The following is a 227132-nucleotide window of genomic DNA, read 5'->3' on the forward strand; positions in this document are numbered from 1 at the left end:
GGTGTCCCCGGGGTGGGGTTGGTAGGAATGGTCTGCCAGGTACATTGTTTGTATAGAATTTAAAACATAATAAAACTGACTGAAAGTCGGTCTGCTTTTTATTATCACCATGTGCCTGCAATTCTATACAATGTCAGTGATAAATAACCGGCCCTGAAAAAAAAACCTCCTCCTGGTCTGACACGTAAACAATAGCTGCAGTTACTGTTGAGTTTTAATGATTTTTAAAGTTTTTGGGGTTTTTTTTGTTTGTTTTCTTGCGGTACGCGGGCCTCTCACTGCTGTGGCCTCTCCCGTTGCGGAGCACAGGCTCCGGACGCGCAGGCCCAGCGGCCGTGGCTCACGAGCCCAGCCGCTCCGCGGCATGTGGGATCTTCCCGGACGGGGGCACGAACCCGCGTCCCCTGCATCGGCAGGCAGACTCTCAACCACTGCGCCACCTGGGAAGCCCTAAAATATTTCTATGACTTACTTTTAATAAACATTGAGAGCTACATGGAAATAAATTCCATCGGCCCTTGAAACATGCAGCTACCCCCAGGCTGCCCAAATGGTCTTCTCCTGGTCCCATCCCCATGGACAGGATACACCCCCAGGCCTCCTACCTGCAGCCCCAGCCGTCCACCTGGCACTTGCCCTGGGCACCCCTCTGTATGGCACAGTACACCCAAGCAGACCTTGACATGACCTCATGCTGAGGGGCCTCATCGCCAGCTGCCCTTCCCCTCAACTCAGGCCACTCTGTTCCCCGCAATTCCTGCCCACACTACTGTCATCTCCCTGCACTGCCCCATTCCCAGTGCTGCCGGGAAAACCGACCCATCCTGCAGAGCTGACCTTAGAGGCTGTCCTCTCCAGACAGCAGCCAGTGGCTCTTTCCTCTGGATCCCACACCCTACTCCACAGGCAGGAGTTTGTTGCCTGGCCCCCGGGTCACCCTCACCCCTGGCACCTGGACACCCCCGGCAGGTGCTCAGTGAGCATTTGATGATGGTGAGTGATGTTGGGATCAGTCCTTCTGGGCCAGAATTCTCTATCCCAGGGAGGTCCCCACAGACCCTCTGGAGGGGGCCCTGGTGGCCCTGCATGACCCAAGCCACACACTAGGCACTGGGACCCCAGGGCCAGAGCTAGCCTCGGTGGGCCAGAGAGCCCGTTCGTGAGTGTGCACATTCTCTGGGCCATATCACAACGCTAAGGATTAATATTTTTGCTCCATTTTAATCCCCCCAATAGATCCATAAATTCAACACAATTCCAATCAAAACCTGATCAAGATTTTAATGGGATTTGACAAGCTGATTCTAATATTCAGATGGAAGAGTAAATGTTCAAGACTAGCCAAGATAGCTTGAAAAAAGGAAAAACAAAGAGGGGAATTTTGCCTGACAAGATGTCAAAGTATATTATAAAGTAATTTTAATAAATATAATATGATATTAGCACATGAATAGATAAATAGATCCTTGGAACAAAACTAGAAGATCAGAAAAACAGACCCATGTGTATACTGGAATTTAGGATATGAAGAAAAGTGGCATTTCAAATCAGTGGGGAAAAGGTGGATTAGTCAATAAATATTGGAACAATTTAAAATTAAATTTCCTCCTCATGCCATTAACCAAAATTAATGGAATAAAGATATAATTTTTTAAACCCTGCAAGAATAACAGAAGAAAAAAATACATAAAATGTATTTATGACCTTGAGGAACCTTAAACAAGATTTAAAGAAAAGTGAGATTCATAAATTTCACTACGGAATTTAAAAGTCTGTATGAAGAAAGATAATGTAAAGTTAAAAGAGGAGTGGCAGATAAGGAGAAAATATTTACAGCATATATAACAAACTAAGGATTAGTATTCAAAATATACAAAGAATTCCTTTAATAAGAAAATAGGAAAAGGATATGAGTGGATAAGATGCAGAACCGAAATTGTAAAGGGTTAAGACAGATGCTCAACTTATTAGTAAAAAGAGGGAATGCAAATTAATTTGACTTTTTTTCCCATTAGTTTGGCAAACATTTAAATGTGTCAACATCAAGTGTAGGGAGGTAGGTCCTCTCATACACTGCTGGTGAGATTACAAATGGATAACATCACTTTGGAGACTAATATGGCAATATCTATTAAAATTTCCTATGCAGCCTGCCTGCCTTCTTTTCTTCTTCAATATTCAGACCAAAAGCCATTAGACAAAGCTGGGCAGGGTGGGTGTCCACACCAGAGGGAGGAAGGGTGTAGCAGCCCAGCATGGGTGTCGAGACTGAATGGGTCCAAGGGGGCCAGATTTGCCATGTTGAGGGCCAGTGATGTGGGGAATGATGTGGGTGTGTTTAGCTCTGTCCACTGAGAGAGCCTGGCAGCCGACACCCCCAATAGTAATGAGCACACATCCTGTCCAGATCTGGGCTGCTAACACCACACTCCACTAAACAGGAACGGGGCATGAGCCATCGATCCGGGGCCGGGGCAGGGAAAGAACAAGATACGTCTGGAATATCTTGTGACAGAAGGTAAGGAGGTGCTCAAAGGATGTTGAGGACCAGGGCCAGCTTGAAAGGCTAACCCACTGGCCAAATCAGGACCAAGTTCAATATCAAAATAAATAATGGTAAAAAATATAAATGATAATAATGACAGTAATAGAAGAGGAAAGGGCTATTTACATATCATACACATACAAATGTAATACCCCTGCATACACACACACACACACACACACACAACACACACAGGAGATAATTAATTACTGAGAAAGTAACTCCACAGTTGGTAAATATGGCAGAAACGACCACAGTCAAATGAATAAAGTCACCCTAGTTGGCTCTGGGACAAATGGAAATCCTGTCCCACATCCTAGGATGCAGGGAGCGGAACGCGGCATCGCTTCCGTAGGGTTCCTGAGAAGGTGCGGAGCCTGAATCCACGCGTGACAAACCCCAGCTGAGGGGCATTCTAGGAAAGAGCAGGCCTGGGTCCTCGGAAGAGTCAGGGCTGGGAAAGTGAAGGAACTCTCAGATGAAGACAATTAAAGGGGTGCGACAACTAAACGTGAGGCGTGATCTGGGATCCTTTCACTATAAAAGACGTTCTGGGACCTCTGGTGAAGCTTAGACGGGGTCTGAGCATCGGGTGGTCGTAATGCATCAGCGTCAATTTCCTGCCTTGGTGGTTGTAACGCGATTAGGTGGAGAATGTCCTTGTTTGTAGGAAATACATGCCAAGGATTTTTGCTTTGATTTGTTGCGTTTTTGCAGGAAGTGGGGCTGGTGTTTGATAGCGCATTGCGTGGGCACCTTCAAATAGTGTTCAGGAAAAGAAAGTTCTCTACGCTACCCTTGCTCTACCCGAGCCTTTGTGGGTGTAGCTGAGGGAAGAGCCTTCACTGCACTTTGACCTCCAGAAGGGGTGGCTGGGTCTGTCTCAATCACCAGTGAGGTGCTGGCGTGTAGTAGGCACTTTATAGGGGGTCTTTAAAGGGGGAGTTTGGGAATCACAAAACTAACCTGCTTACCGGAGAAGGGTTGCTCCTAGGACCGTGTTCATCTCTTGATTCCTTAAAGAATAGGTTGGCTGGGCTTCCCTGGTGGCGCAGGGGTTGAGAATCTGCCTGCTAATGCAGAGGACATGGGTTCGAGCCCTGGTCTGGGAGGATCCCACATGCCGCGGAGCAACTGGGCCCGTGAGCCACAACTACTGAGCCTGTGCGTCTGGAGCCTGTGCTCCGCAACAAGAGAGGCCGTGACAGTGAGAGGCCCGCGTACCGCGATGAAGAGTGGTCCCCGCTCGCCACAACGAGAGAAAGCCCTTGCACAGAAATGAAGACCCAGCACAGCCTAAAATAAATAAATAAAAAAGCCAAGCCTTTGAAGCCCTTTAAAAAAAAAAAAAAAAAAAGAATAGGTTGGCTTTGTGATTTGGGCCAAAATCCTGTAACTCAGCTTCAATTTTCTTGTTGGCAAAATGGAAATAGTAATAAAGGAATTGGACTGGACAGTCTGTTGCAGGTATGTGGAGAGAATCTGAGGTCCCAGTGACTGTCAGGCAGTCCGGCACCCCAAACTGGGCCCCTGGACCACACCCTTCCTACCCTTCAGAGCCCTGGTCCATGCTGGCTCTTGTTTCCCAGGGCCCTGTGATCAGCCAGCCCCTGAGCTGGATGCCTGTGGACCAGGATAAATTGGCCATGGGCCTGCCTTCAGTCTGGTGGGTGTGGCAGGCACATAAACAACCATAACACAATGGGGCGCATGCCTTGGGGACCCCTGGGGAAGAACGAGAGACCGACAGCCACCCTGGATTTGAAGAGCAAAACCACCAGACTCGGCCCATCCATCCAGGTCATCCTGGCGCCTAGCACAGCGCCAGGTGCGTGGGGATGGGCATAAGTGACAAATCACTCCAGCCTCAGTCACAGAGTCTGTGCTCTGTGCTAAGCAGCCCACATAAAGTATTTGATGTAAATCCATGAAACAGCCGTAGGAAATAGGTGCCACTACTGCCCCATTTTATAGATGGAGAAGTTGAGGCAGGGGGTTAGCTCACTTGCCCAGGCAGCTATGAAGTGAACAGACAATCCTGTTCTCCCATATCATTTCCCAGTGAACAGACGCATAGAGCAGCACACGTGCCAGGGAAGTCCTCGCCGGGGTGATGCTGTCCTCCTCGAGGGAGACGGTCCTCGCCGGGCCGCTGGCAGTGCCAGCATCCGTGCGACCAAGAAGGCTCTGATGAACACCTCGGTTATCCCAGGAGGACTTACATTTTCTTTTATTAAAAATGTCACAGGAAGTCCACTCAAACGTTTGAAGCCACTGCTAAGCGTGCACACGTTTCACATTAATTAAAGCGAAAGATGACAGCCTCCAGGAAAAGGAGTAATTTTCTTCTCTCGGAGAAACGACCTTTCAGGAGAGCTTGTTCTTCAGTTCCGGCTGGTCATTACCAGAAATTACTGAGTATTTTCAATAAAGCTGAGATGACCAGCTCTGTTTGCAGCGTTCCGCCTCCCGATAAGAGAAGGGGCTTCCTTCCCAGGGGGTCCCTCACCCTCGGCCAAGCCACGAATGATGTCCTTGGTGAACAAAGAATGAACCCTGCTTGGAATGCAGATCTCTGCCCCCATCCCCTCCCCGGGGGCCGCTGCAGCCACCAGGGGACAAGTTCTCAACTGCCCAGCGATGTGCCCTCCTGCTTCCTGTGGTCTTGCCGTCCACCTCATCTCAGTCCCCCAGCCGTGGCCACAACCTGACCATCGTCACCCCTCCAAACAGCAGCCCCAGCTTGCCCCCTCTGGCCACCCCCTCCTGCCCTCCAGCGCCCCCCCTCTGCACCCTCACTCCGCAGCTCTGGGGCTCAGGAGACCCCATCCCTTCATCAGCCTCACCTCTCAGGTGCCCACCTGTCTCCTCACCCAACCGTGCGCCTCACCACCTTGTCCCTTTGCCTCCGAACCCCAAACCGCAGCAGGGGTTTTGCCAAATGGATTCGACTTCATGCTTCATGCCTGCGCCAAAGCGGCCAGCGATGGCTGGCGAAAAGCACGCCTCTGTGCCGGAGGGTCCTCCTGGAGGCCGTGCCTGGTGGGCCGGCTCCGACCCCCGCAGAACTACCTTTCCTCACCTTCTCATCGCTCCCCAGATGCTCACTCCTGCTGCCCGCACCCCTAAAGACAGTCCGTCTGTCTGGGTAATCACTGCCTTTGTCTCCCCTCCCCCACCTCCCCTAGGTGTGCCCACACTCTGCCTGCCCCATCCACCACGGAGCTTCCCCATGGGCAAATCCAGTGGTCACTCACCTGGCAGAGGGGCTGCCGGTGTTCCCCATAGCTGACGGCTTTTCCTGGGACGCCCCTCTTCTCTGCCTGCGGGCACTGCAGGGTAGACTGGGCCCAAGGCGCCAGCTTCTGGGCCCCAGGATCCCGCACCAGGACTGTACACAGGTGCAGATGATACTTTCTGAGAGAGTGAAGGTCCCAGCGGACGTTCAGGAAACTCAAGAGCCCTGTCCCCGCAAAGCCAACCTGGCTGGAGCCCCGTGGATGCAGGAGCCTAGGCCGGCCCCCTGGGGCCTGCCCGCTTCCCCACCCACATGAGACAGCAGAGCAGGGGCAGGATACTCAGCCGTGAGCGCGCGCCATCCATCACCCCACCTCTCCAGGCGGATGCAGCCTGGACCAAGTACCGTTTTGTTCCTAAGTCTGCAAAACCAGGACAAGGGCAGGCACGGTCTCAGGCCTTTCCCACGCCTCCACACGTCTGTCAGCAGCTCCACCTCTGGGTGCTGTCATCCATCTCCCTCCAGCTGGCTGGGCCGCCAGCAGGCACCTTGAATGCAATTTGGCAAAACTCAGACTCCTGGCCCCCTGCCCCTCCACTCTGTGTCCTTCTCACCCCAGTAAATGGCTTCCACCCACCCACCCAGTGGCTTGGCTGGAACCAGGTACCAACCCCCCCTCCCTGCTTTCTCATCCAGCCAGTTCCTCATCTTGTCACCCCACTTGACTCGCCCCCCTTGCGCCGGCCATGATGGCCTTTCTGTGCCTTAAACCACACACACACACACCCCAGGCTCCTTCCCACCCCAGGGAACTTGCTGCAGCCCCTTGTGAGTCACGCCGCCCGAGAGGCCTTCCCTGACCGCCCAGTAAAGAGCCTTCCCTCCTCAGCCACCTGCCCACCTACCAACCTGCTTTCCTTTCTTGTAGGTACTTGTCAGCCTCTGGAATCATCTTAGCTACGCCCTGGAGTGTTGTAGGATTCTCCCTCCGGAATGGGAGCCCCCCGAGGGCCCAGGCCCTCTCCTCCCTCCCCTGATGCAGGACCCACATGGTCCGCGAGCCCCGAAAGCTGGGAGCTTAACTTGGCTGGAGACTTAAGTCCTGTATTCCTGTCCCAGCTCACCTCTCTGACCTGGTTTCCTCATCCACAAGATGGACAAACCCCTGTACCCGCCTATCTCGGGGCCATGGTGAAGGTCAGATGGGATTGCAAGTCGCCCCTGGATGAGAGGGTGTGAAGGTTCCCCACGTGGACAGGCCTCACACCCGGCTCGCCTCCCGCTGAGAGGTTCACTGAAAGCCGAGAAGTGCCCAGTTGACGCCCACATCGTGCTCCGTAGGCCTGTTTATTTCTTGAAACCTTCGTGCGTCTGTCCCATTGTTGGAGGGCCTTCACCGGTCCCCAAGCTACCTGGGCACACCATTCACTTCAGTCCTGTGGACTCAGACTAATAAGTGCTGAGCCTCTTCACTGCGATGGGGAGGAAGCTGCTTTTGAATTGCGGATTTCTTTTTGCAAGATAAATAGCTGGTGGAAAAGTAATACCACATAACAGAATATAGTCAAGGAAGGGAGTGTTTTAATATAGCTAGATACAGCGTGTGGGTGGTAAAAAAAAGTAGCTTAGTTTTTAAAAAGTATTTATTTATTTATCTATCTTTGGCTGTGTCGGGCCTTAGTTGCAGCACGCAGGCTTCTCTGTAGTTGTGGCACGCTCGGGCTCAGTTGCCCCACGGAATGTGGGATCCTAATTCCCCAACCAGAGATCGAACCCGCATCCGCTGCATTGCAAGGTGGATTCTTAACCACTGGACCACCAGGGAAGTCCTGCTTGGTTTGTTTTTAAATAAGAGAAAAGAGAGGTAAGAAGTTTCATCCTTGCGGTAGAACCTCCGGGGCCCACACAGGAAATGCACAGCCCTGGAAGGAATTCTGCAGGCTGGTGACAGCATGGTCGGAAGAGGCTGGGACCAGAGTCCAAAGGCCGAGTTCAAGTCTCATCTTCCCCTCCCATCAGGTGGGAGGGAATGAGTTTGGCCTCTGAGGCCTCAGTTTTCCTCCTCCAGAAAATGGGGGTAAAAAAAAAAATCCACCTTCTTCCGGGACGTGGAAATTTAGTAACATCCTTCAAGGGCTCAGGGGTGGAGGGATCCTGGCAATTTGGTGGAGAAATAAGACGTGCTTTCAAGTCTCAAGGATTCAGGGAGGCAGTGGGAGCACCATTATGTCTTTACACCTCACTGGAAGAAATGAGCGTCCTCAGGGCTGGCACTGGAGTATGTGTGACCCGGGGTTTAGAAATAGGGATGTCTCGGGCTTCCCTGGTGGTGCAGTGGTTGAGAGTCCGCCTGCCGATGCAGGGGGCACGGGTTCGTGCCCCGGTCTGGGAAGATCCCACATGCCGCGGAGCGGCTGGGCCCGTGAGCCATGGCTGCTGAGCCTGCGCGTCCGGAACCTGTGCCCCGCAACGGGAGAGGCCACACAGTGAGAGGCCCGCGTACCGCAAAAAAAAAAAAAAAAAAAAAAAAAAAAAAAAATTAAAATAGAAATAGGGACGTCTCAAAGCTGAATTTGAAGAGCCTTTGACCTTGAGGCGCTCACAGTTTAGTGGTGGAGGTGGACAGAGAAAAAAATCATTAAAGTCCCGCTGAGAAGGCCAAGGGGAGAGGCAGCAGGAAGGACCTCCCGCTTTTGCGAGTTGCCGTCCAAGCTATGTCCTGCAGGAAAAGGGTCTCCCTTGCTTCTGGAATATTTCCATTTGAGGTCGGAAGGGCCTCTCCTAAGCTGCCCGAGGCTTTGAGCCGAGGGCAGGCTGCTCAGTGGGCAGCCCCACTTGGCCTCTCCCTGGCTGTGCCCTGGGTGGGCCACGGTCCTCTCTGCGCCCAGTTCCTTGTCTGAAAAAAGGCGGTAATCACAGCCTGTAGTGTCGATGTGGGTGCGAGGGCACAGGCTCTGCAGCCAGCCTGCCCGGGTCCCAGTCACACGTGCATGCACACACACTCACACACTCTCCTATGCAGGCACACGTGTGCACTAACCTCGCCGGGCCTCAGCTTCCTAGGCTGTCAAGAGAGGTGGCCCCGGAGCCTCAGAGGGGGCGGCGTTTGGCACATGGGAAGCACACAATCAATGGGCAGCACATGGTGATCCGTCCCATTACTTCTTCCTCCTGTCGCTGCCAGTCACCCCTGGGGCGGGGGGGTGGTCGGTGGGGGGACTCAGGCGGCCTCAGAGGGAGACCATAATCCAGCCCCCGTGCAACACCAGGTCCTGGTGATAGTGGGGGGCAGGCTTGGCGCCCCAGGCGAGTGTTCAGGTCCACGAGGTGGGGGAGGGCACAGGTGGGCAGCGGGCGTGCAGAGCCAGGAAAGGAGGAGTTTGTCAGGCAGATGGTGTCGGGAAGGGCATTCTAGGTTGCTCCAGGCCAGGGGGAGGCAGGGCCGGGGCCTTGGAGGAAGCCATCGGTGACGTGGCAAGGTGACCCTCCCTCCCTGGCTGGCTGGGAACCGTGGGCTAGCACCTGGAGAGCCCCGCGGACAGATCAGTGCTCTGTGCATGTGGTCCCCTTCCCCTGGAGATGAGCACCCGTGTGTGCTGCTACTGGCTGAGCTTAATTGCCTGAAAAACCCTGTCCATTTTCCTCTGTTTGGGCTACCAGTCTCTCAGCATTTCATTTCAAAAAACAAAAAAGCACCACTTGGACCCTCACGTGCTGCTGCAGATTTGTCTGCAGTTCTTGCTGTACTTTTAAAAAAGAAATTTAAAAAAATGTTTTACGCTCTCTGTGCAGGCTCGCGGCTGATTTTTCCTGCAGCCCCGAGAATGCAGCGGCCGGCCCTGGGCACAGTCCTTAGAGCTTCCCTTGGGCTCTCTCACTGTGATCCTGTTCATGTGGGCGGGACCGGGACCCTGATGCACAGTGAGGAGTGGCAGGGCAGGGTTCAGGCCCAGGCAGTCATCACCAGGACACAGGGCTTCGTTCTGTATTTTTGAACTAATTTTAGACTTATAGAAAAGCTATAAAAACAGTGCAGAGTTTCCATATATCCCTCACACAGCTTCCCCTCAAGTTCACGTCTTGCATGACCAGAGAGCAGTGAGCCAATCCAGGCAATGAACACCATACACAGCTCCTAACTAAACCTCAGACCTAACTCAGATGTCACCAGTTTTCCCACGAGTGTCCTTTCCCGTTCCAGTGTCCCGTCTAAGATCCCACATCACTTAGTTGTCCTGGCTCCCTCATCCCCTCCAATCTGTAACAGTTCCTCAATCTTTCCTTGTCTTTCATGATCCTGGCACTTCTGAAGCGTACCGATCAGTTATTTCATAGAATGACCCTCAATTTGGGCTTGTGTGATGTTTTGTCAGGATTGGACCGAGGTGGTGCATTTTTGGCAAGAATCCCACAGAGGTCATTCTGTGTCCTGCTCGGTGCCTCCTATCAGGGGTTCATGGTGTCCGTGTCTCTTCATTGGTGATGTTGACCTTGATCACTTGTTTAAGGTGGTGTCTGCCAGGCTTCTCCACAGTCAAGTTCCTATCTTTCCTTTCTAATTAATACATGTCTTGAGGGAGGTACTCTGAGACCATGCAAATTCTGTTTCTTCTCAAACGTTCACCCATTAATTTTAACGTCCATCGGTGGATCTCGTCCACAACTATTATTAGTGTGATGTTTGCCAAAAGGTCACGTTCTATTTTCTTCTTTTCTTTATATTAATAAATAGGAATTTGACTGTAAGGAAGAATTGTCCCTTCTCTCCATTTATTTATTGAATTGGTTGTTTATATCAGTATGGACTCGTGGGCATTTGTTGTAATCTATGTGTTATAATCCAATACTACCGTTATTTATTTTATTGCACAAATTGTTCCAATTTAGCCATTGGGAGCCTCTTCGTTTTGACTCCTGTGTTCTCTCAACAAGACCCCATCCTTTTTTACCACCTCCTAACTTCTTGACACCACAAGATGCCCGATACGAGCTCATTTTGTATTTTCCCTGCTCTGGTCCTGAGACCATTTCTCCCAGGAGCCTTTATTGGAGGATCGTGCTTGGAAACCAAGATGAGGCACTAAGGGTGCTGTTACTGGGGCATCACTGTTTCCAGGCCCACTCAGTGGACACAGCTGGGAAACACATGTGCTATACATGCGCTAAACCACACCCACACACATCCATGATTCTGGGTCTCCCTATCTTATACACAGTAAAGACCGTGAGTTCATACTGATCACAGGGATTATTTTAGCTTTCCTCTTTTCCTTCTTTGTAACTTTTCTCCAACAGGGAGAAACCCAGCTCTTATTATCTACAATATAATGATTCTTTGTTCAATTCTCATGGCTGTAGAGGGTAGTTTCAGAATTGCTGACCCGTTCCCCTTCAAGAAATGCATTTACTGACTAGGTTTGTGTACAGCTCTTTCCCCTGTGCCCTTATGGTAACCAGTCAAGACACTGAATTCCAAAGTTGCTTATATTAGTTCCTTCCCCACACCCTTCAGCGTGGTTGCGCTATTCATTTGCAATATGGCTTGGTTCATTTTTTGGGGAGGGTATTTCATTTGGGGTTACCCTCATATCCAGGTTTGTTTGGTTTATTCTGGGGGGAATGTGAAGGACAAATGAAGGTCTGTGAAAACATTGCAAAGGTCCTGAGTCATAGCTGGATCAAAGGAAAGACTCAGAGCCTGGCCACCCGAGCCCCCTCCCTGCCATCTAGTCCCATTCCCCACTCCTTTTCACCCACTCCATGTAACTCATCTCTTTAGTGTCTGTTTTTCTTCCTGTATCTATTTTACACAAACGAGTGTATTTCCCTAGACCTCCTTCTTTTCCACATGAAGGATACCATGCCTCAGAAACTCTCTCGCACTTTGCTTTCTTCACTTCACCGCATGTCCTGGAAATCACTCCATGTCAGTTCACGGAGATCTCTTCCTCCTCCACTGTGTGGAGGTTCCAGAGTTGATTCAACCCCTCTCCTGTTTATGAACTTTGGAGCAGTCTCCAGTATTTTGCGATAACAACCAACATTGTAGTGCTCAACCTTGTGTGTGTCTATTTTTGTATGTTGCAGGTGTGTCTTCAAGACAGATTCCTAGAAGTGGGATTGCTGCGCTGACAGGTAAGTGCGTGTGTAGCTCTGCTTGGTTTTGTCAAGTTCCCTTCAAAGGTGTTGTAGTAATTTGCAGGAGTGCAAATGCAAAAGTGCATGAGAGGACCTGTTTTCCCAGAGGCTCACCAACAGAATATGTGGCCGTATTTTAATTTTTGTTAGTCCAGTACGGGGAAAATGGTATGTCAGTGTTGCTTTAAATTGCATTTCTCCATAACGAATGAATTTGGACACTTTTTGTGTGTTTGAGGACTTTGTGTGTGAATTGTCTGTTCATGTCTTTTTTCCCATTTTTCTCTCAATTTTTAAAAGTTCTTTATATAATAGAAATATTAGTCCTTTGGTAAATGTTGTAAATATCTTCTTCCAGTTTACTGGGAGAGAACATCTTTTGACTTTGTTTATGGTGGGCTTTTTTTTTCTTTTTTTTTTTGCGCTACGCGGGCCTCTCACTGTTGTGGCCTCTCCTGTTGCGGAGCACAGGCTCCGGACGCGCAGGCTCAGCGGCCATGGCTCACGGGCCCAGCCGCTCCGCGGCATGTGGGATCTTCCCAGACCGGGGCACGAACCTGTGTCCCCTGCATCGGCAGGCGGACTCTCAACCACTGCACCACCAGGGAAGCCCTATGGTGGGCTTTTTAATGCAGTTTTTAAAAATTGTGGGAAATTTCCTACACTGTTGGTGGGAATGTAAATTGATACAGCCACTATGGAGAACGGTGTGGAGGTTCCTTATAAAACTAGAAATAGAACTACCACAGGATCCAGCAATCCCACTCCTGGGCATAATTCGAAAAGATACATGCGCCCCCATGTTCACTGCAGCACTATTTACAGTAGCCAGGACATGGAAACAACCTAAATGTCCATCAGCAGAGGAACGGATAAAGTAGATGTGGTACCTATATACAATAGAATACTACTCAGCCATAAAAAAGAACAAAATAATGCCATTTGCAGCAACATGGATGGACCTAGAGATGATCCTACTAAGTGAAGTAAGTCATACAGAGAAAGACAAACATCATATGACATCACTCGTATGTGGAATCTGATTTTTTAAAAAATGATACAAATGAACTTATTTACAAAACAGAAACAGACTTACAGTTATCGAAAACAAATTTATGGGGACCAAAGGAGACACGTTGTGGGGAGAGACAAGTCAGGAGCTTCGGATTCACATACACACACTACCATAGGTAAGATAAATATCCAACAAGGACCTACTGTACAGCACAGGGAACTCTACTCAGTATTCTGTGATAACTTATATGAGAAAAGAATCTGAAAAAGAATGAATATATGTATCTGTATGTAACTGAATCACTTTGCTGTATACCTGAAACTAACACAACTTTGTAACTCAACTATAATCCAATAAAATTTTTTAAAACAATTATGTAGTCAAATCTATCCATCTTGTGTTGCCACCGGGTTTTGAGGGAAAGTTAGAGAGTCTTTACCTGTCCCTGAGTGCAGTCCTTTAAAGTGGGGAGGGGGGTGTTGATGGTGGGGGGCAAGGGCAGGAGCAGGCAGGGGAAGGTGGAAGGGTCTGCTGGAAATAGAAGACAGGCCAGTTTACTGTGGAGCTTGAGAGGATTACAAAGGGACTCACTTACACAGGTGGTTCCCCACACACTTCAGATTCCGGTAGGTCTGCCAAAATGGAGCTGGCCACCCACGCTTCATGAAGACGTAGCGAGGTACAAGGCCAGGGGCCCGTGCCCCTCCGAGCACATGTGGAGGGAGGGTGGGGAAGGGGACCGTCTGAACTTGCGGATTCCGTGCTGCCATTTTACCACGCTCTTTCACTGCTGACCCATTGTCCGGGCGGAGAAACTGGAGTTCGGTTAAATGACCCCGTCAAGCGGTGGAAGGGCTGGGCTGAGTCCACAGGTGGAAGTCCACAGGCGGAAGTGTGAGTCCACAGGGCTCACACTTGTCACTGCAGCCTGCTGGCTTTGCAGAGGTGGGAAGGGGGCTTTTGGCTCCCCCAGGAGACCTGCTTCCCATCCCCAGAGCAGTTTTTGCTTAACGGCATCTCCAGCCCCCAGGCCCCAGCAGTCCTGGGCTCTCCTCTCCCCAACAGGCACCTCCCTCAGATCTGCTTTCCTCCTGGACCTCCTGGCTGGACCCCTTCACCTTCCCTGGGGTCACTGCTGCAGACACTTGAGCGGCTCCCTACTCCAGCCTGGTCCCCCCAGTGCACTGTGTAGGACCCCACAGGGATCTCCCCCAAAATTCAGAGGGCCCCTCCCTAAAGGAGAAAAGCCCCATTTCTTTTGCCTGGCGTGGGGGAGCGGGATGCTCTGTCTTCAGCCTTCCAAGGGCCCTCCTCCACTTCAGCCCCACCCCTGGCTCCAGCCCCCCAGCGTCAGAAGAGCCAGGCATCAGCTGCCTCCCTGTCCACTGGGAAAGGTGCTGCTGTCTGCTGGGGCCAGGCTCCCACACCACCTCCCCGGCAGCCACCCCTGTGTCGCTCTGATGTACCCAGACCAGCCCTGATTCCTTCCAGTCTGGGGGTCTTCCCCCCGCTGTAGGTATTGGGCAAATCGTAAATACAATAAAATCTCTGGAAAAGTCTACTGTGGAAAAGGGAGAGGAGACATGGGGCAGAAAGAGCGCTGTGGAGTGGGCAGGACGTGGGGCGGAGAGGTGGGCAAGAGGATGAGGCCCGAGAGGGGCATCCTACAGCCTGTGGGGCAGGTGACTCTTGAGTGGAGGAGGTCAACAGGGAAAAAAATGCAGGCCAGAGTCCCCTTCCCTACAGCTTCCTGGCAAAGCCACGACGGCCTATTCTAACCAAGCCCCACGAGGGGCCCAGAGCATCAGGTGCGCTCAGATTTAACACAGGTTTGCAGCCTGCAGGGATATTTCGGGATTGGCAGACGCTGCTCCGTTCGCCTGCCTTTCCTTTCCGTTGGTGTCCCCGGGCAGGTGGCACTCCCTGCGCGCCACGCATCCCCGAGGACAGGCTGCTACCAGCTCTGTAAAGCGAGTCGCGTCTTTGCCTCCCAACCACGATTCTTTGGGAAAGTGATCTGTCCTTCTTAAGAGTATGCGATCACCCTGTGAGTTCCTATCCATCCATCTGTCCACTCTGCCCGCAGGCATAACGTTGTGGAATTGTTGGGAATAAAGCATTATAGTGAAAGTCACCATTCTAACAATTTTCCAAATTATATTTTCTCGAAGACTATTTTTTGCTGTTTACAGTTTCCAGCCCTCTTGCTGAGCCAACTGCCTTGGACTTCCTTTCTCTTGGGCCTCTTCTGGGCTCCTACACTGTGCAAGGAGCCGCGGGCACAGCCTCGCGTATCAATTGCAAAGTGAAATCTCGTGGCGAGGGCGCTACAATGTGCCGTGGACGTGCAGGGCCTCAGCCACAGTTTAAGGATGGAGAAGCTGGATGGCGGGGAGATGTCCAGGGCCAGAGGGCACCCGCAGACAGAGCAGGGTCCTGGCTCCGTGCACATCGTTGGTATTTGCTGGATAAACAGGTGTAATTGTGGGTCTTACATATTCCTTAACGTTGAGCACATCTGTACTGAGAAGCGTTTATTTATACAACACAACAGGAGCACCAACAAACCCCAAACACACATAATGCGAAAAAAAGAAATCCACCTCTCGGATCAAGTTCTTGGCTCTGTCTGGGAAGGTACCTCCTAGAACTTGGCTTCGTTTCCCCCGGCGGCTTCCTGGAGGGCGGTTCGTCCTAGCTGGCACTGCCACCAGGGGGAGCAAACGGAGCAGGGGAAAGGAGATTGCCCAGGTAGGGGCTCCTATAAAGCCTGTGGGGAGGTGGGACCCAGGGCCAGAGGGAGGGGCGTGGGGTCGGGTTGGATGAGGGTGAAAAGGGAGGTTTGGCTTGTCTTGTTTTGGTGGCAGAGGAGGTCTTGGTGGACTTTCTCTGCTGTTTCCCATGCCATGAAGAGGTGATAGAATTCCCTTCCTCGTGGACACCGATCTGGGAAGGCTGCCCGCGGTGGTGGTGCAGGGAATGGGCTTCACCCATTCCCTGCAGCTTCACCCTTGGCCTCTGGTCGCTGGCGGCCGAGCTGCCTTGATTGCTCTGTTTGCCTGTCTGCCTGTGGGTCATTTCGGGGATGCAACCTGGAGGGTGACGCTTTTGTTCTTAACTCATGTTGCCCTTCGTTGCGAGTTTGCAGAAAGCACTTATTTTTTTTTTTTCTATTTTTTTATTTTATTTATTTATTTTTGGCTGTGTTGGGTCTTCGTTTCTGTGCGAGGGCTTTCTCTAGTTGTGGCAAGCGGGGGCCACTCTTCATCGCGGTGCGCGGGCCTCTTACTATCGCGGCCTCTCTTGTTGTGGAGCACAAGCTCCAGACGCGCAGGCTCAGTAGTTGTGGCTCACGGGCCTAGTTGCTCCGCGGCATGTGGGATCTTCCCAGACCAGGGCTCGAACCCGTGTCCCCTGCATTGGCAGGCAGATTCTCAACCACTGCGCCACCAGGGAAGCCCGAAAGCACTTATTTTTAAATGTGCAGATTCAATAGTTGAAGCCTGAAGTCTCCATAATTGAATGACTAGAATCCTGAGATGATTTAACAAGCGCATATACTCATATTATCCTACTAACTGCACACATTATTGGGGCTTAATTTTTCTATTTCCTCGGCTTGTAATCTACTTTCCTCCCCATCACATACACAGCAATTCTATTCTTCCAGTAACAGCTGTTTTATAATCATCACCCTGACAGCAGAACTACATCCTCGTATTCATTTAATAACTGTTTATCCTCTATCTTCCCATTTTCAAAAAGGAGTAAGTTGAGTGCTCCAGAAATTGGAAAAGAAAAAATTGAAATTTGACCTTTATTAACTGGGTTAATTGTCAAAATCTCTGCTTGTAAAAAAAAAATTAATGACCAAAAAGTGTAACTTCTAGAGTTTCAAAGATTAGGTTAATGTCCAAGGAAATATAAACTCTGACCTTTTTGACACATGTCACAAGTAACATCTATCCTAATAAATTGCTACCTGTGAGCAATTATAACATTTTTCCTGTATCCAGTCATGCAGTTTAATTGCTGCTGGAAATTCCGGCTTCCTTAGAGATAGCCTGCAGAATTATTTGATGCCTACGGGCGTCATTTTATATTTGTTTCAGCAGAGAGTATTTGTTCGTTTGGATTTCTAGACACTGAAATGTCGTGGACAGACAGCTTAGCCGCTTTGGCCAAAGGCAACTTGGGCGGTAAACAACAAAATTTATCACAGGAATGACAGGGAAACAGGTGACAAGCTTCTATGCCCAGATGTGGTGTGTCACTGAGGCTGGATCCTCTCATTTCCTTGTTAATTGTCCGTTTGAGATAGACTGAAGTAGGTGTGGCCTAGTCAAACCCCACGGGATTAACAGGTGGTTTTATTTAAATGTCATCATTCTGGGATGGGTGCTCGTGGACTAGTTTGGGGAAATGGGGCTAATCTCCACCATTCACGCTCTCACGTACCAGTCTCATAACGGGTTTCTGTTTCAGCAAAGGAAACAGGGATTTCACGGTCATTTATCTGGAGTCACCCCAAAGCTATGATGCTGGGGTTCCCCTCTTATCATTCCACCCTCATTCGGAAGATCCCAGAATGTTAGGAAATCTGGAAATGTAGTATCTGTAAACATGAAGAAGATTCTAGTTCCCTGAGGCATGTGTTCAAAGCACTTAAGTTGTGAAAAGAAATCAGAGACTTAAATTCTGTATTATTTGGTAATAGAAATGAACCTTTTGGGGAGGGGGGGATAAGGAATAAAAATTAGTCTAAGAGAGAATTACAGGTAATCTACCATTCTGTAGACTGGGGAATTAAAAGCCCTGGACAGTCTCTTTTCTGTTAGGGATGGAAACAAAGGAATGTGCCTCAAGACCTAGTTCGGGTGTAACTTCCCCAGGAGGCGCCCTGCAGCCTCCAGACATGGGGTGGATGCCAGGACCGCTGCTCCTGGAGCTCCTTGTGGGCGAGCGGCTGGGGGTACACTGTTTGCACCCCCAGCACTGATCAGATACTCCAACAACTGTTGGGTAAATCTACAGGTGTCACTGAATCAAAGCTTATTGAGGAAGAGGAACTGGGATGGGAGCCTGTGGCCACCCGTGGCTCACTTTCCCGGCAGCTCAACACGGCACCTGGACCTGTGCTTTGTCATCTGGAAAACAGGGCTTCGGCCAGCTGCCCCTGCCACCGGGGTGCAGTGCGAGATAACAGCAGACCAAGGCTGTTTGGGTCCCTGTGGGGAAGAATCCACACCTTGAAGGTCTGAAGTCTTTGCCGTCTGAGCCTACAAGAAGTCTGACCTGGAAAACTGCTGGGTCCCATGGGGGCCCTTGCTCACCCTTGCACGACCGCTGGTCCACTCATGTCGCAGGGCTGAGGGCCTGGGGGAGGAGACAGCTGCTCCTGTCACCCCAAAGGACGGGGCTCCTGGCACTCTGAGAGCTCCACCCAGTTAACTTACGCGGAATGGCCCGGCCCGTTCCCTGAAACACTCGGTAGCTTTTGGTAATGTCGTCGGCGCATGAGTCACCAATTCCCAGAGAATCTCAGCAGGCAGCAAACACGCACACCACGAGCCTGCTCTCCACCTCAACACCCTCAGCACCCAAGTCTGGCAAAAATAACCCTATAGAGGCTTTTCTGTAAAACACCACCTTTGTACAGCTGCTGGTAGAGCTGGTGGTGTCAGTGTGTCTGTTGTAACACCTGCTTCCTAAGGGGGGAGGATGGATGTGAGGGGGGAGGGGGTTATTCCTGTGCCCTTGATTTGATCCAGCCGGGGCAGAAGAGCTGCATTTTAACGTGAGCCTGGAGCTTCTCCGCAGGAGCGTGTAAATCACAGCCACCGAGGTGGAGGTCTCCCGCTGCTGGGGGTGCTCCACCAGTGAGGAAGCCTTTTCAGAGCACGCACTAGGCGCCAGGTCCTGCACGAGGCACCAGGAAATGAAAGATGAGCCACAAAGGCACCGGCACTCACATCGCACCAGCTGGGTGAAGTCTGCCCTCAGCCATGCCGAGCACCTTCTCTGTTGCCTGAAACTGAAGAATACGAGTTTTGAGAAAATCTTATGTGCACATGTATACATATACACACACACATTTGTGTAAATGTATACATGTAAAATATATGTATGGACACACACACAGGTATGCCTGAGTCGTAAGAGGGCATTAGGAGAATGAATAAACCTAGGAGTTGGCGCCGAAATGAGTGTGACAGTCTGGGCTAAGTTTCCTAACCCCGCAGTCAGGCTAAGGCGTCCATGAAAACAGGTTTCTCTGCCGTTTTATCTCGTTTCTACAGGAAATACCAATGGTCTTTTCAAGCAGCTGGCCATTGCTACATTTTTCCATCTAAAGAAGTTCATTCACTACAAGGTAGGTGAAACTCTGCAGGAGCTCTCCTTGGGGTCCCTGGGCACCAGCCAGTTCAGGAGCCTCCTGTGGGATTCCTCAGGGGGACCTCAACTTCCTACCCCCCACCTCCAGCCTGGCACTGCCCTGTCCCCACTCCACTGCTCACAGACGAACCCCTGAAAGCCCAGGTGCCACTTCCTCCAGCGCTTCTTTTCCCGAGTTCCAGAGTGCGCAGAGCACCCCGTCTCCAGAAGCGTGGCGTGCTCTGCCCGGGGTTAGGGTTATTTGTTCAAATGCTTGCCTCACCACCTGCGGGGGCAGCAAGGGCTTCTTAGGAATCTGAATTACACAGAACCTGGCATTACACCAGGAACACAACTGTTGCTCAGTCCAGGTCTGTCTCAGTGGACAGATGCCAGCAGCCTGCCTGCAGAGCAGGGATGATTTTGCTGCCCCCCAGTCCCCCCACCCAGTCCCACTAACATTTCCTGCCTCCCAGGAGTGGCTCAGACTTGGAAAAGAGTAATGACTCACATTTACTGAACGCTTAGCACGCGGCAGACACTGTGCCAGAAGCTTTCATACCCGTTACCTCATCTGGTCCTCCCGGACCCTCTAGAGGTAGGAAGCGCAGACTCACTAAAGGTGGGTACAAACACATCCAAGGACTGTCCCCAGGTCCCAGGAGAGAAGCGGGGCTGGGTCGGGAACCCAGAGCCATGTGGCCTGCAACTTGCACTCTCAGCCACCGTGGAGAGCCTCCCCACCCTCTGCATAAAGATAAATAAAATCAAAGTGCCCCAGACACTTAGAACACCCTCTTCCCACGGCCGGCGATCTGTTCACGTCCATGCCCACGTCCAGAGCAGCCTGCATTGTTAGGAAGCGCCCCTCCCTCTGCGGGGATCTGCCTCCCGGCCCACTGGCCCTGGCTGTGCCTTCTGCAGAGACAGAGTGAGTCCCATCCCTCCTTCCCGTGACAGTTCTTCAAATACCCAGGGCCAGCACTGCAGCTTCATTTAAATAACGAATTCGCCAGTGCATCTAAATACAATTTGAGTTACTCCAATTCGATTTACACAGAATTTTAGGAATACACTATATAACGCGCTGCTGATTACAACAGTAGGGTGACCCCTAATGAGGTTACTGGATTCTACTGTATACTTCCCTGAAATTGACATTTAAAGAAAAGTGAGCCAGATTCTTGGGTCAGGTTACCGCTACATCCTATTAATAATAAACATGTTCATTTTGCCAGATCGGTAATAATGTGAACATGGCACGGTGTATCACATAAAAAGCTTCTCACCGTAGCCATGGTTACAGCCAACACTTCAAGATCTGGGCTTCCTGAAACTCACGCCCAAAACCAACCACCACTAATCATGATCCCCCATTTTCTTTACAGCCAGTGCTATTTTAGTTCTGAACTCAAGTTGTAGGTACTTTCTTTGGGTTTTGTTTTGAATTCTTTCACTCCAACATGTACGCTTTAACCATCAAACACATAGTAAGTGATGACTTACAGAAAACGAATTCCTTTTTTTTTTTTTTTTTGCGGTACGTGGGCCCCTCACTGTTGTGGCCCCTCCCGTTGCGGAGCACAGGCTCCGGACGCGCAGGCTCAGCGGCCATGGCTCACGGGCCCAGCCGCTCCGCGGCATGTGGGATCTTCCCGGACCCGGGCACGAACCCGCGTCCCCTGCCTCGGCAGGCGGACCCCCAACCACTGCGCCACCAGGGAAGCCCAAATTCCCTCATTTTTAAGTGAAAGTTTAATTTAGCATAAGCCTGCATATTGGGAACCTGGGTATATTATACTTTTAATGTCTTACCTCACCTCTCCAAAAAATTAAATACATCTTCTAGTGAGCCTATTCTAGAAACTATTGGGGGAAATCACCCATCAATTGGCAGCCTGAGTGGAAAAACGGGGTGATTTTTCTAGGCTGGTGATATCTAATTCCTGTTTACACAAATAACACACAGAGCGAACGAAACAGAAGCAGAAGCTGGCATTTTTCCAATGACTAGCCTGAGCAGCCTCTTATCCAAAAGCATTAAGAAGAAAGTAAACTTTAAAATGATTTGAGAGAAAGGTCTATTTTCATGACAGATGGCAGTGAGGGTTCTTCAATGCCAATTTAATCACTTTTCCTCAGTTTTCAAATGCTTCAGTTGTGAACCCAAGTGTCTGTGCCGCAGCGCTGCATCCCTCATGGGCGCAGAGGGCTGAGGACATGCACTGTGGTCTCACTGACCCCCCCCCCCCAGAGTCCTGCAAGGGTGATTCCATCTGACCTAGGAAATCATGTTATTCAACACACTCTCTTCCGACATCAAAAGCGTTCTATGAGCACCCTTTTTGTCACACAGAGTCTCCTTGATTGGAGCGTAACCTATATAATCGTTTTTTGGTCCAATAACCTTAACAAAGAGACACTGTGGATGGGCAATTCATGGACAGAAAAGTGTCTGAATTTTTAAGCAGGGACCACTGATAATTTAGTACCGTTCCCTCACCTCCCAAGTAAATGAGGGAACTGAGGCCCGAGCGTCGGGTCCCTGCACCCTCCAGTGGTGCCGTGAGGACCAGGGCTTGTCCTGACCCGCATCCAGCTCCACCTGAACTCGAGTCTTCTCCAGGGAGTATTTTGAAAACTATTCTATCTCATGAAGCTACTTTACATCTGAACTGTGTGTGTGTGTGTGTGTGTGTGTGTGTGTGTGTGTGTGTGTATATGTGTATATATATATATATATATTTTTTTTTTTTTTCCCCAAAGGACATATATTTAACATTAGACTTGAAAGCTGTCATCCAATGAGAAACTCATCTACAGGCAAATCAGTCATGAGCATTCTTCATGTCTTCCGGGGCTCCTGTTCCAGAGAGAAAACTCCTTGAGTACCACCGTGCTTCTGCCTTTTGGAAATTAGTACGTACGTTTCCCAGACTACCTCATATCTTTGGTAAAGTATCTCAGGTACAGGGCTGATAGGAGAGCTGATGTCACTGGCATCCTCTTCTGAGGCAGTTCAAATTGTGTTCATATTAACAACATAGGAAGTTACAGGCGCCGACCTCACGTAAAGATGAAACCTGTCTCTAGCGTCCAAGGAAGCAGGTACACGTGACGTGCGGAGCCCTGGGAGGTGGGGTGTCCTTGGTAGAGAATAAAGCAAGTTATTAGCAGAGCTGTGTCTTCTCCAAGGAGAAACACCGAGAGCACCCTGAAGACTACCTGTGTGCAGCGATGTTTACCGGGACGGTCGGGGGAATAATTCACATAGCCTTTCCCAAAATAAGCGACGTACTTAATAGTCAGGACATCAGAGATGACGTGAACATTTGTAGTTAAGGAAGACTGGCAATCCATAACCTGAAGACTGGTGGCTTTCTGGGGATGGATCCCACCTCACCCCCAGGACACCACCCCAAGCCTCTACTTCCCCTGAAGGTAAGAACTCCTCTTCCTGTGTTCCTGGTGCCACCGGCCCTCCCTGAGCATGCCCTGCAGGCTAGGGAGGGGGCTGAGCACACGCGCCTCTCGTCCATCTCTGAGTCCCCAGTGGGGAGCAACACACAGCACGGGTCAGGTTCGAAACCCCGCGGATAAGCAGGATGGTTTGCATAAAAGCTCGATTCAAGGGGCCTGTCGCACTCCAAAGAAAAGGAATAGACAAAAATATTAATTACGTTTTCCTTTTAATAAGGCTTTTTACTCAAAAGTGTAGCTTTGAAAATCTCTAGTTTGTTGTGACAACCAGAGAAGCCAGGAGCGGCCTTGCCTTGAACATGGTGCCCTCGCAGCTCCCCGGCACCAGGGCTGGAGGGCAAATGCACCACTTTACAATCAGAGCCAACATTTAAAATTAGGAGGAGGATGCATGTCCTACTTGGATTCAAGGAGAAAGGACAAGTTCTCAATACAGTAAAACAAAACACAAAAAGTAAACAAATCTTTAGAAATCACTAGATGTGTGTGTGTGTGTGTGTGTGTGTGTTTATATAATTAGGATTATCATCAACATTTAAAACTATTAAAAATAAGGCTGCCACCTTACCTCTTCTTTTGGTACTGGGGTGTTATTTTTTTAGGAACATTTTTTCTTTTTTTTTTTTTGCCCAGCCTCTCAAGTTTCCTAACCTGAAGCCTGTTTTCCACTGTGCAGCCAAATGCCCCACCTTCGCGCTGCACCCCCAGAGCGCCACCGTCAAGCCCCGCTGGCAGGAGGCAGGGCAGGCTTTGATTCTGGTTGTCAAGATGACAGGCCCACAAAAGCACAGCTGACAGAGGAACTGAATTCTTCCCCGGGAAGAAGATACATTTGCCCGCAATGGGTCTGCAAAGTCTTCCGAGGCACCTCTTCCCCCTCTGTGCTCTGCTCGATAACTTGTTTGTTTGGCCAAGAAGCAAGATGGCAATCTTAATCAGAAAGGGAAGCTAGATTTTTTAAATAACTTAAAAAAATCATTTTTATATAAAGCAGCAAAAACATATTTTCCTCTCTGCAGAAAGAAAACCGTGAACAAGAAAACACAGCGATGTAAACGGGGCCGTTCATACACTTCTGCTAAACTGGGTCCCCCGACAGACTCAGAGCTACTTTCCAACTTCCTCGGCGCTGTCGGAAGAAGATTCTTTGGCGTCTCCGGTCGCTCTTTTACTTTCCTCTTGATTTAAACTTTCCTTTTCCGAACTGGTCCCGTTGGGTATAGAGTTTTCGCCGTTGACCAGCCCGTGCTCTGCAGCCTTTGCCCTGCGGACAGCCTCAGTGAGGGTCAAGGCCTCCTGTGCGCCGGCCTCCCCGTCCGGGTCCCTGAGGACCAGGGGCAGCCGCGAGTCCGCCACGCCCTCCAGCAGCCCCGGGTTACTCTCCTCGTACTTGGGGAGCGGGGCGTGCCCCTCCACCTGCCTGCGGCAGTGCTCTCGGTTCGCGGCTGCGCTCTTGACCGCTTTTTCCAAGATCTCTTTCTCACCTAAGCGCAACTTGATGGCCATCATGGCACGAACGGAAAGGGCATGGTTTTTCAAGAAGGACTTATCTTCCTGGAAAAGGAAACAGAGCAAAATTAACTACAGCAAGTCTAAACCAGCAAAACGATAGTGCCAGAAGGCAGATCAGTTGCTGCCGGGGACGAAAGCATGAGAGAAATTGGGAGTGATTGGGGGTGGGGGGGCGGTGACAGAAGGTTCTGGAACTTGACTGTGGAGGTGGCTGCCATGACTGCACGCTTAAACCCAAGCGTACACTTCAGAAGTGTGAATTTTACTCTATGTAAATTATACCTAAGTAAATGATTATAAAACAAAAAAGAAGAGCCTAAACCAAATGGTGCGTGGACACTGACAGAACTCCACTTATTTCTAAAACCCTTCTGTCTTGTGCCCTGATGGAGCCCAGGGCTCGGCACCTGGCTGAACGATGGCTGAATGACAGGCACTTGAAGTCAGTGACCCAAGAGTAAACTTGTGTTTGTATCATATGAATTAGAAATTATGGAAAAATGTTAAATAATGTAAAAAATTTATATTCTAATCAACAATGCCTCAGTGTGACTCTTTTGGTAGGGGTAAACATGTAAAATAGAAAAATATTAATAAGTTTAATGAAAAATGTCAAATACACAATGATTTTGCTAAAGCACGACAGTAATTTACATTTAAGAAAGAATCTCTTATTAAACATCTTTTAAAACATGACAAAGCACAAATCCTCCCTTAATGAACAGAATTACCTCAATGGTTGTTTTATATGTTTTTAAAAGAAGTGAGGCTCGATCTTCAAGAAATGTCCACAGTTTGACCTCATTGTCCCAGCTAACAGGATACTCAGAGTTCCCCAAGGTGAAGATTCTGTCAATGGCATTATCTCCCAGCAAATGTTCTTTCAATTCTTCTACAAGAACACAAACAGCCATCTGTTAGGGGAAACAGCACTACTTCTCATTTTCACCAGCAGCCCACCTCACAAAACATCCTTCCCAACAAAGTCATCTTCCTGGGGTGACGAGTTCTCCCTGATCCATCAGCCAGGCCGTGGCTAGACTCTCCAGAGCAGAGCCAGAGCTGCTTCAGGGGAGAAAGAGGGGAGTCTTCCTGATTTGGAACCCAGACCAAGCCTTGCTGGGCCAGCCCTCCACACTGTTCACTGTATTTAAGAGGGATCCCGAGAGCCTTTAGATGGTTTCGGAAGATACTTCTTAAAGACCATCTGTAGCGACACACGCCTTATTTTGACAACACCCCTCTTGCAAACTCTGAGCCCAGTCACAGCAACTGGGTCAAAAAGACATGTAGGTGAGCAACGTAAACTGTGAAAGCAAACAACAGCACAACAACCCAGTGATCCTTCTAGACTGAAATCTGACGGATGCTAATTCCAGCAGTTGACCTGACAAAGCTATTTGTCTCGTCTTACAACAAGTAAACCACAAACTGAAACCCAAAAATGGACTAGAAAAATCTTAGTTAATGAAATACGTGTCTATATCCCTCACTTGTCAGGAATTTAAAAAGGAATTACAAATAAACACAAGTGCACATCTCAACTGCCTTCAAATATATGTAAGAAGAGGGAAGAATTCAGCAACTGCTCTGAGCATTTTATCTCCTGGCACATTATCTTCAAAAGACCAAAACATGCCGATCCTATTCATGCTCAAGAAATACAACCGTGCTTCTTATGTAATTATGAGACAGTATCTCTTTCAGAGCAAAATGCCCTACAGCTGTCACTATTTACAATTCAAATGGAAGAACTTCTGCTGCCAGCAAACCAAACTTTTATTAGTATTAGTGAGAGTGATTCAAAGAATGCATCAATTGTCTTGACAAGACAAACTGTCTATGACTAAAGAGAAACTAAAGAGAATCAATGGAGCTAAGATGATTCAAAAGCAGGTTTGCTGGTTTTTTTTTAAGAAAATAGAAGTTAATCTAATATTCAGAAAAGAAATTTCTTAAGTTGCATTTGTTAGCAAAAGGTCATGATGAAATTCAGGATTTTTAGATTTTTGATCCTTCAGTTTATATTCTCTGCATAAAGCAATGAAGATTTTTAAAATGCTTTTTAAGTGGAAGAAGCTTCTTTTTAGACGCCCCCAATACTAAGGTTACAGTTTCTGTTTTCCTCCTCAACCTACCGAGTTGCACCCTTTAATTAACATTGGGAAGCTGAGGGGCTGAAGCAGAGTTTTCTCTCTGCCGCTCTTAACAGTGATACTGGACTGGCTTCACATGCCTGGAGAAATAGAACCCACGAAAGGCCATCACCCTGCCTGGAACACTCAGGAAGTGAACCACAGGCTCCGGGGGCAGGTTTCTTCCCCCTCTTCCCTCTCGCTGACAAGCCCTTCCTGGATTTCCTGCATTCCCTGCCCACCGCAAGAGTGTGGTTTGGTGGCCCCCAGCCTGGCCCCTGGACACCCTGCAGCGCTAGAATCTCTTCCGTGGGCTATCGGTCTTGCAAACCTGCAGGAGCCACGTGGGGGCCTGGGGTACAGGCCCTGAGGCGGCAGAGCCGGGTCCCAAGTCAGGGTCATCGCCGGCCAGCTGAGTGGCCAAGTTACTCTCCTCTTTGCATGGGAGCTTCTACGTCAGTCAAGTGGGAGCCCCACCTCCCTCCAGCAAGGCTGATGAGGACGAACAGAGCCTGCACCACGTTCAGCATCGTGCCCGGCACAGAGAGAGGGCTCCCAAATTATAGGGATTATCATCGTCGTCATCTCTCATCAGGATATGAACTGTGACATTCAACTCTGTAACCCTATATTACATGCAAGAAAAGCCCACGGTTAACCCTTAACTCGTGTTCACTAAATTGAAGTGAGGAACCAGTGCCAAAGCACAAAACCACCAGAAGCTCCCACGTGAGTGACAGGGAGCCTAGAGCAGTGTGGCTGCGAGCGAGGGACAAGGACCACCTAACACCTCTCTGGGCTCTGCAGTTGGCTGTCTGTGTTTCAGGACTCAGTTTCTTCTACTTCCAATGTCAAGCCAGGACCTGGGCGGCACTTCTCTGGCCGCAGACATGAAGGGAGGGAGCCAGACGGCAGAGACCAGCAGACTCCCTCCACGGGCCGTCATTTCTGCTCCGGCCCCAGGCTGCCCTTGCTCTAGCGCTCGGACAGCTTCCTTCAGAAGAACACTTGTCTGTCTCTTCAGTTAGGTGGCACGCACTCACTGTCACTCATTCCCACCCAATCCGCTGTGCACAGGATCCAGGGTAGTTTACAACAACAGCAAACTCACACACAATTAAAAATGGAACCTCACAACCAGGGGATTTGGAGGAGTATATTTTCAGATGAAAAGTGAAAACACAACCGCAATAGATCACATCTCAGTGCCAGAGATCCCAAACGGCTTGTCTTAAGGAAACATAAAAGTAATGCTCAATGCATACATTTAACTTTTTGTGCCTGAAATTAGAGGCTGTAGACAGGAATATTTGCAGTTTAAACAGGTTCTGTTTGCAGTGTTATTTACTCCAACTGGATGCCTGGCACTGAAAGACCTGCTGGCAATCTCGGATTCACACTACAGAGCTGGTTAACAAATGAAGGCCTCTGGCCCGCGCGGGTCAGGGCCGACCACCCGACTTCAGTGTCGAATGACCGTTCACCGCGAGGACATTTAGGCTCTGTCGTCCCGGGTAACAGGCACATCAGAAGCTCCCATCTACAAATGTCGAATTTTGATACAGGCAGACAATCCAAGATGTATTAAGTTTTCTTCCAATGCAGTAGAGAATTATTTGTTTATTACAAGCGTATACTGACAACACACTGAGGATTTAATAAAATACTTCCAGGATAAAACAGATCAATTTCTTCTTTCTCCAATATTACCTCTTCCCCCCAAAGTGCTTTAATTTTAAGTAATTTTATCTTTAATCTGAATCCCTCTGTCTCACACTTCATGAATTAAAAAAAGAAAAAAACTCAACATTTTTTTTTTTTTTTTCTGAAATGATTTACCTTCGGTCATGCAGAAGACTCGGAGAAAAGCCAGAAGTTGGGCAGAGATGGGTGGCTCCGTAAAATGCAATGCAAAGACACTGGAGCTGATGAGAGGAAGAAGAGAGATCAGCCCCTGCTGCAGTGGCCTCCTCGCCCCACAGTGAAATCTCTGAATCTGCACTCCGTGTGTGGTCCTCAGGGAGCCTGGGCCAGCATGAGGGACCCCACCTCCTCACCAGAACTCTAAAAACAGAATTTTCAGCCCTGGCGAAATGCGGAAGGCCTGGGCTGGCCGAGGAGGGTGGCGGTAACCATCACTGCCTGCAGTTCTTAGTCTAATAGCCTTCATCTCGGGTGCACACAACACATCAGGAGAATTAAGCATACCCATGGCTCCTAAGAAAAGTTAACAATAATTTATGTTGAGTTCACATTTTAATCATTAATCAAATATTGACAAGTTCAATAAAAAAAGGTCTAGATAATCCATTTTCATTAAGAATGGTTCTTTCCACTCCCTGGAGAACCAATAAATCATAATTCTTGTCCTTATCATTTTGCACCTCAAATGCAAGAAAATCTTAAGATTTGATTTAACCAGAAATTCTTGAAATCACTGAGTATCATGACTTCATTACAGAAACTAATGGTGGCAAAGAATTAAATGAAACAAATTGATCCAGGTCATTAACCTTTTCAAGGTGAAAGGCATTAATGACATGGAGACACTTGTTTAACTGAATGAGGATTTCAGGCCACATCCCCTGGAACTGGCTGTGGACGCTTCCAGCGACACAATTACGTTGATCTGAAAACGCCGGTAGATCACCATGCATCTCAACGGTTTAACTTTGCAGTATAAGAGGGATAAAGGGATTAAGACAAACTACAGTAGAGAAGTTTTATTAACACGCCAGTTAAACACTACGCGACTGGAAATATTTCAAGTACCACAGTAAAGAGCTGACAGATTTTTTCTACGTACGTTGGGATGCCAGCGCGAGCCAGGACCTCGGCCTTCATGGCGTACAGCCTGTCACTTTTACTCACTCCAAGCTTTATTTTCACTCTGTCGTGTGAATTATTGTCAAAGAAAAAACCACTGTGGATCACAAACTCTGCATTTGACCGAGTGCCATAAAAAATGTAAATCTGAGATGCAGTAAAGAAAAAATAAAGGGATATAAAAGAAACTTAACATCCATTCTCAGTACAGAGCAGGGCAAAGGATCAGTTCTCATATATTTAACGCAACTTCACACTAAGGAGACAAACAGCTCTGAGGTGACCATGTCCCTGTCCTGAACATCGTGTGCTGCCGGGCGGGGCCGGGCGGGCTGAGGAGAGCACACGCCGACCTCCTAGCACCCAGAGGAGCCGGACCCCGTTGTCCCAGCCTTTCTCATACCCCCTCACACTCCCAGTCACAGCGAGACTGCTGCTTTACAACTGCACTTTAAAATTCACCATGTTCTTTTCTCCCTCTCCTTTAACTACAAGAGCGTCTCCTGGAACCAGGGTTTAAGGCAGTGTCTGTCAGAAATCCACTTCTAGATGCTGCGGCCATTCTGCACTGTCTCCAGGCACTTTGTTAGGCTAGTATTTTCACTCTGTCCCAGCTCGAACATCAGTGGTCTGTGTCGGTTCTGTCTTTTGTGTTCCCTGTTTGGTCACAGGACTCCCAGGCAGAGTGCAGGTGTCCATTCGCACACATGTTCAACCCCACCCCAAATATTACTTAAAACTTCACAGATTAAAGTGAAAGTACAAGAAGGCAGCTCTTGCGGTTCCTGATTCCCTTATGGTTTTACCGCTTAAATAAACTGCCTCCTTTTAAAGAAGGTTCTAATCAACAGAAAATGATACGAAAACAATGCAGTCTATACAATCGAAAAATCTGTTCTACTGTCGTAACACAGAACTTATTTTCAGTTGACGGTGTTACACACAGTAGATGGGCTGTGCAAATAACTGCGTTCACATCTTTCTCCCTGGTGGACCCGAACGTCCCATTCAGAGCACGGCATATTTATTACGGCTTTGGGTCTCAACATGTATTCCAGAAAACAAGCCTTAAATACAAATCTCAAAATTTTCTGCCCAAGTTAAATACTTTTTAAAAATGATCAACACAGTTTGAGGTGAGGGACTCCGTGTGGAACCCACCTGCTCTCCGGCCCGGAAGTCCTGCAGGGCTACACACTCACAGCGGTCGTCCTCCAGGTTGTAGCCGGTGGTGATCTGTACACGGGAGGAAGGATGACAGGACAGCGTCTAAGTGCTCTCGCTCAGGAGGGCCTTTTTCCGGCGATTAGAGGATAAAAGACACGCAAAGCTACTTAAAGGGGTGCACTCTGCTTGCTTCACCAAACTGAGCAAAGAACTGCTTGGTTATTTTCATTGATTCTACTCACACCAGAAATCCTTATGGAAGACCCCGTACCTGCAGTGAGGGACATACTCTTCGGAAAATGTATCGTATAGGTTATCCCTTGCTGGTCTCAACCAAACATAATCATTCATTACAAAGTTACAGGCTTTGAGCTCATCCCCCCCCTCCCCCGCCATCTCCAGCCACCCACCCATCCACAGGACCTGCGCTCCCGCAAGGAGGGAAGCGGGATCTCTGGAGAACTCGAACTGACTTGCAAACAGCATCTTTAGTATTTGGTCATTAAGAACACAAGGCGGGTTTCCCACTGGATAAAGAATCAGGGAGAAAGAAAAGCTCTGTTTCCGAATTATGTACTTATTTTACTCTGGAACTAGAGAAATTAAAACTTTCAGATAAGCAAAGGAAAAATAAAACAACTTAGTTGTATCCTATTCAGTCTCTTTATGCTGAAAGCTATCCTGTGAGAGTTTCTGAACCCCCAAATCCACTAACCACACCGACAATCCGCATCTCTTCCTAATCTCTCCTGTCAAGGGGTGTGGGAGGGGGGCAGGCGATGTCGTGGTCTCGGCACTGAAGTCACCACAAAATTCTCTGGGCCTCAACTGGTCAGCATTTTACCTTCCGAGTCACCCTTTGCATTTTGTTTGTCCTGCCGTCCCCTGGCTCTTCTCACCCAGCTCAACACGTGCAAAACCCTTCCAACTGGTCTCAAATTCCAGAACTGTCCCTCCCGTGTCCCGTGTGGCATACGTGTTTGACCTCCTGTTTAAAACTTTTCAGTGGTGCTCCACTTTGCCTTGCGGAAAACATCCAAATTTTTGAGCAAGGCCAGTTTTCAAGGAGGCCCACACCTCCCTACGGTCTCTGGACACGCCACTCGCCTGCCACTCCGGGCGCCGTCCCCGCTCCCTCGTGCCTGCGACCACCTTCAGCTCCTGCTTTGCCTGAGCCCCGGCTTCTCTGGAGATGCCCCCCTTCATCCCACCCTCCCTCTCTGTTCCCCAAAGCCTCTCCCACCCAGTAATAGGGTATTTATATCTGTGCACCCCCCACCAGCCAGACCTGCAGCCTAGCCCTTTTCACCTCGGCGCCTGGAGCTTGGCTCACCGGGCCCAACACCTGACACTGCCCTCACCCTTGAGAATATCTGCTTGATGCAGGGAAAAGAATAGGCTCTCCAATTTATATTAAAAGCTCCTTCTCAGAAGTCTGTCCCTCAGAGCAGCCCCCAATCTCTTAGATTGTCTGTAAATGCTCATTAATTACTTCGATCTCCTCATTTTATCCTGGAGAATCAAAATTCAAGACGGCTACAAGTGCTACTTTGCTATTCAAGGTATCAACAGCTCAAAAGATTACTTTTGAGTCCAGGGAATGGCATTTGGGGATGGAAGGGCAGATAACACTCCTCTTTAAACCCAGTATCCCCAGAACCAAGACCAATGAGAAATATGAAAGCAACGAGGACTAAATGAAGGCAGGTGTTCTGGCTCATTTTCACTCACAGAACAGCTTAAACACTTGATAAAAAAATCAGCTCCATGAAGTTCCTGCCCAATATCAAAATCACTTTTATGACCCCCAAACATGACCCTGATGATAAGGTACAGAGTGGGGATTGCCCATGACCTCCCAGCCCTAGAAGGCTGGCATTCCATGGTGCAGGCAGTACCCAGGGGCCTGACAGGAGCACGAACAGGCAGAAGGAAGTCAGGGGAAGCAGGAGGGAAGGGGGAGGGCCAACAATCTATAAGAGGAGCACGCGGAAGCACAGGAGACAGACGGTGGAGGACAGGAAGGGAGGCCCGTGGGTGGGGAGGTGTGGCCATCCTATGCGTGGTGCTCAGGATGGCCCAGCCTGGGGAAGCAGCGGGAACAGTCAGCGCAGAGGCCCTCGGTGGGCGTGTAGGGCCCAGACAGACTGGGGTGTAGCGAGGACAGGCTGAGCAGGGGGCCCTGTCTGCTACTGTAAACACCTGGGCTTTCACCTTGAGACTGGAAGCCTCATGCACATCTAAATGTTTCAGATCTTCAACACTCAAACAGAAGGGCCTCGAAAAAGAAACCCCTGCAATTCTGCTTGAATCTTCCAAAGCCCTTTCATCCTGGTTGGGAGGGCCACGTATCCAAATACAAGGGCTGATCATTCCAACACGCTTTACCTGTTGGAACTAATACAGAGGCCGAAGCCCACTTAGAAGTATCCTTCTCTGTATAAACTGAACAACCTCAAAAAAGGGAAAGCAGACCTGTTCCCGTTAGTTCTGAACAAGCCACGCAGAATTTAGATACATTATGCCTCACAGCCCAACACGCCGCCTTACAAACCTGTCTACGTTTGTTTCTCGGAGTGGCTAGGAAATAGATCACGTTCGCTAGAGTCTCCAGCCCGGCCTAGATATTCATCAGCCTCTTAATTTCTCGTGCTTTTCCTTGCTGCTGCTGGTTTGGAATCACTGTCACAGGCTTGATTCCTCCATTTCTACCCCCATAACCAGGTTTGGGGACACTGTTAGAAGCACGCAGCGTTGCTGGGTTACAAATTTCTATCAGCTCCCCCAGTGGTAGTCAGATCAGACAGACAACGACTGTCAGGACAGACACACACAAAAAAGAAATCTACTGTCTGAAAGCTAAGCCTTTCTTTCAAGTACCTTATTTTAAAAGAGATTAACTGTTAATATGTATGACATACAACTCCATAGTGCTAAAAGAGATTCTGAAATCCTACCAGACAAAATTTCCCATCAAGTGTTATTTTTACGGTGGGAAACTGTCCAACAAAGGTGTAGTAGAGTTAAGTGTGCAGAGAAGATAACCGCTGTAAGAAAAAGCACTAACATCTTGGATAAACCTTCTCAAGGTTAGCAGTGTTTCTGCCAGGACTGCGGTGGCTGAGACCTGATGAACAGTATTAGGAAAAAGACAGTATTAGTAGTTGTCATCAATTCGTTATTTTTATTTTGAGATAAACTAATTTTTTTTTTCTTTTTTACTTTTAGGGGGGAAAAGAGTGAGTAGTTTACATGAAAGCCACACAAAACCAGTGTGTATGTGAGTATGTGAAGGTGCAAATGCACAGCAAGAGAGTGGGAGAGATGTGCAGAAAGCCAGTAGCCAGCTACCCAGGAGGCGTCGAGTGGACCAGCCACGGGGCCGCCGGCGCCCAGGACTGGTAGGGGACCTCCGAGTTTCACTGCAGAGGCTTCTGTTTTCTTTAACTGGTTTTCTTTGTTTACAGTAAAGTATGTACTTGTTAAATTTTAGAAAGAAAAAAATAAACCCCGATGATCAATCAAGTTTGGGAACCAATGACCTAATCCAAGAAAAAGAAAAATGTTACTGTCAAATATTAAAAGCTATTTGAAAAATTTTTAAACTTCAATGTTATAATCATTTAAAATAGCTCTGAAAGAAAACAAAAAGAACAAAATATAAAATTGTATTTATTAATGAAAATAAATGATAAAATACGCTAATACTCCTCAAAACGGCTAAATTAAGCACATCTAAATTAAGGCAAAAATATAATTATAAAAGTATAGATATTTTTTCTCTCCAATTTAAGAGTGTGCTGTGGCTAGACCTTCCCAGGTTCACACTAGGGTTTCTCTCAAGTGTTTGGCACACGTGGCATGTGTTCTGGCCATTTTGTGGAATTAGATGTGAAATACTCATTTATAGCACCAGTCTATTTATAATACTGCTAATAATAACAAAGAAAGCTGACACTGAGAAAAGATGAACAAAAAACTAACCAAACCAGTATACGATTATAATATTTAAAAATTCAAAACGTTCTGAAGTTGATCATATTTCCAACTAGTAATATCAGGAAATCTTTCTCAGCACAGAGAGCACAGCAACCTGCTCCGAGGTTCAGAATCTGAAGAATGCTGAGAAACAGAGGCAGCCTCCTCTATGCGTCATGATTAACAATCCTCACAGCATCTCCCTATCTTTCCAACGTCTGATGATGCCAACTGACTCCTGCATCCAAGGCCAAGAGCCAACGCCGAAGTGCACCTCCTCCCGCCCCACTGCCAGGGACACCAGGACTGGCTCCTGAACAAAAGCAGGTTAATCAATGGGGCCAAGGATGTGTCTGCATAGCAGGTGAAGGGAGAGGGGGCAGGAAAGAATCAGAGAAACTTAAGTAACTGATAATACAGTCAGCAAAGAGAGAAAACAAGCAACACAAAAGGAAAACCCAGAAGGAGAAGGATTTTTTTTTTCAATAAATTGGTATTTTAAAAAGAATAAGAAAAAAGAAACTTTGGTTTAAGTCTGTCGTCCAATAAGATAAGAAAATGTATGTCTAGGCTGGAATCGTGGCTTAGCAAAGAAATGCAGTTCACTGTGGCTTCTGAAAGTGATATAAGACTCACGTTTTCAGGATTAAGTAAACACAGAGAGAAAAAAACGCCAGCCTCTACTCAGGGGGGGCAAGGTTTGGCGTTGTCTGCTCCTCTTGGAGGGGGCAGTAGGGGACAGTGACTTGCAGGCAGAACTTCGCCGGTTAATGAACACGACCCGAGGAGGTCCTTACCAGGCCGTTGGTGTGATTGCACATGTCCCACAGAGGAATCAGCGCCAGGGTCACCCGGGAACCATCCTCCGTGGGAATCTGGTTTTGTCGAGTCATAACGGAAGAGACCGCCCACCTGTAACAATCAGAAAAGAGGCGAATTATGGCCGGCACATCTGAAAGCCCACGGCAGTCACAACTCAACCAAAACCGAGGTGTGCCTGACCTCTCACGAATTTTCAAAACCCTTTCCTAAGTCGCAAAGGTGATGTTCATCATCATTTAAAATTAAGTCTAGGGTAAAGAGAAGAGGAGGGGGGATATGGAAGGAAAAGGGAGCCAGGGGAAATCTAGGAGTGAGAGATTAAGGGAGGACGTTCCCGGGAGAAAGCGGCCTGGAAGAAGGGCCTAGAACAGAGTCAGCCAGGCCTCAGCTGGTCCCGGTCCGCGTTGCTGCGGAGAGACCCCACCCCTCTTTTACCCAAACGCTGACTCTGTACCTATTTTGAGCCTCACTGAAAAGCAAACACTAACTCCTTTCTGATCGGAATCCTCTAAGAACTCTACAAAATGTGGAATGGTATTTTTTTTTTTACTATGTTGTGCACTGCATTAAATCTTTTTGTTAAAAAAAAGCCCCTACTTTAAAGAGCTAAAACAGTCTGTTTGAAAAAAAAATCCTCACCCCACACTAACGTTAATCTTGAGCATCACTTGGCTCTATCAACTAATCCCCACCAACACAGGTTAACAGCAATTTCCACATGGCTATTAAAACGCTGCTCCCTGCCCCGGGGTCCAGTGTAACTTCCAGAAAGAACAATCTCTTTTTTAAGGCTTTAAATGGTCATGCAAGTCACTTCTTACCCAAGCCCTTCGCACTTCTGAGATCCCAATTTCACTCAGAAACCACCCTCCAACACACGCCTCGCACATACGTACACCACACCCCACACACACCCCAACACAAACACACACACACACACACACACACACACACACACACCCCTCACACCAACCTGTAGTCCTCATAAGTGAAAGAATCCTTCAAGGGCAGTTTGTGGGCATGAGGATGGGTCTGGGAATTAGAAGTTTTACAAAGCAGAGGTGAAAAGAGAAAAAGGGAAAACAGAAATCAGTCAGCAAAATTTCATTATTTAGCTGCCTAACAGATCCTAACAAGAGCCAAATGAAGCAGGAGGCATCCAGCCGCGCTACTGAGGGATCATCGTGCTATTATGCTCTCATACATCACTGTCAACTTAATTTGTTGTGCCCAGCAGCCGCCATAAATCTGCTGCTTCATATTTCGATACCAGGACCCACAGACACGGCACAGAAATAAAATTTAAGGTGGACTGAGTTTACAAAAGGTAGGCACACCCACACCATAAGTCTCTCGTCTACACGGAAACCCGGAGTCTCCAAGTCAGGTGTCTGTCCCGGCCTCCCTTTGCATCTCTTGCCTTAATGTGCTGTACAGCCTTCACGAATAGTCCAAATCTCTTCTTGCATCAATAAAAGGAACAATTAAAGGCACTCTAATAAATTGAAACTTCTTTCATTTATCTCTGACTTAAAATCATTTGGACGGAAATCAACTTGTTACGTGCAAATGAATCATACAACATGGCAGATGCAGCTCAAATACAGAAAATCAAGAAAGACACAGTTTTGTGAAATTATGAATTAAATTTTACAAACAAATGTAATAAAGATAAAATCGAGATCGGCATATGTGAATTTTACTCCTTTTCTTTTTGTCTCTGGACAAAAGAACATTTGATAAAAATATCCAAAACTCCACACTTTAGAGAAAATTGTACACATCTCACGTCCTCTCTCTCCACAATACTCCCCCCACCTTGGGCCTTTCGAGCACTTAAAAAACTGTGTCTCAACTAAGAAATTCAAAGCTGTAACAGTATAATTTTAATCTTCGGTTTCCATTACAGGCTGACAGACAGATTGCAGTAAGTGATCAAATGGTGATTTCTGAGATACCAGTGCGATCCGGCTGCACTGTCTCTGCAGCACTGTAAATGCACGGAGCCCCGTGCAGTGTGCAGTTTTGACTTTTGACGCATTACCATCACAAGTGCATATGGTAATTTATCATCGCTCACTGCACTGTACTCGCTGGCACCCTATGCAGGACAGTAGGGGATGAGGTAAAAGTGGCTCGAACCGTAAATCAATTAGAAAACAAAAGCTTGTGCTCGGCGCGCAATTTTAGGCAAATTATATATTACAAAAGGCTGCCAATTGGGTGCTAGCTCCCAGGTGCCTGCTTCTCCCCTCTGATCCTAAACCCAGTTTTAACCCTTTGGAAGAAAAGTCAACATATGGAAATACAGTTACATAATATGTAAATGTTCTGACAATAAAAATGAAATTAAAGAAGATATAATTTAGGTCAAAATATAAAATAACCTATCGCTCAGGGGCATTCTCCAGCTGCATTATTCTAGCTAGGAAGATTAGAAAAAACTATCTCTGGTTTAAAAAAAAAACCCAATACCATGGTCAAGCACAGCAAAGATTCGAGGAGAAGCTTCTTATTGCCTCTTCTTTGTAATGAGTGAAATGCAAGCCTGTGTCCTAAGAGTCCTAAAGAAGCTTTCCATTTAATTATGGAACTTGACCATAAGGGTGCTCAGGTTTTTCCTCGTAAGAGTACAAATTCCGCAGATAAGAACTGCCCCTCCACCCAAAACTAATTTGATGATAAGTACCATAGAAATTTTTCAGAACTTTAAAGAAAAGAAATTCCATTGCTAAAATTTCCTTTCACTTATAATAAAATGAAGCTTCACACAGTCTGACCTGCTGGGAATGTTGCACATCCTATCTCTTCTCAAACTCTAGGAGGGGGGAAAGCATTGTTGCTTTTGTTATTTTAAAATGTTTTAAATTCATTTAAACTGGGGAATGCCCTGTGGTATTTTGAAAGCTGGTAAATTCCAATGCTAAAACCCCTGAGTATTAAAAATTCGACCCCTCCCCCTCGAAAAGTTTGACTTACTGAATAGGAGAAGAGATGACAATTTTCAAAATTAGAATGCTGAATGTCAAAGCGACTTGTGGAAGAATGTTCCAAACACTCAAAGATCTTTAAATAGCTTTGGACTCTACGAAGAAAACTCTTCAAACAAGGGCAGCCTCCCCAAGGACCAAAAAGATGGAAAATTAACTCTCCAAAATGTCTCCCTTCCTACTATTTATATACATTTCTTAGCAAAAATACAAGTTTATGTTCACAGGCCTGACGAAGTCGTAAAGAATACGCAAGGGAAAAAATACGCAAATGCTTTCTTCAGGTTAATTTTGAAGATTATTTTGGCTATAGAGTTACGTAATATTTGCAGAATCTGTTAGAAATAGTTGTTCTTATCTGCTTCAAAAATAAGGTGTGCCCACTGTACGTAATTCTGGTTTTAAAAAAAAGCTATTCTACCACAGACACATGCACTTAACAGTTATACTGAAGTGGAATTTGAGGCTATAGAGAAAGGCAAGTATCTTCCATTTCAACGGGGCCCTCACTGCTGTGACACCAGCGCCACCTACTGGCCTCATGGCGGAATCGGTTACAGCTGCAGAGTTCTTGAATTATTTCCTAGGGCAAGGCCCCCAGAGCAACTTATCCTAAAGCAAACCGGGGTTTATCCAGAATGGCTACTGGCTCAGCTTTACTCAAGAGAAATTTGGTTTCTTAAAAAAAGAAAAAAAAAGAAAAAAAAAGAAACCAACCTACCTCTTTAAATTATTATATAATAGTTTTACAAGGATCTTGAAACATTCAAATATTGAAGTGATTTTCACGTGAAAAGCATTTAACTTTAAAAATAAGTATTTTCACATACCCTGAAAAAATAAACAAGAATAAGAAATATGTCTATTCCAAACACTAAGCTCTGGACAGAATTTTTTTTTTTTTAACACATCAAGCCTTAACGTTTAAAAATACATTTTCCAAAAATTATAATATTAACCTGAAGTTACTTGAAAGCTCCTAAAAATGTCCTTAGATGAAAGTCATTAAGTTCACACTTTATGGGGAGGATAACTGAACACTCCTCACTTTATAGAGCAAAATCTTATAAGGGTTTTGTTTATCTCCAACAGAAGACATTCCTAACCTGTACTTTAAAAACTGTAAATGAAAGCAGAAAACTTACTCATTGTGGCTAATTAGTTTTAGTTGAGATAGCTGTTTCCAAGATCTAGCTACACATGGGATGAGTGAGGGTCTGTCTGGCAGTAGAGAAAGACGACAGTGATGGGGTCCCTCAGGTACCAGGGCCCAAAAGGAGCAGGCCATAGGGTCCACCAAGCATTAACTTCCTCCCCACTCCCCATCCACCCCATAAATACAGGTTTAGAAACAAGCCCATATTTTTTAAGTGATCGACATTTTCACTTTCTTGTGCATTATAAACATCTGAAGTTGGAGATATGAACAGTTCCTGTAGCTCATAATCAGACTTGAAGCCCTATAGAGCTTACTTTTAAAAGAGGGTTCTTGTTTCCTTAAGTCAAGCCTGACAACCCAGGGACGCTCTCTCCCATTCCCTCTTCTATCATAGGAGGTGTTCCAGATGAGACACAGTAATATTGTACCTAGTACAAAATAATCACTATGTTTGGGGAAGATTAATATCTAAAATCGTTTGTTTGGCTTCAATAAAAAGAAGTAATATTGCTAAATATGTAAGTATGACATTTTGAAGAATTTACCATATTGCATGGGTCTGGTAGCTATGCTTAAGGAAATTAAAAACCACTACAGTCAGCATATTTGATCCTTATTAAAGTTCTGTCTTGAACTATCACTCACATAAAACAAAAATAAACCAAGAAGAAATTTAAATAAAACCTATGGATTACAAGAGTTGAAGATGAAAAAATGAACAATATTCTGGCTTTTAAAAATTGATTTAGCATGCAGCTTCTCTTTATAGTCCCTTGATAAAAATGAAATCTCCCTAACAAACACTTAATAAAACCTGTCAATATCTCGGGAAAGAAAAATGACACAAATGCATTAAGTATTAAATACCCTTGGAAAAAGTCACATATTCCATGAATTTTTGATGTACTATCTTGACATTAATGTAAAACCTTGATATTTATAATTGACAGATATTTAATAAAGTATAAAGAAGATGACTGCTGTGTAGCATGCAAATTTTTCAGGTTGATCAGAAATGAAAGATACAGACATGTACTTAAACTAAATAAACAGTTAATATGTGCTACACGAATCAGCTGCAGCCTTATTTTAAGCTCACACAACAAATCTTGGTGGAGAAGCAAAATAAGCAGAATTCATTATTATGTGAATTCCTAATTCAGAAACATCTAGTATGTGAAACAGCTTTGCAACAGCTCTGCACAGGAACAAAATACATTTGAGTTAAAGCTGCTTCTTGTTTTTAATATTTAACAGTAAACATTTCAAAAAATAAAATAAAGACAAGCACTTTCATAAATATATGGACAGGTATTTCCTAAAACAATTCTTTAAAAAAAAACACATTTAACCTAAAGAAAGATTCAAAACACTCTAAGGAAATTAAACAAAAAAAGATTAAAACACACAAATGGCCTCTAGGACACAAACACTTCTCAAAATCAGATCTTTACTTTTCTAAAGAATACTCATCTCTAACCTTGACCAGTTTTTATATGGAAACTGAGTTGAATACATTTAATAATCACCTTCAATGAGGCATTTCAATATATTAAAAGGAAAGTAGCTCAGTTCATAAAAATGACTCCTAAATACTGTATTTTAAAGAATTTATAACCTGCTGTAATATATAACCAATTGTTAACTTGAAAAATATGTATGGTAGTTCAGTGACCTATTAATGGCTCTATAGTATCAGGAATGACAAAACATAATTTAGAAGTTGTACCTATTTTGTTCCGATAAAAAACCATAGTAGCATGCAATTTGAACTTCCTAACTAAAACATGTCAAAGACTGTATCTGGCATATGTATTAAAAGGCAGGGGGCAGGGGAGGGGCAGAAGGAAAATTTACACTTAGAACACTGAGGTTCCCCCTCCTGCTCCAAAAACAGGCTAACTAGAAGCAGCATGTCAGGCAGCAATCTCTAGTAGGTCCTCAACCCTCCTGCTCGTATTTCATTTTCTAAGTGGATATAACACAGTTTAACTGAATGACAAATTGCAAAATATCTTTTGAATCTAGAACTTAGTTTTGATGACCATAAATCAGAATCAAAGCACGGTTCACGCGTTTGGCTCTTGAGGGAAAAAAATCAATTTTAAAGACTTTCATTTTTAAACACAGATTACACCCAACTCTTCAGGGAATTTTTCATCATAAAGTTCTTTGAATTCACTCAATACGATCAAATAAATACATCAATACACATTAAATTTAAACTGTCTGCTTTTCCCTTATACTTATACTTAATTTTTATAGCAAATGGGTATTACCTTATCATACAAAAATTTTAATTAAGTAAATGAGTTTAGTAGAGAAATATCAACGCTGTTCAATAAATTCATAAAATTACTTTAGGATGGAAGAATTGGTTTTTTCATTGGAACACTGAAATCTATAACCTACATCCAGTTTAGATTAAATTGAAATCTACTGAAACACTGAAAAAGATATGCCTGTTTAAAAACTTTATTGGTTACCATTTGTATTCCCTGAAGAGGGGCAATCAGCCACGAATCAAATTTAGTCATAATCAATCTACATTTTTGACTGTCAATCATTTGTTCACTCAACAAATATTCATTGACTCAGAAAAAAGCTGAATAGGTTAGGACTAGAAATTCAGCAAATACTGCATTTACTGACTATCTTGAATGCTCTGCGAGGTGCTGTGTGACAGGAGGACACAGTCACCATCCTCAGAGGGGTCCTGCCAGGCAGCAGTCAGATAAGTGACTTTAAAAAGAAAGGTGATGCCAGAGGTCACAGCCCAGACCCTCCTTCTCCGACCACCAGGTTTCTCTGCTCTGTGTCCTCCCAGTCCCGGGCCCTTCTTTCCCACCGTGTGCACGCGCGCGCGCACGCGTGTGCAAGTGCGTGCGTGCGTATGCATGTGTGTGCATGTACACGCACACAGGCACATTCGGTTCACATTTCTTTGCCCGAGGAGGTGAGCGGGGCAGGGACGACGTCCTTTTTACCACTAGGGAACCCCCGGTGCCTCGCACGATGCCTCATTCAGAGAAACGCTCTCCTCCACAGTGAGAGGGAAACGCTCCCCCTGCCCTCTGCCCTGGGCAGCAGCGAAGGGCGAGCCGCGACCTGGGGGCTAGGAGATTTCCTCTCGGTGGACCCGTCATGGCCAAAGTGACAGGTGGGACAGAGGAGTGGCGACTCCAAAGGTGGCGAGAGGCAGCGCCAGGGTAAGCAGGCGATCTGGCAGTGACCAGACCCCACGCCAGGGTCACGTGCTTGCCACGCTCCTCCCCTGCAGCACCGCACACAGGCACTGCCCACGGGCTTCCGGAGAAACAGATCTGGGCTTCCTTTCCTTCTGTCTGCCATCTCTCATGAATAGGGTATTTTCCCACCATCTAGGGTCAAAGAATCTTCTCTCTTTTTTCCCCCAAAATCTATCTTCAAGCATATCTGAGAAAGCTTTACTCTACTCTAAGAATCCAATAAGGGGCAAAATGGACCAAGCCCAGCAGTTCCCTGTCCCAAATGGCCCTCCACCGTGCCACTCCAACTCACCCCAGCAGCGGTGCACCTTAACAGACAGCCTCATCCTCCCTGGTCACCTCAGATCACCTGACGCCGAGCCTCCGTCTCCTCATCTGAAAAGGGGGTCAGAGAGCAGCCTCTATCTTTTTTCTAAGCTCTTAAATCTTTTGTTTCTTTGCCTTTGACACTCCCCCACCCCCAAATATCTCAATCTGCTGATTAACTTGAGGACTCCAAACCATGATCGAATCTCTCTTCTGGTCTGCAAAAAGATAATAACTCCAGCAAGCGAGCAATACTTGCAACTCCTCAACTTATCACCAAAGAAACTAGAAATAAACAGAATGGTAAAAAGCAGTTTTCATTTTTAGAAGGATGCATTTGCATCAGAAAAGCAGGCTAGAATTATTTATCATCAGCTTCATAGAATTTTATTTTTCATTTCGGCTACTTTAGATTTCAACAATTCAGGATAGAGACTTTGGACTCTGGTTAAATTAATCAAGCTAGCATGATTCGGGGCACCAGTCATTCATAAGAGGAGAGCATTCTGACCACCATTATGAAGCCCATCTCCTTGATAGGGAGACTGACATTCAGAGATGCATACAAACCTTGTCCCAGAAAAGGAATTACCGCGGCTTGGTACACAGGAAAGCTCTCTGTATCTCTAGAAGACAGAGACACAGAGACAGACAGAGAGACAGAGAGAGACTGAGAAAACTGAGAGGGAAGGAGGAAGGGAGGGATTAACAGTCACCATTTACTAAGCAGTCTGTGCAAGGAACTCTTGCGAACTTTACTGAACTTTACGTGTATTACATAATTTAATCATCCTGCTTCCTGTGAAATAGGCACTATTAGTAGATCCATTCTGTTGCTGCAAAAACTGAGGGACAGAGAAATTAACAGCATGTCCAAGGTTATTACCCAGTTAATAAATGATGGGGCTGGGATAATAACCAGGCAAAAGTTTTCTGGAGCTTACTGAAAGGCAAAGGATAATTAGTTGTCCCGCTTTTATAAATTAAGGTTAAGTTCTGATACGGTAAACACGTTTTTTTCCTGTTGAAATTCTAGGAAAATGCTTGGTAAATATTGCTCTCATTTAAAATTCAGCACAGAGATATTTTAAAGGACATTACAAAGCTTAGAGGCAGGCAATATTACCAAAACTAAGAATGTTTATGTCTGTTATTTCCAAACCACCAGAAAGCACACCATATTTAGTTAAAGTCACTATCTATAGTCATAAAATCTCAGACCCAGGTGGTAACTTAGAGATCATCTAGCCCAATTCCCCTGTTATTCTGGACATGAAGAACCCTGGTCCCAGAAAACACATATGTACCAAATACATGTAGATAGGTACACTCTTTTCCTTTAATACACTTTAAAACATAGAGGTCATATCTGGAATTCACTTTCTGGTATTTTCTTCATTAGAATTATGCCACATTGGTGTCCCAACAACTTCCAATATTACATTACCTGGAACGCCTATCATTTTCATGATAACTCTGAACAGCCTCTAAGACACCCCACAGCTTTATCAATCATTAAACCAGTATTACCTCCAAGTGCTTACACGGTACCATCTCTTTGGCTACTTGCAACTCTCCTCGTTGTCAAGTTGTTAGAGAAATGAACTTTGGCGCCTTAAATGTCCTGCCTTTAAGCCTAAAGGAAGCTGAAGTCACGAGTAGCTAGTAAGCGATGAACCCAGGGGTGCACCACGGAGCCTGAGAACCCGCATATTTCAGACTTGGGATTCTGATAAAGACCGGCCACATTCTGACGTAATACATCGGTCCTAAGGACTCAGGAGGGCTCCCACCACTGAGCAAGCCTCTGAAACCCTCACATGCTCAGGCACATCACATGGATCCACACATCACACATGCTACTTGGCCACCAGCTGCTATGAGCTAACCCTGGTAAATCCCAAGGATAACAAAACCCAGGGTAAAGGTCCCTGCTGCACATAGCCAGCTGCTGGTCACGAGGGAGGTGGGTAAGAGTGGGTGGCTGAGATCACAGCACCAAGGTTCAGTGCGTCTTCGCGACCCCTGCAGGTGCTGGGGTCCACAGGGAGCGTGTACGCGACCAGTGGTGAGGGCGCTGGTGCCCCCACCATCGCAGACTACTCCTCTCCCTTCCTTTTCTGTATTCCGGATGCTTAAACTGTGCTACAAGGTACCAAAGAGAAAATCCCCAACACTACTTCTCTGGGTCCCCTCCCCATCAGGAGAGCAAAACCACAAATGTTCCAACCAAGGAGGAGAGGTACAGACACCACTCCTCTTGCTCCATGGCTGGGTACACAGGAAAGCTCTCTGTATCTCCAGGAGAGAGACAGACAGAAAGACGGAGAGAGACAGAGGGAGGGAGGGAGGGAGGGAGGTATGAACAATATAAAGTCACTGATAAAGAGCTATTGCTCAAAATAGAACACCTTTTTCGTATCCCCTGAAAAGGGAACTTTCAAACCTATCACCCTGAGATTTGATAAATAAAAAAATTTTTTAACATTTTTGGTAAAAATGCCCCCATTAAAACTACAGTGAACTGAATTACAGGGCTACAATTTATTAGAGGCACAACAGAATGTTATTACAGTAAGTCAAGACAACTCACTTGACTAACCAAATGTAATTTGAAATGTCCGTGCCTTCGGGTAAAGTAGCTGAGAGCTTTCTTTTTGATTAAGCAAAATTATTTTATATTCAGCTTCAGTTGATAAAAAAATTTCCCTCTCTCCTTTTGAGTCCAGAAAAGGTACCATAACTCTCTCGAGCGTTGTTCTACCAAAAGATAAAAATTTAAAAACCAGGCTATTTCCCTACTGGCATCAAAATTTCTTAGGGAAAAGAAGTCATAAAAAAAATTCTTCTATAAAGTTAGAGTCTACCTTGAAACAGAACCAGGTATAAAATCAAGAGGAAAAGGGCCGATCAAATCGTGCAGGACTGTACCAGGCTCTGCCCAGCTTCCATCTCTGAAGATAAGCCCAAGTGAGAGCCCAGCAGGACAAGTGAGACAATTCAAGTCTACTTCTTTTTCCACAAAAAATATGCTTTGCCTTATATTTCCTTAATTAGATGCTTTACTGATCAATAGTTATGAGATGGATTTCACTCTCGTTTTTATCAGAGAAAATACTGTCTCACTTTCTAAGAATAATACCATTTTGTTGGAGCAGTCAATATCTGGATACAAATTTTCAGTGAAAGAACAGTTTAATCAGTGCAAAGCTTTTAAGCACTACCTATAAAACAGGCAATTATCAAATTGTTCACTTGGAACCGAAAGCAAGAAATCCAATATATTAACTTAAGTCACCTTTCGATATAAGATAACTTTTGATTACAGTCATATATGAGAGAAGATTTTAGAACTGGGTTTTGAAAACCAGGTCTAACTCCTAACCCAGAGTCCCGAAAGTTGGGGAGCACTTCTGTTCGGGGGGGGGCAGGAATGGCAGTGAGAGAAGCCCCGGGAAGAGCGAGCTTGAAGGGTCAGCAGGAACGTCACGGAGGTCGAGGAGACAGGGCAGTGGGACAGCCACAGGATCGGACAACTGGTGGCCCAGGGACCCATCAGGGGGTATGTCACTGGTGGGGCAGTGGGAGGGCCTAGACCACAGGGGCTCGAAGAACTCTCAAGCATGGAATATTCTTGGTACATGCTGTGGTTAAAGACAGAAGGGGACAGGACATTATCTCAAAGGCACAGGGACGTTCTGTAAACCCAAGGGCTAAAGCTGGGCAGGAAGGAAAGGATGAGAAAGATGGGGATGGAGAGATGGCACCCAGAGCAATGTCACAGAGCTCTGGGCACGGGCCACCAGGCTCACCTTAGCTGCTGGCCAGGACTCCTTCTCAGAGGGACCGAGGGAGGCAAAGACACAAAGAAACTGAGATGGAGACAACAAGAAATAGAAGAAATTCCTGTCATCTGGTCTGAGTTTTCTCTTAGTAAACTGGGAACGGGTGAGCCTGGAGGCAGCTCAGGGCTGCAGAGACTCTGAAACAACACCTGGGGGATGAGACAGTCAGCGAGGTGTGATAAGGCATCTCTCTGGCCAGGCTACGGTCTGACCTGGCTCAGAGTTAACTGTCACCTGGACACTCCTGCTGATGCTCTGGGGCCCGGGAGCAGAGGCTGAGACAGGATGGTGCGGAGGCTGCAGGTCTGCTATAAAGGGCAGCACAGCCACCTGCTTCATAACAGACACGGGAGAAGAGAGTTTAGATTTAGTCTCAAGCTTCTCAGGCTGGGGAAGGCGGTACAGAGAGAACCTCTTTCTAAACACTTAATGAATCTGCTGCAAAAAGAAAAAAACCTGTTTTCCCATCTGCACTTCCAGACACATATAATAAAGTGACATTTTCCAACATAGGTTTTTCTAGATCATTAGCTTTGTCAATTAAGACTCTCCTCGGCAAAATGGCCATTGTTTTTTCTAGTCATCTTCTAATTTCTAAAAAAAAAAAAAAAAAAAAAAAAAGTTGCAAAACCTGGAAGTAATCTTATATATCCCTGAAAAAAACGTGGGTGGAGAAGTTTCCCCCAATTTTCATAACTACAATTTGATATTACTTTCCAGATCAGAAAGATTTACCTCCCTTCCACTGATTCACTCTGCCAACCCTAAGATGGTTTGATATCCCTCTTCCTTCAAACCTTCAGATGCCCTCCAGTGACCTCTGCGTTTCCAACACAGAAGTCTGCAAAATACCAGCTGGTGCCTGACCTTACACCATATTAAACTGCTCTTGAGTTGATCCATTCATTCATTCACTCGTTTACCCACTCCCTTATTCAACAAATATTACAGAGTGTCCGCTCTCGAGTGAAATGCTGTGCCAGGGAATGGGGAACAAGTAAGCAAGATGGCTCAGGCCCCTGCCTTCCTCCCAGAGCTTCCTGTCTGCTGGGTGGCGGGTACTAGACACAGTTATGGTCGGGATGAGAGCGGCTGAGGGGAAGAGTGCAGAGCAGGGGGAAGTGATCCAGTCCGGCAGGGGGCGGGTGGCAGGTGGATCCAGGGAGGGAGAAGGGACGGGCACAGGGAGCCCTGGGCTCTCCCGCTGAACCTGTCAAATGCAAGGAGCTGATAAACACAGCCGGACTCCAGTTCACTGTTCCTGCTACGGGTCAGGCCCCGTGGGGGACAATGAGTAATACGGGTTCCCTATGCACAAGAGTAATGACACCATCGCAGGGCATCCAGGTGGGCAAAACATGACTGTGTTTTGGCACCAGAACACATGCCGTGTGCTGGAATCACAGAGAAGGGGCTGCAGACGTTGTTGGCAACAGAGCGATCAGGCAGTGACTCAGGGAGGAGGGGGCACGTGAGTCAGGTCTCCAGGTGGGAAGGGACAAAGTGCCCCAGACCGTACCAGGAACATCGGTGCAGGAGGAGGAGGGGCTGAGGTGTGCTGGGTGGAAAAGCTCGTGTAGGGAAGCAGCAGGGAAAGGCTGGTGGGCACGCGAGGGCCCTGCAGAGGGCGCGGTGCACAGGGCAGCAGCTCTGGAGGGGCCCTACTGGTCAGCTGCCTCACGTGTAAAGGGAAGACAGGGCCCACCCCCGAGGTCTGCTGGCACCTGAGAGGCATCAGTAAGTTAGCAGCCCTCCAGAGGAAGGGACTTAAATTCAGTAGACATTGGTAAATTAATGGAAATGATGAAGAAGGTCTTCTTTAGGGAAAGTAATGTACCAAAGGATGGATCAAAACAGAGAGCAGAGGAAGTGGAGAGTGTGGGGAGGGGGCTGGTGAACCTGATAAAAACATTGGGTCTAAGGTGGCAAGGCCTCGGCCAACCGCCAGTGAGAACTGAGTCCCCAAGGAGCAGAATCCTGCCACCAGTCAGGAGATGGAGTGCAGACGCTGGTCCTCCTCCAGTCGAGCCCTCAGATGAGAGCACACACTGACTGCAGCCTGAGAAACACCCTGGAACACAGGACCCGGTGAGGCTATGCCTGGATTCCTGGATTCCCAATACCACCCATGCGAGAATAAGGGTGCATTGTTTTAAGCCTCTAAAAAACAGACAACTATGGGCCTGGGAGTACTTCTCAAGAAAGTTCACACGAGCACATACATACCTTATCGGTCAGGATGGGCTAGGAGCTGCTGTAGTAACAAGTGTCTTCAGTAAATGTTAGCACCTTTCTGCCTTTTAGGAAAGGGGAAATGAACATATTTACTGGGAAAAAAAGGAAGAAGATGCACAGGATGGGGAGTAAATGACAGGACAAAGACACGTGGGCATTATGTTACCAAGAGCACAGGTAAAGGGTTGGCCTGGACGAGGAGAGGAAGGTGAAGACAAAAGAGGATGGTCACGGTAAGGTGAAATTCTGAGAAGGACAGAGAAAAGGCACGGAAACTAAAGGTGGACAAAACACCTCAATTCTCTTGCTATTGGAGGCAGGAGATTGTGCTTAGAATGAGGGGCATTTGGTCTGCTTTACGATCATTAGTGTGGTGATACCGTCTCTTGTCCCCTTGGCCCCACTTGTGCTCAGCATCCACTCAGTCACCTGAAAACTAATACTTTATTTCAATCCTAAATTTACAGCTTTTGGAGACATCCAAGTTCTTTGAAACATATGCTTTGTACTCTGAACAAAGACACTGGCTAGTTAAGATGTGATAAACAGTTGCTTCTACACTGGCAGTCTCAAAGAGGATCAAATCCAATATAGAAACCCATCTGAGTCTCTTTAATTTCCAAAGTTACTTATGAAAATCAGGCAATGTGAAGGCCTCCATAAGGCTCACCTCATACGCTTATGGATTTATTTTGGTCTCTTCAATTCCATATACCTGCTTTTGATCTGTAAAACAGATGAAAACTGTGATACATAAAGGGAATTGTAAGACATTCTGGACAGGCTCCAACAGCAAGCTCTTTGCTCTTCCAAAGTCCTACAGTCCAGGACGCTGCTGTCTGGGTGCACTGCATCCGGGCCTCAGTCCAGACCTACGGACACCAAGAGTGGAGCTCAGGAAGCGCCATTTTTAACAAGTTTGCAGGTGACTTATCCTCACCTGAGTTGAATCTAGGAACTGGGTATATTGCCAGCTGCCACCAAGGAGGAGGTAGTGAAGATCTTTGCTATCTGATTAAACCCCTCCCCATGCCTTGCAGGTACATATGCACATGCAGGTACATATGCACACACAGATGAATGGAGGCAAAATGCAGTCTGGGAGAAGCTAAATTTCACACTAGGGTTTCTGGCCCCATCTTTGTCCAGATCTGCCCACTTGAGGTTCCGGGTCATTGAAACTCTGCCAAACAGAATATATAAAACTTTAATTCTCCTCCTTAAGCTATTGTATTTTCTAATATTTTCTACTGTACATATGTATGCTTTCTAATTTTAAAATAATTTCACTTAAAATAAAAGAAAAAAGTCAAAAAGGCCGCTGAGAGCAAGGCCAAGGACTCAGCCATATTACTTTTTCCTCTAAAGTAATCTAAAGGTCTCCAACTCCATCCATATTACTTAGATTCTCAGGATCTCTAACACAGTTTTGGACCTGACCTGCAAATAACTGATAATTAAAATTTATTCAACATATATTTATCATGTGCCAAACGTCAGGCTAGGAGCTGGGGAGACAAAACTGAAGAAAGTCTGTTCTCAGCCCTTTAGGGGCTCAAAATGGCCCCATTAAACAGAAATTAGTGAAATTATGCAGGTGACTCATTAATGAACAATTAAACTTCTCAATCTGCTGAGTAGTGAAGATGCAGGTAAATGCGGCGCCGCTGGCTCACGTATCACTTTCCTCCCCACGACAGAACCTCCGTGCCCGTCACCCCTGCCTAACTGCCACAGTCTCTATGTCAGGAACTCATCAGCCCGCTTCCAGAGGACTGGTCACTGTGTGCAGAAAAGGGTCTGACTGAGGCAGGTGCTGAATGGCATTATCATCCAAATCAACTCTACAGTAACAATAAAATAACATTTATGGAGTACCTACTATATGCCACGCACATAAAATATCCTAGGCATTTTACAGTATTAACCAAGTTAAACCTCGCAGGAACCCTGTGAGATAGGTACCACCATCACCCCCATTTTACAGATAAAGAAACTATGCCCCAGAAGAAACGTGCCCCAGGTCACCCAGCTAGGAAGTGGAGGAGTTTCCAAATCCATTCATCTAACTTCAAGTGCTGCCTCTATATAAATATAACACATATAATGGTAAGATATTTTTTAAAAAGATTATTGGGTGGGCCCACAAAGTGGGCACCCCACGTTTCTGTGAAGATCTGTACTTCACAAAATGCTCTTACACTTCTCATTCAATCCTCCAGGACCAACATGAGGCAGTGACTGGCGCCTCCAATGTCAGATGTGGAAACTGAGGCTAGGTGACCTGCCATCTCTAGGTTATTTGGAGGCAGGGCTGTGACTCAAACCCAGCTGTTGATTCCAAATTAGCACCTTTCTGGCACACACCATTCACACAAATGCAGAAAAAGGGGAACTAGTGTGGCCTTAAAATAGCAACATGTGTTTTTACGGATTTTAAAGCAAGATCTAAGCATCTAAGCCTATAACAACTGATCGCCTTGTCAGGGTCAGTTTCAACAGCAGAACAATTACCATCCCATGCTGAATGCTGAACAAGGTGGTATTTTCCCCATCTGACCACTCAACAGCCATAAATTCTTATATAAAATTAGATTTTAATATAAGAATGCTATGAATGTACCGGACATGACCATTAAACACAGGGACAATTTCTCATAACAACGCTTCTGTCCTTGCCACCCTCTTGAAGAACAGCTGTCCACGTGGTTTAAGGGCCCCACTTCTGAAGGTATTCTCTCCTCCTACCGATCCTAAAACATCACAACCTATTTTACTAGGATTTGAATATTTAAGTGGTCAGTTTTGTGGAAGACCTGACAAGTAGGCATACAACTGAACTACAATGGAAAAACTACCAAATTCCCTTCTCTCTGGCAAATGTCTAATCATGACGCTTATATGCAAAGAACCAGATTACAGTCTAATTAAAACAGCACACTTCAGAGTCAATTTATTTTATGAATTGCATCTTTCGTGTGGGCATTTTCATTATGGTTGTAACCTGAAAGTTAAAAAACCACGAGAACAGAAACTCTAAATCAAGTCCTGAATAAGCAAGTTGGAAGGGGAAAAAGATCTTCAGTTTCTGCACATGCCAGGCCATTTACTTCATGCTTCAAACGTTGCCTTTAGACCACCAAACGCTGAAACTTTCGCTCTAGGTGTTAAAGTGCTCCACAGAAAGCCCCTGATAGTTAGCGTACTGAGTTTTGTTTCAAATGAAAGGCTGGGGGCACAGATGTGGGACAATCAAGAGCCTCGCAAGTTCCTCTCACCCCACACGCGTGCGCTTAGAGAGACGGCCCACAGACTCAAATGTGAGAGGTGGGGCAGCAGACCTTCCAGAAGCCAACGGACAAGAACATCCTCACAACCCTGTGCCAGACCAAGCCCTCCCCACCTCAGCACGCCCGACATTTCGGGGCGGATGACTCTTTGTTGTGGGGAATGTCCTGGGCGTGGCAGGCTTGGCGGCATCCCTGGCCCAGCTGTGAGAGCCAAACACGTCTCTATCCTCCAGGGCGCAGACCGCCCTTGGTCGAGAGCCCCTGGGTTAGGCAAAGAATTCGTTAAAAGGACACAAAAACACACCATCTTTAAAAAATAAGACTGATAGATCAGGCTTGATTAAAATTAAGAACTTCTGTTCATCAAATGATACATTAAGAAAGCACTAGGCAAGTCACAGTCTGGGAGGAGAGAGTCAAAACATGTCTTATAAAGGGCACGTAATCAGAAGAAAATGCCAAATCACAAACAGGCAACGGGGCGGGGCGGATGGGGGGAAGCTACGGCTTAACATTTACGGAGTTTCTGTTTAAGGTGATGAAAAAGTTTTGATAGAGGTGATGGTTGCACAACACGATGAATGTAATTAACGTCACTGAACTGTACGCTTAAAAATGGTCAAAATGGCAAATTTTATGTTACATATATCTTGCCTCAATTTAAAAACTTAATAACATAATATACTACTCTCCCCAAAAATACACACTGGACTTCAAAGATTTACTGCAAAAAAAGTGAAATATATCATAAAATCACTTTATACTGACTATATTTTTCAAGGATAATCTTTCAGCTCTATTGGGTTAAATAAAGTATATTATTATAATTTTGTTTTAAATGAGTAAAAGATTCCAACAGGCACTTCCCTGAAGGAGATATCCAAGTAATTAATAAGCAGGTGAAAACACACTCAGCACCATTAGTCGCTGGGGAATGGAAGTCGGGACTACACGCATGCCCACAGGACGGCCCTGCAGCCCAGGCTGGGAGGAAGCTGAGCAACCAGAATGTTCGAGCACTTCTCCCGCCACCAAATGGGTTTAGTCGCTCAGAAAATGGTTCATCGATATCTACTGAGGTTGGGTGGTCACATATATGACCACCCAATACCCCAGCAAGTCTTCTTCCAAGAACACCCAGGAGAAAGGAATGCACAGGTCCACAAGAAGACACATACAGGATTACTTACAGCAGCTTCGTTTACAACAGCCAAGAAGTGGGAACCACCAAAATGTCCATCCATAAGAGAATGGATAAATGTGGTTATTCAAACACTGGAAAACTATGCAGCAACAATAAGGGAGTCAACTACTGCTACACCCAGCAACCTCGATGGATCTCACAGACATTACACTGAGCAAAGGAAGGCAGATGCAAGCGAGTACACGCTGTACAACCCTAATGACAGGAGGCTCGTGAGCAGGCAAGACTGACCCATGGTGACAGAAGCGGAATAGTGGTCACCTCTGGAAAAGGGTGGGTGGACACAGCCTGGGAAAGGAGACTGGGGAGCTTCCTGGGATGGTAAAAATGTTCCATATCTTGACTTTGATTTAGCTACTTAGTATAAAGACTAATCTATACTTAATGCATGTGTGCTCTAGTGTATAAACTAAATCTCCATTTAAAAAGTCAACAGAACATTTCCCAAACCGTTCATCTTTGCCACAGAAGGTACTACTACGGAGAGCTACTAGATGGCCCTGCCTTTTTTTCCTATCATATATTTATTCCATTAATATTGACCATTCTAAATAACTGGCGTTGCAAAGGCTTATTTGTTATATATGATATAATCCATCAATAGATACACACTATGTTTACCTTTTCCCATTACTTGCCATGTGGAGAGACTGAAGATAAATCTTATTAAAAAACCGTTTATAATGTTTGATGTTTGGAAGCGATTATTGACCTTTACTGCCTTTAAAGTGTAGCTCTGTTTTATTGTGATAAACTCAAATCGCTCGTGTCTTTCCTGCCTCTAAAGCTCTCTTAGCAGCTTCCCCTAGAATTTTGGTAACTGGCCCTGTACCAACCAGCAAGAGCCTTCTATTGCCATAAACTGTTGTTTGCATGCTTTACTGCCATTTAGCTTTCCCCCACTAGACTGAGGGGAGAGCAGGCCTGAGTTTTGCACCCACAGGGCCGTGACAGGGCCGTGACTGTAGCAGCCACACCGTGGTTCTCTGAACTGGGAGGAACCCTGGCTGGCCAGCCAGCTCCCATCACACCTCATCCACGATTTGCCTCTTCAGGACCCCCGAAGGGCAGTGACAGGTGGCTTCTTTTTTAAAAACATGCATTTGTAAAATTCTCTATTACCTAAAAAAACATGCATTTGTAAAATTCTCTATTACCTAAAAACAGCTTCCCTTCATTTCTCACCTGCCCCACCCTCCTGTAGGGGACACAGGGCAGGTTTCCCTTTTTTAATAAGTGAGGCTGAGAGAGTGTGAGTGACTGGTCCACGGTCACAAAATGAGCTACCGTCAGAGAACAGGGCTCCAGGGCTCTGAGGTCCAGTCACCGGTCCTCCTGCTATGCCCACTGCCTTCCCGGTGATTCCTGCTCAGTCGCACCCTTCTAGTGCGGCCAAGAGCTTTGTGAATCAAGACCGGCTTAGCCTATGTAGGGAGTCTCCTGGGTTTTTCACCACCCAGAAATTTGACCAGCATGCCTCCTAGGTCTTTTCACCATCCCGACAAAAGTGCTTGGCAGGACAGGCCCAGGAAGAGAGCCTGACACCACCTGCCATCTCTCCGAGCACACTGAGAGTCCCTCCCTGTTCCTCTACTAAGGCACCAGCATGAGTGTCTTGCTGAAATTAAGCACCTCCTTTAAATTGAAAAAGAAAAACAGTAGGTGAAGCTGGCTTGGAAAGATTTTTTCTTAATGCAGGTTCGATCTGGTCCACAGCTATGTTCTTATGTGCTTTTCATTCCTAGAGCAGCCTGTCCAGGAAGCTACTGCTACCCACACACTGGAGAGAAAATCCAGAATTGCGTCCAAAAGTGTTGACACCGTGGGTCGGTCACCACCTACTCTCGGCCTCACCCAAGAGTTGTATTTCTTGGTAACTGGTTACCAAGCTCTCGCTGCGCGCCAGCGCTCACTGGGCTGGGTGCCCGATCCACGCAGGCCAACCCCTGCCTCTGCGGTGCTTCCGCTTTAGCAGGACTCGTGAGTACACGTCCACCACTTAAAGCATTGTAACTGCTTACGCTGAAATACAAACCAGATTAGTTACTGAGCCGTGGGCACCCCGTAAATGCTTACAGAATGAGCGACCAGCTCCCTTGGTTACAGGGTGAAGTCAGCATGATACTGGAGATCCGGAAGGTACATTAGACTCAGGTAGGAATCTAAGTTCTTGTGTACCAGTAACTGGGTATGAGTTCAAGTCCTGGAACAGACAGACCAGCAAACAGTCCTCCGTTTTGTCAAACAGGAATCACAGCCAGACCCCGGAGGGTGGTTGTGAGGACTCAGTGTGCTTAATGAGTATCTGGGCACCAAATGAAGTGCTACTGCAGCGCTGGTCCTGCTTTCCCGCCCCCGTGCAGCCTGTCTCTCCACCCTCACTTCCTCTGACCCGTGCACACCACGCTCCAGCTGCACTGAGTGGCCAGCCTGTGCCCTTTGCCCACTCCCCCCAGCAAAGCCCGGACCTTCCTCGGGGTCAGTTACCTCACCTGCCTGAGAAGCCTCTCCTGACTCCCCAGTCTCTCGGCTCTCCCCTCGCCTCTGGGCTGGCGCCCCCTACCCCTCGCTCTTCTCTTACGGGACGAGATTTGGTTTTCCGCTAGACAGAGAGCTCCTTGAGGCCAAACCACGTCTGCAGCCCCAGCACCTACCAGTGCTCTGCACACATCAGTGGTGCTGCGTGACAGGGGCTGACTGCCAGAGAGCAAAGGCCTAGGCGCAGCGGGACTTCTGCGTGATTCTGCGACGTGCAGGGGTGTGTGTGTGTGACACGGACAGAACTGATCCCTGCCAACAGACCTTTCTCAGCTTGGGAATAATACTCCTAAGTCCTCCATACACCCTGGTCCAACGCTTCACACCCTCGAGGAAGCTTCATTTCACATCTACATTAGCAGTAACTGAAACACTGCCCTTGTCACTACACCACCCACGTTCAGGTGACGAAGTTCCAGCATTGATACCCAGCAGCTGTATCTAGGAGGTCCCTCTGGTTAGCGTAATGACCTGTTAACAGGAAGCTGCTGTCCTTCTGCCTCTAGAAACCACAGCCACTAGACTGATGAGAAGACCACACAAGAGCAAGGACCTCCACGCTGATGGTAGCAGTTCTGATGTAAACGCCACCAAATAAAATCTGGCTTATTAATTTTAAATGATTTCACAGCATTTAAGGAAAAAACATGAGGCTGACACAAAGATTTCAGAACTCATTAGAGACAGTCTTGAAATCACTAATATATTTAAATTGAACGCTGCTCGTCTGACAGCTTTTCGTTCAGACGTGCTATTGTGCGTGTGTCACTACAGTTAAGGTTGGGTGAGCGCTTCCATTAAAACCTTCACCTTCACGAGCTTATAATTTCACAATAAAGATTTGCTCCAGGCTTGACTTTTGCATACAAAAGATTTCTGCTTGAAATATCTATTCCAAAGTACAAAATAAACCTGTCTGGACTGAAAACTCAGATACAAAGATTACTTTCGGTGCCTTGCATTCAAACAAGTTAGAATAAGCTAGAAATTTAGGATCAAAAGTTTCCTTTCTAAACCATAAAGGTTAGAAATAGAGAAAGGCTGGTAAAGTCAGCTTAGGAATAAGGGGGGAATAGTAAACTTAAAACCAGTTTATTCCAGAAACCTCAAGGTCATCCTAAACTAACTCTCTCCCAAACTCCTCTCATCCAGTTTGTCAGCAGATGTGGTCAATCCAACCTTCAGATACTTCTCAAATTCCTCAGGCTACCTGGTCTTCTGGCCTCCCTGCCACGAGGTTATCTTTAAGCGAGCAAACAAACCCAGGCCAACCTGATCACTCTGCTGCCCAGGGCTCCCTACGACATGCAGGGCAGAAACCCCAAAGCCTGCTGAAGGCCCTCGTGCCCTCCCACCCTCCGTCCTTCCTGCACCCTCCATCCCAGCTCCTGGGAATGGGCTTTTCTGTTTCATCCTCCTGCCTTTCACATCCAGTACCGGAACTTTCCTTTCTGACATCACAGAAGTGTGCTCAAATCCAGCTTCTGGTTAATTACATTCACAGAATGCTACGTTTTAAAACCACATTTTATTCCCTGACAGCTCGGCTGTGAGACAGGGTGGGAGGTAATTGTGGCAACTGAGGCTCAGAGAGTTTGAGCCACTTGGGCAGGTGGCATAAAACACAACTACTGAGGCCACAGCCATTTCACCCCATAATGACCTGAGCTACAGGAATCCCAGGGAGATGCAGGGACCCAACTTCTGGGAGTTGGTCCCTGCTGCAAACCCCGAAATGACCTCCCTCAAATCCAGCAGCTGCGGCCTTTGCTTGGCCTCGGCTGTCTCCCCTCCTCGGAATGTGTCCTGCCGCCCCCCAACTCCACACCTTTGCTGACAGTAGTTCCCTCCCTCTACCAGACAATTTTGCCTTTCGAGCCCCAACTCAGGTACCACCTGACTGCCCCCCAGGAGCTCAGACGGCAGTCACTGTCTCAGTTTCCCATTTTTGCTCTTCAACGTCTCCTGCCAATTGTTTTCCTCCCATCTCTACTATAAATTTCTACAAGGCAAGGACTCAGATTACTCCTCTATCTCCTTATAGCACCTACCACTGGCCTGGAGGAGAAGCCAGCATTCAGCAAAACACCATTATTATTAGAAGGTATTTTAAATAGGTAGTTATTTAACTTAAAATTTTTAATGAATACTATTATAATTTTTTCCTGATGAGGCTGAATGTAAATAAAAATAAACACAGTATCCATGATATGTTTTCAATCACTAATATTTAGAACTCACTTTTCCTTGTACGCCAAAAGAATAAAATTGATTTGTGAAATGAAAAAATTACCCAAATTGTAACACGTGACAAAGCTCAAGGACTAAAGAACACAGGTGGGCCTAAAAGTAACAGCTCCCCAAAAATATAATTCAAGCTTAAACTGTCAATAACTGTAGGGCATTTTGCTACAGTCATATGTGAGCTGGAGATACCCAGTGATTTCCAGGAGGAAACAGCTGGGGAGAGGGTCAGAAGGAATGCATACGGCCTCGGATGGCCACACGACAACATGCCGAGGAGGAGCCGTTCCCTGGAGCAACGTAAGGAGCAGCCATCAGGCCCAGCACAGCCAGAAGCCCTGGCTAGAGCGGAGTCAGCGGAGGGAGCATGGCAGTGGAGGGCATCAGGAAGCCCTGGCTAGAGCGGAGTCAGCGGAGGGAGCATGGCAGTGGAGGGCATCTGGTGGGAAGTGAAGAAAAGTGGCCCAGAGCACATCTGTAGAAGGCTCTGAACCTGAGCATAAGAGCCTGGTCGTGAACACCGGGTAAGAATGAAAGCACAACAGAAGCCGACAGTGTTGTGAAGTACATTTCACGTCACTTAATCTTTTGGAAAATATAGACGGTATTTTATTTTTTACAGAGAAAAACACAGTAGCCCAAAAGAGTATAAACCAGTTTTATGGACAGCTACTAGATTAAGTCTGCTAAAAGCAGAGGATGTGATAAATCCTCCCCTCACTGTAAGTTTCACATCTGGGAAGACAGAGGAAGAAAGGCCAGGGCCATCGAGCTTTGGGCAGAGTGATGGCATGCTCTGTTAGACTTGCGGCAGTCCTCATTTACATGGCTCCTCTGATGTCCCAACAGGTTTAGGGACATCAGAAGACCTTTGTACAAATTGGAAGAAGTTGCCTGCCTGTTAGGCTGCAGCTTTGAGGGGACACAGCTTAGGGAGCCGAGGACAGGTTGGACTTTGGCCATCCACCTCCCACGAGGCCCTGGCCGTGAGAGACTCACTTGGAGAGCCGGCAGGCAACCGGCTCCCCACTGAACAAGCTCTGCCCAGGCTCTGTGTGCCAGGCACTGTGCCGGCAACAGTGCCACAGTGGCGCCTGGAGAGCAGGGTCACTCCAGAGGAGAACACGGATAATAAGTCAATACACAAATTTTAAAAAAGCATGCTAACTGTGATGGTGAATTTTATCTGTCAACTTGGCTGGGCCACATGCCCAAATATTTGGTGAAACTTTATTCCGGATGTGTCTGTGAAGCTGTTCTTGGATGAGCTTAACATTTAAATTGGTGGACTCTGGATAAAGCAGATTGCCCTCCCTAATCGCTCTCCTTCTCATCTAGTCAGCTGAAGGCCTGAACAGAACAAAAGCCTGACCTCCCCCAAGCTAGCGGGAAGTCTGCAGCAGAAGGCCTTCGGACTTGAACTAAAACATCAGCTCTTCCCTGGGTCTCCAGCCTGCCAGCCTGGCCTGTAAATTTTGGATTTGCCAGCCTCCATAATCATGTGAGCCAATTCCTTAAAATAAATCTCCTTCTATACACATAAACACATCCTGTTGGTTCTGTTTCTCAGAAGAGTCCTGACTAACACACTAACATAGTGGATAAGGCAGATCTACTTCAGGGTAAGGGAAAGCCTCACTCAAACTGCAACATTTTAGCTGAAACCAGAAGACTGAGAAGGAGACAGCCATGCACAGAACTGGGGGAAGGCGTTGCAGAAAGGGAGCAGATGGGGCCAGAGAGGCTGGGCGAGACCAGCGAACTGGTCACAGCCAGGGGGAGCGGGCTGCAGTGATGGGGAGGAAGGGGTACCCAAGGAGTCACCTGAAGTGGGAGGAGAGGCCATCTCAGCAGCCCTGCCCTTTGAGTTTTTCCAAGTGTGATGGTAAACCAGCAGCAAGATATAATTTATGTTACGAAAAGATCTCTCTAGTTCTGCACACAGACCCAGACAGGAGGGTTAAGAGTGGAGAGACCCTCTGGAAGGCAGGACAGTGGCCTGGACTGGGTGTCCATCATCACTGGAAGGAAAATGAATTCCAAAGTAAGAGAAACGACAGTAAGAAAGCCACTGGCCATTTTAAACAAGTCAGAATTGCTCCAGACCAAAAATAAAGCAAACAAACAAAAATAACTGACTTGAATATTGAAAAAACTTGTACATGTGACCATAGTCATTGCTGGTGACCACGAAAAATTAGAAAGCTACCTGAACACAGAAAACAGGCAAACATCCCCATAGAACAGAAGAGAATTAAGCTAGGGAACACAGAAGACAAGTCTGCTCCTGACCCCTGCAGGTTCCAGAAGAGCCACAAAACAGATGATTGAGTGACAGGTGGCCTGAGTTCTGGGACTCTCAGGGGGGCAGGGAGGATTGCAGCCTGCAGAGAGCACAGGCTCTAGGGTCTGAGCCAAACCTGAGACCACCCGTGAGGCCCGGCAGGTCTGCTCTTCAGGAGGAAGGAGGAATCGCACCTCTCACTGGATGCTGACAGGAGGAAACGAACTAAGGCACAGTGTCTGACCAGCTTTATTAAATGCTACTTGCTGCTGTTTCAGCTACTGGCTGGTGGCTTGATTCACCCAACAAACTGCGACTGAGCCCTTGCTAGGTGTTAGGCACCTTCCAGCTGAGGATAAAACACAGTCCCTGCCCACAGTGTGCTGACATTCTGGTTGGGAAGACAGACAAATGAATGAAGAAATACACATATGCTGTCAAGTACTAATGTGCTTTGAGGAAAAAATAGGCCAAAGGCGAGGTCAGAGAGCAGCGGGGGCCCGTCTCTGAGATCACCTTGTCCAACCACCACTGCTCCCATTTAAAAATGACAAAAACCAAAAGAAGTCCTCCTCAACTTCTCAGCTGGAAGGACTCTTCCTTCTCTTTCAATCTATGCCCTCAAATATCACTTTTTACCAAATTAATTTTACAGGCCCAGCAAGCAAGCTTCTGACTAACTTGGTAAACTGCCAATTCCAAGCAGGTGCACCTTGCAGAGAGGTGTCTGCTGTGAACGAATGCCTCAGCCGGGGATTTGGGGGGGGGGGGGTAGACGGGGAGGGAAGGAGTCGTGGCAGAAGGCGAAATCTACTCTTTTGCTCTCGAGTCAGGAAATGACTCAGATGAACGTTCCAGGGAGGCATGCTTTGCCTCTGTACAAGGGCTGGTCCTCTAAGCAGTCCTCACGCTGGGAAGGGCTGCCTTGTCAGATCGGGCCCTGAGCAGGGACCATGTTCTAGCAGAGGCCAGAGGATGGCCCAGGAGAGGGTATGGCTGACCCACTGAGTCTGCAGGGCTGGCGTCTGTATGCTGAGCCCCGCAGAGATGCCTCTTCTCCACTCCCACACAGTCTGGCTGGCGGGCACCCATGTCTCCTTTCTACAGATAAGGGAACTCAGACTCCAACTTAACCTGACCAGATTTACCTAGTGGGTGACAAGCTCAGACTTGGACGGACTGTTCTTTCTTCTACAGGACACCGACTCCTCCGAAAACTGGCAAGCTGGGTGCAGAATGGATGGCTAGGCAGAGTCGGAAGAAGCTGCTGTTAACAAGACTATTTAAAAATTATTATATTGCATGGGCAATTTTTTGGATAATCTGCCCAGTAGAAACACGCTGCTAAAATGAGTTTCCATAACGGCAAAAGATGTGATCTACCTGATCTAACCCCCCAGGGCTAGAATGAAGCACTAAATACTCAAATAAGAGCGCCTCTGCAAATGCAGGAAGCAGAGCCCGATGAATACCGACAGCAAAGCCCCACGTACGCTCGGGCTCTCAATTCCAAGGAAGTCAGGCGGAGGGGACTGCGGTTGTGTCTACTCCACAGCACCTTATGGAATAAGGGCAACAGAACACAGGCGCCTATGTTCCCTGCCTGTGAACACTCACTAACCTACCGATTCTGTTAAAGCGATCGTCCTCACCATCTCACTCCATGCAGGTCTACACCCTCCCTCAAGCTCACCGGAGGGTGAGCTCGATCCACTCTTCCGCTTGGTACTCAAATGCAGAGGGGGTGGACAGTCCCAGCTGTGCCTCCACATCCAGCTGCCAAGAGGTCCCGGCCCAACCCGAGTAAAAAGGATGTATTAATAATATAATCCCTGATGTTACGGAGGTTCCTCTACTGCCTCTAATTCCTTTTCATGCTTCTACTGTAAATGCTTTTCTCCCTGAGAGAAGGCGAGAAGGATACGCAGAGTGGCCATGGGAAGGTTGCAGCCTAAGCCAGAATTTCTTAGGTCATATGCAATTATGAAAGCAGTACAGCTGTGCAGGGAAGGGACGGAATCTGCATGTCAACGTCAACCAGCATGAGTGGCTGCCAATGTGTCTGCTCACTCAGGAGAGTGTTCTGGTAAGGGCGCTTGTCAGAGGTCTCAAAAAACAGAAGCAGGCTCTCGTCTTATCACACACACTCAAAACAAAACAAAACAAAAATAAAACCAGAATTCCTATCCCAGAGAACAGGGAATGTAATCACCAGATACAGACCTTAGGGGGCTGGGAAAAAAAAGCAGGTTTCAAGAAAAAACAATTTTGAAGCTTTTGTTTTTAAACTTGTATTTTCAAAAAAGTTCTACTGATCAGACTTGTGGGAAAGACCCAGGACTGGTAAAGCGGGGGCTAGAAGGGGAGAGAAGGAATTGTAGAGAAGATGGGTCTGTGGAGACGAGGGAAGTGGGAAAAACAGCCTCTAGGGTCGGGAGGATCTGGCCTTCAATCCTGACTCGCCACTCAGCCCATTTCCTCACCTGTAAAACGGGGTGATGCCCCAAAGACTCGGGCCCTAGGACTGGAGGTTTCCGCTGAATCTAATTTGGTTAATTCTGTCTCAGATTCTCATGGGAAGGCAGTAGTTCCTGGAATAAAAGGCAAGAAAGCTCTCACAGTGCTGGACACATAGGCGGCATTGCCATGAATGATTACCCTTGTAATGGCTTTGTTGGACTTCCGTTCCCAACTCTGATCAGCAAAGTTGGAAGCTTTTCTCAAGGGGCCCAGGTGACAAGCCGAGCAAGGGCAGGAAGGCTGTCATTCACAGGAGGACTGCCAGACAGAAGAGCCAGCGGGCCAGCCAAGGGCAGGAGACAGGAGTGCCCTAGCAACCACGGCAGCCTGGAGATCTGGGAATCTTACCTGGAAAACTTCTACAGGAGGACACAGAGCGTGGGGCTGCCCAGCCTCCCCGCTTGTACAGACACCACAAAACGGTGACCTTCCTCAATAACTGCCAAGAAGGAATATGCGCCACCAACTGGACGCAGGTATGGCTTCCCCCATTTAGAACCAGGAATACAGAGAAAGAGCATTTCGTTTCTTGAGTCCCTCAAAGGCTGCTGAAACAAAAACTGGAAAAAACAAAGAACACTAGATTCCCAGCAGGTGAAGTCTATATCTATTTGAATTGCTATAACATTATACAAAACAAGCAAACTGTTAAAACCACAAATTAGATGTTTTTAAATGTCATATCTGCAGCCTGTATTTATAAAAATGGTGAAAATTAGATACACGTTCAGAATGAATAATCTACAAAGTCAGAAACCTTAAATAAGGACATGATAAGGACAACACTCATACACATTTAACACAAATTAGTAATGCACAAGGTCAGCTATCAGGAAAAAGCAAGGACACAGGTCAGTGCATCTCAGCAAGACAGCCAGAGGCTCTACAAAGATCACCAAGTCGCTGGAAACTCTCCAGAGAACATGCAAGCCTGGAGTGATTTTCCTAAGTTCCAGTGTTTCCACTTTTTTATAACATTAAAAGTCAAGTTGGTAAGGACAAAACAAAGAAAGAAAGAGAGAGAGAGAGAGAGAGAGACAGAGAGCGCTTCATCAGCTTCATCCCAGCGTGGGGGAAAGCCAGCAGCCTACAGCGTCCTCCACGTGTGCCCTCTCCCACCTCTGCACAGAGTGAGACTGAGGCTGGACGAGGGCCCCTCCAGGAGCTGGAAGGAACCCCAGCAGGTGCCCTGTGCAGGCCCAGGGGATGGCACAGCTTTCTGCAAGATAAGAGCCCAAGAGAGACTTTGAACAAGACTGCCCTGCCCTTAAAACCAGACCACTTCTGGGCTTCCCTAGTGGCGCAGTGGTTAGGAATCTGCCTATAAATTCAGGGGACACAGGTTCGATCCCTGGTCCAGGAAGATCCCAAGTGCTGCGGAGCAACTAAGCCCATGTGCCACAACTACTGAGCCTGCGCTCTAGAGCCCACGAGCCACAACTACTGAGCCCGTGAGTCACAACTACTGGAGCCTGCGCGCCGAGAGCCCATGCTCCACACAAGAGGAGCCGCCGCAGTGAGAAGGCCGCACACTGCAACGAAGGGTAGCCCCCACTCGCCGCAACTAGAGAAAGCCCGCACACAGCAATGAAGACCCGACGCAGCCAAAATTAAAATAAATAAAAACAAATAAATTTATTAAAAAAAAAAAAACACTAGACCACTTCTTTGCCCCAAAAGTAAGACCAGAAAGAGCTGTAGAGAAAGACTGTGACCTGCCGACCCCAGTCTGGGAGGGCTCGGGTCCGGCCGGCCTGCTCTGACCTGGGCCTGGGAACCCCACATCTCCCACTGCTCCTCTGCAAAGGGAGGATGGACACTGCCTCCCTCACAGGGTGACTGGCAGGACTAAAGCCCTGAGGAGAGAGCCCAGGGAGGGTCACACCGATGGGGCCGCTCTGTCCCCACAAAGCATCTTCTGTTAGTGACCTCAGGTCCATACAACAAGCTCAGGAGCCACTCCCACCTCCCGGTCCGGCCAGTGCTCCAGGGCACCCGGCACAGAACACGACTCACAGGATGGGAAGAGGCCCCTCGGACTTCGGGCACAGCTTGGAATCAGAGGGCTTCATTCTCTCCCCATCACATCCTGCACCTCCAACCAGTGCCCTCACCACAGAACCCACGTTTACCTCGATACCCCCAGCCACTGAAGCGCCTTCTCTCATCCCCACCCTCGCCTCTGACTCACCTCCTCGGTGTCCCATACCCCCCACCCTGCGTCAGGAGTCGTGACATTGTCAGGAATTTGGCTGAGAACAAGAGCGTTACGTACGGAACACACGTGCCCCCGGAAGGGAACTTACGTGGGAACGAGGGCAGGAGCAGGGTATCCAGGAGGTGGTGCCCACGGCCAGGCTTTCAACTTTGTACTATGTTTACAACTTTTTCCTAAGTCGAAAAAATTATTTCAAGATAAAAAGTTCAAAAACACCTCTTTGTACCCCCAGGGACATTAGTCCCGGTCCCCAGGTGTGGTGCCTCACGCTTGAGATCCTCAATAAACAGTGGTTGAATGAACAATCAGGAGGATACAGTGGGCTAAAAACAAAAAGAAAGGGGAGTGAATCCAAGGTCAGGAGGAGAAGGTGGGTTGGTTTATCTGGAAGGAAGACCCTTACACAGGTTTCTAGGCGGAGGGGAAGGGCCAACGGAGGGAGAAGCCAGCTACGGAGAGCCCTCCAAGCTCCCCATGGCCTCAGGGATGACGTGGAGTAAACCTGCACATAAACCGGGGGTGCCCGCCACCACCTCAGCCACCAGCGGAAGTAAAGTTCCATGAACGCAAGTGCACATCCTCCGTTGCGGGGCTCTCGGGTACGCGCACCCACACGTGCCTAGGACAGCATTTGACGCCCACGTACATCGCCTGCATGTGTCAAGGCGCTGGATCTTTAAAGTATGCTGAGTCCCAGGGGCTTTACTCAAATCTGATGTTATTCCTGTAGGCCTCATGCATGATCAGATCTTCTCTATGAACTTCAGGAAAACAGAGGTAAATCTATCTCCAGCAAAAATTCACGTCTGTGCTCTTCTCCTGTGGCTCCAGCAGGGACAAGGAGAACAGCGAGAAACGGGACAGCAACTGACGCTCAGCCACAACTGCCACGGGATGCCGAGAGCCAGAAGTGGCACCTTCCTTGGCCTCTGGGCAGGCCCTGTTCACAGCAAGCTGTGAGTCTGGCTGCGCGGGTCTCCTGCCACCACGGGCCTGGCCAGGTGGGAGAAGCTGCCTGTCCGGCCAACTTAACACAGCCTCCCCCCATCCTGCAGCATTAGGCAGGAAAGGCGGAAGGCTTGAAATAAAATTCACAGCACTTAACACACACAGGCGTTTCTCCATCAGCCCTTCCCCTGTACCTCTCAGATTCGATCAGCGCAAAAAGAGGAGATCCAAGTAAGGTGGGATAAATCACTTAAACGATGAGATCAATGGGGAAATAGTAATTTTATAGATATGCCTCTATGCTGTTCAACCCCGTACACTTGAATTTACTTAAAAGAGCATCACATTCAAGCTCAACAGCACAGGAAAATGTGCTCATCCCAAGAGAGCTCTTAACCTTGGGACAGCTGGCGCTCCACATCGCAGTGCCCAGCCCACTACATGGGATTGTCAACTAGACAAACAGCTCATTCACAGGATCTGCTCATTTCTTTTCCATTGACACGGGTGAGAAATATTTGGACTATCATTCATCTACGTTAAGATATGATTTTCTTCATTTTCTCACAATCACACCACTTCAAAGTTGGGTTTAAGCCAAATCCTACTTTTTTTCCCACTGATTTCTATCACAAAACTAGTCATATATTTCCATGCAACAGTCCCAACTTGGAGCTGAACTTTGGAATGTCCTGGTCTGTCAGGCGTACTTTTATAGGTTAAAGCTCTGCAGCACTTTTAAGGGCCAAGTTCTGCCTCTACTATTAATCCTCTCTTCTTCCCTCGCGTCCCCTTCACAAACTGACAGGAAGAAATTCTACCACCACTCAGGTTCTCAATCCCCACGAGCCTTTTCCAGCGTTTGGCTGAGCCACAATTTCTAAATTCAGCTTCCTGAGTTTGGGTGCTGACATTTCTCAACCATGAAACTGCAGCAGAATGTTTCACCAGCAGGTGTGAGATCTTAACTGCAGGTATGCACAAAAAATTCCCTGAGTTTGAGGCTTCCAGTTACATACTATCATCTGTTAGATACCTAAAGGACACACTGTATACTGCACATCTCAAGAAGAATACAATGCAGGTACAATGTAAAAACCTTAAAGAACCGTGAAGCCCAAGCGCTACTGCACAGAAGAGGACGAGCAGAGTCCTGGAAAGACTTTTAAACCAACTCTGTGAAGCAAACTAAAGACAGAAAGTAACCTGAACTACCAAGCGGCCGCACTCAAAAGCCTTTGACCAAGAAAATATGCTGGGAGGAAATTATTTTCCTAGTTCTTAGGCAACAACAAGCAGACAGAGAGAGAGAGAGAGAGAGAGAGAGAGAGATAGGAGAGAGAGAGAGAGGTTTCTCTAAACATTAAGAATGCAATGCAGAGAAATTTACCTAGAAGCATTTATAATTCCTAGAAGTTAGTATTAGTGCCAGTTTTCTTTTAGAATAAACATCCTAAAGGCTGACGCAAGATGACTATGAACACGTCTCTGTGCTCCTCTCCCAGGGACTTGGGATGGCCACCACACAGGGACCAGCCGTGCTTGCGTCACACTGCTGGTGCCCCCAGGAGACAGTGGCCGGGCCGGGGCTGGCAGACCTTCAGGCCAGCGGCCAGCTCAGGAGAAAAAGAATGAGTTTCGGCTCAGAGCAGAGTTTGGTCTGCATCCCCAGAAAAATGACTTTAAATTGGAAGTCATAACAAAAACCTGCGAATCAGGTTCTGGAATTTGAGCCCCCAAATGGTACGCCAGGGTTTGTGATTATAGCACACATACACGTCTCTGGGAAGAGGGTTCCCAAGACCCTGAAAAAGGTTAAGAGCTACAATGCAAAAGAAAAAAAAGAAAAAATCAAACTGAGGGCAGGTCGCTGTACTGAAAATGTTAAACATGAACTGCTGTAATCCTACTCACTCTCCCCTGAGTGATAACGCATTGCTGAAGTGATCTGTCTACTAAAAGGGAGAAAAAGCCCAACATCCAAGCCTGGAAAAGCATAAGATGTATGGTTTGGTACTGAAGTGAGAAAACATGACACACAAAATAACAGCAGTACCGTGTTAACATTCATGTTTACTCTCAATTGTTACTGAAGACTTCTATAAGCAGTGGGAACATCCTGAAACTAGAAAAACAGCTAGACTCAAAATATGATTTTTAAAAAGATAACTCTTGCTTAAATCCATTTTTCTTTGTCATGAATTCTTATGCAAAAACCTTCTCCTCCATAGCCTAGACCCCCTGGTTGTCTCAGCAGTACGTCTCATTCTGGGCTGCCTTGAGGTCCTATTCCATCAGGCACAGAAATCAAATCATCAATTAAGAAATTTTCTGCCAAAGCTCATTCTGATGTATTTTCAATGTGCAATCATATCTTCTGCTGCCTATTTTTACTAACGTTAAGTGACTGTCACATTTTCTTTTACTGAAAAAGAACCACCCTTAGACTGGCCACATTGTGGGGCTCACGGCATTTACTCCACATAAAGCCACGCTTCTCCCGCTGGAATGTGGGTTCCAGGGATGCACAGCGGCAGGTAGGGTCATGGGAGAAATTGGGCTGTTTTCCTACAGTGCCAGTCTGACCTGACAGTAAGTCATTTCATATGATTGTTAAACCACAGCAAACAAACAACTGCACACATTTTTAATATTTAAAAACATGAGATAAAAAACCAATGACAGTAACAACAAAAGCATGAGATATCGAAGAAATCTGAGTTTGTGAAGAGTCACTTGGGTCTAGGCCCTAGTCCTGCAGGAATACTCTTCACTATCCGTGGCCAATAGGAGTTTTTAGTAGGAATGTTAAGAAATACTACCATAAGGTACTGCAGGGACAGGGGAGATGCAACTTAAAACAATTAACACAAAACAACCAAATGACACGGCCTGAAGGATCAAAACACAAAACAGTAACAGAAATGGAGCATTTCTATGACAAGTACTGCTGTACTGAGGGCCTCACGCAGATCAACTCATTTCATCCACTCAGCAACCCTGGGAGACAGGTGCTGTATTATCTCATTTTGCAGAAAAGGAAACAGAAGCACAGAGACCTGGCAAAAACGATGCTGTGGGGATTTGAACCCTGGCAGGCCAGCCCCAGAGCCCACCCTCTCCACTACCATGCCGCCCTGGCTCGGGGGGCTTCAACCGTGACCTCCTTGGTGTTTCCTCATGCCACAGGCATTGCAGCCCGGCACTGTGCTGGGGGCTATGATGAACAGCCCAACTTGGGCTGACAGCAGTTACACTGAAAAATGGGTCTTCTACCTAACAGATCAGGAGACAAACACAGAGGGGTAGGGTAAAGCAACAAATGCCAAATTATATTTAATTTAATAGTAAATACATTTATTAGGATTTCAACTCAGGTTTGTCTGACTACAAAGCGCAGGCTCTTTCTGTGCGGCCTCTCTCTCTTGGGCAGATTATCCCACTGCTGCTTCGACCCTTCCTGAAACCACCCTCAGTCAGAGCTGCCCCATTCGGGGCACATGGTCCTTCCCCTCCCATCAGTTAAATGCCCCCTTCCTGACTGAACTCTCACCAGCTTATGTGGAGAAATGATGATAGCCCACCACATAAAGTTCATTTTCAAAATGCAATTTCAAGGATCTCGACTCGACTCCTTGGTCCAAGTCTGTGTTTTTAAAGAGTAATCTGAATTTTACACTTAGAGTTTTTCAATCTTTGTTCCCCTGTACTTACATCCTTAACAAGTCAAACATCTCCAAACCTAGTCTTATATCTGTAAGTTTTTAAAAAGAAGTGATGTTTGTTAAATGACAGCAAGCAGAAAAGCACTTTAAAATATATTCTCCTAGCTACAGCAGGCAGCTAAAGCCGGGGGGATCTGGAACTGGCCCACGAAGACTTTCTGACATATGGAGACAGTGACCAGCAACCAATGCCAGTCAGGCCCTAGGCATCCAATCACTAGAAGGGATTGATGGTGATTTCTGGAATCACATAGGTATTTGAGGTGCTCTGTCCTCTCTATATAAATACAAAGCAGGGGGTCTCGGCCTTAGCACTATTGACATTTTGGGCTGGACAATTCCTTGTTTGGGGGCTGCCCTGCACATCAAGAGAAGTTCAGCAGCAACTGCAGCCTGGAGGCCAGTGGCATTCCCCCCACCCCCAAACCTAACAATCAAAACTGTCTCCAACTGTTACCAAATACTCTCTCAAGGGCAAATACCCTCTCAACCGCCCAGCTGAGATGCACTGATGTAACACAGAAGAAGCTATTATGTGGTCACAGACATACCTTGCTTTCTCTTCGGTTTGATGCTTTTGACAGTCAAGAAAAGTACAGTTTGATTGCATCTTTAAATCATTTTTAAAATTTATGATTCTGCATATATATTTTTTTCTTTTTACCTTTTGAACCCTTTCACCCATTTTTAAAATCACAACCATTATTTTCAAATACTCAAGACTGGCTTAATTATGCAAAAAAGCCAACATTTGATTGTCTGATAATTCCACATTTGGATATACCTTGTTTCACATTTATTAATCAAAGTTTCCAATAAAAAGGAAGAATAAATAAATAAAGGAATACTAAAAAGGAATAACGGATAGATTCATTAACGCTTTAAGACTGTGGTTGTTTTTTTAAAAAGGATATTCGGATTCATTATAAGTTATCCAAATTGTTCTTGTTAGTCATGTGAGAATTTTATTACTCTTAGAAAAACTTCTGAATTAAAGTTTATTTTTAGAATGTTCTCTAGTTCCTGAGATGTTCATAATAATACTATTTACTACACAGACTGTGGTATAATTCAGTCACCTAAACATCATCTAAAGGGGTTTATTTCAGAGGGTTATTAAGAGACCTGGCATGAGACGGTTCCATCAAAATGAACAGAGTATTTTAGTGACTCACGGTCATTTAAAATCTCATTGAACCTTGAAGCAAAACTGCACTACTTTGTTAATACTGAAATAAACAGACCGGTGAGTGTAATGAAAATCCAAAGATCACGCCAAGCCAGCTGTCGGGAGACTCGACATCGTTCCAGAACCCTCGACCTGACCACAGAGGCAGTTCCTCTCAGGGTAGGCCGCCAGCCTTCGCCATCTCACAGCCCCGATTTGAGAAACACATTCCTGAAAAGAGCTGGTTTCCAGTTTGTTGCCTAACAATAGGAAATAACAAAGGTTTAGACCTGCTAGGGTCAGCTTCGCTTTTATTAGTCATTGAAGAAACACAATTAAGAACTAGGAATAGGGCTTCCCTGGTGGCGCAGTGGTTGAGAGTCCGCCAGCTGATGCAGGGGACACGGGTTCATGCCCCGGTCCGGGAAGATACCACATGCCGCGGAGCGGCTGGGCCCGTGAGCCATGGCCGCTGAGCCTGCGCGTCCAGAGCCTGTGCTCCGCAATGGGAGAGGCCACGACAGTGAGAGGCCCGCGTACCGCAAAAAAAAAAAAAAAAAAAAACTAGGAATAAAAGCACAACCCTTTCAGGTCACGAAGAGCCACGTCACACTTTAGATTGCAGGATTGTAGGTGCAAACTAACCGAATAATCAGAGTTTTGGCCTGGCTCCATCAATATTTTTCAAACCAAGCACACTCAAAATAAATGCTATATACATGTTATATGATAATTCTTAAAGGCTTCCTGAAGTTTAAAGTTTAGAAAAGCAGCGACTTCTACTTGAAGACAAGAGTCATAGTTTTTTATGTATCTGAAGTATTTGATACAGGGGAGGATATAATTTTGAGTGTGACATTCTTGCACAGTAGGCATGCTGTAAGGTTAAATGATGAACACCCAAACATTATTTCCTGTAGCAATGAAAACAGAGCAGAGACAGACCAGCTAAGGAACAACCAAATCAAGCCTAATCCAGGTTATCCAATTACCCAAAGAAAAGGGAAAGGGAGCAGCTCACCTTCCCACTTGCCACCTATTAGGTACAGCAGCCCAGGAGCTGATTCGTGGGCATATGAGAAAGGGGCGAGTCAAGAGGCAGAGACACTCGCCCTTTCTTAGCTCCCAAGGGAACCCTGACACTGGCCCTCAGCTGTCTGAGTGCTGTTCAGCTGGAAAGGAAAGAGAACACTGGCTGAACTGCCAAAACACAGCAAGGAGCAATCAGGTGTAATTCAAATGTTCATGACCTTATAGAGATTTCCATATGACACGTCTACTTAGAACTAATCAAAATTAATATAATACACAGTACACTTTGCAAAACATAAAGAAATCAATTGTCAATATTTTACTACTAATATACGTATGAAGAACCCACAAATGGACTTTCATTTCCTTGGAAAATTTAGACATGGGGCATATCTTTTTGTACTAGATAGATTGTAGAGCTTCTGAAAGTCCATGGTTGTCTTTCGTTTTCAGAAAATGCAGTGACTTTCATAACTTAGGAGCAACCGCTGCTTGTTTTAACACTGGGCACTGAGGAAGTCAGATGTATTCCAACCACATTTCAGTGACATTTCTGTAAAAACAGAAACAATGCACTCGATGCCTTTTACCTTAAAAAGCAAAATGTTTAGGTGGAACATTTAAGCAATCAATTTCCCTCCTTCCCCACCCTGTAACACATCCTTTAAACAGCTCCCAGTCGCTCACCTGGATGACCTTATAGAAGTAGGCGTACTGCCGCGCTGTGTTCTTATACTGGCTGAAGACGTCATGTATGGCCTGTGTGGACTGAAGGTAGCGAACCTCATCCTCTTCGAAGTAGAGAGGGGTGTCGTATTCGCTGGGGAGGGTCTGAATGTAGGGCTGCCAGAAAGAGTTAGGGTCGGCTCGCTCACACAGCAGATGAAAGGCCAGTGTGATGTTTCCCATGGCTTGAAGAATTCGGTCTTGAGAATACAAGGGCCCTGAATTAACCCAGAAGGTAACAGCATCAGTTCCACACACTGCTTTAAAAAGTGTTTATTCAAAATATATATTAAAGTTATAGGAATATCTTGATAGTCATGTAACATTTAAGGTAAGGTGCCCTCTTCTTTTGACATTCTTCTACTATGTCAGATTACAAGTGTGGAAAACACTTCGTGTGGATTTGGGGAAATATTTCACTAGTTGAGAAAACGACCAAATATAGTCCCTAGCGCCACAAAATGAAATTTTATATATTTTTATCATTTTTGCTCTGCCTTGAACAAACAGAAATTATTCTCACCCAGCACTGAATTTTTAGCAGATTCAACAGTCATTAGTAATTTTCGTGGAACCCATAAAAATAATTCTTCTGCCTAGGAGGAAAAAAATAATAGTAGAATCACCAAGACATGTTACAATTGTCAGTCCAGCTACATCTATGGTCAGAAATCCAATCACAATGAAATACAACTTAAGGTTGCCTATAAGCATTTTATTTCTAATTATCAAATACGCTTTTAAATGTACACGTTTATGTCACAGTTAAATGAGTAGAAGCATCGTCTCGAATCCTGTTTCCAAAGAAAAACTATATACACTGGGGAAAAAAAAAATCAAAAAAGCAATTCGAAGCAAATATAACAATTTGGGAATAGAGCACAAGGGTGCTTATTTATTCTTTGCTGTACTTAAGTTCTAAAAACAAAACAAAACAAAATTCTACCTCCAACAAAAACCCTAACCTGCCAGTGTGAATTGCTATTGAGTTTCTGAAGCTAGAGTAACATTCCTTCCTCCACATGCTTGACCTTAAAGCACACGGATACCAGCGAAAGCACAAGCCCGTAAGACATACTCTGGTTACTAATTTTTTCCCAAGGCATTATCTCACTACTTTGGCAACATGAGATGCTTCTTTCAGGAAGTCCTGTCCATGTGTCTATACTGCCTAAAGCATGCACATCAACATAGTACCTTGAGTGGGGTGATGGTGTCACGGGTATATGCATATGTCCCAGCTCATCAAAACATATACGTTAAATATGTGTGATTTTGTATATCAATTATGCCTCAATAAAGCTTAAAAAAACATGCACATAGTGAAGACGGACCACCGCTAAGATATTCTGGGCAGCATCCATACTAATGATGCTTCTCATCAGAGATGAGAACAAAGTGTGACAGCTGGTTTACTCTTGCCATTTACCAATGTCTACTATTTATTTTTATGTGTGTCTCATCCCTTACTATATCAGCCTCATGAAGGAAGAGATCCTGGTGTTTTGGGAAGCATGGTATAATAACAAGCAAGGTACTATTCACACACTAGATATTTAACAGGTATCTAATAAACCAGTGTATGGTTTATCAAGGTATCACTGAAAAGTAAACTACGACTTGACCAGAGATGCTGCTGGAAGTTTGAAGGGACCCAAATAAATAACATCCATTTCCTCCACCCAAGTTCTGAACCAACTGAGAGAGACACAAGAATACAACAGATGGTGACACAAAATATCACCTACGGAATCCCAGAATTAGACAGACTCCCCACCTAGTTACAGGCAGGACTGGAGCCCCGACAGGCCTCCCCACGTGTGGCCTGCCCTGTAAAACTCCCAGGGTGGAGAGAGCAGGGGAGAGAACACATATGGCAACTAGCTCCCACGGAGAAAAAGGCCAAGCCCAGATCCTTCTTCCAGAACCATCAGATCGTTACACCTCCTCTCTAGGAGCGGCATGATGAGGGCCAGAGAGAGGCCTAGAGCCCCGCCGGGGGCTGCTGCTCCCTTCATCTGGAAGGAAGGACCGAGAGTGGAGAAGAGCTTTGTCCCTTAGCACATGGATATTTCTCTTCTTCTTTCCCCTCCCCTCTGCTGCTGCTGTCTCCGTAAGTGGTACCTCCAGCCACTCAGTTACCCACTCCAGAAAACCGGTCCGCATCTCGACACTGCCCACCCTCCACCCCACCCACATCCAATCCATCACAGGGCCCTGTGTGCTCTCCCTCCAAACCACCCAAGCTCACATCCTCCTCTTCACTCAAATCTCAAAAGCCCGCAAGACATGTTCTCTGGTCTCCTAACAGAGGTTCGGAGATGTGACCCGACTTGCCCCACTCACTGGCTGATAGCACAGTTCCAAGGAGGACAACCTGGGAGGGGCTGTCTAGAGCCCTGGGCTGAGGCCCCTCAGGACCACGGGGCCAGCCGGGAGACTGCAGGTCAGGGAGAGGGAGGTGGGCTGCACACTGCCGACACGCCCACAGTGTGCTCAGGACAGCCCGAGACGCCTGTCTCCAAGTCCTGGGCCCTCCACGCCACACCACCCAGATGCTCTTAGAGCCCGCCCCCCAGACCAGCAGCTCACCTACAAACTCACCTTGATATCTCTTGTCGCTCTCAAACCGAAGCCCTCTTCTTTGAAGTTCACCATTTCAAAACCCTCAACAGAGGCTCCATTTTCAGAGGCCCATTTCATTAGATCAGGAAAGTAATCTTCTCTTTTTCCATCAAAAGTAACAGACAGACCTATATCAATCCGTGTTTTAGAAAACAAGAGCTACTTTTAGAACATATCAGTCATGTTGCTCTCAGAAAATAAAAAACAGACCACTGGAACTACCTACCTAGAAATAGTAGTAAGACTCCGATCTTGAAAAAAAAAAATCAAAACTGACCACCAGATGTCACAGTACATACCTTAACTAGTGACAGGAAAGGTGAGTTAAAATCCTGAACGCCCTGCTGGTTACAGAGCAATAGCTGCTGGTCCCAGGTGATATGAATATTGGCGGTCAGGTTCTATTAGGTGCACTAACAGGGATGGGGAAAGCCTTCATGACCACTGCAGGTTCCTAGAGCAACCTGCCATCTCTCATGTGCACACTTGCTTTAACAAAACTCACACGAAAACAAAAATCAGTAGCTCACATACATACATGCACAAGGAGACGTCTGTAAGGAGGAGCCCTAGACCCTGATTCTAAGAGCACAAAACTGGAACGCTCTGAATTTCGTCCAGCAACTTAAATGAGCAGCATCTATATGTATCACTGTAAGCGAAACACAAAACTTAACACTGGTTTTCTGAAAGTCCAATAGTATGATACCATTTACGTAAATTGTTAAAATACCAATTACTACCATCTATTTGTATGGGGTTATATATGAAGCAGAAACACATTCACTGTAAAGACAACGCCCCCCGAGGGGGAGGGGAGGGGAGAGGAGGGAGTGGGATGGAAGTGTGGGGCTTCAGCTGTGCCTGAAACGCCTAATTTCTTAAAAACAAATATAAGAACCAATCAAAGCACGGAGGGAGGGGAAGAGATCGGACCAGTAGCTGAGAAGGAAGGAAAGAAGAACTTGAACCCACAAGACTCTGGCATGTATCCAATTGAGATAGTAGCTGCTTAGGTGTTATTTTCGGCACTTTTCAGCACGTTTGAAATATCAAAAAAGATGAAAAGCCATGCATAGGAAAAATCATTATTTTTCTGAGGAATAAAGAGAGAGGAACAGGAACTTCGACCACATGAGGTGCTGGGCACAGAACCCAGCCCAGGGCCTGTGGCCATGTCCCCAAGATACAATTCATGGTTAACTAGATCTGTGAAGCAGGACTGCCTGGCCTGACGCCGTGCCAGGCTAGGTCTGCAAAGGTACCTGCTAAATGGAGAAAACTGATTTTGTTAGGGATACTCTAAAACAGAATTTACTCTTCCCTTATTGAGAACTAGTGAATGCTCTAACTTCAGTGCCAGTTATAGTAAATGGTCTCTACTCAGCACAGAAACTCAGGATATAAAAAAACTTTTCAGCAACCAATTTGGTGAGCCAGGATTAGCACAGTCTACCATTTAATGCAAATTAACACATTATAAAAGAACCCGTCCCCATTGAGGGTTTGAGACTATCTAACCTAAAGACTGCATGTTTGCAGATGTGCATGGGAGAGCGGTAAAACTACTCCCTAAGAGGGCAAATACAGAACAAACCGTCTTCCCACTAACTTTCATGGCAATAAATAAAAGGGGAGTCAAAGAAGTTCTCTCATCCTTCTGAACGCAGGCTCCTTATTATGCTTTCTCCTTCTACCTTCCGTGTGGCCTGCATACAAATCTACTTTTTGTGCTTTACAGCACAAAAACAATAGGTATATTGAATACGCTTTTCCGAATTGACACTTGGCCCCATTGCCAGCCTGACTGGGAATCATTAAGATGCCTACTGAATACACCCTGGAAAAACACAGCTTGAGAAATATAACTACATCTCTTATTAAATCAAGACATATTTGAGCTCATTGTAAATCTTGACAAGACACTAACCAATCCGTATATATTTGTGTGTTGACCACACAACACCATGTACTGGCCTCAAACCCTAAAGGAAACACAGGATGCAAAAACAAATTTAAATATGTATTTCATAAAATAAAAATAAATGAAAGTTATACCATCTTAGTCCCCAGATAGAAAAACTGTCCCCGCTGAAGCTCAACATTTTTATCCCTTCCAAAGCAGCAAAGGCACCTCAAACATGGGGAAAATCCTGATGGATTCCCAATGCAGTTTCCCTCCCAATATCTAGGAGCCCTTCTACAACCACCACCCAGACAGGCACGGAGGCCTGAGGGTTGATGCCGAGACCTTCATTCTCAAAGCCTCTCTTGCTTATGCCAGGTTCCACAGGATATTATTAAAATGTGATGATCATTTGAGGAAATTTACCTTTTTGTTTTTTTCGTATTTTCTCAACTAGAGACCGGATCTGCACATACTCTTCCCATTCTTTTCCTGGGCCAGGGGCAGGACTACTGCATTCTGTAACACAAAAACCATGGCACCGAAACATTTCTTTCAGCTTAACCTGTTAGTCTTCAGAAGAAAGAGGATCTGGGTTTTGTTGTTGCTGTTGGTTTCTTTTTAAAGAACAAAGGTATATAGCCGTGATGACAGAGGTGAGAAGTATAAACCAGGTATACTTTTTTTTAATTAATTAATTAATTAATATTTGTTTTTTGGCTGCGTTGGGTCTTCGTTGCTGCACGCGGGCTTTCTCTAGTCGCGGCGAGCGGGGGCTCCTCTTCGTTGCGGTGCGCGGGCTTCTCACTGTGGTGGCTTCTCTTGTTGCGGAGCACGGGCTCTAGGCAAGCAGGCTTCCGTAGTTGAAGCATGCAGGCTCAGCAGTTGTGGCTCGCGGACTTAGCTGCTCCGCGGCATGTGGGATCTTCCCGGACCAGGGCTCGAACCCGTGTCCCCTGCATCGGCAGGTGGATTCTTCACCACTGTGCCACCAGGGAAGCCCATAAACCAGGTGTACTTTTTAAAGCACGTAAACCCTCTGAAACCACCCAGGCCACATATTACACTGTGACCACAGGACACAGGTGTGAGCACCTAACTTGCATCTACCCCATTCTTGCTGCTCTGATCAATTTTCCTCAGAATACTCATAACAGGAAAATCTAAAAAGCTAAGCTAAAATGCAAAACATTTTCCTGAAAACTCTTGTGGATGGTGAAAAGAAGGTATATTAAGAGTCAACATTTTTTTCTAGTTAAACTCCATAACAATGATTCCCTAAGGGAACCAGTTAAATTGGACATAAGGACAATTAGTCAACAAACATTTCACATCCTTGTGTAAGGCTCTATAATAAGCACTCTGGGGGAGTTACAAAAAGAGATGGCACAGTTGCCGCTAAAAAAGAAGCTAAGATTCTGTCAGGCCAAAACCGAAAGACCTACCCGCCAAGACCGGAGCCATGGCAGTGGAAGGCCGCACCCCAGGCACCCGGCCTGTCAGCGGCCCTGACCTTTTAAGACAGTATCAGTTTAAAGAGAGAGACCCCGACCACATTCCTGATAAACCTCCTGGCCCCCTTTGTTCCCCACAGAGAAGACTAGATGTGGTAAATAATCAACAGGGGTTGTGGGGGTAGGAACTGGGAGATGGGGACTGACACATACACACCATTGATACCATGTATAAAATAGACCACTAATGAGAACCTGCTGTATAGCTCAGGGAACTCTACTCAATGCTCTGTGGTGACCTAAATGGGAAGGAAATCCAAAAAGAGGGGATATATGTATATGTATAGCTGATTCATTTTGCTGTACAGTAGAAACTAACACAACATTGTAAAGCAGCTATACTCCAATAAAAATTAATTTAAAAATTAATAATAATTAACAATAACTAGTTATGCATTGACTCATAACTTAGGTTAACCCGTCTTACTTCACTCTTCCATCAACAAACACTGACTGAGGCCCCAGAATACAGGAGCCTGTCCTGAGGCTGCCTGCAGTCCAGCAGGAGAGACAGGTGGGGGCGGGCAGGTACAGCCGTGCTCTGTGGGAGCCCACACTGACCTTCTGGGGGGCTCCCCACCAGGGGGATGGGAGAACTCAGGGAGGGACCTGACCCTGACTCAGTTGCTGCCTGCCTGCCTGCCTGTGTCAGGGAAAGAAAGCACAATTTTTATTTGGGGGTTAGCGTCTCACATAATCTAAAATAAGGGGCCAAGAAAATGAGACAAACGTAGTTAGTTAATCGAGTGACCACAGCTAAATCTGAAACATACAGAGCACCAACTTAAATTCCAATTTAAAGAAAGAAGGTACCAGCTTACACTAACTTGCTAAAGCAAGTATCGGCACTTAACAGATACTTAATTTCCTAGAGCAAGAACGGATAACCTCCATACGTGAAACTGGAAAACTATTACGAATCACTGAAAGTAAAGGGAAGGGAGCCCAGTTCCTACGTTTGCTCTCTGAGCGGCACGCTGCGCTCACCTCTGGCTTCACGGCCCAATGACCTTCAACCTTCACGTGCCGTAGCTCACATGGGGCTCGAGACACTCTATTTACTGATGCAAACACTGCGACTCAGCAGGGTTAAGGAACTGGTCCAAGGCCACACTGTTAAAAAGCAGTGGAGTTTGGCCTGGCCCACCGGTGCAGGCGGGGGGGTAGTTATCTACATTCATTCGTTCTGTTGTCCAAGCCTCCTTTAACCATAGTTACAGTTGGTACCATACCTGTTAGGTAAAAGTTACCTGTTGGAACCTGTTGGTACCGTACCTCCATTTTTACAGGCAGGGAAGCTGCAGGCTGGGGAAGATCTGTAATGTGCCAGGCCCCATGGCTAAACAAGCTGCGATCTGAACACAAGCTTGTTTCACCTCCTGCTCCCCAGACCAGGGACCCCCACGCGGTGCATGGGTGTGAGGAGAGAGACACACGTGTCCCACACAGAGGCGGGAAGGCCGAGCCGAGACTTACTCTGCAACAGCTCACTGGTTAGGTTCAAGGTTTCCTTCGGGGACACGCTTGCCGTAGCACCAGTGCCTGATTTCTGCGTTTTTACTCGACTCTTCTTACCCATTTTCTGACTACGGAGAAGAAAAAGAAAAAACAAAGAGAAAAGCATTACATTTCCAAAGAACAAAACTGAGTAATAAAACGTGGCACAGCAGTGGCTCGGCCTTGAGACATTAAGATCTTACCTCAAAGGTGCCATATCCTGAAGTTTCCCTCCAGAAAAAGCAACGTGTAACTAATACTAGTATTTGGAGGCACTCAAATGTGAAAAAAAAGCTGCTTTGTAGTCTCTGGAAGAAAAGTTCGTTCCTTTTCACCTACAAAAACTACAGTAGAAGCAAGTTTTACTCTAGAATTTTTTTCAAATTACATAGACTTCATTGTATATCCTAGTATTCTGTGATACTACACAGATAGAAGTTACATCTACATTCATGTATCACAAACTATCACATGGCCACAAAAACCTATATATTCTCTCCTCCCTCTGCTTTAAACGAATAATTTCCCATAAAGAGTAACTATATCATAAGCAACAGATTAGACCCTCTAGACACATGCTGAAGACATTTTAGAGATCAAAGAAACTTCAGAGAGCTAATTCAATTCCTTAATCTTGCTTCAAGGAAAATCCAAAGTACCTTGCCCAGGGTCTCACAGGAAGTCGATGGCAGACCCTACCCTCGAAAGAGGTCTCCACTGCCTCCCAGCCTGGCACTTCAACCACCCTGGAGCCCTCAATGGTCTAACAAATAAGAAATGGCCAGGATATGCCACAAGCAGACGAGACAGTGGGACAGGGGATGCACCGATAGACACCGGGCAGAGATGTTTATAACATCTGTCTGAAAACATTTTATAGCAGTGAGTCAGGAGACGTGTCTTGAAGAAAGAAAGGGACTGGGATGTATGAAGAAAGGGTGGGCAACTCAAAGGCAGGGCAGGAATGAGGGAAGCACATGGCAGGGCAGGGGGCACAGCACCCCAGGTGGAGAGGTCTCTGTGGGGAGCGGTGGGAAAGAGGACCCCAGCTGCAGGAGGGCTGCAACTGTTGTCTGAGGACTTTGATCTGAGCATTCCTCCTAAGACAGAAGCGCTTGAGGATGACAACCCAAGAAGACGGAGAGAGATCCCCCCAGAGAAGCCACTGGAGCCACCCACACTAATGAATACCACACACCACGATGATGCTCCATGGACCCCTCGCCAACAAGCTACAATTAATCTCAAGGGAGAACCAAAAGGCGAACTCTGACCTACTTGTTTTTTACAAAGAGAAATGACTATTGTAGTGTGGAGAGCTGTGATGGGACAAAAGGTTGAAAATGCATATTCTCCTGCAGCCTAGCTGATCACTGATTCCACTGCAATGACTCCATGCAAATACAGGCCATGCTAAAACAACAGAAAATAGCGTTCTATTAAAGGGCTATCTTATGTAGCTTCTCTGATGCGTCTGATGCATGAAGTATACTTTGTAACTTACGTATCTAAAAAGCCTTCTAAAACACAAGAGTGGAACACATAGTGCCAGGCACCCTGGAACAAAAGTGAACAGATAACAATACCTAAAACTTCAGCAGCAAAGAGAATTAGTTATTTTGAGATCAAAAGCAGAAGGAAAAAAAAAGTGTGGGGTGGGGGGAGCAGGCGGGGGAATGGTTTAAGCACCTTTCCTTAAGCTCAAGGACTAAACGAGAAGGAAGCTCCCGGGTTTACTAGCTCACGGCTGAGAGCCCTGGACAGAGCACCTGCCGCTCTTCTTTGCACCAGGCCCTCTCCACATCTACCAACGGCATCTCTGCGGAGGACCACTGAACTTGACCTGAAAACAACTAAGACTACCAGTAAGCCTGGAAAGTAGGGCTTTAATCACACTTCCAAATATAGCTTGGCAGGAAGAACTGTGAAGCCCGCTGTCAGAGATGGGCTTGCCGGCCTCTCCCTGCCAGCGTGACCTTCTGTGTGTTAGGCGTCAACTCAAAAACATCACTCAGATAGTAACTCCAAGACCGTTCCCTCCTCTTAGCAGGCCTGGGGCACAGTGAACCCAAGGCAGCCGCGCCCCGCCTACACCAGTCTCCCCAGCACGAAGACCCGAGGGCTACAAAACAGGCTTCTTCACTCTGCCTGCAGCCCCTTTCCCCTCCCCACCCCAAGTCTTCCCTCAGGAATCCCTCCAACTCCCATCACTCTCTGGCATCTAGATACCTGTCCTGAAATAACAATCGTTAATTAAAGCAGCAGCAGTAGTGACCCTGTGTGCAGTCCTTAACCTCTGCCAGGCACTGGGCTAAGATCATCTCTTCATTTGATCTTCCCAGACACTCTAATCAGTAGGTATTAGCCTCATCTTTTAGATGACATTCTCAAAAAGGTGAAGTCCTCCATCTTTGTCCAAGGTTAGAGGTGCCTGTGCTCGGCCACTGCCCCAATACTTCTGTGACACGCAGAGCAAAAGCACAGGGCTCCGCAGGGAGCAGGAGGGCGGACACGTCTTCCAGACCCGACACCGACAACATCCGGCCAAGTGGTAACACCCCTGAGTATCTCAGGCCACCTGCTCGTCTTGAATTCATCTCTTGCTTAGACTATAAGTGTCCTGCGTTCTCCCTGCCCAAGCCCACCCCTGCCACTTAAATCTGCCCCCACTGAGCAACAGGTACCAATATACAACATAGGTGAAACTTCAAAACACATCAGGAAATTAGCACCTGGGAGAGCAGCTGTCCTTGAACTTCATACACATGAAATTATACAACATGTAGGCTTCTTTTGCTCAACGCAAGGTCTTTCCATGGCTCTAAGGTGACACCTAACCTCCCCAGCACAGCCCTCAGGGCCCTTTACTGCTTCACCCCATTTTCCTTGCCCGGCTTTATTCTTCCCATCACCGCTTACACAACACAGCTCTAGGATTTGCTCTTGTTCTCCCCTTTTCCTGAAATAAAGCTACCCTCTGCTAACCCTGTCTCCTCCTGGCAAAATTTTTCACATACTCAGTCAAAATGTCCCCCATGGCCTTGAGGAAATTCCGGGCTCCTCCATGCAGCCCTCACTTCCATGCAAATCTGTAAGAACGGGTCAAGTTCAAGGTGATTAACAGATGCTAAAGGCTTGGCTTACCTTGAGATCAGTCTTTTGGAATTCTCTTTGGACTGTTTCCCTCCCACAGGGATATAAGCCCTAAAGAGAGAAAGCAGCCTGCCCAGGTTAGACAGTAAGAATCTCCCAGTAGGCATTAACTCGCTTCTCAATTAAGGAGGGGTAGGGAGATGGCTGTCCTTCTCCCCAGGGGATGTACCTCCCTGGGGTACAAGACCCTAGGTCCAGACCAGCTCTTAATCTGTTCTACCTAGAAACCAGGTTGACAGTGACCTCACCCAGGAAAGCCTCCAGTCACTTGGACCCACTCTGTCCCGGAGCTCCTAATTACTCAGCCCCTGGCGCACTGAATCAGAGGCATGTCCTCAAGTGTGTACTTGCAGAACTAACATTTCTGGAGGGCGGGGGTTCTCTGTACCCAGTTCTATGGCCCAGCAGCCGTTTTTCTGAACTTTACAGACGTCAATGTCTATAAGATTCATTTGCCTCTGGATTCGATATGGTTTGGCACCAATTCTTCTCGCATTTGTGTGACCAATGTACCACCTAAAAGTACCTCAAAGGCGGTAGCCCCGCATTTACTTCTTTTCACCCCACAAAGCATTAGGCCCTCCTGCCACCCTCTGCCAGCTCCCTCAGCCCCTCGGCCCCATGCCATCCTCTGATCCACACGCTCCCTCTTCTCTGCGGCCTACGTGCCTTCAGCCCTTGGTGACGGTGTCTGAGTCTTGACTCAAACCCCAGCTCACCGACGGCCCCCTCCCCACTCCACACCCTGCAGAGCTCAGCCCTGGAGCCCCCACGGCCTCACGCGCTGTAGCTGACATCATTTATGTGCCTACCTCACCCACTGGTGTGGCTTTCTGTCTTGTGGCAGAAAAAACCCAAAGCTTCCATTTCTAAATTATCTGTAGGGTCTAGTATGGTGCCACGGACACAGTTGAGGGTCAAATATTTGTTGAATGAAGGAAAATCTTATCTGAATTTACTAGTGTTACTTATGGGTAAGATTTATTTCCCATCACAATAGTAAGATTATACAGCAAGGAACCATTTTGATATATTCTCCCACCAGTGACAGAACAGTAGCCAAAATGAGACATTTACTTAATACTTAACTACTACTTCTAAGAACTAGGATGACTCTTAAAAGTCAAAACATAAATTTATACATATAAAATTCACATTTAAAAAATAGTTTCCTTTGGGAAACCGTAGTTTGTTGTTAGAAAAGCTTTAAGGTATTAAAGTTCATAAAAGAATCTCTCCAATAAACACAAACTGAATTTTTAAAGTGTTTTTGGTCTCTTAGAAAACAACCAAGCAGGAATAAGTCCATTTCCAATAGAAATGGAAGAGCTGCTACTCAAGCACAACTTCAAGCTCCAGGGGCACTTGTGACTGGGGGCACGAGCATCTGTACGGCTCTCTGCACTGGCCAGACACGTTCCCGCCACAGCCTGCAGAGGCCAGTGGTGACCACTGGCCTGGCAGGGTGCTCAGGCATGGCTATGACTTGGCCAAGAGCCCACAGCCAACAAGCAGCGGACCTACAGCTTCAACCTGAAACCCTGTGTTACATCCAGCACATTTGCAACTAAACAAGGTCTCCTACATCCACATGCCAGGACCACACCAGCTGCTGCAGAAGATGACCACAGCCAGATGAGGGACAGCCAGCCCTGCGGGCCACAAGGGTGAGGAGATGAGGACCCTGGACTCAGCCTGGATAACTCCTAAAATGTGCGGGCAAAGTAACCAAACAGAGAGGGGTAAGGAATAAAGTACAGGTAAAGAAGAAGGACTAGATGTTCAGATTCAGTCTGAGAAAGTGTTAGAATCCAGGCTGAGTGGTTTCCTAAACTCAACCCCCTTCTGCCTTGTTTAGCTAACAAAGATTTCCCCAACTTCACGGATTTAAAATAACTACCTACCCTGTTCATTTATGATTCAAAAACTTGTTACATACAATGAATAATTTTCATTGTGAGTTCAGCTGAATCCGGGGCTAGATTCCAAGTTTCAACAAATGAAAGAGCCAAATAGGTATCCTGAATATTCTTAGTGCTCTCAGTGGAAAAACAGTACCTATTAGTTTAATTCATCAATTTCCTACAAAGACCAAATATTTCTCTTCAGTATTTATTTCAAATATGTATATTAGAAAAATACAAAGATGTGCTATATTAGATATGTGTATGCACACACAAAGTTAAATGCCAAATTTTAGCCAAAGGTACAATGCTAAATGAAAGATTTTTTCCCCCAAAGTTTAGATCGAAAGCAGGTATAATTTCCAAATTCTTAATGAATTATCTGGGGAAAACAAATATACAGTAAAAAAGGACTTAAACAATACTTAAGACAAAAGAAAATAATATGCAGAAAAGCAATAGGATTGACAGGCAAAAGGATTCTACAGTAAACAATTACAGTGACAGTCCTTCAAAGGAAGGGGCATCTATAAAAAGAAACAGCAAGCTAAGAGTTCCACACATATCTACATTGCTTCACCATCAAGATATTTTAAAAATCTACAAAATCCTCAAAATCTGGCTCTTTATAACACCATAAACTATTTAGCAAGTCCATCAACAATCTCTCCACCTAAGAGATACAACAAACTTTAGAAAACAGTAAAATAGATGGCATATTCAATTATTATTTAAATTGCTGACTAATATGCAAGTGCCATCTGTAATCAACAACCACTTCTGACCAGTGAAGTGATTCTTTCACACATAATCTGCCTAAGTGAGGAGAAATAAGAACACAGTGCATTTAAGGAACTTGGCTGATGGCGTGGTGGGCGTGGTGAGGGGGATACTTGACCCATTTTTACAAAGTATACTTCACACCTACTGAACAGACCGAGATGGAATTCAGCTGTGTGGGGTTTTTTTTCTTTCCCCCAAAATTCTAAACGGAATGAATGTATATTTGCGATATTCTTGAGTTGCTTTCAACTAAATACAACTAGAATAAACATTTTTGATTATACTTATTTGGTAATTTGGTAAACCAGAAAACCTTAGCTCAAACCCAGCATCTGTTTTTCAATGTATGCTGCATCTTCCCAACTTTACAGCTGGTTTGACTAAGGGAGAGAATGGTCCTAGGGCTTCCTCCCACCTCAGGCTCCCAGCTGTAAACGGACTTGAAGGGAGTGTGAAGCCTGCCTAATCTTTTGGAGGAAGAAAAGAATCTCACTAAAATACTTCACAGGCCATTAGGATCAGATTACTACATACTGAATTAAATACACAGACTACAGGATGATGGCCTAGGAAAATGAAAGCACTCCCAAATTGAAAAGCATTTAACTGTGCTAAGCTCTCTCTCCTCCAAAAACTGATGAAGCATACATGGTCCTTGCGTTGGTACCATGTTAACTGAAATACTGGAAACACCTCTCTTTGCACAGTAGCAGGATCTAGTAACAGGGTCAAGCCTTACTAACTTATACAGGTTCAAGTGGCTAACTAGCACTCATCATTCCAATCTCTATCAAAGGAGACACTGATGTGTCACAGCTCAAAAGTACCAAGAAGTCAGGGCAAGCAGACAGGCGAGATGATGGAATTAATTTCAACTCAGTAGCTACATACATACCAAGATGAATGTAGACCTATAAGCTGCATGTAATTAAAATTTCAATCTTTATACAGAACAATCTGGGCTGTCATATATACATATATAGATAGATACGTAGATAGATACAGATATACACAAACTTGAGATTTAAACTTGCTCTCTACAATGTTTTTGCTATATTTCCACTAATACACATGATAATTTTAGAGACACTTAAACCATCTTTGATTGACTTTTCAATATATAATAGTCTTAGTTTTAAACTGCTATTGAATTAAGTTGTAAATACACTTAAAATGAGGCTCCTATTTAAAGGAAGTTGCAAAACAAACTCTTCATAAAGCAAAGAATCATTCAGTTATCATGAATAACCATTTCCTATTATAGCTTTCTAGAAGAAAAATGTTAAGGGTGAAGGAACAGCTAGCTATAATCTGTCAAGAAATTACTTTCAAACCACCCACATTCCTCCCATAAGGATTCTAGATTCTAGAATTGTGGAACATCAGGTTTGGAAGAGACCTCTGGGGCTATCTGTGTTAACCCTCAAGCCTGAACATCTTTAAAATAAAGATATCTAATATTATGTAGCAAGTATGGTTATCAAAGTGCTTTGCTCTCCACTGCCAAATTCAACCCAAGGAGATGAGTCCCCAACTTACTGTGGTTCACGTTCAGATACTTCAACTTTAATACAGACGGTGCAAGCGCATACACATTCAGTAGAAACCTTGAATTTTTATCTTTTCCCAGGCTAGTGATATGCAGTGTGATACCCTCTGGTGATGCTGGGCAGTGGCGGCAAGCCTCAGCTCCCCGCCGGTTACACGGAGCATGAGCGTAAACAACGAACACACTTACAACCCTTCTGAACAGACAGCCATTCTGTTTTTCACTTTCGGTACAGTGTTCAAAAAATAACATGAGATATTCAGCACTTTATTACAAAACAGGCTTTGTGTTAGATGATTTTGCGCAACTGTAGGCAAATGAAGTGTTCTGAGCGCTTTTAAGGTCGGCTAGGCTAAGCTGTGATGTTTGGTACATTAGGTATGTTAAATGCATTTTCGACAATGGTATTTTCAACACGCTATCAGGATGTAACCCCATCATAACTCCAGGAAGATCGGTATAGCTAACACTGCCTTACTTTTCTACCAGCCAAGTGAATGAGTGAATTCATGCTTGCATTCAGTGCACATTTCTTGAGTATCTAATATGAAATGCAGGGATAAGTGAGACGTGGTCCCACAGTCTTGAGGATAAGGTGGTAACCAACTACACCCTTTGTTACGTAAACTGACCTTCAGCCAGATACATGTGCTACATTAAACAACTGAGTTTTGGAACCTAAATGCAAATTATTCATGCTGTCACGTTGTTTGTTTCTGGGCTGTTGAACCTGTGTGTGCCCTGGGGCAGGCCCCCAACATGACCGTCTTCATCATAACTGCATCATCAGGCATATTTCCTATATCAGGAACTGAGGTAAGCATTTTACACACTAGACAAAGAAAGATATTATGCCCACTTTACAGATGAGAAAGCTGAAGTTTAGTGAGGTTAATAAATTTATGCAGCATGACAGACAGCTAGTAGCACAGCCTCATCAGCACAGCTCGATGTCAAACGTCACTGATGCCCAATAGTATTTCATGGATTCAGTGCAAAACCAACCCCCTTAGAGAGGCTCTGAAGGTTCATTATCTCTGAAATTCTAAATAACAGTATTCCTTTGCAGTTGTAAAACATACCATGTAAAGCTTTTACCCCTTTGGCCTTTTAAAACTATAGAGTCATTATGCTGGCCTTGTCCAAATACAAAGGAGTGGCCTCAGCTTAAATTTGGGACATGAACAAAACTTCCAAATTTTATGATAAAGGCAACTTTCATGAGTATTTTTCAACACTAACCCTTACTTTCTCTTAACTGTGCTTAACAGAAAACTATTGATACTGAAGAGTCAGGCCTATTTTCTGAGATTGAAACCTTAAAGGTTTGGTCATAGAATTTTTAGGCCTTGTTATGTTCTAATGAACTGTATCGTAAACAAAGGGGAAAGTGAAATTCAGGATGGGAGATAGGTAATAAGGCTAAAATACTGCATACTTATTAAGAGTTCTATGTAGACACCTGCTTATCTAATTCTCTAGACAATTTTTTAGTCCTTCTAAAAAATAGTGAAAGCACTTTTTCCTGCCCTGTCCCTCTGCCCCCCGTCCCTCTGTACCCCCATTATTCAGCCTACACATGTAAGAAGTTAAAATTTTACTCTGGCTTGGTAATCAGTATCACTCAGCTCCCTTTCAAAATCTTAACTTCAGAGCTGGACTTGTCTTCCATTGCCAGTCAAGAGTGTTTGGACTTATCTTGATTATTAATTAACTTCTACTTGGAAAGGACTTGAATAAGAAAAAAATGTTCAAAGTCTTAACTTTGGTATTTGAATTTTATAATCATTTGGAATCATTTTTCTTCCATTCAAATATATTTCAGTTGAAAATTGTCAATAGCTGTGTTTGTACCTCTGGTTTTACGATCTGTTTACTTCTAAACCTAGAAGAAACTCCCAAATGGAAATGGAGTCTACACAGCTAATCTCTGGCTTGAGTTACTGAATGAATTTAACAACAAAAAGGATTCTATTCTGTTAATCAACTTTTTCCCCATAAGACTATTAAAATGACTTGAAAAAAAAAAACAAGTCTCAACTCCTTTGTAATAAAATATGTGTATTAATATTTTGTTAGAAATTTATTTTTACTTTGAGAATATTATGTAAATTATATATGCAGATCAAACTATTTAACAATCTCCAATTTTATGAGTAGGAAAATGAGATGACATAAGGAAATCCAACGTACAGAAGTCAATTTTGTCAAGTAAGGTACACTTGTATATGCAACAAAAGTGAAAACCAGAAAAATTTAAAAGCCAAGGAATCCTTAATCTGACCCCCTTAATATGACTCAGAATGAACTGATATCCAAGATAAACACTTCTTCAACTGTAGCAAGAAAAAAAGGATGCACAGCAAATCAAAATATTCTTTCTGATAAATTAATGGGCCCAAATATAATTCTTGTTCATTGAGAAAACAAATTAACTGGCCACAAGCAACTTCCAAAGTACCATAAGAATAAAGATATATTCACTCTTCACTATTCTGTTAAAAGTGTTTAATGCCATAGTAATAAATGACTCCATTTCCTTTGTGCAGGAACAAAATCTAGGTCCCACTCCCAGGACTGAGGTACATGAAGAGAAAACACACTTGAAACTCTTCCTCCCTACTCCTCACAGAAGCCAGAGAAGACAAACCAGTTTCTAAAGATAAAAAAAACCTCCCAGTGATAGATATTCATCAAACTACACCAAAAAAGATACAGTATTATTAGTTACATTTCTAAAAGCTACTGCAGATTAGTGATAAGAAAAAAGGAGACTATGTAATTCAAACATTTTGAGAGATTTGGAAAGCTTCAAACTAAACTGACATCTAGTAAAAAGAAAGAGAAACCCTGAGCCAGGAGGTAAGGTTTTCATTCATATTTTTACTAAAATTCCACGCGCCACAGAGTAGGTACCTGGTTCCCACTGAATTCAATGATTATCTGCTAAATATTTACTGCGAGCAGACTCCAGCGTACTGTAGATACTCTCCTCCAGCTGTCATCTCCTTTGCCATTCTCTTCTGGATCATGAGAGCGGCAAGTTTTAAGGAAACGGTTGTGACCAGTTATCAGAGCTCTCAGAACAAAACAGTTTTCCAGGGGTTGGACTTCAGAATGGAAAACTATTTCAGTACAACCTTCACAGCTCTGTTTCCAGTGGCTTCTAAAGCAAAGGTTTAATCGTCACTGAAAACGGGGCCTAAGTGTTCAGCAAGTGTTACTTTCTTCCTGACAATCTTACTGCACTCCTATCGACAGAACTGAGCAGAAACTTTCATTCCTACAGTACACGTAGACATAAATGTTTTAATCTGCGAGTCCAACACCATTCCTATCCCAGGGATCACTGGAGAAGAGATGAGAAGCAGCAACCATTTTACTCGTTCAGACTAGAGTTTCATTTCAGACATTAAGTTACAACTTTGAATATATATAAGAGAGGGCAGACAGGAAGGGGTAGCAGAAGGAAAACACAGGCCGTTGGGGCCCAATAACAAGCTGTTCTGCGGCTCTCTGAGAACTTGGCTTTTCAAATTACTATCCTAGGCCCGAGAAAAACTCCTTAAAATGCTGGAACTTTTCCAAACTATCAATCACAGCAGCCCCAGCAACTAATGTGCTAAGATGAGACTGCATACATAGTAGACTCTGTATGGACACAATATATCATGGTTCAAGTAAGTCTTGCCAAATTTTAAGGGTACAGAGGAAAGCTGCGTTTATTTTGCTATATTCTTAAGTTAAATTCATTCACTTAAAATGGTAAGAAAAACCTTTCCAAAATTATTTCTGGTTCCTTCAGTTTTGAAATAGCAGTAGGGTCATTTTGGAGAAAAAAATCGGGGAGGAAGAGGTTATCATCTACACACGGCAAAATTCAAACTTCTCAGTGTCCAGTTCTGCCAGTTCTGCCGAACGCATACAGCTGTTGTAACCACACCACTATCAAGCTCTGTGCAGATCCATCACTAAAGGGTTAACTCTTCGGAGGCTCGTAAAAGCAAAATTCACCTGTCAACATACTTTAAAAAGGATTTTTTCTTTCCAAACATCACCTCCTTCATTTGGAAATGCAAAACGTCACCTCCTTCATTTAGGATCCCAAGTGATCCTACACCAGTCAACACACGGCAGGGGTAAGCCCCCCTCCCCCGCCGCAAGTGGCGCCCAACGCTAATCGGCTCCTCCCCCGCCCACCCCCCCCACCCCCGAGTAGACACTGGGGATAGAGGATACACAGTTGCATCGCCAGGCTGGAGCCACGAGGAGGAAGAGTTTGATGCTGGAATGACAAACTCCAAAGCACTGAATTCTTCTCCCTAGTAGGGCACGGAGCGTGGGGAAGATGGCCAGGGCGCGTGGGAAGAAACATGACCTATTTTCAACGACTGTTTTTATAACTGGGAATTGAGGGAGAGAAGCAGGGGCTAGTCCCCGAGCACCCCCGAGGGCACCTGAGGTTTGGAGAGAGGAACATGAGAGCCACACCGTCCTCGCCTAAGCAGCCGAGTGACGACGGGAGGGAGGGAGGGAGAGAGGAAGGAAACGGGTGCGCGAGCCAGCCCCACGCAGAGCCGAGCCGACGAAAGCGAGAGGGACCGACCCCGGCCCCACCCGGTGGGTGCCGAGGGGCCGGGCGCTTCCTGCACCTGCTGCCACCTCTGGGCGGGCAGAGCGGGGAACGGAGCTACGGCCGCCGGGAACGGACGCTGGGCAGCGGTGAGCGCGCCCCCGCCCCAGGAAGGCCGGAGGGCAGAGACCGTGCGGCGCCCTCCGACCTCGCCGGGCCCCCGGCACCCAGCCTTGCCCGCCGGGCCCCAGGGCGCACCCCGACCCCTGCACCCTAGGCCCAGAGCGGCCGGCGGGGCGCGGGCCGGACCACGGCCGAGGGGCGCCGGCCGGGGTTGGGGGCAGCCTCGCAGCACTCTGGGCGGTGGGGGGGGTTGCGACGCGAGTCTGCCCCGCGGGCCACGCGCGCGGAGGGGCCGCCGCCGGCACTCACCTGCCCGCTTGCCCCTTCGCGCAGCGGCGGCGGCGCCACACTCCGCCGGGACCCACAGTCCACCTCAACCAAGCCCCAGGCGGTGGCGGCGGCGGCTGCGGCCGGACAGGCGGGGGCGGGACCGCTGCCTGAGACGGCCCCGCCGCCGCGGCCCAACCCGGTTCCGCCCGCCCCAGGCCCCGCCCCCGAGCCGCCGCCGCCGCCGCCCATTGGCCCGCGGTTCAGTCGCATGGGCGCGGCACCGCCCCACCGCCCCCCGACCGTTCCGCTCGGGTTCCTGCCCAGCCATTGGGCCGGCGGGCTCCGGGGCCAGAGCGGCCTGCTCGGCCCCCGCCAGGTTCCGGGCCATAATTGGCTGGGCTGAGCCCATGCCCGGGCGTTAATTGGAAGACCGGCACCCCCGAGCCCCGCCTCTCGCTCCCAAGTTCCGTTAGCAGGTTCGGTTGCTCCCGAATTCCCTCTCTCCGACGGGATGGGCCCTCTGGTGGGCTCCTCCTCCCTCACGCAGCGACCGCTGACCCGCGGGGAGGGGCCAGGAGAAGACTGGCGGCTCGTTCCACGTTTGAGAGCTCTACTTTCTTCTCATTGGTTGACAGGCGTCCCTCCGGTCGCTTATTTCTAGTCCCGGACGCAGCGCGATGACGTAGATTTCCCGACATTCCACGCCCAAGATGGCCGCAGTCAACAAGGAGAGACGTTGCTAAGGGGCTTGCCTGAGGCGAGGGGTGAGTGACGGACGGACCGCGGGCAGCGCCACTCAAGTCCCGCGTACCTGGAGGTCGGATTAGGGTATGGCCACCTGCCTCCATCCGCTGGCGGAGTCTCTCTTTCCGGCTTCCGCCTCCCTCCGCTACCCCCCGGGTGCAGATCGAAGTTAGCGGGCGACGGCGGGGCCGCGAGACGCGCTCCGGGAGAGGGTCTGAGGCGCAGGAGCGGGTCAGGGAGGCCGGCGCGGACCGTAGAGCAGGTAGCGACGCTCCAAGTGAAGGGCGGTTAGCGTTCGGGGACTTTCTGGAAGGTGGGGAGAAAGGGCAGGGGTCTTAGGCGCGCACACACTCAGCGGTCCAACCGAAGACTACCCACGTCTTTCCGGTTATTTCGCAGTGTGTTGGTCCCAACCTTGGTAACGCCTGAGACTTTGGGTATCGTTCCACATCTGGGGTACTCTGACTTCGGAATCTGAAGACCCGTGTAACAAGGGTGGGACTAGGAATGAGGAAAAGGCACTTCCGCGGTTAGTTTCGTTTTTGCCGACACATCACGCTTACCGACCCTCTCCTGGGTTGTTTGGTTTGTTACCAGAGGAATTGTTCTTTAGAAGGTTGAGGCGTAAGGCAAGAGGATATCTAAAAGCTCTCAGACTATTCCCCGCACAAAGCATGGTCGGTAGCGCTCCCGAAATTTGGCTTGCCAGTCAAACGGAGCTTTCGCTAAATCTTCTGACGTTAGGAACGGCTTCTCACAGCATTTAGTTGAAGATGGCCTGTTTTATGTTTTTAAGGTAAACTTGATAATGCTTGTGTATCTCTTGTGTATCGTTAAAGATACCTAGCACACTGCCTTGCAATTCTGGCGCTGGTTAAGGTTTGTATGAATGATGTTGCTAGAATGAAAGCTCCACGAAGGAGCTTTATATCCTCAGCGCCTAGAGCACTGCCTGACAGATAGTAAACTGTCTTCATTGCTGAATGAATGGGTGGATGATGGTAATAGTTGCGGTATTGATAGACATTTGGTTAAGATTCTTAGTGTTCTTAGATGCCTGCTTGTTAAATAATCTTGACTATGAATGTAATAGTTATCCAGGATTGCTTTGTTTTTTCAGAGTGACCACCGTTGCTGTCTAATTTTAGTTTTGTTTTTTTTTTACTTTTGTCTCCTTTTGATTATCTTTTGATGCTTTGTTGAGAAACATTAGTTGATTCTTGTATAAAGCATGTTAAATATTTGTTCCATTTTGAAAACGTAGTTTACACCAACAAGCAATAAAGAAACATTTTACTTGCTAATGAGATCGTTAAATCTTAAATGGCATCTCTAAAGTTGAACGTCATAAAGAAAAACAATGGTCATAGTTTTGGCTTACAAAATAAATTGTTCGTTTCAGGAGATTATATTTGAAAGCAATGAGAGTTTGCTAAGTATCTAGAAGGAAAAATGTTTTGTTGTCTCTAAAACTAGGTCAAGACAAAATCAAGAAGGATTAAGTTCAAGGTGATTGAGGAGATTATAAAGAATATCTAATTGGATTACATCTAATTCTATTTTTAGGGTCAAATAAATGATATACCAAAATACATGCAGATAAGATTGTGAAATTATTGTTCATAGGTTTTGAGGAATCTTAAAAGTGCAGTTAATGATAGACTGGAGTCTGATAAATGTGTCAGTTTTTGCAGAGAGCAATTGGGTGGCTTTGGATGCTAGAGCTTATTAGTAATCTGTTTTAGAGTCTTGTTGGGACAACAAGAAGAGAGCTTCTAAGTACTTGGGAAAAAGGGCTCATACCCTCAAACCAACAGAGCTTCAATTTAAGAAAACCAGGTGACACAAATCATGTTTTCTTTTGTTATAAGTTTACTAGACTGGTGGTGGATGGGGGATTGCTAGACATGAGTCTGTTTAGATTTCCTTAGGACACTGAACATAATCCCTCTTCCTATCCTAATAGACACAAGAGAGAAGTATACTGGGTAAGGTCTAGTTAGATGGATATATGTCCGTTCAAATTACCAAACCCCAAATGCTGATTAATGGGTTGATGTCAACCTGAAGAGAGGTCTTTAGAGATAAGTTGCAGGGCTCTGGCCTTGCCCTTACTCTGGTTAGCACTTTTTTTTTTTATTACCAACTTTAAATATATGAGGCATGCTTCTCAAATTAATAAATGCACTCAAAACCTGTAGTGATAGTTAGCCAGTATGTTAGATGGCACTCAGGATTCAAGAGTTCTTAAAGGCTGAAATTATAGACCAAAACTAACAAGATGTAAATTTGCCAGGAATTATTAAATTTATCAAAACTCAGTTGTGGGGCTTCCCTGGTGGCACAGTGGTTGAGAGTGTGCCTGCCGATGTAGGGGACATGGGTTCGTGCCCCGGTCCGGGAAGATCCCACATGCCGCGGAGCGGCTGGGCCCGTGAGCCATGGCCGCTGAGCTTGCGCGTCCGGAGCCTGTGCTCCGCAACGGGAGAGGCCACAACAGTGAGAGGCCCGCGTACCACAAAAAAAAAGAAAAAAAGAATAGATATTTCTACTTTGTATTTCCCCGCTTTTCTTACTTAGATACTAACATAGCTATGTATGCTTTCCTGCACCTTGCTGATCCTGGAAGTTTCTTTATACAAGTACTTAAAGATCTTTCTCAGTCTTTTTTAATAGCTACATGGTACGCATTTGTGTTAATGTACCATATTATTCAACCAGTGCCCTAATGGACTTTCACGTTGTTTACAGTTTTTGCTGTTATAAACAATACTTTGAATGATCTTGTGCACTTGTTGTTTCATAATTGTGATCTTATTGTCAGAGTAAATACTTAGAAGTGGAATTGCTAAATCAAGGAGCAAATGTGTATGTAATTTTGTTAGATATTGCCAAATTCCGAATCTCTGTGAGAGTGGTTCCGCTTTGTACTCCCACCAGCGACGTAAGAGATTACCTGCTTCTCCCTGGCCTTGCCAACAGAGTATATTGTCAAACTTTTGGACTTTTTGCCAATCTGATAGGTGAGAAAATATATCTAGTATGACATCTAACTCCCAGCTCTTCATACTCTTACTGAGCATCTGATTGGGAACTCTTCATACATAACTGAGGCTTTAGTTGACCGGTCTCCCCCAGCCCCCACCCGTTGCCCAGTTCAGTCACACAGAGTGTAAATTAGTTCAAGAAGATTACTTTTCTCCAGGTAGTACTTAATTCTTCCTGTTGGAGGGAACGTTTCTCTTTAGAGCTCCCAGGTGCAAGGAGGAGAGCGGTCAGCCCTCCATGTCACCTTTCCCACCAGAAATGAGGCAGCACACAGGAGAAGTTAGGCTTCCAGATTAACTGATGGCCCTGGCCCAGAGCCTGGCTGCTGAACTGCTATTTTCTTGCTGAACCAGACCAACCTGGTTCTAGCTACCTCTTTTAGAACCCTTTTGCTGCCCTGTATGAAAATGTCTATTCTCTGATCCAGTTTACAAACAATTTCCATATTATAATGGCCTCTAGGTGAGAGTCCTTATTTTTTGTTTTCTTTTCTCAGCATACAGCTTTTAGAGAATCTCTTCATTCTGAATGAAAGAGAAGAGGATGAGAAAGCAAGAAAAATTTAAAGGAACTCCTTCTTTCCCTTGTGGACTACCTCCCTCCATCCTTTCTCCCCAGATCACTACACCCACACCCGATCTACATTGCTCAGTTCAGTGGCTTGTGCAGATATGAATTCATCCAGTCTGGTGGCTTTTCTAAGTGAAAGTACCTAAATGAAATCAAGTAAACTAAAAAAGGGAAAATTTTGACTGGATGCTGGATGGAAGAAATGGATAATTTTGGAGGATAAATCTTTTGGGGGGGTTAGGACCAACCTGGGTTTTACTGAAGAACAGAATCTAGACCAGCATAAGGGAGGTGGGCCTAGTGAAAAAAGGCAGAAGGAAATGAGACAGAAAAGCTCCTCCTTTTAAGCGATGAAATTTGGGATTTATCGTACTGTGAGTCACTTAAGAGTTAAATTTGTGTTTGGAGGTACGCCTGGGCTTCTAACTACCAATCAGTAGTGCTTCTGCTATTGAAAAATTTTTATCAAGTACAAATCTGTGATCGTAGACTGTTTATAATGATTGGGATTATTTAACGTGAGGTATCCCTTTCCAACATTACTGCTTCTTCTCTTTCTTTTAGGATTCTAACATTTTCAGAAAGTCTGTTGGAAAGAACAAGTCTACTTCAATAAATGAAGGAGAATAAGGAAAATTCAAGCCCTTCAGTAACCTCAGCAAACCTGGACCACACAAAACCATGTTGGTACTGGGATAAAAAAGACTTGGCTCATACACCCTCTCAACTAGAAGGACTCGATCCGGCCACTGAGGCCCGCTACCGCCGAGAAGGGGCTCGGTTCATCTTTGATGTGGGCACACGTTTGGGACTGTATCCTGATTCTGGGACCTGTGATAGACAGACTCCCCACCACCACCACAAATTAAATTAAATGCTATAGACAAAAGACCAAGTAGCATCCTTGACTAAAGCAGCTCTTAATTAGCTTTCTTATTTAAATGTTGCTTCAGATTTGCTTGGCTCTTCAGGGATTTTCTATTTCCTTTTTATCATTTAAATGTGTAGAATTAGCCTTTGAGCAGGTGGCCACCAGGATGGAAAATAGCACCCAGTGACCTCAGTTGAAGTATTTCTAAAGGATAGTGAAGCCCTGCCTTACTAAAGCATAGACTTCAGCTTGTACCAGAATTCCGACACCCGGAGATTCCCATTCGCCTGCTTTGCCACTGATAGTGTTTGCTTTCCCACTGCTCTTGTTGTTATTGTTTGTCTTTATTGTTTTTTCCACATTTAACTAAGACGTAACCTGTAAAAATTCTTGGCCAAAACCCTTAACCAGAACAACAGACACTATGATACCCTGGCAACTGGAATAATTTATTTTCATCGCTTCTATATGTTTCATTCCTTCAAGCAATTCCCAAGATATGTAAGTGTTTGAATTTTATTATGATTTTCTATCACATGTTATTATTTCCACACAGTTTAGTGGACAGATTGTAGTCTCTCTTTTTATTTTATTTTCCAGAAAGTATTTATTTTTGTATGGTACATATTATATATAAACAAAAACAGCCTAAAATTTGTTTTTTTCCCAATTAACTGTATTAAAGTATTTTTAAGTTTTTTATTTACTCCAATATGAACCATAATCATATTGTACTTAGTGTGAAAATTTGCTTCCTTGTTACTTTTCCCAAGATAAAATTGGCCTTACAGTTGAGAGCCAACAAAGGCCAAGACTGCGTAAGTTCTTTATACCATTTCCATTATTCTTCAGTTACTCCTTAAGACATGGACGGTCTTATGCTCTGTGGGAGAGTCTGCCTCAAGTAGCTTTCAGTCCAGGGTAGATGGTATGACAGGTACAAAACACACTGTAGAGAGTGAGGCCATAGGAGAGGTACAGAAGGAAGGCTGTAGCATTCAAGGGAGAGATTAACTACATCATAGAGGGATTGAGGAAAATTCTGGGGAGGAGGTGCCAGCACTGGGTTAAGCCTTGACTGTAAGTAGGACTTACCCGTGCTGAGATGGGACAGAGCAGCAGTCCTACAGAAAGCAGCGTGAGCCAAGGCCTGGCGGAGGCCTGCGCGGCAGCCAGGAGGCCTGTCGGCGGGAAGGGCATGCTGGGACCCTGGGTGCTAAGGTAGACTGAACCAGACCATAGTGGGCCTTGAATGCCAGGCTAGGGAACTGTGGCTTCAGTAGGTAAACTGAAGTGATGGAAGGGTTTCATGAAGAAGAAGAATTAGATGTAACAGGAAGTTAGTCTGCTGGGGGTCTTCCTTTTGCTAAGATTTTACTTAGTTTTGTACACATCTTCCTCATTAATTTGTGACGTTCTAGGGGAAGGAGACCGTGTCAGGATCCGCTTTGTACCCCGGCACAGGATCTCACTGATGTCTAACGTGGTCAGGATTCTGTGAAGGGAGGGGCATGTAGGAGAGACTGGAGCGAGCGGGCAAAGAAAAGCTGAAGGTAGAGCAGTGAGAAGATCGCAGTGGAGTAGGAACTGGACCAGGAGCCAGGCAGCGTGAGGAAGGAAAAAGAAAGCGTGGGCAGTGGTGCAGAGGCGAATTCCAGAGGACATGCATTTGGGTGCCCCAGTCAGGGAGTCAGTGTCTTTGAGATTGCAATGTGAAAAGAAAATTGGTTTCTGTGACTTTTTTCCCTTTTTGGTGGCTACTTTGTTTACGTGACATTTTATTCAGAAAACTAAATTTAAAATAATTTATGAAGCCAAATGGCGGGGCGGGTGGCGTATTTGTATGTGACATTTCCTTCAAGATTTTAGAGTGTCCAGGTGTTTGCAAATGAGAAAGAAGCTGGCAGGAGAGTGAGGGAGCCCAGTTTGTTGTGAAGGCCCAAAATGCTTTTTCTGTTCTGTGTGAGCTTTGATAACAGGGTCTCAGGAGCTTTTGTCTCCCTTTTAGGTGACAGGAGCGTGTTGTCTCTTTCTGGCTGGGAAAGTAGAAGAAACACCAAAAAAATGTAAAGATATCATCAAAACAGCTCGGAGTTTATTAAATGATGTACAATTTGGCCAGTTTGGAGATGACCCAAAGGTAAGAGTCATAACTTCCTGCCTTCAGGCCTTGATTCCTCACAACAGCATTATGATAGAGTTCCCTGTGTTGACAACGGCCGTGGCCCTGTATCTGCCAGTCCCCTGTGTCCCTAAGAGGACTTATGCAGAAGGTATTCTTCCTTGCTTCTGTGAGAAAGGAGGGAAGATAACGTAGCCTACACTTAGGTAGCATCTGCTAATGTGCCATGCTGGGTTGTGAGCCCGTTAGGGGCAGTAGCATATAGAACATGTGTGAACAAAGTCCTCTCATGGCCCTTAGCACTCCTAGGCCCAGAAGCAGTTTGGTTTCTTGGGTTCATCTCCAGCTGGCTTCTGGGAAGACAGAATGTACAGATGCTGGATGTACAAGTGTGTCTACGTGTGCTGTGTGTCTTTTGCTTCCCAAGAGTGGTGGAAGGTATTAACATTTGCAGACACCCAGGTTGATATACTATCCATCCTGTCCCTTCCCCCCAACCCCTGCTAATGTCAGGAAATAATGGTAAAATAATTGTATACATGATTTTATTATGTTCTAAAGAGACCACTTTCGGGTCGGTGGCAGCTTTCCTCCTCCCCTGTTCTTGTCAAGGTCCCCCCATTGTAACCCTTATAGCACTTGCGAATTAGCCTTCATAATGTTTGTCACAGCTCATAATTGGATAGATTTTAACCAGATAATCACACAAAGAACATTCCTCTTCTCAACTGTAGATCTGTGAGAGCTAAGACCCTGTCTGTTTTGCCTGATACCTAGTGCAGTGGCTAGATAGAGTAGGCATTCAACAGGCACTTGTTGAATAAATGACAAACTAAGGATGTGGGGAGAAACTCAGAATCACAGTTAAAGCAAAACTAAGCCAGATGATGCCGTTCAGCACGTCCACAGCCCTGTTTTTCCTAGTCAGCTGGTACTGCCTCCCACGGTAGTCGGCCTCCCCCACCCAGCAGAATCTGTGTGTGTGTCTGCAACGTGTGTGCCTTCCAGGAGGTAACAGGCCCAGAATGCTTTTGCACATACTGTGGTTGTGATTTGTAAGTACTGTCAGTGTGGATAACTCTGTCCCTTGAACTTATTTTATAAATCCATTCTCCTGTTTATAAAAATGTGAGCCCATGAGGAATTCATACTAACAGTGGTCAAAAATGTACTTTTATAAAAGTAACGTAGCATCAGATAATGTTTCCAGTGCCTGTGGGTTTTTGATTTTCACACAGCAGGGAGACAGTTGTAGGAATGTGTTGTGCTTTAGTCAGGTCTTGGTCACAGGGGCAGAGGGACCTTGTGGCTGATGAGCTGTGGTTACCCAGAAGGAGTCGCAAAGATCTGGAAGCACCGCAGGGCAAGGGCACGTGGCAGCAGCTGGCGTGTTCTGTCCAGGGCGCCTTTGGAGGAGTCCCCTTCTGCTTTCAGCCTTTACCCACTGTACCAACACATCAGGAAACTGAGATCCCGGCCAGGCACAGTGAGGCAGAAGTTCTGCAGCTCCAGGGCCCAGAAGTCAGGAAGAGGGCAACAGCCATGCTAATGAGGCTTTTAAGCCAGGCCAGCCTGACTCAGGTGGGCAGAGGGGCTTTGCAGCCTGCCCTCCCCTCTCTCATGTGCAGTCTCCCCAGGCATGACTGGGTGTCGGGGCCAAAGGAAGGAACCCGGGATCTGGGAGCAGTAAGGACATTGTGGAAGACATTTTCCTCGCCGGAGAGGAGGGAAGTTTGGGGGGAGGCGGCAATATAAGCAATTAGAAAAAATACGGTCCTGAATCATGTGCAACTTTTTTGTCTTACTTAGCTTTGCCCTAACTCTGTGGTTTCTCCCTGTTACATTAATTTCTCGTGTGTTCAACAAATATTTGTTCCAGGCTCTGCATTAGGCACTAGACATGAACAGGTGGCAAAGCAGGCCTGGCTTTTGCTCTCATGGATTTTACAGTCGAGTGGTGGGACAGATTTTAATCAAATATTCAGATAGCCAGCTACCTGATTATGAGTTGTGATAAATGCTATAAAAGTTATTGAAAGGTGCGGTGAGGGCATTCGATCTGGGAACCTAGACAGGTGCTCCAGACAGGAAGTGTGGGGCTGAGGGAAAGTTCCCTGAGGAATCATGTTGGCACACAGACCTATAATTATTCCATTAATTGAGTATTTGAAACACAAAGGGAGGCCAGGCCTTGGGCTGTCTCGTAATACTATATGAGCTACAGTCTGGACACTTGGTAAAAGATTGTTTCTAAATTTAAGGGATATGTTGAAACTTCTGGAAAACAGGTGGTAACAAAAGTGGGGTGGGGGGACAGTGATAGTGGGATTTTTTTTTATACTGTGTGAAAACCTTAAGATTTTAAGACGCTTTCCTGAGAGAACACTTGGGAAACAAGGGTGGAAAGACATTCACCTTGCCCTGCCGTTTGGAGTAACACTCATGGTAGAATCATCTCTACATTCTGTGAAGTGTGGTGCCATACTTTAACCTGAAAGCCAGTTATCTACGTGGCTTCTCTTCCCAGAGTTAACGGGTTTATGCAGCTGTTAATGATGAGATTGTCAGTCTCTCCAAGGCCCTTTCTTCTTCGACTCAAACAAATGATTGTAATTGTTCTTGCCACACAGAGCATCTTAATTGTATTTTACAATCAAGTAAAATTATAAGTGCTCGGACAGTCAGGCTCTACAGAGGTTGAATTCAAGAAGTTGTTTATGGACATTAGAAAGCATAATAAAAGAAGAGATTCCATTTACAGTAGCAGCAGTAAAATAATATATCCAGGAATAAACCTTATAATAAATTTGTGGAAACCATGTTGGGGCGGGGAGGCTTTAAAACTACTGAAGGACTGAAAAGAAGATTTTCATAAATAAATTTTTGATAGAAGATTCAGTGTAGTTTAAAATGCCCATTTCCCTAAATTATTCTGTAAATTCAGTGAGTTCCCAATCAGAACATCAGTAGCTTTCATTTTTCCTAGAATGATACTAAATAAAATGATATTAAAATGCAGGTGGTGGGGGGAACATGGCTAAAACAAGAAAGGTTTTTAAAAGAGGAATAATCATTGAACTGTCCCTTCCAAATGTTAAATCTCTGATCCTGGTACAGAAGTAGACAAACAGAGCAGTGAACAGAAAAGATTGTGTGTGTATGCGCACGTGTGTGTGTGTGTGTGTATAGACAGTTCAGGATGTGGCTTAATAGAAGAGAAAATGATAATTTACTTAGTAAATGACATTGGGATACCTTGTTTCAGGTAGATGAATGATTAAAACACAAAAATGATGTTCCCCCATTCTCTCTCTCTCTCTCTCTCTCTCTGTCTCTCTCTCTCACACACAGACACACACACACACACACAAAATTCACTGTCCAGGTTTGCATGAAGCTGCCACTGTCATAATCTTTCTTGCTTGAAATTTTCAATGTAAATGCCTGGAAGATTGCATTTTTTAATGGAGGTCTGGAAGGAAACTAAAGTATCTGTAAAGGTCTATTTTGTAAAGGGGGCTCATCTGTATGGAAAATAATAACATTTCTAAGAATGTTTACTTTGTTTCAAGTAGGTTTTAAAAATTAACTCTGATTGTTTTGTCTTCCTACTTTTAGTTCTTTTCAGAATTTATCATTGTCTGTGAGCATGTTAAAGGCCTGAGTGGGAGAGAGGAGAAAAGGAATGAAAAATAGTTGCTAAAATATAACTTGAAGAGAGAATAAAAGGAAAGCTCACTTTTTTAATGCTGTTTCTGACGTGTGATTGAAATTACTGTCTCAACATTTGTTATTTCATTTTTAGGAAGAAGTAATGGTTCTGGAGAGAATCTTACTACAGACCATAAAGTTTGATTTACAGGTGGAACATCCGTACCAATTCCTACTCAAGTATGCGAAACAGCTCAAAGGTAAGAAAAAAAAGTTAAGAGAACTTTTTCATTCTGAAATCAGATCTTTATAATAATTTGATGATACTCAGATTACGCTTCTCAAAAGAGGATAGCAGAAAGTTCAGTGTGTGAAGTACCTAGGCCATAGCTTGCCAGACAATTCAATATTATAGCTGTTAACGCTGTTTCCTTTTATGTATAAACAGATTCTGTCATCCAGTTGCCAAGTGATATGAGGCAGGAAAATGAGTAAGGATTTTTTAAATAGCCTAATAAAATCAGGCTTGGAGCCAGGTTTCCCATAAATGGTGGTTCAGTGTAGGTCATGCAGAAAGAGAACAGAGGTGGGACTTGGGCCTGCTCATTTGTCCTTGTTTCCCAGGCAGAAGCTCTTTGCTGTGTATTGAGGGTGGTGCTAAGCACACAGTAGGCTTTAAATAAGTACTTGTTGCTTCTCATTCATTCTTCTTTTTTTTTTTTCCTTTCTATTACTAATTTGCCTTTTCTTCCCCGTTTCTAGGTGATAAAAACAAAATTCAAAAGTTGGTTCAAATGGCTTGGACATTCGTAAACGACAGGTACATGGGTTCAAATGTTGGTTTAATTATGGTGTTTTAAAATAGGTAGGGACTTTACGTGTCATCTAATCCAAACCCCTTATTTTGTAGTCAGGAAACTGACTTGCCCCAGCTTAAGGAGCCAGTTAACGGCAGACTTGGAGTTAAAGTCCAGGTCACCTGCTTCCCGGCAGAGGGGATACCCTGCCACATCACGGTGGTATAGGATGCTGAAATCTTATCACCAGTTTGAAACATAAGTCCTAAACAATACACCAGAGAATTTTGACAAGTATATACTTAAATCCATTTCGTTTTGCAAAATTGCAAACTATATATTTGCAACTTTATACTTCCTTGTAGTGGTTTTAGAGCCTTGATGTTCTTGGAGCTGAGAGATCTAAGGAGGTGCTTGATAGGGAACAGAATGCCCGCGAGTTGCCATCATGTAAGGAGATGGTTCAGTGCTAGGGTTCCAGCCGTTTGAAGAACTTAAGCATTTTCATTTGTATTTCATGACATAGCAATTTTTTTTTTTTTTTTTTTTGCGGTACGCGGGCCTCTCCCATTGCGGAGCACAGGCTCCGGACGCACAGGCCCAGCGGCCATGGCTCATGGGCCCAGCCGCTCCGCGGCATGTGGGATCTTCCTGGACCGGGGCACAAACCCGCGTCCCCTGCATTGGCAGGCGGACTCTCAACCACTGCGCCACCAGGGAAGCCCGACATAGCAATTTTTGAATGTGCTGGAATTCTGATTTTTTAAGGAACAAATTAGTAGCTATAGTTAAAGTAACTTATCTCGGTACATTTAGAAGACTAAAAACTTGCTTCTTTATAATACTTTATTTGATCATGTATAGGGAAAAATAAGCAAACTGACATTTAGATATGGCATCTAATCTCCATGCATTGGGTTAATCATAAACGTTTGCTCATCCGAGTCGAGTCACCTCTTTTTCTTGTTGAACTAGTCTCTGCACGACCTTGTCACTACAGTGGGAACCAGAGATCATAGCAGTGGCAGTGATGTATCTTGCGGGACGTTTGTGCAAATTTGAAATACAGGAATGGACCTCCAAACCCATGTACCGGAGATGGTGGGAGCAGTTTGTGCAAGACGTCCCTGTGGATGTTTTGGAAGGTACGGGGCGTGCTGAGCTTTCTGCAGGGTGTTCCACATTAGATCATTCTTCCCTGTGAGGAAGAATGAGTCCCGAGAATGGATTCTCCCAAACAAGTCCATGCAAACTATTCTTTAATTAAATTCTCTAATGTAATGTTCATTCTATCCAAACACATAGTTTTGGTGAACTAAAAATGCACACCAGTGCTGTGCACACCAGGGATTGGTGAATTACAAATATGACAGCCACATATTGGCCCTTGTAGGGGAATCGCACCTGCAAGGGAAATGGGAGTATGTTTTTTTCTAGGTAGAATTTTATTTAAAATATCAATTTGTGGCAAATGTAATTGTTTCCTATCATTTAGACATCTGCCACCAAATCCTGGATCTTTACTCACAAGGGAAACAACAGATGCCTCATCACACGCCCCATCAGCTGCAGCAGCCCCCACCTCTCCAGCCCACACCGCAAGCGCCACAAGTGCCACAGTCACAGCCGGCTCAAGGCTCCGAGCTGCCCCAGCCCCCGCAGAAGGACTCACAGCAGCCAGCCCAGCCGCAGCCACCACCACCGGCCCAGCAGCCCAAGAAACCGTCCCCGCAGCCTAGTCCCCCCCGGCAGGCGAAGCGCGCCGTGGTGAGTGCGCCAGGTTGGCACTGGGTGCGGCCGGCTTCCCGTGGCGACACCCCACCTGTGTGTGTTCCCCTTTCTGAGGTAGCACACGGAACACCAAAAGCAGGGAGTGACACGATCCACCTCCCCGTCTGCCTGTATGGCCACAGGCAGCCTGACAGCTGGCGTGGTAAGAGGAGAGGTACCTTTTGGAGCCAGGACGGCTCTCTCCTCCTCCAGCTGCTGCTGCCTGTGTCAGGGCCCCAAAACGTGCCCGGGTGTAGTTTCCACATCTGCACACTGACTGCCGGAATAGGTGTCTCCCATGTCTTTAAACGACACAGGGGTGTTTGTAAAAGTTTCTCCCCATGGTAGCAGCCGCGCCAGTGGAGGAAGCCGTACGTTGTGACACAGACCCCAAGGAAGTCCCACGGGATAGGCGCGGTCAGCAAGCACCCTCATCACGGTTAAGACAGCTCGATGGAGGGCGTGAAACTTAGTGCTCAGAACTCACTAGTCAGAAAAGTTAGTAATTCTGCCTGCTGTCTGATTTGAAAGGGGAAGAGGAAGGAGGCAGAAATGATCTGTTAGGTGCCATAGTTTGCTCTGCAAGTTCAAGCCAAAATTAATTTTTGTCTGAGTCCACGTTCTGGCTATGATTCTGTTCAGTGCCTGAATAATCAGTTTTTCCTCCCTGCATCTAGGGCCTTGGTTAACAGTTGTGTATTTTCTTTTGTAACAGGTTGTTTCTCCCAAAGAAGAGAGCAAAGCATCAGGTAATTTTATGTTCTTGTGTTTCGTTTTTTAGTTTTATATGTTGTTAACAAGACTTTAAATTCTTAGTCAAAAGTTGTTTCCTTTCAGATTTAGATTGGCCTTAAAATTTAACGTTAGAGCCCATCAAAAACTTTACGCTAGCTGCGTTGTCTTCTCTGTGTATTCCCTGACTGTATATTTTTGGATTGTACTTTAACAGTATCAATACAGAAAAAAAAAAATTAGTGGCAGTAAAAATGTGCTTGGTAACATAAGTCAAGCCTCGGTATCCACGGGGAATTGGCTCTAGGACCCGCCTTGGATGCCAGAACTCGCAGATGCTTGGGTTTCATAGTCCACCCTCCCTGTCCACGGATGCGAAGGGCCGACTGTATATCAAAATATAATTAGGAAAGTAGGCGAACTGCTGCAGCAACATTTATTTTTGGAGGTTAGTTAAGCCCACCACAGTCGACAGAGTGAAGGGCCCCGGGCACCCCCAGACTGAGCACCAAGCAGCAGAGCGATGGGTAGAAAGGATCGGAGCCGCAGTAGGCGTGCTGCCCTGCTGCTTACGGGGAGCAGGCTTCTTTTAAACACGTTTTTTCCCCCATATTTGTGGAGCCCAGAGTTGATTAACTTGTTTCTGTATTGGAAACTAACAAAGTGTGAACAAAACCTTAAAGATCACAGAGGAGAAAACCAGAAGTGTTTTGTCTCCGGGTCAGCCTGTAGTACTGAACCCTACGCTGGCACAGACCATGTTTACTCATTTCTGTTTCTCTGTCACTTAGTTCCAGGGTAGGAACCCAGTGAATTATTTATTGAACTATTGTGAGATCTTCAAGTTACAGTAAAGCTCCTTTTTCTCAGGATCTTTGTGGGGATGATGAGTTCATTACAGGGGAGATTTTTTTAGCTCCAGATGGGCAAACAGTAAGTGCGAGACACAGAAGGGGGGCTGCACTCCGTGCCGCAAGGATGTTGGGTCAGCTGAGCTGGCGCTGTGTCTTCAAGAGGCAGAAATGAGCCCGGGTGGCCTTGGAGGGGGACTTGCCTTGAGCAACAAGGGCTGACAGGGTGGAGCCTTCAGGCAGAGGAGCAGAGTGAACAGTGGGGTGGAGAATTTGGGAGATAACAGAGAGGGGAGTCTTACTGGACTGTGAAGGGTTAAAAAGGAGTAGCTTTTGCTAGGACTGAAAATGTGCTAGAAGCAGGTGATAGCGCCCACCTGGTGGAGGGTGGATTCTGCATAGGCAGGGGAGCCAGTGGAGGCGTTTGAGCAGAATGGCACGGTCTGAGTTCACTGTAGAGAGAGTTCCCCTGGCAGCAGTAATGGCAAGAGGGTGGGGAATGGGGAGGAGCCTGCGAGCCCCAGAGTGAGACCTGGTGTCGGGGGTGCCTTGGGGCCTGGAAGCAGGACCCCACTGTGCTCTGGGTTGCAGAGGGCTGGTGAGCACTTGACATGTGACCTACTCCAAAAACACCACGTGCCCTCAGTGCAGAAGACACACGGATCTCTAAGAGAGAAAAGAACATTAAAAATCTCATTAATAAAATTCTACATTGATTCCACATTAAGATGACAAAATTCTTGATAATACCAGGTTGAATCAAAGACCGTATTAAAATTAATTTCACCTCTTTGTACTTTTCAGCGTGGCTACTAGAAGATGTAAAATTGCCTGTGTGGCTCTACTTATATTTCTGTCGGACAGCACTGACCTAGATAACCTCAGCTCAGCCGTCTGTGGGAGGGGCTGGAGGGGGGCGCCTGCGTGAGAGGGGTGGGCTGCTCGGTCTCGGGACGGGCCCAGGAGCCTGCTCCACGGTTTGGGAGAAGAGATGGAAGGCAGAGGCATAGATCTGCAGCTCCTCTGCCTAGAGACGGGGGATTTGGTCTCTGAGGAAGAGAATAGAGAGAGGGATGTCCCTGGACCTTGAACCCAGCCTGTGTCTGGGACACAGGAAGCCAAGAACGTTGAGCAGTGCCAGAGCAGAAGCAGAGCAGAGCAGCGTACGAGCCAGAATAAAGTGAGTTTCAGGAAGAAAGAACCAAACCATACAAGCGAAAAGATGGCATTCTTTTTTGGTAGTGTGCGCGCACCCTGTACCGTCACAAACGGAAGGTGCTGGATGTGGCGTAGCCTGTCTTGGCAACTTAGGAGTGTCATTGAGGATGCTGGTTACATGCAGCCGCTCAACCCTAAAGGATGGGCTCTGTCCTCTGCCCCAAGCGGTCCCAACTACCTTGCTTTTCTGTCCATTTGCCAGCCTCCAGGTCTCTACCGACGCCAGTTCAGGTGTGCTGCTATAACTAGGAGTAAACATTTGTGAGAGAGAAAACAAACTTAAGTGTGCCTAGACAAGAGTTAAAAGGTGCCGGCTTCTCCTGGGAGCACTTGGGGCCTTTCTCGGTGCTCTGTGTGTTAGTGAGGACCCTGACGGGTACCCCTTGGTAACTGAGATGCAGTCTGCTGCTCTCATGTCATTGGAGGGCTCGTCTTAAGTGGTCAGGAGGAAGTTGGGCAGAGGTGGAAAATGGGCTGGCGGACTGTAAGAAGCGAGAGGGTTTTCAGAAGGAGGCGAGAGGCGTGGGGTGGCAGGAGCTGGAGGGGGGATGTATTTGTTTCATTTGTTTTGTTCTTTAAAAAGGATGGTTTAGCTGGTGCCTTCCTCAGCTTCCCTTAAAGCCTTGGTCATATCAGCCTTTTCCCCCAGAAAATTCCTTAACAGTGCGTTTTTCTTTTTCTCCTCTCTCGCTCTCTCTGACATACTTATTCTATATGAAGAGTAGCTTTTTAATCTACTTTTTCTTTTCAGAACCACCACCACCTAAAATTCCCAAAATTGAGCCCCCTCACCCTCCATTGCCTCCAGCCCATCCACCCCCAGGTAAGTGTTGCCTGCAGGCAGCTGGGAGGGCCAGCTTTTCTCGCTGCCTTTTTGAAGGGCACACTTGGGAAATCCTGGGGAGGATTTATGGAAGAATTTCAGAAATTTAGAGAGACGTTAATGACCTAGGATTTTTTTAAAAATTGGTTTTTTTACAACCAGATAGCTTGAGGATGTGAATTCTAAGTATATCTGAATATTCTCTGACCTCTCGCATCCAGAAATGGTGGAGGATAAATGACTTTAGAATCAGTTTTAGGAAGACAAAGCCCTGCCAACTTAGGAACATCGTCGAGATCTGGGCAGATGGCTGTCGACCTTAGACTCCAGGCTCTCGCGTCGGCTTCCCATTGGCAGGGCGTCTCCTCAGTACCCTTTGGAGAGTAAGCAGTTGTTCATGGCGTCATGTGGAGAATAGAGAGAAAAAGCCTTCACAGGCACACAGTGAGCTGGGATGCTTCCTCAGCGGCATTAAAAATAGAGGAGAAAAGTTGTAAAGAACTTTCATTCTTCAGCTGTGGCGACACTGTGGAAGGTGAAGTGTCCAACTAGAGAAGGCAGGAGTTAGGGTGTGTGTGCCAGAAGGTGGGAGATACTCCAGCGACTTCTGAGCTTCTGGGGGCTTCAGCTCTTCCAGTCAGCTGCTGGCCGCCAGGGAGCCGGGGCGGGGAGCGGTGCCCCCGCCACACAGGGCACGGGCCGGAATGCCGCTCACGTGGGCCGTTGGGGTGTCAGAGGCCGTCCCGGCGTGTGTTTAATGCCACGTCACTCGTGTGACCACCTCTCAGGCGTCCTGCCAAATGCCAGTGCCGCCCGCAGACGGTGCTGCATCCTGGCCCTGGGCTCACAGCCTCTGGAGGCAAGACGGGCAGAAAGAAGGGGCCCCGCGCACGTTTGTACTAGAAAGAGGGCTGGGGGTCTGGGCGGAAGGGACTGCGTGCGCCCCCGGGACTGCCCGTGCCTGGTGCGCTGGGGAGCGGGGAGGGAACACCCAGAGTGGCTGGAGGCGAAGTGCAGGGCCTGCGTGACAGCACATGAGCCGCTGGCTTCGGGACACAGGCGCAGGCTGTGCTGTCTGGCTACAAAGGTGACAGCTGCTTGCCGCTTCTCTGGAAGACGGCCCACAGTGCTGTGACAGGGCCAGGAACCCCCGGGGTGGCCGTGAGCTCTCGGGGTTGGGGGGTGGGCTCCCCTGCCCCGAGGGAGTTGGTGGATCCCCCCCTACACGCGCAGCCCCCAGGGGCGCCCTGCCGGGAGCCGTCCCAGAGCTGGCAGTGGCCTGTCTCCCTTCTGCAGACCGGAAGCCACCCCTCGCAGCCGCCTTGGGCGAGGCTGAGCCGCCAGGCCCCGTGGAAGCCGGTGACCTCCCCAAAGTCCAGATCCCCCCTCCGGCCCACCCGGCCCCAGTGCACCAGCCTCCGCCACTGCCGCACCGGCCCCCGCCCCCGCCGCCCTCCAGCTACATCACCGGCATGTCTACCAGCAGCTCCTACATGTCCGGAGAGGGCTACCAGAGCCTCCAGTCCATGATGAAGACCGAGGGCCCCTCCTACGGGGCTCTGCCCCCCGCCTACGGCCCGCCGGCTCACCTGCCCTATCACCCCCACGTCTACCCCCCAAACCCGCCCCCGCCGCCCGTGCCACCGCCGCCAGCCTCCTTCCCGCCACCCGCCATCCCTCCCCCCGCCCCTGGCTACCCGCCCCCCCCGCCCACCTACAACCCCAATTTCCCGCCACCACCGCCCCGCATGCCGCCCACCCACGCAGTGCCCCCTCACCCTCCTCCAGGCCTGGGCCTGCCACCGGCTAGCTACCCGCCTCCAGCTGTGCCCCCTGGAGGGCAGCCGCCTGTGCCCCCACCCATCCCGCCACCTGGCATGCCTCCAGTCGGGGGGCTGGGGCGGGCAGCCTGGATGAGGTAACCTGGCGCCCTTCTTTCTTCCTTTGTTTTTTAAAGAAAAGTTTTTCTAATTAACTTGAAAAGTAGTTTAAGTGGGTAAGCCGCAGGGTACCTTGTATAATGCTACACAGTTGTAGTATGGGAAGAAATGGACCGGACCCCCAAGGTGAAATTGGGGTGGTCCTCCACATCTGGGGAGTGGGGACAGCAGCTCTCACTGGAGCCCAGGCAGAGCCGGTTGTGACCCGACTGTGCGTTTGGTCTCAACCAGCGTCGTCCGCGAGTCCTGCGCTGAGTTACTTTACACTAGTGAGAATGTTAACCAGCCATATTGGCTCAATAAATAGCTTCAGTAAGGAGTGAATTTCCTTCTAGAAATCAGTGCCTATTTTTCCTGGAAACTCCATTTTAAATAGTCTGGTTCCATCTGAAGTCAAGCTGTTGTCATTGCTGTCATTCCATGATGTTCTCTCCCATGACACGTGTAGGTCAATTGAACCACATTTTTGATTTAGAGATACTTACATCCTTTGCGTTTAAGTTATTTTGAAGGGGTTGACTTGCTGGATGGCTCTATTCTTTTTCCTCCAGGAAGAAGGGGAGAAATGTACTTGGAAGTAATGTATGTTTACATCAATTTGCAAATTCCTGTACATAGAGATATACTTTTTAAGTGTGAATGTAACAACATACTGTGAATTCCATCTTGGTTACAAATGAGACTCCTTCAGTCAGTTACCCAAATAAAATCAGTTCTGAAATGACGCCTTTGTTTGTTATGGGCACGAGGTGGGGCTCCAAGCCTTAGCAGCCCCTGGGTTTGCAGCCCAGAAGCAGATGTTCTCCTTCTGGACCCTGGGGGCCAAGCAACAGGCAGTGGAGGAACGCTGCCCAGGAGAGGCCTGGCCACCGGCCAGACCCAAGCCCCTCCCTGGGCAGTACCCTCATGGGGCAGCCTCCCACGTCCAGTGCCTGCGTGGGCTTTCTTGGGAGGAAGCAGTTGAATTTCAAGCTGGTTTGGAACTGTCAGTGTCCCTCCAATAGACAGGGTCCTGGGTTAGACCAGGGTTTGGATTTGAAATGCTTTGCATTTCTGGCCTATGACTAGAGGCCATGGAGCAGCAGTCAGCGGCCCCCACCATCCACCCTGAGGGGCCCCATCACCCAAAACAAATGAGCACTGCGTACCCACCAGAGGCTTGCAAGAGCCTTTATTTATCTAGCGCAAAGTATACACTATCACAATCTTCTGTTACTCCTTTTACTAAAATAGTTCAAATCAATGTTTTTACCACACTATCAAAAAGTTCTAATTTTTTTTCTCTCCCCAAATCAAAGTGGTTCAATAGAAGGTAGAAACGGGCACAGGAGTCCAGGGCTCCCAGCTCTGCCCAGAGCTGGGGAGGGGGCGGCCCCAGTACTCGGGCGGTCACATCCGACAGAAGGTAGATAGAGCGCGGCTGCCGGCCTGGGGCCAGGGGCCAGGCGGTCCGCCCATTCCCAGAGAGCAGCACAAGTACTTCCCCCACGTTATGAAAAATATACACCTCTCCCGCTCTGCAGTCATGCATTTCCTTTGTTTCTTAAAAAAAAAAAGTCAGTAGTATGTATTGTTTCCTCTCAAGTTTTCAAGAAAAAAAAAAAGTCACTTTTTTCTCTTTAAACAACACTGATGTGTGGCTAATAACTTTTGGATAAAAATGTGCTCAGTGGATTCCGACTCCAGGATGGGCTTGGCCACCTGGGATGAGGCTGGAAGGGTGACATCCATCACAGTGGGAAAGGAAGCCACAGCACAGGTGTCACACGGGGGCTTCGGGCGCTAGAAACAGTGTGTTTATGAAAGGACATCAGGTTCAGCAACACCCCACCACGAGCTCTCAGAGCTGAGGCTCCAGATGGGAGGTTCGCCGGTGTCACCCCCTGCACACTCCCTGCTAGTGGCAGAGCAGGGACTCACCCCGAGCTGGCCCCCGGGACCCTCCTCCCAGCCGTGGGCTCCCGCTGCAGCTGGGCCCCAGGCCGGCGTGGGGCGCGCAGAGGCGCTGCAGGCTTTTCGACAGCTTACGTTAAAAGAGATGCCGTCACAGGTACGATTCTGCCCTCAAAAGCCATTCCCATGCAGTGCTGGCTCCAGGACACAGGCAGGGGCAGGAAGGAGACGTCGGCACCAGCTGGTGCTGCCTCCATGGCGGGCGGGAGGCTGCTTCTGGAGGGAACGCCTGACCCACTCCCCGGACGCCACCGCAGCACTAGGGGACAGGGTCACCTCCCTCTGGCAGGGAAAGGTCCCTTGGAGGCTGTTCTTCCCTGGGTCAGTCTGCAGGAGACCTGCAGTCACCAGGACACCTGACTTATTGCTTATTTTCAGTGGTGGCCAAGCCAGCCTGACCCAGACGTGACACACGGGTTCTCAGATGTGGCTCCCACCCAAGAGACCCAGACCCCCCCTCGAGCTGCTCCATGGTTCTTTGGACTCCAGGACCCGGGAGGGGGCCTCTGCCCTCCAGCTGACTGCCCACCCGGGCAGAAGTCACCCAGAACATGACCGAGGATGTTCACCCAGCTCCAAGTGCACACCCCTAATGACAGGGAACTCACCACATGACCTAGGGACCAGCTCCTTCCAGAGAGCCCATAGCTTCCTGTAACACCCAGGGCAAGAGGGCCGTGCCCGACGCCGTCACCGGCACCCGTTCAGCACTCCTCGGGCACAGTGAGGGCCGCGGGCCTTTCCCCTGAGTGTCGACCCAAGGGTGCCGATGGCAGACAGGCGGTGGGGACGGCTCAGCGTCCCCGCTGGGGAGAGGGACGGGGCAGCCTCGTCCGTCCCCTCACCTGGTCCCCATCCCTCGCGTGAGCCTCGGATGAGGCCTGTCCGGTGCCAAGCCAGCCTCTTGGGCTCTTCGCTCGCCTGCGCACAGAGCTCTAATGACCACTGGAGTCCAGCGATGGGGGAGGAACTGCAGACAGCGGGTGGACGGGGGCTGGTTACAACAGCGGCCTGTCCCCGCCCCCCAGGCTCTGGGATCTCGTCTGTGATACGCCACTGATCACTTACGCCCTCGGGGCCTCACTGCCCTCGCACACAAACTTTAAAATTTACATGTCTCGCTTTACAGTTTATACACGATCCTTTTACACTGAAGGTCTTACTTGATCCCCAGAGCCCTGCAAGGAGGACCTTAGGCTGCCCACTCTGCAGGGGAGGACTCTGAGGCTCGGGAAGGGAGGTGACCGTCCACCGAGAGGAGGCAGCAAGGCAGCGGAACTCAGCTGGGGCCTCCGCCCCTCCCAGCCCACCCACCAGCCGCCTCTCCAGCAGGAGGACCCCGTTGGCTCGCGTGCTGTGAGTGAGGATACAGGCTGACTAGAGCTGATGGCCTCGAACCTCTGAGCCCTCCTTTCCCGACCAGGGGCCCAGAGAGGCTGAGTGACTTGCTGAGGGTCACACAGGAAAATGAAAACCAGAGCCAAGCAGGGCTCCTCCCAAGGAGGGCAGAACTCCTTCACCTACGGCCACACGACTCCGTCCACAGTGATCCAAGAGGGGTCCAAGCTCCGGGGGCAACCGTTCCTGAGCAGAGGCCTGGCCACGGCCCGGTGCCACCCATGCAGAGAGAGAGGCCCAGCCCAGAGACTCCACACAGCCCATGATGCGAAGCACAGAAATGGAGGTGCCTCGGGCCCTGGGCAGGAGAGACCCAAAAGGATAGGGCACAGCCTAGGACAGGGTGAGGGGACACTGCAGAGTGTGTGGCTAGGGGTAGGGGCGTGAACTCTAAAAACAAGCAGAGCCGGCAGCGGGGAGGCTGGGCCCTGGGGCCAGAGGAAGGGCCGCGGGTGAGTTTCCTCGTCCACGACTCTGGGGACCCACTGCTTATGGAGCCAGTGTTCAGGCCACAGCAGGCGGGTCAGAAGTGGTGCCCCGTGCATCAGTCCAGCTGCCAGCGGCCTCTGTCCAGCACAGGTGGCAGCCGGGGATGGAGGTCTTGATGAGGTGCCCCTCCACCAAGGCTGGGCACAGCCCGGCACGGTTCCTGGGCCGGACATCTCTGAGCAGCCTCAGCCTCTCGCCAGTGGAGCCCAGAGCCCAGGCCCCTGAGCAGGAACGAGGTTGTCCAGGCCGCTCTGCTGCGGGGAATAGTCTTCCCGGTTTGCTGGTGTGTGAGAGGTGGGAAATGGAGTCGCACCCCCGGCAGCCAGGCCACAGCAGGCAGCGTCCTATGTACAATTCACCACGGAAAAAGAAGACAGTGGCTCGGCGCGAGGGCCTGCCCACGTCTGGGGACCCCAGGCAGGGCCAGTCCACGTCCACAGGGGAACGGCCCTACAAAGGCCCTTTGAACTGGTTTCCAGACAGGTGCTGCCGGATGGAGGGCTTGGAGCTGGCGGCATCTCCCAGTTTTCTCCAGACCACCTGTGGGGAGGGGCGAGCTGTGAGTGGAGGGCCCATCCCAAGCCTGCCCAGGGGCCTGTGCGCACAGACTGCCCCATCGCTCTTCAGAATCACCTGCGTCCCGAGAGCCATGGGGCCAGGAGGGGACACGGAGGCCACGTGAGGCCCAGAGACCCTCAGAGTATGTCTTTGCACGTCCACCCTTCACAACCACACCTCCCACCCCGAGCAGGTCACATCTGGGGGCAGACTTGGCCTCGCGGCTGTCCAGTGGGGCCTACAGACCCAGGAGGCGGCAGAGGAGGGGGATTCGGGGCACCTCATCCCAAGCGAGGCCCAGGTGCACCCCGTGATCCACCTTCCCTGCTGGCTCCCTCACGAGTCCAAGGAGACCATGCGTATTGGCCAGGCGGGTCGGGGGATGACGCTCTGCCTCCCCAAAGACCCAGAGAAGCCCAGCTTCCAAAAGCCAAGGCAGCTAGCTCCAGGGTGGGGCGTCCTGCAGAATGGAGCGTTCCACCTGCACCCCCGTGAACAGCACCTGTGCGCTGGCAGCCAGCAGGGGCACCAGCATGCTGGGAGGCTGGGAGCCAGACAGACATCAGGGGACAGGGGCCAAGGGTCAGGATAAATGGGGCGAGCAAGACCAGAGATCAGGGACCCTGTTCTTGGGGAGGGAAGGGGGGAAGGAAAGAAGGAGGGGAAAGGAGAGAGAGGGAGGGGAGGAAAAGGAAAGGGGGGGAGGGGAGGGGAAGGGAAGAGGGAAGGGAGGTGGGAGGGGGGAGGAAGTCAAGTGGACAAAGAGAGGCCAGGGCTCCCGAAGCCCCAGCACCCGCTCCCAGCCCCCCAGGTCACCGGCCCCTCCTGGGGGAGTAATGGCCACACAGGGCCCACCCCCCCAGGTCACCCCCGGCCCGGCCCCAGGAGGCTCACGTTGCACATCTCTCGGACGATGGCCTTCTCCTTCTCACTCAGGTCCTCCTCACAGCTGTCCTGGAGCTGCCGGTCCAGGTTCTCATGTACCTCTAGGACCTGCAGGGGACAGGGCCCAGGGTCAGGGGCGGAAGCCACCAGGCAGGCCTCAGGCAGGTCGCCCTGAGCCCCGGCTGCAAACGGGAGCCGTGGGGTCCCGGGACGGAGGGGTGGTGTGCAGGGAACAGGGGCATGGAGAGGCCTAAGGGCCAGGTGGTCCTTCCCCGCTTCGCGTCCTCTCCCCGCGGTACAGCGACACCGGGGACGCTGCACGAGGGAAGCAGCACCCCGTGTCAGCATCGGGGGCAGAGCTGAAGACAGGTCACGCGGGAGCAAGGAGGACAGGTGGGGTAGGGACCACTGTCACACGGGGGGACTCACTCCGCCCCCGGGTCCCCACTTGGGCCTCAGGGCGGCCCGGCTCATGCACGTCAGGGGTGTGTCCCGGTCACCGCCCGCACAGGCGCGAGTGTGCCGTGTCTGTGCAGCCGTGCCAGGCCTCACACCCGGGAGACCGTGCACTGCATCCGCGGCGCGCATACACGTGAAGGGATGGGGATGCCATGGTGGGAGATGCACCGCAGGGCGTACCCGGAGGCCCTGAGCAGGGCACAGGAGGAGAGTGGGCCTGGGAGGCCTGAGCCTCACCCCCCAACCCCCATCCCCGACCCTGGGGAGTGCCAACCCTCCCCCCACCTCCCCCAGGCCTCAGCTTCCCTGGCCGCTACCCAGCACCCCGCGGAATCCCCACACCACGGTGCTCCAGGCAGCCACGGCCACCCAGAGACCAAAGTCCCTGCCCTGCCGCTCAGCTGCCCCCAGGCTCAGAAAGGGCAAACGTGGGGTCCAAGGTCACAGGCTCCTGAAGTGCAGCAGGATCTGGGGGCCCCCGAGGGAGCGGCAGGGCCTGGCCCTCACCTTCATCGCGTGTACGACGGCCTCGGGCTTCTGTCCCGCAGAGCTGTAGCCACCCGAGGGCGGCGGGGACAGCTCGGGAACCGTGCAGGCCGGGCCCTGTGGGAAGGAAGTGCGTCTCAGCTCGCCCTGGCTGGCTCCCAGGTGGCAGCCACAGGTATGCCAGCAGCTGGGAGAGGGCACTGCGTCTGCGGGGCCAGGGCCCAGGCGGGAGGAAATGGGGGTGGAGGTGACGGGGGAGAGGAGGCTGGGCGTGAGGCCGGGGGGCAGCATCGGGACTCCCCACACACATCCCGCAGGCTCCTCTAAACAGCCCACAGGGAAGGTCTGCTGTCTGTTTTGCCGGTCACCCGGGAAGGTGCGAAGGACCTGGGCTCCAGCCCCAGGCGGCCTGCCTCCTAAGGTCTCTCTCCCTCCCCGGCCTCCACCCCCCAGGGCATTCCTGGGGCTTCCAGCCCTGACCCTCCCAGTTCTGTCCGGCCACCCAGGAACAGTGCCACCTCTTTCTGCCAACACCCTAATTGGCAACCATGTGCCCACCACCCACATCAGCCTGAGGGGCCGGGAGGCAGGCCGGGAGAGGAAGGGACCCACTCCCTGGCCCTCTGCCCGCCCGTGTCGGAAGCCAAGTGTCTGTCTGCCCGGCTTCTCCCCGGCTGGCCAGGTGTCCATGGGGCGGAAGGCAGGGCTTTTGGCTGGGGCTGCAGCGGGGACCCCGGCCCCAGAGCAAGGTCAAGAAGGGATCAGGGCCGCACAGAAGGAGCCCACACACAAGGAGGCTGATGCAACCGCGGGGCGGCAGGAGCCGGGAGGTCAGGAGACGCTGGGAGGGGACCTAAGGGGAACCGGCGGATGCTGGAAGGCAGAGATTAAACACCAAGAACACCAAGTGCGTGAAGGGGAGACCCTGGCGTCCTTGGGCAACCTTCCTGTCTCTGAGTCTTGGTTTCCTTCTCCGTCGGTGGCCCCCGATGACCCCTCCAGAGACCAGGCCAACTCAGTGAGCTCGGCTGATGAGGCCATCGCCCTGGGACCCTGCCCAGCCAGGCCACGCTGTGCGGGGACCCTCGGGGCCTGGAATCTTCCACCACCAGCAGCCACCCTCTGCCTTCTCCCCACCGGCCCGCGTGGCCCGGACCTGATCCCAGGGCCTCGCAGGCTCGCCCTGCTCTTGGCTCCAGGCAGAGGCCAGACCCCACAGCCTTGATGTCCGGCAGAGCTGGGCTTGGGCAGGGTTCTCCAGGCAGGCCCGACCCACTCTGCACCTCGGTTTCCTTGTCTGCACGACAGCTAGAGTCCCTGTGTCCCAGGCTGTATGGAGAGCCTGGGATGCTGTTTCCCTAACTCTGGCCCAGGCTGCCCGGTCTCTGGATTCCGGCCGGGTGTGTCATGCGGGGGAAACCAAAGCGGCTTCTGGGAGACAGGTGCCGGGTGGGTCACACACACATAGGTGCGCACCCTGAGGCAGAAGGCTGCCCTCCCCACTAAAGGCCAGCAGGGGGCGACCGCACACAAGTACAGCCCAGGAAGGCGCCTGGCCCTGGGCTCCTCTGGCCTCAGGTCCTGTCTGTGCCTGGGGCTCCCTGACCGCCCGCACTGTAAGGGGGCCGATTCTGAAGCAAAGACTAGGAGTGGCCACGATAGGCCGTGCAATCCAACCGCTTCCTGGGCCACCCCACCAAACAGACGGCAGGTGCTAATGAGAGCGTAGCCGCGGCTTCCTGCGACTGAAGCCACCACCGGACAGCGGTCAGGAAGGACTGCGACCTTTAGAGCATTTCCCAAACCCAGCTCACCCCTGCAGGCCCGCCATGGCAGGAGGACCACAGCCTGGAAAGCCCGGTGATGCCTCCCCCCGACTTCCTAAGAGCCCACTCGGAGCAGAGCAGCCCACGGAGTGCCGATTGCAACCCCCTGCGCAGACGCTGTCTTTCTATGCTCCCACTTTACAGATGAGTAAGGGGAGGCTGCACGACTTGCCAAGGCCACAGAGCTAGTAAACCAGGGGGCCGAGCCTCCCCCCCGGGTCTGTGGGACTCCAGCGCTGGAGCCAAAAGCGGGGAGGTGCTCCCAAGAGCACTGAACACAGGCGTCCACACACGTGCCCGTGCAGGGGTGTTCAGAGCAGCACGAGTCACAACAGGCAGAAAATGGAAACAAACCAATGCACAGCAACTGATGAACGACACACAAGATGTGGGGCACCCACACAGCTGTTGCACATAAAACTCTGTCCAAATTTATGTGGACAATAAAATTTGACAATAAAAAGCAATGAAGGTCTGACACAGGCTACGATGTGGACGAATCTCAGAAACGCGGTGCTAAGTGAAGGAAGCCAGTCACAAAGAATGGCATGTTTTATGATTCCGGTTTATATGAAATATCCAGAAAAGGCAAATGCAGAGAGGCAGCAAGTAGATTAGCGGTTGCCAAGGGGCTGGGGGCGGGGGTTGCGGGGAGGGACTGCTAAGGAGCACGGGGTTTCTTTCCAGGGTGATGAAAATGTTCTGCTGCGATGACTGCACAACTCTGTGAAGATTCTAAAATCCACTGAAATGGACACTTAAAAATAGTCAACTGACCAAAAAAAAGTAGGGAAACCAGTTTCCCCGAGGGAGCTGTCAAAAGCCTCCTCCTCTCAGACCCTGATGGGTACAACCTCCGTTGCTCGCTCCACTGACAGGCAGTGGGTGGGAGAAGTGGGTAGGGATGGGGTCGGGGAGGGTGGGGACATCCAGCTGGGCAGGGAGGAGGTGTCCCCACCCCACAGGGTCACCTGCTTCACCCCGGGATTCTCTGACATGTGGACATGCAGGTAGCCTTACAGAAAATGTGCCCACACGTAGCTGTGGAAGAGACGAGGCCCCCGGCAGCATCAGAGCACGGGGGGGTCCCCCACACAAACCTCCTCTCCCTGTGGACCCACGGGCCCTCCAGGGCCCAGCAAGGGCTCAGCGCCCTATAGGGGCCTGGCCTCTGAACTCCCACCTCAGCTCCGGCCCCTCTACTGCCTCCTCAGCAGCCTCTGTGGCTGCCCCTCCCACAAGACACCATCACCCTCTCCATCTGCCCCAACAGCCTGCCCGCGGCCTCGTGCTGCATGCCGGCCCCTGGCCTCCAAGCCCAGCTTGGCCTGGTGCTGGCACGCACTAGCCATGCGACCCTGGCAAACCGTCCCATCCCACCCCACCCCACCCCGGTGGGCCTCAGCTTCCTTCCCTCCAAAGGGGGTGACAGCCCATGGCATGCAGGCAGCCTAAAGACGGCACAGGGAGCCCCTCCTAAGGCCTCCTCCAGGAAGCCTTCCGGAAGACTTATGCCCTCCGCTAGCACTGTCAAGGCCTCAGGGGCTCAGCCTCGGGGAGTGAGCTCCCTCTGCTCCCATCTGCACGTCCTAGGAGCCAGCCAGGCTTGCACAGCACTTTACAGTTTGCAGCTCACCAAGAAGTCTTCAGTGCCCAGTCCCGTGAGCTGTGAGGATTCCCACAGTCAATCAGAATGAACAGAGGGCAGAGGGTATGATGGGCTGGGGAAGCCGCTCCTGTGGGGGCAATGCAATGCTGGGCTTTGAGAGCCCTTCATCATGGAGCCTCATTCAGCCACGGGGCTCCTGGATAAATATTTGGATTACCTGTCATCAGCAGGCTTTGCTGCCTGCACAGCGTCAGCAGCTACATTCCTGGAGAAGGTGCGAGGGCCTCAGAAGAGAAACAGCAGAGCGCTCGGCCAGCAGCCAGCGGCAGCATCGGCCTGCTCCTGCCAGCGCAGAGGCCCAGGGAGGAACCCCGGGGCTGCCCTTGCTGGCTGGGATGGAAGGGAGACAGCCGGGCTGGGACCCTGGGGGAGAGTCCAGGCCCACCTTGCAAGTGACCTCAGGCCAGCTCGGTTTCTCATCTGTTCCGTGGGGACTTCTCACCAAGTCCCTGCCTTGCTGCAGGGCTTCTGTGTGTGGAGAGCGCCCAGCACGGCCCTGCACGTAGCAGATGCTCAATAAACATCTACAGAGCTCATGCGAACGCGTGCTTCTTGGGAGGTAGTTTTTGCACATTCACAGATTTGTACAGTCATCCAACAGAACGTTTTCATCACCTCCTCCCGCCTCCTGCCAGCCCCTGGCAACCACTAATGTACTTTGTGCTTCTGTAGATCTGCGTATTCTGAACACAAGAATACATCCCTCGGTCACAGAGGGATGACGGGCACATTCACCCACAGGGAGCAGTCCTGAGCCGGGCATGCACATCCCAGGGAGCTGGCCGCACGCTGCCCTCCCTGTCCCTCCCAGGGCAGGTCAGAGCCCAGGCAAGAAGCCAGGATCACCTTGGAGGCGCCCTGGTGATAACGGAAGCCCACGGTCATAAACTTGAGCTCCTCCCCCACCTCCGTTATAAAGTCTAGGGTAGTCGCCCTCACGTACACACAGGGCAGCCACTCCCTGCTGTGTCCAAGGAGTGACAGAGGCGGACGAGTTGCACAGACAGACGGCGGCTGGGCCGCGTGGCCTCTGCCCCAGCCTGCACTGCCGGCAACGGTATCCCAAGTTGGGCCTCCACCTCTCACCACCACGCCGGGCCCTTACAAGGTTCTAAGGGTCGAGGGTGGAGGGTCAAGGGTCAGGAGCCCAGGCGCCATCCAAGCCTTGCCCTGGAAGCAGCTCGGGCAGAAGCTGAGGATCCCAATCCCAGCTCAGCCGTGAACCATCCTCGTGCCCTGGGCAGGTCACCAGCAGGTCTGAGCCTCACCCCTCCACTTCCGGAGGTGGGCGGTCCACATGGGAACAGTGGGGCTCTTGGGAGAGGGACACTTACATTCTGCAGGGCATCCTGGTAGGAGGGCGGCAGGCTGGAGAGCTGGGACTCCGAGTGGTACGGGGAGAAGCCTTTCCGCAGTGTCCGGAACTCTCCGGAGCCTGCCTGCTGCGTGAGAGAGAAGGGGAGAGGGGTTAGACGTGAGGGGCGAGGGGCTGGGCTGAGGGGGCCGAGGATGCTCCCGTCAGGTCCTCGGACCGCTGGACGAGACACCCCTGCCCGGTCCAGGCAGGGCTCCCTCCGTGGGTTCCCTCCACTCTGTTCCTCACACCTGCCCGGAGGCCCGGCCTGTGCACCCTCCCTCCGCCCCCACCCCAGTTTTATCTCACTGCCACTGTCATCAGTAGCCGTTGACGTCCATCTCTCTGTTCAAGTGTCAGAGCCACGAGGCCAGGGGCTTCGTTTCGCTCCCTGCTGTGTATTTTATAAATGTTTGTTGCCTGGCTGAATAGACAGGTGAGTGAATGGGAACGTGGCTCGCCCCGCCCCGCCCCCTTCGTTCCTCTGCTCCAGCACCCTGCACTGGTCCCCGAATGGCCTGGGGAACGGTCTCTGCAGCCCCTGGGGCCCACGTCCTCGGGGAAGTCCTCCCGCCTCCACGGGGCTGGGGCTGCCCAAGGTGTGAGTCTGCACAGCGCTCTGACACGCTGCCCGGGAGCCTCCGCCGTCAGAAAGCAGCTCGTAAGTGTGAGCCCTGGGCCTCACCCTCTGTACCCACAGGTGCCAGCGCAGCCGGGCTCATGACTAATGAATGCCCAGGGCACGCTTAGAAGGAGGGGGGAAGCGGGAATGAATGAATTACTGAATGAATGAGTGAGTGAGTGAATGAATGAACAAGCACATATGTGGCCTTAGGTGGTTCCCCTCGGGGCAAAGCAGAGCCGCGCAGAAGCTGGGGCTGGACCCAGAGCGGGGGGGGGGGGGGGGGGGGGCGGGGGGGGGGACCCAGGGGTCACGCTCAATCCAGCGGAGGTCCCCTGGTCCCGCTGAGCAGAAACCTTGGCTTCTGGACCCTCTGCATCACTACAGCCCTGGGGTGGCGCTTCTGACCCCAACACTCTCTTCTACTTCAAAGGAACTGCGGAAACACTTCTGGGCAGATAAAATGCAGCGGAACGTCCCATAAATCAGCAGCAGGCCGTTGAGTTGCCCAAACAAACCCTTGGAGGGGAAGAGGCCAGGGCTGGGGGAGCAAGACAGGGCGGCAGCCACTCCTGAGGGCCCCTCCTCCTCTCCAGCACTCCCCTGCTCTGCCCGGGGGCCCCCGCACACACCCATCTTCCCCCCCGCCGCCGCTGGACCCAGGCCCCCATTTCTCACGGGGCCTCCAGCCTCATCAACTCCCTGGGTTCTGCCTTCCCGCCCCCATCAGACCCAGGTCAGACGCCCCAGGTCTCAAGGGCTTGGGCACACACAGCAGTGCCCTGTAAGTATCTGTAGGACAGGAGTGGAGGCGGCCCGGAGGAACAGGAGAAAGGCAGTCACTCCCCTCATTACCCCACTCCCATCCCATCCCCACCCCAGGCGGCCCGAGGAGAGCCGAGACCAGCCGCCTAGCTAAGAACTGTTCCCGTGGCCTAGGGAGCACCGGAGTGTGGCCAAGGTCACCAAGGGACACAGAGGGGAGAGAAGTGGGGTCCCCTGAGTTGCAGCAGGGTCTTACAGGGGGATCTCGGTCACAGTCCTCTATCTTAAAATGGGACTGTCACGCACCGACCAAGGCCTGTTTGGGTTAACCTGAGGCGTTAGAGCCCAAGGCATACTGACCCTCCCTGGCCCAGCCAGGGGTCTATCTGAGCCGAGCTCTGCCACCGGGTGCCAACAGGAAAGAGATGCTGCCCCTCGCCCAGCACTCATTCACCCTCCCATGGGGATCCGCCCCCCCAGCTCCATTTATAGGCAAAAATCCCAAAGCCAATTATTTTCCTGGCCAGATCTCTGTGACAGTTACAAAATCTTCTCCAGTGGAAAGCGCGTTCTCAACTCAACATGCTGAACGTCCACCCCTGGGGCCGCAGGCCACACACACACTGGCAATGGATTTGACCACAGGGCCAGGCATTGGAGCCACTGCTCTCTCCCGTCGGCCCCTGGGACCAGGACGGCGGGTGCTGCCCTGTCCTTACCCGCACCCCGTCTAGATTCTGCTCTGGGCTGAGTCTCCCCTCCTCCACAGCGTCTCTGATCTCGGACCAAATGGGTTCAGAAGCAGCCCACGTGCTGCTACTGAAAACACAGGTCTGTGTGTCTCCTCCCTCCCGGCAGATAATTCCCTGGGGAGGAGGTGTGTGTGCAAGAGGGTGGGGAGTTTTTACTTAGCAGCACGCAATTCCTACCCCTGCCTCCGGCGATGTCCATAACTATTTGCGAGCCCACAGCACTTTATGAGCAAAAAGCCACAAAGCTGGCGGGGAGAATGCTGGGGCAACGCAGCTAATGACGCATCGACATGAAGCAACACGACTGCACTTAAACCCAAATTAAAACTCCTGCCGCTTGCCTCTTGGTGCCCTGGAAGATGAAATCCCTAGGGTTTCACCACTGAGGTGGAGCGAAGCTGAAGGGGCCTTCTGGGGCGGCGGGGCGGGCAGGACACGGGGCGCACCACTGCTCCCCAGGAGAGGACTGCCCTGCCCCCCAGGCCCCCTAACGGGGTCCCTCGGGACACAGGGAAGCGGATCTGACACAGAGCAGGAGCTGGAACAGGGTTGCCCAGATCCTTAAAAGGGAAGGAAACGATCCAGCACTGCAGCTACAGCAACGGCCGCTTCCACCCCACCCTGTCCCCCACGAGAAAGCAGCACAAGAGTTCTGGACCGGGAGAGACCCAGGAGGCTGCAGAGCCTCCCATCCCACTGTTAAGGGCACCCGGGGCCTCTGTCCAGGGCCATCACTGCAACGCTATCCAGCTCAGAGCGGGTCGCGGCGGGTGGTGTGAACTCTGGCTACCCCAGCCTCTCCGGGCCTCTGTGGGGCTGCAAGGAGGCTCCCAGCCACAGAAGCACCTAGTCATCGCCTGCCCAGGGACTCCTGCTTGCAAAGCCGGGGGATCCCTGAGGCCACCTGCAGAGCCTCCTGGGGAGCACCGTCAAAGGAGGTGCTGAACAGAACCGGGCCAAGGGCAGAACTCAGAGAAAACAAGGCTAGGCACCCACCTCCCCCCACCCTCCACTCAGGGCTCCTCCCTGGGGGGCCGCTTTCTGGGCTCGCTCAGAGGCAGCTACTTGCCCTGCCTTCCTGGTCCCAAAGGGCTCTCAGCCCCTCGGGTGGGCCGCAGGCTACAACAGGACATGGTCCTACCGGGTGCACCCAGGCAGGGAGGCAGCGCCTGACAGGTGAAGCAGGGCCTGCCACTGCGGAGATGGAAGGTGAGCACCGACACGGGGGCGCCCGGGCGTCCCCATCTGGCAATCTGCCCGCAAGTGACCGCTCAGATCCCCAGACGCAGGGCCCATGGGCCGATGTGTATGCAGTGACCAGGGGCAGGACCCCATCAGTGGGAGCCAGCCCTCAGCCTGCCAGCCCTCGTGGTACAGGGAGGTGTCGATGTCTCTATCATGGGGACAGGTGACAAGTGACACCAGCCCCGCTTTCCGAAACCCTAACACAGGGCAGTGACACCCACCTCCCAGGGGTGGCAAGGCTGTAGCGCTCGGAGAGGGTGGGAGCCCAGCACTGGGCGCTGGTGGGTTCTTCCTACCTCCAGGCATCCCTGGAGACCTCGCCCGAGGACCTGGGCCAGCTGGGAGCCAGCACTAACTCCTGTGGCCTCGGCAAGCCCTCACCCTACCAGGCACTGCAGGTTCTCCTGCAAAGTGCAGATCTCGACCTGCCCCCTGACCTCACAAGCTGGGCAGATCCGGTGAGAGGTGGGTAAGCAGGGGCCTGGGTGCAGCATCACAAGAGGCCACTGTCTCACAACTCTTTTGCTGTCACTTTGTAAAACTGGGCAGTGACACCAGCTCAGAGAGAGGGCGGATCCCACAATGAATCTAAAGGCAGGACCAGGGCACCCTGGGTGGTGGTCAGCTCCCAGGAAGAGATGGGAGGGCGCTGCGGGGGGCACCCAGAGCAGACAGGGCATCACACAGCACTGCAAGCAGCCCCCACCCCACACAGCACTGCAAACAAGCCCTGCCGGGCAGCTCTACCTGAAGCCAGCTTCTCGGGCGGCCATAGGGGCGGGGCAGCTGGAAGGGAAGAGAGCAAGTGTCACCCAGCAATGCCAACCATGACCCTCACCTCTGCCCTCCCTCCCCTGGACACCCATTAGCCCAAAGCCGCCAGGACCTCGGCTGGGCTGCAGTAGGGAGGCCAAGGGCCGAGGTCAGGGTCCCCAAGGCGCCTCACAGGAGTCCCGTGTTTTTAGAAACTCCAGATTGCACAAGGACTGACAGCGCGCCTACCACACGCCAGGAACTGGGGCCCCAACACCTTCACAGCCCTCCCCGAGGCTCACACCGGAACACAGCTGCCCTTCTGAGAGGCACCCCGAGATCCCAGCCAGCTGGGCGAGGCCAGATATCTGCCCGTCCTCAGGGCGAATGTGGCCTGCAAGGTCTCTCACGAGAACATACAGGTCCTACCAACCAGATTTACCTGCTTTTTTCCCCCTTTAATTTTACGAGAACTCATTAGCAGACCGTGAATCAAAGGGGCTGCGGCGTGGCCGGGGATCCAGCGGGTTCTTCCGGTTACTGCTCAGACGAGGCAGCGTGTCATCCACGTGCGGTTAACGCGTGGCTGATGTCTCACCCGCAGCTGGCACTGCCCCCTACCCCCATGCGACTTCAGGTCCTAAACCATTTTTCAAACCCGGATGTGTGTACTGCCCAGAACCACGTGGCCTGTAACTGATGGGTACCGCGCTGACCGGGTCCCAACTGCAATGACCGTCATCCCCTCACGAGTCCCCTGGTGGGACCATTACTTGCTCCGATGAGGTGAGTGAGGGGCGGGCCATGTAACCTCTGTGGAGGCAGGTGAGGGACTCTGGAGGGCACAGGTGTTGCAAAATCCAAATCCCATCGCAACTGAGTGGACCTGAGCAACTCGCCCACTCCCAGGTCTCTGTTTGCCTGCATGTCAGTTGGGGTCCAGTAGGACACTCAGCTGCTGGATGGCCCACAGGTGAGGTCACAGTGGCTGACCCCCGACCCTTATCGCCAGCCAGCCCCGGCCCTCAGTGCTTTCCGTGATTTGCCCTTTAATCCTGGAGCAGACACCGTTAGTGTCCCCGTTTTACAGCTGGGAAACCTGAGGCACAGAGAGGTTAACCCACTGGCCCAATGCCACCCAGCTGGTAAGTGGCACTTTGCGGGTTGGAACCAGGCCCTCTGGCTCTGGGGTTAGCCTCTTACCATGCTGAGCACCTGGTGTCTGGCGGTGGACCTGGTGGACCCTGGTTAAGCCTCGGGCGTAAGGGACAAGAATTCCTTGTCTCTCTTCCTGCCCACGTTGCTAGACTGACCATCTGCTTGGATGATGGAAAGAGGGGGTTTCCTCCCTGGCTGAGGAAGAGGCTGGACTGGTTCTAAGGTTCTGCTAATGAAGCAGATGAAGCCCTCCGGAGACCACATCTCTCATGACAGAAGGGGCGGGGACATGACAGCCAAGCCCGGAACACCAAACGGGCAAAGCAGGGACAGCCCAGAGCCCGTCAACGAAGCAGCATGTCACAGAAGATGCCAGCGAGCAGCACTGCCACCACAGACACACCATGAGGCCAGCATCTCTGCAGGGCCTGGGCAAGGGGACCAACCGACCAAAACAGCCCTCCCTGGGGAGGCGGGAAACAGTACTGAGGTGTCAGCAATGGGCTCAGATAGTAGCAGACTGTTCCTCAGTCCCAAGGCCTGGATGGTTCAAAACGCAGACAAAAGGCAAGAAGGAGCAGTCCATCAGGGACCAAGCCCGGCTGAACGGGCGTGGGCTGCCAGACCTTGAAAAATCCCAGGCTCCCAAGACCAGGAAAAGGAGAGAAGGGCAAGCACTGCCTGGGCGCCCCCAGGTTCCAGTCAGTGCTGTAGCAGGCATCACCATCGCCCCTGTCTTATAGGTGAGGAAACCAGGCGCCGGGACATAAGGTATCTTACCTAAAGCCACACAGCCGGTGAGTGGTGGAGCGGGGATTATCTGAATCCAGACTCCTCTGGGGCTCAAACCCACTTTCTTATACCGTCAGGCCAACAGCATCATTGCTACAGGTTGAACGGTGTCCCAATCAAATTCATATGCTGCCCTGCTGACCCCATGCTCCCCAGAACTGTGAGACAATACAACAATACATGCCTAAGCTCCTTCTCCACGTACCCCGCTCCGACAAAGTGCATGGTTCTTTGTTACGGCAGCTCTAGCAAACTAATACAATCACCTGTCCCAGGAAATCCTCCTCCACCCAGGCCTCAGTTTCCCCATCCATGCTTGGTGTAAATCCTGGGGTCACTTCCAACCTGAGTGTACAGTGACCCTGTGTGGCATGGCAGGATGGGAAGAGCGGGCACCGGGGCCAGGCGAAGGGGGGCCGGCTGGGACCCGTCACAGCCACGGGCCTGGACCACTGCCTCCTCTCCCCCAGACGGCCGCCCGCTCCTGCCCAACCTGCTTCTTGCTCTTTTGTGAAGCTGGCTTCTGGGCACACGCGGAGCCTTCATTGATCAGCCCAGCAGGGAAGTGAATGGAGGGAACCACAGAGCGTAGGCCCCCGCGTCAATCAGAGCCGCCTCCAGCCCAGCCCGGCTAGGCACAGAATCCACGGGAAAAATCATAGCACATACCGGGCTCCAGATGAATCACTGCAGAGGAAGCAGCTGTGTTGATGAAATTTTAAAGCCGACATGAGAAAGAAAATATGAACTGCAATACAGTAATTTAGCCTGTGAACACTCTGGCACATTTTTAATTAAAGCTGTTTTGGAGTTAAATAGAGGCCGTGGAGGGAGAGGGTGGGCAGTGGGGAACGGGAATCCACAGCGGCTCTCTGCCCTCCCACCCAAACCCCAAAGCCACGTCACCCGAAGATAGTTAAAAGAATAACATTGCTCTCCCCTGCTTTTTGCCAAAGGCAGATTTTCCACTTTGCACAGAGCTGGAGGTTTCTGTGCAATTTGATTTCACTGAAAAGATATTGGTGCCAGAATCATAAAATCTCACAAGCTAGAGCCCATGAGACCGTGGCCAGAATCCCACCCATGGCAGCAATCTCCTTCTTCAATATTCCCAAACACGGTCACCCATCACCCCCATCCATCCATCCATCCATCCATCCACACTTGATTACCTCCACAGACGGTACACTCACTACCTTATGAAGCCACTCTCCCTGGGTTAAGCAGACCTTCCTCATTCTGGGCAAGAACCAGCCTCCCCTCCCAGCCTGGGAGACCAGGCAGGTGCAGCCAGGGTTCCCCAAGATGCATCCACCAAGTCCAGTTGGGCATTGAGACACAGATGTGACCACTGAGACCCAGCAGCCCAGTCCTTGAGTACCTAACAGTCCAGCAAGGGTCAGGGCCAGGCTTCACAAGGAGGATCCCAATATCCCATCAGCAAGAGAGGCAGCCTATGGGGCTGAGAGAGCCCAGAGCAAGTGCCGGGCCACCTGGGGGAAGGCTACTGGCAGGAGGCCAGGAGGAAGGAGGCTAAGAAAACCCCATCTTCCCTGGACCAGTACTCATCAAAATAAGACCAGTACTCTACTTGTGGGCTGAGCCCTGCCCACGGAGTTCTCCCTACCTCCACTGTCCTCCACAGCCCTCCTGTATACATGAGCCTGCTGGCCAGGACAAGGAGGCAGCACAAGAGTACCCCCTGTGGGTAGGCCTCTGCCTGGACACCACTGTACACCCACCCCACCACCCCCCGCGCCAGCCATGCACACAGCAGGTGATCAGTTACACATGGAGTGAGTGAGTGAGTGCCCATTTTACAGGTAAGCAAACAGAGGCCAGGGGAGAGGAAGTGGCTCAAGGGTCCTCATAAAGCTGATGCCACTGGAGCCACCCTAGGAACCCAGAGGCAGGCAAGGTGTCAACTGCTACCAGGAAGCCCTGAGCAGGCCAGAAGCGGCCCTTCTCTCACTGTTTCTCACATCCCCTGCGTGGCTCAGAACAGCAACGCCCTCCTCCAGGGCACCCACCCACCCTCAAGGCCAAGCCCTGGTGGCAGCGGGTAGCAGAGGCAACAGGAGTCCCGCCCATGACCCTGGAGATGCCCTGCCCGCACCCTGGCCCCCGGGTGCTTCTGCATCCTGTAGCTTGAGGGTCAGCCCTCGGCTGAAGCAAGGGGACCAGGGCAGGTGGGTACGCAGTGCACTGGAGGGCCAAGGCCCCAGCACCACACGGCTGCCCCCTTCTCGGGATGCTGGGTATGGCCCTGACCCCGCTCACTGGGAGACCCTGGGCAAGACCCCCACTCACCAGCAGAGTCCTCGTGAGGAAGAGACGAGGATAGGACCCAGGGCCCCCACCCCCATGACACACACAAGCACCCACGGCTATCACCGGAGCAGCTCAGCCTCACAAGGCTTCATCTGGGGAGAAAGAAAAGTCTACTCAGGAAACAAGAAACTTGGAACACTGGCACACTGGATGGTCTCTGAGTTCCCAGCACTTCTCCTGTACCAGCGAGGAGCCGGGCCAAAGCATGTTCTTGTCCCTAAAGCCCCATCTGCCTGAAGCCAGCAAGCCTGGGCCCGGGCGAGAGGTCGCGCCCCCATCTGATGGCTGTGTGTTTCCGGAGAGCCTGGCGTGGGTACAGGTCGGGGACAGAAGCCCACTGCTGCTGCCTCCAGGACAAGGATAATGTCCCCAGTCTGACCCCTGGGAGCAGGTCAGAGCAGGCTTGGTGGGGAGGGACCAGGCAGAGAAACCCCCTGCCCAGGTGGCGGCCCGCACCCCTGATGCTCCAGACACAGGGCCCCGTCAACCTCCACCTCTGCACTTGTGGGCACGGGGCAAGTGGACACAGCTATGGGGGGCTCCCTTATGAGACCAGGGGGCTCCCAGAGGCAGGAGGAGGAGGAAGGACTGCCACTCTGCAGCCTGTCCTTGTCCTTGGAAACAGGACCACAAGCCATGCCCTGCCTGGACCGCAGAACAGCATTGCAAATGGCATCCCAAATCTGGGGTCCAAGCTCTCAACCTGCTTCTCCCCAGAAACAGTGACACAAAGAACAGCTGGACTGGGGCAGACTCACAAGGCTGCTGACCCGCTGGTCGGAGGCTTCCACTGCCAGAGCGAGGTCCTGGCCTTCACCCTGCTGTACATGGCTGAAGTGAGTGACTCGCTTCCCTACTCGCTGGATGGGAACCAGCCCCAGAGCAAAGGCCCCCAAGTCCTGAGGCTGCCCCCATCGCCCCTGCCTACAGCTCCTGCAGCCCGCCCCACACACCCTCCTTAGCAACCAGGACAAGCCCACATGGAGCCCCTCCCTGCCCTTGCCAGCCCCGAGGAGCCAGCATATCTTGTAGCCAGGCCCTTCCAGCACCTTAACAAGTGACACATTTTGTTTGAAAACAAGTCTTGTGATTCAGTGCCTGGCTATGCGCCTGACACAATGCGGTGGCCATGGGATGTGGGGGAGCAAAGACCCAAACGTGAACCACATACTCTGCAGGGTCCTGCCGAGCTAGGGGGAACTTCCAGCAGCCCCTGCGAGGGCGAGAGGTGGGATGGCAGCTGTCGGGCTGCACTTGGGGCTGTGAGCATCCCAGCCGCCGCCCAGTGGGCAGAGAGGGTGTCTGAGCAGGGCAGTGGCGCCAAGCCCACGGGTCGCCTAGCAACGAGGCCAGGCAGCTGAGCCCTCCCTGGGGCTGGTTCCCAGAGAAACGCTCTGGGCATCCCAGCCGGCCACTTATGGGCCAGCAGATGTGGCAGGGGAGAGGGATACTGAGATGAAGTCAGGGATGAGTACAAGGGAGAAAGAGGCTGGAGGGTCAGCCGAGCCAGCTGGCCCCAGACACCCCGACCGACCGGGCTGATCACAGCCCCCCATCACCACCCTGCCAACAGCAGGAAAGGCCCCTCGTCCTGGCAGCCATGCCCCCTCCACGCTCCAGCCGCACTCGTCAAGGGCACAGACGCCTACCCCCCACCTCTCATCCTGCACCACCTCCTCCCCGCACTGACCCCGTCACCCATCTCTAACCCGCCGTCCCTGTGCTGGGGACAGGCCAGGGGCAGGCTGGGGACGAGGCCTGGCCTCACCTGTCTGTGGACTCAGGCCAGGCAGGAGGGAGGAGGGCAGACCCCAGCCCAGAGAGAAACTGGCACAGCAGGGGCAGGGAAGTTTCCATGGGGGTCTGAGCGGGGACGGGCCAGCCCGCCTCTTGGGCCTTGATGCGCCCATCCAGAGGGCAAAGCAGTCCATTTCTTCAGCACTTGCGTGTGTGTTCTGCACCATCTCTGGGACGGGCCCAGCGCCAGCCCCCAAGGAGCTCGCAGACCACAGCGGGGACAGACAGGGAAAGGCTGTGATGGAGGGAAGGCAGGTGGCCGTCCTCGGCCAGGTGTCCCAGGAGGTGACTCCGGGCAGGAGTCGGGGGCAGGTGGAAGGTTAGGGGTGGGAAGGGGGAAGGGAACCCCAGGCGTGCTGGGGCGAGAGTGGTGGGTGGGCAGCAGGGCCTGCGCTGGCCCTCAGGGTGGGGTTGGCCCACAGCCAGCCTACCTGTGCCAGGAGCTTGTCACCCTCCAGCAGCTTCACCTTGGTCTCCAGCTGCCTGATGTAGGTGGACGAGGGATCTGTAACGACACAAAGGGGGCATGTCACCCGTCGGCAAACTGTATCCAACAGGAGGGCCCACCCTCCCCTGGGCCCCCTCCGGTGGGCCTCTGAGCCCAGGTTTCCCTGACCTGCAGAAAAGTGGGTGATGGGTTCCCTCACCAGCTCGTCCTGAGCTGATTCCTTCAACTTCCACAATGCTTCAGGTCCAAAAAGAGTTCTCACAAATGCTCCCCTGATGGGACCCTCACCCAGGGGCAGCCCACCCCAAGGCCCAGCGTCCAGGGAGGCCCTCCCCTGCTCAGGGGGGAAACTGAGGCCCCAAGCATGCCAAGTCAGCATCTGGGCTTCCTCCGCTCCATCCTGCCTGACGCACAGAACTTCTACAAGCATAACACAGATAACCCACCACCCCTCCTGCAGTCAGAGGCCAGGGAGATACGTCCAGCCACACGCCCCCAGTTCCTGAGCGCGGAGGGGGTGAAATCCACCTTCCCTCACCACGCTGACCCCGCTGCACAATCGCATCAGAAGTGGGAGAGGGACTGCCCCGGTGGCGTGGCGGTTAAGAATCCTCCTGCCAATGCAGGGGACACGGGTTCGAGCCCTGGTCCAGGAAGATCCCACATGCCGCGGAGCCACTAAGCCCGTGTGCCACAACTACTGAGCCTGCGCTCTAGAGCCCGCGAGCCACAACTACTGAGCCTGAGTGCCACAACTACTGAAGCCCACGCACCTAGAGCCTGTGCTCTGCAACGAGAAGCCTCTGCTCGCCGCAACTAGAGAAAGCCCACGCACAGCAACGAAGACCTGACGCAGCCAAAATATAAGCTAAGTAATTAATTAATTTCTAAAAACCACCTTAAAGCATCCTGTCTCTATTAAAAAAAAAAAAGAAGCGGGAGAAATTCTGCCACCCTGGCTACCCACAGCCCTGGTCCTACCTCCCCATTGGGCTGGAAATCAGCTCAGAGGAGAAAACTAATGACTAACTCACTCCAGGCCAGGACAAGGGAGCCTGCCTGGGTGGAGGCCAAGGGTGACATGGGGCAGAGAGGGCAAGGGGAGGGAGGCAGAACACGGGACAGGGAACGTTAACACAGGGTAGGGTAGGCAAGGGGACGGAAGAGTCACAGCAGGTGCCCGTGCCGAGGGAAGAAAGGTGGGTCTGAGCACCTCTGTGACAGCATAGGGTACCTCCCCCAGGAGGTCTGCTGCCACCTGCTAAGGGACGGCTATGCTCCTCTGACCCGCATGAGCACCCGGCCAGAGGCCACACAGCCCAGACGCCAGCCTGGGCCCTGCCCACCCCTGGGCCAGTCGCTGTTCCTGCTGTACCCGCCGGCCCCAACCCCCAGCAGGACTCAGGGTCTTCCCGGACCACACCAGCGGCCCTTCATCGAAGGCACCAGACCTTCGACCAAAGCCAGCTCCCTAATGCCCCACACCACTGCCCCCCCGGGGAGGCTTTTAACCTTCCCAGGTGGGCAGAGGCGGCTGAGGTGCAGGCAAAGGACAAGCTGGACCGTCATGCATCCACGCCAGCACAGTCAGCATGACCGTGGACGAACCCTGGGCCCTTAGGTGTGTGACGCGGACGCCGTGCCCCTCCCCAACAGCGCCTGCCGGCAGAGGAGGGGTCCACGGGCGCCCTGTGAGGATGGGGCGGTCAGTGGCCCCCTCCCCAGGGCCCCAAGCCCCCTGCGCTGGAGGCTGGCCCAGGCTTCACGCCGAGCTGCTGCCTCTGACGCGCCCCCAGCCCCCAGTTACAGGAGGTGCCCGTGTGCCCCTTGACCTGCCTGCTGTGGGTCACTGTGTTCCCCAAGCATACCCTCAGGAGCCTTGTCTCCCCAGCCCTGGACCAGGCCCAGGAGCCCTCAGCCCCGCCCTGGGCAGGAATGGGGGGCGGCCCACCCCGCCCCAATTACGTAACCAACTCCTCCCCCCTGCTCCCTGCCAGTCACCTCTCAGGAATGCGGAGCCTCCTAGAGAGGAAGAGGGTCACTGGCCAGGCCACCCCCCCTCACTCCCAGGGAGACCCTGGTGACACAGGGCAGCTCTGCGAGGAGCCCCGCTGTGTGACCTGCGAGAGGCCCAATGGCTTCTTTATACACACGCGGGGCAGTGGCGGGGCAGGGTGGGGGGACCGGACCCCAGGCGGGGAATGCAGAGGCTTCCCTGTGCCCGGGGCCCGGGCAGGGGACCCTCAGCAGTCACTATAGTTCACGCCCCATGCTGGCCCCCGGCCTCGGTTTACCCGTCAGTCAGCCCAAACTGACCAGCAGTTCCCACATCGTGTCCGCTCCCGCCCTCACGAACAGGCCTGATGGGAAGGGCCTCAGTGTTCCAGGGGTGCTGGGCCCTGTGAGCAGGGGGACGGAGATGGGGTGCAGCCTGGCCTCCCCAATCCTCTGTGTCCTCCACCTGCTGCTGGCAGGAGGGTTCCCTGGAACACCACCCGGGAAACAGCGGATAAGGTAAACTCCAGACCCTCCCAGCTCCCTCAACCTTACACGTTAAAACCACCACTGACCCCTATGTGGTCCCCCTCTGGGTGGGGTCGGCGGGGGAGGGAAGGTCCCCCCCATTCACCCCCATGTGACGCACGGCAGCCCCTGCACCTGGCGCCTCCTTGAAGGCTCACAGGGGCCAAAAGACATCGTCCCCGTTTTCCAGACGAGGAGGCCACAAGGAATAGTGTCCCTACTTGCTGGCAGGTGAGCAGGGGGGCCCAGGGCCCAGACTTCCAGACCCTCTCCCCACCACCCAGGCCCACCCCCATAGGTCTGTGCTCAGGACCCCAAGTGTCCCGCCGCTCTGAGAGGAGCTGACAGCACCGTGCCATTGTGAGAAGCCGGCAGAGGTCCCTAATGAGACGTGGCTCTTGGTCAAGCGTCTCCCCTGGACGCCCCACTACTGCCCAACCCTCGGGCACGGCCGCAAGCCAGCCCCCTTGCGCACCGCAGCCCCACCAGGGGATGTGCTGCCAGGCACAGCCCTGAAGCCAGGAGAAGGACCAGCGACCTGAGTCAGGTCACTAACTCTCACGCTGCCCTGTACGGTCGCAGAGCCACCCTGAAGGCGGGCACACCGCCCGCCCATGGTCTCCTGGCTATGGGGGCGATTTTGTGTCCCTCTGCCATTCCGATGCGCTGAGCCAGGAGCTCCCAGCCCTTCCCTTCTCTGTCAGACTGCCGCTGGAGCTTGGCCTGGGTGGGAGGGAGTCAGCAGACGTGCTGACCAGCTTAGCGCCCGCGCTGGGCAACAGGCGGGCCGGGCACACCGCCACTCCACAGCCTCACGACCACCTCCCAGGATGGCAGTCGGGAAGAAGGAGCGGCGACAGAGCCAGCGCCACGAGAAGGGACACAGGCCATCGCTCATCCCACAAACCACAGGCCGCGTCCACGGCCCCAGAGCAAGGAGCCGCTCCGCTCGGCCCATCTGTCTGGGTTCGCCCCAAACCCCAAGAGGCTGCAGAGGATGAACTACGCTTCAGACATCAAGGTTTGTTGGGTTTTTCCTTTGAATTTCAAAAGAACAACGTGAGAAGCTTAAAATGCCTTTAATCACCCAGTGCTCCCAATGGAACGTGTCCTAAGGAATTCATTGCAATCATGAAGAATGCAGACAGCGTTACTGTGACCCAAACTGGAAACAACTCTTCGTCCAACAACAGCAGAGAGTTTATACCCTTGTCGCCAACCAACAACGTTTAGGAGAGTCTCTCTCCTCAACGGTAAGAAAAACACTTAAACGCCAGTGAAAAGAACTGGACACAAAACTACACGTAGAATTGCTATTATGTTTAAAAATATTGAAACAGAAATCCAGGAACGAGGCACATAAAGATACTGACCGTGGTGTTGCTCACGAGGAGATGGGTGACTTTATTTATTCACACTGTTTCTTGTTAATTTTCAAGTAATCTCCCTTTAGAATAGGGAGAAATCTTTCTTTATAAAAAAGGAGAAGGGACTAAACGATTGTACCTTCACATCGCAGAGTCCCGTGTTAATGTCAAGGGAAACAGAAGGGTGGCCCAGAGGATGGCGTGGAAAGTGGGCCCCATTGGCCACCCTCTGCCCACTGCCCCCAGCTCTGCTCTGGGGGCCTTTTCCGAGGCCCAGGCTCAGCCCCGAGCCTGCCCGATCCTGCAGAGTTTAACAGGCTATGAGGCCGCCTCCTCAAAGACCCAGATAAGCCTCCCCGGCCACACGGGACCCCGTCCCCACCGGCCCTACCCTCAGCTCCCCAAGCCAGGCTCTGCATGCTGCCAGGAGCCAGGGAGCCGGACATCTGGTCACCTGGGGGTCAGAGCAGGTGCCCTGCCGTGGGGAAGAGTGAGAGCTAGGTGGACCTTCAAATTGGGGTTGGTGGCAGGGGCGAGAGCAGGAGGGCAGGGGATGCCAGGAAGGGCCCGGCTCCCTGGGAGGACGATCCTTCCCAGCAGCCTCGGGCAACTCACAATCCCACGGGGCGCCTCCATGCCCCCGCCTCTTGGAGACAAGCGTGTAATTAAATTAATCCCAGGTTTGCAGTAACAAGGAGTAGAGCCAGCAGGGAGGGAAGAGCCATTTCCTGGCTTGACTGCTGGGGGGGGTGGGGGGGTGGAATGAGGGAGGTGACTACGAAAAGGACCCCGAGCCAGGCTGGCCAAGGTATCCCCTGGACATTCCCTGACCCTCCCAGGGCCCACTGGTCCAATTCTGGGGGACTCACGATCCACCTTCCATCTGGAGTGACAGGGAGAGCTCCCGCAACATTCTCGCCCACAGGAGCCTGAACATCAGCCCTCCTACGCCCCTCCTCACAGGTCCTTGTTCCCGGGGCGCGCAGGACCAGAGCAGCCCGTGGGTGGGTGGAGTCCTGGAGCCGAGGGTCTGCAAGCCCCTCCCCACTGGCGCTGATCGGCTCCACCGAGGAGTCCTGTGCCAGGTGCTGGCGTTGACCATCAGGGCACTCTGCCCTCCCGGAAGCTGCCAGTTCACATCTCCGCCCCCTGCAGCCTGGCCCCCTGCCTGCCTAGGCAATGTCACCCCAGCCTCACCATCGGTCCAAACTGCAAGAATTTGGGGGCCAGAGGCCATGTCCAACCACCCCTGTCACCCCCTCCCCACCTAGCTCACTGCTAAGCACGCAGTAGGCCCTTGGAAAACCCTGAAGACCTAAAGGAATCAGTCCTACGGGCTGGGTCGAACAGGTTTCCCCAAACGAGTTGACTCTTAATCCTATGAGCTCCCACCAGCAGCAGCTGCAATGACAGTAAGAAGCGCTCAGCCTGTGACAGTGACCTGGCACCCCCAAGGCCACAGAGGGTACAGCATGCCAGCGGCCAAGGGCAACTGTCCCTCAGACCTCAGCCCACAGCATTTACCCTGTTGTCTTGTGCCAACCTCACCAGGAACTTTCATCTTAATTTGGGTGAGACAAGGATTCGCATACAAGCGGGTTACGTGGGAGGTGACCCCAGGAAGCCCAGGTGAGGATGTGGAGAGGTGAGGTGGGGAATGGGAGCTGATGAGAAGGGTGTGAACCCGCTGGGGGTCTCACAGTTGCTCGCCTGCCCAAGGGCTCCCTGGTGGGAGCCGCTCATGGCAGGAGGGTGGTGTTCATGCCCCAGGAGTGCCCACCTGGAGAGGCAAGCTCCCAGGCAGAGCTGCAGGTGCCCACAGGTGAAGCGGGCGGTGGGCACGGAAGCGGTGAGCGCCACGGGGATCTGGGCAGGGCGCCCACAGTATCTGCCACAGCTTGGGAAAAAGTACGACTTTCCCTCTCTGCAAAGGAGGACGTGGATGGAGGCTGGGGGCAGGGGACTGGGGGGTGGCACACAGCCACATGCGGGGCCTGATTCTCCAGCTGCTGCCTCTTCCAGGGTCCCCACCAGCCCTGCCTCCCTTCTACCCCCTCTCCCTGAGCGGGGTCCCTATAAGGTCTCGGGGACAGGCAGGCTTTGCGGCAGGTCATCAGCAGGAGACTCGGCAACGCCACACCTCGGGCCCCTGCTCACACCCAGCAGCTCTGCCGTGAGATGGCCGGCATTTCCACAACGCAGCCCGGCATTTCCACAACGCAGCCCGGCTGATTCAATTCCCCTCTCCTTCCACTTCATTAGGAGGGGTCGGCTGTGGCACCGGGGCCAGTGGCTCCACTGAGGTGGAGGGGCCTCATTACACAGAAGCACCCTCACCATTCCAGGCTTCCCTCCCTCTCTGCCCCAGAGGATGAGGGCAGCTCCTGAGAGCATCTGCCTTCCCGTGAGTCGGTTCCTGGGCTTCTCTCCTTTCTCCCCCGCCCCAGGACTGGCCCCCAAGGGGACAGGTGAGTGCCACACATACCTGCGGGCCGTGGAAATCAAAACCAAGTGGGGCAGGCCCACTCTGCACCACGGAGCCTCAGTCTCCACCCGTGCCTCCCACCTGCCCAGGATGTGGTGGAGCTGTCACCTCTCACAGGTAACCTCAGACACTTCACCCCCCTGGGGAGGTATCCCCATCCCCCCACAGGCACAGAAACAAGGACGCAGCGATGCACAAAGTCACACAGGCAGGGCCACCAGGCGAACCGCCCCCAGGGAGCTCGGACCAGCTCCGGGCGCCAGGGACAGTGCTATGGTCTGGATGTCGGTGTCCCCCAAAATCCATAGGTTGAAACCTAACGCCCAATGTGATGGTGTTAGGAGGCAGGGCCTTTGGGAGGTAATTAGGTCACGAGGGTGGAGCCCTTGTGAGTGAGATTAGTGTCCTAACCAAAGAGACCCCCACAGAGCTCTCTTGCCTCTTCCGCCAAACGAAGACACAGCAGGGAGACAACCGTCTGTGAACCAGGAAGTGGCCCTCTCCAGACACTCAGTCTGCCAGCACCCTGACCTTGGGCTTCCAGCCTCCAGACCAGAGAGAAACTCCTGTTGTTTATGAGCCACCCAGTCTGTGGTATTCTGTTATAGCAGCTCGAACAGTTAAGACAGACACAGAGCAAGGCGAGGTCATTCCAGCAAGAAGCAGCAGTAACCACACACTTAATGAGCACCAATGGTGTGCCTTACTTACAGGCAATCGTCCTCATCGTCTCTCACTGTGAGCAGGTGACCGACCCCTGTTTACAGATGAAGAAACTGAGGCTCCGGGATGTGAAGTGACAGCTGCAGACCAGGCAGTGACAGGGCAACCTGCTCTCCCCAGGCAGCCTTCCCTACCTCGGGCTCAGTGCAGCCCTGGGCTCAAGGCAAAGGCCACACTTTCTGCAGTACCCAGTCCTGCTGGGAAACAGGCCGGTACTCAGTGCCAGAGTGGCCGCTGCCCTCCCACCCTGCCCACAGACCAGGCTGGTGTCCCTGCTGCCCTCACCTCTGATGAATGCACAGCCCCATCAAGGCCCGGGACACTGATCCGGCGGAGCCTGGGAACGGTCCTGTCTTCTTCAAGGACTTGGAGGATGTTCCAACCCCAGGCCCACCTACTCCCCAGACGCTGAACAATCCCAAAGGTCACCAAAGGACTGAATCCTTGCAGAGCAGTGGGTCCCCAAATCCAGGACTAGAAAGGCAAGTTACCTGTTTCACGACCGTCCAGGCTACCAGGGGGCTGTGAGCTCCCCATCACTAGTGAAAAGCAAGCAGAAGCTCAGTACTGGATGGGAGCCCCTGGAACACTGAAGTTTCCCCACGTAGCTGGGAGGGGGGCCCCGGTGCCAACGTACTCACTCTACTACCCTCTAGATCCCCCAGGGATCCTGCCAGGTGGGCGGCAGACGGCCTATCATATAGAGGACAAAAAGAACGCTCAGCGACTGAATGAGTCCACCCAACGTCGCAGAGCCAGGCACCGGCAGGACCAGCAATCACGCATGCTCGTGTAAGGGCATGGTCCCCTACTGCGAGGGTCTCTCAGCCTAGTGCAGGAGCTGCAGGAATAACCACGTTTGCGGAAGGGCAAAGGGTGGAGTGAGGAGGCTCAGCCCAGGGATGAGGGGGGGCCGAGAGCAAGGATGCGCTGATGGGGAGAAATCAGGGACTCCTTCCTGAAGGAGGCGGCATCTGAGCTGAGCACTTAAGAGCAAGCAGGACTCTGACAGGCAGACAAGGCAGGGTGGGGATGGGGAGGATGGAAGGCGAGTCCCAGCTGAGGGCGCATCTGCCTCCTGGCATACATCGCGGCCCCAGGAGGTGCGGGCTGAATGTGAGACAGATATTATTTATGGATGAAGGCGAAAAGGCTGAGGAGGCATATCAGAGGAACATCAGGTTCCTGCGAGGAGGAGTGGCAGCGCTGAGCGGGGAGGGCTGCCCCTGCCCCTCCCTCCTCCAGGCGGGCCTGCCCACCTGAGCTGCCCACGAGTAGGTCTGCATGGTGGACAGGCCAAGGCAGCTGGCTGCAAACTCCGAGATGACTACCAGAGCCTCGGGCGTGAAGAAGAGTTCCCCTGTCCACACAGGACATCGAGAAGGGACCCTTCTTTCCCATTCGCACACGCAAATGTTACCGAGCGCCTCTTATGTGCCAGCAGACGCCAAGCAAAACCCCAGCCCTCCCAGCACGCCCCCGTAATTCTCACACCGAGCTATCCCTGTTTACTGCAGAGGAGCCTGAGACTCAGAGAGGTTAAGTAGCACGTCCAAAGTCACACAGCGAAAACACTGCAGGGCTGGGATTTGAACCCAGGTTTGTCCAGAGCCAAGGTTCTTTCCACCCTGCCTCAAAGTTCCCCCAGCAGCCCTGGGGCCCCCATACAATCACCCTGGGCCTCGCAGAACACCAGCACCGTGGTGGCTGGCACTGCTCATTCCAAGCCTTGACTCTGCCAGGGAGACACAGAAACCAAGGTTCAGGAGGGGCCCAGTAACCGGTCCAGTCACAGAGTCATAAAAGCAGGGCTGAAAGTCAAGACATGCGCGTGCGTGCGTGCGTGCGTGTGTGTCTCCATCCCCAAACCCGGTGCTCCTCCAGGCCGCCCACCGAGGCAGAGAAGGGCAGGGCTTGGGAAGACTCATGGCTCCCCTCCCGTCCCTGAGCAAACATTCTCTTCGTGGGGCAGTTCTGGAGACTCTCAGCCTCTAAGACTGGGCCCAGGCTCCAGGGAACTCCACCCTGGACGGCGTTCTCCCGGCCCTCTCGCCCCTGGGACCCCCACCCCAGGGCACCTGCAAGCCCCAAGACTCTGGGCCTCATGGGGTCATGAATGTCCGAAAGCCTGGCCCCCAGCCCCTCCCAAACTCCCCCCTCCATGCCCTGATACGTGGGATCCTGGAAACCTCAAATCCCACATCCCCAACTCAAGTGGACAGCCGTGACCCCACCCTCTCCATCCTGAGCCTGCAGAGGCAAGAAAATTAATGGGCACAGAGAGAAACGAACAACTGCATTGATGCGAACTGAGATCTCGCCACACTGGCCGCTCGGCCTCTCCTGACGAGGCGCACGGCTGTCTCCTGGCTCCCACCTGCCCCTCCGTGTGCCACACACACAGACCAGGACCCCACAGATCGGTGCTCTGTCCACGCGGGGCCGCCTGGCATTTAATTCAACCTGCGCTGAAATCTCAACGGAGTGGCCAAGCAGGAGGCCGAGTCCAACCCGGCTCATTTAGAACACACCCCGGTTTGGGGCTTCCCTGGTAGCGCAGTGGTTGAGAGTCCGCCTGCCGATGCAGGGGACGCGGGTTCGTGCCCCGGTCCGGGAAGATCCCACATGCCGCGGAGCGGCTGGGCCCGTGAGCCATGGCCGCTGAGCCTGCGCGTCCGGAGCCTGTGCTCCACAACGGGAGAGGCCACAACAGTGAGAGGCTCACATACCGCAAAAAAAAAAAAAACAAAAAGCAGAATACACCCCGGTTTGGATCCGCCTGCAGCACGGGTGCTCTCAAGCTGAAAACTCAGACTTATTTTTCCATCTACCGCTTGGGAGGCCCGACCATCCCAAAGTGAAACTGCGTCATTACTTCAAAACCAGGGGAAAACAGGAGAAAAAGAATTCCTTTCCTGTGCCTTCAATTATCAGGCACAGAAATTAACCTGTGTGCTTAGGTGACAGTTCAGGTGTCAGCACTGTTCATGTCCCCTCCCCCCCCCAACCTGATTTAACTCTGAATGATTGGGAATTATTGATAGAGGCTGAACAGACCACCTAGAGGCCCCAGCACGGCCACCTAGCCACACAGAAGGCAAGTCACACCTGGCCTGGGTCTCCCTGGGGACATTTTAACATTTGATCTCTTCTCCCCTGGAAGCAACTAAACTGGACTCCAGCGAAGGGGCCTGGATGTCCATACATTTTAAACGTCCTCCAGGTGATTCTAACGTGCACACAGGGCTGGGGACCCCTGATCTATGCTGAGCAGTGACTGTTCAAATTGTCCCCCTCTCGGGCTCCTTTCCCGAGGGACCCCACACCTCCTGGCCCTGACTACTCACTGGGGCTCAACCCCTGCAAACACAGCCGTACCACAGGGGCTCCGAGGCGGCCAGGACATGCGGGACGGATGTCTGAAGGTGGTGAGGAAAGGGGGTAGGCGGGTAAACATTCAGGGAGCCCCTGAGTGTATGTGCCAAGCCCCTTGGTAGCCAGAAGTGGAGACCTTGCTGGTTTCGGGGGAAAGGGAGTTTGCTTTCATTGTTAGACATCATGCATGTCTCTACCAAGCATGTAAAGCTGGTGGGCCCAGAATGGAGCCAACTGTCCAGCAGAGGAGGCAGGAGGGAGGGGGCAGGACGGCAGGGCACACTCCAGCCGCCTGCAGAGGCGGTGAGGTGCGGGGAGCTGTGGCAGGTGGAGCGGGCCCAGCACACAGAAAATCTAGGTGCGGCTGCGTCATCGGACACAGGGGAGTGGCTGGAAGTCCAGCCGGAGATCTGACACCTCAGCAGGAACCCCGCCCTGCGCGTGAGCAGCAGAGCTGGGGCTCAAAGCACAGGAAGCAAGAGAAAGAGAAAGAGGGGCTCCAAGCAGCACCAGCTCTGGCGGCAGCACCATGTCTGGACAGTGCTTTGCTGATTCAGTAAAAACAAGAATAAGTCATCACAAGAAAGGTGGAGGGATTCCCGGGGTGGTGAGGGCCCGCAGAAGCTCTGCACGCCTGGCACGCATGCCCTGCAGCATTCTGTGCCGGTGGGGGAAGGCTGAATTGTTTCATGAAAGGGACTGTGGCGGGTGCTGAGAGTAAAAATTCAATCCCAACCTCACACCACACACAGAAGGCAGTTCCAAGAAGGACAGAGAGTTCTATGGGAAAAAACAACTCTAAAGACTTGGGCTTGTTTCATACAAAGGGGGGTGACAACTTATGCTACAGGCAAGAAGCCAGTCACAAAACACCACATCTTGTACGACTCCATTTATATGAAACGTCCAGAGTCGGCAAATTCACAGAGACGGAAAATAGATTGGTGGCTGCCAAGGGCCGAGGGGGAGGAAGAACAGGGAGTAACTGCGGACGAGCACAGACTCTCTCTCTGGGGTGATAAAAATGACCTGGAATTAGACAGTGATGGTTGGGTAACTCTGTGAATGTAGTAAAAAGCAATGAATTGTATACTTTCATATATATATTAACTGTGTGAATTTTGTCTCAGTACAGCTGTTGTTAAAAAAGAACAACTCCAGGACTTCCCTGGCGGTCCAGTGGTTAAGACTTCGCCTTCCAATGCAGGGGGTGCAGGTTCGATCCCTGGGCGGGGAGCTAAGATCCCACATGCCTCGCGGCCAAAAAACCAAAACATAAACCAGAAGCAATATTGTAACAAATTCAATAAAAAGAGCAACTCCAAAAAGGGAGGGAGGGAGGGAGGGAGGGAGGGAGGAAAAACAAGAAAAAGAAGGAAAAAAAATAAAAAGAGCAGTTCCAGCTTTCAAGTAGGAAAGGATTTCTTAATCAAGAAGCAAAACGAACAAACCGTAAAGGGAAGACCTGTCACACTCAACTGTGTGAACATTAAAAACCCTGCCCAACAGCAGACCACAGATCTGTGAGCACAGTGAGAAGACCAGCCTCCTGCAAACAAAGACAATGAGACAGTTTCAGCCATTTGACCGACAGAAAGTGAATAGTGGTCACTCATGTGATGGCAAGAGCGTAAGAAGCAGGAAGCAGGACACGGGGCGCCCTGGCACAGCAGATCAGACAGCCACCCGGCATGGCTTCCCGCCACTGAAGATGCACCTGCCTTCAAGGACCCCCGGCGGTCCAGGCGTGCAGAAACAGGTACAAGAACGTGTCCCAGCGCTGGCCAAAGTAGTGAAAAAAATGGAGACCACCTCAAAGTCCTCCCTGGGAGACCAGATGAATTGCGGTTTAACCAAACAATGAAATACTATGCAGAACTGGAAACGAATGAAGTGGAATTACAGGTACCATCAACAAGGATACATCTCAAAAGCACGATGGGGGGAGGGGCGGGGAGGCGGAACTGAGGGACACATATAAATGTGACATCATTTATAAAGTCGGAAAACCTGCAAAGCATCATCGTACGTTGCTTATGGACATACAACCTGTAAGAGAAATAACATCTGTGCAGGAGAGGGGTTAGGTACCGAATTCCTGGCGAGGGAAGGTTCTGGGAGGCAGGGGTGAGGAGGTGACACACAAGATGCCTCAACTCTACCTGTAACACTTTATTTCTCAAAAGGATCTGATGCTAAAAGGCTTTATTGTTGGCAATCTGATAAAGGTGGGCAGTGGAATCAATAGCCTCATTATTCTCCAAGCTTGTTTCTTTTTATATATTTCTTCACAATAATAGTAATAATAACATTTTTTAAGTAAAAGGAAGAGAGTTGGGGCAGCGCAACAGACGCTCCAGAAAAGATACTGGAAGCTTTTGATGTTGGAACACCCCCTCCCTCGGTCCCAATTCCCGGGCTGCCTTTGGAAAACCTCACAACATCCCTGGCAACGAGCCTCCTTTGGTGCCGCCCCCCACCCCTTGGGAGCAGTGAAATGGCAGCAGGTCAGGAGCCTATGGGGAGGAAGGGCCACAGGGATGGGAGGCTGACAGCAGTGGGAAACCACCCTCCCGCAGACCGCTTGGGGACAAGAGCGGGTTCCCTCTCTGCCCCAACTGCTCTGTGACCTTGAACAAGCCCTTTCCCTCACCCAGGCCCAGAGAGATGCAGGCAGGAGGCCTAGGTGACCCAGAGGGTCAGAGGGCAGGACAGAGATGTGACCCAAGAGCCCCTACAAGGCCGCATCCCTGCAAATAGGCAGGGCAGCAAGGACCCGCCCGTTAAAATGACACAGACTCGGCACGAGGACAGCAAACTGCCCCTCCCCCTTCACAGAAAACCCACAGCAGGTGACTGCCGACCAGAAGATCATGGACAACACTGGGCTTCAGGGTGCATCCCCCGAGGTCCCGGGGAGGGCGCGTCCTTCCAGCCAGTGAAGGACCAACTCCTTTTGTGGCCAGGGCGTGTCGCAAGAGGAGAAAACTGGTGAAACGTTGCAGCTCCGGCAGCACCCTCGGGCCTCAGTCTCCCCAAATGACACCACAATAAAGATATCAGCCTGCGCTTATGAACTGTACTAGGCAGACTACTGTCCACCCAAAGATGCCCACGCTCAACCCCTGGAATCTGTGAATATGTGACCTCACGCGGCCAAAGAGACTTTGCAGATGCGATTAAGGTTATGGCGGTCAAGAGGGGGGATTAGCCTGCATGATCCAGGTGGACCCGATTTAACCTCATGACTGTGTAAAAACGGAGAGCCCTTCCTGGCTGTGGTCAGGAGAGGTGACTGAGGAATGGTCAGAGAAACGTCCTCTTGCTGGCTCTGAAGACAGGAACGGGGCCACGAGCCAAGGAATGCGGGTGGCGTCTAGAAGCTGGAAGAGGCAGGAGAAGGGTTCCCCCTCAGGTCTCCAGAAAGAGCGCAGCCCTGCGGACACCTTGACTTTAGCACTTCTGGCCTCCAGAGCGCTAAGATAATACATTTGTGCTGTTCAAGCCACCAAGGTTGTAATCTGTGACAGCAGCCGTAGGAATCTAACAGAGGAACTAAAAGCTGGGGCTGTGCGACTTCAGGTGATTTGCCTAGCCACTCTGAACCTCAGTTTCATTTAAAAATGAGATTTAAAACACCGACCTTGGAAGGCTGCTGTGAGGATTAAGAAAGGGAGCAGCTCTAAAAGCCCCTGGCATCGCGCCTGGCAATTCCTTAGTAGATGCTCAATAAAATCCAGCCCCAACCTCTCCACTGCTCACACTCCAGTGGCATGACCTTGATGGGAAAGAACGGCGAGCTGAGGCTTCCACGCTGCCAGCTGAGGGCGCACCAGCATCAGGTCACCATGGAGACGGCAGAAATCAGGCCACACTCACCTCCACTGCATGACTGCCCACCTGGGGCCTGGCCCACCCGAGCCCCCTGCATTTGCCTCCCTTTCAAATCTAGCAAAGGCTGGTGCATCACCACAAACTTTTAAAAGTGAATCCAATTTAGGAATGTCGCACTCGGAGGTTATCTGAAGCAAAGGTGGTATTGTTTGCTCATAAAGCAAATGCCCCCTTCTCTATTTTAAGTTGAGATTTTTGTAGAGCATGGAGTACAGGGACCGCTGAGCTGGCTGTGATGGGGGAACAAGCCGAGGCCGGTTCCATACACCGCAGGGAAGACCTCCCCACCGTAAACAGAGTCCTGGGGCGGGTGAGGGTCCTGTGTGCCTGGACCACTGGGGCTGGACAGACCCTAGTGACTGACAGCCAGCGCCCAGCCCTGTGTTCGTGGATGCACAGCAGGCAGCCTAGAGGGAGGGAGGGAATGAGCGAGCAGGTGAGTCCAGGTTCAGCCCGCCGCCTCCCAGCAAATTGCGCCCCACCCCAGTTCAAAGCCCCCTGGGAAACAGGTCTCAAAGAGACAGTCCGAGCCAAGTCCAGGCAGAAAGTGGGTCTAGAAAAGAAGAAAGGAACGTGGCGAAAGGAGAAATGGCCCAAGCCGGCACTAACCGGGCCCCAGGCCCATGTGGCAATGAGAAGCCCAGGCTGAGGGAGACCAGGGAGGACGTCCGTGGTCACAGGTCGCCTGGAGGTCTGATTCGAATGCTGCAATGATGGGGCAAACCCCGAAGCTGGGGGTCCAGGTGTGAGACTCAGGGAGAGGAAGGACAAAGCTCTCCCAGGCCAGAGGAGCCTGTGCCCAGATGGCTACCACGCCAGGAAAATGGAGGGGTCTCTTCCGGGGTTCCAGGGCAGATGGGCAGGACCCGGGCTGCTGCCTGGGGGTGCCGTGAGCTTGCTGTGTGACCAAACCGCTCTGAGAAAGCTCACAGACCTGCGTGTCCACCCCAGGTCATCGTGGGGGCCTTCTCAAGGCTGGCTCCAGGGAGGCATGGACCGGCCCAGCTGGCAGCAAGGAAACGGGCACCGCCCCAATCCCCACCACACAGCAGAGAGGGCCTGGGCGTGGGGTCGGCAGGTCCGAGCCGGCTGCATTTGCTGGACAGGGGCATCCCCGCCCAGGCCTCAGTGTGCCCTGGGAAGCAAGAAGACAGAGCAGGTTCCCCGAGCCTCCCAAAAGGAAGGGTCTGCTCCCTGCACAACACCCTTCCAGAGAAGGGCCACGGCGTTGCAGGTGTTGGTGCTGATGGGGGGCTCTGGGTGTCCGGGATTCACGCGTCACCCCAGGTGCACTCCGGTCCTGCCATCGCTCATCGGCTCAGCTCTCTGAATGACCCTGCGGCCCGGGCTGCCTTTCACCCAGTAAACTAAGTCGAAATTGCCCTTTGGACCCACAGCTTTCCGCGCAAGGGAGAGGGTGCACAAGCTTCCAGGACTCAAAGGTCACCTGCTCACCTTGGGCAGGGCCTGGAAAACCCTCCACTTCCCACCGTGACCTCAGTCGGTGGCTCACGATGGGACTGGCAAGCCTGGAGCTCAACATCCTACTCGCCACGCACTTGGTCACCCCAGGCCGCTAAGGATGAGCCGGGGGTGTGATCCTCCACGGGAGAGGGACCTGCCCTGCGACCTCACATTAGCGACTAAACATCTCTGAGCCTCTGCGTCCTCATAATGGGAGGAATGATGCTTCTCCTCACTGGGCTGCGGGGAGGACTCTGGAACACCCAGGCCAGGCCCCTGCAGCCTGGAATTGGGGCGGGGGGGGTTTGGGGGGTGGAGACAGTCTTCTCACAGATCCTTCCAGAGCCTCCACAAGCACAAGTTCAGAGTTCGCATCCCCGTGCGGCACCTGAGCAAGGGACTTCCCTAGGGCCTCGGCCTCGCCACCTGCAGAGACAGGCCTGCTTCTCAGGGTGGCCCGCCGGGCTGCTCTGTGACTGCGCGCAGGGCCCCTGCGGACCCTCCTCCCACCACCCAGGACTGCTGGAGACATCCTGTTCCACTCGCTGCACGGATCTGCCCCCCTGCTTTCCCGCCTGAACTCCCCCTCCCCCCATGCCCTCGCTCCCTCACCCTCAGCCGAAGGTGACTGTGATTGTCCCCACACGGCAGCTCCTCCACGGCGCCTCTGGCCAAGCCTTGGCTGCCGGGGAGACCCCCAGTCCCTGCCCGAGCTGGCAGGTGAGGCACTCCCCCGGGATGCGCTGGGTCCTGGTCTGCAGGGTGCTTCTTACTGGAGTGTGCCCGCCCCTCACGCCCCTTTGCAAGTTCTTGCAGGGCTGTGTCACACACCAAGACAGCACCCGGAGAAGGCTGGCAACCCTCACATTCCTGTACGCTACACAGAGCAGGAAACATCAGCCCTCTCCCCGGCATCAAACACCCAGCCCGGGCTCTGAGAGGGGACGGTGAGGCTCGGCGTTGGAAAGGGCGGGTGGGCACCAGCAGTGAGGGGAGTAGATTCTATGCACCAGGGGCCGGGTCCTGCCATCACTTGCTGTGTGACCCTGGGCAGGTCCCCTCCCTTCTCTGGGCCCCAGAACACCTCTCTGCACAATGAGGGAGTTGGAAGCCTCCAAGGGCCCTTCTGGCCTGGTGAGCACAGGTGGGCACAGGCGGGCGTGGTGGGCACAGTGGGTAGGGGCCATCATTGCAGCACTCCGCCAGCCCACGCAGCTGTGTTTCTTTAAGAAAGATATGAACGCTAACAGACCCAAAGGTCAGGAGAGCTGGTGCCAGGATGAGGTCAGTGTTTGGTTACTAACGAGAATAAACAGACCTCAGTCCTGCAGAGGAAGGGCCCTGCTGGAGAAGCACCATGGGGAAGTGAGGTGGGCGGGACCAAGGAGCCTCCCTCTGCGTCATCATGCCCACAGACGACAGGTGACAGCTGGCCACCAGGAACTGCCCCACAGCCAACTCCCAGTCTCAGCAGGGGGACAGCACAAGGCCTGGAAGGGGACCCCAAAGGGAGCAAAAGGGCCTTCAAGGTCAGCCCAACCTCTCTTGCTAACATCAGGGTAACGAGGAACCCCGAGGTACTCACCAACTTGCCTGAGGTCACAGGCCATCCTGGCCCCCAGGCCCTACAGTGGACACATGTCAAATCCCAACTCCCTTCTCCTCCCCGGCATCTAGCCAGCTGTTTGTGCCGGGCAAGGTGACAATGACAATGACAATGAGAGCCAGAGATTACAATCACGTTGGATAAAATAAGAATCCACACTGATAAAAGACACGTCCACACACACAGCCCGATGAGGGAGAAGGGGAAGGCCCCTCACAGCAGAATTCCAGCTGCTGGGTGCAGACGGACAGACAAGTTAGCAAGTCATCATTACCACCGCCAGAGCGGTGCCAATGCGCAAGCCTTGTGAGCGCCCGGTGAGGATCAAGACACCTGTGTGACCTCAAAGTGCCTCCCACAAGTTACTTATTAATTACAAAGTTATATGTACTAATCTCACAGTGGGGAGACCTCCTGACCCAACGGATGGAAGTTTGCTCCCAAGACGGGCCACACCAGGTACCTCCTGGCAGGACAGGCCGACAGCACAGCATCCCCTCGGGGCCGTTCCTGCCCCAAACACACAGCCTGCATCCAACCATGAGCCAAACGCGGGGCTGGTCTGTGGTCTTCAAAACGTAGATGACATGTCAAAGGCGGATGGAGGAGACTTTCCGAATGAAGGAAGGCTAAAGGGAGTGTGTGATCCTGTGCTGGATCCCCGATCAGAAAGCAACTGCTCTAAAACACCGTGCTGGGACGCGCAGCGGGCCAGCTTCAATCTCCCGACACTGTCACCGTACTGTCACCACCTAAGTGAAAGTCCTCGATCCTAGGAAACCCACACTGGAGTGTTGAGGCTGAAGGGGTGTGTTAACCCCAACTTCTCTCAAATGGTTCAGGGGAAGGCCAGCCCACCTACAGAGAAGGAATGAACAAGTGACGAGGAAACTAACACACTCTCTCTTAGGGATGTTTAAGGGCAAGAATGGGACATGCCAAGCAACTCGCAGCCACACACATCACCTCCGACATGAGCCATGAGCCATCCCGGGCGTCACCCTGCCGTGCTGCCCAGAGTGTTGTCCACGGCGGGGCCTTGGAGTCCCTGTCACAGCCCCCAAACCGACAGCCCTCCTCCCAGGCAGAGGCCGACCGCTGACCTAAAGCACTGCGTGCAGGAAACGTAGCTGCCAACACGCCAGGAGACAACCTATGCTTTCCAACAACAGAGCGCCAGTCACGTAAATTCTGGTTAACTCACTTGAAGGGGTGTTGTATAGACACTAACAAGGTTTACGAAGACCAAGAGGAAAAGCGCGTCTGATGCAATGTTGAGGGAAAAAAGCCAGATTCTACACTAAACACACAGCTAGATAACCAGCAGCCAAAAACACGCCGGGGGCGGAGGGGGGGGGGGGCGGGGGAGGCGGGGGAGGGGGGGAGAGGGGGAGGGGGGATAAAACACTGCCATTGTAGTGGGAGATTTTCAGAGCAGGGTCGGGGTGCGGGGGGGGACTGGGCTAAACATGTTTTTTTGGGTTTTTGGGGGGTTTTTTTTTTGCGGTACGCGGGCCTCTCACTGTTGTGGCCTCTCCCGTTGCGGAGCACAGGCTCCGGACGCGCAGGCTCAGCGGCCATGGCTCACAGGCCCAGCCGCTCCGCGGCACGTGGGATCTTCCCGGACCGGGGCACGAACCCGTGTCCCCTGCATCGGCAGGCGGACTCTCAACCACTGCGCCACCAGGGAAGCCCTGGGCTAAACATGTTTTGATTTTCTTTCTACTTTTCCAAATCTTCCTGTTTCTCTAACAAGAAATAAAATCGCCTTAGAAATAAAATCGATCAAATCAATTCCCCGCCCTGCACAGCCACGGAATTCCTCTCCTTGTTGGAACTGGCTCACACCAGCTGCCTCCCCGGGTAGACGTGCCCTGGACACAAGGGACGAGACCCAGGAGCTCTCGGGCCAGAGCTGCCTCTGAGCGGTTGCCACCCAAGGCTGCCCACTTGTCCCGGCCAACAGAGGGGTCTTCAGACCAGCACAGGGGCAGGCGGGAGGGTCTGGACTGGGAGATCCTGGGATGAACCCTCTGAGTCTCAGTTTCCCATCCGGGAAACGGTGATGGTCACATATGTGGTGAGATCACTGGAAGGCAGCAGCGCTGGCAAAATCGCCTTGAATAAAAGTCCAGGGGCAGACGGGAATGACAAAGCCCTCATGGAGCAATTCTAGAGCCCTCCCCTGCAGCAGGCCAGGGGCCGGACAGGCCCTCAGCGCTCCCCATCTTGACTCTCAGAGCAGCCCCACGAGGCCACAGCACCAGGTTCACTTTGGAGAGGCAGGGAGGGGGCTCGGTAACGTCCAGTGGGTCCTGCCCTTTCCCCGCAGACATTCCCATGCCACTGAGTAAGAGTGCAAAGGAGACACTCCCTCTCAGAGGGCCCTGGAGGGAGTCAGCTATTCAAAGCATGCTCCTCCGCCCAGGTGGGTCCACGGCCTGGAGAGAGGTCACACATGCAAGAAAACTCCCAGCTGAGAGAGTCCCTGTGCTGGTCGCACACCCCCAAGGGCGCAGTTTGGTTAATTAACAACCACTGCCCAGCTCTGCCCCAACGCTGGAGCCCGCAGGAGCCTGAGAAATCCCTTCTGCAGGGAACCAAGATCCAGAGAGGAGTCCAGCCTCTCGGGGAGTCGCAGAGCCAGGATGAGAAGCCAGGGCCCGCCCACTGCCCCCCACCCTGCAGCGTTGGGGGGATTCCAGCTGCACCGCAGGACTGGCTGCAGCCACAGGCCAGCGCCCTCCGTCCAGCCAGGGCAATTCACTCACGTGCAGGCACCATCAGGTGGCACTGCCCCTGGAGGGCACCATGTGGGGCATCAATGGCCTCTCTGCGCCAGGCCAGGTGGAGCCCTGGCCTGCCACCCCTCACTGTGTGGTCCCAGCCTGTACGGTGGGCTGGACCAGAACACCTCTGACGTGGTTCTCTGCTTCTCGCGACTTCCTCCTACCCCGAGGCCCAAACGCAGCCTGGGCCGGAGCCCACCCCACGGCAGGAGAGAAGCCTCAGGCGGCACCGGCCCTTCTCCAGGGCTCCAAGGGGAGCGAGGGGAAGAAGCAAGGCTTACTGCACACCCCCTGCCTGGTGCCGGGCAAGCTCCTGGGTCTTCAGGACCATCTTCAGTGCCCAGGCTCCAAACTTCAGTGATTACACAGGCGGCAGGGCAGTGGGGGGGTGGGACAGGCAGCAGCAGGTCCTCAGGGAGCCACAGCGCAGACGGGCCCTGCCCGAGTCCACCCCATGCCACGCTCTCCCTCCCGGGCCTGCAGGTACCTCACCTCTGCCCACAAGAAGTAGGACCCCAGCCTGCGGCCCTGTCGGGAAGGGTGCTCACAGGGCAGCCTCAGGAGGCTGTGCCCGTCTGGAGCGATGTCCCCCACAGCTCCAGGGTCCCTCAGGAAGCAAGAGCACCCGAGGGTGGCCTTCGCATGGCTGCCCCTGCTGCAACAGGCAACACTAAGCCTAGACGTGTCTGGATGTGAGCGCTGGGACCGCCTGAGCCTGGGCGAGCTCCTCTGGCAACCAAACCTCACTGGCATCACTCCATTTACCCGGCTTGAAAAGACACTCGCGCCCTGGGGAAAGACGTGCCGGGGGGCCGGCTGGGGCCTCCCAGAGCGGTAGGGTCAGAGGGGCAGAGGAAGAGGGGCTTCGAACCACAGAGCTGTGCCCCGATGGGCAGACCCAGGCCCAGATGACGCTCAGTGGGTGCCCCCCACCGTGCCAGGCCCTGGAGGCAGACTCTGAGCACAAGGGTTCACCCTGGGAGCTCGCAGCAGCAAAAGGGAGGGGGCCAGAGTGAGGCACCCCGCAGACAGGGCAGCACACGCCCTCCGAGGGCCAGGCTGCGCCAGGGCCGCCTCTGCCTGGGGGCCCGGCTTGGTCCAGCCACATTCCACCCATGAGCTCCCAACACCATGCCTGCACGCACTGTGGCCTAGGACACTTCAGTGGGAGGACAGACCGAGGATCGGGGGCCAGGAGGGAGGGCAGGAGGAAGGGGACTTCACACCCGGCCCCGCCTTGTGACTTGGGCCCCTGAGTTGCCACTCTCCCAGCTGTGAAAGAAGCACCTTTGCTGCAGAGCCAGTAAGATTCAATTAAACTCAATTCCGCAGGACACAGGACGTGGGGAGGCCTGACCCCCAGCGATGTGTACGTCCCCTCCTTCCCCTCCCCGGCCACGCACGTGATGACTTCGGTGCAGAGCTGCCCACTGGGCCTCTTGCTTCCTTCAATGCCATCCTCCCTCAGAAATGCCCAGCGGGCAGCCAGCCAAGGGTCAGCCCCACGGAGGTGCCTGTGCGTTTCACCACAGCCCACGTCTTTGGGGCAAGGCCACCCTCCCACAAAACAAAAGCACTGTCTGGGGCAGAAGACAATGACGTGCCCCAGCAGGCTGGCCCGCTGCCTCCTGGGCTCGTGCAGCCCCTGGCAGGCAGCAGATGTTCGGAGCGACAGACGATCCAGCCAGCCGGGGCCGAGGTCCCTCCCCGGCCACAAGTCCTGCTCCCCATTTTGCCTCTGCTGCCCATGACCTTGCACCCCTCTGGCAAGCCTACTGCTCACTCAGGTCTCAAGGGCGGTGGCCACCCCCACCCAGTGCCACAACAGAGCTGGAGCTCCCTGCCTCTCAATCCTCAGAGGAGAGCTAACATGCCCCTGGGTGCCTGGCACCCAGTACAGAGACGGGGACTGTCACCACGTCGTACGGGAACTGAAACTGAGCCTCCAAGGGGGCAGCCTGACCACAGCCAGAGGGCACCAGAGCTGGGGTCTGAATCAGGGCTGCCTCACAGGGGCGGGGCGACGTCCAGCGCCCACCCCGGGTCAGCCTGGCCTCGCAAGCGGAAGAGAGATAAACTACCCGGGACAGCGCGCCGCCTGGCCCAAGTGACACGTGCTCCCCGAGGGCTGTGCTGGAGACCAGACATTGCGAAGGAGCCACCCACTTCTCCTTCCCCTGCACACCTCACACTCACACACGTGAGCTCGCACGTGTGCACGTACGCACACACTCCCACGTACACACATTCACACGGGGATGCACCCACACACGTGCCCCGCCTCTCTCCAGGGTCTCGACACTGAGGAAAAAGTATTGAGCTGGGAAGCAGTCAAGGGGTCATTTATTTTAATTATTAAAACAGCGCCACTTACTCTCGAGCCATCTATAATGCCACTTAATTACCTAGTACATAAAACTGCCTTTGCATCTTAGCAGAGCAATAAATCAGCTCAGAGCCAGAGTTGTTTAAAGCATTCTAGCCGAAGATTCGGGGGGGGGCACGGTGAGAAATCACCCCTCGGCGCCCCAGGAAGTGATAACCCAGGTCTCTGCTCTGAAGCCGCGTCCACGGCAGGAACAAACGGGCCGGCTCCCGCCGGCAGGGTGTGGGCTGGGAGGCTGGCGTCCTCCCTCCCGCTCCTCTGTCCACTGCTCGGCTGGCCCCTGCCCTGCCATGCTCCATCCTTTGTGTGGTCCACAATGGCCCTGCCAGATGGCATGGCGTGGCCGGCGGCCCCTTCAAGCCAATCGCTCATCCTGTCGGGACCCAGCGGGGGCTGTGGGCAGGACACTCGGGAACTGGCCCAAGCCACGCCTCGCTCGCCCCTGCCCTGACCGCCTCCTGGTCCCTGGCCCTCAGGCACAGGCGGCCTAGGGCACAGCTGGACCATCAAGAGGACCTCAGGCAGGTGTATCGCCGCCAGGGGAGTAGGCAGAACCACGGGGTGATTAAGTGGTCACTGTATCTGCAAGACACTGGGACGAAATGGGGAGGGCGACAGAGCAGGCAGGGAGACGCCAGGCACCACACTCCCCGAGTGCTGGCAGAAGGCGCAGTGCTTCCCAGCAGGCAGGCATAAATCATCCCCTCCCATGGGCTGCCCTGGCCTCCATGTGCCAGCAGCCCCAGCGTGCTTCTCCAAGGGAAAGGGGTCCTGTGCACGGCACACGAGGGAGCAGGTGGGCTCTGCAACTCCTGGGGACACGCCAGACTGGGCTGGCTGAGTCCCGCCTTCCCTCTGAGGATGGCTCCCACGGCGCACGGGGCATGGGGTGGGGAGATGGCAGGCACCAGTCCTAGGCAGTGGACCCCTGGGCTGTCTCCAATCTCAACCATCACAAGCACCGCTGCCATGAGGGCCTGGGCGTGCCCCATCTGCACGCGTGCTGTCCGCTGTAGGATAAATTCCCGGCAGTGGGATTGCTGGGCCAAAGGGGACATGCCTCTGCAATTTTCTAAGTCACCAAACTGCCCTCCAGAGGGCCTAGCCCCATTCACACTCCCATTAGCGTGCATGACAGCCTCCGTCTCCCATTAGCACGTATGAGAAAAGTTTTCTGTCTCGTCCTTTGTTCTTTGAAGAGAAGGAGTTAGCCGGCTGGAGGCCTTTTAGGCTCCGCATGCCGCCTGCTCGCTGCTTTCTGGTCCTCTCACCCGGGGAAGTGCCTCCTCTGGCCGGTGTTGGCCCCCCCGCACCCCCACACCCCTGGCTGGCATGGCTGGAAAAGGGGAGCAGGACCCGGCTCACCCCGGGACACACCCCCCTGCAGCTAGGCAGATGTGTGTATCCCAGCGTCGAGTTCAGCAGGCACAAGTCACCCCTTTTCTGAGGCCCCCCTCCTCCACAGAGCCTTCTAGAATTGCCCCGCTGGGGACGCGTGCTCTCCAGCTACCTGCACCAGAGCTTCAAGCTCTCTTTGATTCTCGTCTCATTGTGTCACCTTTTCCCCGAATCAGCCTCCACCATCTGACTGTGAGCTCCCTGAGGGCAGGGACTCGGCCAACCTGTGTGTGCGTCTCTCAGGTCATGTGTGTGCGTCTCTCAGGTCATGTGTGTGCGTCTCCCTGGATGGTGCCTGGCATGGATCCTGACGGCGGGAAGTGGCCGGTTAAAGCCGTCAGGGAGCTGAGGCGGGGGGAGCTGGCTGGTGGCTCATCCGGGCTCATCTCCCGATACCAGGAACAATGTCTAGCCTGTCAAGCCCCCTCGGGGACGCTCCAAATTAAACTGTCTTTACAGAAAGATGGGCATGTGGCCAATCTGAGACCTTCGGGACAGACTGCATGGGTTTACAGGGCGACTGGATGGAGGGTGGGGAGTAGGTGGGGGCAGATGCAGGAGAAAACGGTCTGTGAGGAAAGTGTGCTTGTCCCCGGAATGCTCTGGAACTGCCAGGAATACGGGCGGGAGCAGCGGCCACCGGGGACAACCAGCCCCAAAGTAGAAGGGAAACGGCCCCTCCCCAGGTGGCCTCGGGCCTCTGAGCACGCAGCCAAGCGGCCGCTCCGGAGCTTAGTCACGGGCCACTGATCGCACTGTCCCCCAGCTGGGTTCACCAATGACAGTCAGCTCAGGCTAAAGCACAGCCGCTTGGGGACCCTGGTCCCCAAGCACTGCGTTAACTCCCGCCACCCCTCCCCTCCTCCCAGCCAGTCCGCAGTCCTCTCACAGCTACCGGGCTGAGGGGCTGTGTAGTCACAGGACCTGACAGGTCAGATACGACGTCACCAAGGGAGAGCTGACCCGTGACACTCAGCTGATGGGGGCCTCCCTGCATCCCACCCCCAACATATGGGGGTGGGCAGGGATAAGGGGGGCTGCAGAGGGGGACGGGGGTCCGAAGACAGAGGCGCACCACTCCCCACCCTGGGCCTCACTCGGGGATGCGGCCCCTGTAGCTCCCGCCCTTGGCGCTCACCATCTCAGGGCAGGCGGCAGACGTGCCCACGGATTACACGAAGCTGGGATGTCCATCCTGCGGAGGTCTATTTACAGACACAAAACTCATTGGCCCCATCACTGCGTTTGAGCCTCCCAACAGCCTCATGGACCAGCTTACATTAAGTTCTCCCATCTCACCAACAAAGAAACTGAGGCTCAGAGTCCCCCACTGACCAAGCGTACTCCACAAATGAGGGCGCAGGATGTGCGCCCAGATCGTCTGCCTGCAGGCCCAGACACAGCTCCATGCCCCACCGAGAGCATCTCACATGGTACAGACACCTGCCTGCCAGCTGAGGCAAACAAGACTGCAAAAGGGGGAGGGGGCCACACAACAAGCCTGCACAACCCAGCAGAGCACTGCTTGAGCACACCGCTCCGTCCCACTGAAAGCCCGGGATTTAAAGCCCAGGGGCGGTCACAAGAAAACGCCAGCCCCAGAGGCCAGCTACCGGGCCAAGGTCCCTGAACGTGGAGACAGAGGGGCCTGGAGGGGAGAAGGAAATTGAAGGAGGTAGGGTGGCTGAGTCCCACTACAGGGCTGGGCTGGGACTCCCTCGGCGTTCCCCAGACCTGCGGGGGAGCGGGCAGTGGATGGTTTTGAAAAGTCAGCCGGGAAGGGCCACGCCAGGCGCCACGGGCCTCCGGGAGCCCCGGGAAGAGGCATGAACATCAATGAGTCCCTCCCACACCTGCCAACAGTGCAATGCCTCTGCTCCTGTCCAGGACACTTGGACGTGCTGTCCCCTTCCTTGCAGTGGTCCCCTCCTCCACTGCGACCACAGCCCGGGACTCAGGCTCTCAGAGGATCTCCCAGGACGTGGAGCATGCATGTAGGGGGAGGAGAGCTGACCCCCGGCGGGGGGCGCCGGGCCGGGCACCCCTCTGGCACACAACGCCCTGCACTGTGCCGAGAGGGAGGGACTTCAGTCCCCCTCGTACAAGACGGGCCACCTAGGACCCTCTACCAGAGATGATCCAAAACCTGAGTGGCACTAACCTGGGACCAGCACAAGGAGACCTAAAAATCAGACAGGTAACGAGCTCCACTGCACTGACCCAGGGGCAGAGTGTCCCCATGATTTATGTAGCCCTGGGAGAGAGGGAGGTACGTGCCCAGGCTGGGTGTGGGCAGGCGGCCACCTCCTCCTGCTGTGTGATGGACGTGGGAGCCCAGCAGGACGCCAGCGGCACCCCCATGCCCCGCCCCATTCGCCAGCCCCTGCTGCTTCATAACCATTGTTTGCTCTTCTATTAACAGAACTGGACCCGAGCAGAACAGCCACAAACACAAACAGGCCTCCAGCAGAGCAGGGGGACCCCAAAGAAGAGGCATCATGATGCAGGAGGGGCACGCTGGTGGCCCCCCACCCCAAGGCAAGGAAGGCAGCTGTGGGCCGCAACGGGGCAACTTTATAGAGGGTCCCGGGAGATCGGAAGGGGCGCGGCAAGGGACCCTGCATCCTCCCGGCTTAAACTGGGTGCTACTGCAAAAGGAAGCTGGTCTTTCCTGAGCACCGACTGCGGGGAAGGCTCACTCACAGCCGTCACGGCCACTGCCAAAGTCTGCTCAGCACTTGCTACGTGCCAGGCGCTCTGCCAAACACATCACACGAATTACTCAGCCCTACGAGGGATGCGCCGTCATCGCCCTATTTTCCAGACGGGGAAACTGAGGCTCCAGGGGGGTGGTGTCAAGGGCCCACATCACCCAGAATGGTAGCTGGTGGATCTAAGACCTTGAGTCCAGGGCTGACCCTCTCAGAGCTGGGCTCTTCATCCCTAACCTACGGTCTCTTGCCTCCCTGCTCCCCGCCCCCACCCGCCGCCAGCCATCCAGGGAGGGGAGGCGTCCTGTTCACCCCCTCCTGGAGAGTGAGCAAGGTGCCCAGGCCCTACAGCTCCCCGCCTGACCCTGTGAACCCTGCACCCGTTTACAGCGGGAGAGATTCTCAGTATCAGGGTCTGGGCAGGCGCCCGGCTCCTGCCAGGTGTCTGCTGCCCTGAAAAGGCCTCAAGCACGTCCGCCACCCACCCCATGCCCAGCGACCCCCTTAGACCGGAGTCCAGCACGGTCCACCGCCCAACGTGTCCCTCCCGGCTGGGCATCTGCCTTCTGCAAGTGGCAGTGGGCTCTCGGCCGCTTCACTGTCCCTCACCCTCCGCTGAAAGGAAGGGGTTCGGTGGCTCTGATCCCCAAAGCGGCAGCGACTGAGGAGGCTGGAACTTCTGCGCAACCCGCCACGGTCAGGGTGCTGCTGTGATGCCACGCCTGCCGCACCCAGACGCCACGAGGCAGGGCGAGGCCCGCAGATCCCAAACCCCCTGGCCTCCCCAAGTCACGCAGAGAGCTTCCCCAAGTCACGCGGAGAGCTGCCCCAAGTCCCCGAGCTGCCAGCTCGGCCCGTGTCTGGGCCTCCACTGGGGCCCCTCATCTGAGGAACAGGGAAGGCAGGCCCCCATCCCCGGTCTGGCTGACACGAGGATGAAACGGCAGGAGCAGTCCCAGGAGCCCCTGGAAAAGCCGCCCCGACCCAGGCACCAGGACACGGCGTGTTGACCGATGAGATAGGACAGCACACTTTTTGTAAAGAGTTCCATGAGAGCCTTGTTCTCACGGCAGAAGGGACCCCCGGCCCGGGACACCCTCAGGGGCCAGTGTCTGTGACCTTTCCCTGCTACCCATGAATTTGCTCCCTGACTCTGGCCTCACTGACCCAGGGCTAGCCCTCAAGGGGCCACTGGCCCAGACTGGCCGGAGTCCGGACACTGGGCCAGCCCCTGTGCCCTCCGGCCTCTGCCTAGGGAAGGCCAGGGTCCCAGAGTTCCAGCATCTATAGTCCTACCTCTGCCACTTTGGTGCCCATTTTCTGCTGGGAGTGGAGGGCCAGCCTTGTGTACTTGGGGGCATCCACAGCTGTTCAACAGAGCGGCAGTGGGAAAGGCCTCTTTGCTGGGTAACCCAGGCCTCCAGACCCAAGGTGGGGGGCTGCTAGCCAGGTGTGTGCATTTCCAAGGGCCTGGGAAGGAGGACGATCCCAGGGCCCCTGGGCCCCCTCCAACCTCCTCCAACCTCCTCTGCCCCTCCTCGCCCTGGAACCTCTGTCCCAGGCATCTCGAGGCACATCCCACCTCCCTAGCTGCCTTGCAGGGTGCGGGCGAGCCCCAGGGGCCTCCTCTGTGGACCCCTGGACACACGCCAACGCTCAGAAGACAGCGCCCTCCTGACGGGCTGGCAGGTGAGCAGACGTGAGGACCGCTGAAGGAGAGAAGTCGCCGCCGGACCCTGTGCCCACACGGAGGGGGACGCAGACCAGCTGACGAGGGTGCAGCGTCCTCAGGGAGGAGGAAGCTGGGCCTTTCTGGGGCTGTGGGACAGGGCCGGGCCACACATCCCACAACTGTAAGGATTACTGCGAGCTGTGTGATTACTAGTGGTTTGGCCAAAAGCCAGACACAGGCTCAGAGAAAAGGGCAGATAAAACATGACTTCAGTCAGGCTGTCAACAAAGGAGAGGATTACCTTGTCAGAGACAGAACTGGAAACGATGTGAGGGTGGGAGCACTCCCATCCGGCTTCTCCAGCGTCCCCACCCCTGCTCCACCTTGAACGTGGTCCTGAAAGGCAGGCAGGGCACTCTCTCCTGGGGAGGCTGGTGCCTGGTACAGCAGCAGGAACATGGGCCCCAGAAACAGCCCCCTCGGTGGGCTGACCGAGGGTCCCGGGGATCGCGAGGGGGTGGCTGCTACAGGGAGAAAGGGGGCAGAGAGGGATGGTCAGACCCCAAGCCTCGGCCCGACAGTCCAGCCCCTGCCCCCAAACCCGGCCACGCAACAGCCAACTTTGACAAAAGACCCATGTGACCTTATGCCTTATCCACAAAGGAAGATCCAAATTCTAACTCCCGGCTTCCCTGGTGGCGCAGTGGTTGAGAGTCCGCCTGCCGATGCAGGGGATGCGGGTTCGTGCCCCGGTCCGGGAGGATCCCACGTGCCGCGGAGCGGCTGGGCCCGTGAGCCATGGTGGCTGAGCCTGTGCGTCCGGAGCCTGTGCTCCGCAACGGGAGAGGCCACAGCAGTGAGAGGCCCGCGTACCGCAAAAAAAATAAAATAAAATAACAAATTCTAACTCCCAAGTGCGGTCCCACGGCAAGGAAGCTATAAGCCCAGGAACCAGGAAGCTGGAAACCACACGACACAGGGCTCCGGTTTCTGAAGCGCTGATGCCCCCAGCAAACAGGCTACTGGCCAGCGGGGTGTTTGCTCAGCTGCACCAGGCGGGATTCCGAAGCAGTGCGTGTGGCTGGGGGCAGCACACCACCACTGCCCGGGGCTCTTGGCAGTTACGGGGGGGCCCCTGGTGCCAAGGCAAAACCCGCAGCCACAAAAGTCAACGTCTCCTATCCAGAGAGGCCCTAAGAAGACAAGAGACAGGGACCCAGCTGCCTGAGGCTACAAAGCCAGGACACTCCAGAACCAACACGTGAAAACCAAGAGCATCCGACCTCACACTGGGATCCCACGCCACCCCAGGCGTCCTCGTTAGAGCCTGAGACCTTCATTCCGATCTCACACCTCTGAGGTACCACACAGGAGTGCTGAGCGTGGTGTCTGCACACAAAGGTGCGGACCATCATTATTGAAGTTACCGACCCAGACGCGGGCTCATTTAGGACATTTGCTGCCGCTGAGCTGGTTGGAAAGATCCTGAGCTAAGGGCCAGCCTCCACCGGGCAGCTTACAATGAGAGCAGGACGGGACCTGTGCAAGTGAGAATGGCTCCAAAGAAGGAACCCTTGATGTGGGGCTGGAAATATGCTTTCCCAAAACCAAATCACCCTCCGCAGGGAGTGACATCCACGTGCGGACATCACGGCCTCGCTCCTTTACACACCTGAGCACCTCACACACCTCATCCCAGCCAGTGTTCACCACACCCTGCAGTAAGGAAGGTTCTAACAGTCCCCCACTAGACCCATGAGCAAAGAGGCACAGAGAGGTTAACCGGCCAGCCCAAAGCCACACAGCAGCCAACACTGGGGTTTTCTGTGAACCCTCAAAGGGGCCCTGGACAGAGAGCTTCCTCCCACCGGGCTCAGGATGGTCAGGAATGCGGGGGTGGCCTGCGTGCCTGGCCCCTTACTGTACACAGACTCTGTGATGTGGGTCCCTTATCAACCCCACTCTATAGAACCACAACAGGGACCAGAAGTGGCCCAGGCAGAGGCTTCTAAGGTGGTGACAGGCCAGCAGGGGGTGGTCAGAGGGGAGCATGAGGCTACAACCTGACAGGACAGACAGGAGAGATGAAAACGCGTCCCTGGACCTCAAGATATGCCCTGCGGGCCGCTGGGAACGAGGGGTCCTCCTGGAGCCAAGTGCACCTTATCCAGGTGTTGACCTCCTTGGCCACTGACCTCAGAAAACACAAACCTTATGGGTATATGTGGCTTTGGAGAGAAGCAGACTCAGGCCCTGATACAAATTGAAGGGCAAAAGCAAACATGGAGACGGTGGCACATGCTGGGGCTGGCGCTGGGGCTGGCAGCAGTCTGGGGGGGTCCCAGGTGACGGAAAGAGGACCCCTTCCCTGCCACCTCCCCAGCTCCAAGCAGCAAGGCCAGCCCTTAGGGTTCCCACCACCACCCACTCACTGTCCCCCCAGCCCCGCCATCCCCACCATTGCCAGGGGCTCACTCTCTCCAACGAACCACCCCAGCGAGAGGGCAACGCACAGGAAGGAGGACTGAGTCAAAGGAAGCCCAGCACGGGGCCCCCAGGCCTTCTCACCTCACCGAGGTCTGCCAGCCGGGGCTACCACAGCAGCGAGAATAACAGCCAACAATTTAATTAAAAACACCCAGCTCTGACTGCTATGATGACCAAGTACATGCGTGGCGCTGAGCTGCTCCCCAGCCCCATGTGACAGGTGAGCAGCAGTTCAGAGAAGCGAAGGGCGGGCCCAAGGCCAAGATAACAGGGTGTCCCTGGGCAGGACGCTAGGGATGCGGGCCGGCCGGGTACTCCACCACCAGGAAGGTCAAACTCGGTCCACGGATGCTAGAGCGCTCCGTACCACCTCGGACTCCTTTCTTCCCCTCTGTAGGCAGCAAGATTTAGGATGCCAGGAACTCCTTGGAGAAAAAGGTGGGTGGGAACCTGAATCACAGGCACAGGGTAATTTGTGGCCTGTCCGGGGGCTGACGGATGTACATATTTTGGGCAGGCAGATGCCAGGTTCCAGGACCCTGGTTTCATGAGCCAGGCTCCACCAGGCTGATTAGAACAACAAATCCCTCTCGCCCCTTCCCTCCTGCCTCCCGACCCATGGGAAGCAGGGACCATCACACCTGCCCGGCCTCTTCGCCCTTTATCTTGGCCCTGAGCCACAGGGAGAGGGGCTGAAGGGACGGGGTGAGGGGTTTGGGCAAAGGAGCTAGAAACTGCTCAGTGTGGGCCTCCTACCCCCAGCGGGGCATCTTCATGAGGCCCAGAGGCTCCCCACACGCGGCCCTATAACCCGAACCCTACTCCAGGCTCTGGAAGCCTCTGGAAGTCAGGGGCGGGGTGAGATTCTCTACACGCTCTCCCAAGTCCATGGGCTCACCTTCACAGGGCGGTAGGTCCTGGAGGAACCAAGAGGGTGGGCTTCCTGTGACCCTGGCTCCACACAGCCAGCCTTGGTGGGGAGGGGGTGGGGAGCAATGTTTGTGAACAGCCAAGCTGCAGCCACCCTGGGAAGTCCTCCATCCACGGGGGACAGCCACGCCCCCTTCAAAAATGAATTGGTTTTTTGGGTTTTTTTTTAAGAATATGTACAATGGGCTTCCCTGGTGGCACAGTGGTTGAGAGTCCGCCTGCCGATGCAGGGGACGCGGGTTCGTGCCCCAGTCCGGGAAGATCCCACGTGCCGCTGAGGGGCTGGGCCCGTGGGCCATGGCCACTGGGCCTGCGCATCCGGAGCCTGTGCTCCACAGCGGGAGGGGCCACGGCGGTGGGAGGCCTGCGTACCACGAAGAAAAAAAGAATATGTGTCATGTGGGCTTCCCTGGTGGCGCAGTGGTTTAAGAATCTGCCTGCCAATGCAGGGGACACAGTTTCGAGCCCTGGTCTGGGAAGATCCCACATGCTGTGGAGCAACTGGGCCCATGCACCACAACTACTGAGCCTGCGTTCTAGAGCCTGTGAGCCACAACTACTGAGCCCACGTGCCACAACTACTGAAGCCCGCGCACCTAGAGCCCGAGCTCTGCAACAAGAGAAGCCACTGCAATGAGAAGCCCACGCACCGCAACAAGGAGTGGCCCCCGCTCGCCGCAACCAGGGAAAGCCCACACACAGCAAGCAAGACCCAACGCAGCCAAAGATAAATAAATAAAATTTTAAAAATTTAAAAAAAGAATATGTGCCAGGTGTTAGATTTACTTCTCTTTATTATTTAATTTATTTTTATTTATTTATTTATTTATTTTTATAAATTTATTTTATTTATTTTTGGCTGCTTTGGGTCTTCGTTGCTGCGCGCGGGATTTCTCTAGTTGTGGCGAGCAGGGGCTACTCTTCATTGCGGTGCGCGGGCTTCTCATTGCGGTGGCTTCTCTTGTTGCAGAGCACAGGCTCTAGGTACGCATGGGTTTCAGTAGTTGTGGCACACGGGTTCAGTAGTTGTGGCTCGCAGGCTCTAGAGCACAGGCTCAGTAGTTGTGGCGCACGGGCTTAGTTGCTCCGCGGCATGTGGGATCTTCCCGGACCAGGGCTCGAACCCGAGTCCCCTGCATCGGCAGGTTCTAAACCAGATTCTAAATCACTGCGCCACCAGGGAAGTCCCCCAAAATGAATTGTTTTTACAAAATAAATTACTTTTCTCTAAGAAATAATACATAAGTTCCAACGCCAGCATGTTGGGGTGTCACCTCCTCCCCCTAGGCTGAAAGCTGTGTACAGGGCCTTTGTCACCAGGACACCGCAGGGGTTCTCCAATGCAGGCACCCACACCTCACTCCGAGGCCATCCTCCACCGGGAAACCAGAACACCTCGAGAAGTGTAAGTGAGATGAGATGGTGTCATCTCTGCCCAACTTAGATAAAATCCCAACTCCAACAGTTCCGCCCACTCTGCCCCCTCGGTTATCAGCCTCCAGCCACAGTGGCCTCCGTGCTGTCCTGAAAAGCACCGGGCTCATCCCCACCCACCTCCGCATCCTCCCTGGGCTGCAAGACCTCCAGGGACAGCTGCTGCTCATGCAGCCCCAGTCCAGGCGGCCCTCCTCCCAGACGCAACCCCTGCCCCCATCTCTGGTCCATTCCCAGCACTCACCAGTACACAAAACCCTCTTGTCCATTGATATGTCGGCTAGTTTGTCTCCCCAGTGAGACCTCTGACTATTTTTCTCCTGGGAATATCCCAAGAGCGTGGAAACGGGGCCCCGACATGAAACGGGTGCTCGATAAACAGCTGACAGCACACGCCCCGGGCACCGCAGAGGGTGAAGGGCACGGGACCACTCTGACCAGGCTCCTGGACCTCTGAGCTCCACCTTCCCTGTGCATAAGATGGGATGGTGAAAACCTCAGAGCGCCACGGTGACCACGGGAGACGACACCACGTGCCCGGTGCCAAAGGGGACAAGTAAGGCTGCCACCGTTTCTGGGGGCACTCAGAAACCAGGCAGAGATGGCCACCGTGCACACACCACTTAACATCTCCTGGAGCCCCCAGCATCCCTGCCGGCCCCGCTGCTGTCACTGCTCACCACACCCGCAGCTGGGCGGACCACCCAGAGTGAACGCCAGCCCCCTGGGTGCTCCCGGCAGAGGAAGGAGCCCTGGGTGGCCAAGACTCTAACGGGAGCCCCCGGGGAGCTGGCTCTGCCTGGCGCGGGGGGTGTTATGGTCTGAATGTCTGTGCGCCTCCAGAATTCATACTGAAACCCTAACCCCCAAAGGTGATGCTGCTGGAGGCGGGGCCTTTGGGCGGAGCTTAAGCCATGAAGGCGGCACCCCATGAATGGGATGAGTGCCTTACCATGGGCTCCAGTCCAGAGAGCTCCCTTGCCCCTGCCACCCTGTGAGGGCACAGCGAGAAGGTGCCAGCTGTGAACCAGGAACCCGACCACGCTGGCGCCTTGATCTCAGACGTCCAACCTCCAGAAGTGTAAGCAATAACTTCTGTTTCCATAACCCCCCCCAGGCCGTGGTATTCTGTTACAGCAGCCCGCACCAACGAGGAATGGGTGCTGCCCCCCTCCGCAGCCTGCACTGCCTGACTGCTCAGGGGAGGTTTGTTTTAACATCACCGAAGGCCATTTGGTCTCAGAAGCACAGGACCCTCTGCTGTCACCAAATTGCAGGCACTGGCTGAGGCCACAGGCTTCACAGTCGTCACCACCCTCCCCCACTCTGGGCCTTGATGTCCCCTTAGAGGAGCGGGCTGTACAGGGCCTTGCTTGGTCAGTGATGAGGTCCCCGCAGCCCAGCTGCTCTGGCTCGAAGAGCAGTGCGTACCCAGGAGGCTGTACTCCCGCCCGGGTCGGGGCCCTGGGCAGCAGCATTCGGCCCTGGCTCCAACCTCCTGTCTCCAAAGAGCCCCAGGCAGCAGATTCATGCCCCCATTCCACACGGTCCCCGTCCTCTGCAATCGCTGGCAGGTGTGTGCTGCCGGAGTTGGTGGGGGAGGAGGAGTGTCAGCCTTCCAGAACGACTTGGTTTTTACAACCGCCGTCGCCAAATGCACCCCTCACCACGACCCCACCTAGACCCTCAATGCCCTCTGCTCCTTCCCCATGGAAGGGTGGCGGGGCAGGCAAAGAGACGAGCCTGCGTCAGGCCCAGGCAGCTGCTGGGTGACCCTGAGCAAGTCCCTCCACATCTCTGAGCCTCAGATTCCTGGGCTTGTTAACACTTGCCCCCCGACCTGCAGAAAGCCTCTGGTCCCCACAGCCCATACACAAATGAGGGGCAGTCCAGGGCATCTCCAGATCCTGCCTTGCTGGAATCCTGCTGCTCGTTATCCTGGGATGTGAAGGGCAGACGGGGACGGCTGAATGCAGGAGCTGCCATCTGGAACCCGGGATCTCGGCCGGACATCTTTGCTCATGGAGGGCACGTTCACCTGCCAGCTTCGTGCAGGGGTTAAATTCTGCGACACCTGCTCTTTCCTCTCTGGCCTCCCACCACCTCGCAGCAGAGGACCGGGGGTGGGGGTGAGGGGGGTGGGGGGGGGGCAGGCAGCTCAATGAAGAACTGAAAATTGCTCTGGGGGTTTTCTGTGTGTTCACAGAAGCAGTTAGATCTCAGCATAAATCTTTCCTGGATCAGGGAGGCAGAGATGCTGGCTGAGCAGTATCCCAACCGCAGCTGGCTCTCCCCCCAACCAGGGCCTGGCACACGCATAGCATACTCCCCCCGCCCCTCCCAGGCCGAGGCACAGAGAACCCAACAAGTTCAATCCAGATCCGGGGGAGTGCGGGCGGGGGAGGGGATAAAGATGAAGGGGACCTGGGAGGCAGGAGGGCCTGGAATTTAGGGAATGTAGGGAGATAAGGGTAGAAAAGAAGAGAGGCAATCAGGGCTAAAAGCACATCTGCTGGGGTTCCGAGCACTGACCAGGGGCTTCGTCGACGTGAACCGATTCTGGGACTTCCCTGGCGGTCCAGTGGTTAAGACTCCGCACTTCCCCTGCAGGGGGTGTGAGTTTGATCCCTGGGAGCTAAGATCCCGCGTGCCACGCAGCGCAGCCAGAAAACAAAAAGTGAAATGATTGTGTTGGCCCTCACACTTGCCCTGAGCGGTACACCAGCGGGCAGGCTGGGGTGTGCCTGCGGCCCCGCCACTCACAGCTCCGTGACCTGGGCACATTCCTAAACATGTTCCCACAAGTGCAAAGAGGGACCAAAGAAGGACCGGCCACAGGGCATTCTGGAGGTTGACGAGGCCATGGGTCAGGTCCTCACCCAGGGACGGGCTGCGGAAGCTGCTCAGTGGGACGCCGGCCACCCCGCGGGGCATCCCGCTTTGATGCCCGGAGTCCCCGAGAAGCGAGTGACTGCCAAGGTCACCAAGCAAATGGCTTCGACCAGCGACAGGGAGGAAAGGCTTCCTGGAGGTGGGGACTGCAGCCAGAGGGCAGCCTTTAGGATCTCATCCGGAATGGGGCTCAGTCCCGGCCTCTGCGGGGACGGCCTGTGCTTCCTCCTTCCTGTTTAACTAGCACCACCCCCAGGATCCGGCCGAGTTCCCTGACACGGGAGCCACGGGGTGGGGCCCGCTTCCTAACCCTGGGCCAGCGCGGGGGATTAGGACGCTCAGCAGGCATTAATGTGACCGAACCAGGGGACTGGCAAGGACCTCGGGAGATGCAGAGGCCCCGCGGCTCACACCCACGGTGCTGGGCCCCCTCTGCCACCTGGGCCCATGGCACACCGCTCACCCTGCAGGGCGCAGAGGACACCAGCACCCAGTAATCGCTCCGTGAGCCTGGTGCCCTTCTGTCAGTAATGGGCCTTGCAGGGCTGCCACGAGGATCCAGCAAGAAACGGAGGAAGCTCTCTGGAGCACAGAGCTGCACAGAAGCCCGCACCGACCGTACCGGAGGAAATCATTCACAAATGTTTCCACAGAGCAGCAGACCTCCACACACTCACGTGCTTCAGACCATCTCCGAGCCGTGCTCCGTGCAGGGAACACTCGTGCCCCAGGCCCTACAGCAGAGGTTAACCTACTCCGGGCTTCGCAGCCCTGCCCTGAGTCACAGCGACAGTCACAGGCCATCAGAGAGAAAACAAAACCAACGGGAAGGCAGCTTCCCAGCCCGGGACACCCAGGACAGAAGGTCGGCACGCTCCCCACAGGCTGACCCCTCACAGATGGCCTGTGTTTCACGGCTGCTGGCCGGAGGGATGGGGTGGAAGTCAGGAATCCGAATTACCTCCCAGGCCAAATCACATACATGGGGGCCGGCGATCCCCTCCATTCCCGTCCAGAACTCAAGTCGCGACAGGAAACGCGAGGGAAAACCAGGGTGTGCGTCCTCCGCCCACCCCACAAATCTCCCCTGTCCATGCAGTTCTAATGGGCATGGCTAGACTGACAGTCACATCTCCCCCCATCCCCAAAGAGAAACCACAATCCCACGAAGGGGGCCAAGGGCACATCCAAGGGGGTGACAGATCACCAAATCAAGCGGTGACATGTGGCGGGGATTTCTAGATGCCTTCGTAAAGTGTGGCTGCTAACCTTCCCCACTGACCACATCTAAAACCCAGGGCCAGAGGCCTCGAGACAGCGAGCGTGATCCTGAGGGTCCCTGCACATGGGGTGAGCCGGCCACAGTGCATGGCGTCCATTCCGGTTCCGACACACGGGACCAGGCCAGCCTGGGAGAAGGGGCTCCCGGGAGGCTCACCCCCACCTCTACCTGGTCACACACCGTCCCCAGGACAGAATGGCGCCGTCCACTCACACGCCACGAACCTCACCTGTGGCACCTACCTCTCTGGCATGGCAGCCTCACCTCCGAGAACCTGTGAGATCCAGGGAGTAATCAGCAAGGAGCCGAGGCCCACATCCACACAGGGATGCCGGGAGCATGCAGGGTGCACACGGTTACGAAGCTCAGCTCGCCCGCAGCTCCCCCAGGGCCCATGCTCACCCCGAGCCCTTTCCCACCAGACCTGCTGAGAACAGGCTTCCTGATGAGGGACGCTTGGATAGCAGCAAACATTTGCAAGGCCTCTTTCAGGCTTACAGCCCTCTTACCCCACAACACCCTGGGGACTCGGGGGGCAGGGGGAGAGGGACAGACTCTCAGTCACTCGGCAGGAAATCAGGGCTCAGAGAGGGTAAGAACACATGCCCGAGGTAACACAGCAAGTCAGCAACTCTTTCCACACCACCCTGCCCACCCCACCACCCTGGATGCCCCTGTCAGAGCCCCTGCCCACACCCATGGATGAGCTGTCCCACCGGGCCCAGGCTGCCTGGGCTCACAGCGGGGCCACCATAGGCCCCAGGGGCCCCCACTCCTGATGAGCTCTGCAGCCGGCCGGAGGCCTCAGCGTCACAGCAGACACCGGCAGGGGATGCGGCTGCACCTGCGCCCCGCTGGACCGGTTCCAACCCCAGAAACAATACTCCTGGCCTGTCTCCTCTCTGGTTTCCAGTCTGCATCTTGCTCGTCTCTCGCGCTCAGGGTGCTTAATAAACATATATTGGATGAACAAAGGCATCTCTACCACTGCGAGCCTGCTCTGTGCTGGGTGTGGGCCCCCGACCTGCACGGAACCACCTGAGTGTCCCTGAGTCCACTTAAAGCCACGGAGACTAAGTCCAGGTGAGGTGGGCAACTTGCCCAGCGAGTGGGCGGCAAGTCACACTGGACCCCCCCCGCCCGGCACGCCCCCAGGGCGGTTCCTCCTCCACTGGCCTGCAGGTTCCAGGGTGTGCCACCGGCATGCCATGGGGACACCACGGCGAGGACGCTGCCTATGGTGGGCGCCCAGCCCCTCCACTTCTCCGTCCCATTGGTCCAGCGTCTCCCGGGCACCATCTCAGGGGCACCTCAGGGCTCAGGGCCACCTGGGTCTGCCAGGTGTCTGCTGCATGAGCAGGCAGCTCCCTCTGAGCTCTGGGCCTCGGTTTCCTCACCTGCACTGAGGCTTCAGATGCAGCGAAGAGGAAGGGCCGGTGTTCCCACGGGGGCACAGCTCAGCAAACGCCCACCCTCCCACGCATTCAACAGGACGTGCGGATGGAGGGAGGGTGCCGTGAGTGTGTAAACACCAACACGGATAAAGACAGCACCCGCTTGTCACCTAGAACCTTCCGTGGGTGCAGTCATACCACCCGGCAGATCATTGAATCCTCACCCCAGGAAAAAGCTTGCAGAAGTCAGCTCTATTCTGGGGAGGGGCTGGAGGGGGTGGGCAGCATGGGTGCTAAAAGCAATGAAATTGCCCTTTCTCCCAATTACACGTGATAAACTCAGCACCGCACCGAAGGCCCAGCAGTTGTGAGCATTTAAATAAAGGTGACTTGAAAGCAAGAAATAGAAGCCGTGGGGAGGGATGCTTTCAGGCTACTGAACGTGACCGAGGGGAGCGGGGACAGGCTGTGTGGGCAGGCTGGAGGCTCACACGTTCACACACACTCATACAGACACACTCACACTCACGTAGACACAAACATGTAGACAGACACACACACATATTCTCACTCACACTCAGACAGACACTCACATAGACGCACTCTCTCACATGCACACACACTCACACCCCTTCCATCCCGACCGCCCCACGTCTTCCCCAAGCCAATCCCCTCGGCTCCCCTTCAAATCCAGGGCCCCTCTCCTGGCTCCTGCCCGACGCCAGGCACTGGGCCCAGGGCAGCCCAGGGGGGCCCTGTTCCCAGGAGCCTGGTCAAGGGGACGCTGAGAGAGGCCATGCTTCCTCCGCTTCCTGGGTCATCGCTGCAGCTGAGTTAATCCAAGAAGCTGGTGGCTGACTCCACAGTCAGGAGACCCGGGGCTCAGGGGCAGGCAGGGGGGACCCCGAACCCCAGCCTCCTGCCAGCTTGCCCCACAGGACCCCTCAGGACCCCCAGGCACCCATGATGGGCCCTGGGCGCTCCAGATGCCCCTGGCAGCCGGGGGGCCAGTGACTGACTCAGCCCACCCTCCTCCGAGCCTTGCCGAAACCCAGCCCCAAAGAGTCCAGGCAAGAAACACAGATGGACGGGGCAGAGCCCAGAAGGCAAGGAGCAGGTTCAGGATCGCTGAGGGCAGGCAGGGTGCCCTCGTGACCCAGGAGGGCATGGGACAGGGTGGGGGGGGCTGCCTGGTGACTCTCAGGGCCCTGCCCACCCCCACCTGCTGAGAGGCCGTGAGGGCAGGGCCGCTGGGGGAGGGGCTCCCACACCACCTCCTGCCCGCCACCACCTCTCCTGACCCTCACTTGTCCTCATCTTACCAACAGGACACCAAGGCACAGAGGGTGTCACGCTGTCCGCCCGCAGGTGGCCTGAGACACCCCTGACCACCCCCATCTGGCTGCGTCAATAGCTCTGGGCGTCGGCCTGGGGTTGGGACATGGAGTGACCCCAGCAGCGGCCACTGTGGCAAACCACACACACCCCGGAGCGAGTCACCAGGGCGAGGCTGGCCGCTTCATCCAAGCCTCACAATCCTGGGCCGCGGCTGGAGAGCAGACGCCTTCCAGGAACTCGGTCACCGAGGTGGATGGAGCCACTGGGACAGGAAGCAGGCGGCCTGGCCACCGGGGCCCCTGAGGAAGCAGGGGACGGGCAGCTCGGTGTGGCACGCGGCGTCGGGCAGGGGAGGCACCAGGCGCCCACAGGGCGCTCCCCACGCGGGCAGTGGGTGCCAGACCAACGACGGTTCAGACGTGGGGCCGTCCTGGGAATTCACAGCAGAGGCTGATGCGGAAACAGCCGCATGCAGCCCCGGCAGAGTGAGACATGACTCAGAGAGACCCATGCTAAGCACTGGGGGGAAAAGGGTGGCTGGAACTGTGAAAAGGGGGTGGCATTTCAGCCTCAGCTTGCACACCAGCAGGATTTTCCAAATGGAAATGGAGGGGAGGGGAGGGGAGGGGACGGGGGTTGGAGGTGGAGGAGACAGTCAGGGCAAAGGCAGCGGGGTATGGAAATGCCTGGATAGCATTCGGGAACGCTACTGGCCTGGAGTCACGGAAGCTTCTGGGAGGGGGCGTGGAAAAGGAGTCAGGGTCAGACCACAGAGAGCCTGCAGCCGTGTTCCCAGAAGCCTGGGCTTGATGTTGAGGCTGAGGGTCCCTGTGGGTGAGGCGCAAGGTGGGGGCTGTATTTCCGGAAGAACATTCTGTAAGGGCAGAGAGAGGGCTGGAGGTGGAGACCCTGGAGGCAGGGAGGCCACCTGGGAGGCTGGAGCAGAGGCGGGCCTGGGGGGGTGAAGTCCCAGCACCAGCAGCGACAGAGCAGGGCAGGAGCGCCCCACACCTGGACATCACAGACCCACACTCACGGTGCCACCGGTTCACCATAAACCACGTGCTCGGCGGGGCAGCAAAGAGCTGCGCAAGGCGGGAGTAGGCCATGGACTGCGCCACGCCAAGCCGGGCAGACCCCCTGTGTGTCTGGACCTCCTGCAAAGCACACGGGCCCCAAAGTTAAACTCCAAGCTCTACAGCACGCAGTGTGGCATCTCAGGCCTGGGACCTGACTCCCCTCCTTCGGGGCCAGCCCCCTGATGGGCAGAAATCCAGTGACCCGCCTGATGGTAGGCCTGCCCTGGCCTGGGGCATCCACTGACCCTGCCCAACAACTGCCTTTTGTTCTGAGGTCCCATTGTCCTCAATTCTCTCGCCTGCCTGCACCAGGGCCAAAGGAGGATTTCCAGAGGGATCTCTCCATGCGCTTGTGGAGAAACATCCTGTCGGCGGGACCTGCGGCTCCTGGCCTTGCCTGGAAAGGCCACAAAGCGGGTGGGGGCCAACGAGCCTTTGGAACTGGCCCCGGACGCGAGTGGTTACTCCAGCCCAAGCGATCGTTGGGCTGCAAGGTCGTCCGCAGGTGGTGGGACTGGCCCAGGCACGTGGGGCCGTGGCGGGCAGAGCCAGCCCTCCTCCTCCAAACCATCCACCCTGCTGCCACGCTCTGCCCTCCCGCGTGACCTCATCCAGTCTGGGGACCCAGGGGCGCCCTGGGAGGGGCCTGTGTTCCCCCAAAGCTGCCCCACCTCACAAGGAAGGGGTGCCAGGCCTGCCCCTAGGACCACCCAAGGGGGGGCGGGGTGCTGACACGACCAAAGAAGCCAAGAGGGAGCACGGTACCCCTTCTGAAGGTCCCGGCGGGGACGCCCACAAGATGGGATGAGCAGAGGGCCACTCGAACTGGCATGTAAGAACTGCCAGTGATGCTCTGATAATATACTCTCAACACAACCTGTAAATCAACTATACTGCAATAAAATTTAAAAAAAAAAAAAGGATATTCTCAACATGCTCCCGGGGGAAAAAAAGGGATTACAAACTGTAATACAACATGGCAAAAGTTGATTTTTAAAATGCATGTCTTAGGGCTTCCCTGGTGGCGCAGTGGTTAAGAGTCCACCTGCCGCTGCAGGAGACACGGGTTCGTGCCCCGGTCCGGAAAGATCCCACATGCCACGGAGCGGCTGGGCCCGTGAGCCATGGCCGCTGAGCCTGCGTGTCCGGAGCCTGTGCTCTGCAAAGGGAGAGGCCATGACAGTGAGAGGCCCGCGTACCGCAAAATAAATAAATAAAATGCATGTCTTAGATTAGATCCTGAACAGAAGAAGGACGTTAGGGAAAAGCTAAGGAAATGTGGAGTGTGGACTCCACTCAGTGTATCAATATCAGCTCGTGAATTGTAACGGATGCACCAATACCAGCGGATGAAGTGAGCAACCAGGGAACGGGGCGCAGGGTTTATGGGAATTCTGCTATCTTCTCAATGATTCTGTAAATCTAAAAACAGTTCTAAACAGCAACATTTATTTTTAAAAGTGTGTATAACAACTCTACACATGTGGCAAGAGCTCATAAAACTCTCCACACACATAGGAGTGAGAGCACAGAAAGACAGGCGCTGTCGGAGGGAGGGTCTGAGGTCTGGTCGCTCACTGTGCGGTGCTGACGTCACTGTCCTGGTTTCAATAATGCCCCGTTCTCCAAACGTACGGACACCAAGGGGGGGAAAGTTGCTGGGGGGGCGGGGGGTGATGAATTGGGGGATGGGGATTGACATATATACACTGATATGTATAAAATGGATAACTAATAAGAATCTGCTGTATAAAAAATAGATAAAATTAAATTTTTTAAAAGAAGTGATAATGCCCCGTTCTCACGAGGATGTCACTGCTGGAGGGATGTCACTGCTGGAGTGACATCCACTGCTGGATGTCACTGTCTCCACTGCATGGAGATCTAATCTCTATGCTACAATTGCAACTTCTTATGAGTCTATAATTAGTTCAAAATAAAAAGTTAACAGAGTTTGTTTTCTAGGTCTGTGAGTTTACTTGTTTTGTATATAAGTTCATTTGAATCGTTCTTTTTAGATTGCACATGTAAGTGACATCATGTGCTATGTGTCTTTCTCTAACTTCCTTCACTCAGTTTGATCATCTCTAGGTCCATCCATGTTGCTGCAAATGGCATTATTTGCAGACTCACAGACATAGAAAACAAACTCATGGTTACCAAAGGGGAAAGGGGGTGGAGGGAATAAATTAGGAATTTGGGATTGACAGATACATACTACTATATATAAAATAGGTAAACAACAAGGACCTACTGTATAGCACAGGGAACTATATTCAATACATTGTTAAAAAAAAAAATTAACAGAAGGTGTATACAGACTTCCCTTTCCACCCAGCATTTCCTCCTTTAGGAAAGAAGGAAAACGTTAATATCTGTTCTCTGCAGAGGGCAGGATTATAGGTGATTTTCAAATTTCCATGTTGAGCCTTCCAGTACCTCCCAAGCCCCCCATTATGGGCACACAATAAGCAAAGGATTGTTTAGGGGTGGGCAATACTCTGCGTCTCCGCCAGGATAAACCACGGGGGTTGGAGTCTGCAGCCTGAAAGGACCAGGTGAGACGACAACTGTAGGGGTGTCCCCACCCCCAGCCGGACACGACATTTGTCCGGAACGAAGTCCGGAGCTCCTCACACACAGAGTCCAGACAAAGAAGGGGCTGCCTCGCTCCCCATCCCCAGTGGGGTTCACGCATCAGCAGACATTCTAGCCCCCTGGGAACTCCTGTCAGGGGACCCCAGGATAAATTAGGAAGGCTGAGCTCAGGCTTGCAAGAGGGGGCTGTGTGTCCCCAGACTGGGGCATGTGATGCACTGGGAGATATCGATAACGTGCGTCATGCTGCAAAAGGGGCTTTGGAGCCAAGAGGTTCCAGAAAACGCGTTCTATGGATGCGCACGTTTCAAGTCCACTAACTGCCCCACTGCCCACAGAGAGGAGAAAAATCGCACTCAGAACTAGAATGTTCCTGATTGTCCCCTTAACCCACCCATTTCAATGGCCAGGCCTCCCACGGGAAGTGAGAAAGTGTACCGATTACTGACAATACCGCCGCTGGCCACATCACACTGGTACACAGAGGCCGTCTGGGTGCTGGGGCCCAAGGTGATTATTTTTCTAAATTGTCTATAATAAACAGGCAATTGTTTTAGGAGAAGAAGATGCATCCATGGGAACGATGCGGCTTGTGCGCGGAGAGGCAGTGCAAGGCCGTGGTCAGGGATGCGGGCCCCAGAGCCGGGCACCGCTCTGCCCCTTTCTCCGCGGGACCTGGGCAGCTTAACCTCTGGGCCTCCGCTTCTTCTTCCTGTCCAACGGGGAAGACAGAGGTGCCTGCGCTGTGTGAGGGTTAAAGGAGTGGATACGCAGACAGCAGCGAGCACCCACGAGTTACTACTGTTCCTACTATTACTATGCGAGCGTCTTGGTCCATCCTCAAGAGCCCTAAGGTGAACTGGATGGGGTCACTCCATCTAACAGAGGCGGAAGGGTGAGGCACACAGGTGTGTGTGACCTGCCTGGGCTTACACAGGTGGACCCACGACCAGAGCTCAGGACCCTCCATCTGGACCCTATCAGGTGGCACCCGGTGCCAGCCAGGTAACAGAATCACAGCCTCAGCTGGGACCCACTGGGTGGGTTGGGCTTGGCCAAGCACAGCAGTGGGGTGTGTGAATGGCCAGAGCCCCTCTTCCCTGGACCTCAGGCGGGAGGCTAAGAGGTGGCCACGCTCAGGGCCCAGGGACAGGGGCCAGGCCAGCCACCCGGGGAACTCCTTCCTCCTCCCTGCAGGGAGGAGCATCCCATTCTGGGCAGGTCTTTCTTTCCTGATGGCCCCTGCCTGCCTTGGGCGGTGCTCAGACCAAACGGTAATAATGACCCCAACGTGACTCTAAGGCCCAGATACGGGCAGGGCTGGGGGACCTCAGGGGCCCCTTACAGATGAGGCCCACAGAGGGGTCCAGGACAGGCTGAGGCCAGACCAAGGCCCCTGACCCTCCTCCAGGGCTCCTACAGAAGCCTGCCCACCACACAGACACACACACACACACACACACACAACTCAGAGACACACCAGACCCTAAGTGTCTCCCGAGCAGGGGCCAGCAGGCTGCAGGGAGGGACGCAGTGGTCAGCAGGCACCAGGGGCCGGGCCCCATCCACCATTACCACCCCTCACAGCTGGAGGCACTCTGCTTGAGACAGCACAGCACAGAGCTGAGAAGACCACCAAAATCCCCACTCTGCCCCCGGGAGACAGGCAGGAAACTGAGGCACAGGGATGGGGCGGTGGTATCTGTGAAATCCCATGGGCCTGCGGACTGCGTGTCCTCATCTGTGCCACGGGGCCGCGCCAGCTCCGCCTCCCCACATCCGGGCCCCGGCAGCCCCGAGGACTTCTCCTAAAGGCCCTTCATGATAAATGCACGCATGTTTGGGAAGCAAGCTCTGTAATGAGGCATCATTTCCAGATGCCAACTCACAACTCTGGCTCACAAGCATCTCCTTGTCTGAGCCTCTCGGGACATGGACAGGAATAGCGCTGCGCCAGCGAGCCAGCCCCCGGCCCCACTGGCCCTTCCCCCACCCCTGCCGCTGCCGCTCCAGGTCCCCGAATCCCACCAGGCGGCCTCAGGGCTGGCGTGCCACAGCTAAGCCCTGCAGCCACAGGCAAACCTCCGGAGCTGGGTCCCTGCCTTCCTGACCCAGGACAGGCACCGGCAGAGCAGGGGCCCAGCCAGGCCACCTCACCTTCCCTCCCACTGGGACCTCCCCTTCCCCACAAATTCCCCTTCCGGGCCTGCTGGACACCTCACGCACCCCGAGTATTAAAAGGACAAACCCTAAGGACAGCAGGAAGGACACGAGAGCACGTTATCCGAGGCGGCCACCTGCTTCGGGGGAGGCCCAGTGCCCAGTGGTTCAGAGCAGGACTCTCTGGGCTCTGACCGCCCCCATTGCCATGGGCCACTCTCCCTGCCAAGACCTTCTCCCCCCTCGTCCTCTATGAATCGTGACCAAAAACAGCCTCGGTGCCTGCAGTAAACGGTCAGAACTAAGTCTCGTTCAAGACCACTGAGGGAGGTTGTGTATGCTGGTTTTCTAACACATCAGAGAAGGGCGTATGTGGATTTATTCCAACCCCCTATGAAGGGGCCCTTCGAGATCCCTAACCCAAGGGTCTGCTTCACTGGTGACAAAGTGGAGCCCGACGATTGGGAGGGGGAGGGGAGGATGGGGGAGGGGCCTCAACAAGGTCAGACTGTCACTCACCGCTCCCCTGACTGAGGGGCTCCGCGGCCCAACTGGACCAGCAGAGGGCCCGGCGTGGTCTACACCCGAGTGCACCGCGCCGTGGGGAGGTGGTCACGGCAGAGCAGGTGCACCTGAGGATTCCCTGCCCCTCCCCACCTCCCTGTCCCTGCGGTGGGCTGACCCCTCCTCCCGCAGGCTCATTCCCAGGTGCAGGAATAGGACACAGCAGCAGGCAGTCACTCGCGCCCGGAGGCCCACACCACTGACAGCCTCAGAAATGTCTGCCGCGCGAGTACCGAAGCCACGTCACCCTCCCCGTCCTCGTGGGGAACACAGAGAACCCAGCCCAGCATGCCTTCCATCTCCCTTTGGCGCCCCCCGCATACCCCCTGAGGCCTCCTAGACCCCATTCTCCCCTTGTGACCGTCCTTTCCGCTTCTTCCAGGCACTAATCAGCGAACCACGGAAGGGCCAGTGGGGATGCCACCGGGAGACACGGCCTCTCGGCTGGATGCGGGGCTCCCCCTTCCCCCAAAGCTGCCCTGCCCCACTGGCACCCAGGAGGCTGCAAACACCAGCTTGCACATGAGTGAATGAGCACCTTTCAGAGTCAAAGTCAGTGGCTGGGCGCTGGCCCGGCAGTGCAAACCGCCTTGTCCTCCCCCCAGGCCTCCCCCTCCACCCAGGGCCCTAAGCCTGCCATTTTCATTAAGGCAAATAAGGCACTACTGCATATATTTTCAGCGGGAGAAAAGGGAGCCCACAGACCTAGTCAAAAGTTACCAGAGGCGTGGTCTGTAGGAGGAGAGAGGAAAGATCAAGGTTGCAATTCAAAAGAAGGAAATTAGAAGACTTTCCCATTTTCATTCTGCTCCCGCGGGCAATGGCTGCTGTGCCCACAGCCGCAGGGAGTTGGCATGTGTACCTCTGGGGCGGGGGGGGGGGGGGGGGGGGGGGGGCGGAGCTTGGAAAGCGAAGCCTCGGTGGGTGCGGTGGAGGAGGGCAGCAAGCGATCCCTCCTGGCCACTGCTTTCTGATTTTGGGTCAGATCAGTCCCCCACCTGGGCAAGCACTTGGAAGGTGAGGGCCTGAGGTTAGAAACTGGGCCACCGTGGATGCTGAAAGCCCCAGCGTGGCAGGAATGTCACACAGAAAAGAAGGCCCAATGGCACTGGTTCGGCTGCATGGGGAGAAGGGGCCAGGCTGGGAACAGCCACCAGGGCAAGGCTGATACCCAGGGAGGACCTTGCATCTAGAACTTCCTCAAGTTCCTCCAGGGTCTCTGAGCCCCCATGGACCTGGTCCAACTGCCTCATCTCCCAGCTGGGTAAACTGAGGCCCAGGGAAAACGAGGCAGAAAGGAAGCAACACGTAGAGAAAAGTCCAGGAAGCAAAGATAGATGTACGCGGAAACATCTACCCAACTCTAAACCCTCACATGAATACAGACAACTTCAGGAAAGAGGAACAAGAGGTGTGACTCCTGAGAACAGAGGACGGGGTGGGCGTGAGCCAGAGCTCAACACCCACACCTGACAGACCACAGGCTCAAACCAAGACGGCCTTTAGATTTCACTCTCTGACTCTTGCATGGAGCCTCCTGGCAAGGCGCGTGCATTAAGCTCATTCATTTTTACTTTTTAAAGGCTTCAAGGGGAAGCAACCTAAATGTCCACTGACAGAGGACTGGATAAAGATGCAGTATATATACGCAATGGAATATTACTCAGCCATAAAAAAAAGAATGAAATGCCATTTGCAGCAACATGGATGGACCTAGAGATTGTCATACTCAGTGAAGTAAGCCAGACGGAGAAAGAAAATTATCATATGATATCACTTACATGTGGAATCAAAAAAAAATGATACAAATGAACTTATTTACAAAACAGAAATAGACTCACAGACTTAGTAAACAAACTTACAGTTACCAAACAGGAAGGGGGAGGAGGGATAAACTAGGAGTCTGGGATTGAAATATACACACTACTGTATATAAAATAGATTACCAACAAGGACCTACTGTTTAGCACAGGGAACTATACTCAATATCTTGTAATAACCTACAATGGAAGAGAATGTAAAAAAAAGTATATTTTTATATATAAGTACAACTGAATCACTTTGCTGTACACCTGAAACTAACACAACACACACTAACTAAATCAACTATCTTTCAGTAAAAATTTTAAAAAAGAAACTGAACAAAATTTTTAAAATATATATACATATATATAAATAAATTTTTTAAAAAAATTTGTTAAAGGCTTCAGGGAGGGATTTCACTACCCCTCCCACTGTGGTTCTGGATCTTTCCTGGGCCAGAGACCACTCTCCACCTCTGAGAACCTGCATAAGTACACAGCCATGTTGGGGGCCCAGGGCTCCCCAAAGCCTGTCATGCCCAGATTAAGGAGACCACTGAGCGTGTGTCCACTGAAGGTCAGCACAGAGCAGGGCACAGCTGACCTTGAAGCAGCAGGGACTGCGGAGGGACCAGAGGAGGCTGAGCTGACCCGGGTGTCTCCCTCCCGTCACAACCCCCCAAATAAAGCCCCAGGCCAGGAGGTTCCAGTGACCCCACCTGTGCCGCATTTTTGGAGGGCAAGGGGGCAGACTCGGGGGGGCCGGCCACCACCCCGACCTCCCCCCCCGCCACTTTCCCGCTCATGAGTTTGGGTTGCACCACAAACAAGGGGTCTTTTCATCCAGCATTACCCACAGTGTTTCAGCCCCACACGCTTGGGAGCGGATCACATTGCCCACAACCAGGCCAGCTCACGGGAACGAGGCCTTAACTCGGGGGACAGGGATTATGGACTCTGCAGGGAGAGAGGCGAGATGAAAACAGCACGGTGCTGGGGACCACCCTCCAGGGCGGGGACCTCGGAGGAAGGGCAGGGAGCATCCCGGGGGGGCCTCCTGGACACACTGAGGAGCTGCTGCGGGTCAGCAGGAGTTCCCACAGGCAGGACAGGGGCTGCAGGGGCTGCATGGGGGCGTGGAGCAGGGCTCACAGGAAACCCTCGGCCCCAAGCCAGGAAATGCCCTCAGCAGAGGAGTGACAGCAGCAGGAACGGGGCCCAGCGGCTGCACGGGGTGCTGGGGGCCTCCAGGGAGCTGACGCCAAGGATCGCCCCCTCCCGCCAGCCCCCCACCGCCAACTGCATCTCCAGAGTAAGATACCTCAGAATGGGGCTCTCCTCAGACCTTCCTGGTCCCCAAGGTCAGGGAAGCCCGAATATTAGCCCCTCTTCCCGGGGCCAAGCCAGTGCTTCATCAGGCCTTCAAAGCGGGGAGGGGGCATGGGGGAGCCATGCTGCTATCATCTCACCGGTTGCCCTGATGCTCCCCGCCACACACACACACACACCCAACAGTGGGCTCAAGGGCACAGGAAGGGCAGTAACCAGGGGGGTCGAGGCCAGGGCCAGAACACCAGGTGCGGTGCGTAATGGCTTCACCCGCCAGGGAGCGGCTGGCGTAATGACCCGCAGCTGCACCCAGGCAGCTCGGTTAACCCCGAGATGGTGAGAATGCCTGCTGCCCGTCACAGCCACGCATAGAGGGCCGGAGGGGGACCGGCCGGAGCAGGTCTGCAACCTCCTCTACACAGAGGGGAGGGAGGAGAGGGCCTGTGTCCATCCCCCTGCAACCTACCCCACCTCACCCCACCGTCTGAAAAGCCATTTTCTTTGTTTTCGGATCCCGCAGGCCTCCTGGCCTTGTTTCGAGGATAAGGAGCTGGTGGCTGGGAGTGGGGGTCTGGGCTCTACGGGGGAGACCTCTGCAGCCTCCTGGAGCCCTGTGGCCTCTTGGGCTTGGGTGTCCTACACGTACACGTGAACCCACACACAAGGCCACCAGCGGGAGTGGCATCCGTGGCTGCAGGGCAAACGGCAAGAGCCCGGCTTGAGGCTCCTGCAGACGAGGAGTGGACGAGGGCTGCTGGTCACACATCCTGTGACTGTCCATCTCTAAGGGCAGACCTAAGCCTCAAGGGAAGGGCGGGATCTCAGTGGGTGCAGGAGGTAAGAAAGGGCAATTCCTGCCAGCAGAAGCCCTAAGGGCCTGCTGTGCACCGGCAAGGCAAGCAGACCCTGGGATCGTGCGTGGAGCCTGGCAGGAAGGGACAGAGCCCCCGACACCACGCTCACACGCAGAGCTTCCTTCTGTGCACAAGTGCAGTGCACGGCGCAGCAAGGAGTCGTCCAGATGAGCGCTGCCGACAGAACTCTCTGGAAGGACGGAGATGTTCCTTTTCTGCAATGACACGGTGCAGAGCACTGGCAAGGGGGCTAAGCGCAGCTCAGAAACTGAAACGCTCATGTTACTCAATCGTAATTAAGTTGAATTGAAACAGCCTCATGTGACTAGTGGGCAGTTCAGGGCCAGAGCCAGGAAACCCTGAAGTGGGATCGCCACCCGTTAGGCAGAGGGGACAGGAGTGTAGGTGAGACGAAGGGGCCCAAACTCAGAGGGCACAGAGTCAACAGGATGGTGACCAGGATGACACTGGACTGCTGGGTCTCCAGGTCAGGAGCGAAAGGTAGAAAAGACTGGGGGCTTAGCCCGGGAGCGATGCTTCCCAGTACGGGCAGGAGACAGCTAGAGAAAGCCAGGAGCTGCTGCCAGGGAGGTCGGCGGTGCCCAGCCACCCTGCCCTGTTCTAGAAGACAAGCCCACAGTGGGCATCAAACACCACCAAGAGGTCAGGATGAGAACAGGCCACTGGACCAAGCTGGAACTAGCCTTTCCCGGGGTCCAGGACTGCCAGGGGCCAAGAAGCTGCGGGTGGGCAGGTGGGCTGGGCCTCTGGTGCTCCTCGGAGGATTGGGTGGGGAAGGAAGGGAGCCGGGGGCAGGAAAACAGAAAGGAGAAGATTTTGTTTATTGCTTTGGACTAGGAAACATGAGCCTGTTTTCAGGGGAAGGAGCCCGGAGAGACCCGGGAACAAGAGGAGGGAGACAATGGTGGGGGGAGGTCCCACGGGAAGGGCTGGGAAAGGCGAGGAGAGGCGGGGAGCCCTCCCCGCCAGGGCAGAGGGTGCTGAGAGAGGGAGAAACCTGCTGCTTAATTTTCTGTCCCGTATAAGAGCGGTGTGTGCACGTTCCAGAAAACACAGAAAAAAAAGGAGAAAGGGCACGGCGGGAGCCTCCCATTGTCCCATCAGCTCCGAGAGATGTGAAGCGGCCGGGAAATCGAGCCTTCTGAGAGCCCTGGCACAGGCAGCGTGGCCGGAACCCGCCACAAAGGGCCACTCCCAGAGCGGGCTCATTAGGGAGAGGAGCCGGTGCGGCGCGCTCTGTGACGGGCGGGCGCATTCAGGGCCGCCGGACAATCGGGCCCTTGTGGGGGGGGGTGGGAGGGTGCCTCCCGGAGCCTCTGATTCCAAGACAAGAGCGTGCCTCCTTCTAGCCTTACAACCCCGGAGCCGACGGAAAGACAGATTTGGGAAGACAAAGAGATGCTTCCCCTGACAGTGGATGGGCTATTTTTGGAAATGGGTCGGCTCTTCTCCCAAGCTGCCGTCTGGGTGCCACTGGCACAGCCTGCCTCTGCTCCCTTGACCGCAGCCTTAAAAGGCCCCCACCCCGTCTGGGGCGGCCTAGCACCCCACAACAGGGGTGGCAAAGGCAGCGCCTCTGTGCCGATGCCTGGGAGTCTATTCTAGCTCCCAGGGCGAGGAGCTGGGGGAGCAAACCGGGCTGTGTCCAGAGCTGGGGCAGGTGCTCAGGAAATGCAAGGCCAGGCTCAAACCCAGCTTTCCACTGCTGCCTGGGAGCCCCGCCGGGCGAACCAAAGCCAGCTCCCGGGGCATCCACACGGCGAATGTCGGCAAGGCAGTGTACAAACGGGCCTGTTTCACCCTCACGGCTAACGTGAGCTGACACCAGCCTCCCCGCCCTGCGGGCCAGGCTCCGTGATGCCCCAGTGTGGGGCCACGTCCTTGCCTCCGGTTCACCTGCTGATGGGCCATCTCCAGCTTGGGCAGCCCTGCGGGCCCAGCAGCTTCTCTCCCAGAGCTTCCCACAGTGGGTCTGCAGTCAGCAGAACGCCCAGGAACGTCTACAACCACGGGAGGCTCCGGGACCAACTGGGGCCCATCTCTGGGGGCTTGTCCAGGCAGTGGCACTTTTTAAAGTTTCCCGAGGTGATATCTAATATGCAGCCGAGGTTGGGAACCACTGATAAAAGCAAACGTGTATATAGCAAAGGAAACCATAAACAAGACGAAAAGACACCCTCAGAATGGGAGAAAATATTTGCAAACAAATCAACAGACAAAGGATTAATCTCAAAAATATATAAACAGCTCATGCAGCTCAATATTTAAAAAAAAACAACCCAATCCAAAAATGGGCAGAAGACCTAAATAGACATTTCTCCAAAGGAGACATACAGATGGCCAACAAACACATGAAAGGATGCTCAACATCACTAATTATAGAGAAATGCAAATCAAAACTACAAGGAGGTATCACCTCACACCAGTCAGAATGGCCATCATCAAAAAACCTACAAACAATAAATGCTGGAGACGGTGTGGAGAAAAGGGAACCCTCTTGCACTGTTGGTGGGAATGTAAATTGACACAGCCACTATGGAGAGCAATATGGAGGTTCCTTAACAAACTAAAAATAGGGGCTTCCCTGGTGGCACAGTGGTTGAGAATCTGCCTGCCAATGCAGGGGACACGGGTTCAAGCCCTGGTCTGGGAAGATCCCACATGCCGCGGAGCAACTGGGCCCGTGAGCCACAATTACTGAGCCTGCGCATCTGGAGCCTGTGCTCCGCAACGGGAGAGGCCGCGATAGTGAGAGGCCCGTGCACCGCGATGAAGAGTGGCCCCCGCTTGCCACAGTTAGAGAAAGCCCTCGCACAGAAACGAAGACCCAACACAGCCATAAATAAATAAATAAATAAATAATTTTTTAAAAAAAAAACTAAAAATAGAATTACCATATGACCCAGCAATCCCACTACTGGGCATATACCCAGAGAAAACCATAATTCAGAAAGACACATGCACCCAATGTTCATTGCAGCACTATTTACAATAGCCAGGTCATGGATGCAACCTAAATGCCCATCAACAGATGAATGGATAAAGAAGATGTGGTACATATATACAATGGACATATTACTCAGCCATAAAAAGGAATGAAATTGGGTCATTTGTAGAGACGTGGATGGACCTAGAGACTGTCATACAGAGTGAAGTAAGTCAGAAAGAGAAAAACAACTATCGTATATTAATGCGTATTATGTGGAATCTAGAAAAATGGTACAGGTGAACCGGTTTGCAAAGCAGAAACAGAGATGCAGACACAGAACAAATGTATGGACACCAACGGCGGGGGAAAGCCGGGGGTGCGGGGGATGAATTGGGAGATTGGGATTGACATATATACACTAATATGTATAAAACAGATAACTAATTAAACAAATAAAAATAAACCAAAAACAACAAGCAAAAAAAAGCAAACATGTATTTTTTAGTAACTGTTAAAAGGAAACAGGGAAGCTGGGGAGAGGCGAGGCAGCGGGATGTACAAGTTACCATCCCGGGAGTGGGGGCAGGTTTGTTTGTTTGTTTTGAAGAAGCTGAAGACCATTTGGTGCCAAATGGAACAAATGCGAAAAAGAAAGGCAAGTGGCCAAAGTGGCTTGATCACTGTCGAGTTTAAAACAAGAGGGAGACCTCGTCCAGTGCCCCCGGGCTGCCCATTCCTCACTCCGACATTTACTGAGCACCCACCATGTGCCAGGAAGACTGGACCCCGCCCTGGGGAAGGTTATGGTCTTGGGCAGAGATAGGACAGCAAATGGCAAAAGTCCAGAACAGGTGGCCTCGTCCCGGGCAACCCCACACCAGGGAACCAGAGCCAGGCATTCTCCTCTAGCACCAAACCTGCTACCCAGCCCTGCAGGAGGTGATCGGATGGCAGAGGCAGGTAATTCCACCGGGGCACTCACCACAGCCCCTCACGAGGACAGGCTGGCCAGCCAGGGGTCTCGGTCTCAGCCAGTGCTGGACAGAGCAGTGCCTGTGTGTCATGGCAACCACAGCACCGCCACCACCCAGACCTGCCCCAAGCTGAGGGCCAGCCACCAGGCAAGAGACCTAACCACAAAGGTAACAAGAGGCAGGATGGGCAGGGCAGGTGGCCCTTTCCCTGTGGCTCTGCCAGTTGTAGAGGATGCTAGGGTCTCTGGGACCCTGGGCGGGGCCCATCCAAGCTTCCCATTTTACAGATGGGCAAACAAGGGGCTTGCATTAGGTCAGGTCACAAGTGGGCTCAAGCTGCTCGTTCTGTGTCATCTAATCCACACAGAACAGCCCTGGAGGGCACAGCCGCGTCCCCAAAGCCCCAGATGTAGCGACCATATCAGCTGCTGGGGCCACCCGTGTATTAAGTATTATGTATTAAGTGGGGCACAGGGGAAAGGGAGGGGATGGTCTATGTAAAAGTACTGGTTTCTGAGTGCACCCCTCACACGTAACTGTGGAAAAACTCTCAGAGAAGGTCACAGCTGGAACCACTCACAGCTAGAAAAGCCCAGCCCAGGGACTTCGGGGGGGTGGGAGGGGGAATGCAGGTACAGTGGGAGGAGTGCCACAGACCCCACCTGCCCAGCATCGCCCAGTCACCCGTCAGCCCTCAGAGCCAGATGTGCCTGCTCCCCAGCTGTTCCTCCCGCCATGCCTGGCCTCTCCCCTACTCTCCTCTGCTTGTACTGACCGGCTCCAGGCCCATCTCAGCTCCCAACTCCAGCCACCCCCTCCGCTGAGCTCCCGGCACACCTGAAGGGGTTGAGAGCCAAACTAGGGCACTTCCAAGAGTGAAAGGGGCTTGATGAACACTCACACGGGGACGAGGGGGGCACAGGAGAGCGCAGGCTCCAGCATCACGCCGGACGGCCCCCTCCCCACCCCACATGATCTGATGTGACTTGCCTCATTGCCCTGAGCCTTTTCCTCAGCAGAAACGGGGACCCCAGTGCATCTCAGCACCGCTGTGGCCAAGCCTGGGGCGGTTCCCCCTTCCCTTCCAAGTCTCCTCTGAGCGCCTTTAGGGCTCCGGGCAGTTTGCTCCAGGGTTTCCGGCTTTCCCAGGCATGGCATTTCCTCCACTCTAAGATACCATCAGTCACAGATGCCCAATTTTCCAGAGTAAGGGAGGGGAAGACCGTGCAGTAAACACACACACTGATTCTAAGATGCACCCTGCACTGCCACAGAGGAGGGGAAAGCCCATCTTTGAATTCAGGAAATAACAAATGACGAAGGCCTCTGGCCAATGGGGAAGCAGGAAGGAGGAAAGGGAAACAGACCCTCACCTACGTCCCAGGGCTCCCGGCTTCTGCTTTGGTTAAGTGATGCTCCGCACCTCTGTTTAAACATCATACACAGGGTGATCCCAAGAACACTTACAAACGAATCGATAAAACTCCTGATCCTTATGCCCTGCTCCCCAGACGGCAGAGACCAGCAGTGACTCGTTCGAGAGCAGGCAGGCACTCATCACCAGGGGACTGACCCAGCTCCAGACCTGCCCTATCACACTCCACCCACCTGCCCCCTCTGGCCTGTGGCAGCAGAGGACAGCAAGAGGGGAACGTGTGACAATGACCAGCTCTGGGTGCCTGGGAAGAGGGGCACCATTCCCCTGTTCATGATCAAAGGAGCATCACGTCCCTTTAGCAGACAAGTTTGTTCCTCTGTCTCCAGGCTTTGGGGAAGCCACTGGGGTCCCCTCATGGCCTCCCCAGCTCTGATGAAATCCCAGAGCACTCCCTGCCTGGATCCCGGGCACCCAGGTTGCAGGTGTGGGCAGAGCAACCGTGGGTGTAACCATCCCGTGGAGAGGTACAGTGAGGCTGCAGAGAGAGAGAGTTTGTCGCCCACAGGTGCTGCTCTGCCCGAGCCCCAGGGCGGCTCAGGACTGACCCCTGACCCCACAGGTCAGGAGTCACAAGCAGGCAGACGGGGGTGGGGGCAGGGCTTTGGGGCAGACCCTCCTGATCTGAGAACCTCAGAGAAGGTTCTCTCCCATGACCACGGTCACAGCTATCGCCACCCTGGAGGCCCCAAGCTTCCTGCCCCTCTGTCCCCAGCCTGGCCGCCACCACGACAGACCCCAGGTTAATGCTCCGGAACCGCCGCTCCCCAAGCCCGGCTACATGAATCACCGTGAGCGGCACTCAGAATTCAGACTGAGTAACCACTCAATAAACGTCTGCTCTTGTCTTCCTTCCTGCTTGAAGGGTGAATTCTCTCAGCCACCCAGCCCTGCCCGTCCACCTCCCTGACTATTCTCTACTCGCTGTTCTGTACTCACACAACCAGATGCCCAGCTCTCTGGGTGTCCCATTACAGTGGGTTCAGGAATGCCCTGTGCTTGCATGCCTCCCCCGACAGGGAGCTCCCCACCTCCAGATGCAACCTAGTCCACCTGGACCGCTCTTGTCTGTGAGGGCTGAAATCCGAATCACTGGAACTTTGGGGGTCCACCCTGGGGGGCTACACACAGCACTGACCCCGCTGGGCTGACAGCTCTCCCCACCCAGCAGCAGCTCCCCAGCCCCAAAGCTTTTCTTCCCCCGGCTCAATGTTCTGGTTCTTTCTGTTCCCATGAGGAGGCTTCCAGGCCCTGGGCCTCCCCCACGCGTCATGAGAACACCTCGCAGGCCCTGGGCTCTCGGCACCCATGGTCCAGATCCACCTGCAGACCTGCTGCTGCCGCTGGAAGGCCACCCCCCTTCTGTTCAACTAGACAACAACTCATTTGACTCTGACACGGGGTGGGCACAAGGGCCCCCCTCATGAGCATGTGTCAGGGGGTCCCCCATCCCCACCCCGAGGAGGCAAGTCTGCAGGGTCCAGGGGACAGTGGAGGGTCACTGAACCCATCCTTTAAGGCTCAGTTCTAGGACCAGAGTAGTATCATCCTCGAGACACAGATGAGGCTTCGAGGTGCAGTAAGCTGTCACCTCACACGCGCTGCACAGTTTACACATCACCACACTCCCTCCTCCCTCAACCCAAGGGCGGCAACGGCTTCCCACTTTGCAGATGAGAAAACAGAGGTCCACAGGGGTCCTGGAACTCGAGCAGGGTCGTAGGCTTCCAATTCCTTGTGCTGATGACAAGGACAAACACAGCACAGAAAATCCCCATGGGTGCAAAACACAGACGATGAGCAGCAGAGGATTTCCTTGCTAATCGCGCTGCCCCGGGAACGATACGAAACCAAGTGTGTGTCCTAAGAACTCAGAGGCCGGGCCATGGGTAAGGGGTCTGCTGGGGCCACAACAGCAGAGGGAAACCAGCCTGGCAGGGAAGCGAGGGAATGAAAAATATAAGTGAGGAGGGACTCCGTGCGCGGAAGCCTGCGCTTTCCCCATCCCACTGATGTCCGGAACCGTGAACCGTCATGCCAGGAAGCAGGACAGCATGACTGAGCCTCTGGGTCTGGACTGAGAACAGGTGCCACACCTTTGCTACACAGGTCCAGCCCCTGGAGCTCCCGCCCCATCCTGCCTGGGTCCATCTACAGGGGACCCTGCCCAGGACCAAGCTCCGGACAGCATTCCACTGTTGGTGGGGGTCTCCCATGGGAGTCTCAGGCTGTCCCGGTCCAGAGGGGCAGCAGGCACAGGGCGGCAGGCCCAGACTGACACCGGAGGCCAAGACTGATTCCCCAGACTGATCCCAGGCCCCCCAGCCAGCCCACGGGACTGGGAGCAGGTCACCATACCGCTCCATGCCTCAGTTTCCCCACCTGCGATATGGGACCATTTGGGAGCTCTGAACAGAATGGAGCTGGGACTGGGACACCCTCTGTGGTAAACTGTGAAGTGCTGGGCACACCCTGGTCCCACCCTGGGTTACAGGTCAGTGAGTTCCTTACCACCAGGCCCCTTTGGTATGTGGCCCTGGGGGCTCCGTACCCCAAGGCCAGTGACGGATGGTCAGGGTCAGGATGCAGAGGGAGGGGGAAAAGCTTATTCAACCTGCCCCATTGTCTTTACTGACCTTTGCCCCCAGGCCTGACTGGGTTTAGGAAAAGCTGCCTTATTAGCATCCTGCCCAGGAGCTGCTGAGCCGGGAGGCCCCTCATAAAAGACCTATTCAGGGCCAGAGGCCCAGACCACCCTCGCTCCATCCTCCCTTTAAACCAACAAAAACACAAGCAGGAGGACAAACCCATCTTATTTTGAGAAGCTCAAATTTTTAATCCAAACTTTTAAAAGTAAACAGGGCCCACACAAAGGCTGCTGGAGGCCCCGGTTTCTGTGGGTTAGCTAAAGGGGAGTGGACCCCGTGGTATGATGGGGGGACTGGGACAGATGTGAATGGGGACGTGGGGGGGAAGGGAGAAAGAAGGTGGGACACCTAGGATGGAGAGGGGGAGGGGAGAATTGTTGAAAGTACTTTTGTTTGGAAATTGCATCAGTTCGAAGTGGCAAACCTGACCTTCTGATGTTTGGGGTTCGCCTGCCTCAGTTTGCCCCACCGGATTAGAGTAAAGAGCATCCCAGTCCAGACTTTAGTCAGCCCAGCCCAGACCTCCATCAAAACAAAACAAAACAAAACAACCCAGAGAAAGGCCTATTTGCATCCCCATTCACAGGCCCACCAGGCCCAGCCCCAGCCAGGGACGGCCTGGAATACCGATGGGCCACCACCCACCACAGCTGCTTAGGGCGCTTAGGGCCCTTACGGCATCCTGAAGGGCTGCAGGTACCCTGCAGCTTCCGAGAGAGGATTACAGGGCCACTGCTCCCCAGCACATCCGCAAGTGCCACCAGACGCCGGCTCAGTCGCAGACATTCAAGCGAGCTGTCTGCCTAAACAGCAAACAGAGTTTCAAAGAGAACACCGATGTCTATCTGGCAAACCCCCAACAGGTCCCTCTCTTTTTCATGAGGAGCCTTGGAAGAAGGATGCACGGCAAGGATGCTGACAACCGTCGAGGCCCACTGTGTGCAGGGATAAAGGGGGCACTCTGGGTTTTGCCCCACTCTACAGAAGAGCAGAAAGGGGCTCAGGGCACTTACGTAACTGGCCAAAGAGAAGAGGGAAGAGCGTAGACTTGAACACGAGACAGTCTGAGCCCTCTGGGTAACGGGGTTATCAGCCATCTGCTCAGTGGTCACCGATAAGGAAGTGACACTTCCCAGGACAGGAGAAGGAGGGCAAACGTGGGTCAGGAACCAAGAATAGGGAGTCAGCAGTGTCTGCTGACGAATATTATCGGCCACAACGACAGCGGGCTGCTGGAGAGGCAAGCCAGCCCACGGTCTGGGCAGGAGAGGACCCCCAGGGCACCACCCAGGCAACTGGGACTGAGACATCTGAATCTCAGTTGCTTTCCCAGGAAACGCTCAGGACCTCTCTGAGCCTCCACGTGCTTGGCTTTAAAATGGGGATAAGGGCCCGAGGCACAACCCTGGTATCCGACTCCTCTTGCCACCACCCAGACTGAGGCCTGTTACCTGCCTCCATCTCTGGCTCGCTCTCCGCTCAAAACTACAGGTCCAAGTACAGAAAAGTGTTTTCTAAGAGATGGGCCTTTCCTTGTTTCCAGGCATCCTACTCATATTGTTGGAGAACAACTCAAGGCCACGCCTCACTTTATGAGACAAAACTAAACGACAGCGATGCCACCTATACCTGAAATTCATGATGAGAATGCTGAATGTTCATGTCACCCCAACACAAAGCTTTGCCACCACAAAATCTGTGGCAGTCCTGTTCCGAGTGTGCATGGGACTGGTGGCAGCATGGGTTCTGCAGGAAACCCTACAGCTCCACCCATCCCGCCCTCCCGCAGTGGGGTGGGAACCTCACTCCTGCTCTGTTCACTGAGGCAGCAAAACGCTGAGCCAGACGGGGTCCGCGTCTCCTTGTCCAAAACATGACAGAACTTCTCAGCAAATGTGCTCTGACACTCCAGAGCTTCAGTGCCCTGCTGAGAATCGCCCTCGCCAAGTGTCATTGATGACGCAGCTGAAAACCAGAAACGTTTCATTTCCTAGCCACAGGCAGGACTGCAGCAACCCCCCGCCTCGTACTGCACTCGGGCAAACCGAGGCCCAGAAATCTGACCCTCCCAAGGCCCCCAGGAAGCTGATGCCGGAGAGGCTGGGCCTGGGACTCCTCACTTCCCAGATGGTGCAACCTTAACATATTAAACCTCCTAACGCTCAGCTACTCCCACTGGCCTTAAGGAGACTGCTGGTGGGAGGTGGGGTGGATACAGAGTTACCGAGAGAAACCCAAGTTGTAGCCTTAGATTGCTAATCAGTAACAAAATATCCCTCTAAACCTAGTCCTGCCCTGAACTCACAGGCTGGGAAGGTAAACGAAGGAAAAACGGTGCTGGGCTATCACCCCACCTCCCGGGGTCCAGTTCCCACCCCAGCCCGCCCCCCCCCCAAGGCACCTGCGAGGCCACTTGGCCACCAAACCAAAGAGAGAGTGCCCTGTCCCCACCCCACCCCCCCTCCAGGCTGTCACTCTGGGGAAGAACAGTCACTTAAAGCCTAGATACACTTTCTCTGAACTAGGAGAGCCTTTAAGGAGAACCAGAAAGGGCTGTTTAATCTCCACCTTCAGGCAAAGAGTTCAGGCAGCAGCAAATGCCACCAGAAGTAGGAGCCAAGCCACTGAAAAATGTGGAAGGACAGGGAGGTGGGAGAGGAGACAGGCAGCAGGCAGAACCACTGATCAGAGGGCTGGAGATGGGGGCCGGCTGCTCTGCTCCTACAGAGCCCTCTGCCTTGGGCCCAACAGTCACACAGGCGTGGAAGACAGTAGCTGAGCTTTCCTGAGGCCAAAGGTCCTCCCACCCACACCCTGGCCACCGCAGACGACTGTGGCACTTCCTGTAAGGTGACCAACAGTTTACAAACCCTTCAGAGGCTTTTATCTCCACCTCAAATCCAGGAGGTAGGGATTATTGGCTCCATTCTACAGATAAGAAAACCGAGGCCTGCAGAGACAAAAAGCCAGGATTCATTCCAAGCCCGCATTCCTCTGGAAAGTTTTAGAGCCTGAGTTGAGAAAGGTCCCTGAGCCCTGAGAAAGGCAGGACTAACAACAACCGAGGAAGGCTCTTAGCCCCGGGTACTCTGGCCCACCTGCCTCTGATCCTTCCCAGCGGGCAGGCAGCAGGGAGGTCAGGTGGAATTCCAGCCCCAGCACACAGGTGAACACTGCTTAGATTTGGGGCTGCCTGTTGCTCCAGATAAGAGAGGGAATTTCACTTTCCCTCAAAGGGCCTTTCTTTCTTTCTTTTCCATTAAAAACTTCCCGCTCCCGGACAACGGTTTCCAGGCAGGGATGCGGTGCCTCCGGCCAGCCCTACAGTGCCAGACTCTGATACTGATAAACTCCGCAGGAGAGAAACTTTTCTGGGGTCTGGCGGCCCCCGGCCCGCTGCGTATTCAGAGGGGCAGGGGCACGCCTCCATCACTTAACCAGAAAATTACCACCCAAAGCCCCACTGCGGGTGGGCTCGGGAGCCTCTGGATGCCAGCTGGAGGAGGGGTCTGGAGTGGCGGCCGCCCGCGGGGGAAGGGACTCTGGGCCCGAAACCCGCGCCGCCAGGCAGGTGCCGTCCTTACCGTGCAGGCCGTTGGGGATGCTTCGGTGGTGCGGTGGCGCCGACAGGTCGTCCAGGGACCTGCGCGTTGCGACAGCCTTGCCGTCCGGGGCCTTGTGCGGCCCGGGGGGCAGCAGCGGGGGCGGGACGTGGTGGTGGTGGTCGGGGCTGCCGCCGCTGCCGGCGCTCGACGTGCTGCTGCCGTCGCCCACGTCGCGGGTCCCCGCTCCGGCCGCGCCGCCCGCCAGCGGCCCGCTCAGGCTGGCCTGGCTGTCGATGGAGCTACGGGAGCCGGCGCCACCACCACCACCGCCGCCGCTGCCGCCGCCGCCGCCACCCGCGCCCCCCGCCAGCGCCGCGCGCTCCTCGTCCAGCAGCAGCACCAGCTCCTTGAGCTCCAGGTTCTCACGCAGCAGGGCCTCCTGGCGCGCCTCGAGCTCGCGCAGCTTCTGCTGCGAGCGGGCCACCTCGTGCCACACGGCGCCGGCCGCGTGGCGCCCGAAGCGCTGCCACTCGCGCGCCAGCTTGCGCCCCTTCTGCCGGTCGTCGTCGAGGAAGCAGCAGAGCTCGCGCAGTTCCTGGTTGTCGTCCTGCAGCCGCTGGTTCACGTCCTTGAGGCCGCGGATCTCCAGCAGGTGCTGCTGCAGCCGCCGGTTCACGTCGCGCATCAGGCCGCCGTGCTCCAGCATGAGGCCCACCTTCTCGCCCTCGGCGCGCCGCAGCCGCCGCGCCAGCTCCTCCTTGCTCCAGCGCAGCAGCTCCTCGTCCGGCACCTGGCTCAGCTCCTCCGACGACGCCGCCGCCGCCGCCGCCGCTGCCGCCGGGGGCTTCGCCATGGCGGGGCCGTCACCGCGGCATCGCCCGCGCCCTCGCCCGGCCGGCGCTCCCCGTGCCGGGGCTGCGCTGGGCCGGTCCGCCCGCGGGCGGGGGGCGACCAGGGGCTCGTGCGGCCTGCCCCGCGCCGCCTCGCGCGCCCTCACGCAGCGCCCTCCCGGGCCGCCCGGGAACCCGCGTGTCTCGAGGCTCAGCGAGCTGGGACCGCTGCTGCGTCGGCGGCTGCAGTGCCGGGCGCTCTCCGGGCTTAGGCGAAGCAAGCGGAGGCCCGCCCCCGGCCCAGCTCCGGAGCCCCAGCCGCCCCGCCCACTCCGGGCGGGGAGGGGCGGGGCGCCGCGGCCCGGCCCCGCCTCCGGGGAAGGGAGCGGGCAAGGCACGGCCGGCCCCCACGTCCCTCCGCGCCGTGCGCCCGCCCGCCCGGGGCCCTGCCACAGGCGCCCTCGAGCCGTGGTCCCGCCCCCAGCCCGTCCGATTGGGCCTCTCCGGGGGTGTGCGGGAGGGGCGGGGCGCAAGCGGGGGACGCCGCGGAGATGGTACAGTCCACTGGCGGTTCAAGTTTCTGCGCCGGGAGGACGCGGCCTCGGCCAATCCCAGGGCTACAGGGCGCTTTTAAAATGCAGGTACGGCTGCAAGGAGGGGGAAGGTGGGAAAGGTAGGGCAGGGCTTCCCTTAAAGGAGACGCGCGGAAATGGTCGCCCAGCCCCTTCCTGGGCCCGCGTGCCCCGCCCGGCCTCCCCCGCCCCAAATAAACAAATACCCAAGATCCGAAGGACAGCTCCCCTTCTCCCTCCCGGGGGCACCAGAGTCCAGCTTAGTGTGAGATACGACGGACAATAGGACTCTGACACGGGGGTCGCTCTCCCCGGCGGCAGAGCGGCTCTTTGTCCCCTTCCCTGCCCCCGGCTCCTCCGCCCCCATTTCCACCCCCGTCCCCTGCCGGAGCGCGCCGAGGTTGCGGCGTTCCATTCCAGCCCCGGGTTGCGCACCGGGAAGGCCATGGCCTCGCCAACCGTCCCGGAGCACGGTCCGTACCCTCTTCCCTGCCAGGAGGGGGCGAGGGCGCCGGGGACATGCACCGTTCCCCCGCCAACCCGACCGCTCGTCCCGGAATTCGGGAGAGAATCTGTGATTCACGACGTGGAGACCACTGGGGAAGGTGGAAGATGGTCTCCCTCTGGGGTCTTAACTGTGGGGGCGCCGAGTCGGCGGCGAAAAGCCTTCCCCACCGCAGCCTGGCCCGGCACCCGGGTCCTCCCACTGTCTGTGTGAGTCCGTCTCGTTTATCCTCGCGTCCCTGAAGTGCATTTACTGCGCGTCTGCTGCCAGCCGGCCAGAAGTGGGCGTCCCTCCCCCGGGACCCGCAACGAGATAAAATCCGCGCACTCGACCGTGAGCGCCACGGCCTGGCGCGCGCGCCCGCGCAACAGCTGATGTCCCCATTTACAGCTGTTCAGCCATTCATTGGACAACTGTGTTCAGCCCCTACTGTAAGCCAGGCCTCTTCTAGACCACTGGGGGATTCTGTAGGGGACAACGGCAGAGGCCACTGCCCTCTGGGTGGGGGGGGACTTTGCACCCTGCGGGGAGGAGGGGAGAGACGATAATAAACAAACTAGATAGCTATGAGTCTGTAATAAGTGCTGTGCAGGGGATTAAGACAAGTTGATGTCACAGAAGGTGATTATCAGTTACTTTAGATCCCGTGGTCAGGGAGGACCTCTGAGGAGGTGCATCTAAGCTGATATCTGAGTGACAAGAAGGACAAAGATAAGGGGGAAGGGCACTCCAGGTGAAGGGAACAGCTAGTGCAGAGGCCCGAGGGTTGGCCTGTTAGTGGCCTATTCAAAGAAGGCCAGTGGGGCTGGGAGGGGGCTCGGGAAGAAGAGTGAGAGATGAAGTCAGAGGGGCCAGATCATCCATGATTCTAAGGCAGCTGGGAAAGCAGTGGGGGGTTAGCAGGATGCAATATGACCTGATTTGTCCTTTAAGAGACTCACTCTGGCCCATGTGTGGAGAAGGGATGGGGCTGGGGGGCGTTGCAGAGAGGTCCAGATTCAGGACCTCATTCCCCACCCTTCTCCCCCTCTCTCCATATAGATGTTCAGGGAGAGGATGTGCCAGGCAGAGCATAGCTTTGAGGGTCAAGCTCCAGGGTAGCTGAGGTTCCCCCAGGCAGGTGAGCCTGCTGGGGGTCACCCTCCCCACTGGGGCACTGTGCTTCGAGGACCCAGCACAGGGCATCTGAGTTTGAGTTTGAGGAGAGAAAGGGTTCCAGCTCCCGCTTGGGAAGGGTACAGGTCTTTCTTACCCCAAAAGGCCAACCAGATTAAATAGCTCACTGGAGGCTCTCCCCAGAACAAAGCCTGAGCTGGGAGAGTGAGGGGTGAGCACAGGACACATGGGCTCACTAGGGAAGTTGCTGAGATGGTTAACACTGCTTGTGGGAACCGCCACCCCAACTTTGTGTGTGGCCCCAGGTGGTTCCCATGGCCTGCATCTCTGCTCTCTGATCCTACAGAGCTGGCAGCTTCAGCTGAACTCTCCAAGAGAAAAAAACAAAAAGCTTCCATCTAGACGGGGCTTGCTTGCATCATCTACAGACTGTGGGACCATGGGTCCCCCTCACCAAGACTCAGGAGAGCATCCCTAACATCCCCCTGGTGCAGCAAAGACAAGGTGCTAGAGATGAGGCTCCTGGGTGGGTGGTCCCAGGGACAGTCTTTGCTCTCCGCACCATGGCTGGACAGGCTGGGGCAGAGCAGGATAGACGGCAGGAGATTGAGAGGGTCCAGAGCTAAAAAAGGGTCCTGAAGCAAGGGGAACCATCTAAGCCAGAGCCCCCTCCCTAAGGGTCCTGCAAGAGGTGCCAAGCCCCCTCGAATACTCACCATCCAACAGACCCTGTACCCCGAGCCAGGATCTGAAATGTCAAGTGTCTTTGCTGTTTTAGCTCTGCTTTGTCATGAAATCCGTAAAACCAAATCATGGACCTCTAATACAGTAATTCTCTAGATGCCCAGTAAAAGTAGTTGTGGGTCTTTTAAAAAATAAAGATGTACCACCACTCCCCAATTTTTTTTCTTCTGCATCTTCAGGACTGTGTGTGTCCATTTAAAGCCACACAAATGTTTTTGAGAGCCAGTACACTAATACATAGTAGACAAAATAATTCCCGATCGCAGTGTCTGTGAACCTGGGAAATGGTGAGAGCACACTGGCAGTAAGCAGACTGTCTCCTCACTGAGAGGGGATGGGGCTTTCCTATCTCCTCTGTGGCTGGGGCGCTGAACAGAGACCTCGGAGCAGCCATTATTTGCTGTTTGCTGAGTGAATGTGTGATCCTTCAGTACGTGACCAATTGAGTCTGAGCCCCTCATTTTGAAGATGAGGAAACTGAGCCCCAGAAGGGAAATGACTTGCCCAAGGTCACTTTCATTCACTGATTTCCTGAACACACAAGCATAATTGGTTAAGTATTTATGCATAAATTCATATGTGTATGTGCAATCCCATATGCATTGTGCACGCGTTGTAAGTACCACAGAAGAGCGGGGCAAAGCACATCATTGTGGGAGCATCCTAAGGCAGTGGGAGCAGCTTCCTGGAGGAGGTGACCCCCCCCACCCCGGTGAATCTTGCAGAGTGAGTAGGAGTTTATCAGATTGTAGATGGGGAAGGTGAGGGTTGGGATAATCCAGGTGGAGGGAACAACAAAGCCAAGGCCTAGAGGTGAGCAATGGTGAGGGGTGTGTGTAGACACAACCATGCCTTATTGCCGGAACATACAGGAGAGGCAGAGAACAGCGGGGAATAGTCACAGAGGAAGTGTGGCCCCCTCCCTGGGGCTCTGATAGTTAACAGCAGCAATAACAGCAATAATAATAACTACCACCTCCTACCACTTACCCAGCGCCCAGTGGGTGCCAGGGATTGTAAACCAGCCGTCACGTGATGATCAGAATGGTGGTGTCATTGGCTCTTCAGGATTTAACGTGGATTCCTGTTGGCTGCTCAGACCACTGTGTGTGAACTTATGGGCAGTGTTCAGAGGCTGCTGGACGCTCAAGGGCTCTGGTGTGGCCAGTGGAGGTTTACGTGGTGGCTGACTATTTCTGCAGATCAGCAAGGCAGTGGCAGCTGACCAGGTCTGGGGCTGGGCTCTGGGGTTTCTTCCCTGCACCCCACCTCAGGGAGGATCCTGAACAGGGGAAGTCACCATGCACAGATGAGGGGCTATGATGAAAAATCAGGGCTCATGGGAAAAGCAACTGTCATTATTATTAATAAAGGATAGTGTTGGTTGAGCACTTTTTTTTTTTTTTTTGCCACGTGACTTGCGGGATCTCAGTTCCCCGACCAGGGATTGAGCCCCAGGGCCACAGCAGTGAAAGCCCAGAATCCTAACCACTAGGCCACCAGGGAACTCGCAGTTGAGCACTTTTTATGTATCTACCCAGCACTGTGCTAACGCTTTACAAGGATTGTCTCGTTGAGCCCTCGCTGCAGTCCTGTGAGTTAGGAGCCTCTATCCCCATTTTACAAAGGGGCAAACTGAGGCTCATAGGTTAAGTCACTGGTCCAAAGTCACACAGCAAGCAAGTGAATGAGCTGGGATTGAAACCCACGACCATCTCGGCCCAAGAGTACACCTTACCCCATAGACTACAGCCTCCTGTACTGCAATTGCTCTGTGACATCCCTTTCACTGTGACTCTGGTTCTACAATGTGGAGGCCTACGCTGTGCCCAGACCATGTCCATCACCCAGCTTCCTCCTACTTCAGCCTTCCACATTGTCACCAAGCCAGAGAGACTCCCCGAGCCTCTGGATGGACCACTGGGAAGAGCTTTCCAGCTCTTCCTGCTGACAGATCAGTCACTGCATGTTGTTAGCTCCATCTCACAGCTCCTCTCTCACCAACTTGCTGGTGACCCTAGGCCAGTTCCTTAACCTCTCTGAGCCACAGTTTTCTCATACGAGCCTTCCTCCACAAGGGCCAGTGTCAAGCAGCTAGCAGGGCTCTTGCCCAGCTCTGGAGAGATGCACGTGCCTCCCTTCCCTGTGCGTTCTCCCCACCCTCTGGATCAGGACAGTCTTCCCATAATGTACATTGAAATTGCACCCATTTTCCAGATGCAAACCCTGAGGTACATTGAAACAAGGGCTCTCCTGGAAGCCTAGTGCTTGCCCCTGGCAAACGGGACTACAAAGGATGCCAGCTATGGCCCTGGGCTGCCACCAGCTTCCTTCTGGGATGGGCGCAGCATGGAATATGGGGTTTAGTGATGAACTGTCTCAACTCCCACATTTTTAGGTGAGGAAACTGCACTGATGCTGGGGCCACCAGTAGGCAAGTTTGCGGGGATGTCGACCCCTTGGAGGGCAGCACTCGGCGGCCTGGGGGGAGGGTGGGCTCGTTCACTCACACCATTACCCAACGGTCAGGCCCTGTTCTGGGGATCAGGAAGTCAGTGGTGCGTAGGATGGTTGCCTGGAACTGCTGATGTCACAGGCAAAAGCCTCAAGGTTAACCTGAGGGCAGTGGGAACCACAGAAGAGTATAGAGCAAAGAGAAAACTGGCAGACTTTTGTTTGATAGCAGGTGACAGGAGGTGTGAGGGGAAGAATGGATCAGAGAGGGTCCACTGAGGCTGGGAGACAGGCAGGAGGCTACAAAGCCAGGCTGGCCAGAGGCCAGGGCAGAGGTGGGGGAAAGGTGCCTTTAGGGACCAATGGTGGGGGGGCAGGTATCAGCATCTGCATCCCTCCTCCCTGTCTCTCCCTTCCCAGCTGGAGCCACTGAAATACCCTCCTCCCCTTTCAAATGCTGACATCCACTCAGACCATTGCCCCGGGGAGCAGGGCAGGGAGGGATGCTCAGTCACGGGGAAACTGAGTCAGGGGAGCTCTCTGCAGGACCAGCTCCCACCTCAGTGCACTTATAAACGCTATTCTTATTATGAACGATTTCCTATCACAACAAACGGCGGAGCAGCAGGTGCCTGGAGCCCAACTGCCCGTCTTAAGGAATCACCACTTTCGCCGGCCCCTGGAGCCCCTCCTGGTCACCTGGGCAGCCCACCTGACCCCAGGGTAAGCACGATCCTGAATGCTGCATTGCTTATTCCTGTGCTTTCACAATACTGCATTTCTCCCTTCTAATATACTGCTTAATTTTGCATGCGTTTGAACTTTATTTGAATGGTATTATACTTCATGTGTTCTTTCGCAACAAGCTTTTAAGTCCTGTATTATTATGTTGATATATGTAACTGTGGCTCATTTATCTGTGCGGCTGGCTGTATAAAGAGGTTTCTCAGCCTCAGCATGTTGACAATTTGGACTGGAGAAGTCTTTATTGTCGGGGCCGGCAGGGGCCATCCCTCCGCACTGCAGAATGTTTACCAGCATCTCTGGCCTTCACCAGTTAGATGGAAGTGGCACCCCTGCCCCTATTGTTGTGAAAACCAAAAATGACTCCAATCTTACAAAATGATACAAACGAACTTATTTACAAAATAGAAACAGACTCACAGACTTAGAAAACAAATTTATGGTTACCAAAGAGGAAAGCTGGGAGTGGGGGGAGGGATAAGTTAGGAATTTGGGATTAACAGATACATACTGCTATATATAAAATAGATAATCAACAAGGACCTACCGTATAGCACAGGAAACTATACTCAATATTCTGTAATGACCTAAATGGGAAAAGAATCTGAAAAAGAATAGACATATGTATATGTATAACTGAACCTCTTTGCTGTACACCTGAAACTAACACAACATTGTAAATCAACTATACCCCAATTATAAAATAAAAATTAATAAACAAACCCAAAAATGTCTCCAGACCTTGCCAAATGGCCCCTGGGGGCAAAATCTCCCCCGCTGAGAACTCTGCCATCTAATTTCCATTGCATGAATACATTACCTTTACTTTTCTCCTGAAGGACATTTGTTTCTAGTTTGTTTGCTGTAACCAGCAATGCTGCCATGGACATCCCTGTACATGGGTCCTGGTGCTCAGGAGCACCAGCTTCTCTGGGGTCTGTACCCTCATAGCTCTCAGAGCACAGGAGAAGCCCAGGTCAAATTTTATATTCGAGGCACCCTGTATATTAAGGGAGAAAAAAAAGAAGAAACAGTATAGCAGCCTTGCCTACCATGACTTCTTTGAAATGTCTGTTTTATCAAATTGACGCTTTTGGGGCTTCCCTGGTGGTGCAGTGGTTGCGAGTCCACCTGCCGATGCAGGGGACGCGGGTTCATGCCCCGGTCCGGGACGATCCCACATGCCGTGGAGCGGCTGGGCCCGTGAGCCATGGCCACTGAGCCTGCGTGTCCGGGGGCCTGTGCTCCGCAACGGGAGAGGCCACAACAGTGAGAGGCCCGCATACGGCAAAAAAAAAAAAAAAAAATTGATGCTTTCACACAGGCACAAATACAATGCTACAAGACTTATGCTACTTGTCAGATACGCAGGGTTTACTCCAGGTGATAAGTTCCAGACCCCAGACACACGGTCTTTGAGGCCAGCTTTGTATCTCTGTGACTGCCGGCGTCACTGTGCTGGGAAGCGTGAAGCCCAGGCGGGCGGGCCCACCTGTGGTGGGTGGTTTTCATCTGCCTCCCCGCAGCTGCACTGTCCTTGAGGACAAAGCCCCCTCTTCTCCAGGGCCCTCAGGGGCCTGGTCCCCGTGGTGTTCCATGGGTGTCTGCAGCTGCACCATCTGCATGAGACACCCCCGTGCCACGCCCATCCAGCCCCTACAGCCTCCAGATGCCTTGCACCCCAGGCCTTGGAGGCCGCCCTTGGCCCAGTATCTACAGCCAGCAACGCTGCCCCTCCCGGCCCTGCCCTCTGCAGACACCGGAGACCAGCCTCCTCCAGTGCCTGAATATTTTATGCCCTGATGGTGGAACAAAGTCGGTGACGACCTTAATTGTTAATGTGGCTGCTGCCAGACCGCAGCACCAGCCTTCCCCTCCCTCTCTGTCTGCTCCTCCTGTTTGATATAGCAACAGCAGTAACAGTAATTCCTCCTGTGACCTGCTCTGGGCGAGGCTGGGCTGAAGTCAAGTTGTCCCCCCAGCCCCCAGTTGAGCCCACAGCTGGGCAGAGAAGCTGTGACATGAATAACTTTAAAACTGGACCACCAGGTTCACCTTTTTGTTCATCGCTGCTCCCTGGTGCCCTCCCAGCAGAGAGCCTGGGGACTCAGTGAGTGCTTGTGGAATAAATGAACGGTACAGGAGGAAGCTGGGTTAAGTAGAAAAGCCCTGGAGTTAGAATCTGTGTCTCTGACTTGATATTTCCTAGCAGGGTAGCCCTGGGGAGTCCCGCCCTTCTCCGAGCCTCTGGACCTTACCTGGAAATGGAATCATTCCAAGCCTCCTCCTGGGGTAGAAAGAGACTCAAATGCACAAGAAAAGGTAGGCCTGAACCACAAGCCACACAATGAGGCAGGTGGGGTGCTGGTCTGCTAGGAGAAGGCCTGGGAATGCCCCAGAGCCCAGCCTGAGACTCTGAGACCCTAAGAGAAGAGTTGAGCCTTCTTTCCAGAACAGGCTCAGCACCCCCAAGACCCAATACCAGGACACAGCTTTGCGACAAAGAATCACATCTTAGCATCCTAAGCGCTCAGAGCCCCTGGAAACAAGCCAGTGTCCTAAGGACGCAGCTAGTCAGGCTAGCTCTGAACAAGGCCAGTGGGTCAGCGCAGTGGTTCTCAGCTCTGGGCACTGGTTAGAATCACCTAAAAGCTGGTAAAATGCAGACGCTCAGACCCCACCCCAGATCCATCCCATCAGAATATCTAGAGGATGGGAGTCCATCAGGCAGGGCTGAGAAGTGCTGGGTTAGATGAAGCTCTTGTTCATTGGCAGCAGGTTTCCCTAGGAGCCACTCTCTACAGTATCTCCAAAAACTAGAAGACTACGGAACAATGCATTCAAGATTCTGAAGGAAAATTATTTCAGTATCCGGTCAATTAAGTATGAGGGTAGAGTATGACATGTTCAGATTAAAAAAATAAAAATTACCTCTCAGACATTCTTTCTCTAAACTTAGGAATTCAATAAAGAAACGAAACGACCCAAATTCAGGAAATGGGGGATCCCAAAGTGATGGTATAGGGAAGTGGGACAGGGAGGGCTTCAGGGCTAGAAGCAGTCAGTGCAGATTGGAACAGGGAGGGAGGGCGCCAGGAGGATCTGGCCAAGAAAGAGAACACAACTCATGGAGTCCCTGGGGCCTTGGATGTCTTGAGAGGAACATCAGAGCTCTGTCAGAGAGTCTGGTGGTGAAATAGTGACAAGCACAAAGAAAACCAAGCAAGTCAAAATAAGGAGGCAACTAATAATCACCAGGGAAACCCAGAAGTCCTACAAGGAAGGAAATACAGTCATAGGACATATCGTGGCTCTGTTGGCCATAGTGTTTAAATAGTATAATATGTAAACAACATTGATTTAACCAAAAAATTGCGATACAGTTATACTAGGAGGGTGGGGGAAGGGGTGGCGTGTGTGAGGGTGGGCGCATGAGTAGACTAAACCTTCCTGGTCCCTAAGAGAAAGGCAGTGGTACTACCTAAACTGGAGAGTCAGGAGCAGTGTAAGTGTGTTGTTTTCAAATGTGGAGAAAAGTCACAGAAGAATCGAAAGTAGTTGCTTCTGGGAAGCAGGAATCAGGGGCGGAGCCATGAGGCAAGGGATTGTTTTTTGGTTTTTTTTCTTTTAAGTTTTATAACCGTATTTGATTTTTGAAACTCTGTGCACGTGTTTTGGTTTTTTTTGTTTTTATTTTTGGCCGTGTTGGGTCTTCGTTGCTGCGCACGGGCTTTCTCTAGTTGCGGCGAACGGGGGCTACTCTTTGTTGCGGTGCGCGGGCTTCTGATCCCGGTGGCTTCTCTCGTTGTGGAGCATGGGCTCTAGGCGCGCGGACTTCAGTAGTTGTGGCACACGGGCTTAGCTGCTTCACGTCATGTGGGATCTTCCCAGACCAGGGCTTGAACCTGTGTCCCCTGCATTGGCAGGCAGATTCTTAACCACTGCGCCACCAGGGAAGCCCCTGTGCACGTGTTTTTAAATTAATACATTTTTAAAAAGCTTGGCATTGGACTTCTCATTAGAAACCCTGGAAGCTAGAAGATCACAGAGCAATCAGTTGCCTTAAAAGTCTGAGGGAAAAGGATTTCCTGCCTGGATTCTAGGCCCACAGAGAGCCATGTATGAGACTGGAATCTAAACATTTTCGGAAACGCAAGGTCGTCATGAAAAGGAAAAAAATGAACTGCTGTGCACCTCAGGAAGCTTTGGAAGCACATGCTCCTCGAGATGCTGAGAGTAGACCAGGGCACAGGAGGGCTTCCCAGGAGGGCAGGTCCTTTCCTGGTGGGAGCAGGGGGAGGGTCAGGCCCAGGCCCCAAAGCAGGGGGTGGACGGCTCAGCCTGGAAGAGCCCAGGCCCGGAGGGGCTAGGTAAGATATCCAAATGCCTGGGTGTTTGACCATCCTACCACTAGGTTAGAGTGGAACAGATAGAAAACGTAAGAAGAGACACATAAAGACCTAACACATTTTTTTGTTGTTTGGTTGTTTGTTTTGGCTGCACCACACGGCTTGTGGGATCTTAGTTCCCCAACCAGGGATCGAACCCCTGCCCCCCTGCAGTGGAAGCGAGGAGGCCTAAACACTGGACCGCCAGGGAATTCCCAAGTTTGTTTTTCTTTAAAGCGCATTAACGCCAGGACATAAATAAACAAAGCTCCACCATAAAAGGAACCACTAGGTACTTCCTTTTTTTTTTTTAAATATATTTATTTATTTTTGGCTGCGTTGGGTCTTCGTTTCTGCATGCGGGCTTTCTCTAGTTGCGGCGAGCGAGGGCTACTCTTTGTTGCGGTGCGCAGGCTTCTCATTGCAGTGGCTTCTCTTGTTGCAGAGAACGGGCTCTAGGAGTGAGGGCTTCGGGAGTTGTGGCACGTGGGCTCTAGAGCGCAGGCTCAGTAGTTGTGGCGCAAGGGCTTAGCTGCTCCGCGGCATGTGGGATCTTCCCGGACCGGGGCTTGAACCCGTGTCCCCTGCATCGGCAGACGGATCCTTAACCACTGTGCCACCAGGGAAGCCCTACTAGGTACTTTCACAGGTAACATTTACAGAATAATAATAAAACCCTGGACCACTGGTCAACTAAGAATTGGGTAGAGCCTTTGAGGGGATGCTGAGGGAGTGGGAGCTGAAGCCTCATCTGTCACGACTGGAAGGAATTCTAGAAACGTCTAGAATTGAAAAATCAAGAAATAGCCACGGGAGCATCTTACTGAGAAACATGGAGACCAAAGCCAGAAGGAACAACTACATGTGGGAACAGGTGGTTCTGGGGAGTGGGGGAGGGGGGGAAGGGCCAGGGAAATATTGCATTTCCTTCTGAACCTTTTCGTGTTATTTGATTTTTTTTTAACCTAAGTTCATACATTGTTTTGTTTGCAGTATAAAAATAATTAATCTGGGCTTCCCTGGTGGCGCAGTGGTTGAGAGTCCGCCGGCCGATGCGGGGGACACGGGTTCGTGCCCCGGTCCGGGAAGATCCCACGTGCCGCGGAGCGGCTGGGCCCGTGAGCCATGGCCGCTGAGCCTGCGCGTCCGGAGCCTGTGCTCCGCAACGGGAGAGGCCACAGCAGTGAGAGGCCCGCGTACCGCAAAAAAATAATAATAATAATAATAATAATAATAATAAAAGCTACATCCAGGCCAGGGTGTGTTAAGCAAGAGAGGAGGACCAACAAGGACCTACTGTCTAGCGCAGGGAACTCTGCTCTATATTATGCAACAACCTAAATGGGGAAAGAATTTGAAAAAGAATAGATGCATGTATATGTATAACTGAATCACTTTGCTGTACACCTGAAACTAACACAACACTGTTCATCAGCTATACTCCAATATAAAGTGAAAAGTTAAAGAAAGAAAATAAACGAGAGAAGAACCAGCGATGCTCCCTGACAGAAGCCCCCAGACCTGACCCTCGTCAGCTGCAGCCTAGGCCCCGCAGCCTCGCCCGCTGGCGGCCGGCCCAGCCTAATCCACCCCGACATTCTTCACGGCCATTTCCAGTTCACAAAGCATTCTCTGGGCCGCTTCCTCCTCCCATCCTCCCAGCAAGCCTGCGAGGTGAGCAGGAATTATTACGCCCATTCGTGCCCACAGAAGCTGAGGTTCTGTGTGTATCTGGGGGTCCGTAACCGGTCCCTGCCATGGCAGGTGCACCTGCTACAAAGGCCGGTAGAAGACCCATTGAAGAGCCAGGGAGAGGCAGCCTCACTGGGATTTCAGGGCTGGAGTCACCCCTCCTGGGCTGGAGGCGCTCAGCAGGGAGGCTGCAAACTCTTCACTGGACTCTACAGTTTATCTTTCCTAATATGTAGTCACACACGCCACCCCCGGTGTCCGATGGAAGGAGCATTTCGCCCAGCAGGTGGGGGGTGTCCTGTCGAGGGGGTACCACCAGCTGCCAAAGAGGAAGGGCTGGCATCAGCTGGGACTCCACTTAGATGCCGCATCCTGGGGGCTGTGAGAGAGCCGGCAGGGCAGTGGACAGGCACCTCCAAGCGGAAGGTGCAGCCGACGGGGGCAGGGGCGGCTCCAGGGGTCTCCGTGCTTCTGAGATGGGCTCCGAGTCATGCTTATTGCTGACGAGTTTGCTGTTGTCCAATCTATCTAGGTTTGTAGCCCCAAACTCTTAAGATTCAAAAGGGCCCCTCGGGGGAGTTCCCCGGTGGTCCCGTGGTTAAGACTCCACGTTTCCATTGCAGGGGACATGGTTCCATCCCTGGTTGGGGAACTAAGATCCCTCATGGAGCATGGCACGGCAAAAAAGAAAAAACAAAACAAAACAAAAACGCCCCTTGAGCATACGCAATGGCTCAGGACCACCAACCTGGTCCAGTCCCTCCAGTGAACACATGGAGACACCGAGAGTTATTCGGAAGAGACTCGTCCATCCAAGGAGTGGGACACCCTCATCCTCCCTGGACTCTGTGCCTGGAGAGGCACACGCAGCCCGGCTTTATAATTGCTTCTATAGCCTCATGCCTTTTAAACCCACTCGGGGGACTTCCCTGGTGGCCCAGTGGTTAAGACTCCATCTTCCATTCAGGGGGCACTGGTTCGATCCCTGGTTGGGGAACTAATATCCTGCATGCTGCACGGTGTGGCCAAGATTTTTTTTAAATAAAAAAATATAAAAAATAAACCCACTAGGACCCGAAGCTCCGGACCTGCATGTACAACCACCTCCCTAATGTCCCCTTAGCCTTGTTCCCTCAGCTGAAAAGCTAACAGCCCCAGGCCTTTGCCTGGCCTTTCCTTCTCTCTGGAAGATTCTTGGGAACTCAGCCCAGCTGCTTCCCTCAGGAGCCTCCCTCCAAGGGGTCCCTCCCAATGCTTGGACCAGGTTGGTTACAGAGCAGGGGCTCAGAAACACCCAGGAACACCCCTGGCTCTTGGGGGCCCAGGTAGGAAAGGAATGGGAAGGGGAGCGGCAGTCCCCCTTCTGGAGCCTGACACACCCTGGTGCGCAGGGCTGGCCACGCTCTCACGAGAGCCTCCCTCCTCCCCTCCGCTGACTGAAACTGAACCCGGCCGGGTGGTGGGGAGCAGGGAGAAGACCCCCGCAGAAACATCACACCAGCCTTCCCACACCCCTTGGCACTGACGTCCTCAAACCAGCCTGTGTGGCCTGAGTGCAATGCGCAGCTGTAAATTCCCCTGGTGGTGATAGGACGGGGTTGGGGAGAGGAAGAGGGACACATAGCCTGTGTAAGTGGTGACAGAAGCTCACAGAGCCCCGTATCCCAATGGGGCCATCGGAACCATAATCTCACTAACCCTCCCAGCATCCCACGGGTAGGCCCGGTGCTAGGCCCATTTCACAGATGCAAAAACTAAGACTTACCAAGGTTTAAATAAATGCATGGCTGAAGTTTCAATTTTAGCTGTGAGCAGGGTTTCCCACACCTGCCTGGTGATAAGAATCACGTGGGACACTTGTCACCCGGACCCCTTCCCTGGACATTCTGATCCACCACCTCCGGGTAAAGCCTGGAGTTGGTCTGTTTGATGGGGCCAGGCTGGGGATGGGGCCATCAGGAATCGCAGGGTGACTGATCCAGGACCTCCAAGCACCACCCCCCAATTCACCCAGTTTCACAACTGGGTGTGATATTTAAACAGCAGAGGTGCTTAGCTGCTCCCCCACTGCTGGACACGAGGTTTATTTCCAGGGCTGAACTATTATAAATAACTCCCGTGGGGACGTGTTTGTGCACAGCTTGGTTTTCCTGTCGGATTGTTTCCTTGGGATGAGTTCCCAGAAGTGGGATTCCTGAGCGGAAGGATGGATGTTTTCCCGCTCCTATCCACACCCCTGATCTAGTCTAGCGCCGGGACGAGGATCCGGCCTTTCTCTGGCTTCAAGGAGGGGCAGCCGGCAAGTCCCCTTTGGCACTTCCGGAGGAAAATGACAGATCTGGCCCTTTCCTGTAAGAGCTAATTACCGGCTTGACGCGTTCACGGCTGTCAGAGCACCGAGGGCCCAGGTGACTCAGTGTCATCTTTCTGGGGCCCGCCCGGATTGGTCCGCCAGCAGGTGATGGATTTTGTCCGTGGAGGTCACAGGAAGCGAGAAAACCATCCCTCACCTCCCTGGGGAGGCAGATCTGTCAGCAGCTTTGGGAGAGGCCAGAAAGAAGGCCTGGAAACCCAGTGGGCTGATCATTCCTTGTCTTTTCAGACAACGAAGGGCTTCTGGGCCCTGGCCCCTCTGACCTGCCTGAGGTGGGGGCCACGCCTCCAGGGCCCATCTATGGGACACTCTGGCCCACCCCTATGGGAACGCCTCTAATAGGAGCAGGGGGAGTCAGCCCTACGAGGCCAGCCTCTCAGTGTCCATGGTCCTACAGAGCCTGGCACTAGTGTGCTCCCTTCTACCACCACCCACTATGAATTCTTTGAAGGCAGGCTGGTGTCTGCTCTGTTTCAGACTCCAGGAAGTGAGCTCTCTGTCCCTGGAGGTGCACAAGCTAAGGCAGCATGGACCGTGGCTGGGTAGAAGGGTCTTCCTGGGCTGAGTGCCCAGCCTACGCCACTGCTTGCCCAATACTTACTCTTCTCTGGAGGTTATACCCACTTTACAGCTGCAGAAACTGAGGCACAGGGGCTAAATCGGCTTGCCTGGTGATCTGAAGCCGGCTGACGCATTCACGACTCATCACTGTTTACGGAGCACCTGCTGTGCGCCAGGCTGCCTTGCTTCCCGAGCCTCCCCTTGACCAGTTTTCCCAGCCATTGTCTGTATTTCATCACAGGCACAGGTAGCCACCGTCCACCCACTCCCACAGGAAAGGAGTTAACTCCTCTCGCCTTGCCCCAGAGCTTCCATTCACCCGGCAGTGGCCCTCTTCGGTCTCAGGGCAGCAGGGATGGCTGTTCCCGGGTGGGACTGAGGCCTTATGTGGGTTAGGCCAACCCCAGCTGTTGTGAGGGGGTAGGGGAGCTTTACAGGCACCGCTGGGGATGCCTTTCCTGGAGCCAGGCCGCTGGCCGCCTCCTCTGAAGGACCCTCCCAGGGCCAGGACACCTGATGGTACAGGACATCCTTCCGGGGCCCACAGACCACAGAAAGTCTATAAAGACCCTTCTGTGGGCAGGCCCAGGAAACAGGTCTCCCCATCTCAGCCCCAGGAGATGCCCATTTTTAAGACAATCTGGGGGGAAAATAGCCTCACCAATGCCATGTCAGTCTGTGCACACAACCTTCTGTGCCTCAAGGCAGGTTATTCTGGCTCTCCGTGTTCAATTCCAGTCTGTTGGTTTCAGTCCCTTGTTTCACCTGCTGAGGTTCCTGGAGATGCTGTTCTCATGGGGCGTTGCCATTTGCACATCTGATAAGCAAGCCTCCCGTGGCTCCATGCAGACGCTGGATGGAAGTGAACAGAGCTGAAGGCAGAGACCTATGGCCCATCTTTAGAGACCCTCATATCAGATTGCACCGATTTACAAGGTGAACTTTGTCCCTACGTCACTCTGTCCAGGGAGTTATGACTTCCCTCCTAACTGCTCTGCTCTCCAGCCTACATTTTCCGTTCCACCAAAAGGACAACATAAAGAGCTTGTCCCCTAGACACACTCTTATCTGTCACACCTCCATGCCTTGGGCCACAGTGTTCCCTTTGTCCCTTTGATGCCCTGTCCCTCCTCCTCACCTGGCTGACTCCCACGCCAGGACACAGATTTGTAAAGTCCGTCTCCACACCCCCCTCCCAATCCATCAGGCTCCCACAGGCCCCTGGCTTCTCTGGTCGTGGCTCCCATGCACAGTGCTGGCCCTGTCTGCCCAGCCCCCCACTTACACCCTGGGGTTCCCGGGGTTCCCAAAGCCCAGGCAGGACCCGGCACCTGAAGAGGAAGCTCTGTACTGTTGAAAGAGCCCAGGCTCGGGGCCAGCTGGGCTCAGGCAAATGGTTGAACCTCTCTGAGCCTCAGTTTCCTCGTTTGTCCAATGAGGACGCTCGCCGGGTCAAGGCTTACTGAGGCTTACAGATCATGTGGACAAAATGCTCAGCGTGGGGTGGGCTCTCTGTGTCCATCGGCTGAATGAGCCAGGCGCCACGGTCCCTGTCATCAAGTTCACAGTCTGGCTGGGGCTAGAGAAGGGGACAGAGAGTCATGCCTTAAATGAGACTAATGTGCTATGGGAGCTGCCGGGAGGAGCAGTGATTCCAGTGAGAAGCTAGGAAGGCTTCGTGGTAGAGGAGATGCATGTGCTGGGCCTGAAAGGGGGCTCCCCATTTCTGTAGGCAGCAGAGTTGGGGAAGAACATTCTAGCCTTCCTGGGTGTGCTGTTTCCTACAGAGCTGCCAGCACTGGCTTTTATCATTTTAATGATATACGGCTGTGTGTGTGTGTGTGTGTGTGTGTGTGTGTGTGTGTGTGTGTGATTTAATAGGGGTGAATGGTGTTGGAGCAGCCTTATTCTGTATTTCTTTGAATGCCTGTTTCCCTTTGAGGCTGGCTCTGAGAACCACGATTCCCAAAGGTATGTATGAGCCCAGGGAAATCCTTCTCTATTATCTCAAGATTGTGGAATGAGCTCAGCTCAGGAGAATTTGGGTGATTTTTAGAAGTGGTGCTTTTGAGATGATGATAACCCCGCTTGGCAGGGGAGGAGGGCAGGACCCTGGCAGCACCAGCTTCCCTGGGGCCGCTCACGAAGAGCCTTTCCTAGCGGCCTCCTGGCCTGACACAGCATGCCGCCGCCTCGAATTCCACCATCCCTCACGTTCCTTCTTTTTTATTTTATTTTATTTTATTTTTTTTAATTTTTTAAACATCTTTATTGGGGTATAATTGCTTTACAATGGTGTGTTAGCTTCTGCTTTATAACAAAGTGAATCAGTTATACATACACATATGTTCCCATATCTCCTCCCTCTTGCATCTTCCTCCCCCCCACCCCCCCAACCCACCCCTCCAGGCGGTCATAAAGACGTTCCTTCTTAAGACAAGGGTTTCTACTAGGATGTAAATATTTTGTCTGGGAGAGGGAACACTTTGCTTTATTACCGAGGGAAAGGAAGTTGGAAACTAACTTTTATTGAGCACCTACTAAGTGCTTTATTATCAAGGGAAAGGAAGATGGAAAGTTACTGTTAATGAGCATCCGCTACGTGAGCTGGGCACCCCTGCACTGCCTTCAAGTCTACGAGGCAGCCTGGCAAGGCGGGGGAGTCACCCATGCCTGCACGCGAGGCGAGGGGATGGGATCTCAGAAGGACAAGGGCTTAGCGGAGCTGAGCCGGAATTCGAGCCCAGACCTAACTCTCCACCTCGCTCTGTTCTCAACACCCAGCTGTTCCTCTTTCTCCTTGGCAGGGGAGCTCCCTGGAGCATGAGATGAGACAATGCAAGGGTCCTGGGGGCTCCCCGACCCGGGTTCCAGGGCAGCCCTGCCCTCCACCAGCTGTGTGGCCTAAACAGTCGCCTCACCTCTTGGATTTCACCTCCCCTGTGGATAGGGTAGCAACAGTGCCTACCCCAAGGGGGGCTGTTGTGGCAACCGGAGACATGCAAAGCCGGTGACACGGTGTCTGGGCAAAAGGGCTCAGTAAAGGACAAGTCTGGTCTCCTTATCTACTTACACAGGATGAGGCATTTATAGCCCCAGCTCCCGACCTGGGGACACCCTGCCCCTTCTTTGACCCTGGTAGTGGCAGAAGTGGGACCTGGCTTCTCCTCCCCCGTGTCCCCATCCTGGGATCTGAGGAGAGCAGGCTGGTGGCAGCTGGAGCAGCTGGCCTGTAAGCGTGAGTTTTTTCACGGCGTTGGTGGCCTCTGTAAGCCACCCGACTCCCTTCTCGCTCCCGTGTTCACGCAACTGTGATCTGTGTCCCTTTTTCTTTCCCCCAGGAGCCTAGTTCACTACACAGAGGAGGCCAAATTCGGAATCCCTGCTTGAACTACTGGCCTTGGGCCCCTCTCTAAGATCCGAAGCAAGCCCTTGGCCTCCCGTGTGCCTCAGTCACCATATCTCTAAAATGGGCAGCCCAGGGACTTCCCTGGCTGTCCAGTGGTTAAGACTCCACGCTTCCACTGCAGGGGGCACAGGTTCAGTGCCTGGTCGGGGAAGTAAGATCCCACCTGCCTCGCGGCGCAGCCGAAAAAATTAAAATAAAAATAAATAAATAAAATGGGCAGCCCATCCATTTCAAATCTGCTTAACAGAGAGGAGTCTGGAAAAAAAACTAGTCCCTGACCTAGTGAAAACTGCCTTGAGGATGAAGTGCAGAAGCCACCAGCCGAGGGCGTCTGTTGATGACAGACAGGTGCTGCAGCCCACGAAACTTGGAATTGTAGGTTCCCTGAGCTGCTGGTGGGTTCAGGCTCCACCACGTGGCAGCATCTCGGGGCCTCCTTTCCTGTGGCTGCGACTCAGTCCCCACCAGGCTGGCCGGGACCCTGCCCTGGGCAGCCCGACACCCAGGCAGCCCGTGGGAACTGACACCTCTCCACAACCTCATCCCACTTTGCAGAGGCGGAAACTGAGGTCAGGGAGGTCACGTCACTGGCAGAAAGTCTTGCAGCCAAGGTGTGCCAGTTTGCCTGACACAGAGTCTGGTGTCCTGGCCACCACGCCAAAACTGCTTCCAGGGTTATTACCATCATCACAATAGAAGACTCATACTGGTTGTAACTATTATTATTGAGGGCAGTGCCCTCGGCAGGCAGGTCTGGGTGGCTGCGTCATTGGGACCAGGTGCCTGGTTGGTGTCCAGGGTTTGGCAGAGTCCTGTCCCATCTGGCCCCAGGACTACACTGAAGATGTGAGGCCCCATCATGCGGCCCGAGTCTGCAGGCTGGGTCAACAACATGGGGTCTCTCCCACCCTCTGGCAGATCCTGGACTCAGGCAGCCACTCAGTGCCCATCTGCTCCTGGAAGCATTTGGTGACGGATGCAGCAGATTCATGGATGGGAACACTGAAGATTCAACCAGCGGCACTCACTGTTTCCATAAAGCAGAGTCCCCCCAGACCTACCCCCCAGGCAAGCTCAGTATCCCTGCTCCAAAGGCAGTGCATCCTGCTGGGTAAGCGCATGGTCCCTGGGCTCAAATCCTGGCGCTCCTGCTTGTTCCCTGTGTGACCCTGGACAAGTGACTTCAGCTGCTGCTCTGTTTCCCCATCTGCACAACAGGGCAAAGCTCAAGGTCATTGTGAGGACCGCGGGCTGGAAGTGTGCTTGGCCTGTGCTGGTGTCCAATAAACGTTTGCACCGTTATCCCTCCAGGTGGGGTCAGCTGAAGAAGGGGCTGTCTGCCCTGATGCTGGAGAAGAGGTGGGTCACCGGGACGGGACTTGATGGTGATAGACCCTGTGGCGTGGTGGTCTCCATGTGTGGCTGGGACAGCCCTGTAGCCCCAGGGGGAATCGGCTCTGGGCTGGTGAAGCCAGAGGGCTTGCTGTCCCTGGGGGTCCAGGCCCGTGTGTTTGAGCCCCTCAGGCCCCCTGGTTCCCATGGAGCTGAGAGGCCCCGGTGGAGCCTGCCTAACAGGTTCCCTGCTTCCCTGCTCCAGCCAGGATTCCAGTTCCATCTTGTTCTGGTCTGTCCTGCATCTGGGACCAAGAGACAGGGGTAGAAACTGCTGAAGACCCAGTTCCAGCCTCTGGGACACAGCCCGCCCCAGCTCTGGGCTTAGAGACCAAGTCTGCGGCCTCCGAATGGGGAATCCAGCGCCAGCGCCTGTGTCAGCCCAAAGCTGGCCCTGCAGGCTCCCAGCAGGACGGGTGCCTGGCCTGCAGGCTGCCCAGAAGGCTAGCTCGCAGACACAGGGTTGAGAAAACCTGGGGCACCCAGAGGGGAGGCACCAGCGTGAGCAAAGAGGAGGAGAGGGTGGATTTGCAAGGTTCCTTCAGCAAATGGACAGCATGAAGGTGATGAGGTCCCACAGGGACCAAGGTCCTCAGGGAGTGTTGCTAAGGCAGGCTGGGGTCCCAGCATCCAGGAACAGCCGAGGGCCCAGGTGCTGAGGGGTTAGGACGGGACGGGGCAGGTGGGCAGTGGCTGTGCATGGGACAACCTCTTCCTCTCTGTCTTTGAATGAAAAAACCCAAAAAGATGGCTTAAAAACTGTTGCTCTTGGGCTTCCCTGGTGGCGCAGTGGTTGAGAGTCCGCCTGCCGATGCAGGGGATGCGGGTTCGTGCCCCGGTCCGGGAGGATCCCACGTGCCGCAGAGCGGCTGGGCCCGTGAGCCATGGCCGCTGAGCCTGCGCGTCCAGAGCCTGTGCTCCTCAACGGGAGAGGCCACAACAGTGAGAGGCCTGCATACCGCAAAAAACAAAACAAAACAAAAAAAACTGTTGCTCTCTTCAGGAGAGGTAAGTGGGGTCACAGGTGACCTCAGCTTCTTGCCCTTGCATTCCTGGACAAGGAGGACAGTGACAGGATGGAGGGAGAGGCAGTGCTCCTGGAAATTCAAGATGCTGAATCCCAGCCCAGGTGCCTCCCTCCCGCCAAGGAGCCTCCGGTGTTGTGTTGGTCACCTCGGGACATGGTGTGGCCACCAGCAGGACCGGGCCGCTCTATGGGGCCCCCTGGTGGCCTGAGGAGTTCCTGCAGACACGCAGGCCAGGGCTGGCTCACTCCCGGACACCCCCTGACATAGGACCGTTCTCAGGAAGCTGAACGCCTGCCAGGTGCTTTGCTGGGTGTCACCAGGGAAAGGTCACCTCCAAACAGCCCCATGAGGTAGGGGTTACCCCCACTTTATACATGTGGACACCTGGAGGGGACTGTCCTGAATCATCAGGCTGCCGCCAAAAAGCCATTGTCAGAGAAACAAGGAAGAGACAGAGTACAATTAAAAATAACAGGAACATGTATTTATTTGAAAAATTAAGAGCGAGTGTGCCGGCACACACAGGCTCCGGAGGATGGCACAGAACCTGGTATCACCCATGGCTTCCAGAAGGGGGCCTGAGGCCTGGGCATAGGTGGGAAGGAGCCCTTTTCACCGGTTTAGTTTTGTGCTTTCTGGTTTTTGAACTCTATAGAAATATTGCCTATACTTAAAAGTACATGAAAAGGGGCTTCCCTGGTGGCACAGTGGTTAAGAATCCACCTGCCAATGCAGGGGACATGGGTTCGAGCCCTGGTCCGGGAAGATCCCACGTGCCGCGGAGCAACTAAGCCCGTGCGCCACAACTACTGAGCCTGTGCTCTAGACCCCGTGAGCCACAACTACTGAAGCCCACGTGCCACAACTACTGAAGCCTGCACGCCTAGATCCTGTGCTCTGCAACAAGAGAAGCCACCACAATAGGAAGCCCTCGCACCGCAATGAAGAGTAGCCCCCGCTCAGGGCAACTGGAGAAAGCCTGCGCACAGCAACGAAGACCCAACCCAGCCAATAAATAAATAAATAAATAAATAAATATATATATATATATATATATATATATATAAAGTACATGAAAGATCTAAACATTCACAGACTCAGATTGAGCGACAGAAAGGAACTTGGAAGTGATCAGATCTTCCCCCTGTTATAGCAGCACTGACTTGCACACCTCCAGCAATGGGAAGCTTACTCCTTAACGGGTCAGCTCCCAGTCTGGAAAGACCCTCTGTCTATGGACAGAAACCTGTCTCCCTGGTTTAAACTCCCTCTCCTGGATGACCTTTTGGGTATCAGTAGGATGTTTAGTACTGGCTGAGCAGCCCCTGGAGCCGTGGGCCCTGGTTTTAGCCTCCAACAAACTCAGAGTCCAGTTTCTGGAATCCCAGCAACAGGTGGGATTCTGAGGCCATTGTGTACAAGCCCCCAGCCAATATAGGACTCGCCCACCACACACAGGGCAGGCAGCTGTTTGTACCAACAGGGAGAAGGCCCTGCTGCCCAGCTCCCCCATCCACGCACAGTACCCATAAATTCCTCTTGCTGCATCCTCTTGCCCCTCTTCCTCCTGTCCAGTGTCTACAGAAATGCCCTTGCATTGTCATGTTCTGATCCGGCGCCTCTGGTCGGTCTTCAGTGTCAACATCCCGGAGCCTCAGTTTCCTCATCTGTAAAATGGCTTAATAATAATGCTTGCCCTAGAAGGTTGCTGTGAGTATCAAGTAAGATGATAGTTGACGCACACTGTGGGGTGAGAGGAGCCAGAGGTGGTGATGGAGGAGATGGGTCTGCCCCACCCAGGCCGCTGCCAGTGAGTGGACAGAATGGAGCCATGGGATTTACATTATTCCAAGTCCACACTATGAATATATATATATATATATATGAATATATATACATATACACATATTTGAATGTACCTACTGATGAGGGGGAGAGGGGTGGAGAGAGGTTTCCATCTGGGGTCTCAGCTCTATCCATGGCTGGGACTTGGACCCACCTGGGCAAGTCTGGCCATGTCCAGCCAAGTGATGGGTGGGCCTGACCGGATGGATAAGGAGCCTTCTAGGGGCAGGAGGGCCACACACGAGGGGCTAGGAGCACACTGGGGAAGGCAGCTGCTCCAGGGAAGCCCTATAAGATGCTGCAGCCCATGACCCTGGAGGGGGAGGGGGGGTGACCCAAGCCCAGCACGCCTGCACCTATCAAGCCCTCTGTTGCTTCAGCTGAAGCCTCAGGGGAGCACCAGCTGCCAGGCGTTGTGGGGACACCTAAGGGAGAATCTATGTTATCAGGCAGACCCCCCCCAAAGGAACTAAGCAGAACTATTTGCAACACATCTCAAGCCGGGGGACCCCAGAGCCATGTCACAACCAATGGAGTGTGGGCCCCTATGGCTTGAGACCTGCAGGATTGGGAGGGATGAGTCAGCCCCAGCCAGGGGCTCCCTGAGGCCAGCATTAGGGTACAGACTGTTCTGGGGGTACCATACAGGCGCTGTGGGTGGGTTCTGGGCAGAGGAGGGGCAGATTTAGAAGAGACACCAGTTCTAAGACAGCTTTAACTTATCCCACTTCCCAAGTCCAGGGTCATCAGGTGAGGGAGGCTGTCTTCACGGACTCTTTCCAGGGGCCACTGTCCTTCCAGGAAGCAGAGGGAAGGCAGAGGAGATCAGATAGCCTCAGCCTTCCTGTCTATGAAATGACAGCCCGGTTTCCAGCTGACATCCGCATGCTGGGATTTTCCCCAGACCTTTGATTTTGAAACAAGGGCTCTGATGTCTTTTGATTGCCGTTCCTTCCTTCCTTGCACTTCCAGGACACGATTGAACAGCCCACAGTGGGCCAGAGGAGTTCAGGTCTGTCCTAGAGCAAGGCTGCAGCTCCCACTGCTGGGAGCCTGGCAGGACAGGAGCAAAGCGGGCATTTATTCCTCATGGAACCTCAGGATGAGGAAAGGAGGCTTCCCAGAAGGCAGAAGCTCTCACAGTCTGCTCCAGAAAAATCTCCCAGCCCCAGACCCCTAGGGGAAGTGTGCTCAGCATGTGGGAACATCTTCCCCAGGGCTTCTGAGCAGGAGTGAGGGTTAACCTCTATCTAGGGCTGGGAGAGGAGGTGCCCGTGCTCTAGAGATGCTGGGGGACAGGGCCATCATCTACCAGCCCCCCCTCTGGGGGCCCTTCCATTGCATTTCCCATCTAAGTCTTCTCCACTCCTCCTAGGGCGAGAATGCGATTCGTTTTTACAGATGAGGAAGTGCAGATGTGAGGGTTCTGACTTAGAGACGTATCAAGGCAACAGACTAGAAGAGTGTTAACATGTGTGCTGGGAAAATAAGAAGCCTTACTTCTGGGTCCTGGTTTTAGCCTCCCTGGCAGTCCAGCGGTTAAGACTGGCATTCCCAATACAGGGGGCATGGGTTCGATCCCTGCCCGGGGAACTAAGATCCCACATGCCGCAGAGTGTGGCCAAGGAAAAAGCCTTACTTTTTTTTTTCTTTTTTTGTGTGGGCTGAGCTGCACGGCATGTGGGATCTTAGTTCCCCACCCAGGGGTAGAACCTACGCCCCCTGCGCGGAAGCGCAGAGTGTTAACCACTGGACCACTGGGGAAGTCCCTTTGAAGTCTTATTTGAGCAAATAAATAAACCAGGCTTTGGCTGCAGGACTTCTCAGAGCCTTTAGCATGCAGAGGTGCATCCTGAATCTCTAGGAGAGGCTTGGAATGTGGTGTTTCCCAAACTCACCTGACCGTGGCACCCCACACAGCCCAGCCCCTGATAAGAGCGCCCAGGACCCCTACTCTACAGAACAGCGCATGGGAAATGTCAGAAGAGCACATGTAAAATCCGGATCCCCCAGAACAGCTGGGCCATCTTCCTGTGGTGCAAATGAGAAAACTGAGGCTCAGGGAGGGATTTCTCCAAGGTCAACTTAGAATGCAGATTTGAGCCCAGGACTGTATGGCGTCCAGGCGACTTTCCTCTCGGCCTCCCACCCCTCGGTCTTCAGGTTGGTCCTTGGGCCCCTCCGATTAAAGAAAGGGTTATTTATTCCTTGACACAGGGAGCCCGCTCTCCAAGGGCTGAGCCCGATCCTGTCGGCACGGCCACCCTCTCCACACTCCCTTTCTGGCACCGGCTCCTGGGGCCATCGGGGCTCCGAGTTCAGCCTGGAGTTAATATCCCGCCCCAGCCGCCGGCCTCTCTGCACCCAGGCCACAGGCTGGAGGTGCTGCCCGAGAGGACCAGGGCCCTGAGGATCAGCCTAGAGCACCCTTTCCTAGGAGAGGGCTGCAGTGTGGCTGGGGCTAGTTCATTAAACTGGAAAAGCCACGGGGTGATAAGCAGACGGTTGCTGCCTCTCCGCCTGATTTATCAGCAGGATAACGAGGCAGGGCTGGAGCGATGAGGCCACATAGCTGGCAGCCGGTCAGAGGGAGGAAGCAGGCTGAGGTGACAGAGTCTGCTGCCTTCACCCTCAGGGCCTCTGGGAAGCATCCTGACACTGAGCCCTGGGTTCAAATCCCGGCCCCGTCATTTCCTGACCCCATCGTGATTCCTTGTCATCAGCGCCCCGTGCCTCAGTGTCTCCAACTGCATGTGACAGGGACCTCAGTGGCAACATGGGCTGGTGCAGGCAAGAGGGGAGGGAGGTCTTCGAGGGCTGCGAGACATCAACAAGCTTGCCCCTGAGTTCATGTCGCACCCCCAGAGACTCGGAGCAGCTGGGGAGACCCGGGGATCCTGCAGGCACAGGGGTGGGGTGGAGGCGGCATGCGGGTCCGTGTGGCCCCCGCTGGCACCTGAGACCTGGCGGCACGCAGCTCATGTGTGCAGCCGTGCTGTGTGAGGCCTGCACGAGGTGGCACGGACAAAGCCCCCACACCCACCCCTGCAGGTCTTCAATAAACGCTAATTCTGTCTTCTGCTTTTTTCTTCTTCTTCCAAGTTTAAAATTAAAAATAGATGTTTTGAAAAGAGACCAGCAGACTGGCAGGCGAGCAGGTCTTCGGGGACGGTCTGAGCTGCCTTTTGGTGACTAGCGAGATAGGCAGAAGGGAGCCCTGACGGTCCGACGTGGTCCTAGGTGGCAGCTCGATGAGTGAGCACCCTGATCCTTGCGGACATATCTCCAACACCGGGGCGAGGGGAAAGAAGCAGGTCACAGGAGGAAAAGCACACAGCACGAGCTCAGCTGCAGCAAGTTAAGATGTTAGACGATGTTCTATACTCTTTGTGGTGCCTGTATGCACCCACCTTCAGGAGAACCTTCCCTCAGGAGCAGAGGAAAAGGCCATGAGGCTGATGTGAGGTGCAGGAGGCGGGAGCCGACTAGGTCTGTATTGAGCACATACTACATGCCAGGTACTCTTCTAACAGGCTCACCTACCAGCCCATTTAACAGATGAGTAGACTGAGGCACAGAGCGGTCAAGCGGCCTGTCCAAAGTCACACAGTAAGTGGCAGAGGCCACGCTCTGGATTACTAACCCACATCGCCTCTCACACTATGGCTCAGCGTTCCTTGTGTTTTGAGAAAAGACTTAAGACGTCTACAGCAGTTGTGGTCAAATATTAACATGGGTAAAGTCTGGTGGAGTGTCCTCGGGTGTTCTTTCTTCTGTGCTGTATAATTTCCTGTAGGTGTGAAATGTTTACAAAAGCCTCCTCTGGCCCTAGGCCCTTTGCCCGGCCATGACCCACATCACACCGGTAGTCCAGCTTCCCCGGGTGGCTGAGCAATGACCAGCTCACCCCTCCCTCCCCCCACAGTGCTCATGAGATGACGCCTAGCATATTCTCCTGCTGCGGCTGGGTGGCCTGGGCCCTGGGGAGAAAGGATCAGCCAATACCTGGGCTGCCCCATCGAGACAGGGAGGGCGAGTGGCCCCGCTGGGCAGACAGGTTGGCCCATGGCCTTTCCCATCACTCTGGGGAAGAAACTGATGGCTGTGTAATTAGCGGGCATCTGGTCGGCAGGAGCTGGTGCATGGCTGGCTGCCCACACTGACCCAGTCTGGCTAGCATAGGCTTTGGTTCCTCTGCCCTGTGTGTCCTGGTTCTGGCATCTGGCAGTGCCCTCTGGGCTCCCGGAAATGTGGGCAATGCGCCTGGACCCTCAGGCAATCCTCGGGACCAATGGGCTGGGACCCAGAGTGGCCAGCAGTGGCCTGGTCTCACCTCCACCCTACCCCCACTCAAGAGGTAGGGAAATTGGGGCTGAGTTTGAGGCAGGGTCCTACCTAGGGTCACAAGGGGAGTCGACAGCAGGATTGGGTGTCCTCTTGTGCCAGGAGGGGCCTGGCTGGGCAAGAAGGCAGCCTTTGGGCCCTGAGGCATCTGCTGACAGCACACACGAAGCCAGTGTTTGGGGAAGAAAATCCGGAGGTTTCCTTAGTCACAGGCCTGGCTTCCGCCACTGTTTCCATCACATGGGGCTCAAAGAACCAGCTTTGTTCCTGCTGCTTAGGTAGTGTCCCCCTCCCCCCGACAAATGTCCCTGGCTCCAGATGGCATTTGGTGAAATCGTCCGGGCCACCTAGCCTATGGCCCCCCGCTCTGGCAGGAGCCCAGGCCTCAGGGGCTATGACATTCACTGGTGCTTCTTAGCTTGTCCCCCGCTTAGGTAAGAAGGCAGGTTAGACGGGGCTGGAGTTGGGGGACTGCCTTGGTGGGGTGGCGGACAGCCTCTGAGAAAGCCTTTAAGCCTGGAGAGTAGGCCTTTGTTATGGAGACCACTGTGGGAGCATTTCACTGAGGGCCACTTTCCCCTCCCCCTGCAAGAGCTGTGAGGGGGGCTTGAGGGCTTCCTAGAGGTAAAGTCCCCAAACCATGGCCCCTCCTTTAGACTGTGAAATCCCACCCCCGCCCCGGGAGTTCCTCAGCCTCCCGTTCTTCTGCACTGAGCGCCCAGCAATTCGTCAACATGAACTTTGAAGCCTGCCGACAGGCTCTGGTTCCAGAAACTTCTGCTCCAGGTGACCAGATCACCGCTGGGACTCTGGACTTATTTGTCTCTCCAGATTTGGGGGTGGCGGTTGACCCTCGGACCTCAGTTCTCAAATGGGTCTGGGAAAAGTCACCAGTTTTCAGTTTGTTCAGCCTCTCTCTTAGTGGCAAGACAGGAGTAACAACTTCCAAGCTCCTACGCGCCAGAGAGGAACCAGAGACTCTCAGGCACCAGCTTGCTGTGTGACGCAGCCTGTGTTTCCTCGTCTGTCTAGCGGGTCTCAACACAAAGACTCTGTGGCCACGTGCTGCCAAGACCTGTCACAACAGGCATGTTGGGGACCCTGGCAAATGTGAGTCCGTGGTGGAGTCACCAGAGTCCGGGCCCTCCAGCCTACCTCCCCGTGACCTCAGGCAGCAGGCCTTCTCTGAGGTCAGACAGCCCAGCACACCAGAAAACAGCCAGGTGGGCACAGGGGCCTCGAGCCTAGTGCCCCATAGCTGCTTAATAAACATTTATGAAATGAACTAACGAACAAATCTCTAGGTTCTCCACCCGGATGGGGATGGGGGCTCAGCATGACTCCATGCTCTGGTCCAGACTGTGCCTCGGTAACTGGCCATGCCAGGTGCGTATGTTGGTGGGGAGGGTGTCTGCCTGGCCATCTCCTGTGGGAATGACATTGGGCATTGATGAGGCTGTCCCCAAAGTTCATGGCTATAGCCCAGGCTCCGTGTCTCCCCCTTCTCTCCCATCCCCATACACCCTTTCCAGGGCCCTGTGTTGATGTTATTATTATGGTCTGAATGTTTGTGTCCCTCCAAAATTCATATGTTGAAATTCTAACCCCCAAGACAATGGTATTAGGAAGTGGGGCCTTTGGGAGGTGATTAGGTCACAAGGGTGGAGCCCCCATGAGTGGGATTAGTGCCCTTGTAAAAAGACACGAGCTTGCTTCCTATCACTCTTTCTGCCATATAAGGATACGATAAGAAAGCCATTTGCAACGCAGAAGGGAACCATCATCAGAACCCAACTGTGCTGGCACCCTGATCTTAAACTTCCAGCCTCTATACCTGTGAGAAATAAATTTCTGTTGCTTGCAAGCCACCCAGTTTGTGGTATTTTGTTATAGCAGCCTGAGCAGACTGAGACAGGTATCATCACCCTGTCTGACTCCAGGCTGGGAGGAAGGGGCCATTGCAGAAGCCCTTTTCAGCTCCTGTCTTGGCTCTGCCCTTGCCCAGATCGTGTGCAGGAGGGCCCCTGAGGGCTGCATTTCCCAGGCTTCAGCTCCAGCCTCCACCTACTAGGTAGGCCAGTGAAAGGAGCTGGAAGGCCAGAGGAAGGGAGAAGCCAGGGAATTTCTCTCCCTCTGTCTCAGGCAGAATCTCTGAAGGGCTTGCCTCCTCCAGTTCCACCAGACAGACCCACTGGGTGTCCGGCTTTGACCAGGTGACCCTCGCCCCTTGGCTTTAGTAACATTTCCTGCTGTTCCGTCAGTCAGGGACTTGTGGAATATTCCTTCTGTTGCTAGTCTCAAGGTTGCCTCACTGTCCCCTGTATGGCTTCTTGGTCATCAATTCTCTGCATTAAATTCCCCTTGTTTTAAATACTTAGAGATGTTTGATCTTCTGTGTACTCTCTGGCTCATACACGGCACCTGTTTGGGCCTAAGCCACAGAACTCAGGGAGCTCACAGTCCTGCAGAATCGAATCCACCCCCAGTCCTGCCATGAGGGGTGGCACAAAGACACAGATCCCCTTCCCCAGGGCAGCCCAAAGAGACCTGCCCAGGCTGGGTTTGTGAATTGGGGCCATGAAGGCTAAGTAGGAGTTTGCCAGACAGAGAAGATGGAGAAAGGCATTCCTCGGAGGAGCAAGTGCCGAGGTCCACTTGGGAAAGTGCCCAGGGGTGGGGGGCGGTTTGGTGCCATGAGATTCTGGGGGGGGGGACGTGTGTGTGTGCGCGTGCGCGCGCACGTGCGCGTGCATATAGGGGGTCCTGTCTGAGCAGCAGGAGCTGAGGCTGAGTCCCGGCCTGCTCTGTGTGTTGTACACCAGGGTTGCTCAAAGAGTGATCCCAGAATTTCTTGAATTAGAGTTTTGTAGGGGCCGTAACAATCTCTGGGCCTCAGAGGTCCATTTTTAGGGGGCTGGCTTGCTCCAAAGAATGTGCAAACCACTGCCCTGGGCTCCGAGAGGCCTCAGACCTGGTTCAGCAGGGGAAGGACCCCATGGTATTTGCTTTTCAGAAAAACCTCTCTTGTTCTGTGGAGTGGTGGTGATGGGGAGGGAGGAGAGGCCTGGGGCTGCGGGGGAAGCTGGTTCCATAACCCAGGTGCGTGATACAGGGCAGAAGCTGGGGCAGGAGCTGGAGGATGGACTGGATGCCCAGCCAGGAGGTACACAGGAGTGGGCGGGGGGTGGGGGGTGGGGAGGGGCCAGCCTGCAGTCCCAGCCTGTCAGGGAATCTGCTGGCCCAGGAGGGCAGAAAGGGAAGAAGCCTGGGGTGGGGGCCAAGGTTGGATTCTAGAGTCTGCCCCATCCTCCCTCCCCACCCTGGGCCAAGGTTTCACTTCTTGTGAGTGTCAGGGCAACAC

At 52.5% G+C, this 227132-nt stretch overlaps 3 protein-coding genes across 21 annotated transcripts; 1 reads left to right on the forward strand and 2 right to left on the reverse strand.

Moving 5' to 3' along the window:
* Nucleotides 1–22983: 22983 nt before the first annotated feature.
* On the reverse strand, nucleotides 22984–93005 carry SETD3 (SET domain containing 3, actin histidine methyltransferase). 5 transcript variants are annotated; one of them, XM_033419967.2, is made up of 14 exons: nucleotides 92848–92968; nucleotides 80657–80797; nucleotides 80433–80542; nucleotides 77869–77961; nucleotides 75516–75664; nucleotides 73435–73507; nucleotides 72873–73129; nucleotides 36205–36263; nucleotides 35207–35321; nucleotides 30426–30500; nucleotides 29245–29411; nucleotides 28278–28363; nucleotides 25035–25195; nucleotides 22984–24345 (listed from the first exon to the last, which is right to left on the reverse strand). In XM_033419967.2, the coding sequence occupies exons 2-14, from the start codon at nucleotides 80668–80670 to the stop codon at nucleotides 23899–23901; spliced, it is 1806 nt and encodes a 601-aa protein (XP_033275858.1). In that variant the 5' UTR covers nucleotides 80671–80797; nucleotides 92848–92968; the 3' UTR covers nucleotides 22984–23898. The 5 variants fall into 5 exon arrangements, 4 of the variants coding, with proteins under 4 accessions (XP_033275858.1, XP_004262432.1, XP_033275876.1 ...); XM_004262384.4 differs by lacking the exon at nucleotides 80657–80797 and having other exon boundaries at nucleotides 92848–93005; XM_033419985.2 differs by lacking the exons at nucleotides 80433–80542; nucleotides 80657–80797; nucleotides 92848–92968 and adding an exon at nucleotides 79944–80069.
* On the forward strand, nucleotides 92547–112669 carry CCNK (cyclin K). Of its 4 annotated transcripts, XM_049706504.1 has the most exons (13): nucleotides 93131–93284; nucleotides 93444–93572; nucleotides 97097–97251; nucleotides 97735–97983; nucleotides 98461–98542; nucleotides 100050–100181; nucleotides 103969–104074; nucleotides 104577–104634; nucleotides 105587–105756; nucleotides 106107–106378; nucleotides 107097–107130; nucleotides 109934–110005; nucleotides 111302–112669. In XM_049706504.1, the coding sequence occupies exons 4-13, from the start codon at nucleotides 97787–97789 to the stop codon at nucleotides 111925–111927; spliced, it is 1749 nt and encodes a 582-aa protein (XP_049562461.1). In that variant the 5' UTR covers nucleotides 93131–93284; nucleotides 93444–93572; nucleotides 97097–97251; nucleotides 97735–97786; the 3' UTR covers nucleotides 111928–112669. The 4 variants fall into 4 exon arrangements, with proteins under 4 accessions (XP_033275910.1, XP_049562461.1, XP_049562460.1 ...); XM_033420019.2 differs by lacking the exons at nucleotides 93131–93284; nucleotides 97097–97251 and adding an exon at nucleotides 92547–92564; XM_049706503.1 differs by lacking the exon at nucleotides 97097–97251 and having other exon boundaries at nucleotides 93444–93636.
* A 432-nt stretch (nucleotides 112670–113101) lies between these two features.
* On the reverse strand, nucleotides 113102–196919 carry CCDC85C (coiled-coil domain containing 85C). 12 transcript variants are annotated; one of them, XM_033420059.2, is made up of 8 exons: nucleotides 195813–196919; nucleotides 133669–133742; nucleotides 132199–132261; nucleotides 123003–123110; nucleotides 118195–118290; nucleotides 117658–117876; nucleotides 117238–117336; nucleotides 113102–116325 (listed from the first exon to the last, which is right to left on the reverse strand). In XM_033420059.2, the coding sequence occupies exons 1-8, from the start codon at nucleotides 196624–196626 to the stop codon at nucleotides 116236–116238; spliced, it is 1563 nt and encodes a 520-aa protein (XP_033275950.2). In that variant the 5' UTR covers nucleotides 196627–196919; the 3' UTR covers nucleotides 113102–116235. The 12 variants fall into 12 exon arrangements, with proteins under 12 accessions (XP_033275950.2, XP_049562462.1, XP_049562463.1 ...); XM_049706505.1 differs by having other exon boundaries at nucleotides 123003–123107; nucleotides 195813–196914; XM_049706506.1 differs by lacking the exon at nucleotides 132199–132261 and adding an exon at nucleotides 127154–127192 and having other exon boundaries at nucleotides 195813–196911.
* Between the last annotated feature and the right edge of the window lie 30213 nt (nucleotides 196920–227132).

This window comes from Orcinus orca, chromosome 2 (assembly GCF_937001465.1).
Source record: "Orcinus orca chromosome 2, mOrcOrc1.1, whole genome shotgun sequence".
In the NCBI taxonomy this organism is placed as follows: domain Eukaryota; kingdom Metazoa; phylum Chordata; class Mammalia; order Artiodactyla; family Delphinidae; genus Orcinus; species Orcinus orca.

Excerpts from the sequence above, each read along its gene's own strand:
- SETD3 (XM_033419967.2), bottom strand. Across the intron at positions 73,508-75,515 it reads GAGCGACAAGAGATATCAAG|GCAGAAGAATTATTTTTATG; the intron begins GTGAGTTTGTAG and ends TTTTCCTCCTAG. Across the intron at positions 73,130-73,434 it reads TGCTAAAAATTCAGTGCTGG|GGCCCTTGTATTCTCAAGAC; the intron begins GTGAGAATAATT and ends GGGTTAATTCAG.
- CCNK (XM_033420019.2), top strand. The coding sequence starts at position 97,787 with ATGAAGGAGAATAAGGAAAATTCAAGCCCTTCAGTAACCTCAGCAAAC. Across the intron at positions 98,543-100,049 it reads TCAAGCAATTCCCAAGATAT|GTGACAGGAGCGTGTTGTCT; the intron begins GTAAGTGTTTGA and ends TCTCCCTTTTAG. Across the intron at positions 110,006-111,301 it reads TCCAGCCCATCCACCCCCAG|ACCGGAAGCCACCCCTCGCA; the intron begins GTAAGTGTTGCC and ends TCCCTTCTGCAG.
- CCDC85C (XM_033420059.2), bottom strand. The coding sequence starts at position 196,626 with ATGGCGAAGCCCCCGGCGGCAGCGGCGGCGGCGGCGGCGGCGTCGTCG. Across the intron at positions 117,877-118,194 it reads CCGTCGTACACGCGATGAAG|GGCCTCCGGGTACGCCCTGC; the intron begins GTGAGGGCCAGG and ends TGCCCTGCTCAG. Across the intron at positions 117,337-117,657 it reads AGTGGGGACCCGGGGGCGGA|GTCCTAGAGGTACATGAGAA; the intron begins GTGAGTCCCCCC and ends TGTCCCCTGCAG.